Raw genomic sequence first — 288,358 nt, 5'->3', positions numbered from 1 at the left:
GGATCTGTCCCTGGCCCAGCTGGGTGTGGCCATTAAAACAAAACTATACATCTCAGAGCCAGTTTGATCCCTGGCCTTGCTCAGTGGGTTAAGGATCCAGCGTTGCCATGAGCTGTGGTGTAGGTTGCAGACGTGGCTCAGATTCTGTGTTGCTGTGACTGTAGCAGAGGCCGGCAGCTACAGCTCCGATTCCACCCCTAGCCTGGGAACCTCCATATGACACAGGTGTGGCCCTAAAAAGACAAAAAATATTTTTTTTAATTTTTTTAAAATAATGATCCTGTGATGGTTTGAATAAGCCACTGTGTTTAGAACCCTCTGGTTTAAAGCATCCTGTTTTCCTTTATTCCTCCTTCCCTCCATCTTAATCTGTAGAAACAAAAAAGCACATGGGAAGAGAAAGGTAGAGATGAACAAACTTGTGGCTCTGGACAGAAACTGCCAGAGGTCGTCATGGTTTTCCACTTTTCAATTCCAGTCCCTTATAAGCCTTGGTTCTCTTTTTGCCTTTGGATTCATTTATTTAAGTATTCATTCAGCAGTGTGCCAAGTGCTAGGGAAATAGCAGTGAGCCATGAAAATCCCTGTTCTTACGGAGTGACAGTCCAGTGAAGGCAATAAACAAATGCATGTTATGTCTAGAGATAATAAATGCTATAGGGAAAGAAGAGGATGGAGAGCGCCAAGAAGGATCGGAACTATTTTATACAAGATGGTCAGGGAAGGCCTATTGGAAATGAGTTTTGTGGATATCCCATTGTGGCCCAGTGGTAACAAACCTGACTAGTATCCAGGAGGATGCAGATTCGATCTCTGGCCTCCCTCAGTGGGTTAAGGATCCAGAATTGCCATGAGCTTCAGCGTAGGTGGTAGATGAGGCGTGGATCCTGTGTTGCTGTGGCTGTGGTGTAGGCCTGGCACTGATTTGACCCCTAGCCTGACAATTCCCATATGCCACGTGTGTGGTGCTAAAAAGCAAAAAAGAAAAGAAAAAGAAATTAGTTTCATGAGATATTTCTGTATCCCTATAATAAATTTGCCTTGCCTGAAACCATCTTGGTGGAAGGGATCAGTAGCATTCCTTGACTGCAGGCAGGAGAAACTAACTCTTATTATCTTAAGGGAAAAAAAAGGAACTATATCAGAGGATTGATGAATAGAAAACAGGCTATAGAACCAAATCAAGAAGATGGATAGGAATTGAGGGTTCATTGGCATGTCCAGTGGCCCAAGAACTGTCTTTAGCAAGGATAGGCTGGCCAGCACACTTCTACCACAGTTTTGCAACACTGCTAGCCTCTGCAAGTACGTTTAATGAATCCTAATGATCTCTTACTTTTGCATCATTTTCCCCAGACCTAAAGCCCCAGGTAGGAAAAGCTTCAGGATCAAGCCTAAGGCCACCTTGCCAGTGTTCCAGTGGCAAAGTATAGGGGAGGAAGGAACTCTCTTCTGGGGCAATTAAAGAGGAGGGCACAGCATTGACCCCCCAAAATCTCCCATCTAATGAGAGATTCCCCAAGCAGAAGGCCTTGAATACTATACAATCAGAAAAAGACACAATTCCATTATAGTTTCTCTTTCTTGCAACTGAATTAGCCCTGACATAGGCCCCAAGTTAGGGCTGTGATCAAAGACCAAGTCCAAACACAGTGTGTAAAATTCTATTCTGTCCTAGGACATTTAATAAGCATTAACTAGGCATGGTGCCAGGATATTAAAGACCCAAATGTGAGGAGAAAGATTCTGGATTTAGTGATCTGTAAGGTCTAGATGAAGAGACAAAATATATAAAAAAGAAATTTCAAAATAAGATGGCATTTGCTGCGGGCCAAAAAAGTGTTGCTGCTAATGGGAAATAGTTGAATGTAGTGCTTTAAAACCCATGTTCTAGAACTAGACTGCCTGAATTTGAATCCTGCCTCCATCCCTTATTGAGGACAAAACCCCAGGAATGTTAGTTTCTCTGCACCTCAATTTCCTCATTTGTAAAAATATGGATAATAAAAATACCTACCTTATAGAGATCCAGTGAAGATTAAACTGAGATAATCCATGTACAGCCTTTCATACTGTGCCAGCCAACAGAGTAAGCACTAATACATGTTAGCAATTGTATTTCATCTCTATCAATTGCTGCCATCATTTGTAAAATCTGTCATTATTTTATAACTTACAGTGAAAGTCACTTCTAATTAAACTCTGATACAATGCTATTGTATAAGTTAGGATTTGTCTTTTTACTTTTTTCTTTTTTTTTTTTTTAAGGCCACACTTGTGGCACATGGAGGTTCCCAGGCTAGGGATTGAATCAAAGCTACAGCTGCCGGCCTACGCCACAGCCACAGCCACAGCAACTCAGGATCTGAGCTGAGTCTGCAACCTATACCACAGCTCACGGCAACACCAGATCTTTTACCCACTGAGCAAGGCCAGGGATCGAACCCGCAACCTCATGGTTCCTAGTCAGACTCATTTCTGCTGCACCACAATGGGAACTCCCTTAGGATTTTTCTAAGCAATCTCTTCTTCTGGTGATGCAGCATAGCTTAAAAGAGTGCTCCCAATTGTCTCTAGGATTCTCTACCAAGCTAGTGGCATCCCTTATATAAGTCACTCTGAGCAGCAATTATGTCCAACACATGTGGTACCATAATGCATTTAACTCAGTTGAAATGATGACAAATTGAACAACTATGACCATAATTACTGATAATTACATTTATGTTCTAACTGCCACCTGGCTGATGGAGAATGCAGACATCCTGATTTCAGAGATGTTAACGTGTAAAACTATTGGAGTCTTAGAATTTTTTTTTCTTTTTAGGGCAGCCCCCACAGCATATGGAGTTTCTCAGGTTAGGGGTTGAACTGGAGCTACAGCTGCCAGCCACAGTCACAGCCACAGCAATGCCGGATCCAAGCCACACCTGCAACCTACACCACAGCTCACAGCAACACCGGATCCTTAACCTGATTGAGTGAGGCCAGTTATCAAACCCATGACCTCACGGTTACTAGTCGGATTCATTTCTGCTGTGCCACAACAGGAACTCCAGAATTTTTAAAATTATTACAATTTAGGAGTTCCTGCTTTCTTGAAACAGGATCAATAGTGTCTCTGCTGTATCCAGATGCAGGTTTGATTCCCTGACCAGCACAATGGGTTAAAGGATGTGGTGTTGCTGCAGCTGTGGCATGGGTCGAAACTGCAGCTTAGATCTGATTCCTGGCCTGGGAACCCCATATACCTTGGGGTGGCCTAAATAAATAAATAATAAATTCAGTTTATAAAATTCTAAGGGATTCAGAAGACAGGAGTTCAGGAGCTCAGACTCTGCAGCTTTATAAAACAAAAGAACAAAAAGCAACAGCTTTGACAGATGTTTGCAATGAATCATCTTTGTTGCTGTACATTGTAGAAAACTGTTAAAACTGTTACTATAGGGAATACTAAAAAGAAAGTATTTTCAGAACTACCAGGCCAATTGATGTACAGAGAAGTTTTCTCAGAATCCAAGAACAGGGTGGAAAGAGATCATGCAAGACTTGACTCCATCCCTTCTATGTCACTCAGACATCTAAAGGTCATCCAGCCTTTTAAAAAAACTCCTCCAGTGATAGTAAACCCAAAACATTCAAAGGACATTTACCTCATTTTAGGGCTTAAAATTCTTCCACATATTTTTTAAAAATCTTACTTTCTGTGTCACCCACCTCTTTGCTTGAGTCCTATCCCTTAGGACCATACCCTCAAATGATCACTCTTCACTCCACCTCAAGCCCCCCCCCCCAACCAACACCTCCCCACTCACCCTGCTCAAGAAAGTCTTCTCTCTTCCAAGGGCCTTCAATTCTGAGGGTCAATGATACAAGCTGAGCTCAGCTGTGTGGTTCTTCTGCTGGGCTTACATGAAATCACTTACTCAGCTGTAATCATCTGGCAGCTTGACTGGGCTGGGTGTCCAAGGTGGCCTCACTCATGCATCTGGTGGTTGTCCTGGCTGTCAGCTCCAGGTCTCTCCATATGGTCTCTTGTCCCCAAGGGGTCTAGACTACTTTGCAATAGTATCAGTATAGCAAGAAAGTGAGAGCCAAAACTGCAAGGCCTCTTAAAACCCAGGCACACAATGACAGCTATCCAACATTCTCTTGGCTCTAACCAAAGGAGGTATGTAAACAGACCTCACTTCTTATTAGGAAGAGCAGTAAAGGCACAGTGCAAAGGGGTTGCATACCAGCAAGTGCTTAGAATTTAACTGGCATTATCTCACTTTCCTCAACAACCTATAAAGTAGGCACTATTATTATGTCATTTTATCTATGAGTATGGCTGATACACAGATAAGGTGGGATTCATAAGTTATAAATGGAAATACTACTGTCTTTCTTTCCTCCACTTTCCATTCAAACCAGTTTTTTTTCTTTTTAATTTTTTATTATAGTTTATTTACAACATTCTGCTATATAGCAAACCTGCTCTATAGGCTGAAATTGAAGGCAAGCCCTGTGACTTTTGTGGTCATTCTTAGAAAATAAAAAGTTTCCTTTTTAGGCTTCTGAAATAGTCTTATTTTATTTTTTTAAATGTCCAGTCCCAGGCAATAGGTTGACTTCTAACCTCTCACTTTGTAATCATTATAAAACTAATTGATTCAGGCAAGAATCATCAGTGGATGCTAAATATAGTTGGTGAACATTTGATGAGGAGAAGGAGATTTATAGCGTCTCAAAATATCTCCCTTCAAAAGTTATTCATTACAAATGGGAAAATTGTCACTTTATGGTGAAGAAATATGGCAGACACCACCTTATCCAAGAAATCAACGTTAACATGAATAATAATGGGACAAAAAGGCACTACATGCCTCTTGATGTGAGGTACTAAGAAGAGAATGGTAACAGTTATTAAATATTCCTGCGAAGAATGCAAATTCTCAATCTAGTTATGAGGAAACATCCAATAAACTCAAATTGAGGGATGTTCCCCAAAATAAATGGCCTTCAACCTTAAAAGAGTCAAGGTCACGAAAGACAAAAATTGTTGAGGAACTGGCCAGATTAAAGGAGAATAAAGACACGTGAAAATAAATGTAAGACATGAGACCACTTTGGGGTTAAAGCCTCTCAGGATACTAACAGTGTCCACTCACTCCAAACATCCTCTTCTAATTCCCAGTCTTCTCCTTGAAATAAGGATATGGTCAGCTAAGGCTGGGACACCTGCTCAACCACCTATTCTTCAACTCCTGATTTGGTAATCTTATCCACCACTTGGAATTTGGGACAGTTGGTAACATTTTGGGGGGACTCACTTAAAATGGATACAGAGAGTTCCCTTCATGGCGCAGCGGAAATGGATCCGACTAGGAACCATGAGGTTGCAGGTTTGATCCCTGGCCTCTCTCTGTGGGTTAAGGATGGGGCATTGCCATGAGCTGTGGTGGAGGTCGAAGACAAGGCTCGGATCTGGCATGGCTGTGGCTGTGGTATAGGCCGGCAGCTGTAGCTCTGATTAGACCCCTAGCCTGGGAGCCTGCATATGCTGTGGGTGCAGCCCTAAATAAGCACAAAAAAAAAAAAAAAAAAAAAAAAAAAAAAGTTTTACCTGGTAGATTTGGATTGTTGTTCTAGGCTGTTGTATCTTTTTTTTTTTTTTTCTTTTCCTTTTTAGGGCCACACCTAGGGCATATGGAGGTTCCCATGCTAGGGGTCAAATCAGAGCTACAGCTGCCAGCCTATACCACAGCCAAGCAACACCAGATCTGAGCTGAGTCTGCAACCTACACCATAGCTCATGACAACGCCGGATTCTTAACCCACTAAGAATCGAACTGGCATTCTTATGGATACTAGTCAGTTTCTTAATCTGCTGAGCCACAATGGAAATTCTTGGGGTGTTGCATATTTTTAGATCCTAATTATGTAATTTAAGGAATTTGCTCTACTGCTTAATAATTATTTATTAAGCAGTTATTGTGTTGTGTTCTACATACATTGTCTCAGTTTATTTCATTTTTTTATTTTTTATTTTATTTTTGCTTTTTAGGGCTGCACTTGCAGCTTACAGAAGTTCCCAGGCTAGGAGTCAAATCAGAGCTGCAGCTGCTGGCCTACACCATAGCCACAGCCACAGCCTCACCAGATCCAAGCCACATCTGTAACCTACACTACGGTTCATAGCAATGCCAGATCTTTAACCCACTGGCAAGGCCAGGGAAAAAACCTGCAGCCTCATGGATACCAGTCAGGTTCGTTACCACTGAGCCACAGTGGGGACACCATCTTGGTTTATTTTTTATAACTATATCATATAGCTATTATTCCCATTTAACAGGTGAGAAAATTGATATTCAGAGACGTTAAAATGACTTGCCCCAAATCTCACAGCTATTAAGGTATAAGTCAAGATTCAGAGCTAGGTGTATCTCCACTCCAAACTCATGCTCATCTCCACAATGCTATTCACCTCCCACATTCACTGTACACATTTATCTCCAGCTTTTACCTTACCTCTTTCACAAAAGATTTAAAACAATTTTTGGTGAAAAATGAGGATGTATACCAGTCACAAGTACAAAAACACACAGTACCCAGTTGAGGTGATGGAGGTAAAGAAGATGATTATACCTAAACCAGAAAACAAAACAAATACAACTTAAAAAAGAGAAGAACTTCAAAGTGAGTACAAAAAGTTCTCAGTTTTTTAAAAGAGAAGATGGAAAGGAGAATCACTGTGAATCACACAGCTTTCATGATAAGGAGAAGAAGAAATAACAACATTCTTACAAGATCACCATAAGAGGGTGTGTCCATTATCCACTATTACATAACAAGCCACCCTAAAACTAAGTGGTTTTTAAAGGATGACCGCTTTATTAACTCCGATGCTTCTGTGGTTTGCCTTGGCTAATGAGCTGGGTGGTTCCGGTGTTGCTCATCTGGGGGCTCAACCGAGCAGGAAAGGTTCCAAATGACTCACTCAAAATTCCAGCACCCTGGTCTTATATGGATGGCCTTGGTCTTTTTTTTTTTTTTTTTTTTTTTTTTTTGTCTTTTTGATATTTCTTTGGGCCGCTCCTGCGGCATATGGAGGTTCCCAGGCTAGGGGTCCAATCGGAGCTGTAGCTGCCAGCCTACACCGGAGCCACAGCAACGTGGGATCCGAGCTGCGTCTGCAACCTACACCACAGCTCACGGCAACGCCGGATCATTAACCCACTGAGCAAGCGCAGGGATCAAACCCGCAACCTCATGGTTCCTAGTCGGATTCGTTAACCACTGCGCCACGACGGGAACTCCATGGATGGCCTTGGGAATAGGCTTGAAGGAGCTCTTATCTGTAGGAACACCAGCATCAGCGGCAACCTAGCTGTCCATCCCCATGTGGCTCAGTCCCACTAAGCCAGCTCTGTGCTAAGCTACCAAAGGAAGAAAAGAAATATGCCTCCAGGACCAACCAGATTCCTTCCTTCCTAGATTCCTTCCTTTCTAGGTCCCTTCCTTCCTTTCTTCTTTCCTTCCTTCCTTCCTGAGTCGCAGCTTGATGTGGGATCTCAGTTCGTAGACCAAGAATTGAACCTCGGGCTGCATCAGTGAAAGAACCAAGTCTTAACCACTAGACCACTATGGAACTACATAGATTTCTTTGTTAGCAGACTTACCTTAGGCAATTTTTTTAATCATTTCTTAAAACTGAACAAATGTTGGAGTTCCCGCTGTGGCTCAGTGGTAACAAAACCGACTAGTACCAATGAGGACACAGGTTCAATCCCTGGCCTCAATCAGTGGTTAAGGATCTGGCATTGCCGTGAGCTGTGGTGCAGATTGCAGATGTGGCTCAGATCCCAAGGTGCTGTGGCTGTTGTGTAGGCTGGCATCTGCAGCTGCAGTTTGACCCCTAGCCTGGGAACTAACATATGCCGTGCGTACGGCCCTAAAAAGACAAAAAAAAAAAAAAATCAAACAAATGTTTTCTCAGTTCTTCACTTAAGCCAAAAGCCTGTACTTATTTACAACAGGGGTAATACCAATGGAATATTCCCTAATTTTCCACTTTTTTATTTTGGTAGTTCAAATTTATATGGGCATAATTATTCAACATGACTTTATACAGTCTAGTTGAAGTTGATAATACAAAGATTTGTTTTTATTTTATATTTAATTTCTTCTCTCACTTTGCTAACCACTAAATTAACAGTCTTTAATTTTCCGGGAGTTCCCATCATGGCTCAGTGGTTAACGGATCTGACTAGGAACCATGAGGTTGTGGGTTCAATCCCTGGCCTTGCTCAGTGGGTTAAGGATCCAGCATTGCAGTCAGCTGTGGTGTAGGTCGCAGACGCATCTTGGATCCCGTGTTGCTGTGGCTCTGGCATAGGCTGGCAGCTACACCTCCGATTGAACCCCTAACCTGGGAACCTCCATATGCCGCAGGAGCAGCTCCAGAAAAGACAAAAAAAAAAAAAAAAAAAAAAGTCTTTAATTTCCCTTCCTAGACAGTGATCATTATGTCTTAAATGCCAGCATCTAGCTTCAACTTTCAAAATGATTTATTCTAAATCTAGAAATGTTCCATTTTCTTCCGTAAATGTCTTGTAATTAAAATAATATTACTTTAGGAGTTCCCTAGTGGCCTAATGGTTAGGCACTTGGCAACATCACTGATGTGGCTCAAGTTCAATCCCTGGCCTGGGAATTTACTCATGCTGCAGGCAAGGCCAAAAAATTAAAGAGTCAAAAAGTTAATCAGGATGTGATAAATTCATTGAGTAATTAAAAAAAAAAAGTTAATAGGAGCTCCTGTTGTTGCTCAGTAGGTTAAGGACCCGACATACCATCTATGAAGATGTGGATTCAATCCCTGGGCTCCCCAGTAGATTAAGTATCCTGAGTTGCAGCAAGCTGTAGCTTAGGTCACAGATGCAGCTCAGATCTGACATTACTATAGCTGTGGTGTAGGCCATCATCTGCAGCTTCAATTCGATTCCTAGCCCAGGAACTTCCATTTGCTGCAATGGTGGCTGTAAAAAGAAAAAAAGAAAAAAGAAAGAAAAAAATATGACTTTAAGAGTATTACAGTAATGCCCTATATCATTTGGTTTGCTTGTGATGGTGAAGCTATCACTGTTTGCTGTTTACTCAGGCATTTTTTTTCCAGCTCCAGTAAGAGCATGTGTGGTTCTCTATGTGCCAGTGATACTTCTGTTCCCTTAATCAGGAACTTAAATATTTGCAGTCACAAACGCCTTCATTAGCCAAAGCTAAACTTGAAAACTTGTTGTGAAAGGCCTAAGACATAGCCTTTAAACTTAAAATGTAAAATTCTATAGTTTTTTATTTCAATTGAAAATATTTGGTGTAAAATAAATTACGAAATTTTTTGCTACGTGAAAATAGTAATGAAAAAAATGAAACTGTTCGGAGTTCCTGCTATGACTCAGCGGGAACAAACCAGAAGAGTATCCATGATGGCTTGGCCCCACTCAATGGGTTAAGGATCTGGTGTTGCTGAGAGCTGTGGTATAGGTCCCACATGCGACTTGGATCCTGTGTTGCTGTGATTGTGGTATAGGCTGGCAGCTGCAGCTTCAATTCAACCCCTAGCCTGGAACTTCCATATGCCTAGGGTGCAGCCCTAAACAAACAAACAAAACACACACATGCATATGTATAAACGCATTAATTTGAAACAGAAGAATGTGGTTATCCAGAGTCATTATCCAGGGTCACTGCTCAATAAACATTGAGAGTTTTCTTGCTCATTCAACCCGCTGATTTCATGTATAATTCTCTACTCATTTGACTTACTTTGGCAAGTTATTTAATCTTCATATGTTAAGAATGCAATATTGCAGAGATTTCATTTGCCTAAAGTGTGAATTTGAAGAGAATAATTTTCTTCCCAGCTTCACTACATGGATCAGTTATTAAATCTCCATTAGATACAAAATTGTAATAATCCATTCAAGAATTTCAGGAGTTCCTGGTAGCGTAGCAGTTAAGGATCTGGCATTGTCACTTCTGTGGCTCAGGTCACTGATGTGGTACAAGTTCCATCCCTGGCCCAAGAACTTCTACATGCTGCAGGTGCAGCCAAAAAAGAAAAAGAAAAAGAATTTCATGTGAGTCATCCTCAGTAGAAGTCTGTTTGCTTTCATTGTTTACAATTTTTAAAAATTTAAGCAGACTTCTTCTTCCTTAGACTTTCTTTTCAGCTTTTTTCTTTTTTTTTTTTTTTCTGTCTTTTTAGGGCCCCACTTGTGGCATATGGTGGTTCCCAGGATAGGGGTCAAATCGGAGCTACAGCCACAACAACGCCAGATCCTAGTCACATCTGCTACCTACATCACAGTTCACGGCAATGCTTGATCCTTAACCCACTGAGAGGCCAGGGATTGAATCTGAATCCTCACAGATGCTAGTGATGAACTTGATTTATATTCATTCTCAATGATCCAGATTTTAACTTTTCTATAATAAATGCATTTTCATTTTGAAAATAAAGTTAAATACATGTAAAAATCAAAATCAAAATGAAATTTCATAAGCATTTTTCAAAAGTCTTTTTCTTCTAAAATATTCAGAATTATTTATTACATTAAAGGCAGTTCTCAGAGTCCCTGCTGTGGTACAATGGGTTTGGCAACATGTCTGCAGCTCTGGGACACAGGTTCAATCTCCAGCCTGGCATAGTGGGTTAAGGATCCAGTGTGGCAACTGCAGCTCTGACCTGATCCCTGGCCCAGGGAACTCCATATGCCATGGGGCAGCCAAATAATAAAAACAAACAAATAAATGAACAAACAAATTCCACAAAAATGCAGTTTTCTTGTGGCACAGCAAGTTAACGATCTGGGTTGTCACGTAGCAGCTTGGGTCACTGCTGTAGTGTGGCTTTGATCACTGGCCCAGGAACTTCCACATGCCACAGGTGAGGCAAAAAAAGGCAATGTATAGATTACAATTAATGTATATCAGAGTATTCAGTCAAAAATGTTTAAATAGGAATTCCCATTGTGGCTCAGTGGTAATGAACCCGACTAGTATTCATGAGGACTCTGGTTAGATCCCTGGTCCTACTCAGTGGGTTAAGGATCTGGTGCTGCCATGAGTTGCAGTGGAGGTCGAGGACATGCTTGGATCTGGCATTGCTTTGTCAGTGGCTGGAAGCTGAAGCTCTGATTCAACCCCTAGCCTGGGAACTTCCATATGCCAGAGGTGTGACCCTAAAAAGCCAAAAAAAAAAAAACCCCAAAAACCAAAAAACAAAACAAACAAACAAAAAAACCAAAAAACAAAAATGTTTAAATCAATCTGAATTTTAAATTTAGTTTTCTAAAATTTAAATCTTTTAACATTTTTATAAAAACAATTCATAATTCTAGCATCCAGTGTCCATTTATTTGCCATTATAAAGGATCAGTTTTAAAAAAAAAGAAGAAGAAGTTAAGGGAGTTCCTGTTATGGCTCAGTGGAAACGAATGTAACTAGCATCCATGAGGACGCATGTTCGATCCCCCTGGCCTCATTCAGTGGGTTAAGAATCCATCGCTGCCGTGAGCTGTGGTGCAGACTCGGCTTGGCTCGGATCCCCAGTTGCTGTGACTGTGGCATAAGCCGGCAGCTACAGCTCCGATTCAACTCATAGCCTGGGAACCTGCATATGCCACAAGTGGGGCCCTAAAAAAGCAAAAACAAAACAAAACCAAAAAAAAGAATCAGTTTTCCATTTTAAGCATGTTATATCTAAACCACAGATTTAGTAATATGAATTGTTCGTTATTGCAAATGTTCCTCAGCTGCCATACTTACGTGTTGCAAACATACTGCTGATGTTTGAGGACCTACAAATTGAAATACTAAGAGAGAAGTAAAGAAATGGAAGTTCGGGAGTTCCCCGTCGTGGCGCAGTGGTTAACGAATCCGACTAGGAACCATGAGGTTGAGGGTTCGGTCCCTGCCCTTGCTCAGTGGGTTAACAATCCGGCGTTGCCGTGAGCTGTGGTGTAGGTTGCAGACACGGCTCGGATCCCGCGTTGCTGTGGCTCTGGCGTAGGCCGGTGGCTACAGCTGCGATTGGACCCCTAGCCTGGGAACCTCCATATGCCGCGGGAGCGGCCCAAGAAATAGCAAAAAGACAAAAAAAAAAGAAAGAAAGAAATGGAAGTTCGGTGCTACTGGGAAAGGACATTGCATTATGCAAACATCTATTGCATTGTGGCATCTGAGGAGGAGGATTTGTTAAGTAATTAATTTGTCTTCTCCCTCACCTAAGCGCGTGTGTGTGTGCGCGCGCGCACATGTGTCTTTTTAGGACTTTACCCACAGCATATGGAAGTTTCCAGGCTAGGGGTGGAATCAGAGCTGTAGCTGCCAGCCTACACCACAGCCACAGCAACACAAGATCTGAGCCACATCTGTGACCTACACCACAGCTCACAGCAACACCGGACCCCTAACCCACTGAGCGAGGCCAGGGATCGAACCGAAGTCCTCATAGATACTAGACACACTCTGCTGAGCCACGATGGGAACTCCACCTAAGCATTTTTTGCTCCTCAATTGTTTCCAGTCCTCCATGCCATGTCCATCTCCAAAGCTGGCCCCAGTACAACCTACAGACCTTCACAATAGTCTAATTTGGTGCAGCCCTTTTAAATGAGACAGGACAAGATAGGTGGATGTGTTTCCTTGGAGCCTGAATATCATTAGGCACAAAAGAGGATACATAGGTTGCAGATCAGGCTCTCCCAGCCCTAGGTACCAAGTCAGTGACCAAGGTACCCATATTTACTTTAAGAAATGTACTTTTCATACCTTTGGGATATTTGAAGACTTCTAAGGTGCAGGGTTCAGGGCAGAGGCCACTCTTGTCCAGATCTAAGGTTCTGCTACTATGTTGCTTCCTATTCTTTGCTACAAACAAAACTGTGATCAACTTTCTCACTTCTGTCTCCTTAACGATCTATGAGAGCTTCTCTGGAGTACATACTCACAAATCAAATTTTTGGATTATAAAGTATAACACATTCATAATTTCACTGAGTACCACTCTCTGGGACAACCATACTAGTTTACAGTCCTGCCTATGTTACATAAAGATTTTCTTTATCTTTTTTCTGCAAATAAATCCTTTTTTCAAAATTGAAATGGTATTGTCCTACACCTATTGCTTCACAATTTGAATTTTTCATTTGTCTAAGTTTGATACTGATTCATTGGCTGGATCCTTTAGGGAAGATTGTCTAAATGTAACCACTCAGTTGTACCAGCTTCAGAGTCATATTCCTGCATCCTTCATTCACTCAATATATTTGTTTATCCAGAGCACAAATTTCCACAGCTTCTAACACTGTGCCAGGTGTTGACGGACCCAAAAACAAATGGGGCATAATCCCTTACGCTGAAAGACAGTGGAGTCTGGAAGACATGATGAAACACCTATTCCAAAACCTTGTAGAAGTCAAGGTTACTGTCATTTTCAATTCTTCTTTTACAAATTCATTAACCTTCTCAAAAGAAGGGAAGGTAGGTTAAACTGAAATACATGTCGCTTGCAAACGCTGACTTCTAATTAGAAGTCATAATTATGTCTTTACTCTGTAAGAGCACAGGAATGATACCTTAAATAACTTTTTTTTTTTTTTGGCCACGCCCAGGCACTGTGGACGTTCCCAGGCCAGGGATCAACCCAGTGCCATAGCTGCAACCTGAGCCACAGCAGTGACAATGCCAGGTCCTTAACCCAGTGAACCAGAAGGGAACTCCAAATAATCCTTTCTTGAATATTGCCCAGGGTCAAATCCGGTGTGGGTACTCTACCTTCTCCTTTTGGGAAATTGCCTCTGTATTTGCCAGTATCTCATCTTGATTTTATTCTCCTTGATTTTCAAAATAACATTTGTTCCACCATTCATTCTGGGCTGTCTGGGTATGCTGGATGAAATTCATGTAGTCTAGATGATTGAAATTATGTAGTTCTCTGCATAACTTAGCACTCATCTTGGGCTCCAGTTTCTTCTAATCCACTTTGGTTTAAGTTGTTTAACCTTTTTCAGTATGAAGAACATTTTCCTAGCAAAGAAGACAGACTCAGAGTTGTGCTTACTCTGAACACATTACAGAGTTGGCCCTAAGCATCAAACTTAATTCTTTAGTTTTTTGCTCTGAATGTGATTTATAAAGCTCTTTTATTTGTTCTTAGCAAATTTGCAATTCTCAGTTGATGTTGGGCATTAGTATTCCTGATGCCATTTTTTATACATTTTGACACTTTCTCTATTCATCCTTAGTCATATTTCCTTATTTCCATCATTTGCACAATTTCTATTAAAATCTGAACTAATCAGAAAATACCTCATGCTATCAAAACTGGCTTCTTCAAACACCTTCCGTTTTCCTCTTCACGGGTTCACTTAAAATTATGTAATCAGAGTTCCCACTGTGGCTAGTGGGTAACAAATCCAACTAGTATCCATGAAGACACAGGTTCAATTCCTGGCCTCATTCAGTGGGTTAAGGATCTGGCATTGCTGTGAGCTGTGGTGTAGGTCGCAGACGTGGCTCAGATCCCACGTTGCTGTGGCTTTGGCATAGGCCGGCATCTACATCTCCGATTAGACCCCTAGCCTGGGAACCTCCATATACCACGTGAGTGGCCATAGAAAAAAGGCAAAAAGACAAAAAAAAAAAAAAAAAAAAAAAAAGTTTGTAATCAGAATTGAATATTTAAGGGCAACACAATCCTCTTGATCACACCATCTAGCACAATACAGGGCAAATAAATAGTCAATGAATGATAATAAATGAATGAAAATCTCACTCCACAGATTGATGCTTCTCTTTCTTTGAAGTTTGTTTTTTTGTCTTTTCTGTCTTTTTAGGGCCGTACCTGCAGCATATGGAGGTTCCCAGGCTAGGGGTCTAATTGGAGCTGTGACCGCCAGCCTATGCCAGAGCCACAGCAATGCCAGATCCGAGCCTCGTCTGCAACCTACAGCACAGCTCACGACAATACCGGATCCTTAACCCACTGAGCGAGGCCAGGGATTGAACCCGCAACCTCATGGTTCCTAGTCAGATTCGTTTCCGCCGCATCACAACAGGAACTCCACTTTGAAATTTTTATAATCTAAATTTTATCCTAATTTTCAAGATACAGCTGTAGGAGTTCCCTTCGTGGCTCAGTGGTTAACGAATCTGACTAGGAACCATGAGGTTGAGGGTTCAATCCCTAGCCTTGCTCATTGGGTTAAGGATTGGGCATTGCCATGAGCTGTGGTGTAGGTTGCAGACACAGCTCGAATTCCGAGTTGCTGTGGCTGTGGAGTAGGCTAGTGGCTACAGCTCCGATTAGACCCCTAGCCTGGGAACCTCCATATGCCAAGGGAGCAGCCCTACAAAAGACAAAAAAAAAAAAAAAAAAAAAAGATACAGCTGTATATTCCTATTGTTATAAAAATATATGGCTTAGGTAGAGTCACTTTTTCCTACATTAAGTCCCTTTTGCTCCAGTCAATTCCAATTTTTAAAGCACCTGCATCTTTCTATGTTTGTAATTAGTGAAGATGTTAAGTCAGTATTATGGGAGCTGCTCAGAAAAACCCTCTTGGGCCTAATATTCTTCACATGTACAAGTAGTAATTTTCTTTTTCATGGGCAGCAGAGTGACTAATAGCCAGGGATAACTGCTTTGAGAAAGAACCTGTGCCCCTTCCAAACTGAAAAGCTGCTGTTCTGCTTGGGAGAGAATTTGAAGCATCTTTAAATCTCCTGTTTATACATACATTCCCTTAGGTTAGAAATTCCATTTGCTTTCACTATTGGTTGCCTATAAAAATACATTGAGAGAATCAATTTTCTGTGTATCCCAAATAAGATGAAGAAAGTTACTGTGATTGAATGTTGCCATGAACTCAAAATTTCTACTCTTAGGAAAGTTATAAAAGGAGGACAAACCCCTCTACCTGCTTCTTTCAACTTTTACTGATAACAGCTATCCCCATAGGTACCCATGTTGTGGGCTGTGGGCTGTGAACAAAACCCATCAGGGATCCCATGCAGCCAGTTCCAGGCCCAGAACCAGGAATACTAAAAGAATCCTGCCCTCAGCAGGAATCTTAATACTTGACGGGTAGTGTGTAGGTATTGCTTTGCTTTTTATTCACTATGGAAGTAAGGGGACATGAACCTTGCTAATGAGGCTTTATTCTCTGTCTCTTTGCAGTGGAAAAAACTGAGATGTGCTCCTGCCCTAGAAGGTCTGCAAATCCAATTTAAAACTCTTAAAGGTCTTAAAACTCTGTTATGAAATATTAAGGCAAATTAGAGTTATTAATTATCCCAAAATAGTATGTTTTTTTCCATCATGTGTATAACTTGGATATTTTAGATGGAACATAGCCTGATTTTGACACCATAGATAAATCTGTGCTGTGTATTCTATGATTCATTTTATATGAAATACCCAGGACAGGCAAGTCCATAGAGACAGAAAGTAGATTAACAGTTAGGAAATGAAGGGACAGGAGAATGGAAAGTAACTACTTAATGGCTATGGGATGGCTTCTTTGGGGGGTAATAAATATTCTGGAATTAGATGGTTAGTGATGGTTGTATAACTTTGTAAATATACTAAAACTCCCTGAATTGTACACTTTTAAATAGTTTAAAGGTGTTTTTTGGTTTTGTTTGTTTGTTGTTGGGTTTTTTTGTTTTGCTTTTTAGGGCTGCACCCATGGTATATGGAGGTTCCCAGGCCAGCGGTCAAATCAGAGCTGTAGCCACCAGCCTACACCACAGCCACAGCAAAGCCAGATCTGAGCTGGGCCTGTAACCTGCACCACAGCTCGTGGCAATGTGAGATCCTTAACCCACTGAGTGAGGCCAGGGATCAAATCTCTATCCTCAAGGATACTAGTCAGATTTGTTTCCACTGAGACATGACAGGAACTCCTAAATGTTGATTTTTATACTATATGAATTCTATCTCAATGAAAAAAAAAAACTTAAATCTGCTTTGTTCTCTAATATTTAAAATTGGTATTTGTCTAATGTAAGAGAAAATATAAAGCAACAACTTAGATAAAGATACAGAAGACCAATGTTAATAAAAAATGAGTTGACCAAAAGAAATAGGAAAGTGTGTATGTTTGGGGCTCCCACCTGCATTCAGCGACCACCCAAGAAGCCCAGAGCCTTGACCTTGGTTTTCCAGCATGCTCATACTGCCACCTGGTGGCATTAAGTCTCCAAACCAGGTAGGGTCCCACATTATGACTGCCATCTCTTACCTAGCCTTACTTCCTAGTCTGCCCTCTTCTGGTGGTAAAGGATATGCAAAACGAATTCCTTGATAAAATTTGAAAATTCAAGTAGGTCAGTGTATTAAGATCTACTAAGCTCTCAAATGACTGAGCAACACATTAACTCAGAAAAGTGGAGGGAGTTCCCATTGTGGCTCAGCGGTAACAAACCCAATTAGTATCCATGAGGATCCGGGTTTGATCCCTGGCCTCACTCAGTGGGTTAAGGATCTGGTGTAGCGGTGAGCTGTGGTGTAGGTCGCAGTCACTACTCAGATCTGGCGTTGCTGTGGCTGTGATGTAAGTTGGCAGCTGCAGCTCTGATTCGACCCCTAGCCTGGGAACTTCCAGATGCCACAGGTGTGGCCCTAAAAAGAAAAAAAAAGAAGAAGAAAAAGAAAAGTGGTAGAGGTAGAATTTCAGGCACACCCCATTCATTCCATCAAATAAATATTGAGCCTGCTTTGTACCAACACCTTTATACTATTCTAAGTTCTAAGGATATAGCAGAGAATAAAACCAATGAAAATCTGTGCCTTTGTGGAGTTCACATTCTTGTGTAGTGGGGCAGGACAATAAAAATGAACTAATGCCATTTGCAGCAACATGGGTAGAACTAGAGACTCTCATACTAAGTGAACTAAGTCGGAAAGAGAAAGACAAATACCATATCACTTATATGTGGAATCTAATATATGGCACAAATGAAACTTTCCACAGAAAAGAAAATCACAGACATGGAGAATAGACTTGTGGCTGCCAAGGGGAAGGGGGAGGGAGTGGGATGGACTGGGAATTTGGGGTTAAGACATGCAAACTATTGTCTTTGGAATGGATAAGCAATGAGATCCTGCTCTATAGCGCTGGGATCCTGATGTATGATGGAGCATGATAATGTGAGAAAAACAGTGTATATATGTATGTGTGACTGGGTCACCATGCTGTACAGTAGAAAATTGACAGAACACTGTAAACCACCTATGATGAAAAAAAAAATCATTTTAAAAAAAGTAACGAACTAGAGTTATACCTATCAACCTAAATGCATCTCATGTATGTAATGTTGTCAGGGAAACATAATATCAGAAAACATGCTATATTAGACAAGTCATAGAAAATTTTTCAACGTGCAAAACTACATATATTGTCTAATGTATATTGCATGAAGAGGAGAGGAATACATGTTAACCACATCTGGGAAGAGGAAGAGAACCAATCCATAGAATTTGCTGGCTTCCAGAATATAATTGGTTCACAACATTCCTGAAATGAGGGCCTATGTAAGCCTACGTGAGAGGCTCCAGTACACTGCTGCTGGATGAGATGGCCTTGTCTAGGAGCATGGATGATTCAATCTCAGCAAGAGAAGGGAAGAATCGTAGCTGGTAGAGCTCCTGATGAGTGAGTGGATGAGATGGCAGGAGCTTATGGAAAATTCTCATTTTCCTAGGATATAGGAAGCAAGTGAGTTTAAGAGGGGAAAGATTTGAAATCAAAAAAGGAAGGAGGGACCAAGATAGTTGCAAAAGAGGCTCCTGAACATTCCTCCTCCCGTGAATGAATCAGACATAGAGCTACATACAAGCAATTCACTCTGAGAAATCCAGAAACTAGCTGTGTGACGATTACACACCAGACAAATGTGAAAATACCCAGTTCAAAATGGCTTGAACAGGAGTTCCCATTGTGGCTCAGCAGGTTAAGAACCTGACATAGTGTCCATGAGGATGTTGGTTTGATCCCTGGCCTCACTCCATGGGTTAAGGATTCAGCATTGCTACAACCTGCAGCATGGGTCTCAAACACAGCTCGGATCTGGAGTTGCTGTGGCTGCAGCATAGGCTGTAGATGCAGCTCCAAATTCAATCTCTGGCCCAGGAACTTCCACATGCTGCAGATGTGGCTGTAAAAAGACAATTTTTTGAAAAATAGTTTGGACACACTCTCACTATAAACCCTTACCCACAGCACCACACAGTAGAGAGGGAATCCGCAGTTCCATTTCATTAAGACGGTTCTCTCTGAGGAGCAGTTTGAATCATACATCAAATATCCCAAATTCTAAGGCTGCTACACAAGAGGTAGGCCCCCAAACCACTTGACAGTCAATGGGACTTGCATTCACAAGTGATACAGTAAACAGAAAAGCACTTTTTTAAAAGGTGCAGTGGAGTTCCCATCATGGCTCAGCAGTTATCAAATCCAACTAGCATCCGTGAGAACATGGGTTTGGTCCCTGGCCTCACTCAGTGAGTTAAGCATCTGGCAATGCTGTAAGTTATAGTGTAGGTCACAGAGGCGGCTGGGATCCCACATTTCTGTGGCTGTGGTGTAGGCTGGCAGCTGTAGCTCAGATTAGACCCCTAGCCTGGGAACCTCCATATGCCATGGGTGTGGCCCTAAAAAGACAAAAAGACCAAAAAATAAAATAAAATTAAATAAATAAAATAAAATAAAATAAACAGGTGCAGGACTATTCTCAATAGCCAAGACATGGAAACAACCTAAATGTCCATCGACAGATGAATGAATTAAGAAGATGTTGTACATATACACAATGGAATACTACTCAGGCATAAAAAAGAACAAAATAATGCCGTTTGCAACAACATGGCTGTAACTAGAGACTCTCATTCTAAGTAAGTCAGAAAGAGAAAGAAAAATACCATATGAAAGTGAAGTCAGCCATATAATGAGACACCAACATCAAATGCTTTCACTGACATGTGGAATCTGAAAAAAGGACAGAATGAACTTCTTTGCAGAACAGATGCTGACTCACGACATTGAAAAACTGATGGTTTCCAAAGGAGACAGTTTGGGTGGTGGGGGGATGTGCTTGGGCTGTGGAATGGAAATCCTGTGAAATTAGATTGTTATGATCATTATACAACTGCAGATGTGATAATTTCATTTGAGTAATAAAAAAATGAAAAATACCATATGATATCACCTATATCTGGAATCTAATATATGGCACAAATGAACCTTTCCACAGAAAAGAAACTGATGGACTTGGAGAACAGACTTGTGGTTGCCAAGGGGGAGAGGGAGGAGGAGGGAGTGGGATGGACTGGGAGTCTGGGGTTAATAGATACAAACTATTGTGTTTAAAGTGGATAAGCAATGAGATCCTGCTGTATAGCACAGGGAAATATATCCAGTCACTTGTGATGGAACATGATGGAGAATAAGGTGAGAAAAAGTATGCATGTCTAACTGGTTAACTTCACTGTACAGTAGAAATTGACAGAACAGTGTACATCAACTATAATAAAAAAAAATGAGTTCCCGTCGTGGCGCAGTGGTTAACGAATCCGACTAGGAACCATGAGGTTGCGGGTTCGGTCCCTGCCCTTGCTCAGTGGGTTAACGATCCGGCGTTGCCGTGAGCTGTGGTGTAGGTTGCAGACACGGCTCGGATCCCGCGTTGCTGTGGCTCTGGCGTAGGCCGGTGGCTACAGCTGCGATTGGACCCCTAGCCTGGGAACCTCCATATGCCGCGGGAGCGGCCCAAGAAATAGCAAATAAATAAATAAATAAATAAAACCACTAAACAAACAAACAGGTGCAGGAGACTCCTCCCCACCTCCTCAACCCCTGCAGCTTCACACCTGGGCTCAGCACAGGGGAAACAGGCAAAAAAGCCCATGTCCCAGTTTCTTCCTGGAATGGATTTAACTTCATCCTTCCGAAGATGCTGCCTCAGGGTCCAGCTTCTAATTAGCCTGTTTCTTGTGCTATGATCCTACCCTTTGGGGCACTATCAGGTCTTGACACACCCTCCACTATTGGGAACCACTAAGAACAAAAATGACAGATTGAACATTCACAAATGTTTGAGAAGCAACCAGGAGTTCAGGACACATAGACTGAAAGTGAAGGAATGGAAAAGGTAATCCATGTAAATAGAAACCAAAAGAAAACAGGGGTAGCTATTTTCTTACTTTCCATTCTTGTATCAGATAAAATAGGCTTTAAGCAAAAAAACTAAAAAGATAAAAGGTCATTGTATAATAAAGGGGTCAATCCTTCAAAAAGAGGTAACAATTGAAAATATTTATGCACCCAACATCAGAGCACCTAAAAATATAAAGCAAATATTAACAGACCTGAAAGGAGAAATAGACATCAGCACAATATTAGTAGGAGACTTCAATGATCTACATTGAGCAATGGAGAGATCATTCGAACAGAAAACCAGTAAGGAAACATTGGTCTTAAACCCCAAGTTTGTCTCTGCAAAGTAGAAGAAGATGAACACCAACAAACGTGGACCCCTCTCAGATAGAATTACCCATCTGGGAGAGCCAGTCATTGGGAATTGCAGCAAAAAGACACTCCAGCTGTAATGCAATTCTACCATTCTGTCCGAGATGCCAATTGTTTTGATTTTAATAAATCAGCATTTGCTAAGTAAAGCACTGATGAGCTGTGATTCAGTAAAAGACCACAAAAAAATTTGAGATAGAGGAGTTCCTGTCGTGGCGCAGTGATTGACGAATCTGACTAGGAACCATGAGGTTGTGGGTTCGATGCCTGACCTTGCTCAGTGGGTTAACGATCCGGTGTTGCCGTGAGCTGTGGTGTAGGTCGCAGACGCGGCTCGGATCCCGCGTTGCTGTGGCTCTGGCGTAGGCCAGTGGCTACAGCTCCGATTCTACCCCTAGCCTGGGAACCTCCATATGCAATAGGAGCAGCCCTAGAAAAGGCAAAAAGACCAAAAAAAAAAATTGAGATAGAGAAATTTATTACTCACAGATACTTGCAAGGCCATGCATTTTTAGCTACTTTGCACTGCAGCGTACTGCCTGTGTGAGTGTAATGTGGTTTTCCATCCCACAACGCAAACTCCAGAAGAAGCAACCAGAGTCTTCGGGAATCTCAAAACATTGCTCACAAGACCTGGTTTGAAGAGCTTCAGGTGTGTTTTCCTTCTGTTAAAGGCCTCATAGAGGATGTTAGATTTGGGGTATATTTCTCCACTCAAAGGACAAACCCAGCTACCATTAGGAAAACTGGCCAAGACTGCTACAAGGTCACAATGTATTAATGGCAACTCCTGTCCAAATATGGACTCCCCAAGGTGTGGGGCAGTAGCTTTAGAAGGAAGAGGAAACTCCCCTTCCCTGACTCCCGTGCTTGAGGAGGTCACCAGGAATCTGAGTTTTTAACTAGTGCGATGGGCTACACTTGCTGGAGAAATCACAGGTCCTTGCAAAGACAAGTGCAGCTGAGGCCTTGATTCCTCTGTTGCTTCGTACTTTGCGGCTATCACACTTCATCCTCTGGTGGGATATCGTGGGGCTCCCCTCTGGTCTGTGGTAGCACAAGATCTAATGGCCTGCTATAAACATCCCTGGCTCTATTAGAAGAGTCTAAATCATGGTAACTCCAGGTAACCCTTCTAAATTTCCCAAGAAAAACCTCAAACAGCCTCTAAGTCATAGCAGGTAAAGCTATAAAGAGACTGTTAATTAAGCTAGACGTGTTTATTGGCACCATGTTTCTCAAACAGTTGTCAGTGGCAGTTGCCCTGGGCTCTCTCTTTTGCTGCTATAGGTATGGATGCCCTCATTCAGAGACACATCTAGTGGATTAAACCTGAATTCCTGGCCTCTCTCCTGGGAGCTGCCAAACAAGGACCTGTCCAGCTGCTTTCTGCAATGAAAACAGTAAATACACTACAATATTGGCTGAAGCAAGGTGCAGAGGGCCTTTAGCTCATCATCAGAGATAGGCTTGAAACTGGGTCTTTAGACCCACCATCTCACCCTTTGATAAACAGCCATATCTCGACAGCGTTAGATCTGGCCATCCATGAAGGGAGATTACCAACTGACTGTCAAAACAAACACACAGATTCCCTCCACTCCCATTACCAACATAACAGAGATGATATATGACATCCAAAGGGCTCAGGGCCCCTACTCTGCTGTCAGATTTAGCCAACATGTTTTACTCAATCCCAAGCACTAAAGACCCACAATCTCAATTTGCTTTCAGTTTCAGAGCTCCCAGTAAACCTTTACTTGGCTGCCCATAGATTGTCTCAATAACCCTGCTTTGCAGACAAGCTCTAAATTCACTCAGACCCACTAGATGACATATATTACTATACGGACCTTCCAAAGATGCCATCTCTGAAGACTTATACCTAGTAATACAACATTTACAGCAGAGAGGATGACCATAGCCCTGTGTGACATCCAAGCATTGATCACTTCTGTCAAGTTTCTTGACATAGTGTGGTCAGCTAAGGGCCAAAAAATTCCTCTGGCTATAAAACATCGACTCCTCACAATCAAGCATCCTACTACCTATAGCAGGTATAGCGCGTGTAGTTCTCTTCATCTTTGGAAGACAATACATTCCAAACTTATCCATGCTACTTAGGCCAGTTTATGGTGTTACATGCAAATCGGCTTTTTTTCTATTGGGGAGAACCTCGACAAACTGCACTGTGGCTGGTCCTGCAAGGCATGCAGAAGGCCCTCCTTCCTGCTGAATATGGCCACTCACATCTCTGCCCACAGAAGCCAGCAAACACAGAAGTAAATTATAATAACATTGCAGGCTCCTTATCCAAATTACACACCTATTTCAAAGCCCCCAATGAGCCTCCTCTCAAAATGCCAAACACCTGGACACAACTATTCCTCCAGAGGTGTCATACCCACCAAGAGAGTGGGCCAATATTCCATGAGGCCATAGGGGAACTACTGCCCTCACTAATGGGCATGTACACTTGACCCTGGAACAACCTAGAGGGTTGGGACACTGACCTGCACAAAGTAGAAAATCCACCTATATGAGTTCCTGTTGTAGCTCAGCAGGTTAAGGACCAGACATAGTATCCGTTAGATTTTGGGTTCCATCCCTGGCCTGGTTCAGTGAGTTAAGAATCCGACGTTGCTGCAAGCTGCAGCATAAGTCGCAGATGCAGCTCAGATCCTGCATTGCTACAGCTGTGGTGTAGGTGGGCAGATGCATCTCTGATTCGACCCCTTGCTTGGGAACTTCCATATGCCACAGGTGTGGTTGTAAAAAGAAAAAAAGAACAAGAAAAAAGAGTCAGAGTTCCTATCATGGCTCATCGGTAACAAACCTGACTAGTATCCATGAAGGAGTGGGTCCAATCCCTGGCTTCTCTCAATGTATTAAGGATTTGGTGGAGCTGTGAGCTGTAGCGTAGGTTGCAGATGTGGCACAGATCCCAAGTTTCTGTGGCTGTGGCGTAGGCCAGCAGTTGCAGCTCTAATTCGACTCCTCGCCTGGGAACTTCCATATGCCACGGGTGTGGCCCTAAAAAGACACAAACAAAAACAAACAAAAAAAGAAAATCCACTTGTAACTTTACATTCAGTCCTCTGCATCCCCAAATTCAAACAGCCTTATATGGTGTAGGACTACACTGACTGGGGAAAAAAAAAAATCCACATAGAAATAGACCCACTCAGTTCAAACCAGTCCTGTTCACTATCCCTCTCACCCCAGCTTTAGCCAATGTGGTTAATGATTGCCTCCTTGGCTCCCAAACAAAACTCTGGAAGGCTCTCACAAGGGGATCGGGTATGTAGCCCTCCCTGGGTGACAGACCCTGCTCACAAAGGCAAATTGTTTTCACTGGGCTGCTGCTGCCTTTTGTAGAAATCATAAGTACAGGACCACCATCGTCCACACCTTCATGGGACTCCTGCTAGCAGCTTCCTATCACGTAATCTTCTTACCCAGGTATGTAATTAATCTTCTTAAAGAGCAGATATGTGCTCATCCCCTTTGGCCCACTAGATATCACAGATTCAGATCAAGGTACCCATTTTCACTTCCCAAGTTGTTCAGCCACGGGCTCCAGAACATGGAATCTTGGTGAATTTCCACCTGGCTTATGGGGCCCAAGAGGCTGTGCTTATAGAAAGGCACATGACCTACTCAAACACATGCTCCTCAAGCTTTTAAACAACAGGATGATTCCCCAGTTGGCCAGAAATTTTGCCCCAGGCTGTAATACTGCTTAATTCTCAGGACTCACTCTCCAAACTCCCCACATCAGCAACCAGTCTTCTCCAAAGACCCCCTGCTAGTATTCAGAGAACTCTTTGATATTAGGGAGGACGTCTTTCATAGGCCTTCTTCAGATGAATGCTCCCCTTACCATTTTCTTGTTTCAGTCTTCTTGCCATCTCTCACATGCTGGCAACTGAACTCAAGGCAGATTGTGTGATATGACCCTGTTATAACAGAGAGACCCAAGAGGACAAACCCCTAACAAACTACATGGAGATCAGGATTATACAGATTTTATTGGCCCAGGCAATGGCCCCGTACCAGCCTTGAAGCTAAGACCATAGGTTTTCACTCACTATTTGGCTATAAAGGCTGATTAATTAAACCTAATTTGTAAAAAAAAAAAAAAAAAAAAAAAAAATTGCAGAAGGTTGAAATACCTCCAGGACCCACTAGCAGAACACTGGAGATCTCAGGGAGCGGAAAAGAGGCCCTCCACCTGGTAGATGCCACTCACATTAGGAAATGAAATCCGAGCAGAAACCCTGGGGGAGTTCTTCTTGTGCCTCAGTGGGCTAAGGACCCATTGTTTTCTCTGTAAGGATGTCAGCTGGATCTCTGGCCTGGCTCAGTGGGTTAAAGATCCAGCATTACCACAAGCTGCGGCATAGGTCTCAGATAAGGCTTGGATCTGGTGTTCCTGAAGCTGAGGCGTAGACCTCAACTGTAGCTCCAATTTGGCCCTTAGCCCAGGAACTTCCATATGCTCCAAATGAGGTCGTAAAAAGAAGAAATCCCGGAATTTACTGCACTGTCACTACACTCAAGCCAGGTCCCTACCCCACCTTAAAGGAAGAGATAAACAACCTCTTGTTCCATAGCAAGCACATTTAGCCTTTTGTCAGTATTTAGATTGCTCACCCTCAATGAGGCCCTGCAAGGTAGTCAAATGCAAATGTTCTCCTTTGTTGTGGCTTCTACTGTTATTGCCTAGCCTGGATAATAGAGTTGCTAATAGACCCCTCAATCCTAACTCTTTTAGTTAGGAGATGTGCTGAAGCAAAATCAGCCAGGTGCTCAATTGCGTTAAGGATGGATGAACACTTGATGCTGGTAGGCCCTGTTAAAAGGGCTACAGTGAGTGAGCCCACCAGGTGTAGATTCTGATCCAAATCTAGCCTCCCTCCATTGTTAGCAATGGAAGCAATGCTTAAATGAGTTGCTCCCTCCTATACCATGCCTCAAATTATATTCCAGCAGGACCCTCCCAATGTAGCCAAATGAAACTCACCTGGCTGGCAAATTTGTACCGTAATGAAATTTCTATGGTTTTTTTTTTAATTTTATTGAAATATAGTTGATTTACAATGTTGTATTAGTTTCAGGTGTACAGCAAAAGAATTTACTGTAGTTTTAATGGAGTGATTTCTAAATTGTAAAGCTGTTGTGCATAAAATGTCCCTACAATGAGTCTATCAATGTGCCCAGAATATATACATGGAGATCACATGCCCCTTTGCATGGTGGAGCCCTGATGGAGATCCTCTCAACTAGCAGTAGAGTCCATTCTTATAGTTCCATCCTGGGGCAACCCACTAGTATAATTATGTAGAATTTAACCCCAGCCAACTACTCCTACCCTTCATAGATTTCTACCTAGCAAGGCAATCCTGCCCTGAGCTAACCTCCACCAACACCAAGCACAGCACCACCTGAAAACCACATGGCCACAGCCCAAGAGCTCACTGGTGGAGATGATCTAAGATGGTGACGCCCCAAGAGGTAGTTAAGGAAGGTGATGTCCAACCACACTGGACACTGGGACTTTCCCTTCCCAGATCACCTCCACACCAGGAAGGAAATGACTATGATGGCTGTTAACCTCCAGGCTGAGTTGCAGGAATGTCTTCAGTTGATCAATGCTGAGGATCCCATAGAATACTATTTCTTCAAAATTGCTAGATGCTGGCCTTGTGAATCTTGTGAATCTTGCCTTGCAGCACTAGACATGGTTTCACCTTTGTGATAAGCCAAACAATGTATTCTAAACCACACCAGCCATAATAAGGCACTTCATCACAACACCCCTAGAGTGACATGTTTAGATCCCATGGTTAGGGACCTCTTGAGGCTGGGTTCACTGCTCAGTATATTAGATTATAGCTTTTGCTTTCCATGTGTCTCCATGACAGACCCAGTTTCTTTTTTTATTCCTACCGTGATCATTAGCACCTCCTCCACACTTGAAATTGCTTTCACTCCTCTTCACATGTTATCCATAAGCCCCTCCCCACTGTATGGCACCACTATATTCATGCAAACCTCTAATACAGCAGTGCAAGCCTTGCAAGTAAAACGAAGTTGGATGTGTCAACACACAGGGTCAGACCTACAGCCCCATGTAGATCTACCTATCCTGCAGTTCTTCCTAGTGATTGGCCCCTTGTGCTAATTCCCTCCAAAACACCCTGAGTCTCATTTAGGCTAAACCAAAACCCCTAATCTAGACTCCAAACAGGGCACCCACTGGGTAAGCACCCGGTGGGTAAGCATCAAAATCATTAACCCTCCATGGTGATACTTTCTACAAACTCAACTGGAACACAAAGGGCTAGACTTCACCCTGTATAGTCACTGCCCCTTGATGATAAATAACATCTCATTCAAATTTTATGATGGACCTAACTCAAGAGACCAGGATCAAATCCACCTGACACTGCCCCATTTGCAAGCAATCAGCAGAGATGATCCCTATTACTGCAATATTGTTACCTTTAATCTTCCAGCCACCTTTTACCCTCTTGGCATTTCTCTGCTAGAAAAATGTCCGACTCAGGTGCCAAGAGAGCCACACTTTTTTTTTTTTTTTCTTGTCTTTTGTAGGGCCGCACCCACGGTACATGAAGGTTCCCAGGCTAGGGGTTTAATTGGAGCTGTAGCCGCAGGCCTACACCAGAGCCGCTGCAACTCAGGATCCGAGCTGCGTCTGCGACCCACACCACAGCTCACAGCAATGCCAGATCCTTGATCCTCTGAGTGATGCCAGATGTCCAACCGCAACCTCACGTTTCCCAGTCAGATTCGTTAACCATTGAGCCACGATGGGAATGCCAAGAGAGCCATTCTTATTCCTATCCTGTTGGGACTGGCTATCAGCAGGCATAAGAATGGGTCCTGCCATCCTAGCCTAACAAGATCCAATATTAAAAATCATGTGCTTATCAGCCACCCTAACCAACTACAGGCAGATGCTACACCATACTCTGAGTGTGATGCAGCAACAGTATGACTCACTAGCACAAAAGATGATGGGTAATCTGCGGGTATTAGATTTCCTATTGGCAGAATAAGGTAGGGACTACTCTTCACAAGGCACCTCTTCGTCTACATACATTAGCAATGCAGGACAGGCGATAGGTAGAGGACTTCACAAGCTATGTCAAGATTTATAGGTCAGGGGTCACATAACTAAAATATTTCAACAAATTCCCACACTCAGTATTCCTTTGTGGCACAGTGTGTTAAGGACCTGGCATTGTCCCTGCAGCAGCCTGGGTTGCTGTTGTGGTATAGGTTTGATCCCTGGCCCAGGAACTTCCACAAAGCCAAAAAAAAAAAGTCCCATGAGTTCCCTATTATGGCTCAGCGGGTTAAAAACCTGAGGACACGAGTTCAATTCCTGGCCTTGAGGTAGGAGGTAGATGGGCCCTTGGGCTGCAAACAGCTGGGACTTGTCAGGCTGAGTAAATTGGGCCTTGCTTCTCTTTGACACCTCAAGGAAAAAGTTAATTGCAAGAGCTGAGCTCTGCTGACATAGAAAGATAAGATGACCACTTCAGTCACTCCTGGGGTCAAGGAGATGTGGCACAGAAAGACTCCTAGGGGTCTGAAAGGGAGGAGGTGCCAAACCATAATAAGTCTTGATACTTTTACTGTCCCAGAACCCTATGCTCTGGAATCCATCTTTGCCAAAAGATGTGCATGTATATTGGGGAGGGTCCTGTGTCCAGTCCGGTGTGAGAAATAAAACATTTGGCCAATGGAAAACAAAGACCTGGAAGAACTATCCTATATAAGTGATGCAAATCACCTCTCTGGCACACCCTTCATTCAGGGGGATGCCTGCACCCGCACTCCTCTTTAGGGTGTGTATTACTGCTTTGCTTCTGACTTAACTTCTCTGCATGCTCTCACACATCTTGTACTGTGACTCTAACAATAAACTTTATACCTGTTTTCATAGCCTTTGCCTCCTTGAAACATTCTTGGTTTCGACATGGGGCAAGAACCAGGGCAATTTTATGTTTAGCCTCTAGCGAATCTAGTGGTCAGGATTCCTGGTTTTTCATCCAGGCTGCCCAGGTTCAATTCCTGAGCAGAAAATTAAGATCTCACTCCAAGCCATCACTCACTGCTGCCTCTCCAAAATCAGCCTCACTCAGTGGGTTAAGGATCTGGCATTGCCACAGCAGTGCCATAGATCACAGATGAGGCCTGAATCTCATGTTGCTATGGCTGTGGCCTGCAGCTGTAGCTCTGATTTAACCCCTAGCCTGGGAACTTCCATATGCCAAAGGTGCGGCCATAAAAGGAGAAGACTAAAAAAAAAATTTCCCACACCCCTCAAGGTCCCTGATTTGTTATGGCTTTCTCCATCCACCTGGGGACAATGGCTAAACTGGATTTCAAACAGTCTCTTCATCATGGGCTTCATCATTATTGCCTTAGTTAAATATGTTTATGACAGCTTCTGAAAACTATTCCTATGTCCTTTAAAATATCTGCTACATAGGGGATTGTATTCCTAATGTCGAAACATCACAGTATGGATTACTGAGAGTTTAGCTTAACTATCCCATGGTTTGGCTGCCTCAGAATCTGTTTTGTTTGGCCAAACGACCTGTAGGGTTTAACCTGACACAAGCCCCTCATTCAGGTGCATGCCCTAGATAACAACCCATGGTGTCACAAGCAAAAGTAAACATCTGATATGATTCCCCAACAGCCTGATGATAAGCAGTTTCCTCTGACTCCCAGAATCTTCCCCTTGTACACACCTTAGATAAGACCTCCCATAAAGTTTACCAAAATCCCACTCATTTTTGTTTGAATTGACCAATCCAACCTTGACCTGGGAACCCCAAAGCATTCCACTTTTGGACCCTAATACAGACATGTGCCCCAAGTTCTGTTGTTCTGTGTACATCCTGCCTTAGTTTCCCCATATGGCCTTGTGAGGTATCATGCTATGTACTCTCTCTAGGCTCTGAGACTAATAAACTTTTTTATCTCAGTTTCTCTTGTGGTTTCCAACTGTATATCACCCTGGGGCTGTACCTAACAAAAGTAGATTTAGCAAAATCATAATAAAGCTACTTCATGGCAAAAGAAACCACCAAGAAAATGAAAAGGCACTACAGAATGGGAAAACATATTTGCAAACCATGTATCTAACAAGGGGTTAATATCCACAATGTGCAAGGAACTCAGAAGCCCCCCCCCCAAAAAAAAACACAGTTTTAAAATGGGCAAATGGCAGTTCCCATTGTAGCTTGGTGGAAACGAATCTGACTAGCATCCATGAGGACACAGGTTCAATCCCTGGCCTTGCTCAGTGGGTTAAGGATCCTATGTTGTGGCTATAGTGTAGGCCAGCAACTACAGCTCCAATTCAACCCCTAGCCTGGGAACCTCCATATGCTGTGGGTTCAACCCTAGAAAAAGACGAAAAAAAAGGAATAAGCAAATGAACTGAATAGACATTTTCCCAAAGACAAATAGCTGGCAGGTACACAAAAATATATTCAATATTACTAATCATGGGGAAATGCAAGTCAAAACCAGAACAACATGTCACTTCACAGGTGTAAGGATGGCTATTATCAAGAAAAGATGAGTTCCCATTGTGGCACAGCGGAAACGAATCCAACTAGGAACCATGAGGTTGTGGGGGTTTGATCCCCGGCCTCACTCATCAGGTTAAGGATCCAGCATTGTCATAAACTGTGGTGTAGGCTGCAGACACGGCTTGGATCTGGCATGTTGCTGTGGCTATGGTGTACACACCTTAGATAAGACCTCCCATAAAGTTTACCAAAATCCCACTCATTTTTGTTTGAATTGACCAATCCAACCTTGACCTGGGAACCCCAAAGCATTCCACTTTTGGACCCTAATACAGACATGTGCCCTAGGTTCTGTTGTCCAGAGGCCGTAGCTCCGATTGGACCCCTAGCTTGGGAACCTCCATATGCTGTGAGTGCGGCCCTAACAAGAAAAAAAAGAAGAAAAAAAAAAAAAAAAAAGACAAGAGATTAGTCTTAGCAAGGATGTGGGATAAAAGGAACACTTGTTCTCTGTTGTTGATATAAACAGGTACAGCCACTACGGAAAACAGTACAGAGTTTCCTCAAGAAGTTAAAAAGGAGTTCCCGTCGTGGCGCAGTGGTTAACGAATCCGACTAGGAACCATGAGGTTGCGGGTTCGGTCCCTGGCCTTGCTCAGTGGGTTAAGGATTGGCATTGCTGTGACCTGTGGTGTAAGTAGCAGACATGGCTTGGGTCCTTTGTTGCTGTGTGCAACTACAGCTCCAATTCGACCCCTAGCCTGGGAACTTCCATATGCCACAGGTGTGGCTAAAAAGCAAAAAATCAGGGGAGTTCCCGTCGTGGCGCAGTGGTTAATGAATCCGACCAGGAACCATGAGGTTGCGGGTTCAATCCCTGCCCTTGCTCAGTGGGTTAACGATCCGGCGTTGCCGTGAGCTGTGGTGTAGGCTGCAGATGTGGCTCGGATCCCACATTGCTGTGGCTGTGGTGTGGGCCGGCAGCTACAGCTCCGATTCGACCCCTAGCCTGGGAACCTCCATATGCTGCAGGAGCGGCCCAAGAAATAGCAAAAAGACAAAAAAAAAAAAAAAAAAAAAAAGGCAAAAAATCACAAAATACAAAATAAATTTGACTACGTAAAACAATACCATTTTTTAAGAAAACTAAAAACTCACAAACTAGGAGAAAATATACATCACAAATAAAAGTGTAATATTTCTAATAATAAAGAATTCATAAAAATTGAGGGAGGAGTTCCATCGTGGCTCAGGGGAAATGAATCTGATTAGTATCCATGAGGACACAGGTTTGATCCCTGGCCTTGTTGAGTGGGTTAAGGATCTGACATTGCCGTGAGCTGTGAATGTAGGTCAAAGACTCCTGGCTCAGATCTGTTGTTGCTGTGATGGTGGCGTAGGCCAGCAGCTGCAGCTCTGATTTGAGCCCTAGCCTGGGAACCTCCATATCCCTTGGATTCAGCCCTAAAAAGACAAAAAAACAAAAAAACAAACAAAAAACATGAGGGAGTTCCCATCATGGCTCAGAGGTTAAGAAATCTGACTACTTCATTAACCACTAATTAGTATTCATGAGGACACAGTGGGTTAAGGATCTGGCATTGCCATGGCTGTGGTGTAGGCCTGCAGTTGCTGCTCCAAATCAACCCCTAGCCTGGGAATTTCCATACGCCAAGGGTGCAGCCCTAAAAAGACAAAAGAAAAAAAAATTGAGGGAAAAAGCCAATAGAAAAATGAAAAAGAAACATAAGCAGACAATACAAAGGAAAGATATACATGGGTTTATTTTGCTTTTTTTGGGTTTTTTTTTTTTTTTTTTTTTTTGTCTTTTCTGGGGCCGCACACACAGCATATGGAGGTTTCCAGGCTAGAGGTCTAATCAGAGCTGCAGCTGCCGGCTTATACCACAGCCACAGCAACGCCAGATACAAGCCACATCTACGACCTACACCATAGCTCACGGCAGTGCCGGATCCTTAACCCACTGAGCGAGGCCAGGGATAGAACCTGTGTCCTCATGGATCCTAGTCGGATTCATTAACCACTGAGCAACGATGGGAACTCCAAAAGATATATATGTTTAAACAAAAAAAAATTTGAACTAACTCACACATAGATCACTTAAAGAGATTCTTTTTTTTTTTTTTTTTGTCTTTTTGTCTTTTCTAGGGTCCCACCCACGGCATATGGAGGTTCCCAGGCTAGGGGTGGAATCAGAGCTGTAGCTGCCGGCTTATGCCAGAGCCATAGCAACTCGGAATCCCAGCCATGTCTGCAACCTACACCATAGCTCGCAGCAACCCCGGATCCTTAACCCACTGATCGAGGCCAGGGATCAAACCCTCAACCTCATAGTTCCTAGTTGGATTCATTAACCACTGAGCCACGAAGGGAACTCTTTAAACAAATTCTTTATGTGACACATCTGGGGCAATTTGAACAGCACATGATAGCAGTGGATTACAACACATAGATAAAACAAATATCCATGAGCCCATACTGATAAAAATAAATAATTGAATAAATAAATTGAATGAATGAATAATGGGAGGGGAAAGAAAGCTTTTCCTTAAAGGAGAATTCCAATCAATAATGTTGAGTAGGAGTTCCCGCTGTGGTTCAGTGGTTAACAAATCTGACTAGGAACCATGAGGTTGGGTTGGACCTCTGGCCTCACTCAGTGCGTTAAGGATCCGGCATTCCGTGAGCTGTGGTGTAGGTTGCAGACGCAGCTTGGATCTGGTGGTGCTGTGGCTGTGGTGTAGGCTGGTGGCTACAGCTCCAATTGGACCCCTAGTCTGGGAACCTTCATGTGCCACAGGTGCAGCCCCAGAAAAAGACAAAAAAAAAAAAAAGACACACACGCAAAAATAAATAAATAAAAATAAACGTTGAGTGAACGGTGGAAACAGAAAACTATTTGACAAATAGTATCAATACTTGTTGGCAAGAAAATATTATGAGAAGCAGGATATTTACAGAGTCTCAAAAACAAAAACAAATCTCCCCACAAGACAGTCTTTTTCATTACAGAGAGAGAGAATTTTACAGTGGAGAAATCCACCAAATGCTACTTGATAGAAAGTGATTGAGGTTAACATCACTAGTAATGAGACATATTGACATCACGTACCTTCTTCATATACCATGCGTTAAGATGAATGCAACATCACTTCTGTGATCCTTGCCAGTATGCATAACTTTAATCAGGAGAAAAAAACATCAGACCAATCTGAGGTATATCTACAAAACATCTAGCCAGTATTCGAAATATTCAAGGTCATAAAAGACAATGACTGAAGATGAAAGACAAAGACTGAGAAATTATCCAGATTAAAGGCAGATGACAATTAAATGCAATGTGTAATCCTGGACTAGATCCTAGCCCAGGAAGGGTTATTAGAGGGATGATTGATGAAATTTGAACAAAGTCTGCAGATTAGTTAATAGTATGTCAATTTCCCATCTTGATGATAATACCCATGGTTAAGTAAGACTTTAACACTTGGAGAAGCTTAGTGAAAAGAATTACCTTTTTTTTTTTTTTTTTTTTTTTCTTTTGGCCACAGTGTGCAGAGACTTGATATGCGATCTCAGTTCCCAGACCAGGGACTGAACTCAGTCCGCATTGGCAAAACCACTGAGACCTAACCACTCACAAGACGACCAGGGCTCTCCCTGAAGAGAACTCTGTGTGCTACTTTTACAACTTTTTTTTTTATGAGATCGAAATTATTTCAAAATGAGTAGATAAAAACAGAACTTGTCCATTCAAATAATAATCCTTTAAAATACTGTCTCTGAGATTATATTTATTTTAAAACTGTAAAAAAGTTTACTTTTCTTCTTCTGAAAGTGCTTTCCATATGAGTTTAATATAACACAAGAAAAGTAGTTTCTTGCAATATATTTTTTTAAAAGCTATCATGGAAAATTTCAAACACACAAAAGAGTTAAGAGGATAACCCTTTTGCTTCCATTATGGATAGTTATGTACTGATTACCCAATTTTAACACTTATATCTTCCCCATATTCACAATATTTATTTGAGTTTTCTTTTGGAATAATTTAAATTCTAGATATGTCATTTCATGGTAAAGATTTTTCTCTTTAATTATAGCCAGCACATTATCACACGAAATAATATTAATTCCTGAATATCATCAAATTCCCAGACTTAATGCAAATTTTGCTGTCTTAAAACAGTTGGTTTGAATCAAGACTATGAGGTACATATTATGTTTCTTACGACTCTTTAGTCTTTGATAGCCCACTTTCCCCTTACATTCTTGTTGTTAAATTTATTTAATTTGTTGGGGGAAATTAGGTTACTTGTCCTATGAAAACTGATTCATTATTGGTGTTTTGGTGGGGTTTTTTAAAAAACTTTTTTTTTTTTTTTTTTTTTTTTTTTAGGGCTTCACCCCTGGCATATGGAAATGCCCAGGCTAGAACAGCAGCCGCCAGCCTACACCACAGCCACCACAATGTGGATCCGTCTGCCACCCACACCAGAGCACACAGCAATTCGGAATCCTTAACCTGTTGAGCAAGGTCAGAGAGCAAACTCAAGTCCTTCTGGATACTAGTTGGTTTTGTTACTCTTGAGCTCCAACGGAAACTCCTAAACTTATTTTTCTATTCCCTACATTTCCTGTAAACTGTTGTTTGATCTAATGCTTAATTAGATCTGAGTATAGATCTGATATTCTAATGCTTAATTATATCTGAGTGATATTCAGTTTGGAGGAATTACGAATACTTACAGAAGGTGCTGTGTAGTTCTGATTATATCACATCAAGTATATCATGTATGATTATCTCATTTAATGGTGCTAAGATTTATTGGGAGGTTCAAATAGTATCTACCTGATTCCCTCATTATAAATTTCATCATCTTTTTAAAAGGTGGATGTTATAAATGTTTAGCTCTATTAATAGCAGACACAGTCAAATCTAGAAATCTTGCCCAATGGCAGTGATCTTCATGAAAATGTTCAATTACCTTTCCTAACATAGAACTGTGGTTGAAGGTTCACATCAACTTTTTCATCCCAAAGTGTTATGACGGTAGTTTCCTTGAGGCCTAGAGGATTAATGATCACTGGCTGTCACTGCAATGGCTCAGCTCACTGCTGTCGGAGGTTCCATTCCTGACCCAGGAATTTTCAAATGCATGGGTGAACAAAACAAAATACTATGGGAAAAAGGGAGTACTTAATGTGGCTCAGTGGATTAAGGATCCCACATTGTCTCTGTGCAGATGTGAGTTTGGTCCCTGGCTTCACTCGGTGGGTTAAGGATTCTGTCTAGGTAGCAGCTGCTGATGTTGCTGTTGCTGTGGAGTAACCTCAGCAGCAGCTCCAATTCCACCCCTGGCCTGGGAACTTCCATATACCACATGTTAAAAAATATATAAAAATATATATGGGAAAAAGATTTTTAAGAGGAAACATTTTAAAATTGCAAGATATGAATAAAGCTCAAAGTCACTTCAGAAATTACCATGATTGGGAACCAAGTGGTTAGATCTGACAGAGGTCTTAGCTATGCCGATATAAGGAAATATATAAGTCAAAAAATAGTAGTAGATAACTAAGCAATATTTAAAAAAATAAAATTGACAGTTTTCTCAGGAAGGCAGGGAGCAGAGAGGTAAAGAACTGTGACTTTTCATTATAATCCAATTTATGCATGTATCACTGTAATGGAATTATATAGGGCAAATGGTGAAGAAAAGAGTGTTGAAAAGATCCCAAATAAAAGCCTACTCATTATGCAGACGATTTCTTTTTTTTTTTTTTTTTTGGTCTTCTTATCTTTCTAGGGCCAGACCCTCGGCATACGGAGGTTCCCAGGCTAGGGATCTAATCCGAGCTGTAACCCTCAGGCCTACGCCACAGCCACGGCCAAATCCGAGCGGCATCTGCGACAAACACCACGGCTCACCGCAACTCCGGATCCTTGACCCGCTAAGCAAGTCCACGGATCAAACCCGCAACCTCATGCTTCCTAGTCGGATTCGTTTCCACTGCGCTATGATGGGAACTCCCCTATTTTCTGATCCATCAGAATTCTCTTGGAAAATATATAAATGCGACAAGGTCAAAAAAAGTTCATCTGGTGACTTCAAAATCTTCAAAAGTACTGATGCGTTAGAAAGGAGTCTGAAGTTTAGATGTCTGGGGGGGTCCTCTGGTCCAACGCGCTAAGGGTCGGGGCTCCAGGGGCGGTATTGCTAGGCGGGTCCTCCGTAAAGCCTCTCTGGGGGCGGGGCCTCTTGACGTCACAGAGAAGCCCCGCCCCCTCACGTCGCGCACCGGGGAAGCCAGAAGGTTTCTGGCGGCGCGGGCGCCATTTTGCCGGAGCCTGCGACCGAGTGGGAGTGGAGTCGAGCGACGGCTGTTGCCGACTCTTTCCTCCTCCCCACAGTCGAGTCAGCGGGTTGATTAGTCCATCGGCCCTCAAGCCGAGACTTGTCTCTTACTTAGTTCTGGGGAGCGCCTGGCCGACATGAGTGATGTAGAGGAGAACAACTTCGAGGGCAGAGTGAGTACAAAGCCGCGGGAGCCGTCTTCGGCGGCGGCCCGATGCTCGGGGTTTCACGGGGACAAGCGCGGTCGGGCGTGGTTGCGGGGAGCCTTGTGGGGGCCCGCGGGGAGCAGCCTCTGGAGCCATCGCGGTCGCTTCCTCACATCCCAAGATGGCTTCTGGGTTCCACTCTTGCCCCAAACACCACGGCTAACCCCCTTACCCCGCTTTTTGGAGACTGACTGATAACCTGGACTCCTGTGTCCGATTTCCCCCCGCGGTGCGTTCTCCCATTTCCCCACCCCGAGGCTTCCTTATCTCTGTTCCGAGATGTGGGTCCCCGTCGCGGTGGGGCGGGAGGAGACGGCAGGGAGTTCCCCTCCGACCGGATAGTGGTAGGTGCTTCCTGCGGTGGCATTGCTGGCGACCCCGAGCATCGTAGAGGGTCTCGGGATCGAAAGTGCGCGGGGCTGCTGTCCGGGCGGGGAGAAGCTGGCGTGGGACTAGCTGGGGCCTGTGTCTCCTTGGCTCTCTATTGCAGTGAGCGGCCGCGTCTCTGTTGGAACCGGCGGCGTTGCGTCTATAAAGGCGAAAGCCTTGAGGTTGAAGGTGGGACGAGCCTAATGAAGTGGTTAGTCAACGACCGCACCGACCCTTAAGCGTTCTTAAGACGAGAGCTGTGAGGGGAAAACTACGCAAGGAGCCCTTTTTCCCTTAATGTCCCTTCTGCTTTCCTTTCACTGCACAATGAATGTGAAAATGCTATAATGCCTTTTCTGATTCCTTGATGTTGGGTTTTTTCTTCTTTCTCTATATCTCAACTTCAAATGCTTTTTCTTCCTATGACCTTTCGTCTAAACACTGACCACTACTTGACAGGTTTTGACGGTAAAAAGCAAAAGAGGGAATCTTTTGTCTTAATCTTACATAACCGAACAAATTTCATGGCTCAGTATTTTTGCAATAGTGTATGCTATCCTCTCAGCTCAAAAGGATACCTTCAAAGTACAGACCCTCTCCCATTTCCCTTCTCAGCCCATCCTCCAGCAAAGAGGGATCAAAGTTTTTCATTATTTTGGGTCGGTAAATATAAACATCACAAAGATAGGTTATCTTCAGCTTAAATGTACTGAACATTTAGCGATGATTGGGTTAAATTTCCGAAGTAACTTTCTTAGTGAAAATTGATGGAAGTGAATTAGTGTAAGACTCGGAAAAGAAAGTCCTCAGGCAGCATTTTTCTGCTCTTGTGTTGGTATTCTGGTTACTAGGGGAAACGCAAAAAGAAAGAAAGAAAACAAAAAACACTTAAGGTGTGTGGATGGAATGAGTTTTGTCTTTTTTTAGAAACTCATAAGATAAGCATCTGGAACCAGACAGTTAAATCAGAGGGTCGATTTAGGCTTTTGTTCTTTTTGAGATTGGAAACCAAAAAAAGTTATCTTTAATGCCTTTAAGATTGGGTTTCTCTAGGTCATATTTCTGGGTCATAGATAGAAAGGAATAGTTGAGCTTACTGAATTTTTTAGAATGGGTGGTATTGATTATCCCAACAAAACTTTTTAAAAATCACGTAATGATATTTGGGGATAGTTGTGAGCTGCTTCTTGTTTTGAAAATGTTAGGTGGCTATGGAAGAAATTTTGCTGCCTCTTAAATTAACTTCACTATAATCTCGAGAAGTTGGTATTTGTTTTGGTTTGTGGAGAAGTGAAGAGGACTACTATCTGAGACCTTGTTTTCCTTTATTTTTTTAAAATTTTATTTAGTCATCAGGTTAAGGAAGGAGCAAGTTCTTGATGATTGTTACCTTACCCATCCAAGAAAGTAATACATGTAAGGTTCCCACCCAATTTTAACCTAAAATGCATGGCACTTAATTTCTTTTAATAGAGAAAAAGTTTTTGCCTTCTTTTTCCTCCCCTTTTACAACGTTTGTGGTTATAGAAAAAATTTTTCCCCACACGTGATACCCAGGTATGAAATGAACCAAATTGAGTAATGAATAGGTTCACCTGTTACTTATATTACTTTTTTGTAGGTTGAGGTAATTGTCTTTATTCATAATTGGTTGAAGAATTAGAAGAATGCTAGAAACTTTTCTGAGTGTGTACCTTTTTTTGATTCTCAAGGCAATTTCATATTCACCAATGCTTTTAGTTTTTAAATTACAGTGATCTTTTATCTGCTAACCACAAACCAGCAGTTTAGAAAGATTTTATAAAATATGTTTAACTGATTTACTGTGCTGTACACTTGAAATTCACACAACTTTCTAAATCAACTATAGTCCAATAAAATTTATTTAAATTTTTTTAAAAAGGTTTTATAGAATACATTTGTTGTATTTTTGTACCTAAATGTAATAACCGGAGTTCCTGTTGTGACTTAGCGGTAACCAATCTGACAAGTATCCATGAGGACCGGGATTTGATCCTTGGCCCTACTCAGTGGGTTAAAGATCCAGCGTTGCCACAAGCTGTGTGTAGGTCTCAGACACTGCTTGGGTCCCACGTTGCTGTGACTGTGGCATGGGCCAGCAGCTGCAATTCTGATTCAACCCCTAGCCTGGGAATTTCCATGTGCTGTGAGGGTGGCCCTAAACTAAATAAATAAATAGTAAATGTTATAACCTTTCAGAGAGGCTCAAAAAAGTGTTTTCAGATGATCTTTCCGAAGTGTTTTAAGTAGTTGTTGTATCTCAAACTTTTTGACTGAAATAGAGAATTGACTAAAATTGATGGGTCAGTATTCAGATTTCATTTGCTAAGTGTACAGAGTCAATATTAATAGTGCATATTAACTCTATCTTATTGAAAAGATTCTTAAAATTAGAGGATAACTTTCTAGAGACTGGAAACACATGGAAGAAATAGGACTGTTTACAAGTACCAGTCCGTTGCTCATTTCATACATACACTATGCTGTATATTTTTGGTTACTTTTTTGAAAAGAGTACACTGCACTTCAGTGTCTCAGAGCAGTTATGGAGTTTGCTAAAAACAGCTACAGGAGCTTGCTTTTCCATTATAGATTAATATCTCTTGCATTTTAAAGGACTAGAATAAAAGACCTTTAGGAAAGAAAATATAATTGACTAAATTTTGTCGTAAGTAACACTGACAGTTAACCAACAAAATTGCCTTCTACTCGAGGTAAAACTTTTGAGCATCTGCTGCCTTTTTAGTAAAAGCCAGGTGTTCTTAAGGGAAAGAGAACTTGGAGTCTGATTTGAGATGACTGACAGCTCATATCTGGGTAAAAGTAAGTATATGATGAAGTGGTATGTGATAAAATTAATAAAGAATTTGAAGCAGTTTTGTGTGCCTATGAGAAAGGGAAAGCTTTAGTATGGAAAAAGTACATTGGCTCTTATGATTAGGGAAATATGAACATTGTAAGGGTGGAACAGTGAGGTTGCTAGAGTAATGAGACATGATAGATTTGACTAGTCAGGTATTGAAGCATTTCGAATTTTAGTTTTAGGAATTTGGACTTAATCTAGTATTCACTAATGAGCTGTCTATGGATTCTTAATTCTTGGATGGCATAGTGAATTTTAGCAAAGAACAGAGACCGGTACAGGAAGATCAGCAGGGCACACTTGAAATATTTAAGGTAGGAGCTTATGAAAAATTAGGTCTAAACTGAATAGACATTTTCAAGGGATCCAGGAGAATAGTAGTGCCATTAAAATAGGCCAACATGAGCAATTTGTTTGTGACATGTATATCAAGTTAACAGAACCTTAAGAGGAAATGTCTTTTGGAGCTGGCAGTGAGGTTGGTACTTGAACTATGAGTTTTGCATGTCATCTTCATAAAAAGAATGAGTTGTTTCTAATTTTTTTCTTTCACAATGGCCCACAAATTTATATTGGTGTTTTTAAAAGAGGTTAAAGACTTTTTTTTTTTATCATGTAAGGGTCTTATTATAATTCCACAATTGTCTGTGCTTTGTAGGATAAAGAGGAAAGATAGTCCTTATTCTTTCCTCCTTTATTCAGAGCTTGTTCTGGCTTCTTGAATACCTGGAATATTATAAAACAGACTCCCAGTGTTCCCCTCTTAATATATGAAATGATTAATCGTATGATAAAAATAAAGAGCAAAACACAAATTTGGCTGTTTTGATTTGGAATTTAAATTTGTGTGTATTAAGATAGCTTGTTAAAGAATAGCAGAAATGGGGGAAGATTTTTATATACGAGATTCTCTCACTGAGGGGTAGTAATTTGCTCAATCTAAGCAGAAAGTGGGATTTTTTAAAGGAGCTCTGCAACTAATTGTATCCACGATGCCTAACTGTAATTTTATAGATTTGTCATAGATCCTTCTTATGATTTGTACCATTCCTAAAATAAGTTTAAGTTGTTTTGAGATCTGAAAGAATATCAAGAGATTTAAATATTTAGGAATGAGAGTCATTAAAAAATACAGGTAAACATTGTTCATGGACTTAGTTTTGTAAATGAACTGAAGTTATTTACTCATGATATAACATTTGTAGTATAACAAGTGTGAAATGGTCATGAATAATCAGCATAATAGTGTTTTAGAACTTGTGAACAGTGAAAACCTCTTTGATAGCATTAGCGGGTATTCAGGCATCAAGTAACTAACCTAGGGACCACAAACAGTGAGTGAATCTGATTATTTGTTCACATGTCCTAACAGATTTAGTAGGAAAGAGTGGAAGTGAAAAAATGGTAATGATCAGATGGGGAAAAGAATCAATAGACACTGTTTAAAAAAAAAAAAGTTTGAGTTCCCATCATAGCTCAGTGGTTAACGAATCTGACTAGGAACCAAGAGGTTTCGGGTTCGATCCCTGGCCTCACTCAGGGGGTTAAGGATCCGTTGTTGCCATGAGCTGTGGTGTAGGTCGAAGACACAGCTGGGATCTGACATGGCTGTGACTGTGGTGTAGGCCAGCGACTACAGCTCCGATTTGACCCCTAGCCTGGGAACCTCCATATGCCACTGGTGTGGCCCTAGAAAAGACAAAAAGACATAAATAAATAAATAAAACAAGTTGAAAAGAACAAAAGGAAATGTGGTTTTTTCCTACCTCATTTAAGTTACTTCCATTTATAGTTTTGTATAATCCTTATGAACTCATGATTTTCACTAAATGTGTGAGTGACTAGGCCTGACCAGTGTGAGGTAGAAGAACAGTTATCCTTGTTTTTTTCCCTTAAAACTGAGGTCCTGTAATCTTGCTTATTCAAGATTTGTAAATACTCCATGGCACTTCTGTAAAAGGTTCTTAGTTTTTAGTTGCTCTTAGTTTCTAATATAGCTAAACCACTTTAAGTCCTTTTACACTAGTTTTCTATGCCTTCGAAATTGCCACTTAGACACGAGCTTTTTGGAGTTACAATTGATCACAGCATATAAGCTGGTCATTTTATGAACCATGTTTGAAATTAGTACAGAAGATTTGTAAATTTTATAGGTAATTTAATAGTTGTAACATGAATTTAAATTTGATTATATATGTATAAATGCCAATTTCTAAATAATATGTTACACAAAAAACATACAAGTTAGAGTATCTGTGAGTCTTTTTTGATACAAAGACTTTAATCTCACTTAGAATGCAGCATGCTGGTATGACTTTTAAGAGAAGGGAAATTATCACTTAAAAATAGTTAATGAGGAGTTCCCGTTGTGGCTCGTAGTGAACCCGACTAGTATCCGTGAGGATGCAGGCTCAATCCTTGGCCCCACTCAGTGGGTTAAGGGTCATCTGGAGTTGCTGCCAGTTGCAGTTTAGGTTGCGTATGCAGCTCAGATCTGGCATAGGCTGGCAGTGGTAGCTCCGATTAACTGGGAACTTCCATGTGCCATGGGTGCAGTCCTAAAAATAAATAACGCTAATGAGGGTGTTGTGGTTGTGGCTCAGTGGGTTAAGGGTCTTGCGTTGCTACCAGCTGTGGTATAGGTCAAAGATCTAGCTGGGATCTGGTGTTGCTGTAGCTGTGGTGTAGGCCAACAGCTGCAGCTCCAGTTCAGCCCCTAGCCTGGGAACTTCCATATGCTGCAGGTGCAGCCCTAAAAAGACTAAATAAAAATAGCTAATGTTAATGAGCAATTGGAGTTAGAGAGTAAGAGTATTTCTTTTGTAAACCTGAGAGTCTGAAAAAGAAGCACCATATAAAATGAAAGAATTGAGTAACACAGAAGGTTTCCCACAAGTCCTAAAGAATGAAGTTCTTGGTACAATAAATATTATAGTTATTTGGATAATTTAAGTACCCCCCCAAAAAAAATACAATTTACGTAAATACACTAGATGATTTCTATGGAAATCTCTAATTTCACCAAGGAGTGGGAAAATATATTTTGAAAAAATTTGTATTAAAAGCTTATGCTAAAAAAAAAAAATCCGTTTTTTTTTTGTTTTTGTTTTTTTTTTTTTTTTTAGAAAAAAGCTTATGCTATATTCATATAGACTTGGATTTGTGTAAACCTGGTACTTGGGACAGAATTTGCTTTGCCATAATATTAGGGTCACAGTGTAGCATTTATATAGGTTTATTTTAATGGATTTTACTTGGATTTTTTTTCCATCTCTAACTATTAGCTGTATTAAGTGACATTGCAATTAGTGTTTGCTGTTAGAATTGTTCTCATGTTCTGCAGCAGCATGTGCATATTTAGTCAGCTTTTTTCATGATTAAAAAAATAGTACATTGTTAGTGAGGTTATTTACAGTGTATAAAATACAACTATTTTAATACAGAAAAGAAAAATAGTTTTTAAGCTGCTTGTATTCGATACTCTATAGTACTTTCTTTTTTTGATAAGCAAGAAATAGATTTATTAAGATAGATGCTTGTGGGAGATTCAGGCAGGCAGACAAGGAGGCTCTTCCCCAAGGATTAGGTGGGCTAAATTTTTATAATCTAAGGGAAGTGGGGAGTCTCTGTAATACTTTCTGAGTACTCATTGTTAGCTCCTCTTTGTTTTTGGCTATGTCCTTCGGCTACCACTACAGCCTTCTAATTGATAGAGAATAGTTTACAGAACAAATGGACACTAAGCAGGTTGTACTGTGAGAATTTTCTGCCAGGCTCATGGTTTATAGTAGGTAAGGTAGACTGGAAGCCTGTCGAACTATGTTTCTGTTGAAATTTCTGGCATGATTTGGGTGAATCATTAATCTATGTCAGGTAAACACTATTTTTAATGGTTGGTGCATCCAAATGGAGGGTACTGAGGAATTTGCTAAACTCCTTGACTGGACAGCTTTAAGAGCAGGTTAAGTGTAGTGTCTACAGAAACAGGAGAGATAACACCCCTTCTCAATATTTCAGTTTATCTTTCTGTTTGCAGTTTCAGTTCTTTTTCTAAATTCTGATTAGCTGTATGAATTTCCCTGGAGAAAGTTCAAATTATTTCATAATTAAGGCAAATCAAAAGTAGAAAAGGGCAATCTAGCATTTGTCCATATAAGGCTTATTGATACTCAAACCTCAGTTCTAATGCACAGTTAGTGAAAATGGCATTTATTTGGTGTTAGCTTTTGATGAATGTTATTTTTAAATGGTAAATGTTAATATGACGTTTTGTGTCTTTGAGAATTAAACTACCAATTCTTAAAATGACAGACCATTTTTTTGGTATTACAGTAAAAATAATTATGAAGAATTAAAAGTTTTGTGTGTTGTAGTTTATTCTTTGGGTTATTTGCTGACAGTTACTGATTTGCCTTTTAAGACTTTTAAATTTCTAAATTGTTTGTGGAGGTTAAAATATTGGTATCTTCATAACTATAAATTAAAGGGGAGGGAGTTCCCCTTTATGGCTCAGTGGAAACAAATCCGACTAGTATCCTTGAGGATGCGGGTTCAATCCCTGACCTCGCTTAGTGGGTCTGGAATCTGGCATTGCCATGAACTGTGATGTAGGTCTTGGATCCTGCGTTGCTGTGGCTGTGGTGTAGGCCGGCAGCTTCAGCACCGATTCGACCCCTAGCTTGGGAACTTCTATATGCTGCAAGTGCAGCCCTAAAAAAAGCAAAATAATAATAATAATTAATTTATTAAAGGGGAGTTAAGAGTACTTTTTCTTAACCTTGAATGATTCCATGAAGAAATACATGCAGATTGAGGTTCCCCTGATTAAAAAAAAAAAATTGAAGGGTAGACAACAAAGTAGGTTAGGTATTTGTGACACCTTGGATAATATAAAGCATGCCTTCTTTGAAATTTGCTGAGGAGTTCCCCTTGTGGCTCAGCAGAAAGGAACCCAATTAGTATCCATGAGATTTTGGGTTCTATCCCTGGCCCCACCCAGTGGATCAAGTATCTGGCATTGCTGTGGCTGTGGTGTAGGCCAGCAGCTGTAGCTCCGATTTGACCCATAGCCTGGGAACTGCCATATGCTGCAGGTGCGGCCCTAAAAAAAAGAAAAGAAAACCCAAAATTTGCTGTTATCTTTTCAAAAAAATATCCTGTCATATCTTAGTGCTTTTGTTAACTAAAAGGAAACCTGAATATTTTCCAGTAGGTTGCTATGTTAGAAATGGGATTTAAAGTTTAAACTTCTTAAGGAGTTACCTTGTTTACATTAATACCTAAGAAATAGTAGTTTTTAGCAATGTTGAATAATTTTCAACTATTATTTTTATGAGGGAAGGCTTAAATCTAATATATAAAGGTTTGATTGCTATCCTAGTAAAATTAAAGGATTTATGGTGTCACAGAACACAAAACTTTCTGTATGTATAACAGGGCTGTGGTGATCTATACTGGGGGTCTATTTTATAGAAGTACTAGGAAAGCTGAAAGGGAGAGGGGAAGATACTCTTAAACCAGCCTAGTTAATGAAGCGGCCATGAGACCAGTTAAAGCAAATTAGCCATACTTTGTTTTTGTTTTTAGTAGTAAATATGCTCCTTTTACAGTTTTAGTGAGTGAAAAGGCCTAAGTTGCTCTCCCTGGTCCAGGCATCTGTCCAAAAATTTAAAGTGTATCTGAGATGTGGTGAAAGACTTGTTGTAGGTAAATAAATGAGCATAGTTGATATTGAGCAGAAAGGTAGCAATATACTTCAGTTTTGTTTTCATCTGAAAAAAAAAAGTACATAGGCCTAGCAGCATTAGTACTGTTCTTGATAAATAAGTCTTTTGACATTAAACTTGAAGGAAAACTTTAAGGAAGTTGAGTGATGGTCTTAATGGCCTAAGTGAAAATTGGTGTGAAATTGGGATGGTTATTTACACTAATAATCAAAGCTTAAGGAGACAGAGAAACCAAATTGTCCATTGGTCATAAGTGCTTCGAATAACTGTCTAAAAAAAAAAAGTTCCCGTTGTTGTTGCTCAGGGTTAAGGAATCTGACTAGTATCCGTGAGAATGCAAGTTCGGTTCCTGGCCTTGTGCAGTGGGTTAAAGGATCCAGCACTGCCACAAGCTGTGGTGTAGGTCGAGGATTCGGCATGGATTTGCTGTTGTGGCTGTGGTGCAGGCCAGCAGCTATAGCTCCGATTTGACCCCTAGCCTTGCATCTTCCATATTCTGAGGGTGCAGCCCAAAAAAGACCCCCCCCCAAAAAAACTAAGCTTTTAATCAGTTTTAACTTAATTGACTTGGAAAGTTTTGATTTATATCCAGATTTTTCAATAGCCAGTCAATTTTCTGATAAAGGATATACTCACAGAACGGACTATATAAGTATGCATAGCTGCATAAAATTTGAACAATAGAGATGGGGGGAAATCATGCTATTAATTTCATAATGTGTATTAGGATATTTCATTGGATAAAATAGAATTTTTAAAATGACTCAGATGCAAAAATACATATACTACTAAGAATTTACAAGCCAAAGGGGAAATTTTTTAAATTTCATACTTTCTTTTTCCCCTTTGTTTTTTTAGTATTCTTGTTTTATTTCAGATCAAATCTTTCTAGTAAAGTCAAACTGAGCAAAGATAGTGGTCAAACAAAATCGAGAGATACTTCATTGAACCTCAGCATATATCCTCTAATGTTCAAGTTTAGATAGCCCATGATGTTTTGTTTTAACTATTCTTAGCATGGCTGAGTGAAAGCTTATTTTAAGATCACTAAGAATCTTCAGGTTGTAAATTAGTGAAAAGACATAGGTGGGGGGAATTACAGTTAATACTAGTTATGTTTGAAATAAGTATATTAAAATTGTTCAATTTTAGGGACTAGGATGAAACATTGAAAGGGGAGGAGGGTAAAGAGTATGGTAAAAACAAGGAAATTCAGTAAATTCTCTAACTGTTAGAAACTAGACTTTTGAACAATTTTAAAGATTATAAAATTGCTTTTTTTTTAAATAAACTAGTTATTTACACTTTACCTGCTGGCTTTTCCATTTGGTAGATAACATTCTGAACTCCAGCAGAGTTTTATAATCCCCACGTGCTTAAATATACTAAATGTTCTTTTTCCATTAAGGTTAATGTTCGTGAAGAAATTGAAGAGTTTTTTCCAAGAATGTGGAAGATAAATCAAGATAAAAGAAGGCTAATGAAAAGTATTAAAGATCAGAAAATTAAAATTGAATGGGGGAAAAAATTGAACAGAAGATTGGTCAGATAGAAGCACTTGAATATTTTTTTAAGGCTATTTTGAATTGTTTGAATTGGGGAAGAATACACGAAGTATGAAAAATGAAAAACTCAATGAAGAATGAAGAGAAGTAGAAAGCAAGAGTGAAGTAGAATTAAAAGAATCTGGAAGAATGAATGGGTCCTAGGTTAAGTAAATGTATGGTTTATGTTCCAGTGTCTGTATGATCAAGTTGTAGATGAATTTGCATGATTACTTAGTTAATAGAGAATTGGTGATCTGGTTCAAGTAGGGAATTATTGAGGACAGCAGTATTAACAATGGGTTATTAATGAGCTGAAATTTTTTCTGGAGGGTGTTGCCTAACCATTTGTTTTTCAGGAGCAATCAATATAAATAATTACGGTACTTTAAATGTTAGGTGTTAGGCATCTACGTGACCAGTGCCATTTGTAATACTGTCTTCTTTGTTAGGAGTCTCGCTCTCAGTCAAAATCTCCAACGGGAACTCCTGCTCGTGTAAAATCGGAGAGCAGGTCAGGATCTCGTAGTCCATCAAGGGTTTCCAAACACTCTGAATCCCATTCTCGATCAAGATCAAAATCCAGGTGAGTGTGTTTAAAAATATGTAAGTATGTTTAAAATGCTTTTATTGGATTTTTTAGGTTAAATTTTATTTATGTATTTTTCTTCTTTGGCCACTCCTCAGCATATGGAGTTCCCTGGCCGGGGATCAGATCCAAACGCAGTTGCAACCTATGCCACAGCAGCAACACCAGATTTTTAACCCACTATGTCCAGCCTGGGATTGAACCTTTGTCCAGGAACTCCTTATTTTAGGACTTTTGCACTTACTGCCTTCAGCCTAGAATTCTCTTCCCTCAGATATTCTCACATCCCTTGATTTAGTCCTCTATTCACGTGTCACTGGAGAACATTAAATACTACGGACACTCTTTATTCCCTTACTTTTTTTTTTTTTTTTTTTTTTTTGTGGCTCTGTGGCATGTAAAGTTCCCCAGACCAGGGACTGAACCCACGCCACGACAGCAACCCAAGCGACTGCACCCCAAGAGAACTCCTTTATTCCCCTACTCTTAATGTTTTTATAATATTTATTGCTGTCTGATTTATAGAAAAAGTAAGCAGTCTTGAAAGGTTTTAAGTGTTAACCATCACTTTATTACTGTAGTCCTCCTTCAGTATCTGTCGGGGGAGGAGTGGTTCTCCTGCGGATAGAGAATCCAAGGATGCTCAAGTCCCTTATATAAAATGGCATAGGGAAGTTCTTGTGTGGCAGTTTAAGGATGCAGTGTTGCTGCACCTGTGGCACAGGCCACAACTGTGGCACTTGTTCAATCCCTTGCCTGGGAACATTCACATGCCACATTTGGGGCCAAAAAAATGGCATGGTTCTGGAGTTCCCTGGTGACACAGTGGATTAAGGATCTGATACGGTTGCTGCTGCAGGTGCAACCAAAAAGAAAAATCAATCAGTATATTTTTTAAAAAGAGCTAACCATCTTTTTAAAATGACGTACAGTCAGTGCTCCACACATAAAGCCAGCTGCATTTAAATGTAACTTGATACATACTTTGTATTTATGTGACAGCTTATCTTATTAATGTTGGTTTATTTTTATTTATTTTAGTTTTTGGGTTTTTTTTGGGCCGCACCCATGGCATATGGAAGTTCCCAGGCTAGGGGTTAAATCAGAGCTGTAGATGCAGGCCTACACTGCAGCCACAGCAACTCAGGATCCAAGCCTCATCTCTGACCTCTACCACAGCTCATGACAACGCCGGATCCTTAACCCACTGAGTGAAGCCAGGGATCAAACCCACGTCCTCATGGTTACTAGTCAGGTTCATTACTGCTGAGCCATGACAGGAACTCCCCATGTTTTTTATTTAAATTGAAGCTAAAATTAGTGCTAAGAAAAATGGGGAAAACCTGTTTGGGTTTTGTTTTGTCTTTTTAGGTCCGTGGGTACGCCATATGGAAGTTCCCAAGCTAAGGGTTGAATCAAGGCTGAAGCTGCAGGCTTATACCACATCCACCCAAGATCTGAGCCACATCAGCGACCTACTCGCAGCTCGTGGCAATGCCCGATCCTTTACCCACTGAGTGAGGCCAGGGAGCAAACTCTCATCCTCATGGATACTGGTCAGGTTCTTAACCTCCTGAGCCACAGTGGAAACTTTCTGTGTGGTATTATACCAAGTTTTATCTCCCCTGCCTCTCCCCACCCCATGATTTTTTTCTTTCTAAGGCCACACTTGCAGTTTATGGAAGTTCCTGGGCCAGAAGTCAAAATGGAGCTACAGCTGCAGCTCACGCCACAATCGTAGCAACACCAGATCTGAGCTCTATCTGCGATCCAAGGATCCTTAGCGTACTGAGCAAGGCCAGGGATCAAACCTGCATCCTCCCAGAGACAACATAGGGTCCTAAAACTGCTGAGCCGCAACAGGAACTCATTAGTTTCTTTTAGGCCATTCATATTATTGTTTTCATTCCCACCCAGAATAGTTTGTCTCCTTTCAATAAAGCTGTATTCTTAGCTTGATTTGTTGTCCTCGTCCATTCCTTTTCGTTTTAACTACTTTCTAGCAGATTATGTTTTGCAGTTGTCTAATCAATCACATCTCTATGTCTTGCCAAGGAACCTTTGCTTTTGCTATTCCTGGAACACTTTTCTCCTGTCTGCTTAGTAAAATCTTATTAAATCTCTCAGCTTTATTGTTGAATGTTTCCAGCCCTTAGGATTTATAACATTTATTGTATGCCTCGTAGAATTCATGGTGTTCCCCCCACCCGGGCCACACACGTGGCATGCAGAAGTTCTTGGGCCGGGGATTGAACTCAAGACAGAGCAGAGACCTGAGTCACTGCAGTGACAGCATATTTTAAGTGACATCATTACTGGTCTGGGTGTTAAGGATGGATTCTATGAATTCAAAGAAATGACATTTTCATTGCATTAATAGGGAAAGAAAGAGGACTGTGAGCAATTGGAAATAATCAGGCATCGAACTAGGGAATCAGCAGTAAAGATTGGTGAAATGCTATAGAAAGCTTGAAGAAAGGGAGACTATTAGACATGGAGCCTATTAGATAAGGTGGGCATTTTGGTTGTGATGAATTAATTCAGCAGATGCTAGATTTCAGCAGGCTAAAGAAAGCTGGGAGTTCCCTTGTGACACGGTGGTTAAAGACTAGAAAGGAAATAATACTTAATAGTCAGAATATAGGACCATATCGAAAATAGTCAAATGATTTCATTGTCATTGTAGTGGCAGTTGATGATTTGTTAACTCTCATTCTCCTCTCCTCCCAACCCTGACAACCATCTTATTTTCTGTTTCTGTGTACCTTTTCTCAAGTACCTCATCTAAGTAGAATCATGCAATATTTGCCTTATGACTGACTTATTTCACTTAGAATAACATCCTCATTCATGTTTTAAAATGTCCTTAATCATGTTGTAGAAGATTAAAGAATTTCCTTTCTGGAGTTCCTGTTTTGGCGCAGTGGAAACGAATCCAACTAGGAACCATGAGGTTGTGGGTTTGATCCCTGGCCTCCACTCATCAGATTAAGGATCCTGCATTGCTGTGGCTGTGGTATAGGCAAGCAGCTATAGCTCCGATTCAACCCCTAGCCTGGGAACCTCCATATGCTGCAGTTATGGCCCTAAAAAACAAAAAAACAGAACAGGAATTTCCTTTCTAGTGTTCGTTCTTTCTTTCTTTCTTTCTTTCTTTCTTTCTTTCTTTCTGCCTTTTAGGGTGATACCACAGCATTTGGAGGTTCCCAGGCTAGGGGTGGAATCAGAGCTACAGCTCATGGCAATGTCAGATCCCCCACCCACTGAGTGAGGCCAGAGATCTAACCCACATCCTCATGGATATTAGTTGATTTGTTTCCACTGCACCACAACAGGAACTCTGGGTTTTTTTCTGTTTTAAAGAAGGCAGAGCCTTAACATGTTTGTAAGGTATGGTGATAAGAATGAATTTGAAAGAGGTAGACTGGGAACAACGAGGAGATAGCGATTAGGGGTTAATGGTTAAGATAGTAAATTATGTCATAATTTAAAAAGAATTAGTAAACCAAGTGCTATCATTACTGTGGCCCATGTGTTCCTCCCTATAGGTGGAGGCCACCTCACTCCTAAACTGTCATTTCCATGTGGTGTCATTTGCTTTTAATTTTAATAGCATTAGCCATTTTGTTCCAATATTTTTACTTAATTTATTTCTCTGAAAGGTCGAGATCAAGGAGGCATTCTCACAGACGATACACTCGATCCAGATCCCATTCTCACTCTCACAGGAGACGATCTCGAAGTAGGTCATATACACCAGAATACCGGCGTCGAAGGAGCCGAAGTCATTCTCCAATGTCTAACCGGAGAAGACATACAGGCAGCAGGGTATGTGGTTTTTTAAATAAGTTAGTGAAAGATTTATTTTGTTTTTCCCTATGTGTAATCATATCAGAACATCTTGCTTATATGAGAGACCTCTATTGAAAAGTGGTACTCTAGAAACTTCCTTAGCTATATATATGAATATTTTTTGTATATTCAAGTATATTTTCTTACGAGTTGTTAAAAAGATTGAAATTGGGAAAGAGGTTATGTTCCAAGAATTTAAAATGAATTCAGTTGAAGATAGTTGAGATTAAAAGTTTTAGCATGGAGTGAGGTAGCAAGAAAATACCAAGAACTGTAGTTATAGTAACAGCTAACACTTAATATGGAGCAATGTGCAGAAGTTTCTCATTGCATTAATACTCAACCTCTCTGTGATGCAGGATACCATATTATTGGTAAGGAAATTGAGTTTTGGATATGTGACATTGAGGTTTGTTTTTAACTGCTGTTAACTGGAGACTGCTATTAATGATGTTTTGAAATCTACAAGTTAATTTTTCAAATCTGGATTGTGGGGCCATTGAAAGGATATCCTCAAGAATTCCGTGGTGGCCTAGTAGTTAAAAGGATCAGGCATGGTCACGGCGGCATGGGTTCAGTCCCTGGCCTGGGGACTTCTGAATGCTGCAGATACAGCCAAAAAAGAAAGAAAGAATATCCTTGCTAAAAAATAAAAATGGAGGCATCAAATGAGCAATTGCAGATGAAGTCAGGTCATGTTTAAGGACAAATCTATAAGGGATATAAAACATTTGAATAAACTAGAAATATGGCATTAAACTAAAGAAGTATTATTAGGATACATTCTGAAAATCATTGGGCTAGAGACTTAGGGACAGTTTTACTCAGGCTACAACCTAAAGTGTATTCCAAAGAAGGCCTGAAAGTACTGTGAACTGTAAAACATAACTCATCTGGTTTTTTTGTCTTAAATTATTGTTTCCAAGTGACTTGAAACAGTAGGTGCTTTTTATTTATTTATTTTTAAAGTGGCCACACCTGTGGCATATGCAAGTTCCTAAGCCAAGGATGGAATGCAAGCGGGATCTTTAACCCACTGCACCAGACTGGGGATCTAACCCACGCCTCTCTAGTGACCTGAGCCTCTGTGCAGTAACCCACTGTGGCACACTGGAAATTCCAAAACAATATAGTCTTTGTGTATTGAGTGAGGTGTTCTAAGAAAAGTACTTCAATGTGTTTTAAATTGTGTTTTAGTTTAGAGCTTAAATTAAATAACATCCTTATTCAACAGGCAAATCCAGATCCCAACACTTGTCTAGGAGTGTTTGGCCTCAGTTTGTACACAACTGAGAGAGATCTTCGTGAAGTATTTTCCCGATATGGGCCATTGAGTGGTGTCAATGTGGTTTATGATCAGAGAACTGGACGATCAAGAGGATTTGCTTTTGTTTACTTCGAGAGAATAGATGATTCAAAGGAGGTAATTTTGTTCTTGTAATTATTTGTCATTTTGAAATTTTTCTGATGTGCACGATTTACTTTTGAGTTAATGTTAAAAGTTCATTAATAGACTCTCAATTCCATAAACATTTTGTCCTAATTCATTCTCTGCCAGAATTTAAACTTTGCCTCTCGGTGTTAAAATTGGAATGGCCAGTTTCACTTTCTAGAAAGCTAATACTTTGTGGTATAGGCATATCCTGATTAAAACCTGACCTTGTGAAGTGAGATTATGTGATAGAGTTAATGGAAAAGGTGAAGTGTGTATGAGTGTTCTCTTTTGAATAAGCTTTATTCATATTCTAAGCAGATGATTACATTGCTGCTTTTTTTTTTTTTTTTTTTTTTTTTGGTCTTTATAGGGCACCACATCCATGGCATTTGGAGGTTCCCAGGCTAGGGGTCAAATCAGAGTTGTAGCCACGGGCCTACACCACAGCAACACCAGATCCTTAACCCACTGAGCAAGGCCAGGGATGGAACCTGTGTCCTCATGGATACTAGTCAGATTTGTTTCCGATGAGCCATGGCAGGAACTCCCTAAATTGACTTTTTTAAAGAAATGTGTTTGGATTTAATCTGTATAATTTTTCTAAGTGTCTGATTAGATCCCTATCTATACAAAGCTTTGTTTTTCTATTCTGTAAATATTAATGTATCATTCTTTACTACAGATGAAAAATAGTACATGAAAAGAATTGGTACTTTTTCATTTTTGTTTAGTGCCATTCTTAATTTCCCTAACAGAATGATCCTAAACAATGTCAGGGATTGGAAATAGGCTATTCTAATACAATGTATGGGTAATATAGATTATAGAGGAAGCACTAGATTTGCCTTTTCTATACCAAAAGTTCATGGTGATTGAGTCGCAAAATTCCATTTTAAATAATTTTTGGAGCTCATTAAAGAAGTGGCAAGTACTGGCATTTCTTTTTTGCACCATTTTATTGGCGACATTAGTAAGAACATTATAGCTGTTTGCATCAGCAGTGCTTGATTGCAGTATAAAAGGTTGTAATAGGAGTTCCCAGTGTGACTCAGAGGAAACAAATCTAAATAGTATCCTTGAGGATGCAGTTGCCATCCCTGCCTTTGCTCGGTGGATTAAGGATCTGGCATTGATGTGAGCTGTGGTGTAGGTCGCAGACACAGCTTTGATCCCGCATTGCTATGGTTGTGGCGTAGGCCAGCGGCTATAGCTCCAATTTGACCCCTAGCCTGGGAACCTCCATGTGCCATGGGTGCGACCCTAAGAAAAGCAAAATAAAAATAAATAAAAATTTTTTAAAAAGAGATGTGGTTGAAAAACCCTCGGTAATTTTTTGGCTTTTAGGGCCACACCCGCAGCCTGTAGAAGTTCCCAGGCTTAGGGGTCTGATCTGAACTACAGCTGCCGGTCTACACCACAACCAACCACAGCAATGCAGGATCTGAGCCATGTCTTCGACCTACGCCACAGCTCATGGCAACACTGGATCCTTAACCCACTGAGTGAGGCCAGGGATCAAACCGGCAACCTCATGGTTCCTAGTTGGATTTGTTTCCAGTGCGCCATGATGGGAACTCCAACCATGGATAATTCTAAATAAAATAATGCTCTGAGTTGAAGGCATTTATAGACATTCTAATAGACACAGTAGTATTTTGTTTACTGTTAAATATTTGTGATTTGTTTACTCCTGTTCTCAAAGGATTAAGGTGTGAACTTAGAAATACCAGGATATCTGGCCTTAAGTGAAAGTTGCAAAGAGGAAACAGTATCACAATTTAAAAGTAAAAATGTGGGGAAGTTCTCCAGTGACTCAGCGGTTAACAAATCCAAATAGCATCCATTGAGGACATGGATTTGATCCCTGGCCTCACTCAGTGGGTTAAGGATCCAGTGTTGCCCTGAGCTGTGGTGTAGGTCATGGACACGGCTTGGATCGCATGTTGCTCTGCCTGTGGTGTAGGCTGGTGGCTACAGCTCCAATTGGACCCCTAGCCTGGGAACCTCCATATGCCACAGGTGTGGCCCTAAAAAGATAAAAATAAATAAATAAATAAATAAATAAAAATGTGGAGTTCCCATCATGGCTCAGTGGTTAACAAACCAGATTGGCATTTCTGGGGATGTGGGTTTGATCCCTGGCCTCACTCAATGGGTTAAGGATTCAGCATTTGCCATGAGCATGGTTAAGGTTGCAGACTTGGCTCGGATCCTGTGTTGCGGTGGCTATGGTGTAGACCGGCTGCTACAGCTCAGATTGGACCCCTAGCCTGGGAATCTCCATATGCCGCAGGTGCGGCCCTAAAAAGACAGACAAAAGTGTTTTGGCAAATAAATAACCTAGGAACTCCCTGCATATGCCGCATGTGTGGCCCTAAAAAGATAAACAAACAAAAATGTTTTGGCCACACCCAGGGCATGCACAAGTTCCCAGGACAAGGCTCAAACTAAAAAAACTTTTTACATATGAAACTTGTTTGTCAAGTCTTTTGACATCCCTAACCCCTCCCACCTTAGATTTATTTCTGGATAAAACAAAATTAAAATAGCAACTTTACTTTGTCCCAAGGAACTTGTTAAAATGTGTTAAAGTGGTTGCATTTGTTACTGCATTTGGTATTATTGTCAAAGGACAAACTGATAGGGAATGTGAGCACAGATAAAAAGATAGGGAGCACTTGCTGGCAGATTTTAAAGTTCCTTTATATTTGAAATTCACTAGGTGGCAGTGTATTATAAGGGATGGCTTGACTAGTTTGCCATCATCAGCTAAATTGCAATTTCTGCTTTGAGTTGCTCTGACTGAAGCTAGTTACTGCAGTCTCAGAGTTATACAGGCTTCCCTGAATTGTATGGTTCTTTCTTTATGGCTCTCACTGTCCCAGTCTTTCAGCACAGGCCTACCTAAGGGTCCATGTACACTTTGACAACTTAATACTTAATGAAATTCACGTAGCAAGAGCTTAACATGCAAAATCCTAGCCCTTGTTAACTTGAAAAAGTGTTTAGAAGATTTCAATTTTTGAAATTTGAAATGGAAAAATGTGTTAAATTTGTTGCAGTTGTGATAGTTTCTCCTTGCTGAATGACTTTCTGTGCCTATTCTTCTTTATAGGCTATGGAAAGGGCTAATGGAATGGAGCTGGATGGTAGAAGAATTCGTGTAGATTATTCCATCACCAAAAGAGCACATACACCTACCCCAGGCATATACATGGGCAGACCAACTCAGTAAGTTTTCAGGTTTCCTAAGCTGAATTGTAAGAGCCAGAAATCCACCAGAAATGTATGCATAATTTTGATTAATCAAAAGATAAAAATGGGAGTTCCCGTCATGGCTCAGCAGAAACAAATCTTAACTAGCATCCTTGAGGACGCAGGTTCGATCCTTGGCCTCACTCGGTTAAGGATCCGGCGTTGCCATGAGCTGTGGTGTAGGTTGCAGACACGGCTCAGATCTGGCATTTCTGTGGCGTGGCATAGACCAGGGCCACAGCTCCAATTAGACCCCCTAGCCTTGGGAACTTCCACGTGCCATTGGTGCAGCCCTAAAAAAAGATAAAAATGATTTTTTTCCTATAATGAAAATTGGAAGTTATTTAATTTAAATATATTATTTGAGTCACTTTATTTCTTTTTTCTTTTTATGAAAATTTTTATTATAGTTGATTTCGTGTTTTGTCAATTTCTCCTATACAGCAAAATGACCCAGTTACACATTCATTCTTTTTCCCACATCATGTTCAATCACAAGTGTTTGGATATACTTTATTTCTTTATATATATGTATATTTGTTATACATGTATTTGAGCAGAGGGACAAATTAAAGCTATTGATGTGCATTCCTACCTCTTACACTATACAAATAGAAACTATTAAATGTTAGGAAAGTATCATGCATTTTTATTTAATTTTATATCATGTACTTTTTTTTTTTTTTTTTTTTTTTTTTTGTCTTTTGTCTTTTTGTCTTTTGTTGTTGTTGTTGTTGTTGCTATTTCTTGGGCCGCTCCCGCGGCATATGGAGGTTCCCAGGCTAGGGGTTGAATCGGAGCTGTAGCCACCGGCCTACACCAGAGCCACAGCAACGCGGGATCCGAGCCGCGTCTGCAAACTACACCACAGCTCACGGCAACGCCGGATCGTTAACCCACTGAGCAAGGGCAGGGACCGAACCCGCAACCTCATGGTTCCTAGTCGGATTCGTTAACCACTGCGCCACGACGGGAACTCCTATATCATGTACTTTTAAATATTCTCTTTGTATTCTTATGTGACCTTGGAAGTTCCTCTGTATAAGGAAGGTTTTTACTGATACTAATGATTTTTAAAAATCCAGCTTTCACATTGTGTAAAATACATTAAGTAGAGACTTTTTATAAAAGTTTTAAAATATAACAGAACCAAAGGCAGTATTTCTTAAGAATGAAAGAAGGAATATAGACTTTAATGTGAAGCTTCTTGGAAAAACATAGGCTTTGACAAGGACAATCTACTGAAAACTAAAGTGAAAATAATGTTTCAGTGATTAGGAATTGGGAAAACAGCAGGAGAAAAGAGGCTTGGAGTTTAAATTAACTGTCAAAGGTTGGAATACTAGAAACCTCAAAATTGTCTTGATGGACCTCAATTTAGTTAATTTCCCTTGGTATTCAGAGTTGGTTACTTTTTTTTTTTTTTTTTTTTTTTTTTGTCTTTTTAGGGCCACACCCTCGGCATATGGAAGTTCCCAGGCTAGAGGTCGAATTGGAGCCACAGCTGCTGGCCTATGCCACAGCAATAGCAATGCCAGATCCGAGCCACATCTGCAACCTACACCGCAGCTCACAGCAGTGCTGGATCCTTAACCCACTGAGTGAAGCCAGCGATCGAACCCTCGTCCTCATTGATGCTAGTAGGGTTTGTTAACCGCTGAGCCACAACAGGAACTCCAGTTACTTTTTAAATTCTTGATGTTTATTAACTACTTTTGAATAAGCCATGGGATATACATCTTAGCATTTTGATATTATTTGCCAGCACGATGCTTTTTTCACCTTATTGAAAAGGTCCTCCTGATTTGGGTAGCGCATTGATAGAAAAGCATTTCTTAGTTTGGAGAGTTTTGTGAAATCACTTCTGGTTATTCATATTATTAATATGAAGCCAAAGCAGAATACCGTGGGAGTTAGCAAAGTGAGACATGGAGGTAATTGGCATGACAAGGTTAATTCTTATCTCCCTTCTTCCATTTTATTTTAAGTATGATTTTATATTAAACAATACTGGAAAATAATCATTCACATTGATGTAGAATTTTCACATTTTTCTGTAGTAGTGGTGGTGGCGGCGGTGGAGGTGGTGGTGGAGGTGGAGGTGGTGGCAGACGTCGAGATTCTTACTATGATAGAGGATATGATCGTGGGTATGACAGATATGAAGACTATGATTACCGGTACAGGTAATGCTTTAATTTCTGATATCTGTTGTTTCTTTTATTATTATTACAGTTGATTTACAATGTTGTGTCAATTTCTGCTGTACAATAAAGTGACCCGGTCATAGATATATAGATATAGATATTCCTTTTCTCACATTATCCTCCATCATGTTCCATCGCAAGTGATTAGATATAATTTCCTATGCTATACAGCAGGATCTCATTGTTTATCCACTCCAAATGCTATCATTTGCAGCTACTAACCCCAAACTCCCAGTCCATCTCCCTCTCTCCCCTTCGCCAACCACAAGTCTGTTCTCCATGTCCCTGAGTTTGTTTCTTTTCTGTAGATAGGTTCGGTTGTGCCATATATTAGATTCCAGATACAAGTAATATCATATGGTATTTGTCTTTCTCTTTCTGACCTCATTTAGTATAAGAGTCTCTAGTTCCATCCACGTTGCTACATATGGCATTATTTTGTTCTTTTTATGACTGTGTGGTCTTCCATTGTGTACATGTACCACATCTTAATCCATTCATCTGTCGATGGACATTTAGGTTTAAGGATATATGCCTAGGAGTGGGATTGCTGATAGTTCTATATTTAGTTTTCTGAGGAACCTCCTTACTGTTATCTATAATGGTTGCACCAGTTTACATTCCCACCACAGTGTAAGAGGGTTCCCTTTAATCCACACCCTCTCCAGCATTTGTTATTTGTAGACTTACTAATGATGGCCATTCTGACTGGTATGAAGTGGTACCTCATTATAGTTTTGGTTTGCATTTCTCTAATAATTAGTGATGTTGAGCATTTTTTCTTGTGGCTCTTGGACATATGTATGTCTTCTTTGGAGAAATGTCTATTCAGGTCTTCTGCCCATTTTTCAGTTGGGTTGTTTGGTTTTTTTCCTTTTGAGTTGTATGAATTGTTTGTATATTTTGGAGAGTAATCACTTGTCAGTTGCATTGTTTGAAACACATTTCTCCCATTCTGTAGGTTGTCTTTTTGTTTTTGTTTTTAATGGTTTCCTTTGTTGTGCAAAAGCTTGTGTGTTTGATTAGGTCCTGTTGGTTTATTTTTGTTTTTATTTCTGGTTTCTGTTCTAAATTAGATGATAGAAGTACTATTTGGCACTTTTAATTTATGCTTAATATGTATTAATAAAAATATTTAAAATAGATTTTATACGATGCTCTTTTAAGAAAGTTGGAAAAAATCACTTTCTTAAGACTAAGAAAAAGTTAATTATCTGTGTTTGCCAATACTGTTTTAGTATCATTGGCACATAGAAAACCTAATAGCTATCATCTTGGGTCCATTATTATTTTGAATGATGCCTTGGTGTAGTGATAATGTGATATTCTAAGGAATCTTTTATTTCCTACAGAAGAAGATCACCTTCTCCTTACTATAGTCGATACAGATCACGATCAAGATCTCGTTCCTACAGCCCAAGTAGGTATACTTTTGCTCTTGTAGCATTTCTAATAAATGGTTTATTTTAGGAAATTGGTGGAATATGGTGACTGTTACTAGTTGGGAAAATATTAGACCAGTTAAGTTACAATTGTTATTTGACTTAAAAAAATTTTTTTTTGCTCTTTTGCAGGACGCTATTGATAAACAGAACAATTGCAATTGAGGACATCTTTATCTCTTTATTTTCTTCTTTTCCTCTATCTCTGTTTTTAATTCTGGATTTCCCCGAGCTTCTAATCCTTCATACTTCAAGAAGAACCCTTAAAAGATCTTTGGTTTATTTAGGATCTACACTTTGTCAGTTGTATTGCTGTTTACCACCCCTTTTATTATATTCTTAAAGATGTAATAGTTGTCATTATTTTGAGTAGTTAAACATCTCCAGTAAAAAAGGAACCCCCAGTGTTATGCTTTGGACATTTTGTTTGTTTGGGGGGGGGGATTGTTTTGTTTTGTTTTGTTTTTGCTTTTATGGAAAATTAACTCCTGGCTAATCAAATGAGGAAAGACGTGATCTTTTTAAAACTTCTTTTGTGTTAGATATTGTATTAGACATGGTATTAGAGATCTACATTTACTACAGATTCCTTTTTAAACTACTTTTGGGGAAGTTAGTAACACATAAAATAGTTCAGTCATGTCAAGTTTGTCTGGGGTGGCACGGAGCAGCCAAGTAGTTGAGTGTAGAAAGTTTGAAGCTATAGGAGAAAACAGTTGGTCATTTCTTTTGAAGAACAGAATTTTTGAACCATAAAAATTAGTCGTTTTTTAGAGATTAAGAGCTGTGGATTCCTATAAAACATGTATTTAAAATACATTTGTTAAAACTTAAAAACGTACAGTGTGATTTTTTTGTGTTGAATTTATTGAAGTTTAATCAGTGAGGGACAACCCTTATTTATTATTTAGAGCAGTTGTATACTTTGCTGTTTGAAATTTTGGTATTGGGACAGTGGTTAAGCAGGCTGTTGTATAGCGTCTTTAGAAGTAGTATGGGGAAAACTAGTCTCCTTTCAAATAAAAGTTAATTTCTTTGAAAATGGGACTGTCTCTTTATTGTGGTACAGTAGGATAATACAACTAGATTGATTATTTACATTTCCTTTTTTCTAACATTCTGCTTAAAAAGCCTGTGTAACCTCTCTCTTCTTCAGTCTTTAAAAACCCTTTTTCTTTCCTCCCTTTTTGTTGTTCAGCTTTAAATATTGAGAGTATTGTGTACCTAACACTGTGCTAAAGGAAAGGTAAATTCATTTCTTTCTTTTTGTTTTTTTAATTAGAATGGTATTGGAGTTCCCATTGTGGCTTAGCAGTAATGAACCCGACTAATACCCATGGAGATGTGGGTTCGATCCCTGGCCTTGCTCAATGGGTTAAGGATCCGTCATTGCCCTGAGCTGTGGTGTAGGTAGCAGGCACAGCTTGGATCCCGCATTGCTGTGGCTGTGGTATAGATAGCCAGCTGCATCTCAAGATTCAACCCCTAACCTGGGAACCTCCGTATGTTGCAGGTGCGGCCCTAAAAAAATAAAATAAAATTAGACTGATATTAATAGCAAATACAAAACGCTGTGACTTTCTGAAAGACAATAAAAAAATATTTATTTAGTTTTCTTTTTTCTTTTTAGGACTATACCTGTGGCATATGGAAGTTCATGGGCTAGGGGTCAAATTAGAGCTGCAGCTGCCAGCCTACGCTGTTGCCACAGCAGCACCAGATCTGAGCTGTATCTGTAACCTGTACCACAGCTTGCAGCAGTGCTAGGTCCTTGAACCCACTGAGAGAGGCCAGGGATTGAACCCAAATCCTTATGGATACTAGTTTAATTCTGAGCCACAACAGGAACTCTGATAAATTCATTTCTTTAAGAAGCCCACATTGTAAGTAGGAAACACATTTAAATGGTGGTAATGTGATAAAAAGGGAGGCTGTTTTAACGAAGAGGTGGATGATTTTTTGGGTGACCTTTATAAAAGGGTATTTATTACAGGAGCTTAAGCCTCCTTTGTTTTCTCCTTCAAAGCAATGGGAATAAAATTAGATATGATCTCTATAATAGATCAAGGGGAATCTATGGAATTGAAGTACCCCTGACATCTTTATTAAAAAGCTAACCTTCCAAAATGTCTTTTAAAATTTTTTTGCCAGTAAAGGCTATCCAAAGAGCAAAGCCATCTCTTGTCGGTCTCTAGAAGATTTTTGTTCTTTAAGCTAAGTTATTTAAAGAATGAGAATCATACCCTAGAGAACCTTAATTTGTTGATTATAACACTACAAAGATTTAAGCTGGGAGTTCCTGTGTGTCTCAGCAGAAACGAATCTGACTAGCATCCATGAGGGCACAGGTTTAGTCCCTGGCCTCGCTCAGTGGGTTAAGGATCCAGCATTTCCATGAGCTATGGTGTAGGTCGCAGATGGGGCTCGGATCTGGCGTTTCTGTTGAGTGGCTATGGCTTAGGTTTGACCCCTAGCCCAGGAACCTCCATATGCCACGGATGCGGCCCTTAAAAAAAAAAAAAGATTTAAGCTGCATATCATCTACAAAGTCAGCTACAATGTAGAAGAGAATTGACAGCCATATGAAGAGAGTGAACATAATTAAAGACATGTAGATGTTACATGTACGTTAACGGAGAAAAAGCAGTGGAAGAGAAAAGGCATAAGGACAATAAATAGAGGACAGTCTTTAAAGGCTTCCCTGAGAAGGTGAAATTTGAGTAAAATCTGAAGGTGAGGTAGGAAACCTGGTAGATATATGGGGGGAAGAATGTCTAGGGAATACCAAATGTGATCACCTTAAGGCAGTAAAATACCTGAAATGTTGGAGAAGACAATCAGTCAAGACAAAGATGATAACCAAGAGCTGGGCACTGCTAGGGAGAATGGGTTCACCTATTAAAGTAAAAATCTAAGACAGTTTTTTTCAACTCAAGAGTAGAAATAACTTTGGGTAATGGTGGTGGTGATTGGTTACAACTCCTTACAATAGTGGTTCCTGATTAATCTTTTTTTTTTAATTGCCACACCTGCAGCATATGGATGTTCCCAGGCCAGGGGAATCTGAGCCGAAGCTGCTACCTATACCACAGCTATAACAACACTAGATCCTTTAACCTAGTGAGCAAGGCAGTGGGTCAGACTCACAGAGAAAATGTTGGACCCTTGACTACTGAGCTACAATGGGAACTCCTACACCAGAAAATTATTTGAAAATGAAATTAATAATTTTCAAAACCAAGTTCCCGTCATGGCTCAGTGGTTAACGAATCTGACTAAGAACTATGAGGTTGCAGGTTCGATCCCTCGCCTAGGTCAGTGGGTTAAGTATCTGGCGTTGCTGTGAGCTGTGGTGTAGGTCACAGACATGGCTCAGATCCTGCATTGCTGTGACTCTGGTGTAGGCTGGCGGCTACAGCTCCGATTGGACCCCTAGCCTAGGAACCTCCATATGCCTCGGTTGCGGCCCTAGAAAAAGACAAAAAAAAAACAAACAAAAGAAAACCCGGTATGGTAAGATAAAAACTGCTAAGAGCTAAGGAACAAGTAAGGTTGCAGCACTGGTACAAAATATTCATCTTGTGGAATCCTGTATTCTTAACATAAGTTCACTTATTCTATACATTCATTTGTAAGTGATTCTGAAAAGGCTCTCCAGTTGGGAAACTGAGCATGATGTTCATTGGTTAAGGAAGTTATTAGTCCTCAGAGGATTCTGTGAAGTGCAATCTAGGTATGTATAGTTTTCCTTTTGCCCCTGGGTGTACATTCCAAGACTCCCAGTGGATGCCAGAAACCATGGGTAGTACCAAACCATACACTATATTTTTTTCTTTACGTACATACTTAGGATATGGTTTAAATTGTAGGAGTTCCATCGTGGCTCAGCGGTAACGAACCCAACTAGTATCCATGAGGAAGCAGGTTCAATCCCTGTCCTTGCTCAGTGGGTTAAAGGATGCAGCGTTGCCCCAAACTGTGGTGTAAGTTTCAGATGCAGCTTGGATCCTGTCTTGATGTGGCTGTGGTATAGGCTGGCAGCTGCAATTCCGATTCAACCCCTAGTCTGGGATCTTCCGTATGCTGTGGGTACAGCCCTAAATAGCAAAATATAATTTATAAATTAGGCAAAGTAAGAGCTTAACAATGATAAAGTAGAATACCTAAAACAATATTCTGTAATAAAGTTATGGAAGTGTGTTCTCAAAATACTTTACTCTGCCAACGTGAGATGATAAAATGCCAGTGTGGTGAGATGAAGTAAGGTGAATGGCATAGACATTGTTAGGCTACTGTTGACCTCAACAAATCAGGATCATCCACTTTAGGTGATGCTGGATGATGGGTCTCGTGATGTTGATTGTTGGGGATCCTCGGCAGGCTGGAGCAGAATGGTGTGAGAGGTCATTATACCACTCAGGTTACAGTGCAATTTAAGACTTAGGAATTGTTTCTGGAATTTTTAATATTTGTGGATCATGGTTGACCTCAGGTAACAAACTAGGGAAAATGAAAGGAGGGACTACTGTATCTCTCTAATGATAATTTAATCCAGAAATAATTTTCATGGCATGATTTTCAGACTAGTACAATACTGCTTCTTTGTGTAAATTTGAGAGGCTGTTCCCTTGATGTAGGGAATGTAACTGGCAACATACTTTAAGAGTAGTTGGAGATAAAATTGACAAATTTGCAAAAATAGACTATTCAAAGGGAGAGTCTAAATAGACTTTCTTACCCTCCCTTTAAAGATGAACTTGGACAAATGAAGCATAACAGTTTTAGAACATGGAATGTGGCTTTGATCACTATGGAAGAATTAAAAGGCCAAATAAAGGGGAGAATAGGGAGTTAGTGGGGGTTTTTTGTTTTTGTCTGTTTAGGGCTGAGGCTACTGGCCTGTACCACAGAAATGCCAGGTCTGAGCCCCATCTGTGACCTATGCTGCAGCCCTTGGCAAGACTGGGTCCTTAAACCACTGAGCAAGGTCAGGAATTGAACCCACATCTTTATGGATGCTAGTCAGACTCTTATCCTGCTGAGCCACCACAAAAACTCTGGAAGTGTTTAATTTGAGTAGAGTTTGAGGTGGAAAGGTGAAAAAATTGAAGAATAGTGGTGGCTCCATAAGTGAATGTAGTCGTGCCACAGATCTGTACGCTTACAAATGGTAAATTTCATGATTGTGTAGTTTACCATGCAAAAAAAACGCGACATAGCAAGAGTTTCCTTTGTGGCTCAGCAGTTAATGATCCAGACTAGGATCCATGAGAATGTGGGTTCGATTCCTGGCCTTAAGGATCCTGCGTTACCGTGAGTTATGGTATACGTTGTAGACGTGGCTGGGATCCTGTGTGGCTGTGGTTGTAGCGTAGGGTGCAGTTGTAGCTCTGATTTGACCCCTATCCTGGGAACCTCCATGTGCCATGGGTGCAGCCCTAAAAAAGAAAAAAAAAAAAAAACCGACATAGCAAAACCCCCCAAATCCTAAAGTAAAGAATCACACATACCTACTGTGGTACTATTTTTCTTGGTGTAACTGGCAATTTGAAAGTTGCAAAATGATTAGGTAGCCAGCAGAGACTAGTTATAGTACCTATTACTCCTGATGGAGTAAGTGTCCAATAAGTACATGTGTAAATGAATGAATAACCCTGAGAAATGATAACCCTATTATAAAATTCCCAGTCCAAAATATCCATCAAGTTAAACTATGAGGCACAATTTTAGGGAGATTTTTAATGGCATAGCAAGTTAAGGCTCCTGAACTTTTTTTTTTTTTTTTTTTGGTCTCTTTGCCTTTTCTGGGGCCGCTCCCACAGCATATGGAGGTTCCCAGGCTAGGGGTCGAATTGGAGCTGTAGCCACCAGCCTATGCCAGAGCCACAGCAACGAGGGATCCGAGCCGCGTCTTCGACCTACACCACAGCTCACGGCAACGCCGGATCCTTAACCCACTGAGCAAGGCCAGGGATCAAACCCGCAACCTCATGGTTCCCAATTGGATTCGTTAACCACTGAGCCACGACGGGAACTCCTGCTCCTGAATTTTCACTGCTGCGGCTTGGGTCACTGCTGTGGTATAAGTTCAGTCCCTGGCCCAGGAACTTCCACATGAGATGAGTGTGACAAAAAAAAAAAAAAAAAAAAAAAAGGCTTAAGTATGCAAGTATGACTGCAGTTTCCTGGTGGCTCAGTGGATTAAGAATCTGAAATTGTTACTGCTATGAGTGGGTTCCATGCTTGTCCCAGAGGGCACAGCCAAAAAGGAGTATGACTGAAAATATATTCAATCATGATGCCCCTAAAAAGAGATTAAGAATCACTTTTAATATAAATCTGTTTAATGAAGAAAAATGCAGTTTAATAATTACAGAAGTATTGGTGCTTAAGTTACTTTGAAAATTCACTTGTGATCCCTGGTGTCAGGTAAGTGAAGCATTCTACTTGATATTTACAAAATCACAAAATCAGGGACGGGAAATCATGGAAAATGTCTTTTTTCTTTTTTGGCTGTACCTACACTATGTTAATTTTCAAATATTGCACATTAAAAATTCTTTGTACAGGCATACATGTATCTACTTGAAGTTTTAATCCAATTTAAAATTTAAAACTTTTGTTTGTATGCTCTAGTTTCTCAGGGTTATTTAGGGTTTACACTTTTTCCTTTTTTTATGGCCACACCCAAAGCATATGGAAGTTTCAGGCCAGGGATTGAATCAGGGCCACAGCTGAAGCAACACTGGATCCTTTATCTCATTGCACCAGGCTGGCTGGGGGTTGAAACTGTACCTCTGCAGCAAGCGGAGCCACTGCAGTTGGATTAACCCACTGTGCCACAGCAGGAACACCTACACCTTTTAGTAAAAATTAAATAAATGCACAACTCAAATGAAAATAAAAAGGGGGGGAGTTCCCATCATGGCTCAGTGGTTAACGAATCTGACTAGGAACCATGAGGTTGCGGGTTGGGTCCCTGCCCTTGCTCAGTGGGTTAAGGATCTGGCGTTGCCGTGAGCTGTGGTGTAGGTTACAGACGCGGCTTGGATCCTGCATTGCTGTGGCTCTGGTGTAAGCCAGTGGCTACAGCTCCGATTCGACCCCTAGCCTGGGAACTTCCGTATGCCGCGGGAGTGGACCAAGAAATTGCAAACAAACAAAAAACAAAAACTAAACAAACAAAAAAAAAGGTATACAATCCATTATACATTACTAATGGGAAGACCTGGTAGAATAAACATTACAATCCATACCCCAAATATATATTTATATTTAATAGAGGTCCAGTTAGAACACCCTGTTACATCCATCAAGGTGTCATCTCAAATTCGAGTAAACATTCAGACTTAGAAAGTTGTACTAAAGTTGTACTAAGTTGTGGCTCGGATCCCACGTTGCTGTGGCTCTGGGGTAGGCCGGCGGCTACAGCTCCGATTAGACCCCTAACCTGGGAACCTCCATATGCCATGGGAGTGGCCCCGGAAAAGGCAAAAAGACCAAAAAAAAAAAAAAAAAAAAGTTGCACTAAGGAGTTTTCTTGTGGCATAGCAGATTAAAAATCTAGCACTGTCACTGCAGTGATTTGGGTCGCTGCAATGGCGTGGGTTTGATCCTTGGCCTGGGAACATGCCACAGGTGCAGCCAAAACATAAAAAGAAAATAGTATTAACAATGGGCATCATATTCATTTAGGAAAATAACAAGGAGCAACACGCAGTAGGGCAACACCAGAGATTCCACAAGAGTCCTTATAGCAGTCCACATGGCAATACAGCCTAGGTGCAAAGTGATCAAATCCTGACTTTAAAAGTTTAATGCAGAAATTGGAGTTCTCCAGTGGCACAGTGGATTAAGGATCCTGCACTGTCACTGCAGGGACTTGAGTCACTACTGTGGCATAGATTCAGTCCCTGGCCCAGGAACTTTCCGCAGCCCATGGGCACACACACACACACACACACACACACAAAAGTTTTATGTGTAGGTAAGTAATATCTCTTCTCTCATAGGAATAGTTCCTGGAAGACATGCCCAATTGTGTCACTGTCCTTAGAAGCTTCAAAGTATGGTGTCCCCATCAGATATACAGTTTCTTCCAGGCCAGATGCAATTTACCAATCAAGTCATTTTTCCATAAGCAAATGTCATGATATACTATTCCTATCAAGGTGCTAGAGAAACAAATTAAATGAAAGCTCAAATCTTCATGCAGAAGGGGGAAGTGTTTTGTTAACTGTTCATAATAACCCTTACAAGATGGAGGCGGGAGTGGGTGAAATTATTCCAAGGATCACATGGAAGCATGTACATAGGAATAAATAAGCAGGAATAGACTCTAGATCCAAGTACCTATGAGAATTTATAAAGATACTTCTTTTTGGTAGAAAAAAGACAAGATGGTAGTAAAATGGCTTGTAGAAATTCCTGGGCCAAAAATCAAACCCGAGCCACAGCAGTGGCCCAAACTGCTGCAGTAACAACACTGGATCTTTAACCCGTTGTGCTGCAGGAGAACTCCCATGTGCTGCCTTTTGTGCTTTTTAAAATATTTTTAAATGGTTTCATTTAGTTAGAGGGATTCATATCATTTATTAGTTGTTCCTCTAGTTCTTTTTAAAATCAGCTTTATTGTATAGTTTACATAAAATTATATTCACTTAAATACAATTTTTTTTTTTTTTTTTTTTGTCTTTTTGCCATTTCTTGTGCCGCCCCCACAGCATTAGGAGGTTCCCAGGTTAGGGGTCGAATCGGAGCTGTAGCCGCTGGCCTACGCCACAGCCACAGCAACGCGGGATCTGAGCTGTGTCTGCAACCCACACCACAGCTCATGGCAACGCTGGATCCTTAACCCACTGAGCAAGACCAGGGATCGAACCTGCAACTTCATGGTTCCTAGTCGGATTTGTTAACCACTGAGCCATGACGGGAACTCCCTAAGTACAATATGATTTTTGATTAAATGTATATAGTTTTAAATTTTTAATCCAGTTCAGCAGTTACAGAGCACAGAAACGTTTTCATTTTCTTGTAGTTCCCGTCATGGCTCAACAGAAATGAATCCAACGAGGAACCATGAGGATGAGGGTTCGATCCCTGGCCTCCGTCAGTGGGTTAAGGATAGGGCATTGCCGTGAGCTGTGGTGTAGGTCACAGAGGGGGCTCAGATCCTGTGCTGCTGTGACTGTGGTGGAGGCGGGCAGCTGCAGCTCCGATTAGACCCCTAGCCTGGGGACTTCCATATGCTGCAGAGCTCCCCCCAAAAGACCAAAAAACAATTATTCTTGTAAATCAGCTATTGTTCAATAAAACTTAACTAAAGTCAAGTCAAAAATCAACAAGTGTAGGAGTTCCCGTTGTGGCTCAGCAGTTAACGAATCTGACTAGCATCCATGAGGACACAGGTTCAATCCCTGGCCTTGCAAAGTGGGTTAAGGATCCACCATGAGCTGTGGTGTAGGTCCCAGAAGCGGCTCGGATCTGGCATTGCTGGGGCTGCCAGCAGCTACAGCTCCGATTCAGCCCCTAGCCCAGGAACCACCATATGCTTTGGGTATTGCCTTAAAAACCAAAAAAAAAGGAAAAAATCAACAATTATAAACACTTATGCTTCTTTAGTACTTATTAGAGTTATTTCTATAAATTGACTTTCTAGACCTAATTGTGTGAAAATGTTACACTTGATTTTAAGTAAAAATTAAGTTTTCACTAAACTAAGGGTTACTCTACTTTTGAGTAACAGAGATGTGTCATGAGAAAACAAAATCTTAAAATTTTAGTGAAACAATTTCTGTTCCAAGGCCTTTAGACTATTTACTAAAGGTTCTACAATTTCCACGATAAAATACAATTAGACATAATTTTAAGGTGTGTAAAGATTGTTAAAAGTTTATTGGATTAAAAGCAGGAAGCTGACACATTTTAAAAACTTCAAGAGTTGAAATAAACTTTCTGACTAAAAGTAAATTGATGAGAAAATTCAGTTAACCAGACCAGATCACTCCAACAGCTCATCAGAACTTTACTAAAGTTGAACATGAGTCTTCATAGAAATGGGCCTAAGTTTAAGTTAAATGTGTTGACACTATATGTTACTCAAAATCTGAATTGGACATTTAGATTTAGAATTTATTTTTTTCCCTTTATTTATTTATTTTTGCCTCACCCACAGCTGCAGGAGTTTTTGGCCAGGGATCAAACCCAAGTCACAGCAATGACAAGCACTGGATCCTTAACTGCTAGGCCACCATGGAACTCTCAGGTGGTGAGAATTCTAAGTCATCTCATGAGAACAGGACACTAATACATTATGAAAATTAACTTTTTTTTTTTTTTGGCCACTCTAGCAGCACATGAAGGTTCCTGGGCCAGAAATGGAATCCAAGCTGCAGCTGCAAAACTATAACACGGCTGCAGCAGTGCCAGAACCTTAACTCATGGTGCCTGGCAAGGGATAGAACCCTTACTGTGGCAGAGACAATGCCAACTCCTCAGCTTGCCCCGCCAAAGTGGGAACTCCCAAAACGAATTGACATTTCAAATTGTGTTTATGTCTTAAGATATACCCAAAGATATACATTTATTTTACTTAATAATTTCCAAACTAGTATGAAAAATTTGCTCTTAAATTTGAATAGCCATTTCTAGAAATGCAGCTTTGATATGCATGAGCACAGGCACAAATATTCAGTATGAAATTCCTTGTGAAGTTTAGTGCAACTTTGGAGTTCCCGTCATGGCTCAGTGGTTAACGAATCTGACTAGGAACCATGAGGTTGCAGGTTCAAACCCTGGCCTTGCTCAGTGGGTTAAAGGATTTGGTGTTGCCGTGAGCTGTGGTGTAGGTTGCAGACGCGGCTCAGATCCCAAGTTGCTGTGGCTGTGGTGTAGGCCTGCGGCTACAGCTCCGATTAAACCCCTAGCTTGGGAACCTCTATATGCCGCGGGAGCAGCCCTAGCAAAGGCAAAAAGACAAAAAAAAAAAAAAAAAAGTTTAATGCAACTTAAATGTCCATCAACAGATAACTAGTAAAACTATATTGTGACAACACATTCAATACTGTTTAGTCATTAAAAAATGAAAAATACATTAAGAAAATGATAGAATCTACATGAAACTATCCAAGATACATTGGTAAAGTGAAAACCATCAAGGTGTAGAACAGTATGTATTCTGTGCTGCCATCTGTGTATTTGTATGTGTGGTGTGTATTGGTCATGTATATACCATCTACTGTAATACATATGACATGGACATGGTAGTTTCCTTTGGAGAGGGAAATTAGCCAACTGCTGGTCACATACTGAAGGGAGCCTTAATTTTCACAGTACATTCTTCAGTACTGTTTGAATTTTATTAAATATATGTGTCTATCACCTATTTTAAAATAACAAATTGTGATTTTTTTATTTCCAAAAATAAAATGTATAATTTAAAAACAGAGTGATAGTATATGTCATCTGATTCAGTGACAAATAATTCTCATATATGGTAACATTTTTTGGAGAAAATAATACAAAAAAAATGAATCTCTTACCTGGAAGAATTTCTTTTCGCTTTTTAGGGCCACACCCTTGGCATATGGGAGTTCCCAGGCTAGGGGTTGAATGGGAGCTACAGCTGCTGGCCTACACCACAGCCGCAGCAATACCAGGTCCTAGTGTCTGTGACCTACACCACAGTTCACAGCAACGCCATATCCCCAACCCACTGAGCGAAGACAGTGATCAAACACACATCCTCATGGTTCCTAGTTGGATTTGTTTCTGCTGCACCACAACAGGAACTCCCAGAATTTCTTATTTAAAAATTATAGTAGATTTACAGCATTCTGTCAATTTCTGCTGCACAGAAAAGTGACCCAGTCATACTGTCTTCCATCACAAGTGACTGAATATGGTTCCCTCTGCTATACAGCAGGATCTCATTGCTTATCCACTCCACTGGCAATAGTTTGCATCTACTGACCTCAGATTCAGTCCATCCTACTCCTTCCCCCTCCCTGGAAAAATTTTACTATTCTTAAATTCATATAGTCCTTTAAAATTGGTCATTTGGGGAGTTCCTGTCGTGGCGCAGTGGTTAACGAATCCGACTAGGAGCCATGAGGTTGCGGGTTCGGTCCCTGCCCTTGCTCAGTGGGTTAACGATCCGGCGTTGCCGTGAGCTGTGGTGTAGGTTGCAGACGCGGCTCAGATCCTGCGTTGCTGTGGCTCTGGCGTAAGCCGGTGGCTATAGCTCCAATTCAACCCCTAGCCTGGGAACCTCCATATGCCTCGGGAGCGGCCCAAGAAATAGCAAAAAAAAAAAAGACAAAAAAAAAAAAAAAATTGGTCATTTGTCTAAGAAGTCCATAAAGGCTTGGTCAGTATTTCATGCCGTTTTCAATAAAACATTCTAGATTGGAACCTCAAGGTTGAGTAATGTCTTAAAATGATCTAATCCAACTCTCCATCTAATAATTGAATCCTTTCTAGAACAGGATACTCCTTGAGCAGGTAGTTTAAGGAAATGAGTCTTAACCTAGGGTCATTGGCTAAGGGGTACAGAATGAACTTTAGAGAGACCACAAACCTTAGAAAATATATTCAGAATTAGATGTGTTTGTCTAAAGAAAGAGTTTAGTGCTCCCATCAGTGTCTAAAAGTTGTTCATAACCGTCCCCAAATTAAAAAAAAAAATGGGGTGTTCCCATCATGACGTAGCGGAAAAGAATCTGACTAGGAATCTGACTAGGAATCATGAGGTGGCAGTTCGATCCCTGGCCTCACTCAGTAGGTTAAGGATCTGGCATTGCTGTGAGCTGTGGCTATTCAAAGCAGCTGCAGCTCCAATTAGACCCCTAGCCTGGGAATCTCCATATGCCTCGGGTGTGGCCCTAGAAAAGGCAAAAAGACAAAAATAAATAAATAAATAAAAATACATAAAAATAAAAACTTCATGTTTACTCAATATACAATGCCAAATATGAAAAAAATTGTTCATATATAAATGAATATATAAAAATGAATATATAAAGAAAACTTATAAGTGTCTAAGTTTCCTTTGAGTTCAAGTCTGCTCTCTATTCTAATTTTTTTAGAAGTTAGTCTATGTATGATGTGATAAAAGTTTAGGATGCTTTATCTGACATGATTGTACTGATAAGAAATCATGACCAAAGTTTTTTTCAGTACTTTCACAAAATTGAAAACAACAGAGCTTCAGTGTATTTTGTTGCAGAAGAATTAGTTTATAGGAAGTTCTCCTGTGGCACAGCAGGTTAAGGATCTGGTGTTATCTCAGCTGTGACACAAGTGTGAATTCTGGATTTGACCCCTGAACTGGGAACTTCCACATGCAGTGGGTTCAGAGAAAGAAAGAAAGAAAAAAGAAGCAGTCTAATTAGTCTATATTCCCAATCCCAAAGTAGCTAGTTTTTTCTTCAAAATAGGGTTACCGTATGCCTTTTATTTTTTTATTTTTATTTTTTGCTTTTAGGGCAGCACCCAAGGCACATGGAGATTCCCAGGCTAGGGGTGGAATCAGACCTGTTGTTGCCGGCCTATGCCAGAGCCACAGCAAGGCCAGATCCAAGCTACATCTGCGACCTACACCACAGCACGGCAACACTGGATCCTTAAATGTGCAATGCCAGGGATCGAACCTGCAACCTCATGGTTCCTAGTTGTATGCGTTTCTGCTGCGCCATGATGAGAATTCCACTACATGCTTTTTAAAGGGTGGGATACAGTACATATTTGCATCCCCAAACCCAAGCATTTGTAAGTTCAACAACTTTGAGGACTTGCTTCATAAAAGGCTGGATGTTAGATGGTATCATGCATTCATTCAAAAAATATTTAAGTATATACTATGTGTCAAGCATAATTTTAGGTATTGGAAAGTTAGCAGGAGTTCCCGTCGTGGCGCAGTGGTTAACGAATCCGACTAGGAACCATGAGGTTGCGGGTTCGGTCCCTGCCCTTGCTCAGTGGGTTAACGATCTGGCGTTGCCGTGAGCTGTGGTGTAGGTTGCAGACGCGGCTCGGATCCCGCGTTGCTGTGGCTCTGGCGTAGGCCGGTGGCTACAGCTCCGATTCAACCCCTAGCCTGGGAACCTCCATATGCCTTGGGAGCAGCCCAAGAAATAGCAACAACAACAACAACAACAACAAAAAGACAAAAGACAAAAAAAAAAAAAAAAAAGAAAAGAAAGTTAGCAATAAGCAACACAGATCAAATCAAACCCGTCCAAACCAGGAGTTCCTGTGCAGCTCAATAGGTTAAGAACCTTGACTAGTATCCATGAAGAGGTAGGTTTGATCCCTGGCTGTTGTGCAGGCCTGTGGCTACAGCTCCAATTTGACCCCTGGCCTGGCAACTTCCATATGCCGAGGGTGCGACCCTAAAAAGTGACCAAAAAAAAAAAAAAAAAAGGAGTTTTTGTCTTGTCTCTGCAGAAACGAATCTGACTAGCATCCATTCCATGAGGATGCAGGTTTGATCCCTATCCTCCAACAGTGGGTTAAGGATCCAGCGTTGCTGTGAGCTGTGGTGTAGTTTGCAGACTGGGCTCAGATCTAGTGTTGCTATGGCTGTGGTGTAGGCCAGTAGCTACAGCTCTGATTCGACGCCTAGCCTGGGAACCTCCATGTGCCATGGGAGAAGCCCTAAAAAGACAAAAAAAAAGTTGCACCACAGGGAACAATATCCATTCACTTGTAGTGGAACATGATGGAGGATAATATGAAAAAAAGAATGTATATATTTGTATAACTGGGTCACTTTGTTGTACATCAGAAATTGATAGAACATTGTAAATCAACTATACAAAATTTTTTTTAAAATGTTGCTCAAGTGAACGTTTCCACTCTACACGGAGAAAAGCCAAGCTGGGGATAGTCATTGCAGCACAAATGAAAATTTTATGTCTCTCTTTTTTCTTTCTTTTGTTTTTATTTTTTTAATTATAGTCGATTTACAATGTTGTGCCAATTTCTGTGGTACAGTAAAACGACTCAGTCATACACACACACACACATATTCTTCGTCCATCTTTTTTCTAAGTAATTCTTACAGAATATTTCAAGAAACCACCAAGAATAGAAATAAACATAGATACTTTAACCAAGCACTTTAAATTCTTTAAATCCAATATATATGGTCTAAATCTAATGATATTATATTTATCTTTAGTCTAGTATATTTTCAAGTTGATGTCGAGGGGCTCAAGTCTTTGTTCTAAATATCTTTAATTTGTCTCTAAAAAATTTAAAAAATCCAAATTGGTATATTTTTCAGAAATCTAAGGGAAGCAGTTAGAAAACGAACTTTAAAGCCAAATGAAGTTATAACTAAATGTTCACACAAATCATCTAATAATTTGACATCTGACTCATCAGTTTTAAAATCTTGACATTTTTGTATTCCTTGTTTATTCTCTTTTACCCATAAATTCAGTATTATGGTAATAATTTCTTATCTACATTCATACGAAGCACAAGGATTTGAATCTACCAGAAGGAAATCTTCTATGGAAATAAATTGTTTTACTTGAAGAATTGAGACAAACTTCTTACAAACTCTGGTTGGGACATTGGCTTGTGTTGGTGATTAGCATCAGTAAGGAATTCCTTTACAGGGAATAGTTTTTCATTTTTATTCTGCTTTCCCCACCAACTGTTACTTAGCTGTGGTATATAAATAAGCTTTCTTTTTTCTGATCCTAGTTATACATACACAAATTGCCCTACCTGCCTTTCCAGTGTCAAGCAGTAATCCCTTCCACTGTTGAATTTGATAGAACTTTGTGAAGTGGTCCAATAATTTTGCTGATGTTCCCAGTCTTAGTCCTTTTTCTAACAACTAAATTCCACAGCTATTTGTGAAAAGTCTACTCGGTGCCCTGTAGTTGTGAAAAAGGTAAAAGTGGTATAGTTTAACTCTCTTTACAACTGTGGAAACAAAGACCAAGGAGGTGAAAAAAAAAAACCTGACAGGGTAACACCAGGGTCAGCAATGCACATAGAAAATAGGCGGCATTGTGGCATCCACAGTTTATGAAGAGCAACAGATTTATAGGTAAATGAAATTATTTAAGGGCAGCTTTAATTCCAAGCCAAAGCCAAGCACTTCGAGCTCTAACAGGCTGTGGTTTATGTCTTTAGTTAGGGGATGGGAAGCCAGGAGGATTTATGGGCAGTGACCACCACTTTGTACCAGTGTGAGCAAATAAGAGAAGAGCTAGTGGTAGGGTGGGCTTCTGCCACCTGTTCACCACAATTCAGGAGATAGGACAGGAGTGAAGAGTTTGAACTACACCATGGGAAGATATATATGCATATGTGTGTTTGTGTGTGTGTATGTGTACACATATATGTAAATAGTAGTAGATAGTAATAACACAGCCCTCGCCCCTGAAATTTCCCTGATGTAAAATGAAAATAAAATTTAAACCCAATGGTAAACTATAATTAATTTGGAGTAAATCTCAACATATTGTTTTTTAATTTTCTTTTCTTTCCTTTTTTTTTTTTTTTTCTTGTCTTTTTGCCATTTCTAGGACCACTTCAGTGGCATGTGGAGGTTCCCAGGCTAGGGGTCTAATTGGAGCTGTAGCTGCCAGCCTACACCAGAGCCACAGCAACTTGGGATCAGAGCCGCATCTTCGACCTACACCACAGCTCACAACGACGCCAGATCCTTAACCCACTGAGGAAGGCCAGGGATTGAACCCGCACCCTCATGGTACCTAGTCAGATTTGTTAACCACTGAGCCATGACGGGAACTCCCTCTTTTTCTTTTTTGACCACACCTGTGGCATATGGAACTTCCCAGGCCAGGGATCAAATCTGAGCCACAGCTGCAACCTGCGCCACAGGTGCGCCAATGCTGGTTCCTTAACCCCCTGTGCCCCAGTGGGGAGTCCTGAACATAGCATTTTTAAAGTTTGCTATGAGGAGGAATTTCTTAGCTTATTGCTAAGAGTGTGTGAGGGGGTTTTTAATACAGATTCCTTGGCTCCTGCATGTTCTGATATGGCTGGATCTTGAATCAAGATTTTAAGAGAAAAAAAATCACAAGATTTTCTTCCATACCCCCCTTTTACACGGAAATGATTTCACCTCTCTGGGACAGTTTAAATGAGATCCTGGGTAAAGTAACCGAGATGACTCATGTTATTATTTATTTTTCAAGATCTTTTCTACCTTCAAGTCTTTTGCCTTTAGCTTTCAGTGACATGCAGATCTTTTGGTCAGGATAAATATAGGTTGGTTTTTTGCTTTTTCGTGTTTTTTTTTTTTTTGGCTGTCCCCAAGCCTTTCAGAAGTTCCTGGGCCAGGGATGGAACCTGTACCTGAGCCATAGCAGTGACAATGCTGGATCCTTAACCACCAGGGAATTCTTTTTTTTTTTTTTTAAATCTTTTCAGGGCTGCACTCGCAGCATATGGAGGTTCCCAGGCTAGGGGTCCAATAGGAGCTGTTGCTGCCAGCCTACACCAGAGACACAGCAACGCCAGATCTGAGCCTCGTCTGTGACCTACACCACGCTCATGGCAACGCTGGATCCTTAACCAACTGAGTGAGGCCAGGGATCAAACCTGAAACCTCATGGTTCCTAGTTGGATTCGTTTCTGCTGTGCCGCAATGGGAACTCCAGTTTTTGTTCTGTTAAACAAAGTAATGATATTGAGTCTGGGCAAACCTCACCTTTGGTTGGTTTGCTTTCCACCAAAAATAGGAACTATCTTCTACTCAGGATTGTTATGTGGTTTTATTCAGTGATCAACACATCTCAGCCCTGCCACTGAACTAGCTGTGTGTCTACCTGCCTTGATTTCAGTTTCCTCAAATGTAAAATGGGAATCTAGCAGATCCTCAAAAGTCCTCTCGGTCCTCAAATTCTAGAATTGTCTTATAATGAAGCACATTCAGCCTAAAGACATATAAAAGAGAAGATACTCTGTACAATTAAATACACAAATGAAAAGCTTAAACTTCTCTATACAAACTATCCAAGACTTTTGGAATAGATTATATACATAAAGGACTGCTTTCCCACTTAGAGTCTTTTAGTACTAAATTCTAATATGCATTGTCTCAATCCCTTTCTCTTTCCATTAAATAAAAAAGTGCTAACAGTTTATATTTCCAAAGACAAAATCTTAACTATCAAAATTTCATTTTAGAGAAATTGTAACTTGCTATTTACTATAGTGAATCTAGATATCTTCTGGTTCACACAGCTTTTTCCTGTTACAAGTGCTTTAAACACTGACTTCCCTTTACACCATAGCCTGCTTTCATGGCTTTACATCCACTCTAGCCTGGGCTTTTGAAAACAATAATTTGCATGTTTATATTGGCATATCCATAATAGAATTAAAAATTCAGAGTCTATAACCTCGTTTTACATTTCATAATCACTTTGGTGATTGTATTCCATGGCAATTTGCTTGAATCGTATTGCTTTCAAAATAAATTTCTATTTAAAAGTCCAACTTCTAATTAGTTACATATATATAAATCAAATTCTCTAATATCCTTATATTATCTGTAAGATTATCTTTTTAAAAATTAGAAATATTTTTATGAGCTTATAAATGCCATTACATCTCTTGGTTTTTAATAGGTTATATTTCAAGCTTTCAAGGAAGAATCAGAAGGAAAATGCCACATTTTAACCCACAGATAATAGATTTTAATAAAATAACTAATAGTCTTCAGCTTAACCTTCATGTTCTCAAATTTATTGCAAGGAAATATGAAAAAACATTTAAGTAACAAAGTAACTGGTTTTTATATCACATATAAAGTTACATTAAAAGAAACCACACACTATTGAAGAAATTCTTTCCATGATAATTAGTAGAAACTGTAAGCCAACAATTACGTTCAAATTTTTAACTGTTATAGACTTTAGTAAATAAGAACTATAAACTTAATCACTGGATTTGGTTGTGGGAGGATACTTTAATTTTTAGCTTAATCAAGATACATGGATTTTGATCTTCTTGCTTATACATCTTTTCTGCACTTTGGATGTAATATATTTATTTCCATATTAATTCAGCTTATTACCATATTAACAGAACATTGGTAGAGGTAAGGAAAGAAAATAAATGTATCACATTACAATAAAAAGAGTTTTGTATATTTAAAAAGCAATGGTCATTCTTCATCTGTCAGAAGCTCAAGGTGTTAAAAATATTTGGCTATCCTAATGAACATGACTTTCCCTCAACTTTGTAATGAAATAATTTAGGGATATTTAATAATCAAGGGAAGAGAATCTCTTCTAAGAATAGTAAGAGGAAGGGGCTATCATTGACTGAAACAACATTTTTTATTTATAGCCACTAAAAACTTTATTAGTGGTCAGCCCTGAAGCAACATTACAGTTAATCCATTTCCCTCTCTCTCAATAAATATAGAAACTACAGTAAATAATAGGACCCAGCTTTTACTTAAAATCTGAGTTTCCTCTCTGTATTTAGGTTTCAAAATGCTTTATTGTTTTCACAATAGCACAAATCATATCTTTGACTCTTTTTAAAACAGGGAACTTTTCTCAAATAATGCTACTGAGTTTGGTTAAAAGAAACTATATATAAGGATCACATGCACAAAGAGAAGTGGCAGGACAGTCCAATAGAAAGCATCTGTGATAATGACTTTGTGAGTAAACTTAACACTTAGAATTTTCCAAACTTGTGACATTATCCCACAAGTTTTAAAATTCATTACATGTATGTTTTAATAACACTATTGGGTATTTTAAATATATGTAATTTTTTTTAATAGAAAACAAGGCAAAGAAAAATAGAAAATTCCAAACATATTTGTATTATTTAAATTCTAATGTTGATGTACTAATAGCATCCTAATACCAGTTCAATCTGTATTGTTAATCTTCTCTTCCCATTCTTAAAAACATCATATTGAAGTACTCTGAGAGTTAAGAAATAAATTTAATAAAATAGTGCTTATCTTGTTTGTTTTAACCTGCAACCTCAGAATTTGAACACAAGTGCTATCTTGTTTTATTCCACAAATTTTTACAAAGGGCTTCTCAGCAGGAGTATGTACATATGTTCTCCTGTCCAACTGCACACTGACTGCATTCCATACCTTCCATACCCGACAAAACTGCCCTCAGCTGGAAGATTTGTTGTTTTTGACAGAGTAATGTTACCTTTAACCCTATTGTCTACTTTACTAGATTAAAACATTTACTCAACTTTTTTTTTGTTGTTTATTGATATTTGAAACAAAATCCAATTTAATTTGCTTTAAAAAGTCACAGTATTGGCTGTGACTTAAAATAAAATTTGAATGTATTCCTACGGTTGCCAGAGATAAGCATTTATAGTGTTCTACACCAAATTTAAAAAAAATTAGTTTATTTTCAATTTGGCTTTTTATAGATGGCCATTCATTTCAATCAAAACCAAAAATGGCATTTGAATCTTGGTAGTAAAGAAACGTAGGAGCAAATAAATTACCATAGGAAATATGGTAATAGAATCAAGGAGCAAAATTCTAGACAATTTTCAACAAACGAAAACAAAAGATGGTAACATTATTCTGAATTTAATTATCCCAGAACAAAATGTTAACAGTATAACAGAAACCATGCCTTTTTTCTGATGTAACAAAATTGATTTTTTTTTGTTTTTTATGATTTTTGTTAGTATCCTTTTCATGATTTAAAATTTTAATATGTAGATTAGAGTTAGAATAGATTAGAATTAGAAAGAAGAACCATTCAGTTATGTTAGCTAAGTGGAAAATATTCAATAGTAATATATTTCATATTTCTTTGAATCAAATTATACACATTTAAAAAGTCTTAAATAATATGTTACACAGTAAGATTTAGTTACACTTAAACTCTAACTCTTGGAAAATGCTAAAAAAACACTTTTAGATTACAAATAAAATATGAATATTTTACAAAGAAAAATAACTTAAAAATAGAAAAATTACTTCAATGACTGGCATAAGACATCCCCCTTCCCAAAAATTAAGTAAAAAGGGAAAATTATAAGATTCAATTATTGATATTAAACCTCAGTTGAAGCAAAATGTTGCCTTTGAGAAGGTACTAGCACTGTCAATTTAAAAATAATTGATCAGTAAATGTGTCATTTGAGAAAAGCAAAAAAAAAAAAAATACTACCAACTTTTATATTTTTAAGCAACCTACTGCAAAAAAGAAGTAAATGTTTCAACAGACATTTGTTAGGCATGGATTTTAGGACAAATATTTATAGATTTACACTATAAAATTTCAGATTAGGTTTTTTTTTTTTTTAACTGCTGTATCTTATGTTCTCAGATTCTTATGAATTTTAGTTGAGATATTCTGAAATAACAGCAAAAATTCTCATGTAGCCTGCTGCTTCTATCTTTAAAGCTTAGGTCATCATGCTAGAGAGGCTCAGGACCAAAATGAAAACTGAACACAAGATGGAATGCATTTTAAAGAGTCAAAGTGGAAATGGTAATGATCTACCATTATTCCTGCAAGTAAGGAATTTACAGATATACTCTGCCTTATTAAATCTAAAAATTAACTTTTCACTTACAGACAATGTGAAGGATTCCTCAGTTTATCTCTAAAGGAGCTTATTTTTTGTATACATCTGTCATGAAATCTGCTGTTTCATTAAGGAAATTTTAGTTGCCCCCCCTTTTTTTGGGGGGGACAGAATTGTGGAAAAGAAATGCTCAAGAAAAAAAACGGTTCCAATATGAAAATAGTAATCTAGGATATCTTTAAAATGTATGTGTGAGGAAATGCTGAGAACTAGTTATAACCTCAGCATGTGCTTTGCTTTCTGAATATTTTAGTGGGGAGAGGAGGTTCTTATTGTTCTCTCTGGTGGGATTTCATGCTTGGATTACTGTCCCTTTTTACTCCATTAGTTAATACATTTCTCTCTCTTCCCTCCACCCTTAGCAAGGAGACCTGCAGGATAAATGAGTTGCAACCAAGAAACAAGTTTAAATATCCAAGTCTTCTCAGCCTCCCCATACCCCTGCCCCCACAAACAAATGCCTGTCTTCTTTGTTCTCTATGGTTGGTCTGAAAATACTTATGTACACACCAATTACCAAAGAGTCTTTTCACTAAAGGTCTCATCCCTTCCCCCTCCTAGAGGAGTAATAAGTTTCACCCTGTGAAGCAGTAAAACAGAGGATATAATTGCATTAAAGGAATCATGCTTATCTACTACTTAAACAATTATGTATAAAGTTTACCAGATAGATGAAAATTCTCATTCCTGACTTAGTAGTTGAAAATGAAAAACATCAATTTCTCCAACCGGAACAAAGTCTTCTTAAAGAAAAATACTGGTTATGTAAATCTTTGAATTTGAGAAAACATTTGAAAATAGCTCAGGTTTTAGAGTTTTGGCTTTTCCAGATTAATTTTTAAACTTTTCTTACAATTAAAATTTACTCAAAAAATTTTTATTTTTTCTACTGTATCATTTTTAAAGTATTAAAATTATACAATATAAAAATCCCAATCTAGAATCATTTTACAAATAATCATGAGTTCACATTTTAAATTTCTTACATGTTTAAAGGTTATATAAATTATTAACTCTGTAATCTTCAGTATTTACACCATAAATTCAGTCTCTAGGCTTTAATTAGCTCAACTCAAAATAAACTATTTGTAAGTTACTGTGATGTTACTGAGAAATAATTTTACATGAAAACTTCAAAAATACATTATTGACTGACCACATTAGTGAAATGTAGCTGAATTATACAAAATGTAAACAAAATGTGTATATTTTAAAACAGCTTTTCTTTACTAATTAAGTCAGTTTTAAAAAGCTGCTCAAAAAACTTTGTTTTAGCATTATGATACATGGTAATTTATGTCACTTCAATTAGTTGATTTTTAGAGACTAAAAGGCGAGTACAGAATTAAATAGTTTTTCCATATGAACTTAAGAGTTTGATATAACTTGACTACCAGCGAGGAGTTAAAAATATGGAAAAAAAATTGAACTTACTGATTCAAGCCAATTCTCTCAAAGTTTTAAAATATGTACTGGGAATTTATTGTTTAGTTTTAAACCAAATCAAGTATTTTGTCATGGCTTAAAAAGTGAGTAATTCAATTATCTGTGAACAAGTTATTGTTACATTTCCAAATGGTACTTTTCCTTTTCCTCAGATAATCAAAGAATTGGAAAGTCTGTTATGAAATTAGATATATCAAATAAATTTATACTTCCTTCTTTTCTTCCATGGTCAGAGTTCTGATCTTTATTTCTGAGACCAGTAGCAACTTATCCATAAAATTACAAGTGCACCGAAGACACCACTACCTAGATAGAATACACCACTGTAGCTGTCAGCTTTTTCATTTAATCAAATTAAATACGATTATTCGTTTGTTTTGTGCTTCTCCAAGGCAAATTTGTATTTATTTTTTCTCACTGTCTCCACCAAACGTCAGCAAAATTAGAACGTTTCAGCTGCAGAAATCGCTTATTTCAAGGTCGGTCTCAGTTCTTTGGTCGTAGAGAATCTTCAACGAAAACGTGGTCTCGCCACAGTTGATTTTACTCGGAATTTTTCGTTTGCTTTTTTTGGAGGGATTGTTTGGTTTTGCTTAAAACAACCCTGTGGACCACAAAGGGGGTTAGGGAAGGAGGGTGCAGAATAAGTCGATTTCTCTAGAAGCCCCAGAAAAATCAGGCAGCTGGAAGCGTATTTTGTCGTTTTAACTAAAAAAGATGGGTAAATTCTAAGATGTTGGATACAAGCAGGGAAACGAGGTGACTCCAGCTGCTGAGTATGGCGCAAACCTACGACCTCCGGGAGCTGGACGGTGGGGGAAGGGAAAGGACTCTGTGGGCACCACGCGGTCAGCCCAAGGGGCGGGATCCACACGCACAACTATTTTCCACTCTTCCCTAGTTACCTCTCTTTCCTCCTTGGGAGTTGGAGCTGGGGGCACACAGTTAAAGGGCAGGAAAAATGAGAGCAAGAAGAGGAGAGCCCAATTTCACCCCCCACCCCCCCTCAACAAAAACAAAACCAATGTGAAGGAGCAAAGGGTTATTTTCGCGCCACAAAAGATGGAAATCCAAGTGCGGCTTCGGGGCCAATGAATGGAAACCAGCAAACGGCTCCGGCAGAGGCAGCCGACGGTGATAGGCTCCCTCGGCTCACCAATCGGATGAGAGAAGAGGACCCCCCTCCCCCCCTGCCCCAGCCAGGGGCGGTGTCTCTCTCCTCGCTGGTTGCTCAACTTGGACTCGGCGATTTGGCCCCTTGCAGCGCGAAACCCCGCCCCGGGGCCGCGTTTGCGCGCCCAGCGCACCCGTCTCACAGCCCCGCCCCGCCCTCCGCAGAGACAGAGGGTTCAGCAAGGGTTCCTTGCGGTCTTTCTCTGTGGATAGCGAGCATCCCCCAGCTCCGAGGAACCCTTTGCGCACTCGAAACCGGCCGGAAGTGCGGGAGGGTCGCGGTACCCGTTGCCTGGTCCGCCCGGGTGGGCAAGGGAAGGACGACCTCAGGTGGGGTCGTGCCGCAAGGGGGACGAAAGAGGCTCCCCCGCCCGGGCCCTCACGTCTAACCCGTCCACGAAGCTCCACGCGGAGAGACAGAATTCGAGGTGGATTTCAGAAGGCGCCCATCCCGGGGCAGGGCTAAGGCGGACCGGTGGTCCAGGGCCTCCGAAGCGAGTAGCGGCCGACGAGGGATCTTCCTCAGTGTGAGCGGCAAGGATCCCGCCCTCTTTTTCCCAGCTGAGCCAGGGAAAAAAGGAAAGATCTCCTAGGGCACCATTTTTGATTTTAAGCAAAAATAACTCAAGGCAGATTCCGAAGAGAGGGCAAAACCAGGTTACCACTTAACAACGCATCTGGTTTAACAGATCAGAATCCAGGAGAGCTATTCGAAGGAACATGAGTATGTTAAAAATTCCTCCTATAAGGCCCAGGCGACATGACGGGTATTGCGTGCCCACCGCCGCAGTAAGGACTTCTGCTCCGGACTGGTCTCAGAGGAAGGCGGGATTTAGGGGTAGAAACAAGAATGCCCCTTCTTCCCCCTCCTCTACTTGCTCAGCCGTCGCTCATAACCTGTGGCTACAGCAGCGGTAACCGACCTTCTAAGCATCGTTTCTCTCCTCTAATATTACACTGACCCGTAAGAAAAAAATTTTATTGCCTTCAGGTCAGCAGATCAGGAGGAGGTGCAGCTGTCCAAAGAGTAAACAGGCTGCAGTAGGAAAGATAGCCGCATCAGAGCACATTACAATGGGTGGGAGCCCCGTGGAGTTAACATTTAGGAGCTGCAGCTGCTTCAGCAAGAACTTCAAGTAGCCCAAACACACGGTTAATTTCTTGTGTGGGACTCATTAAGAGTGGAAGTTAGATTGACTTTATAGTCATTCTTGAAAACCCACCAAAGATATTTTTGCACTTGAAATGCTAGTAAAAAACAATTACCCATGCTGTTTTTACTCAGCCATTGACAATATCCTTATCCTTAAAATGCTTGGAAGATTCGAGGTGGAGTGGACTGTATTTACTTTCCTTTTTTTTAATGTCTAAGCTTATATAACTCTTGTGTTTTTAAGGTCCTAGACGGAACATCCAGTGTGTTATAATAATACACAGATTAAGTTCACAAGAGCCCCAGGAACATACTTCATCAAAACAGCACACACTTGTTTTAAATTCCAGCTGTTAGATTTGTTTGATAGTGAGAGACAGGCATGGACTAGTATTTATGGAAAATAAACATTTTATCCTGTGTTTTAGAAGTAGATATTTCCTTCGGTCTCAGTTTTAATAAGAGCAAAAAAGTCTACAATCCAGAAGATACCATTCATTGATTTTTGAAAGCAAGCTGAACATATATTGCTACTATGAAAAATAACTAAAATTTAAATGAACAGACTAGTTTATAAAATTTAGATGTTTAGAAAAGCAAGTATTACTAGATGAATGAAAAGCATACTTCTCCAAAAAGCTTTTCATCACATGCAACAGGTAAGTGAAAAATAAATTCATAATTTGATATTTACATTTTGAGTACCAGGGAAGTAATAAAAAGAATATTTTAAAATATTTTTTAGAACAAAGGTTCTCAAAAACATGAAAAATAAAAATAATTATGCTCTTCTTAAAAGTTAAACCTAACCATAAATTTAAATTTCACCACTAAAATGTTTTTTGAAGATAGAGCTCATAATACAGTTCTGAACATTTTACACAAGGACGTTTGTCCCCTCCATCTCATAAAGGAAGAATTGCACTAAATTAAATGTAAGTGAAAATATTGTGAAACTGGGTTTACGTTTAAAAAGTTGGATTTGCTTGGCAGGAAAGAAAAACCTGTTAGAAAGAACAGTTGCATTTAAAATGGATGATCTAACACCTTCCGGTTTCTTAACACAAAATTTTAAGTTCCTTTTAAAAGAAAATACGTAAATGCTCTTTTTCTCAAGCAATAATTCCCACATATTTCAAACATAATCTGCCACTCATCTTTAAATGGGAAAATACACACTTTTAAATGCCGTATAAGGGTTTGACCAAGATAAATGAACTATTATCAATTGTCATAATTACTGAAGATATTTCACTGTAAACAGTATTTTCTCCTACATAATGCATTTTTCTAATAGTAAGAGTACTAAGTCATTAGAGATTCTTGTTCATATTTCCATCTTATATGGAATTTCATTCACTTTTTAAAAATAAGCAGTCTGTTCTATGGAATACCTGTTAAAAATATACAAGTATCTGGTGTAAATGAAGCCTTAGAGTGGAGTACACAATCTTTAAACGACACTTGGAGATTTCCACAAGTACCCCAGCGCTCATTTCCGTATTCCTCATCTCCAGTCTTCATTTTGTTGGCCCAGAAGTCTCCACCGGGCCCAGACCCTCCCCCCATACACCCACCATTGTGCTCGTAACCTACAGGGGAAATTATGAATGGTTCTCAAGGCCAAATGCGGGCAGAAAATAGGCAGAAAGAGACTCGAAGAATTTTTCAAGTGCAAATACCACTTAGGGGAATCGCAGCGCGGTCTTCTCTGTTTTAAGAGTCCCAAGTTCTCCAACTAAAATTCTTTAAATAAAAGTACCAGCCCACCGCACTCCTCCTCCTCCTCTGGAAACTACAGGAAGAAATAGTTTCCGTTTAAATACCGCCTTTTCCCACTCACACTTCTCTGCTCCGGCCTCCGAGCCCGGGACACCCCCAACCCCAAACCAGAAGCCCCAGCCCCTGAGCTCCCCTCCCCCACCAGTGGCCAAGCCCACCCCCGGCCTCATTGATCCCGGAGCCTTTTCTGAATCGTGCAACCAATGGCAAACGCGAAGCCGAGAGCCACCGCGAGCTCAGGCGGAGGAGGTGTCGCCCAGACACCCGCCCAGGACGCCGCGGGCTCCCATCCCCCACTGCCCTGGCTCGGGGCCGCCCCACTTCCCCGGTGCCGGGCCCAGTAAACGGTGTATAGGGTGGGGCGTGTCGGTCCGCTTCTCCTCGCCCACCCACCCCACCCCCTCGCTGTGTTTCCGTCCCTGCCAGCCCTGGAAAGGTGCTCGCGGCTTCGCCGTGGTTACACTTCTGTCATCAAAGCCGCAAGGAGAGTTCGGAATGGTGACTCTTTGGCTTTGTTAATTACCTGTTTTAAAAAAATCGAATATTTAAAACTCCAGTAACTAGAGCTGAGGAATTGCCTAGTTAGCACCCCCACTCTCATTAAAAAAACAAAAAATAAATCAATATTCTTCCCCTCCCCCGCCTCAGGATCCGCCCCAGCCAGATAACCCTTTCTAAACTCTGCAGTAACCATCAGCTCCCCCTGCCGCGCTCCCCTTCGCGCGCGGGCTGCGGCTCCTTTAGCATTTCCCCCCCCACCTCTTCCTCCTCCCCCTTCTCAGGGTCCCTCGCCCAAGCTCATTTCCCCTCCCCCTCTTCCTCCTCCTGGTAGCTCTTTTTTTTTCCTCCGAAACCCACTCTAATTGAGGCGCTGGGATTCCTCACGTGAGACGTTGATTTGTAGTTTGAACACGTGGCTCATTCAAAAAGCCGGACACTCGGAGCGGATTTTTTCCGCCTCCTGCGTCTTCCTCCCTCCACCCCTTTCTCCCCTCCTCTCCTGCCAGTCACCCTTCAGGGTTTTTTATGGGGAGGCGGCGCCTGCCCTAACGTAGTGTGATATTTTCACTGTCCGCTGGCCGATGCCAGAGGGGCTGGGGAGGAAGAGACAAAAAGTATTTTCCCCCTCCCCTCTTCGTCTCCTTTTCCTCGCTAATCCCGCCTCCTCCTCCGAGTTAGGAAGACTCGTTGATGCGTTTGGGTTGTAGCAAGGCTTTTTCCTTCTTTTTTTTTTTTTTTTTTTTTTTAATACCTAGGAAAGGAAAAACAGGAACCCTCGGATCTGATTTTTCGCTCCTCGTTCTTGTTCTTGGTTCTTACTGTGTTCGTGTATTTTAACGGCGAGAAGAGGAGGGGAACAAAACCCCCAGGATCCATCCGTCTCTGTGGGTGGTTTTAATTTTTCGTTTCTCTCTTAATTTTTTTTAAACAACCACTCTTTCACAATGAACAAACTGTATATTGGAAACCTCAGCGAGAACGCCGTCCCCTCGGACCTGGAAAGTATCTTCAAGGACGCCAAGATCCCAGTGTCGGGACCGTTCCTGGTGAAGACTGGCTACGCGTTCGTGGACTGTCCGGACGAGAGCTGGGCCCTCAAGGCCATCGAGGCGTTTTCAGGTGGGCCCCGGCCGGGCCCTGCCAGGGCGCCTGCCTAGCCCCGCGCCGCCCGCCCGGGCCTGCCGGGGTCGGGGGCCGGGAGCCAGGCCGGTGGCTAACACCGGGTTGTCCACACTGGGCCCAGGCTTGGGTGGGTGCGGGTACGGAGAGGGGACGAGGCCCGGGAGCCCACACGCATGGGTCCGGGCGCTTCCCCCAGCCTCTGCGCCTTCCCGGCCCCCGGGCTCCCCTCCCCCGCCGGGATTTGCGGGCTGAGGGCGGACTCGCTGTCAAGAAAGCCCGGGCGCGGGCTCCGAGGGGAGCAGGGGACCGTGCGGCGCCGGGCTGGGAGGGGGGGCGGTGCACTCGCCCCGCACCCCGCCCGGGCCCAGGCGCTTGCTCCAGGCTCCGTAACGCCGGGCCTTGGGAGCCGAGCTCGAACGCCTGCTTCTCGTTCCTTGCTTCCTCTCTGCTCTCTTCTTTTATGGCGTTGGATTCATTGCCCCTCTCCCGCCCCAGATTCCGGCAGCTAGAGAACTCAGAGTGGCCTTGACCCCGCTGCTGAGCTTCCTTACGACCCTGCGGGAGGCGGGCGAGGGCGACCCGGGTTCTTTGCTGAACCTTCCCGCGTCCGACGAGCGAGAGGGGCAGGTGGGCACCGGTGGCCAAGGGTCGCCAGGGAGCGAGCCACACTGCGGCGCCTGGCTGCGGGGCCTCGAGCCACGGCCTCCGGGGGTGGCGGGGTGCCCTTGGCGAGCACTGGGGGCTTCGCGTGGCCGCGCGGCGCGCGAGGGTGGGACGCCCAGAGGCTAAGGCTGCGCTCAGTTCCTCTCCGAAACGCTAGTCGCTCGCGCGCCCAGTTCGTGCCGAGCCGCACCTCTGGACGTTCGCTCTTTCGGCGCCTGCCCTGCGGCCCTTGAGCCTTTCCCGCCGCTCACTGCCCGTTCCCGGAGGGCCTGGGCTTGAACCCGCGATAAGGACCCGGGCGCCCCCACCTGAAGAAAGGCAACGTAGCCCCTACGCCGGAATTTGTCTTTTGTTGCAGTGTCGGGGGAGGTGGCGGTGGAGGCCAGGGTAGGGGAAGAATGTTACCCGAGTAGTTGTAGAAGAAGAGGGACAGGCGATTCCTCTTCCCACCCCAAAAGTAACTTACACCCACGCAGCCCAGAGGGGTCAACTTCCCACACGGGCTGAGTGAGTTCCCGGTGCTATTCAGGGCTCAGGAGGCCACCTAGGTCGCCGCTTAGGCTATGTGGGTCCTTGGGGGCCAGAGAGCCAACTAAACCGGGCCAACTGTCTTCCACCTCTCGTGTGTCCGCAGGTAAAGTGGAACTGCACGGGAAACTAATAGAAGTTGAGCACTCGGTCCCCAAAAGGCAGAGGTGAGCTTAATTATGTTCTTTCTGATTCTGTTCTCAACCATTGGGAAGAGAGCTTCAACACAGCTGAGAACAACTTTTCCTCTTGTCGGGTTGTTGTCTGGCTTGGCGTTTCTCGTCTTCTCTTGCATTTAAGTTAATGGCAGGTGTGTGTGTGTATGTTGAAACTCCTGCTAAGAAATAGACGGCTTGTCCGTGGCCCCTGCCACTGGTTTATTACTGGTTAAAAAAATGTCTCTCAAGGAAGGTCTCTCAGCTAAGTGTTCTCCGGCAGACTAGGTCACCGGTGCAACAGGAAATCAAAGTCTCAAAGGGCAGTTTCTGGGCACCTGTGGGAATTAGGAAGCAATGGGTGACCGTTCCCACCCCCGGCCCCACCTGAAAGTACGGGATAGGCGAAAGCAGCTGCAGACACTCGCGGGTGCGGCGTTCCTTTGCTTCTCTGTCCCCAGTTGGCGGCGACGAGGCTGAGAGGCCTGGGAGGCAGTCCGAACTTTTGAGAGGGGAGGAATTTGCCTTTACTCTGGTAGCTCACCCGCCAGGATTGGGACATGTGAGTGAAAGCCTGGTTTCTTCTGCCCAGAAGTGCCTTTCAGTCACTGCAGAGTTAGTTTTCTGCACACCCGCCTTTGTTTCCTGGCCGTCCACTCCCCCCACCTTTAAATAATATTTTTGTTTGCAGATAACCACCAAAAGATGGAGAAGGCCGAAGATTGGTGTTACTTAAACAAGGGGCTTGAACTTTTGGGAGAGCATGTGTAGTGTGTCAGTTTACAGAATGTTTGGAGATTGTTTTAATCCCTGGAGTATCTTGGAGAAATGGCTCCTTTCTGCAGAGGAGGCCAGATCCCTGCTGTGTAACTCTGACTAGAAGGGTACTGCTTCCTCCGGGTGGTGCTGGGGGTTTGCTTATGTCTGCAAGGTGGACTTAGGGACCCTGCCATCCCCCCTCTCATCCCCCACTCCCAATCTGGGCCAAGTAGTAAACTGGAAGTTAATTTAAACTAGAGCTGCCAAGTGTTTGTTTAGGTACTAGTGAGTGTGTATGCTGGAGGGCAGAAAGGGTTTGCTACGAATTTCCATTTCCGTGGGAGAGATGGCTATCCAACAGGTCATCCTGTGCCTCTTTCTAGATTGAACTCTCTTCCAGGTAGAGCATTTTCAGCTGTTGTGTCTTTTGTTAGCGTGTTTGGATTTTTGTGGATTTCTCTTCTTGGTGTACTTGATTTTCACTAGGATAGTTTGAAAGGGATTTGTGTAGCCAGATAGATGTAATTCTAGTTGGGAATTTTGATAGGGGTCAAATTATTTAATATAGTAGAATGGAATTCTTTTTAAAGTTTCTAAAATGGAATATGTATTGAAAATTATTGAAATGATCTCAGTTTAATAGCAATCTAAAAATTGGGGGAGAAATCCCAATAAATCCTATCTCCTTAAAAAGAAGTTTAAAGGCGGAGTTCTCGTCGTGGCACAGCGAAAACTAATCAGACTAGGAACCATGAGGTTTCAGGTTCGATCCCTGGCCTCAATCAGTGGGTTAAGGATCCACCATTGCTGTGAGCTGTTCTGTAGGTTGCATTTGTGGCTCAGATCTGGCTTTGCTGTGGCTATGGCGTAGTTCAGCAGCTGTAGCTCCGATTAGACTCCTAGCCTGGGAACCTCCATATGCTGAGAGACATTTAAAAAAAGAAAAGGGCAAAAAAAAAAAAATAGTTTAAAGGCATAATCTGAATTGTTTACCTATGGGGGGGAATATGTAAGGACATTCTGGAAATTCTTCTTGGTCTCATGTTTAGCCACTGTGTCTTAATTTTCTTCAAATGTTAAATAAGAAGTTAGCAAATGGTTGTGTTGAAGGACTGACATTTTGACATTTGGGAGTTTCTCCTTTTTTTTTTTTTTTTTTTTTTTTTAAAGGGCTGCACCCACGACATATGGAAATTCCTGGGCTAGGGGTTGAATCAGAGCTGCAGCTGTTGGCTATGCCACAGCCATGGAGGATCCTTAACACATTGAATGAGGCCAGGGATCAAACCCGCATCCTCATGGATACTAGTCTATCCACTGAGTCACAAGGGAAACTCACTTTAGCTTATAAATTTAAACATTCAATTCCTTAACCTGCCCTTCAAAGCAGTTACTTTGCCTTACACTCCTGATTTTTCCTCTCCGACCTCTGGTGAATTTGTCCTCCACTATGTAGGAAATTAAAAACATTGGTAATAGACTACTTGTTTGATTCTTAAAGGCTTTTGCCCAAACTAAAAACATACTTAGTTTCTTGTTACTTTATGACAAACAGGAGTTCCTATTTAGAGAAGCACATAAAGTAAAATGTTACCATTGGCAGCAAGTATTTATCAATGGAAGCTCCTCCATTTATTAACTGGTTGACATTTCTGGTTGATTTTCACTGGAGCATTAAAACGGTCAGGATTTTGAATGAATGATAGTTTCTTCATAGCAAAGTAAATGGGAGTGAGTACATTGGAGACAACTTTATACTTCAGAGAGCAATGAACTAAGTCCTTTGTATTGCAATGGTTAAAAACAGTAATAGAGCTTGATTTCTCTGCTCGGGGAAATTTGCCGGAAGTCTATATTACAATCCTGTTTTAACTGAACCTTGGAACTGTGTTGCAGTTTTCCTTATCTGGGCTGTTTCACTGTCTGAATAGGTTTTAGGAGAGGGCATCTTGGCAGTCCACATGCCCACCACCTGTAGGAACATCGAGGGGTGGCCATAGACCAATCCTTGCCAGTGAGCCTGCTGGACTCTTTGTGCTTAGCCGTCATTCCATTGCATCCCATCATCATGTGGGCATCTGAGGCAGGCACACCCACATGTGCAACACTGACCTTTCTACCTGCTGTGCAAGGCATGTTGGGAGCCCGGTGCTGAAGAATGCTTATGGCAGCACTCAGAGATGGATGAATGGGCTTGCAGCAACTAAACAGGGGAGCAGGCCCAGGGCAATTTGATGCTTGGTGGCCTGGCCCACTTGGGAGCTGAGCTGGGCGGGACCCTCTCAGGAAGGGGCATTGTTGAGTTTGGTTTAGACCAAGCTTAACTCTTGATTACCGAAGTCTCAAGGGAATGTGGAAGGAATGTTGCTTTTCTGCATTCTGCTGCCCCTCAGTTGGGGAAGTTATAGCAGTGCTTGAGGTCCCCTGTATCCAGAATGAAGAGATGATTGCACTGAGTCTCTGCAATAGTGTTGGACTTTTTGTTCCAAATATAAAAGATAAAGCATGTGAAGACTTGGACTCACTCTGGAGGTAAATGCTCTTAAAAAAAAAAAAAATTTCCCTCTTGGGGGTAAGGGTGAGTGTGAAAATTATTCTGGCTTAGGAAGACCATAGCTGACTTTGCTGATAAGAACCAGTGGTATCTTGTGGGACATTGTTTTGTGTCCCTATATGATTATGTAAATAGCACTGATTTCCGTTTCCTTTCTGTTATGTTGAGGGCTGTTGGCATGAGAGAGGGAATGGGAAAGTCACCCACATTGGGGAACTGAGAGGATGGTGGTTTTAGTTTGTTTTCCATGACTTGTTGAAATTATGGAAATGTTCGTATTCTCAGTTTTTTTTTGCTTACACTTGCTCATAATTTAGCTGTTAGCATTGATTAGAATCATATGTAGGGAGTTCCTGTTGTGGCTCGGAGATTAACAAATGTGACTAGGAACCACTAGGTTGTGGGTTCGATCCCTGCCCTTGCTCAGTGGGTTAGGGATCTGGCGTTGCCGTGAGCTGTGGTGTAGGTTGCAGAATGGACTCGGATCCCACGTTGCTGTGGCTCTGGTGTAGGCCTGCAGCTACAGCTCCGATTAGACCCCTAGCCTGAGAACCTCCACATGCTGCAGGAGCGGCCCTAGAAAAGGCAAAAAGACAAAAAAAAAAAAAAAAAAAAAAAAAAAGAATTATATGTAGCCTGAAATATATTTGAATTAAAAAATAGTAGTTAATATTTTTCCATGAAGAATCTGTTACAACAGACTGTATTGCCTAAGGTTAAATGTCTTCATTTTTTGCTACCTTGAAAATAATTAAAAAATTAAGTGGAGAACTTATTTTCATTTTAGAATCTTGTGTTGAGTATATAAATGGGATAGAGCATGTATAAAAGTTACTGGTTTTAGATATACCTTACTTTACTATTATTATTATTATTTGTCTTTTTGCCTTTTCTAGGCCTGCTCCCGTGGCATATGGAGGTTCCTAGGCTAGGGGTCTAATCAGAGCTGTAGCCACCGGCCTACGACAGAGCCACAGCAACGCTGGATCTGAGCCGTGTCTTGGACCTACACATAGCTCACGGCGATGCCGGATTCTTAAACCACTGAGCAAGGACAGGGATCGAACCCTAAACCTCATGGTTCCTAGTCGGATTCATTTCCACTGTGCTACAACGGGAACTCTTAGTGCTACATTTTAATAGCTGTTAAGTATTAGAAAAGGATGGTGCCATGACCAGTTGTCATGGACCTTGCTGTCTCAGGACAGCAAGAGGTATATTTAATGCTGAGCTTTTTAACAGGTATGCTCTTGACTTATCAGTGGTGGTACAGGTGAGTCTTATAAAGTAGGAAAATTTCTCACACGTATAGACTTGAGGTTCTGATTGTCAGGCAACTTTCATGACTGGTAAAGAATCATAGGCAAGGTTATCTTGGGAGTGTTCAGTAATTCATGACTGCTGAAGTGGTTGTAGCCAATGAGATTTTTCTTGAGTTCATGTTATTTTCTCAGTACAGTTTGGGAGAGTTTCAAAGATTTCTTGGAGTGCCTGTTGTGGCTTAGTAGTAAGGAACTGGGCTAGTATCTATGAGGATGCAGATTTGATCCCTGGTCTTAATCAGTGGGTTAAGGAACTGGCATTGTCTTGGGCTGTGGTGTAGTTCCCAGATGAAGCTCGGGTCTGGCATGGCTGTGGCATAGGCCGGCAGCTGTAGCTCCAATTCGATCCTTAGCCTGAGACCTTCCATATGCCACAGGTGTGGCCCTAAAAAGACCAAAAAAAAAAAAAAAATCTTCCTTTGGCTTTATTAGAATTAAAAAAAAAAAGTGTTGATAAATAGCTCCTGTGAGGCTATCCAGAATAGTAAGGAAGAGATCATAAAGACATCACATGTGTGTCCCCAGAACCAGTGGGAATTGAGAATCTTGGCTTGTGTTTCTGGCTTTCTTTTGATTTGTGTGGTCACTTACTTTCTCTGCTCATGCCAAATGTCATTATAATAAACAAGGGGCATATTTTGTATCTGTTTTGCATTCTATCTGAAATAATTGAATTATCAGGCTAAGGTTTATAAATATATTTTGCAATTACAAAGATTGGGGATTTTCTCTATAAGGGTTTTTGACTTGTATTTCTTTTCTGTAGCCTGAAAGTTCAGTTGCTTTTGCACGTGTATCTTGTTCGGGCATTCAGCAAGAGGGATGTGATCTTTGTCATACTTTGAAATCCTTTTATGAGCCACATAACTGCAGTTCATGTATTGTTATAGGTCTGAGATTTTGTATTGAAGTGGAGCTGTTGAGCCACCTTGATATATATTTGAAGCAACTCCATTTTAATTGTCCTCAGCAGCATCCAGACAGCAACTTTTCCAGCAGTAACTTATTCTGAAAGGTGTGAATTATCCATTCAGTAATGCTGGAGGTTGGCTTGGTCTGGGAGGAAGGAGAGAGGCTGTGCTATTCTTAGCTGAGTTTCCTTTATCAACTGTTGACTCTGATTCAAGTTTCTGGAGTCATGCGACAGGAGGTGGCAGTGTGGGAGCAGTGAGGATGGGATGGGCATTTTTAGTTAAGATCTCTGCCCCATAAATCTGATGTTTACAAATTGGTTTTACATAATTTTGCTTGAGAGCTGGTGGCAAACAGTTTTCAGTGCTCTATTAAAATTGAGGGTGTAATTTATCATGGTCTAAAATTGCTTTTGGGAAAGTGTTTGGTTTTGGTAAATAAACATAGTTATAAATATCAACCTAGTATGTGAATTCTGCTGCCCTGAAGGGGAATACATAGTACATAAACCACATAAACCATATGTTTTAGAGAATTATGCTGAGACCATTTAACTTGATTAGGAAAAGGTTTGAAATTCAGACATAATCTTTGAGGAATCTAGTAGAACTCTAAGGTAAAAGAGGCCTGAGTCCTGAGAATATCTGTCTTTTTTTTTTTTTTTTTTTTTTTTTTTTTGTCTTTTTGCCTTTTCTTGGGCCGCTCCCTCGGCATATGGAGGTTCCCAGGCTAGGGGTCTAATCGGAGCTGTAGCTGCCAGCCTATGCCAGAGTCACGGCAACTCGGGATCCGAGCCGCGTCTGCAACCTGCACCACAGCTCACAGCAACGCCGGATTGTTAACCCACTGAGCAAGGGCAGGGACCGAACCTGCAACCTCATGGTTCCTAGTCGGATTCGTTAACCACTGCGCCACGACGGGAACTCCAGAATATCTGTCTTTATCACTTAGTTATGGAGGATATTGATTTCATTATGATGTGAATTTTTCAATTCTCTATAGGTACACAGCAGACTGCTCCAAAACTAGTGGCTCAAAATGACAGCACCTTATTCTTCCCCATGATCCTAGGGGTCTGCTTGATGGTTGGTTCTATTCCACATAGTATCATTTTGGGTCATTTACCAGGCTGGGCTAAAAGGTCCAAGAAAGCTTCAGTCACATATCTGGCCTCTTTGGTGCTTGCCCAGGTTATCTTTCTTCACGTGGTATCTCAGTACTCCATGGTGGCCCCTGGCTGGCTACCCCAAGCTGCTGGGCCTCTTAAAGGCTAGGTGCAGAATTGGCACATTATTGCTTTTAATCCCATCCTATTGATCATGGAAGGTCACAAGGCCACAACAAGTTCAAAGAGAATATGGAAATAGACTTTCTATCTCTTGGTGATACATTGGCATGCATGTAGAGAGGAAAGGAATTGATCGTATCCATCTTTGTAGTTGATCTTCTACAAATTGGAGGAGGGGGCATTTTGGCTTCAAAATATTTAGAACTTAAAATATCTGAAAAGTGCATTTAGCCTGAGAAATGGGGAGCCAGTCGCCTTTGTCATATCCTGGCAAGAGATGCTGGTTTTTGGGTGTTGATGAGTAGTGGTCAGTTTCTGGATATTTCTAAGGAACAGCTAATAGGATTTGCTGATGGATTAGAGGAGGGGTGTGGAAAGAGTAAAGGATAAATAAGATTTTTTTGGCCAGAATAACTGGGTGGAAGGTGGTGCCATTTACCAAAATGGAGAGTATTGGGGAAATGAACATGTTCTTGGGTGGGAATCAGCTTTACTTTTGGCACATTATGTTTCTAATACTTACTGGAAATTTAAACGATGAAATTGAGTAGCTGGTTATGTCAGTCTCAAGCCCAGGGCAAGGTAGGATGTGGAGGTGGAAATTCCAGCCTTCATTAGCTTGTGGTATTGCAGTCGTGGACTTGGACAAGGTGTTCAAGGAACTGAACCTGGAGCTCTTGGAGGAAGGAGGGACTAGCAGAGGAGAGTAAAGGAGGCCAGTGATTAGTGGAACCTAAGCAGAGAAAACTGTTGGTAAGAGATGAGTGAAGAAAGCCTGTGGAAAAGGAAGGAGTAAACGATCAACTGTGTGGAACAGCACTGAGGTTGCGCTTTAGATGGATGAATACATGAATGGGAGTGGTGTTAAGTCTTAGCCTTTGGGTTCTGCTATAAATAAATGGAGAGCGATTAACAAATTTTGGAGCAATGTGGAATATAGCCTTTCTTCCAGAATTTATTAGACTCTTAATTCATTTTCGTAATTCCAGAAACATCTATGAGCATGTTCTATTTTTAATTTGCTGCAGATGGAAGAGGCTCTTTAGTAGATGCTCTTGCCCATTGAACAAGACTTTTTTTCTTCTTCTTTTTAGGGCCGCAACCATGACATATGGAAGTTCCTAGGCCAGGGGTTGAATTGGAGCTACAGCTGCCGGCTTACGCCACAGCCATGGCAATGTGGGATCTGAGCTGCGTCTGCAACCTGCACCACAGCTCATGGCAACGTTGGATCCTTTACCCAACGACGGCAGGGATCAAACCTGCATCCTCATGGATACTAGTCAGGTTCATTACTGCTGTGCCACCACAGGAACTCCAGACAAGACTTGTTTGTGACAGTCGACCTACCCACTAGCATCTGTTTCAAAACTTCTGGTGACTATGAGCTCACTTTCTTAGAGACAACCCATTCTGCTTTTCAGTAATATGTTTGGTTCCAAAACAGGGCAAAGTCCAATACTTGCATGTCGTCGTTGCGATACTTGATGAACGATAAGCAGAGGTAGAAACTAATGGCCAAAGTATATATGAATATTATGGGTTAGACTTAAAATACTTTAACTACTTCGTTATTTTAGTATACTGGAGTACGTAAAGCATTCCTTCTATTTTATTCCTAAAATTTAAGTTATAAAAATATAAAGAACCCTTCAAATAACCCTACCTTCTCTAATTTTTGCATACTAAAATATCTGGTCCTTGGTAAAGTAGCTGCCTCCTCAAATTCTGAATCCTGCCTTTGGCTACAGTAGTCACTGAAACAAAGTGAGGTGTTGAGCAGTTGATTTTGAGACCGGTAACTTAGTCTGAATAACTCTGTTTAAGACTTTCTTTGTCTGTGCAAGTCCTTTGATGACTAGAATACTACTTTAGAATGTGTTAAACACCTACTGTTGAAAGAGAGGAAAACTAATAAAAATGAGATAGCACAATAGATTTTTTTAAATGGTATTAGTTGGTTTACCAAAGGATTCTCTAGAAAGCCCTGGGAGAAGAAGTGACTTGCCCAAAGCACTGCCAGTGATTAGTGGAACCCATTTCCAGGTCTTGTGACAGCCTTGTCTTCATTCCTCCCATTCGAAGTTGTCAAAGCCCCAAAAAAGTAGCTTACACAGCAGCCTGATCATGTTTGCAGTGGCAAGTTGGAGCAGAGATATCCTGTTTCTTGCCTTCTCTGAAGAAAAATCTTGTTTGGCTTCTTGGAAGGGTTGATTTATTGTCTTGATGTAGGAAGAAGACAGGTACAGGTAGTCTGGAATCCTGGGCTTACTGGAGAACTGCAGAAGAAAAATATCCAGACATCCTGTTTTAAGACGGAAAATGAGACTTCTTTTTCCTTTAAGGTATTTTATTTATTTATTTATTTATTTAACTTTAAAAAAAATTTTTTTTTTTTTGTCTTTTTGCCATTTTTTGGGCCGCTCTCACGCATATGGAGGTTCCCAGGCTAGGGGTCTAATAGGAGCTGTAGGTGCCAGCCTATGCCAGAGCCACAGCAACGCAGGATCCGAGCCACGTCTGCAACCTACACCACAGCTCACGGCAACGCCGTTAACCCACTGAGCAAGGGCAGGGACTGAACCCGCAAGCTCATGGTTCCTAGTCGGATTTGTTAACCACTGCACCACGATGGGAACTCCCCTTTAAAGTATTTTAAAGCAGCTTCATCTTACTATAAGTGAATTGTAGGGAATTTGGAGGGGCCTCAGAAGATAGGAGAACAAAGGGTATGTGGAGGTAGATGCCATGGTTTTTTCCCAGGCAGGTGGTTGTGACTTATGGATGTGTTGGAGGTTGCAAAAGAGGTAGAGGTGTCCTGGGTTGGAGTCTTTGATGCCTGGTCATCCCAGCCTGTTAGCAAGTTTAGTAGGATCCTGTCTTGCAGAAAGAAGTCCCTTAAACCTGAAATACTGAGGATTGGGAGAGAGGAGGAGGGAGAAATCATGCTGAAACCTCTTGTTGAGAAGCCCCGATACTTGCCTCATGTGCTCTTGTTGAAGTGAAGGGTGTTAGATCTGGGTTTGAATCCTAACTCCACTTGCTGAATTCATGGTGTTGTTGAGGAATGAAGTAATGGGAGGTCAGAATGGAAACGATGCCTCACAGGATCCGGGGGACAGTATGGATAAAGAATCAATACAGTATCACCTAGTGGTCACTCCCATGGCAGTTGTTGTATTTTTTTTTCTTCTTGAGATTCAAACGTGAAGGCTGGATGTAGATTATATTTGGTGATAACAGAAATATGAAAAAATTTTGTTCTGTTTTGGGATGTTCTGTTTTCTTATAAGTAGAATTCTGTGGGTTGTGTCTTTTTCTTTCTTTTCTGTTCTTTTCTTTTTTTTGCTGCGCTCACAGCATGTGGAAGTTCCTGGGCCAGTGATTGAACTTGAGCCATAGCAGTGACAATGCTGCTGAGTCCTTAACTGCTAGGCTACCAAGAAACTCCCCTAAGATTCCCTTCTTTTTTTTTTTTTTTTTTTGGACTGCCTCATGGTGTATGGAGTTCCTGGTCTAGGGATCAGATCCAAGCTACAGTTGCTACCTAAGCTGCAGCTAAGGCGATACTGGATCCTTAACCCATTATGCTGGGCCTCGGATTGAACCTCTGCCCCAGTGCTCCCGAGACACTGCCAATCCAATTGCGCCACAGCTGGAACTCCTAAATTTACTTTATGACATGGTTAATCATGTTTTTATTGAATTGTACATCGAGACAGTTTGGTTGAAACCTGTCTTTTCAGTCAAGGAGGGCTGTATCATTCTAGGAACACCCTTATTCTTGCTAACATGGATGTCATGCTTACTCTGACAAGTCTAGGTCCCAATTTATTGGTGCCCCTTGTATGTAAAAATTAAGTTAAAAGTTATAAAGATTGAATTGTGATAATTTATAGTTCAAATATTTGGGGCTTATGTTCTTTTATACTTAGCATGAATTTTGGATCTTCAGAAATGAACAGTATTTTCTTGGGGTGGGAACTTTACTAAATAAGATTTTGAGGAGAAATTTGATTAAAAATTAGTTTTGCGGAGTTGCTAATGTGGCTCAGGGGTAACAAACCCGATGGTATCCTGGCCTTGCTCAGTGGGTCGGGGATCAGGTGTTGCTGTGAGCTGTGGTGTAGGTCACAGACTTGGTTGGATCCTTTGTTGCTGTGGCTGTGGTGTAGGCCGGCAGCTGCAGCTCTGATTCGACCCCTAGCCTGGGAACCCCCATATGCCGCAGATTCAGCCCTACAAAGCAAAAAATAAAATTAAAAATAGGTTTCCGAAACAGTCCAACTCAGCTTGTCACTGTAGCTGGGCAGGTGATTGGAGGAGTTTTAAGAGAATTTATAATGATGCTAAAAGTGGTTGAGAGGTGATTGCATTTTCTCCAGAGATCCTTCAGTTTTGTTTTAATTTTATGATTTCACCCTGGGCATATGGAAATTCCTGGGCCAGGGATTGAGCCCATGCCTCTGTAGCAACCCGACTGCTGCAGTCAGGTTCTTAACCAGCTATGCCACAGTGGAAACTCCCCCAGATTTTTTTTTTTTTTTTTTTGTCATCTCTTGTAAAAATGGAGAAGCTCTTGCTTTTTCTTTGGAGAGAGAAGTACAGTTGAAAATGTTAATTTCTACATTTTTGGTGTGCGAGTTTACCTATTTCTGTATTTGAGTTTCAGAAATGAATTCATTACTTACAAAAACTGTTGGTTTAGCAAGTATAGGTGGAGCACCTGTGTTTGGAGGCAGTCCTGTGCTTGGTGTCAGGGCATAGAAAGAAGAGTAAGATAGTGGTTCTGAAGAAGAGTATGTGGAGTATGGTGATTTTGGCTGTGTTCTGTCTCAATCCCTGGGTGATATTTTTATCTTCAGCACTCTCAGTGGCTCACTATGGCAGTGATCCTGAAGGTGGATTAATGTCTCTGCAGGTAGAGAGGTTGTAAATACTTCTTGGGGTGTACATGGGCTGCCCTAGAAACACAGGAGGATCATTGGGCTTAGCTGAGTGTTGTGTAGCCAGTCAGGGATAGGTTCAGAGAACGAGCATGTGAAGGCAGCTGGGGCTAACTGTGCAGTGGGGATGGAAAAGGCAGAAGGGACAGCAGAAGCCAAGGCATATAAGTGTGAAACACCCCTGGTGTGTGCGGGGAGGGATGGCAAGCTGTTTGGAATTAAGAGAGGCCTGGGTGTGAAGCAAGATGGTGGTGGAGGCTGAGCCTGAAGAGGTGGCATGAATGTGTTTCAGGAGTGACTTAACATTGTTCCAATTTTTTGTGTTTAACTTAAGCGGCTCACCCACTTTAGACAATGTTTAGCAGTTTAGATAATAATCATGTAGATGGTTGTTTAGGATTTTCTTATGTAAGAACTGATGCCTGGGTTAATTTGGGATCTGATCACCAGAGATCATGTTCAACTGCTTTTACCTTTTAAATGCCTCTTGGAAATGGCTGTGCCCCCAAACATTTCATGGGGGCATGGGACTTTCTCAGGGTGCCCTGCCCTGTGACAGGGTGATGAGGGTGAATTGTGAGAGAACTAGGAGTCCTATAGTAAGGCTGACTGAGCCTATGCTGCTTTTTTACGGTCAGCTATGACAATCAAAATTTTTTTTTTTTTTTAAATTTTTTGCTATGCCTGCTGCATGTAGAAGTTTCTGGGCCAGGGATTGAACCTGAGCCACAGCAGTGTCAATGCTGAGTCCTTAACCACTAGGCCACCAGGGCACTCCAACAGTCATAGTTTTAGTCAGTAGTGATAATTGAAGCACTTCATATTTGATTTCTTTTATTAAGACATCTCAAATGATGTAATGAACTTTTGGAGAAAATGAGACCCTTTTATATGTACATACTATTAGCTGAACAAAACTAGGGGCAGCAGCACCCCAGCTGTTGGGAGGGTCAGTGACATCTTGCTCGGAATCACACAGATGTTGGTTAGAATCCTTGATCAGCTCTGTGATCCTGGGCAGAATGATGCAACTCCAGACTTCTCAGTTTATCTATAAATAGGGCAATGAGAATTGCATATGGTTATTGGGAATTAAATTACAATATTTGTAAAGGACATCTTGGAGTATCTGGCACCTAAGTGGTATTGTCTCATATTAATAAGCTTGTATATTTACAAGTGGCAGTTGAAAATAAGAGATGAGTGTATCGATTGCTGCATAATCCCATCATTTGTCTCATGTACAGATACTTAGGAATGTTTTACACTTCTTTGTGGAGTATGAGTTATGCATTGTGAATAAGTGAAGAATTTGTACTTTTATGTCTAAACCTGTGCATCTTGGAATCCTTAAAATGTGTTTTCTTAGGAACTTCTCTTGAGAGGTAATACTATTTAAAAAAAACAAACTGTCTAGGAGATAAAGTATTCCTGTTAAATTCAAAAAGGTAGAGGACAAAAAATGATTGAAGTGTACTAAGGATAAGCATCAGTTCAGAATGGGGTATCTGAAAAAGCCAGTTTATTTAGGAAAAGATAGCCTGTCTTACTACTCATTTGGGAAACACCAATTGTAATGGCATTTCTTTGCCTATGAAGTTGGGAAAAATGGACAAGATTAATAATACCTGGCAAGAGTGTGTAGGAATGGGTACTCACCTGATTAGAGAGTAAATTGGCAGACTTCTTGGCATGTTATTTGGGAGTATCTGTTAGACCTTAAAAATGTGAATACCCTTCAACCAAGTGTCATGGAGAACAACCCAATCCTCACAGTTTTGTGTTGTCTGTAAGCATAGTTTTAATTAAAAATATTATAAAGATTCTACTGTATAGCACAGGAAACTATATCCAATCTCTTGTGATAGAACATGATGGAAGATAATGAGAAAAAGAATGTATATATGTGTATGACTGGGTCACTCTGCTGTACACCAGAAATTGACACAATGTTGTGAATCAACTACATTTAAAATAAAAAAAAAAAACAAAAAACCAGTATTGTAAAGAAATTGAAATCACCAGCCACCACTTGGTAAGAAGGTCTCTGAGTAGGAGGCCAAAATAAACACAGATAAACTTTCAGGTTTTATTATATCACTCATTACTCATGATGTTTTAATAGGTATTATCAGATAATCAGAAACTTTCACCATTGCCTTTCCAAGTAAAGAGGATCCCTTATTTTGAATGTCTAGGACATTTTGCATTTTACTCATTTTGAATGAGGGTAGATTTTTGAAAAGGAGGAAGATAAGAAGAACCCCCTTTTTTTCTTTATCTTTTTTTTTTTTTTTGTCTTTGTCTTTGTTTAGGGCCGTACCTGTGGCATGTGGAGGTTTCCATGCTAGGGGTCCAGTCAGAGGTGTTGCTGCCAGCCTATACCATAGCAACGCCAGATCTGAGCCATGTCTGAGACCTAATAGCAGCTCACGGCAATGCTGGATCCTTAACCCACAGAGCGAGGCCTGGGATTGAACCTGCGTCCTTATGGATACTGGTCAGGTTCTTAAACTGCTGAACCACAGTGGGAACTCCCTGTTTTACCTTTTTTTTTTTTTTTTTTTTTTCCTTATTCTTTTTAGACCTGCACCCATGGCATATGGAAGTTCCTAGGCTAGGGGTTGAATCTGAGCTACAGCTGCTGGCCTACACCACAGCTACAGCAATGCCAGATCCAAGCCTTGTCTGTGACTTACACCACAGGTCACGGCTACTCCAGATCTTTAACTCACTGAGCAGGGTAAGGGGATCAAACCTGAGTCCTCATGGATACTAGTCGAGTTTGTTTCCGCTGAGCCACGACGGGAACTCCCACCTTTTTTCTTAAAAGCGCTTTTGAAATAATGTTAAACAGTTTCTGATTTTGGGGCATATTTATTGTCTTTCTCTGTGCTAGCAGTTTTGCTTGTTCTGTTATAAAGTAATATTTGTCAACATTTTTTTCAGTAATGTTTAATAGAAAATTGGAAATGGCCATCCAAAGAAAACATGCCTTTTTTTTTTTTTTTTCTTTTTTTTTTTTTTGCCATTTCTAGGGCCGTTTCTTCGGCATATGGAGGTTCCCAGGCTAGGGGTTGAATTGGAGCTGTAGCCGCTGGCCTACACCAGAGCCACAGCAACTCAGGATCTGAGCCTTGTCTGTGACCTAAACCACAGCTCATGGCAATGCTGGATCCTTAACCCACTGGGCAAGGCCAGGGATCGAACCCTCAACCTCATGGTTCCTAGTCGGATTCGTTAACCACTGAGCCATAACCAGAACTCTGAAAACATGCCATATTATAATAATTATACTGTAGTATATTTTGTTGTACTTAGAAAGAGTGAAATAAATTTAAATGGGCTTGACACAGGAAGAACAAACAGATGTTTGGGGAGAAAAAAACTTTCATATGCACATATTGGTATGAAAACACAGGAAAAGAGCTGGAAGGTGACCCACCAAAAAGAGTGATTATTTTTTTTTTTTTTGTCTTTTTAGGGCCGCACCTGTGGCATATGGAGGTTCCTAAGCTAGGGATCTAATTGGAGCTGTTGCCACCGGCCTGCACCAGAGCCACAGCAATGCCAGATCCGAGCCGCATCTGCCACCTACCCCACAGCTCACTGGATCCTTAACCCACTGAGCGAGGCCAGGAATCGAACCTGAAACCTCATGGTTACTAGTCGGATTTGTTTTCACTGCGCCACAACGCGAACTCCAAGAGTGATTATTTCTGCACAAGGTAACTGATTTCAGAGGAGAGAAGCTAATGGAAGATCTTTGGCTTTATTCTCTATTCTAATGATTCTCAAACTTACTGGTTTTGATGTTTTGACATTGAAAAACTTAGGACCCTCTCGAGAGCTTTTGTTTTTATTTATTGATACATATGTTATTAGAAAACTGAATATCGTTTAGAATTATTTTAAGTGAATAAGTATATAATGTGCATATATATAGGTAGTAATACGTATATTACTATAATAAACCATTACATGTTAATGAGATTTTTGCAATAACAAAACAAACTCATTTAGGAGTTCTGGTCATGGCTCACCAGTAATGAACCTGACTAAGATCCATGACGATGCAGGTTTGATCCCAGGCCTTGTTCAGTGGGTTAAGGATCTGGCGTTGCCATGAGCTATGGTATAGATTGCAAATGCGGCTTGGATCCTGCGATGCTGAGGCTGTGGCACAGGCTAGAGGCTGCAACTCCAATTCAGCCCCTAGCTTGGGAACTTTCATATGCAATGGGTGCAGACCTAAAAAGCCAAAAAAGAAAAAAAAAAAACCCTGCTTAAAACCAAAATATAGGAGTTCCCGTCGTGGCTCAGTGGTTAACGAATCCAACTAGGAACCATGAGGTTGCGGGTTCAATCCCTGGCCTTGCTCAGTGGGTTAAGGATTCGGCATTGCTGTGAGCTGTGGTGTAGGTTGCAGACACAGCTCGGATCCCGAGTTGTTGTGGCTCTGGTGTAGACCAGCGGCTACAGCTCTGATTCGACCTCCATATGCCGCGAGAGCGGCCCAAGAAAATGGCAAAAAGACAAAAAAACAAAATGTAGAAAAAGTATAATCATTTTACATTTTTGCAAATTTCCTTAATGTTTGGCCTAATAGACAGCTGGACACTCATAACTACTGGCATTCAACTTGTTGCAATATTTTGTTTTGATTGTAGTATATAAAGAAAATCTAGCCTCACACAGATAGCTGGTTAGAAAAAGAAAGGAATATTTTAATAGTTCTTATAGATAATTGTGGGTATTTTTGTTCCTATACCAGTACTGGCAAGTGGAAGTTTTTTAAAGGTTAGTTGAATTGTGGAATCTGAAATTCTATCAATACATTTTTTTTTGTACTTTGTTACATTTAAAATCTATTGGATTTTCTTGCCCTTTTATCCCAATGTATTGGAAAACTGTCAAGCTCAAGGTGGTAGATACATTTGCTGAAATTCTGGTTTTTACTTAAAAACTTAAATTCAGTCATTGGCAATAAATGTTTTTCTTGAAGTAACTGGCTGATTTTACTCTCTCTTGAGAAAATGTTCACTGGACGCTCAACCTTAAATAACCGTAGTTTATCTATAGCTCTTTGAAGTAAAAGTGGTGCCCCATGAAAACAGTGGCTGGTTAATCTTGTGCCTCAAACAGCTGCATGGTGCTTTTTCTCCAGACAGTCATATTACATAGCATGGGTGTGTTTGTTGTGTATTGCCCTTCTCCTCACATAGATATTAATAGGATATGTGCTCAAGGGTTATTTAAGAAAATTAATAATTTTTACTGCTTCATTAAGGATATTTAAAAGTGAAACTTGGAAAGTCCCTGTTGTGGCTCAGCAGCTTAAGAACCTGACATGGTGTCTGTGAGGTTCAATTCCTGGCCTCGCTCAGTGGGTTAAGGATCTGGTGTGTTGCTGCAAGCTGCAGCATAGGTCAAAGATGTGGCTTGGATCCAGTGTTGTTTTGGCTGTGGTGTAGGCTGGCAGTGGCAGCTCCTATTTGACCTCTAGCCAGGGAACTTACATATGCTGCCGGTGTGGCTGTAAAAAGAAAAAAAAGAAGAAACTTGAATTAAATTATACTAAAAGTGCTGGCAAAGAATACAGTGATTACTATGACTACATGTTAGTGCCATTGCCTTGATTCACACTAAGGTGTCAGCAGTTTACCCATCTTTGTTTTTGCACCATCATGGCAAAAATCAACACAGTGAAAGAGGCAGTGAGTGACATCTTGGTAGTATTATAAAAAGCGTTTTGACTTCTTGGACCTCTCTGAAGATGTCTCAGGGGCCCCCTGGGAATCCACATGCTCTATGTTTGGAATTGCTGCTCTACCCTAATGTGATGTTTGAAGTTATTTGGATTAGGTATTTCTGTGAGTATGTATTTACATCCTAACACACCAGATGGCAAGAACAAGTGAGGATTTTATACAGCTTCATGGCACATTAGCCTCAACAGAGACTTTTTCCACAAATCGGTTTGTGAAAAATAGGTGTGGGAAGAGAAAAAAAAAAATTAAACACATAAAGGAAAATCTAGGTATATGAAGGACATTTAAATAGGGAGCATTTCAATGCCCATGAGCAAAATGAAGTGAGTTTGGCTATTTGGGCACCCGGAGTTAGGCTTTAAGTTCATCAAGCCAAAGTGAACCCTCTATGCTGACACAGGTCTTACCCTTGGGATTGAACAGTCTTTAGTACAGTAACATTTGGTTATTCCTAAAATGTTAAAGAAATCTAACTAGAATTTCAGGGCATCATCAAAGTTTCTTTTGACAATTTCGATGTCTTGTGGCTGGAAGCTTGTGCTGACTCGTTCTGTTTTAGGGATGACCAGTAAAGAGTCCTACCTCTGACCCCTTTCAGCCTGCTTTTCTGCCCTAAGTTAGTTAAATGTAGAAAATAACTACTTTTGTTCCTATCACAGGACAAGGAGTAGTTTTTTTACTTTTGGCAATGATTTAATTCTCAAGGGGGGTGGGAATACAATAATGACCTTTCAAGGTATTTCACAAATCTTTTCCATTCCTTAAATTTTTATTGGATTGAGAAGGCTTGGTAGCTTGCTATTGGTTTTTTGTTCCCCACTAAATGGCTCTGTTTTGCTGGTTTTGGATCTTAAAAGTTTTTAAATGATTCACTCAACACATTTTTGACTTTTTTTTTTTTTTTTCCTTCTCTTTAGGGCCACACCCGTCACATATGTAGGTTCCCAGGCCAGGGGTCGAGTTGGAAATAGAGCTGCCGGCCTACACCACAGCCACTGCAACACCAGATAGGAGCGCGTCTGTGACGTGCACCACAGCTCATGGCAGTGGCACATCCTTATCCAACTGAGCGAGGCCAGGGATGGAACCCTAAACCTCATGGTTACTAGTTAGATTTGTTTCTGCTTTGCCACAACTGGGTACTCCCATTTTTGAGTGTTTATTATATGCCAGGTTCTGCTTTAGTTTCTTGGGAGACAGAAGAGAACAGAAGACAAGAACTCACTCTTAAGCTTAGGATCTAGGACTACACTCTCATTAGGGCAGCCACTGGCCACATGTGCCTATCAAGCAGTCAAAAAATGGCTAGTCCAAATTGAGATGTGGTGTATGTATAAAATACACAATGGATTTTTAAGATTTGGTTCAAAAAGAGAATATAAAATATCTCATGAGTAAGTTTTACATTAATTTCACCTGTTTTTACTTGTATATGGTTACTGGAGGATTTATGTGGCTTGCATCTATGCCTTGTTTTGTATTTCTGTTGGCAGTACTGGTTTAGGGGAGATGGACAAGTAAGTACATAATGTGAGGCATATTCAAGGCTACAGCAGCAGAAGAAAGGCAGAGTGAGGAGTAATTGGGATAACTGGCAAGAGTTTGGGTTAGTTTTTTCATGCTGGATGATCAGGGAAAGCCTTATTAATAAGGTGCTACATGAGCAAAGGCTTATAGAAGATGAGAGAGTCAGCAGGTAGGTGCCTATGGGAAGAGTGATGCAAGCAGAGGGGATGGAAGCCCTGGAGTGACAAGACCTAGGAGCCCTTGGTGGATCACAGTAGGAAGAGGAGAGTTGTAGGAGACAGGTGTGCATGCTGGTGGGGAAGGATGGAATGGTAGGAACCCAGGGTGGGGGTGTTAATAGAAGGGACAGTTCTGAGCAGATTTATCTTTAAAGGGGAACTCTGCTGAGGATAGACTGTGGCTAGTGGAGTGAGATCAGGTAGACCAATTAGGAGAAAAGTACAGTCGTAAAGGTCAGAGACTGGTGGTGGGACCAGCGCTCTTAAAGTGGTGGTGATGATGCATGGTTAGAAAATTATCTTTTGAAGGTAGAAGGACTGGGTGTAGGAAGTGAGGGAGCAACCAAGGATACCTTGACAGTTTATGACTCAAGCAAATGACGTTGGATGACGTTGCCACAAATGGTGACAATAAAGACGTGGGAGCAGCGGGATGAGGGGAGGGAGGGATGAGTTCATTTTGGCCAGGTTGAGTTTGAGATGTCTGTTAGACATGTGGAGATGGGACAGTGAATAGATAGTGGAGGAGGAGGCTTCTGGAGTAGGGGGTCTGAGAGGTTGGTGAGGAGGTGAAGGGGAACCAGCGATGGAGCTCAGGAAATGGCCTGTGAGGTGGGAGGAGAATTTTGAAATAAGTACCTGGTTATGAAAGTGTCTAGAAGAGCTAGCAGGTACAACAAATGGTATAGAATAGGGTGAGGATGGTGCTGGCAACATGGTCATCATTGGTATCCTGACAGGTGTGGTTGTGATGGAGCAATAGGGCTTGAAACCCTGAATGCTGTGGATTTGTGAAAGAATGGATAGATGGAGAGGAGGCAGAAACAGCATGGATAAGCTTTCAAGGAATTGGCTGTAAAGACCCCAGAGAAATAGAGTAGTAGTTGGAGGGGTTGTAGTTTAAAGAGAGGGCTTTAAAATTTTTTTATTTTGGTAGACAGGCAGTGGCAAAAACAGTACCCATTATCCACATACCTTTCATTCAGTTTTCCCAAATGTTAGTTTCAACTTCTCTGATATTTTTGGGACACTTGAGAGTAAGTTGCTGAACTACTACCTTCTGCCTCTAAATACTTATATGTGTTTGCTAAAAACAAGGACAATTAAATGACTATAGAAAAATGATCAAAAGAAAAAATGACATTGATACAATGGTATTTAATCTACAGATGTTACATTTTGCCTCTTTTCTCACTAATGTCCTTTTCCTGATCCTGGATCCAATTCAAGATCACATACTGCATTTAAATAGGATGTTTTTTTCATTTCTTTTAAACTGTAACAATTCCTTGGTCTTTGGTTTGTCTTTAATGGCCTTCATACTTTTGAGGAATATAAGCTGGTTATTTTATAGAATGTCTCTCAATATGGGTTGGACTGAAGTTTCTCTGTGGTTCGAATCAGGTTGCGTGTTTTTGGTGTGAAGTACTGCTGAAGTTCTCAGTCCACCACCACATCAGGAAGCTTGAGATGTTGTTTTTGTTCCAGGGCTCCTCAAGGTGTTAACTTTGATCAGTTGGTTAAAGTGTGACAGTCAGGCTTCTCCAGTATAAAAGTTACTGTTTTCTCCTTTGAATTAAGAATCTTGGGAGTTTCCCTCGTGGTTCAGTGGTTAATGAATCCGATTAGGAACCATGAGGTTGTGGGTTCGATCCCTCGCCTCGCTCAGGGGGTTAAGGATCTGGCGTTGCCGTTAGCTGTGGTGTAGGTCACAGATACAGCTCAGATCCCGCATTGCTGTGGCTGTGGTGTAGGCTGGTGGCTACAGCTCTGATTAGACCCCTAGCCTGGGAACCTCCATATGCCACAGGAGCCGCCCTAGCAAAGGCAAAAAGACGAATCTTATGAGGGAGTATTTTGAGACAGTCCTCTCTCTCATCATACTTTCACTGACTTTAGTATTCATTGATGATTTTTACCTGAAACCATTATTAACTGTAGTGGTTGCCAAATGCTGACTTTCTAATTCTATTATTTCTTACATTTATGAGTTAGAATTGAGTTACTCTAAGGAAGAGCTTTCCCTTTTCCATTTATTTTCTTTGTTTATAATAATATGGATTTATTGATTCTTATTTTCCAGCATATAACATGTTACTATTTTGTTGGACTGTCAAAATGAAGGTTTTTAAGCCAAGAGGTAGTTTAGCATAGTGGTGAAGGCATGATTCAGCACAGATGGAAAAATGATTATGATACACTAATTTCCACAGTGCTAGATAAATCTTTACATGCTTGTTCTTCATTTTAGATGAGCAGCTTTGTACTTAACTTAGAAACAGACTTTAGCTGCTCAAATGCAAATCAATCTAATAAATATATCTGTACCTCTTCTAGGGCTGTCTTAAAATTAGTGAAAATCAGGTCATTTTTCATGTATATGACATATTAAGTCGAAATTTCAGGTACTGTACTCTGCACCAGAAAATGTAATAACTACTGTCTAGTATGTGCATCACTTAAATAATTGTTTATCGTATGTGGGTTATGACCATTTTAACTCATGATGATGTGTTTTTCCCAGATGATTGCATTTTGGTGTACTAGCTCTGTCGTAAGTGTGAAATTGACAGAGCCAGTTTCTTAACTGTTCCTGTTTAATCATACATCTCTTGGTCAGTGGTGTGCACACTGAAACCAATCAAATGGCATCTTAAAATTTTTTGGAGATAATATACTATATATAGAACACTTGTGGGAATCAAGCAGAACTAGTTTTTTCCATAATAATTTAAAAAGTTGGAAGATTTGGAGTTCCTCTTGTGGCACAGGGTGTTGAGTAACCTTGTCACTGCTCTGGTATGGGTTTGATCCCTGGCCTGGGAACTTCTACATGCTGTGAGTGTGGGCAAAAAAATTACAGTTGGAAAAAAAAAAACAAAAAACCGCAAAACATAGTATAGATGGCAAAATTTAAACCATAAAAATGATAGAAGTGATCTTTTTTTTTTTCCCTTCTTCTAATATATTTTCTGTGGCTTTGTTATTATCCTTGTTGGGGATATTTATTTACATGTACAAACATCTATGAGTCTGTACCTTTTAGAAAATTACACTTTCTGCTCCTTACAGTTTTGAACTTTTAAAGAGCTTTGAAGGTACTTTGGAAGCTGAGAGAGGATAAAATTGTGCTAACATAGTAGGTTCAATTCTAATAAAATACGAAGTCTTAATTTAGGAATAAAGTATGTTTATCTCTATCTGAGGTGATAAAACATTAAAGTTTGTTTAAATGTGTTTGTTATTAATAGGGTACTAACAGTATGTTAGGTTTCATTATTAGTGGTTGTTACAGATTATTCTCATTTTCTGCAAACTCCATCATGTGATTTACCCCAATCATTAGTTACAGATAAAAGAAATGTGCAATGTTGAACCAAAAACTTTAAAAAGAATAACAACAAAAAAATACTCCCAAAAAACTACTGGTATCCATCAGGACATGAGTTCGATGCCTGGCCTTGCTCAGCGGGTTAAGGATCTGGTGTTGCCGTGAACTGTGGTGTAGGTCACAGACGCAGCTGGGATCCCACATTGCTGTGGCTCTGGCATAGGCTGGCAACTACAGCTCTGATTGGACCCCTAGCCTGAGAACCTCCATATGCGCAAGTAGAGCCCTAAAAAGACAAAAAGGCCCCCCCCCAAAAAAAGAAATTAAAAAAAAAATAAAAAGCATGTACATAATGAGTTATATTAGCTGGAACTAGTTCAATGCTCTGAATTCTGATAATTTTTCCCCCCAACTTTTTTGTGCTTTAAAAAATTTCTTTAAGATATGTCACTTTTCATATTCTAATTTTATTATTCTTTTTAAAAATGGTGCTCTTAAACTGCTTTTTTGGGTTTCCAAACTGCTTTTTTTCAAATTCAATTCTATTTTTTTAAATTAAAAAAAAATTTACTATGGTTGATTTACAATGCTCTGTCGATTTCTGCTGTACAGCAAAGTGACCCAGTTATACTTTTATACATCCTTTTTCTCATACATTCTTATCTTCTGTCATGTTCCATCACAAATGATTGGATATGGTTCCCTGTGCAGGACTTTATTGCTTATCCACTCCAAAGGCAATAGTTTTTGTCTACTAACTCCCTCCCCTTCGACAACCACAAGTCAGTTCTCCATGTCTGTGAGTCTGTTTCTGTTGTGTTATGTAGGTTCACTTGTGCCATATTTTAGATTCCACATATAAGTGGTATCATATGGTATATGTCTTCTTTTTTTCTTTTTTTGACTTTTTGCCTTTTCTAGGGCTGCTTCTGTGGCATATAGAGGTTCCCAGGCCAGGGGTCAAATTGGAGCTGTAGCCGCTGGCCTACACCACAGCAATGTGGGATCCGAGCTGCTTCTGCCACCTACACCACAGCTCATGGCAACGCCTGATCCTTGACCCACTAAGCAAGGCCAGGGATCGAACCCGAAACTTCATGGTTCCTAGCTGGATTTGTTAACCACTGAACCACGATGGGAACTCCCTAATTGTCTTTTTCTTTATGACTTATTTCCCTTGGTGTGAGAATCTCTAGTTCCATCCATGTTGCTGCAAATGGCATTATTTTGTCCTTTCTTAGGGCCAAGTAGTATTCCACTGTGTATATGTATCACATCTTGTTAATCCATTCATCTGTTGATGAACGTTTAGGTTACCAAAGTGCTCTTTTTAAAATTGAGTTTTGGAGTTCCCGTCATGGCTCAGTAGTTAACGAATTTGACTAGGAACCATGAGGTTGCAGGTTCAATCCCTGGCCTTGCTTAGTGGGTTGAGGATCTGGTGTTGCCGTGAGCTGTGGTGTAGGTTGCAGATGTGGCTTGGATCCCACACTTGGATCCCATGTTGCTGTGGCGTACGCCAGCAGCTACAGCTCTGATTAGACCCCCAGCCTCGGAACCTCCATATGCCGAGGGTGCAGCCCTAGAAAAGACCAAAAAAAAAAAAAAAAAAAAAAATTTGAGTTTTAACAGGAGTTCCTGTTGTGGCTCTTTGGAAACGCATCTGACTGACATCCGTGAGCACGCAGGTTTGATCCCTGGCCTTGCTCAGTGGATTAAGGATCTGACATTGCTGTGGCTGTGGTGTAGGCCTGCGGCTGCAGCTCTGACTTGACCCCTAGCCTGGGAACCACCCTAAAAAGACAAAGAAACCCAAAAAACTATTGCCTTAAATCTCCAAATGGATATTTAAAAAACATCAAAACCCCTAGAACAGATATTCAACTTTTTGATTGAATTTGAAATAACAAACTCTTTAAGAATCTGGAATTAGGAGTTCCCGTCGTGGCGCAGTGGTTAACGAATCCGACTAGGAACCATGAGGTTGCGGGTTCGGTCCCTGCCCTTGCTCAGTGGGTTAACGATCCGGCGTTGCCGTGAGCTGTGGGGTAGGTTGCAGACGCGGCTCGGATCCCGCGTTGCTGTGGCTGTGGCTGTGGCGTAGGCCGGTGGCTACAGCTCCGATTGGACCCCTAGCCTGGGAACCTCCATATGCCGTGGGAGCGGCCCAAGAAATAGCAACAACAACAAGAACAACAACAAAAAGACAAAAGACAAAAAAAAAAAAAAAAAAAAAAAAAAAGAATCTGGAATTAGCTTCAGCAGATTCTGAGTGTGTATATTTTGTGTTATTCTAATGAAGAAAATACAAATGCTAAGAATTGAGATTTTTGAAAATATGATAATACTTTGAATAGAACTTAAAATTTTCTAAGATGCCATTAATCCACAACCTGTTGATGATAAATCTGCTTCAAGAGATAGCATTTTAAAGCTAGTGGTACTTTCAGTTTGACGTCTGTGGCTTATTTACAGTTTTTTTTTCCAGCTTAAGTATTGAATTAGGCCCGTGACTAGTATGCCCAGGTGCCAAAGAGAAAAGCATTAACTTAAAATTTTGAAAGAAGAGTAACATTTTACTGTTAACTTACTCAATTAAAAAAGTAATTGTTTTGGAGTTCCCGTCATGGCGCAGTGGTTAACGAATCCGACTAGGAACCATGAGGTTGCGGGTTCGATCCCTGCCCTTGCTCAGGGGATTAAGGATCCGGTGCTGCCATGAGCAGTGGTGTAGGTCACAGACTTGGCTTGGATCCCGATTTGCTGTGACTTTGGCGTAGGCTGGTGGCTACGGCTCCGATTGGACCCCTACCCTGGGGATCTTCATATGCTGCGGGAGCGGCCCTCTAGAAAAGACCAAAAAAAAAAAAAAAAAAAAAAAAAAAAGCAATTATTTTGGAGTTCCCATTGTGGTGCGGTGGAAATGAATCTGACTAGTATCCATGAGGTTGTGGGTTCGATTCTTGGCCCTGCTCAGTGGATTAAGGATCTGGCATTGCCATGAGCTGTGGTGTAGGTTGCAGATGTGGCTTAGATCTTGAGTTGGTGTGGCTTTGCTGTAGGTTGGCAACTGTAGCTCCGGTTTGACTCCTAGCCTGGGATGTCTTATATGCCACAGGAGTGGCCCTAAAAAGCAAAAAAAAAAAAAAAAAAAAAAATCTGTGAACTTAAAAAATACTCAGAAAAAAAGGTTTTTTTAAACCTATAAAATTTTAAGATGGGTATGTTGTTGCAAGTAAATGAGGTCTGGTTCTGATTGTTTAGATGCTATTTGTTTTATCTCATGACTGTTAAGACTCTGAATTTTCAGACTCTTAGAAAAATAGACCAAGCTGCATATATAATATTTTTCCTGTTGCTTTTTCTGCTTGTATGAGAATGAAAATAGACTTCTGTAGCTATTTAATTACCCATTTTATATTCTTAAAGCCTTCCGAAGTCTCCAGATACCTAAAGTTCCTTTTTTTTTTTTAATCTTTTGTCTTTTTAGGGCCGCACCAGAGGCACATGGAGGTTCCCAGGCTAGGGGTTGAATTGGAGCTACAGCTGCTGGACTACACCGCAGCCACAGAAACGTTGCTTCTGGGACCTAGACTACAGCTCAGGGCAACCTGGGATCCTTAACCCCCTGAGTGAGGCCAGGGATCTAACCTGAAACCTCATGGTTACTACTCAGGTTCATTAACCACGGAGCCAGGACAGGAACTCCTCCAGATACCTAAAGTTCTTAACATAGGAGTGAATAACTAGTGAGTTCCCATTGTGGTGCAGCAGAAACAAATCCGACTAGTATTCTTGAGGATGCAGGTTCAATCCCTGGCCTTGCTCAGTGGGTGGGGATCTGGCATTACTGTGAGCTGTGGTGTAGGTCACAGACGTTGAATCTGGCTTTGCTGTGGTGTAGGCTGGCAGCTTCAACTCTGATTTGACCCCTAGCCTAGAAACTTCCATATGCTGTAGAAGAAAGAAAAAGAGAAAAAAAGAGTGAATAACTGTTTTAATGATGTCCAACAGATAAATCTATGGGGAAGGGATTTAGACTCTCCAATATTTTTAACTGATAAAATATTCTTATATTGAAGACATGTTCTGGTTTTCATCAGCAGTGGAACATGGTAAATGTAAGTGTATGTTCATAACGTAGAACTTACTAGAAAAAAAAGTTAAAACTTTGACCTAGGTCTTTATTAGCCCTTCTGAAGCCTTTAAAAAAAAAAAAAAAAAAAAAAACACACCGCAAAAACCAAAAACGTGGTATGTGAACAGAGGGTGGGGAGAGGTGTGTCAGGATCCTGGTTTGCTGCCCCCTGGTGGACAGTCTATCTTGATTGCTTTGGTTTTGCACTGGTTTCTGCAAGCCTGTCTTTAGACAGCTAAAATGCTTGACTGTTGAGCATGTTCTTAATTGTTTTGAAAATGCATAAGCTTTTATTTCAACATTTTAATAAGGCGTTAAAGTCTTAAGTCCAGCCCACTAAAATTTAATGTCCTATACAGATTGTTAGTGACAGATTTTGTTTGTGATGACTTTTCTATTTTTTTAATTAAAAAAATTTTAAAATTACTTAATGAATTTTATTACATTTATTGATGGTTTTGCTAATAGTAAAGGTTTCAAAAGGGTTAGAACATTTTGAGAGTGGGGGAAGGAAGGGCCATTTTAAATTGTGTCTGCGGGAGTTCCGGTTGTGGCTCAGTGGTTAATGAATCTGACTAGGAACCATGAGGTTGTGGTTTGATCCCTGGCCTTGCTCAGTGGGTTAAGGATCCCACGTTGCCGTGAGCTGTGGTGTAGGTTGCAGACTCGGCTTGGATCCCGCCTTGCTGTGGCTGTGGTGTAGGCTGGCTGCTACAGCTCTGATTGGACCCCTAGTCTGGGAACCTCCATGTGCCACAGGAGTGACCCAAGAAATGGCAAAAAGACCAAAAAAAAAAAAAAAAAAAAAGTATAAACTTGTGTCTGTGTTACAGACAAAGCCTAAAGGCAAGTGGATGGTGCTTTAGGTACACTGAAGGTGTGTACTCTGCAAAGTTTAGAGCCTTTTATCCCTTTGGTATTCAGTGTCCCCTCTCCTTTTGGCTATGTTAAATTTTTTGGCCAATCATATCTATATAGGAAAGATGACTGGTAGTTTCTTCCTTTGAGAGACTTTTGTCCTACATAGGCTTGGAGATATTAGTCATAGATAGTGTGTTTTTTGTATGATCACAGTCAAAGTTTATCTGCAAAGTCTGGTATGATTTTATCTTAGAATAAGAGAGTTGAGTTACCTTGGATGAGAAATGTAAGAGTTGTTTGGGTTAAACTTGTATACATTCTTTGTTTTCTTGCTACATGACAAACTATTATATATAAAATAAACAGCAAAATCCTACTGTGTGGCACAGGGAACTATATCCAATATCTTGTAATAACCTATAGTGAAAAGGAATATGAAAAATATATGTATAACTGAATCACTTTGCTGTATACTAAAAACTGACACGAGGAGTTCCCGTCGTGGCTCAGTGGTTAAAGAATCCGACTAGGAACCATGAGGTTGGGGGTTCAATCCTTGGCCTTGCTCAGTGGATTAAGGATCCGGCGTTTTGGTGAGCTGAGGTGTAGGCTGCAGAGGCGGCTCGGATCCCGTGTTGCTGTGGCTCTGGGGTAGGCTCCGATTAGACCCCTGGCCGGGGAGCCTCCATATTCTGCGGGAGCAGCCCTAGAAAAGGCAAAAAGACAAAATAAAGAAAAAAAAACAAAAAAACAAAACAAAAAAAACTGACACAAAACTTTTAATCACCTCTGCTTTAGTTAATTCATTCATTAATTTTTTTTTGTCTTTTTAGGGCTGAACCCACAGCATATGGAGGTTCCCAGGGTGGGGTCGAATTCGAGCTATGGTTGCCTGCCTACATTGCAGCTCACGGCAACTCGGTATCCTTAGCCCACTGAGCGAGGCCAGGGATCAAACCTGCATCCTCGTGGATACTAGTTGGGTTTGTTAACCACTGAGCCATGATGGGAACTCCTATTCTGCTCTAATTGAAAAAAAAAAAAAAAAAAAAAACTAATCAAAAAAAAGAAGTCTTCAATTGCATAAAACTAAGAATTTTCACACTGATAGCAATGGGTAGTTTGCTTATTTTATTTGCTCGGTTATACAAAATATATTAAAATTAGAAATGGAAACCATGTGAATCATATAATTTCTTGGAAATAAGGCATCTAAACTTTATTCTTCAGACTCTCAGGATTATCATACTTAATAAAGTTGATGAGACTGTGAAAGAACTTGATAATGACCAACTGCAATTTTCCAAATCCTTAAAAAAAGTCCAAGGATTTGACTTGGGTAAGGGCCACATTTAGTTAGCAGTAGTATGAAATAAAAGTGTTAATGTGGAGATAACCCTATTTTCAAAGTTCACGAGTTCCCTGGTGGCTTCGCAGTCAAAAGATTGAATGGTGTCACTGCTGTGGCTTCGGTTTGGTCTCTGGCCTGGGGAACTTTTGCATGCAAAGGGTGCAGCCAAAACCAAAACAAAACAAAAAGCACAAAAATTCAGTACTTTTATTTTATTTTTTGTCTTTTTAGGGCTGTACCCGAGGTATGTGGAGGTTCCCAGGCTGGGGGTCCGATTGGAGCTATAGCTGCCTGTGTACACCACAGCCATAGCAATGCCAGATCTGAGCTTCAACTGCAACCTACACCACAGCTCATAGCAACTCCAGATCCTTAACCCACTGAGCGAGGCCAGGGATTGAACCCACAACCTCTTGGATTTTAGTCGGGTTTGTTTCCGCTGGGCCACGACGGGAACTCCAAAATTTGGCACCTTTAAAAGTTTAGTCCTTTTAAAATGGCTCTTCTTGCAGGTATTGTTTACTGAGTGATGGTGACTTTTATGTGGAAAATAAGTAGTCCATATACAGTGTTCTTTGATCCTGAAATTGCCTCGATCACTAGAAATAAAATTCAATCAGTTTTGCCTTTGAGTATCAAGTACACTAATTAGGTCAGTTCTGTCTAACTGGAAGATGTTAACTATGTATATGTAATTAAAATTTTTGTAGTAGCCCCAGTAAGAAGTAAAAAAATAACAGGTGAAATTAATATTTTATGCAACCTAATCTAAAATAAAAAAATTTTAATCTATGGTCAGTATTAAAATTGTTGAGAAATCTTAGACTTTTATTTTTGTACTGGCTGTAAAATCTGTTACGTATATTACACTTATAGAACAATTCAATTCAGACTAGGCTAACCACATTTCAAGGGCACTGTAGCCCCATGTAGCCAGTGACCATTCCTTTGGACAGAGTAGTTTTAAGATACACAGCTTGTAAAATCACTTATGAAAAAATACTATAGGGAGTTCCTGTCAGGACTCAGTGATTAATGAACCTGACTAGTATCCATGAGGACGTGAACTCGATCCCTGGTCTTGCTTGTTGGATTAAGGATTCGGTGTTGCCGTGAGCTGTGGTGTAGGTTGAAGACAAGGATTGGATCTGGGGTTACTGTGGCTGTGGTGTAGGCTGGTGGCTGTAGCTCCAATTCAAACCCTTAGTCTGGGAACTTCCATATGCTGTGGGTACGGACCTAAAAAGACAAAAAGGCAAAATAATAAAAAAAAAAATATGTTGGGAGTTCCCATTGTGGCTCAGTGGAAACCAATCTGACAAGTATCCATGAGGAGGCAGAAAGTTTGATCCCTGGCCTTGCTCAGTGGGTCATGGATCTGGCGTTGCTATGAGCTGTGGTGTAGGTCGCAGATGTAGCTCAGATCCTGAGTAGGCCAGCGGTTACAGCTCTGATTTTGACCCTTAGCCTGGGAACTTCCATATGCTGCAGGTACACCCCTACCCCCCGACCAAAAAAAAGCATCTTGCTGGGAAAAAAAAAATGTAATGGTATTTATAAAATGAGTTTAAATCTGGAAAAATAGGGGATGATTAATTTTCAGTGTGACTCAAACATATTATAAGGTTTTGTGTCTGAGTACTTCATTCCCTTGTGATCACCCTAATTTTTTTTTTTTTTTTCTGTCTTTTTAGGACCATACCTGCAGCATATGGAAGTTCCCAGCCTAGGGGTAGAATCTGAGTTGTACCTGCTGGCTTTGACCACTGCCACAGCAACGCCAGCTCTGAGCCACATCTGGGACCTATGCCACAGCTCTTGGCAATGATGGATCCTTCACCCACTGAGCAAGACCTGGGGTTGAACCTGCATCCTTATGGGCTCTAGTTGGGTTCTTAACCCACTGAGCCACAGGGAGGACTCCTGACCACCCTAATTTGAAGGAATATATTTATAATTTTCTATATTGTGTTAATGTTGACTTTTGAAAGAGTAACACTTCTCAGTCACACAGGCAGTGAATCTTTTATTGAAATAGCTCTCCCTGTTGTTTTCCTGCATGTGTGTGTCTATGATTAGTTGAAATACTTGTAGTGACTTTTGATTAAAGGCACATTTTCAGATTCTTAACATGAAGAGTAGAGAAATCTTTGGTTATTCAGGAGGCAAGGATCAGTTCGTGCCCTGTTAATTCACTTGTTATTTTTCAAAGTATTGTCATTTTGCCTTGCACATATCCTAAGGAAGCTGAAGAACTTTTAACTATATTCCTTCCTGAAAGGACATTTAATCTTCTACGAGAGAGAGATGGCAGTGCATATTTGCAAGTATTAGTAGTAAGAGCAACACATAGATGAACATTCAGTCTTTCTTGGCCTCTGCAAGTCCAGTACATTTGGCTTCAGTCAAATTTCCATCCACACACTTATGGTTATCAGACTGTCCTACATGGCTGAAGATGATAAAGGGTATACCTTTGAAAGATATCTTTATTTTAGTTAAGGGGACAGGGATGTTATTCCCATGGGGAGCTGGGGGATGACAGAAAAATCACTTGAGATTCTCATTTAGAATTGTAATGTTAAAACAGACTTTGGTTCTTCATTCTTCATTTAAGTATTGTTCAGTAATTGCCTGTTATGACTCAGGCAATTTGCTAGGCACTGGTGTATGCAGTGATGAATAAGATAGAAATGATTTGACCTTTATGGAACTAGCCCTGTTAAATTGACCTCAGTGGCCACCAAACTTATGTGTGTGTGTAACCACATTTCCCCGCCTCATCCCCAGAGATTCTGGTGTAGGAGATCTGTATGGAGGCCCATTTTAAGTTGGCCCTCCTGGTGATTCTAATGTAGATGCTCCCTGGACCACACTTGGAATGATATTCTTTACCTTTACAGTTGTGGGAACAGCATACCTTTCTTCTTTTCATTTCTTCCATCCACTATTGAATTCACTAGGATCTGTCATTCAGTTTAAGTGTTGCAGCAAATATCTTCCCTCACATCAACGGACAGATCATCTAGACAGAAAATCAGCAAGGCAACAGAGATGCTAAAGGACACAATAGAGAAGTTAGACTTACGTGACATTTTCAGGACATTACATCCAAAAAAATCAGAATATACTTCTTTTCAAGTGCATGTGGAACAATATCAAGGATTGACCACATACTGGGGCACAAAACTAACCTCAGCAAATTTAAGAGTATAGAAATTACTTCAAGCATCTTCTCTGACTACAATGGCATGAAACTAGAAATCAACCATAGGAGAAGAAATAAGAAAAAACTGACTACATGGAGACTAAACAACATGCTACTAAAAAGCCAGTGAGTCAATGAGGAAATCAAAAGGGAAATTAAAAAATGCCTCAAGGAGTTCCCGTCGTGGTGCAGGGGAAACGAATCTGACTAGGAACCATGAGGTTTCAGGTTCGATCCCTGTCCTCACACAGTGGGTTAAGGATCCATTGTTGCTGCGAGCTGCAGTGTAGGTCACAGATGCAGCTCAGATCCCACGTTGCTGTGGCTGTGGTGTAGGCTGACATCTACAGCTCTGATTAGACCCTTAGACCCCTAGCCGTATGCTGCAGGTGTGGCCCTAAAAAAGACAGAAAAGACCAAAAAAAAAAAAAAAAAAAAAAGCCTCAAGACAAATTTTAGTGAAAAGGCAAGCATTCAAAATCTACGGGATGCCACAAAAGCAGTTCTTAGAGGGAAGTTCATAGCAATACAGGCCTTCCTCAAAAAAGAAGAAAAAAAATCTCAAATCAACAACTTAACCTACTACCTAAAAGAATTAGCAAATACGCCCCCTGCCCCCCGGTGCTGCACATGCAGCATGCAGTAGTTTCTGGGCCAGGGAATAGAACCTGTGCCATTCAATGACCTGAGCCACCAGCGAACTGCATATATGTTTTTCTTTACATGTGACCTCCTGACTGTCAATCCAGTAGATGGGATTCAGTCTTTCACAGAGATTCTTTTTTTTTTTTTTTTCTTATCACAGAGATTCTTTTTTTTTTTTTTTTTTTTTTTTTTGTCTTTTTGCCATTTCTTGGGCCGCTCCCGTGGCATATGGAGGTTCCCAGGCTAGGGGTCTAATCGGAGCTGTAGTCACTGACCTACGCCAGAGCCACAGCAACGCGGGATCCGAGCCACATCTGCGACCTACACCACAGCTCACGACAACGCTGGATCCTTAACCCACTGAGCAAGGGCAGGAACCGAACCCGCAACCTCATGGTTCCTAGTCAGATTCGTTAACCACTGTGCCACGACGGGAACTCCTTATCACAGAGATTCTTAACCTGAGATCGACCTGATTTACTCTTAAATATCAATTGCTCCCTCCTTCCCAATTTTACTCACACTGCTTGAAAACTGTCCTAAAATGTCTTTCTTCTGCTAGATGGTAAAATTTTGCGGAAATAGAACTGAAGCCATAGAGCTTGCTAGAACTGTTGTATCTATAACTTTTTTCTTGATTAGTCTTATGCTGCAGATTGGAAATAATAGCTTATTTTTCTCTTAAAAATTAGTAAAGTTTATTTTATAAAACTCAAAAGCAAAAAGAAATTGAAAACTGCCCATGATTCTACCAAACAGAGGTTACATTGTCAGTATTTTTGGTGCTATACCTCCATTTCTGTTTGTGTACATGTGTGCACATTTTTTCTGCTTGGGGATATTTTTTTCATTTATTGTGGTAAAATGTGTTTTATTATTTCATTTTATTATTTTATTCTATTTTGCTTTTTATGGCTGTTCCTGTGGCATATGGAGATTCCCAGGCTAGAGGGACAATTGGAGATACAGCTGCCAGCCTACACCACAGCTCATGGCAACACTGGATCCTTAACCCACTGAGCGAGACCAGGGATAGAACCCACATCCTCAAGGATACTAGTTGGATTCATTTCCACTGTGTCACAACGGGAACTCCAAAACTCATTTTAAATGAGATCATATTCCTTGTTGTGTAATATGCTTTTTTTCAGTGAACAATGTTCTAAACATACATCCTAATTAAATATTACACATTTGTAGTGTCTCTGAGATTGGTAGTATATATTGTAATTTATTTAGATAATTGCTTTGTTTTTTAAACAGTTTTTAAAAATTTTTGAAGTTAAAAGTATTTTAGATCTTTACTTATTTATTGACTGCACAATTCAGCAGCTTGATGTGTGGATCTCAGTTCTTAGATCAGGGATTGAACCTGGCCCATGGTGGTGAAAGCACTAAGTCCTAATCACCAGCCCACCAGGGAACTCCCTAAACGATTTTATTGAGGTATGTTTTATACATTCAAGTGCATATTTTAATTTTTTAATTTATTATTTATTTTATTTTTTTGTCTTTTTGTCTTTTCTAGATCTGCACCTACATATGGAGGTTCCCAGGCTAGGGGTCTAATTGGAGCTGTAGCCGCCAACCTACACCACAGCCACAGCAATGCCAGATCCTTAACCCACTGAGCAAGGCCAGGGATCAAACCTGCATCTTCATAGATCCTAGTCAGGTTTTTTAACTGCTGAGCCATGAAGGGAACTTCTCAAGTGTATCTTTTTTTTTTTTTTGTCTTTTCAAGTGCATCTTTTTAAATTTACATTTTATTTTTTTCTTTTTCTTTCTTTTGTGTGTGTGTGTGTGTGTGTGTGTGTCTTTTGTCTTTATAGGGCTGCATCTACGGCATATGGAGGTTCCCAGGCTAAGGGTTTAATCAGAGCTGCTGCTGGCGACTTACACCAGAGCCATAGCAACGCCAGATCCAAGCCACGTCTGTGACCTAACTACATCACAGCTCATGGCAACGCCAGATCCTTAACCCACTGAATGAGGCCAGGGACCAAACCCGCAACCTCGTGGTTCCTAGTCAGATTTGTTTCTGCTGCGCCACGACGGGAACTCCCTATTTTTTATTTTTTAGTGGACGTGATTTTTTAATTTAACTGTAGCTAATTTACAATGTGTTAGTTTCAAGTGTACAACAAAATTTTATATATATATATGTGTGTATATATATATGTGTGTGTGTATATATATATGTGTGTGTGTGTGTGTGTGTGTGTATATATATATATATCCCTTTTCAGGTACTTTTCCAGTATAGGCTATTACAAGATACTCCCTGTGCTATATAGTAGGTCCTTGTTGTTTACCTATTGTATATATAGCAGTATGTATTTGTTAATCCTGAACTCTTATCTCCCCCGCAGCCCAAGTTCATCATTTTAAACACTGCAGGGCAATGACTTTTGACAACTGTATATACACCTGTGAAAGCACAACCACAGTCAACACATGGAACACTTCTATCCCTGACATTCTGAGTCTGTTACAGTTTTATCTAGAGAGGTAATGTAAGGAAGAGAATGGTTGAGAGGCTGCACTTCTAGTCAGAGGGTTTGATAAGAGACTGCTGAGTCAATGATGAGGCAGGATTATGCAGGTAGACGCATATCACCAGCCATGTGAAATGCATCTTCCCCCTGGTTTTCACTTACGTGGTGTATTTTGCTTTTCAAAAATTTAGATTGGCCTTTTCAAAAAAGTTCCTGAAGTATAGTTGATGTACAGTGTACAGCACAGTGATTAAGTTACATATGTATTTTTTTCCTGTTCTTTTTCAGATTCTTTTCCCTTGTAGATTATTACAGCATATTGAGTGTAGTTCCCTGTGCTATACAGTAGGTTCTTGCTGAGGCTGACTTTTTAAAGAGCTCATTCTTAATTGTATAAAATGAGAAAGGATGGATATAATCACATACTTGAGTATCGCAGTTAACACAAGTAATTTTTACTGAATTTGGCCAGGTTGTTGAACAAGTTCTCTTTTGGGCACAGCTGGAATGAAAGTCTACAGCCGGTGTAGAGTGCCCCCAAGTGGCAGGTTGAAGAGGTCACTCTCTACTGCTCTGAGTCCAGGCTTGGCTTTTTATTTGAAAATGACCACTCCACATATGGGCCATGTGAACTAGCTCTCTGTGTAAGAAAACAAGGCAAAGAAGAACATGTTACAAATTAGACTTGGTTTTCTCTTCCTATTGTCAGCTGGTGTTGGCTGTGTTAGATCATGATTCTAGCTTCAGCCTCTTTATCTGTGAAGTGGGAAAGTGGTGATTCTTTTGATTTCTATAAGTGATAGTAGGAAGAAAGAGAGAGACGAGCCTTTTGGGAGAAATAAGATAAAATGAACATTTAGGACGTAAAGTGGTTTGGATAGAAAGTTGAATTCTAATACACTTATGTGTCTTGTGTTAGGACTTGGTATGCAATGACCAGTTAAGTGCCTAGGTGTTGGTGTGGACTTGCCAGAATTGACCCATGTTCTTGGTGTTCATCTTTAACCTTGTCTGTTGAATGTCAATATTGAGTCTTGGTATGTGAATTGATTGTGTGGTTTAAAGCTGTGGGGTAAAGTAAAAATTTTACTTAAGGAGTTCCTGTCGTGGCGCAGTGGTTAACGAATCCGACTAGGAACCATGAGGTTTCGGGTTTGGTCCCCTGCCCTTGCTCAGTGGGTTAACGATCCGGCGTTGCTGTGAGCTGTGGTGTAGGTTGCAGACGCGGCTCGGATCCTGTGTTGCTGTGGCTCTGGCGTAGGCCGGCAGCTACAGCTCTGATTCGACCCCTAGCCTGGGAACCTCCATATGCCGCGGGAGCGGCCCAAGAAATAGCAAAAAGACCAAAAAAAAAAAAAAAATTACTTAAGATTGGCATATCTTTGACCTTTTGGATTTAACATGCAACCTATAATTTTTCTGACTTATTTTGGATAATGGTTATGTTATTTGCTGGATTGTAAGTGAACTTAGTTAGATGGAATACAGTGAGGAGGATAGACTCTAAATACCCATCTCTGGATTCTGACCCTGCCACTCATGAGCAGCATGTATTTAGACAAGGTATACTTAGTCTCCAGATGATAAAATGCTGACAGTGAGGGTTATATGAGATAACAGACGCTGTCTTAGGCAGTGTGGGCTGCTGTAACAAACTACTGTAGACTGGATGGCTTAATCAGTAGACATTTCTTTCCTCATTCTTCTTCTTCTTTTTTTTTTTTTTTTTTTTTTTTTTTTTTCGCTTTTTAGGGCCGCACCTGCAGCATATGAAGGTTCCCAGGCTAGGGGTTCGATCGGAGCTACAGGTGCCGGTTTGTGCCACAGCTCAGTAGGATCTGAGCCACGTCTGTGACCTACACCACAGCTCACGGCCACTCCAGATCCTTAACCCATTGAGCGAGGCCAGGGACGGAATCCGAAACCCCATGGTTACCAGTTGGATTCGTTTCCACTAAGCCACAGCAGGAACTCCTCCTTTTATTTTTTATTGTGGTTAATTCACAGTGTTCTGTCAATTTCTGCTGTACAGCGAAGTGTCCCAGTCATACCTATATACACACACACACATATATATACATTATTTTTGTTATAATATCCACTCTATACACACACACATATGCATTCTTTTTACTACATTATCCTCCTTCCATCACAGGTGATTGGATATAGTTTCCTGTGCTATACAATAGGATCTAATTGCTTATCCACTCCAGATACTATAGTTTGCATCTACTAACCCCAAACTTCCAGTCCATCCCACTTCCTCCTCCTCTCTCTTGGCAACCACAAGTAGACCAACAGACATTGCTGACAGTTCTGGAGGCTAGGGAGTCCAAGATCAAGGTACAGGCAGATTCTTGGGGGTTCTTGGTGAGAGCCACCTTCCAGGCCTGTAGACAGAGGCCTTCTTGCTCTGGGCAAACATAACCTTTCCTAAGTGTACGCCAGTGAAGAGAGTCCTGCTCGCTCTCGTTAGAAAAACAGTAATCCCATGGGAGTTCCTGTTGTGGCTCAGTGGGTTAAGAACCTGACTAGTATCCATGAAGATTTGGGTTCGATCCCTGGCCTCACTCTGGGTTAAGGATCCGGCGTTGCCGTCAGCTGTGGTGTAGGTCACAGACACTGTTCAGATCTGGTGTTGCTGTGGCTGTGGTTTAGTCTGGCAGCTGTAGCTCCAATTCAGCCCCTAGCCTGGGAACCTCCATATGCTGCGGGTGCGACCCTAAAAAGACAAAAATAAAAGAACAAAAAAACCCCACCACTGCAGCAAAAAAACAGCACTCCCATTATGGAGACTCCACCTCACGTTCTCACATAAGCCTGAATACTTCCCAAAGGCCCCATCTCCTAATACCACCACACTGGGGCTTAGGGCTGCAACATCCAATTTTGTGGGGGGTGGGGGTGGGGAATGACATAAACATTCAGTCCATAGCAGATACAAAGCATTTTTGTGTTTATATTCTTATTTATATTGTGTCAAGCTTTAATGGGGAGAAAAAGATGCAAATATAAACGACTTCTGGCAAAAGGCTAGTAACCTAAAACTTAAATTGAAAATAACAGAGTTGGCCCTCTGTGTCTGTGGGTTCTGCATCCACAGATTGAACCAACTGCCGATGAAAAATGTTTGGGGGAGAAAATTCCAGAAAGTTCCAAATAGCAAAACTTGAATTCATCTTGTGCTGGCAACAGTTTACATCTCATTTACATTGTATTTACAGCTATTTACATAGCATTTACATTGTATTAATTATTTTAAGTAATCTATTTTAAGTAATCCGTGGATTTTGGTATCTGAAGGGATCCTGGAACCAAGCCCCTCTGAATGTGGAAGGATGACTGTAATCAGCATGATGAAATGGTTTATTTCTCTTTCAAATAAAATATGTATTGTCTAGTGTGGCCTAGAAGCAATGACCAGCCCAATAACAGTAAGCACACTAGTGACCAGATTATCTCTGGGCATTATTTCTGACTAAAAGAAACCAGTATTCCATGTAGATAAAACTGGTTGCAAATGGGGCAGGAAGTGTACAAGTTGAACTTGAACTTGTATTATCGTAACAGAAAGCAAAAGAGATCTTCAAGATTGCTAGAGTCATTTGGAAGATAGAGGATCAATGTGGAGAGGCTTCCATTGACTAGCCAAAGATGGGGCAATGTGAGCAGCAAAAAGAAATTAATGGCATGAGTTGATACACACAAAATATCCACAAACCTGTAATGTTACTGACAAAAATGAACATTTGATCATCTTTGTGCAATGCCAGGGGACCAGTTCATCATTCTGAAAAGTTTGAAGTAATGATGTCTTGGAATTTCTTAAAGAAGAGGTTGAGGAGTTCCTGTCATGGTGCAATGGTTAACGAATCCGACTAGGAACCATGAGGTTGCGGGTTTGATCCCTGCCCTTGCTCAGTGGGTTAAGGATCCGGCATTGCCGGGAGCTGTGGTGTAGGTTGCAGACATGACTCAATCCTGCACTGCTGTGGCTCTGGTGTAGGCCGGTGACTACAGCTCCGATTAGACCCCTAGCCTGGGAACCTCCATATGCCGCAGGAGCGGCCCTAGAAAAGACACACACACACACACAAAAAAAGAGGTTGAGATGAAGATTTGCATGAAGCTGATTTATTTTGTTTTATTTTTTGGCTATGCCTGTGGTATGCGGAAGTTCTCGGGCCAGGGCTCAAACTTGCACTACAGCAGTAACTAGGGCCACAGCAGCAACAATCAGAAATCTTGGCAGCTGATTAGTTTTGGAGATGATTTCAAGAAGCAGGAGTGAGAGAATGGGGAGAGTGAAATGAGGGTTTAGGATAGGCCAATGAAGGGTACTTTCCTGAGGTTGCCATAAGGAGACAGGATCTTAGAGAAATGCGCAGAATGCCTTCCAGGTGGGAGACTGGGGCATTTATCTGCTGCTTCTCACATTCTTTTCCGTAAGTTGCAGATTATCTTGAAAGATTCATCTATTCTTTGCTTCTGGGCTGTTCTTGAACTCTGCTGAGGCTTTGCAGGAAAACCTGAGGTGAGGAGTTCCTGTTGTGGCTCAGTGGTCTCTCTAAAGATTTGGGTTCAACCCCTGGCCCCGCCCAGTGATTTAAGGATCTGTTGTTGCCTCAGGCTATGGCATAGTTGCAGATGAGACTCAGATTTGATGTTGCTGTGGCTGTGGGGTAGGCTGGCAGCTGCAGCCCCAATTTGACCCCGGGCCTGGAAACTTCCAAATGCTGCAGATGCAGCCCTAAAAAGAAGTAAGAAAAAACTGAGGTGAAACAGATTCCTGAGGTGTGTTCTTAGGGATGGAAGGAGGTCCAACAACTTGAACATGCCTGAGACTGTCTTGCACAGCTGTGATGAACTCAAGAGGTGAGCAAGGGGATGTCATAAGGGGCACAAAAACATCTGATGCAGGAGGGAAAGAATCAAATTTTTATCCTGTCTTTACTGGCCTTACTGTTGTTCAGTTTCCAGATACTTGATAAAGGAAAATTATTCCTTTATGGAAGAACTCCAGATAAATAGAAAAATATGGAAGGCAGGATGGAATGAGAAAATCAGTTTTTCACCTGGAATAAAACAGTAGATTTAGGCAGTGATCATTAGTAACTGCAGTACCACAGGAAGACCACCTGTGATGAAGAGATGATGTATCTTTTCACCAACATACAAAAGCTCCCTTGTGATAGTTTCTCTCTAAACAGCAACAAAAGCAAATTGAATTTTCAGATGTAATCACCACTTTTATAGGAGTCAGAGTAATATATTAAACACCATTATGGGAGTGTAATTGGCAAAATCTAGGAAGTGAAAATCTAGAGGTTTGACAGGTTTTTTTTGTTTGTTTGTTTTTTTTTGGTCTTTTTTCCTTTTTAGGGCGGCACCTGTGGCATATGGAGGTTCCCAGGCTAGGTGTCCAATTGGAGCTGTAGCTGCCGGCTTACACCAGAGCCACAGCAATGCGGGATCCGAGTCGCATCTGCAACCTACACCACAGCTCACGGCAACGCCGGATCCTTAGCCCACTGAGCAAGGGCAGGGATCAAACCCGCAACCTCATGGTTCCTAGTTGGATTTGTGAACCACTGAGCCACAACGGGAACTCCAGGTTTTTTTTTTTTTTTTAATTTTATTTTCCAAGTAAGTGACAAGGATAAAAAAGGAAATATGTTGCTTATGAGACTAGAGTTATACTGAACCAACTGCAGTGTATGGCTCCTTCTTGTTGTTGTTGGCTGTGCCTGTGGCATGTGGAAGTTCCCAGGCCAGGGATTAAACCTGTGCCACAGCAGTGACCCAAGTTGCTGCAGTGACAGTATAAGATCCTTAACCTGATGCGCCCCAAGAGAACTCCTGTTGGGATCTTGATATGAACAAATCAGCTGTAAAAAGAGGGTTATTAGGCAACTCAAAATAGGGTGGATATCTGTTATGGAAGAATTTTTGTTAATCATTTTTAAGAGCAATAATGGTGATAGTTTATTTTTTATTTTATTAAAATTTTTTTATTATAGTGGATTTACAATGTTCTGTCAATTTCTGCTGTACAGCAAAGTGACCCAGTTATACATTTTTTTTTCACATTATCCTCCATCATGTTCCATCACAAGTGACTAGGTATGGTTTCCCTGTGCTGTACAGCAGGATTTCAAAAAATTTTTTTTATTATAGTTGATTTACAACATTCTGAAAATTTCTGCTGTATAGCAAAGTGACCCAGTTATACACTTACAGATAATCTTTTTTCACATTATCTATTTTTGTTTTTGTTTAGTGGGCCATACCTGGGGCATATGGAAGTTCCTAGGTGTGGAATTGAATCCGAACCCTAACTGTGACCTGGGCCACTGCAGTGGAAGTCTTGGTGAGAGTTGTTTTTAAACAAAAGTTCTAATCTTTTGTTGGTATTTACAGATGTATTGTATCATGATAGGCCATGTAAGAAGGTCTTCTTGGTATAGGTGTGAGTATAGAGAAATAAGATCTGGTGATCATACTTGATAAGCTGGTATGGGCATATGGAGGTTGATTTTTTTTTTCTTTTTTTTCTTTTTATTGTTTTATTTTTATGATTTTTATTTTTTTCCATTATAGCTGGTTTACAGTGTTCTGTCAGTTTTCTACTGGATGGCAAGGTGACCCAGTCATACATACATACATACATTCTTATTTAAAAATTTCTGTAAAATCAATTTAAATCAGTTTATCCCATTTATTGCTAAAAACTTTAAAAATACCTTTAGGAATCTACATGAGCTTTTCCCTTGGCTCCTTATCCTGTAATTAAGTCAGTTTATAATAATGAATACTCAGTTTTCATCACAACTATTTCAAGCACAGTTAGGCATATTTTAAAGGTTAAATGAGAACTTAAACTACCTCTTTTTCCCCTATGTGGGGAAAACCCTTAAATTTTGTATGATTAACTTATAAATACAGTGTGTGGAAGTTTTCTTTTAAAACAGCACTGGTGATTAAATCAGTATTTTCCTGTTTCTGTCTTCAAACTTCAGTGTGGCTGTTTCTCACTCCCCCATAAGCTCTGAGAAATCATTGGAAATGTTAGTGGTTTCTGGATGGTGGATCTGTTGAGTTCTGTGATTTCTTCCTCCTCTATGTATTATAACAAATGTTACTTTTATTTTGTTTATTTATTTTTTGGCCGCACCGCAACATGCAGAAGTTCCCGGGCCAGGATCAAACCCGCACCACAGCAGTGACATTGCTGGATCTTTAACCAGCCAAGTCACCAGGGAACTCTAACAAATGCTACTTTAACTATCAGTTGAGTGCCTCTTAGGTGCCAAATACTGTTCCAGGCTCTGTATGTGCCAGCGACCAAGACAGCCTAATGATGTCCTGCTGTTAAGGGGTGTGAGCCTTGGTACTGCTTAGGTGTGTTTGAGGAGGTGGTGAAATACCAGTTTATTTTGGTGGTAGTTAAAGTGAACTCTCATGATTTGGTAATCACATGGTAGAAACAAATATCAATACCCATTTTCTTGACTCTTAAGTGTTTAGAATCAAACCTAAACGTAATGTAATTCTAGAAGCTCGGATGGGAGAGGCGAGCTCAGAAAGCAGGTGATAGTGTTTTGATTGTGTATAGCCACCTTGATTAGTACAGGTGTGTGGGATAGATTTTCTCAGCTGCTTTCCAGGTTAGAACTTTGTGTTCATGTGCTAGATCATTAGAATTCATGCCTTTGCCTGGTCTCTTTTATTTGTGCTGAGCCTTTTGGCTCTTGTACTGAGAAGAGTGGAACATGGGGTTAGGAACCAGAGGTGAAACTGTAGAGTTTAAGATGAGTTCCTGGGTAAGTGATAATGAACAATTGTAGATGTCAAAACATTTAACTGTATGACAATAATCCTGGTGTTTGTCTAAAATGAAAGTTGAGAGAATCAGGTAATGGAAACTGGATAGCCATTTAAGTGAAATCATTATTCTGAAGTAACTTATAAGTAAATGGGTGTCAGATGTACATTTTGAAGAATGTGTGGGGAAAACATGACTAATGGATTACTTCTAATGTGCAAAAGATGGTATCCTATTTAAAGAACTTCTTGGGAGCCCTGTGGAGTAGGTACTTGTTTTTGTAATCATGAATAATTACCTGTTAATTTGTAATAATGAATAATTACAGACCTGAACTCTGTATGAACACTTATGTGTTTGCTTTTGGGAAAATTTTTTGCTAATATATATGCACTCAGAAAAATGAGTCAAATAGAAATGAAGATGTGGTTTCTGTTATTTCTTACTATGTCAAATGCTTGGTTAAGACAGATTAGTAGTTGAAAATGTGTAGTAAATAATTCTTTGTCCCTTGGTTACCCAGAATAAATATTTACACAGTGTGAGTAACTTTTCTGCTAGCTAAAGAAATATATGACAGATATGGAATCTATGTTTTAGGAATGCTTTTAATAGGGTGTATTTTTTCAGGCTTTTGTAGAAAATATAAAACTTATACAAAAGGAGAGATAAAGTACACATCCTGCAGCTTTAATAGTTATTAGTACATGATCCCAGAATACCATATGTAAATTCTAAGACTAGGTGGTGTTTGAAAATTTTCCCTTAAATTGACCTTCTCCCACTGTCTCTTTGGTACATTGCCCTGGGTGCCTGTGTTTTATTTTACTGTCTCTTAAAAATAATGTAAAAAATGCTTTTTCCTTGATCCCCTATTTTATGATTACAACAAATATGATGTACCTGAGTTTGGTTAATCTTCATGTTCTTTAGAGTTCCCTAGGATAGGGAGTGGCTTTGGCATTTACTTGTGCTTAGCCTTTGGGGGAATAGGAGAGACAAAGGACTAGGCTATGAATCTAGTCTAAATTGGTAGGTTTTGCTTTAATACTTAAAAAAAGGTCATTTGACCTAGAAAGGGAAATTAGCTGTAGGTCTAGAAGTGAAATAATTTTTTTTTTTTTTGGTGAAAATACATTTTTTAAAAGATTTTTATTTTTTCTGTTATAGTTGATTTACAATATTCTGTCAATTTCTGCTATACAAGCAAAGTGACCCAGTCATACATATATATATATATATATTTTTTTTTCTCACATTATCCTCCATCATGTTCCATCACAAGTGACAAGATACAGTTCCCTGCACTATACAGTGGGATCACATTGCATATCCATTCCAAATGCAAGAGTTTGCATCTCCTAACCCCAAACTCGCAGTCCGTCTCGAGAAATTAAATAATTTAATTAGTTCACTTGCGATTTCATGCTCAGTTGCTGTCTCTCTCTCTTTTTTTTAAATAGCTAGTTGACTGTAAATTCCTTTCCCTTCTAAGGGTGTAACTGGTGTGTGGTATCTATAGTACAGTCTCCCATAATTACTGTCTCTTGCTTCCTTCCACCCTCCCCTTTCTTGGATAGTGTTGAGGAAGGGGTAGAAAAAGAAGAGATATTTTCTTATTACATAAAATGTATGCTATGTTATATATATAGATATATACATATAGAGAGATATATAGCATATGTGTTGGCATTTGAACTAAGGTGGGGGGATTTTTAATGTATTCTATACCATGGACTCTATGGACCTCTTAGGATGTTTTCAAATGCTCAAAATAAAAAAAGATTATTAAAGGAAATTATTTTGAAATACAGTTAGGAAAATGTTAAAGCTTATGGTAGTACATGTTTCTTAACATAAGCCACAAGTTCTAGCAACATAGCTAACTTTCACAGAAATGAGTATGTATACATGATATTTGAAGATCTGCAACAACTTAATGTGATATGGAAATAGCTGATTATATTAATGTCAAAAGTACAATTCATGTAATTATATGATGGTTGGATGCCAACAGTAATAATCAAAGGCAGTGCTCAATTTCAATTAAGGGGTAGTGAAAATAAGTATGTGGCTGCCGTTGCACCCCACCCTTTCTATCCAAGTTCCTTGAATTCTATCCATGGACCCCTTGGCTGGGATCCCAGATTAGCAACATGTGGACTAAGACTTATTTGTGTTCTGGGATGCTTACTTTGAGGTTAAAGGGTTTGAATTTAGAATACAAAATTGTGTCTGCCAATTTGAGTGGTTTTTAGAATAAACTGTAACGATTCAGTGATGTTAGATTTCCAAACGGTCTAAATGTGCATCTTGTGATTTATTTTGTCCCCTCTTGCCTTCTTGGGCTGTATTTTCTTATTGTATGTTGGTTTGTAGTTAATATAAAATTAATGTCTTAAATAGTTTCTAAATATCCATGTTGGCTATTAATATCTTTTGCTTGTATGTTTTTTTTTTTCCTTTTAAAAAAAATTTTAATTCTTCTGCAGGATTCGGAAACTTCAGATACGAAATATCCCGCCTCACTTACAGTGGGAGGTAAGAATTTCTCTATTTAAAATTAAGATTTCGGTATCTAAGCCTATTTGTTTTTCTGAAGGTTTTTCTCCTGCTCCCAATTCTTGGATATGCTAGAACACAGTATCCTTCTCTTTTATGATCTGTGTCTTACAGTGGGCTTTTCTTTGTTAGGGGTACACCATCTTTTAAAAATCTGCTGTTTGAGATAAAGTTGAAATAGATTCTGCTAACTGGGTAAACTTCCTCATTGAGTTACATCCCAACAGAATCTTGATCTTTCTGATGAGTTTTGCTAATTGTCTTTAAATATGGAGCTTTGTTCTCAGTCCCCCCCCCTTTAAAAGCAAATGATGCTATTTATGCTTTATTTTAAAATGTTACTATGCTTTCTTTTGCTCAGATGGTGGCACTGTAGTAATTGTATATAAGCACAAACCTTTTAGCCCAATTCAGTAGCCTGTGCCGGCAATTTCCAAGCCATGCTGATGATGTCATGGTGAGAATTTGAGACCCCAGTAGTTGAAAAGATAAAAGAAAATATCTGTTGACTCTTCCAGATAATGGAACCTGAAAGTTCTTAAAACCCCCTTTGGAGAAGGTGGTGCAGGGAAAACTGCTCAGGTTTTATGTGTTTTTCGTACAAAAATCAAGACTAAGGAGCTCTGTGTGTTTCACATTAGTCTTCTAAAATGACATTTAAGAGTCACTAAATCAGAAGCTTCATCAAAATGCAAAGAATGATTAAAAAGTTTCTTTGGTGAGTTGAGGGAAGCTGGTCTAACTCTCTAAGGTCGCAGTTGGTAACAAATCTATGCTCAGAATGTTTTACAGCATATTTATTTTCAGAACAATGTTACTGAGTTTAATCTCGGCAGAGGATTTGGTTCTTTGGTCTATGTTGAATATTTTTTTAAGTTATGCAATGTATAAAAAGTATACTTTTGGAGTTCCCGTCGTGGCGCAGTGGTTAACGAATCCGACTAGGAACCAGAAGGTTGCGGGTTCGATCCCTGCCCTTGCTCAGTGGGTTAACGATCCAGCGTGGCCGTGAGCTGTGGTGTAGGTTGCAGACGCGGCTCGGATCCCATGTTGCTGTGGCTCTGGCGTAGGCCGGTGGCTACAGCTCCAATTAGACCCCTAGCCTGGGAACCTCCATATGCCGCGGGAGCGGCCCAAGAAATGGTAAAAAGACAAAAAAAAAAAAAGTATACTTTTGGAGTTCCCCTGGTGTCACAGCAGGTTGAATGTCTGGCAGTGTCACTGCTATGGCTTGAGTTTGCTGCTGTGGTGTGGGTTTGATCCCTGGCCTGGGAATTTATGCATGCGTTGGGCACGGCCAAAAAGAAAATGAAGAAAAAGAAGTATACTTTTGGTAGGTGGAAACAGTAATTTACTAGATTAAACTCAATGCATTTTCTTCTTTTAGTTTAGTATTTGTTTAGGGAATTCAGTAGTTTGGAGGATGGGTTCCTGAATCAAGGGTTTATGATATCAAGATTACTGATTTAATCCCCTTTTTAATTTATTTTGAAGTATAGTTGATTTACAATGTTAGTTTCAGTTATACAGCAAAGTGTGATTCAGTTATATATATATATATTTAGTTATATATAATGTTTCAGATTCTTTTCCATTATAGGTCAAGATACTGAATATAGTTCCCTGTGCTTATAGTAGGTCCTTGTTGTTAATCTGTTTTATATGTAGTAAAGTGTATCTGTTAATTAATCCCCTTTATTTGACATGAGCAATATTAAATATGATTTTTTGTTTGAGAAACTATCTGGTGTAATGTAGCTTTAAATGAATTAGTCAAATGGTGGCAGTCAGTTTTAAGTAAGTGAATTACTAGCAAAGTAGTATATCAGCTATAGGCAAATGGCAGTTTCCTTTTAATTCATTCATAGTATCTCTTTAAATTTAGGTTGAAGTGGCTTCTTGAGCATTGTTTTTTATATTTTTGGTGGCTTTTTTTTTTTTTTTTTTGCCTTTTAGGGCCACACTCGTGGCATATGGATGTTCCCAGGCTAGGGCTTGAATTGGAGCAACAGCTGCCTTCCTGAGCCATAGCCACAGTGACAACAGATCCGAGCCATGTCTGTGACCTACACCACAGCTCATGTTCAGTGTTGAAAGAATTAAGGAAGAACAGATACTGAATTGTGAAGAAGCATGGAACTAGATTTTGAAATTCTTGACCTTTGATCCCTTTAAAAACTTAAATGATGGTTTGGAATACTAACAGAAACAAATTTATTGAGAGCTTGTCAGGACCAGGATGAGCTTTTGGTGTATTTCTTTTTCTTGAAGACTTGTATGAATCCCAACTGTTACTTCCTTTTTAAGGAGACTCTTAGTATAATTGATTTGTATACACTGAATATGCTGATTGTCTCGTCCAAAACCTTTTCATGGAAGGTGATAATATTGCACTTAAAGCCCTGGACTCTGTATAACAGAGGGTTTAGACTTTCTTAGAATGACTGAAAATGGAATAACCAGACATTATTGCAGGCCTTGTGATATGATGTAATAAGAAATACACAGCAACATAAATGAAATACTCATGTCAAAAAATAGAGGTTTGGAGTTCCCGTCGTGGCGCAGTGGTTAACGAATCCGACTAGGAACCATGAGGTTGCGGGTTCGGTCCCTGCCTTTGCTCAGTGAGTTAACGATTCAGCGTTGCCATGAGCTGTGGTGTAGGTTGCAGACGCGGCTCAGATCCCGCGTTGCTGTGGCTCTGGCGTAGGCCGGTGGCTACAGCTCCGATTCGACCCCTAGCCTGGGAACCTCCATATGCCGCGGGAGCGGCCCAAAGAAATAGCAAAAAGACAAAAAATAAATAAATGAATAAATAAATGTCTAAAAAAAAAAATAGAGGTTTGACTGAATTCAATTTCTTTTCTTCCTTCCTTCCTTCCTTCCTTCCTTCCTTCCTTCCTTCCTTCTTTGTCTTTTTAGGGTCGCATTTGTGGATGTGGCATATGGAGGTTCCCAGGCTAGGGGTCTAATCAGAGCTGTTACTGCTGGCCTACACCACAGCCACTGCAACACCAGATCCGAGCCGCATCTGTGACCTACACCACAGCTCACAGCAATGTCAGATCCCTAACCCACTGAGTGAGGCCAGGGATCGAACCCGCAACCTAATGGTTCCTAGTCAGATTTGTTTTCACTGAGCCGCAACAGGAATTCCTGAATTCAGTTTCAATCTGATTTTGAATTTGTAAGAAATATAGAAGACAGAGGCATAAATGAGAAAATGGCATAAAGAAACACCAATGTAATTCTAGAATATGGGACATCCCGCAGGATAAATGACACTGTGTCAAATGATAGTGTATTGAAAGGGAAGGGGGCTGTGGTGAAGTAAGACTTAGGAGGGTAACAAAAATGCAAGCATACACGTGCACTAAGTTATTTATGAACCATTTAAAAAGTCCTTAGAAGCAGAGGAGAGTATCTAGAAAAGCCTTAAGAGTTTTTTACAGGTGGCTTTTGGGGTCAGACTTGGAACTATATCCCAGCTCTGCTACTTACTAGTTCATGAACTGATTTTTAAAATTCTTGGAGCCTCATTTTCCTCATTTCTGACATGGGGATGATAATGTTGGCTTGCTTTGGGCAGTCATAGGATTATGCAGGCTGAATCCCTTAAAAAATGCTTGGTACATGTAAGTGCACACTATATTGTAGTTATGACATGAATAACAAATTCATTTCCTCCCAAATTAAAGTTCCTGTGCTTGACTTAGTCAGATCTAGCCTGTAACACGCACACACAAAAAATCCCAAAAATAAAACACGCCAATTATACCAGGGGGAATTTAACGTGGAGAATTACTCAGGTGCTAGAGGACAGAAAGAGCAAAAAGGGAATCCACAGGGAGTAACTTCAGCAAAGCAGGAAAGGGGGCAAGGGGAGAGATCAAAATTACTGGATCCTAGAAGGTTGAAGGAAGAGCCTTGAGTAGCTGAGACTGAGCAAAGGATGTTCCCTGGCTGTGGCTGGTGCCTGAGATGAGGGGAAGAAGGGAAGTGATAAAGCTGGTTCTAGGAATACCCAGAGCAGCTATAGTCCGAAACCCACTGCAGAGATAGGAATAGTGGGTAAATGGGAAAGAACACGTGCCATCTCCGTGTGCTTTCCACTCTTCCTCTAGTGCCTGCTGTCAGCAGGAACCTACAGACAAAGGTGCCATAGAATGTAGAGTCCCACCCCAGGCGTGAGAGGTGGATTTGGAACTGAGAGCTTAATATCCAGTCAGAGTTTATCCCAGAAGTGAAAATGCACCCCCATGCCCCCTGTTTTGCCAGTGCTCTTAGGAGCCATTTCCTGTGAGGATGTCAAAGAAGTAGCAGAATCTAGAACTGTGGCAGAAACACCAGGAGGTAACAATGCTCTGAGGCATTTTATAAAGTCTGCAACTGGACGGGTAATGATCTTTATACCACTGTGATACCTTTATTTTATATTTCTGTTTCTTATTTAATGGCTTTATGTCCCCATACTGTGCTGAATGACACAAGGGGACTCCTCTCTAGTTCTCCGGGTACCACGTCGTGCATGCCTTGTGTGTCATGTGGGGAATGGATGATTTCTAGGCATTTAGTTTTGGATGATGATAAATGGCACTCAAGGGCCCTGGGGTGGCTAAATGCTTCACTCAAGTGTTTTTGGCAGATAAAGAAATGGGAAACTAATTTATGGAAGAACCTGCTGCTGGAGAATTAGGTTTGTTTTTTCCCCCAAATATGTTGAATGTAGAAGGGAAATAGAAGAAACTGTTTCTTCTCCACGTCCATCCCTCTTGCCCTGAGGTACTTGAAGAGTAGATTTGTGGTGTGATTAGAACTGGAAGGCTCCTCCTTAAATAGTCCTGATGGTGGACAGATCTGGATTCTCAGATGCCCTAAGGGAGGTGAATGTGTGACAAAGATTTGAGGGAAGACCTTGGGCAATCAGGAAGAGATGAGGAAGAGAAAGAGCCCCAGCAGAACATTTGCTTTCAAACGCCTTTGAGAATCCTTTTTCTTTTTCCTTTCTCAAAGTCTTTAATTGGTCCAATTTCCTGAATTTACAGGTCATCCCTTTCCATTTAAAAAATAAATTGTGGAGTTCCCGTTGTGGCTCATGGATTAATGAACCCAACTAGTGTCCATAAGGATGTGGGTTCGATCCCTGGCCTTAGTTGGTGGGTTAAGGATTTGGCATTGCTGTGAGCTTCAGTGTAGGTCTCACGGGGCTCAGATCATGAGGTTCTATGTGCTGACAGGGCCCTGACTGCCCATGCCTGGAGTGACTGTATTTTCTGAGGCAAAACTGTTTTTTTTTTAGGTCTGTACCCATGGCATATGGAGCTTCCCAGGCTAAGGGTCAAACGGGAGCTACAATTGCTGGCCTACACCACAGCCACAGCTATGCAGGATCTGAGCCGCGTCTGTGACCTACACTATAGCCCTGCAACCCACACCACAGCTCACGGCAAGGCCAGATCCTTAACTCACTGAGTGAGGCCAGGGATGGAACCCGAAACCTCATGGTTCCTAGTTGGATTTGTTTCTGCTGCTCCACGATGGGAACTCCTGAGGCCAAGTTTTTAATAGGCGATCTGACAAATATGTATGGGGAATGCATACTTAAAATGACAGTTTATTAGAAAATGCAAAGTGAATGTTGGCTTTACTGCAAGACCCAGATGTCAGATTTTTCTTGGACTTAATTGAGGTGAGAAGATTAATATCTTGGGAAGAAGCTCTGAAGAATTGTGAAGATTTGAAGTGTTTTCCACAGTGTAAGATCTGTTTCTGCCATGTTGCCTGGTGTGCTTGAGTGAAGAAAGTGGAAGCTGTCTCTTGGCCTAAACATTAGGGGAATGAAGGAGGGGGCTCTTCATAGTAAAAGCATCCATGGGTTGCATCCAGGCTTCTGACATAGCAGTATGTTGGTCTCTGGTTCTTGATGTGGAAAGCAAGTAACCAGTATACAGAAAATGAAAGTCCAGAGCTACAGGCTGCACCTTGCCATATAAAATATTCTTTGCTTTTTTTTCCTCAGCAAAATTAATGGTTTCTTTTTCAAAGTTCTTTTTGGTTCTTCTGTGTAAGCTTGAGGCAATTTTTGGAGGTAAGTGGATCTTGTAGGAAATCTTTTTTTTTTTTTTTGGTGTGTGTGTGGTGGAATTTTATTATTTTATTTTATTTTTTCTTAATTTTATTACATTTATAGGTATACAATAGGAAATCTTAAAAGGCTTTTTCCATAGGGACATAGGATTGCCCTAACAAAACACTTTATTCAAACACTTTGGCGTGTTAGTTTGAACCCACCTACTAGTAAACAGTTTGAAGAAAGTTGACTTCCAGGGCATAAGGGATGTTAGGAAGCCTTGGCTTCCTTCATCATTAAAAGAAGTTTATGTCCTGAAGTTTAGGAGTGGGGAGTGTGGTAAGATGTAGTAGGAAAGGGCAGAACTACCCTGTAAATTACACTCAAGTCAGTCACAACCACTCTCTGGTTGCAGGGCTAAAGCTGAGAGATGCCCACATTTCAGACCATAATGAAAAATACACTCTAATAAATAAAGTAGAAACCCCAGAAAACGGACATCTTGGGAGATGAGGCAAGTGCTTGTAATGGTGAAATCCTTAATGAGGATGAGTTGGAGAGGTCAGAAGTTTCCATATGATTAATAACAGCTTCTTAAAGGTGGTAGCATCTCAGTAAGTCTGTTATTTTCTTTCTATGTGGACTCTGAATAGAGTAAGAAAGATGGATTACAGGAGACTTCCCTGGCTGCACTACTAGGAGGTAGAAATAGTGATATCATTTGCAAGGTGCTGGCAGAAGAAGGGAAACCAAAGGAGTGTTCATTTAGAAAGAAATAAGGGAGGGAGCAAGAAAGTAGTGATGCCTAGTCTGGGGAAAACCAACAGTAGCATAGTTAGTATAAAATAGGCTCAGAGAGATCCCTCATGGTAAGTTTTTGTTTGTTTGTTTTTGGTTTTTAGGGCCACATTTGTGGCATATGGAAGTTCCCAGGCTAGAGGTCCATTCAGAGCTGCAGCTGCCTGCCTACACCACAGCCACAGCAATGCCAGATTTGAGCTGCATCTGTGACCTACACCACAGCTCACAGGAAGGCAAGGGATCAAACCCTTGTCCTCATGAATGCTAGTGGAGTTTGTTAGCACCAAGCCACCATGAGAACTCCCCTCATGATAAACTTTGGGTTAATGTGTGCTGAGACTGAGAAGACTACCTGAGAGCCTGGGGACAGGTACCATGACTTCCAGGTGAGGAGACTTGGGGAGGGGCTTTGGAGTCTGCTGGGTCAAGTTCTCCGTGAATGTTGATGTCCTTAAAAGCACAGGAGCTGTCACTCATCTTCATCTGTCCAAGTTCTGATACCTGTTTGGTGCCCTAGTCAGATGCCATATGGTCCGTGGTGGGTACGTGATGTAAAACCAAACAGAAATGAGACCAAAGCTTTTGAAGTATAATCAACAACATAAAGCTAACAATATGAAATACTTTAACACAAGCAGAAAAAGGTAAGGGTAAAAAGAGTGGGGTTGACATTAGGCATGAACTGAGCAAGAAGTCACAGAAGGCATTGGTGTTAAATAACAGGAAGAACCCTTTTAAAGTTGCCTTTTGTGGCAGACATCTTAGAGTTGTAATGTAGTAACAGAAAACAGTATTCTGGGGTGGTAAATTTCACCCCCCCCCCCACCACATTTTTAGTCACTCCCTGGCATATGGTGCTTCCAGGCCAGGGATCAGATCTGAGCGGCAGTCTAGATCTAAGCCACAGCTGCGGCAATGCCAGATCCTTAACCCACTGTGCTGGGCTGGGGATTGAACCCGAGTCCCAGATCTTCTAAGAGCCGCTACTCCTGTTGTGCCACTGTGGAAGCTTCTCAGACTTAGCTCTTCAAAGGAGATGGTGTGGGAGAAACCTGGTATGTGAATGTAGACAGAGTTAGTCAAAGACGGCACAGCATCTTGCCTGTTGGTTCCCTCTTTGGCCCCCTGGGAAATCCCTTGGGGGAGGTGTGATATCGTGTTTCCTAATAAGAAATCTGTAAGAAGTCATTGTTACCTGTTTCTGACCCAGAGCTCCTAAAACTCTTGGAATTGAAAGCAGCAAAGATGTCTTTTTTTGGGGGGGGGGCTGCACCCGAGGCGTATGGAAGTTCCTTGCCTAGGGGTCGAATCGAAGCTGCAGCTGCTGGCCTTTGCCACAGCCATAGCCATGCCAGATCTGAGCCACATCTGCAAACTACACCACTGCTAACAGCAACACCACATCCTTAACCCACTGAGCAAGGCCAGAGATCAAACCCACATCCTCAGGGATACTACTGCTGAGCCACAACAGGAACTCCCAATAAAGATGTCTTTTATAACATTAACAATATGATGTTTGCAAACTACTTAAGGGCAGGAGCTACTATCCAGGTGATTAGAGGGTTGGAACTCTCAGTCACAGTGTGCTTCCTTCCTCTTCTCCCCCATCCTTAGGAGAGGGGTTGGAGGTTGAATCAGTGGCCGGTGGTCAGTGATTTAATCATTCTCACATATGTGTGTGTGTAATGAAGCCTCTGTAAAAGCCTAAAGGACTGTTCAGGGAGCTTCCTAGTTGATGAACACATGGGGAGAATGGTGCGGTATGGGGACAGAGGTGCATTTGGAGAGGCAGAGGCTCCACGCCTTGCCCCCTGCATCTCTCCATCTGGCTATTGTTGAATTACATCCTTGGAACAAACTGGTATTCTATTAAGTAAAATGTTTGTGTGAATTCTGTGAGCTGGTCTGGCAAACTAATCAAACCCAGGGAGTGGGTTGTAGGAACCCTCTATCTTTAGCTGGTTGGTCTGAAGCACAGGTGACAGTTTCGGCTTGAAGGTGGCCTCTGAAGGGTGGAAGTCTTGTGGGACTGAGCCCTTAACCTGTGGAAACAGATGCTCTCTCCAGGTAGATAGTGTCAGAATTGAGTTGAATGGTAGGACACCCGTCTAGTGTGTGGGGGTTGCTTATCGGTGGTGTGGGAAACCACTCCCCTCCCCATGTTGAAGTTGGCTCCAGGAACCTGAAAAGAGGTTTGTTGGGACAGCCTGAAAATCACCATAGTTTCAGGACTTTGGGTGTGAACAGTTATTAGAAGTAGTTGATGTCTGTCACAAAATTTTGAAGGAACGTAGTAGATAGTTATGAGACCACTGACATGGGTAAGGTGATCTCTCTTCACCTTGGCCTGACGCTGAGCACTGGGCAGTAAATGGCTGACACTCACTGAGCACTGATGTGCTGGGTGCTGATTACTTTGTTTTAATTTCACAAGAGTCCCCATGTACCCACTTGAAGCTGAGGCAGCTGAAGTATAGAGAGGTAAAGTAACTTGCCCAGGATCATGCAGCTGAAACTGGGTAGCCTTTCTGCTCTTAGTCACTCAAACAGAACACTTCCTCTGAAGGGTGAGTTTCTATTTCTTGTAATGATAATCATTTATTTGTTTTCATTATGCCCCAGAAAGTTGGACAGTGAACCCCGTAGAAACTGGGTCCTCCCTGAATGTGGAGAAAATACATGGTTATGAGTCATAAATGGCCTTGGATAGATGATTTGGGGAGGTTATTGGCAAACTGGTCATTTTAGAGAACGTGAACCATAGTGTTCTTCACGCATCGCTGCTCTCAAAAGGGTCAGACTTTGCCTTGTTAGAAATGATCTTGTGCAAGGTGTTGAGGGGATACCAGAGTTTCCCTGTGACCCCTAGATGGGCGGGGTACGAGGCAAGTATTTCTCATCCTATCTGCTACCTCCTTGTGTTTACCATGCTTTTGCACTCAATGCCTGGGCTTGTCCTGTGCTTCATGGTTCTGAGATGTCATCTCAAAAGAAAAAAATGAAGCCTTTTATTTAAGCTTTTTATTATGGACAATACCAACCTAAACAGAAAGAAAGGCTAATAGAGTGACACTCAGTTTCAACCATTATCAATATATGTAGTCACTCTTTTTTTTTTTTTTTTTTTTTAAATAACTCTATTGTCTTCACCCTGTCCCAGATTATTGTAAAGCACATCCTGGACATCATATCAGTTAATTGAGTAAATACTGAACACATCTCTAAAAGATAATGTTAGTTTGTTAGGGCTGCTATACCAAAATACCACAAACTGAGTGGCTTAAACAGTACTCTTTGAATCGCACAGTCCTGGAGTCTGATACCAAGGTGTCAGCATGTTTGGCTTCTGCTGAGGGCTGTGAGAGAATGACTTGTTCAAGGCTTCTCTCTTCAGGTAGTTCCCTGGTTTGTTATGGCATAAATCCCTCATCACGTGGCGTTCTTGCTTTGTGTATCTGTGTCCAAATTTCTCCCGTTTATAAGGACATCAGCTGTACTGGATTAGGGACCCCACCTAATGACTTCATTTTAACTTAGCTCTCTCTGAGTTAAAAAGACCCTGTCTCCAAATACAGCCAAACTATAGAGATGGAAATGAACACTTCATCCTATGAGTTTTGGGAAGGACACAGTTCAACCTATAACAGTCTCTTTTTAAAAAGTTCATATAAAAAATTAATAGTAACTCTCAAATAACAATCAAATGGTTCACATTTCTTTGATTTTTTACTTTTAAGAAATTGAGTCTGGATTCAAATAAGATCTTTTTCAACGTTTTTCAATAGGTTCCTTTTTTTTTTTTTTTTTGGTGCAGTGTATTTGTCGAAGTTGGTTTATTCTGCAGAAAGTTCCACTTGTTTTGCTGAACTACATCCATATGTGGTTGCTTATTATTATGTTCTTCTGACCTTTGTGGGTCTTGAATTAGATTCAAGTTCACTTTTGCTTTGTTTGGACAAGACAAAGTAATAGGTCATGATGTATATATCCTTCCATCAGGAGGTACCTAATGTCTTTGTTTTGTGAAGTGCCACTAACCATTGGCTTAGATGCATTATTATATGGCTGCAAGATGGTAATACTCTTCTACTATTTCCTCAGTTATTAGTTAGAATGCATTTCTAAAGAGGAATTTGTCCTCTTTAGCTATTTAGTTACTGTAAGGCACAGTTTGTAAAAGAGAGAAAAAAAATGCTTGATTTTTTTCACTTATTTACTACCCTATAAATATTGGTTGCTTTAGCATCCTTCAAGGATGATGAGTGAATTTTGGTTTTTGACCAGTGAGGTTTTTTTGGGTGTGATTTATGAGCTTTTGAGTTTCAAGATTACTGGAATTGTTGTCATTGATTCTCAAATTATCCTGTCTTGAGAGACCTGTCATGTCCTTTTGATGCCTTTTTGGTAGTTGATAGTTTCCTTGACAGTTGGTTTAAGAAATCCCACGTTTATCTTGAACATGTTCAGCTGCAAGGACTGGAATTAATTGGCCCTTTCTCCAAAAAGCCTGGTGTCTTGGGAAATGGTCATGCCGCTCTGGGGACCACATCCTTGGGCATGTCCTTGTTTCTTCATTTTCTTTGCAGCAGTTATGTTCTCAGTTCCTCTCCCTGCAGGTTTTAGTCATGGTTACAGTCCCTGACATGTGCTTCTCTATTCTCAAATGTCAGCATTTCCGGGCACTCTGTTTTCTCTCTTAAAAATTCTACTTGTTTCTACAATTTTTGTTTTTACTTTCCATTGGAAGCAAACATTCTCTTGAATATCCATTGATCTTAGGGTGTCTGAAACTGATGTTTTTCTCTCTTGGGTCATTGCTTTGCTTTCTCTGTGAAATTTAATATTATGTAGGTCACATGGGCCTGGCCTTAGTTATCTTTGATGCTCCTTCTCCCTTTGGCCCTCTGGCCATAGGACATCAAGTATTTTAAGGTTCCCCCCCCAATACTTCCTTTGGTGTTCTTTCCTATCCCCATAGCCACCACCCTGTAGAGGATTCAGTCATAAGTCAGGCATCTGGGGAATTCCCATTGTGGTGCATTGGAAATGAATCCGATTAGTATCCCTGAGGAAGTAGGTTCTATTCCTGGCCCTGCTCAGTGGGTCAGGGATCTGTCGTTGCCCTGAGCTGTGATGTAGGTCACAGACGCGGCTCAGATCCCACGTTGCTGTGGGTGTGGTGTAGGCCGGCAGCTGTAGCTCTGATTGGATCCCTAGCCTGAGAACTTCCATATGCTGAGGGTGCGGCCCTAAAAAAGAAAAAGAAAAGTCAACTATTTTAAGTATCTTAACACGTGTAAGTGGAAAAAACAACATGCAGGCACAACCACCTTATGGAGGGGTGACCGTAGAGGGCTCCTCTTATGTTTTTTCAAGCTTTAAAACCATTCTTATAGGCGCCTGAGCGCTCATTTTAGGATTCTGTGTTAGTGCCAAGTCGTGAAATTACTTTTTCAGTTTCATAATGAGTGCTGTAACTCTTCAAATGAATACACTTGGTCCTCTCTGTCTGAATTACATTAAACAGTTCACGACCACAAACAGATTGCTAATGATTGTAAACAGAAAAGGTCATACAAAAAGAGGTTTTGGGTTTTAGTAGCATTCACTTGAAGTCATGGGAGATTAAAGAAGAAATCGTTGGTAAATCTGTTTCTGGTTTACATGATTCTTCTACTGCTTCACATTTAGATTGGTGATTAGGAATAAGTGTGATCCCATGTATAAAGACTGGGAGGAAAAGAAAGAAGTTAACTACTTGGGGGTGGGAAATAAGGTAATAGTGATCCAAACTTTAATGCTCCATGGCCAAACAACCAAACAAAGTGACTTTTAAAAACTTAGTAATCTTTTTTCTGCATGGGATTGATAGATCTTCGTTTTAAGATCTCAAGAGCCCTAAAAACACATAACCTAACAATGGCTGTTTTCTGTGCCAAATGGTACCATAAATGTGAGGTAAGAGGTTTGAGGGGCCTGATTGAGAACACTGAGAAAGGCGGCCTGTGTCATTTAAAAAGTTTTTTTACTTTTATTTTTTTTGCTTTTTAGGGCCGCACCCGTTGCATATGGAAGTTCCCAGGCTAGGGGTTGAGTCGGAGCTGCAGTTACCAGCCTACACCACAGCCACGGCAAGAGGCCAGGGATCAAACCCACATCCTCATGGGTACTAGTCTGATTCATTTCCGCTGCATCTCAACAGGAAGTCCGACTTACGTCGTTTTTATTGACAACATTTCTGATACCAAGTGGGTGGTGTCTTTTTCAGTACCACTTCTCCCACTCTCCATCACCAACTGGGTGTTCTACAGTTCAGTTCAGTTCTGACACTATCGGATTTAGTGTCTGACTGCACACATTAAAGGCTCCACCTTATAGGACTGCCTTCATTTCAGATGCCAGGTGCAGTGGGATGCCCAGGCTACCCACACTTGGGTTTGGCTGACTGTAAATCTGGAGGGTCCCACGATGCCCCCCACTCCTTTTGGTAATTCACTAGAATGGCTTACAGAACTCAGGAAAGTGCCATCTGTATCATTAACAATTTACTATAAAGGGTAGACCCAGGAACAGCCAGATGGAAGAGATGCGTAGGGCAAGGTATGGGGAAGGGTCACATAGCTTCCATGGCTTTCCAGATGAGTCATTCTCCCTGTGTCTCCACATGTTCAGCAACCCAGAAGCTCTCTGAACCCAATCCTCCTAGGTTTTGATGGAGACTTTCTTACATAGGTACATATGATGAAAGCATTGGCCATCAGTGATAACTCAATCTCCAGCCCCTCTCCTCTTCCCAGAGGTGGAGATGTGAGGATGTAAGTTCCAAACCTTCAGTCATGGCTTAGTCTTCCTGGCGACAAGACCTCCATCCTAAAGCTTTCTAGGGGCCCATTCAGGGTTGTCATGAGAATAAAAGACTTCTGTCAGTGCTATCTTTCAGGGAACTCTGATGAATTTAGGAGCTCTGTTTAGGAACCAGGGACAAAGACCAAAGGCATATATCTTAGGCCACATCGGCTACGACTATCTTACCTTCCGTGCCTGGCATCACTTGGCACAAAACTTTTCAAAGAATGAGTGACAGAACAACAAGTTGAAATGTAACTGTATTCTTTTTTTTTTTTTTCTTGTCTTTTTGCTATTTCTTGGGCCGCTCCCGTGGCATATGGAGGTTCCCAGGCTAGGGGTCCAATCGGAGCTGTGGCCACCAGCCTATGCCAGAGCCACAGCAACGCGGGAACCAAGCCGTGTCTGCAACCTACACCACAGCTCACAGCAACGCCATATCGTTAACCCACTGAGCAAGGGCAGGGACTGAACCCGCAACCTCATGGTTTCTAGTCGGATTCGTTAACCACTGCGCCACTCCAGGAACTCTGTAACTGTGTTCTTGATTCTAAAAGGGCATTCAGGTAATTTAGAAGGAGGCATTTATAAACCACGGAGATTATCAAGTCGCCTGAGTTGAAAAAGGAGGCAAAAAGAAATGAACTTTGATGGGATCAAAGTTGAATGAGGAATAAGGTCACTAAAAGTCAAACCTTGTGTCCTGCACAGTACTTGGGGCTCTCCCTCTCCTTCCTCCCTCCTCTTCTCTCCTATCTCTCACTACTGTTAGCAGTTTATTGTAAAGGATAGAGCTCAGGAACTGCATAGGCAAGGAGAGGAAAAGGTATGGGGAAGGGGCCTGGAGCTTCTTCCCCTATTTACATCCTTTTTTCTCACCCTCTCATACTATTCTCCACGTCCCCGCCCCCCACCCCCGTACTTTTGAAAGCACAACAGTATATTTAAATAAAACAAAACTCTTAGTCCCACAGGGAAGTTTTTACTTTTTGGGATGCTCATTAGACAGAGCAGTTGAACTGAATCACATGCGAGTTTTATTCTCTTAATGCTATGATGTGGACAAGAGTGGGTCAGACTTTGTGGATATCAAAATGAGGTGTGAGAATTAGTCTGTAATTTATGGAACATATGTGTCTAACTTTTTCCCCTCCCACAGTAAGGGATTCTTTTTTTTTTTTTTTTGGGTCTTTTTGCCTTTTCTAGGGCCGCTTCCCGTGGCATATGGAGGTTCCCAGGCTAGGGGTCCAATCATAGCTGTAGCCACCACCCTACACCAGAGCCACAGCAACACGTGATCTGAGCCACGTCTGCAACCTACACCACAGCTCATGGCAACGCCAGATCCTTAACCCACTGAGCAAGGCCAGGGATCGAACCCACAACCTCATTGTTTCTAGTCAGATTCGTTAACCACTGAGCCACGATGGGAACTCCCAGGGGGTTCTTTTTTAAACAATAGTGAAAGCTTCAGTTTAAGGAGAAAGTGAGTCAACCCTTTCAAAAAAACTGATAGAAGTGTGATAGGTAGTAGGTAACTCATATTATTTACCTTCTTTAGAGGATCTCTGTTTCCTTTTTTTTCTTTTTAGGGCTGCTTCTGCAGCATATGGAAGTGCCCAGGCTAGGGGTTGAATTGGAGCTACAGCTGCTGGCCTATGCCACAGCCACAGCAATGCCAGATCTGAGCCGTGTCTGCAACCTACACCACAGCTCACGGCAACACCAGATCCTTAACCCACTGATCGAGGCCAGGGATCGAACCCGCAACCTCATGGTTCCTAGTCAGATTAGTTTCTATTGTGCCACAATGGGAACTCCAGAGCAAAAATTTTAAATTTTAATTAAGTCCAGTTTGTTAACTTCTGCCATTCCCCTTTTATGTATAGTAGTTTTGATGTTTGGTCTAAAAACTCATTACCTAAATTCAGGATATGAAGATTTTCTCCTGTTGTGAACTTTTACAGTCTTCGTGTTTTACACTGAGACCTATGATGCAATTTGAGTTAATTTTTGTATAATGTGTGAGGCTTAGGCAGACACTTAATTCTTGCATATAGATGTCCATCTAATCCAACACAGTGTTAAAAAGACTTTCTTCATTGAATTGCATTTGTATATTTGTCAAATCATTTGGCTTTTTTTTTTTTTTTTTTTTTTGTCTTTTTAGGGCCGAATCCAAGGCATATGGAGGTTCCCAGGCTAGGGGTCGAATTGGAGCTACAGCTGCTGGCCTACGCCACAGCCATAGCAATGCCAGATCCAAGCCTTGTCTGTGACCTACACTACAGCTCACATCAATGCCAGATCCTTAACCACTGAGTGAGGCCAGGGATTGAACATGCAACCTCATGGTTCCTAGTAGATTCGTTTGTGCTGTGCCATGATGGAAACTCTGATTTGGCCGTATTTTTGTAGGTCTATTTCTGGATTCTTTTCTCTTCCATTGATTTATATGTCTATTCTATTGTCAGTGTTACACTTTCTTGGCTGCTGTGGCTTTATATAGTAAGTCTTTGAAACTGTGTAGTGTTATTCTTCTAACTATGTCAAAATTACTATAGTTATTCTGGTTACTTTGCCTTTATATATTCTAGAATTGGAAATCTGTATCTACACAAAAATCGTGCTGAGTGTAAACAAGTCCTGTATCGGTTTTGTGAGATTCATACCTATATATTTAATTTGGGGGGAAGGGTGCTATTATAAATGACTTTATTTTCAATTGTAAAAGACAAAAAATTCACCATTTTAACCATTTTTAAGCATATTGTTCAGTAGTGTTAAGTATGTTAACATTGACACTAATGTAACTTATTCTAAAAGTTTGCTTTTTTTATAGATTGAAATTTTCTACTTGGACAATCATGTCATTGCAAGTAGGCATAGTTTTACTAGTTTTTCTATATTCCTTGCTAACTTTATTATTATTACTATTTTTTTTTTTTTTTTTTTTTTTTTGTCTTTTTAGGTTCCCAGGCTAGGGGTCGAATCCAAGCTGTAGCTGCCAGCCTACGCCATAGCCAGAGCAACACCAGATCCAAACTGCATCTGAAACCTACACCAACAGCTCATGGCAAGGCTGAATGCTTAACCCACTGAGTGAGGCCAGGGATCAAATCTCCGTCCTCATGGATGCTAGTCAGATTTGTTTCCGTTGAGTCATGATGGGAACTCCCTTTTGTGTTTGTTTGTGTTGGTGTTTTGGGCTGCACCCGTGGCATACTGAGGTTCCCAGTCCAGGGGTCCAATTGGAGCTACAGCTGCTGGCCTATAACACAGCCACAGCAATGTGGGATCCTTAATCCGCTGCGTGGAGGCCGAGGCTCACACCTGCAACCTCATGGTTCCTAGTCGGATTTGTTTCTGCTGATCTGGGGAACTCCTGAATTCTTTTTCTCATGTTATCTTCTGTCATGTTCCATCACAAGTGATTGGATATAGTTCCCTGTGCTATAGTAGGGCCTCATTGCTTATTGTTTCCTTTTTTTGCCTTGTTATACTGTCAAGGACTTTCAATGAGTGCAGGCATCCTTGCCTTTTTTTCAGCTCTCCAGTCTTTGATTTAAAGAATAATTTTTTTTAGGGAATTCCTATTGTGGCTTAGCAGGTTACAAACCCAGCTAGTATCCATGAGGATGTGTGTTTGATCCCTGGCCTCACTCAGTGGGTTAAGGATCTGGTGTTGCCATGAGCTGTGATGTAGGTTGCAGATGAAGCTTGGATCCTGTGTTGCTATGGCTGTGGCATCGGTTGGCAGCTGTACCTCAGATCCCTAGCCTGGCAACTTCCATATGCCACAGGTGTGGCCCTAAAAAAAAAAAAAATTAATTGAAATACAACTGATGCACAATGTTTTGTTAATTTCAGGTATATAGCAGAGTAATTCAGTATGTATGTGTATATATAAGTAATTCAGTGTATATATGTATACACACACTTTTTTTTTGCATTTTCTACCATTATGGACTATTAGAAGATATCTAATATAGTTCCCTGTGCTCTACAGTGCAGTCTTTGACCTTTTAGTAAAATGTTAGTTGTAGGGTTTTTGTAGATGTTCTTTATCAGTTTGAGGATATTCCTTATATCCCTAGTGTGCTGACAGTCTTTATCGTGAATGAATATTAGTTTATGTCAAATGCTTTTTCTGCACAAATTGTTTTGATCATACAGTTCTTTTTGGCCTGTATTACAATGGATTTCATTGTCAAATGTTGAACCCACCTTACATTCCTATGATAAACTCCACTTGGTTGTGGTGTTTGTGGAGTTTTATTTTTTGAACATATTCCTTGATTCAATTTGCTAACTTTTGTCTTGACAACTTGCTGTGTCTCTGTTCATGAGAGATATTCATCTGTGGTTTTATTTTTGTGTATTCTCTTTGTTATTAGAGTAATACAACCTCAAAATGTGTTCTTAAGTGCTTGCTTATGTTTTTTGGAAGAGACTTACTGAGTTGGCTTTATTTAAGTATTTGATAGCATTTGCCAGTGAAACTACCTGAGCATAGAGCTTTCGTCCTTAGAAACTGTTTCTTTTTAGCTCAAATTCAGTCTTTTTAAATAGAAGGCTTTTTTGGCTGTTCCATCTTGGATAGATTCAGTGATTTGTAGTTTCTGAAGAATTGATTCATTTCACCCAAGATTTTGAATAGAGGTGCATAAAATTTTGCAGTATTCCCTCATTATTCTTTAAATGTCTGTGGGGCCTGTAGTATTCTGTCCTTTTATTCCTGATAATGGTAATTTGCATTCTCTCTCTTTAATCATCTTTGTCCGTGTTGCTGGAAATTTATCCATTTTACTGTTTCCCCCCGCCAAAGAAACAGCATTGGCTTCATCATTTTTTCCTTTTTCATTGGTTTTGTTCATCATTATTTTTTCTTCTTGTTTTGGGTTTATTTTGTGCTTCCTTTGCTAGTTTCACAAGGTGGCAAGCTTGTGTAATTAATTGGAGACCTTTCTTTTTTCTTTTTTTCTAATATAAACATGTGAGGCTGTAATTTCCCTTTAAAGTACTGAACCCCATAAATCTTGGTATATTTTTTTTATTTTAGTTCAGTTCAAAAGTTTCCATTTTCTTTTGAGACTGCCTCTTGGAGCTGCGATTTTTTTTCTTTTTTTTTTTAAATAGGGCCAAATAGTTTGTTTCCAAAATAATTGGTGATTATCTGGTTTAATTGGCGATTATCTGGTTATCTTTTTTTTGTGTGTGTGTGTGTCTTTTTGCCATTTCTAGGGCTGCTCTCTCAGCATATGGAGGTTCGCAGGCTAGGGGGTCTAATCGGGGGGCCATAGCCACTGGCCTACACCAGAGCCACAGCAACGCAGGATCCGAGCCGAGTCTGCAACCTACACCACACAGCTCACGGCAACGCTGGATCCTTAACCCACTGAGCAAGGCCAGGGACCAAACCCGCAACCTCATGGTTCCTAGTCGGATTCGTTAACCACTGCGCCACGACGGAACTCCTCTGGTTATCTTTTTTATTATTGAATTCTAGTTTAGTTCCCTTACAGTTGGTAAACATACCTTGTATGTTCATACTTGCTTGAAATCTATTGATTTGTTTTATATCTATGTTTAGACACTTACAGCAGACCTTGCCAAATGTTTGTTTTTGGGTAGAAAGCTCTATAAATGTCAAATAGTTCCAGTTGGTTGATACCATTGAGTTCTTCTGTATACTTGCCTGATTTCTGGTGTCTTGTTCCAGTCACTCCTGAGAGTGGAGTATTGCAATCTCTCATAATAATGATGGATTTGTCTATTTCTCTTTCAGTTCTGTTAGTTTTTGTTTTATATATTTTGAAGCTCTGTTGTTATATCTGTATACATTAATAATCGCTAAATCTTCAAAATGAATTGACCCTTTTATCACGATGTAATGTCCTTCTCTTCGCTGATAATTTTGCTCTCAAGTCTGCTTTGAGATGAAATACCACTACAGCTTGCTTTTGATTAGTGTTTGCATGGCATCTTATTATATCTTTTTTTTTTTTTTTTTAAACTTTGAGGTTATCTGTAACATTAGAGTTTGGGCAGTGCCTACGGTATGTGGAATTTCCTGGGCCAGGGATCAAACCTGTGTCCTCATGGATGCTAGTCAGATTCGTTTCCGCTGAGCTACGACAGGAACTCCCTGAATGAGTTTCTTAAAGGTAGCATATACTTGGGTTTTGTAGGTTTATTATTAGCATTCTTAGTCTTGCCCTACTAGATGACAGCATCTCCCTGCTGACCATCAAAAATGTCAACAGACATTGTCAGATGTCCTCTCGGGGACAACATAATCCCTAGCTGAGAACCACTATCCAGTAAAGTATTGTTTTTCTCTGGCTACATTTAAGGTTTTTCTTTGTCTTGGAATTTCAACAATTAGTTTATAATATATCTGGAGATAGATTTCTTTGGGTTTATCTTGTATGAGATTGTAAAAGGGAACAATCCAGTTTTACCCCTGGGTCAGGAAAAACCCACTTCTTCGCTTCTGTGTGGTTTTCTTTGCTGTGTGTCTTCTTTATTGCTCACAGCACCTCACTTCTGACACACTGGTAACCAAATGTGTGGAGATTTTCCCCTTGAACAAACAATTCTCTGTAACATTAGCTGGGTGTTCCACCATTTTAACTCAGTTCTAACACTTTCTACCTGGAGATAATTTCAGATCCCACAGAGTAAGGGCCCAGTCCCACAAAACTGTACTCTGCCCTCCCCTTTCCCATGTCAGTTGCAAGCCCGTGTTATCACCCATGCTTCTGACCATCTAGCTGTAGATAGGAGGTTCTATAGCCTTCCTTCCTTGGATTTGATTGATTTGCTGGACTGGCTCACAGAACTCAGGGAAATATTTACTTAGGTTTGCCAGTTTATTCAAAGATAAAATAAAAAATACAGATGATCATCCAGATCGGGGGAGTTCAGGGAGAGTCCTGTGTGTAGGAGTCCCTGTGAAGTTGGGGTATATCACCCTCCCAGTGTGGATATGTTCACCCACGTTTAAACTCTCTGAACCCCTACCCTTGAGATTTTTATGGAGGCTTTTTCATGTAGGTATGATGAATTATTAACTCCATTTCTAGTTCTTCTCCCCTCTCTGGAGGATAAGGGACAGGGCTAAAAATTCCAAGCTTCTGATCATGGCTTGGTCTTTCTGGTGAACAGCTCCAACCAAGAGCTTACTTAGCGTTGTCTCAGTAAAACAAAAGATAGACCTAGTGTTCTTAGCACTTAGGAAATTACAGGAATTTTAGGAGCTCTGTGCCAGGAAGGGGAGGGGTAGAGGCCAATACATGTATTTTCTTTTATCTCACAGGGGTTGACAGAATTTCTTGAATCTCTAGGTTTATATCTTTGGACAAATTTAGAAAATCTTCGGTAACCAATTATTCAAATATATTTTCAGCAACTATTTTTCTTCTTTCCTGTCTTTCTGAGTTACCGACAACATAAATTAGGCCTTATAGTATTTTCCCACTAGCCCTCGAGCCTCTGTTCATTTTTTCTCTTTGAATGATTGCTGTTATTCTGTCTTCACGAATAGTGATGGTTTCCTCTGTTTCCAGTTTGCTGTTGAGTTCCTCTAATGAGTTGACGAGTTTATGTAGGGTGAGTCTATTTAGGTTGTAAATTTTTATTTCTTCTATTTCTCCTCTTTCTTGGGACATTTCCCCCCCTTTTTTATTCTTTTAAAGAGTACTAACTCTTTCTGGAACATTTTTATAATAGTTTCTTTAAAGTCTGTCAGATAATCTGAACTCGTGTGTCATTCTTGGCATTTGCTTTGGTTGATTGCCCTTTCCCATGTGAGTTGAGATTTTCCTAGTTCTTCATATGCCAAGTAATTTTGGATTGTATCTTGGACATTTTGAATATAATATTATGAGACTCTGGATCTTGTTCAAATCCTGTGGAGAATGTTAATAATTTCTTTTTAGAATGCAGTTTGACCCAGTTGGCTTCAGGCTGCAGTTTGCAACTAGGCTTTTGTGGTTTATGGTTCCAATTTCACTTCTATTTTTGAAGGCTTTGAAGTACTCTTTGAATCTGTCTTGGGCGTAGCACCCTGTGGTGGCCAGTTTGGAACCTGGGTGGTGATACCTTCTATGGTTCAGCTCTCAAAGTCTTGGGTATGCTGTTTGGATTCTGATGCAAGCATGCTTATCCTGGGCCTAAACCCAGGAGTTCTTTTTTTTTCCTTTTTTTTCTTTTTAGGGTCATACCTGCAGCATACAGAAGTTCCCAGGCTGGGGGTCCACTCGGAGCTGCAGCTGCCAGCCTATGCCACAGCAACTCCAGTTCCAAGCCACATCTGCGACCTCTGGATCCAGCTTGCAGCAATACCAGATCCCTAACCCACTGAGTGAGGCCAGGGGTTGAACCAGCATCCTCATGGATAATAGTCGGGTTACTGAACTAAAGGAAACTCCTAAACCCTGGAGTTCTAAACAGCCTCCTGCAGTTACTTTCCTGAGCTCCTCCCTTTGCATGATCTGATGACTACTTTCTGATTCCCGAGGACTTCCCTTTCTGGCTCTCCAGCCAGAAAAGCTAGGTCCTTAGTATCCTGCTTGGTTGTGTGCTTCTGTTAACTGCACTTATATCTGGGGCTAAGTGGCAGGAAGACAGAAAAGGAATAGGATTCAGCCCACCTCCTTAGAATCATAGCTCCTCCCCTTCAGAAGAGTTTTAAGTACCCTTTTCTTGCTCCTTGAGCTGGAGCTATTGGGCTTCTTGAGTTCTGCCTCAGCTCAGTAACAATTTCCAAGTTTTAAACTGTGCCATGTCCAGGCTGGGGCATACCCAAGGGAATAAATCATCTCATATTCAGTGTTATTTCAGATTCTCCACTCCATCTGCTATCGTAAATATACTTTTCTGAGTCCTCCACTAATTGTGTTAAACATTCTATATGGATTTTGACATCATTCCATGGGAGAAATGGGGTAGAATATTCCCATTCAATTTATAGTGTTTTTGGTACGTCTAAATTTCAAGAGGCAAAATGACCTCTTGAGAAATAAATGATACCGAATCACTTATTTCTCAAGAATAGAGTAACTATTCTTCAGTAATCCTCTTGAAGGTTATTATTATTTTTCTTGTAGGTAACCCTTGGTTGAATTAAGGCTGGGCAATCACTTAGCTATCATTTATATAAAAAACACTTGTATGCAAAGTGCCCTTGTGATTCAGCGTGGCCGATGTGTATGTAATGTTAAAAGAGAGATCATTTTAAATTTAAGTTCATAAAAGCCTTCACTTGTTGCCCTTTTCCTATTGATTCCCACCTTTGATGTTAATAAACAAAATATTCAGAGTTAGCACGGGAGAGGGAAGAGTCCCCAGGCAGGAGTTGAGAACAGTGAACCAACTGGGAATGGCTGGGCACTCTTAATCCTCTTTCTAATTTTAGCATCAGCAACCAGAGAGGCAGGATTGCCTCAGTCAGTCCTCATGGCATTTTTCCTTTTGGTGTTTTTGTATTGCTGAGTAGCCTGCTTGGCCTTAACCAAAATACGGTCTTATTATTTAGAGTTCTTCTCATGTGGAGATGAGAAAGGCTATAATTTTCTGTGGTCTTCCATAGATGTGTAGTATACATACACTGATATCTTTTCAGGATTCCACAGTTACCGGTTCTTATAATCAAAAGGAGATAATCAGTAAGCATTGCTTGAACTGAAAAGTAATGTGGTGATTTTCAGAACATGGCTATAAACCAAATAGAGGCTGTTGTTCATCTTGATAGATTCTTTCTTGGTCTAATGTTTCATGTCACCCTTCCTCCATGTACAAGTGTATATAAAAAAGGACTGAGGAGTTCTATTGTGGCATATCCACTCTGGTCACTGCTATGGCACTGGTTCCATCCCTGGCTTTGGAACTCCCACATGTGTCAGGGGTGTGGCTAAAAAAAAGGAAACTGTGTAATCAGCTTAGTTGGATTGATGAAAATGAATTGATATTTCACACTTGTTAAAATTTATTTTATGGCCACACCTGAGGCATGTGGAAGTTCCCAGGCCAGGGAATCAAACCTGTGCCACAGCAGCGACACAAACCACTGCCATGACAATGCTGGGTCCTTAATCTGCTGAGCCACAGGAGAGCTGTAGCTTTTTTTTTTTTTTCCAACAGGTCGTATATTTTATCTTTTTGTTTGCACTCATTTTTATACTTAGGATCACATTCCTAGCTGTCATTTCTCTTTCTTTATTAATATCTGCCTTTAAGCTTTTGATCAATTTAAGAGCATACACATGGGGATCTCTGAGCATGGGTGGGGCAGCATGCTAAATTCTTTAGAAAGAGTCTCATTTGCTTCATCCAGCCAACCCTAGATACAGGAAGGAAATTGTGCTATTTTTATTTTAGGGATGGAGGGGAGGTAGCTTAGAAATGGAGAAACTTGCCAAGGTCTTGGAGCTAACATTGGATGAGTGGGATTCAGACCAGGCGAACTGACTCTAAAAGCCCCCTTTTAAAATTGCAGTAGTTCTCCCGTATCATATTGTAAAACTAAGACTGTGACCACTAACTTCCCCTGCAAGTCTGTATAGGACTTTGAACACCAATGTTACCAGTATATTTTTTAGATATACCATAATTTAACTATGTTTGACTTAGAATGAACATGAGATATTTAAATAGACTATGTTTTCTACCCTCAGACCTGCACCCTCTCTTTTTTTTTTCGGTCTTTTCATCTTTTTGCCTTTTCTAGGGCCGCTTTTGCGGTATATGGAGGTTCCCAGGCTAGGGGTCTAATCGGAGCTGTAGCCACCAGCCTACACCAGGGCCACAGCAACGCAGGATCCAAGCCGAGTCTGCGACCTACACCACAGGCTCACGGCAATGCTGGATCCTTAACCCACTGAGCAAGGCCAGGGATCGAACCTACAACCTCATGGTTCCTAGTCACATTCATTAACCACTGAGCCACGACGGGAACCCCTGCACCCTCTTTTTAACACATATTTTGTAATGTCCCAATTATAATCCTGAAGTGAAATTCATAGAAAATATAGCTCACGTGTATAATTTCTATAAGAAAGAAATCAATATAATGTCCTACTAATTCAAGAAAGGTGAAATAAAAGGGAAATAGTTGATACAAAATAATATTTCAATATGTAAACACTTGGGGATGACCAAAGCTTCAGCCATGCTGAAATAATCAAGTGTTTGTATTATTGTAGAATAACCCTCAGCAAACCAATAATGGCGCTAGTATACATATACAGGTATGACATCTAGGTGACTTAAAGTTGTATTGCCCTCAGTTAAGGGATTTTCTATAGTTGTGGTAAGCAGACCAGAATATAATTGTACCTTGGAGTTCCCTGGTGGCCTAGCGGCGAAGGACTTGAAGTTGTTGCTGCTGTGGCTTGAGTTACTGCTATGGCTCGGGCTGGGTTTGATCCCTGGCCTGGGAACTTGGGCATGCTGAGGTTGTGGCCAGAGCAAAATACATAAATATAATTATATCTTGATTTACGTGGTGGTTGCAGTTTTGGAAGATAGAGTATATGTTAAAACTGAGTGGAGTTCCCATTGTGGCTCAGTGGGTGACAAATACCACCAATATCCACGAGGATGCAGGTTAGATCCCTGGCCCCCGTCAACAGGTCAAGGGTCCGGCATTGCCGTGAGCTGTGGTGTAGGTCACAGATGTGGCCCAGATCCTGAGTTGCTGTGGCTGTGGCATAGGCCGGTGGCTGCAGCTCCGATTAGACCCCTATTCTGGGAACTTCCATATGCCAAAGGTGCAGCCCTAAAAAACAAAAAGAAAACAAAAGAAAAAAAAAAACTGAGCAATAAATGCTTTATTTGGGGTATATGCTCAGGTAAATGGCCTTTTTGTGTATGTGAATGTCAAGGACCTTTAAGAGCATTTCAGGGCATGGGATGTATTCACTGTGTGAGGCTGTCCTGTATGGGTCAGGACATGTGACATACCTGCATCTCTGCCTGTCCAGTGTCAGGACCCTACCCCTATTCCAGAGCACCCACACGTTTCTTTCTTTCTTCCTTCCTTTCTTTTCTTTCTTTCTTTCGTTCTTTCGTTTATTTTGTTTTTATCTGCACCTGCAGCACATGAAAGTTCCCAGGCTACGGGTCAAATCAGAGCTATAGCTGCTAGCCTACACCACAGCCGCAGCAATGCTGAATCCCAGTCGTGTCTGTGACCTACACCGTAGCACTCAGCAACGCCAGATCCTTAACCCATTGAACAAGGCCAGGGATTGAACTCGCGTCTTCATGGATACTAGTTGGATTCATTACAGCTGAGCCACAAGGGGAACTGCCACATGTTTCTAAAACTACTCCCTAAGTGGTGAAGTTTTCTGCATTGAGAATTATTGCTCTAGGGCGTTCCTTCCCCAGCTTTGTGGAAGGATCAGGTTTTGGTTTTATTTAATTCTAATTCTAATCAATCACTGGCTTTTTATAAACTGCAAAAATTATTAGAACAATGACATTTTAAAATCAGTCAGAAAGATAGGACTTGGTTATTATTTGCTTGAGCAGACAGAATTCCTGGTAGTCTACCATAAAAGGATCTCAATGCTTTATCTCTACTTTGGAACTCACCTTACCATGTTGTGGTCTCTTTATCTCACTCATTGTTTCCCAGAAGTCACCTACAATGAATATATGTCTTTGAAAAATTGTTCCTCTTGGAAGATTTTATTTCCATTCTTTCTAGTCAAATGCTGAAATATTTTATTCCCAACACTTCCTTTGTTGTCCATAAGTACTACTTTTTACAAAAACTCTTGTATTGTTAAATGATGGAAATGAACTGCTTTCACTAGTGGGGATGCTTTTTTATTCCATGGTAGAAATTTGTGGTGTAGTTTAACAGACACAACTCAAACTGGTTTTGATCTCTTGTTAGCTTCATGTACTTAAAATCCACTGCCTTTTCTTCATGCAAATCCATAGAGAAGCATTAACTTTTCCAATCTTTATTTCAGAAGACTTCCTGCAATTTTTTTCATAGTGTGAAGTGTCTTAGTGATTGAAGATAATTCTTCTAACAGGCCAAAAAGATCCTGGATCATAAAATATCTCCAGCACTTGGCACTGATGACACTGAAGGCAGAACACCCTTAGCAGGGTGCTTGCACCTGCTTCTCCCAAGAATCTGTGGGGAAACTGCAAGTGCTCCCAGGGAGCTTTGATGCTTTTGGCAAAGTGACTGAATATTTTTTTCTTTTTCTTTTCTTTTTAGTGCTGCACCTGCAGCACATGAAGTTCCTGGACTAGGGGTTGAATTGGAGCTGCAGCTACAGGTCTATGCCATGGCCACAGCAGTGCTGGATCCAAGCTGCACGTGCGACTTAAGCCACAGCTTGTGGCAAAGTTTGATCCTCTGAGCGAGGCCAGGGATTGAACCCACATCCTCAATGGTGCTATGTTGGGTTCTTAACCTGCGAGGCCAGGGATTGAACCCACATCCTCAATGGTGCTATGTTGGGTTCTTAACCTGTTGAGCCACGATGGCAATTCTGACAGTGACTGAATCTTAAATGTCACCAGCTTCCTTTTCCTACCTTTTGGATTCCTCTAGAGCAGCAGAACAATTGTCTGATTTTTGTAGGAACCTTCCTTCAAGCATGAGTTAAAAATCTGGCTTTTAATAGCATCCTGAGTACCTCCCTCCTCCCTTCAGCTGTCTTTACGTCTGATCTCCTGCCATGCTGTGTATAACTGACCCTGGCATGTCTTTATATAAGTACTTATGGGATGGATATAGGCACAGAGTCACGAGGTGGCTTTTGAAGTTGCTCTTGAGTGAAATGGAAATGCTTGGGCTTTGAGACATTTCTTAAGATTTTTGGTGCATGTAGCAAATACAGGTTGGTGCAAGGATGTGATTTGGTCACCTACCTTGCTTTGTGAGTCTGGTCAGCCTAGGTGGAATTGGCCCCTTTTGGCTGTGATGTCTGTGTGCTTTGAGGGAAGCTCTGTTCAGAGCTCTGTGGCTCTCGAGCTGTGTGCCCTGAGGAACAGGACAAGGTCAGCTGTCTCCCTCTGAGGCCAAAACTACTTATTCAGATATAACTCAGATATATGTTCTGTTTTAACTTTCAAAGAGTTGACTTGTCTTCATCTTAGGTGGATTTACCTCTATGTGATTAGCAAACAAGGCAATATAATATTTGGGTGGAGGATTTTTTTTTTTTTTTTTTGGTCTTTTTGCCATTTCTTGGACCGCTCCCGTGGAATATGGAGGTTCCCAGGCTAGGGGTTGAATTGGAGCTGTAGCCACCAGCCTACTCCAGAGCCACAGCAACGTGGGATCCGAGCCGCGTCTGCAACCTACACCACAGCTCATGGCAACGCCGGATCCTTAACCCATTGAGCAAGGGCAGGGACCGAACCCGCAACCTCATGGTTCCTAGTCAGATTCGTTAACCATTGCGCCACGATGGAAACTCCTGGGTGGAGGATTTTTGTATATCATTTTATTCTTTGATGCTCCATCCTGGAGAAATGTGATATAGGAAATAGGAATGTTCCTTCAGATGCTCAACTCCTACATACCTCTCATACACACTGAGAACATGTTTAAAGATGCATACTTTTTACTACTTTTTATTAATTTTTGAAACATTAAAGTATAGTTGACTTAAAGTGTTGTGCCAATTTCTGCTGTGCAGCAGAGTGACCCAGTCCTACACATATATACACATTTTTTTTCTCATTATCTCTCATCATGTTCCATCACAAGTGATTGGATGTAGTTCCCTGCTCTATGCAGTAGGACCTCATTGCTTATCCATTCTAAATGTAATAGTGGGGATCTTTTTTTTTTTGTCTTTATAGGGCTGCACCCATGGCACGTGGAGGTTCCCAGGATAGGGGTCTAATAGGAGCTGTTGGTGCTGGCCTATGCCACAGCCACGCCAGTTCCGAGCTGTGTTTGCAAACTACACCACAGTTCAAGGCAGTGCTGGATCCTTAACCCACTGAGCGAGGCCAGGGATCGAACCTGCAACCTTGTGGTTCCTAGTTGGATTCGTTTCCACTGAGCCATGTTGGGAACTCCTAGTGGGCATCTATTAACCCCAAACTCCCAGCCCATTCTACTCCCTCTCTACTCTCCTTTGGAAGCTGCAAGTCTCTTCTTCTATGTCTATTAGTCTGTGTTTTGTTGATAGGTTCATTTGTGCCGTATTTCTACACATAAGTGATAGCGTGATTTTTGTCTTTCTTCTTTCTTTTTTTTTTTTTTTTTTTTTTTTTTTTTTGTCTTTTTGCCTTTTCTAGAGCCGCTCCCACGGCATATGGAGCTTCCCAGGCTAGGGGTCTAATTGGAGCTGTAGTCGCCGGCCTACGCCAGAACCACAGCAACGTGGGATCTGGGCCCTGTCTGTGACCTACACCACAGCTCATTGCAAGGCCAGGGACCGAACCCAAAACCTCATAGTTCCTAGTTGGATTCTTTAACCACTGCGCCACGATGGGAACTCCCTGTCTTTCTTCTTTCTGACTTTCTTCCCTTAGTATGATAATCTTTACTTGCAAGCATGATGGTGCAGATGGCATTATTTGATTATTTTTTATGACTGAATAGTATCCCATTTTATATACACACACCACATAGAATGTATACTTTTTGTCCTATGTCTCATAACCACTAGCCAATAACCTCATACAGTGCTAAACCAGAGAAATAATAATTTATTCTAATGCTGGAGGGAAAACATGCTTATCTGGCCTTAGTGGGTTATATGGGCTGAATACTCATATGTTGAAGCCCTGATCTCTAGTGTGATGGTATTTGGAGATGGAGCCTTTGAGAGATAATTAGGTTTGAGAGTAGAGCTCTATGAATGGGATTAGTGCCCTTGAAAGAAGAGACACAAGAGATGGTTCCCTCTGCCATGTGAGAATACAGCAAGATGGTGACTGTCTATAAACTAGGAAGAGGGCTCTCACCAAGAACTCAACCTTGCTGGCACCCTGATTTTGGACTGCAACCTCTAGAACTGTGAGAAATAAAATTTCTTTTGTGTAAGCCATCCAATCTGTGATATATATATTTTTTTTCTTTTTGTCTTTTTAGGGCTTCACCTGAGGCGTATGGAAATTCCAAGGGTAGGGGTTGAATCAGAGCTGCAACTGCCAGCCTACATCAACTTGGGATCCGAGCTGTGTCTTTGGGATCCGAGCTGTGTCTGGGTCCTACACCGCAGCTTATGGCGACACTGGATCGTTAACCCACTGATTGAGGCCAGGGATCAAACCTGCATCCTCATGGATGCTAGTCAGATTCATTTCCACTGAGCCATGATTGGAACTCCTGCTTCTGTCTGTTTTTATAAGCCTTTATTGAACCTGAGTCCCTACTGTGTGCTGTTAGAGCTGGATCTGCTGCATGGTTTTTGACTAAATGTTTCCAGTGCCTTGCTTTTTCTCGACCTAAATCTGGAGATGTGTTTTCTTAGACCATAAGGCAGAGGTGATGGGATTTCCATTTCTGAACACCAAGCCCCAGAATGATGCAGTGGAAGACTAGGGACTTTGTGCAAAGGTGATTCAACCATATAGAGCCTCTTTCCCATCTGTGAAAAGGAGATTAACAATATGGTCCGTTCAGGGTCACTATGAGAACCAGCACGTAACATGGTGCCTCACCCTACAGTTTATAATGAGTTTAATAAAATTCAAGAGATTAGTCCTTTGGCTGAAGTTTTCATTCTTTGTGCTCCACTCTAGTGAAGTACTTTACTTTTTTTTAGCTCCATTACTCTTAGTTTCAGGGCTTTTGCACACATTTTCTCTGCCAACAATCCATTTGTTCCTTTCTTTTTCTTAATTCTGTACTTACTTAGCCTTCAACTTAGATGTCATTTCTTTCACAAAGACTTATGTTTTTCTGCAATACATGGATTAGGTGTGTCTCCTGTATTTCTCTTACACTTAGCATTATAGCACTATCAGCACTTTATATATAATGTTTTTAGGGCTGCACCTGCAGCATATGGAAGTGCCCAGGCTAGTGGTTAAGTTGGAGTTGCAGCTGCTGGCCTAAACCACAGCCACAGCAACTCAGAATTCAAGCTGCATCTGTGATCTGTGCCACAACTCACAGCAGTACTGGATCCTTAACCTGCTGAGTGGGGCCAAGGGTTGAACCTTCATCCTCATGGATACTAGTCAGGCTCATTACCTCTAAACCACAATGGGAACTCCAGCACTTTATATTTTAATTGCCTCCTGACTTGTTTCTATTCCCCTATCAGACTCTAAACTTAGGGGTTGTGTCTTCCCTTATGTTGTCCTCATAGACCCAGAACAGTGCTTGGTGTGGGCTATCCTGTCAGTATTGACATATATCTCTTGGTTGGAAACTTTAACTATGTAATAGATTTTCTAAAAAATGAGTTCACTGGACTTTTTTTTTTCGGGGGCGGGGGGCGTGGAGATGTTGGGAGGGCTGGAGAGGGTAGGTATAAGAAGATAGGATATAAATTTTTTGTCTCACGTGATTGTCTTTACTGAAGTTTTTTCCAAAAAAGGATACTGGGGAGTTCCCACTGCGGTGCAGTTGGTTAAGAACCTGACTGCAGTGGCTCTGGTTGTTTCTGAGACTTGGCCTTGCACAGTGGGTTCAAACAGTGTGGTGTTGCTGAGGTGTAGGTCATAGCTGGGGATCTGATTGAACCCTTGGCTGGGGAACTTCCATATGCTGTGGGTGTGGCCATTAAAAAAATGTTGGTTTTGTGATTTTGTTTATTTATTTTATTTTTATTTTTTGGTAGGAGCAAATTGAAATCTGGTTACAAGCTATGATGGGCCTGTCACTAACAGGGAGCAAGTTGTGTTTTAGAAATTTGGCAGGTATTTTATCTTGTTTTGACTACTTGTTTTCATGTTTTAAGTAGTTGGGGTGTTTTTGGTTAGTCTTTTAAACAGTGTTGTAGCTTAAAATTCAACTTTCTATTTGAAGTTGTGTTGAAGAAAAGAGTCACAGCGAAGTCCAAGGCATCATTCAGTGATGCTCCTTATGGCTGTTACGGAGCAGGTTCTGCTCCCAGATGCTGGCCTCATCAGGGTGGATTAATGTTAAGTCCTCTCGAGGTTACACCCATCATTACCTCCACATTCTCCCTTCTCAGCAAATCTGATGCTCATCAGCTCTGATCACGTTGTGCACTTTAAGTGTTCTGGTGTTGGCGAACACTACTTGAAGTGACCCAGCCTAACAAATACTTCTCATTTTAAATAATCTTCATGATTTCTTTTCCATAAGATATGACTTAATCATGTTTCTTTCTTGCTTAATTAAATATGGGCAAGTCTTTGTTCAGACACAGCTTTTTTTCTGCATGCTAGAAATTTCATCCTGACTTCCTATTAAATGAACATATGTTTAATAAGAGGCTCTTTGCTCATTTGCTTCCCTCTATTTCTAGAAGCCAAGCTTTGTAGTACCAGATAGAGCCTTACTTTCTACTAGATGTAGCTTGGTATTTGTTACCGAGCTTAGGATCACCTTTCCCTTAATAGTATATTTTACGGTTTTAACCTTACCACCTCCAGCTTACTAATTTTTTCAAACTCTTAATTTCCCCTTGGCTTTATTTTTCTTTTGTGGAAATTAAACAAATCTGTGTTTTGTAAATTGCTTCATCTTTTTGGGAAGTAGTTTTTTCTTTTTTTTGGTGGTTCCACCAGTGGCCTGTGGAAGTTCTGGGGCCAGGGATCCGACCTATGGCAATGCAGTGACCCTGAGCTACTGCAGTGACAACACCAGACCCTTAACCTGCTGTGCCATAGGGAACTCTGGGAAGTAATTATTTTTCAGTCGTGCAGGTTTTCTATAGCTAGAAGACCTTGGTGTATGAACTAGATTCATGGTTCCCTACCTTTAGAAAATGAGACTCAGTAACTCTAATTAGTTTTTAACATCAAACTGTCATTATATACATCCAAAAAATTATATGCACATATAAAACTCACTGATGATTCAGTTTGCTAAAAACATGAAAGAATGAATGGATTTGTTAACCCCTTGCAATAATAACTCTGTGGCTTCTCAAGAATCCAGTCCAATGATCAAGGATCATTGTTGGGAAATCCATGGTACTGGGTTGCCATGCATCCTTCTTTCCACAGCAGGAGGGGCTCTCTGACAGTGACTCTTCCCAGTGAATCTAGTTTAAGCCTCAGAATCCTTACACAGGGGTTCAGAGAGTCATAACCAATTGTTTGCAGCTGGAATACAAGAATATTGTCTCCTTGGACTAGATGATCTTTTAACAAACTATCCATTTTGCCTTCTATAAATCCCTATTTGCTTCTCCCCTCTTGAGACTATTTTTTTTTTTTAATTTTAATTTTTTTTTAGGGCTATACCTGCTGCTTATGGTAGTTCCTAGGCTAGGGGTCGATTCAGAGCTATCTGTGTCACAGCCACAGCAACGCCAGATCTGAGCCACGTCTGTAATCCACACCATAGCTCATGGCAACACCAGATTCTTTAACCCACTAAGCGGGGCCAGGGATTGAACCTATGTCCTCATGAATACTAGTCAGGTTCATTCCTGCTGAGGCACAACAGGAACTCCCTTGAGAGTGACTCTTAGCTCCTTCACATATACAGATCCTCCCAATGTGTGAAGAGAGCACATTTCGAGGGTATGTTGTCTGAGATGCACTTTTCCAGACCACTCACCTGTCCCTCCTCTGTTTGACCCCCCTGGCCCCTCATAGCTTCTTTCCCACTGGGGCCATGGTTTCGAAGTCTGAAAGTAGGGTTCAGAACTGAGTACAGGATTCCATATGGATCTGCACTGTATGTACTGCAGTGTAGGCTTTTCTACTCCATGACGTTTGTTCAGTGAAGGGAAGATGATATGCCCACATTCTCTGGACCTGAGACTTTTGTTTTTTTTGTTTTTTGTTTTGTCTTTTTTTGCCATTTCTTGGGCTGCTCTTGCGGCATATGGAGGATCCCAGACTAGGGGTCAAACCAGAGCTGTAGGCGCTGGCCTATGTCAGAGCCACAGCAATGCGGGATCCGAGCCGAGTCTACAACCTACACCACAGCTCACGACGACGCTGGATCCTTATCCCACTGAGCAAGGCCAGGGATCGAACCCGCAACCTCATGGTTCCTAGGCAGATTCACTAACCACTGCGCCACGACGGGAACTTCCGAGACTTTTGTTGATTACAATTGAACTAGCTTTGGGGTATTAAGAATGTTGAAGTAGTATTGATTTACATGTTAGAAGGTATGTGTGGGGAGACTTCTGAGGATAAGGCATTTGACTGAATAGGTGTTGCTTGGTGCAAACATGAAGCAATAGTCGGGGTGATTACTGGTGAGGTATTGGGCACAGCCTTTCTGTGGGGCGGGAGCTCTTGTGGGGCAGAAGACATGCTGAGACTGGGTGATAGCAAGTTCTCCTTGATTGTGGAACTGGGGTGGGTTGGCTCTAGGCAACGCGTCAAGACTTGCTGAGTGCCCCCTTGAGGCATCGGGTTATTCTCACTGTGAACATTTAAGAAATAGGCCATCTTATCACAAGGATTATCTATTTTAATTTTTTTAATTTTTAATTTATTTTTATTTTTTGCTTTTTAGGGCTGAATCCCCAGCATATGGAAGTTCCCAGGCTGGGGATCGAATTGGAACTCCAGCCGCCAGTCTATACCACAGCAAGCGGGATCTGAGTGGTATCTGCAACCTACACTATAGCTCATGGCAATGCCAGATTCCCCAACCCCCTGAGCGAGGCCAGGGATCAAACCTGCATCCTCATGGCTACTAGTTGGATTTGTTTCCGCAGCACCACAACAGAACTCATTATTTTAATTTTTTAAATTAAAAATGTTTTGTGTTTGTTGTAGAAAAAAAATCAACCTAAAAAAAAAAAAAAAAAAAAAAAGATCTGTAACCCTATCATCCAGAGGTAACTTGTCATTACTAGTTGAGTAATCTTTGTTGATCTAAAGTGTGAGCTAGTTTAACAGTCCTTGGATTTTCCCTCCAAAGTGGTTTTTCCAGTTGTAAGAGCACCACTTACTGAATCAGCTTTTTCTTCAGCTGAGCCTTGTGTTCTCTGGGACTCTGACAAGTTCACTTCCAGTGTTGCCTTCCTCATCTGAGGCTTAGCCAGGCATTGGGAACTCTTCACAAATCAGTGAGGAAGGTGCTGCAGGTCTGCTTTCTTTTTGGCCACCTCTGCGGTACTGTAGGCAGACTTGGCCAGCTTACAATCAGAGAGCAACTGTGAATGTAGAGAAGAGCATTTTTTTTCCTTTTGGTATATTTTTACCCCAGATCATTTCTGGAGTTGAATACTCTGTTTTTGTGGGGCAGCAGATGGTGTGCAGCAGACAACACCAGTATTGTGCATTTTAATCTCAGTGCCCTGTAATTCATGTCATGAATGTATCCTAGAATGGTCATTAATGAGATTTACTGTGATTTTTAGCTTTGTTTTCAGGTGCTTGGCAGTGTACTTACTTCTTAAATGCATTTGAGAGTAAGAGTTAGAAGGGGTGGATAATGGGAGTTCCCAGTGTGGCTCAGTAAAAATAAATCTGACTAGTATCCTTGAGGATTCAGGTTTGATCCCTGGCCTGGTTCAGTGGGTTAAGGATCTGGTGTTGCTGTGAGCTGTGGTGTAGGTCAAAGATGCAGCTTGGATCTGGCGTGGCTGTGGCTGTAGTTGTGGCACAGCTGGCGGCTACAGCTCTGATTCGCTCCCTAGCCTGGGAACTTTGATATGCTCTGGGTGGCCCTAAAAAGAAAAGAGAAGAAAAAAAGGTGGATAATGGACATTCACATTTGAAATCAGTAACACTCCTTCTTCTCCCCTTAAGTTCTGACTCATCTTGATTATATTATTCTACCTTTTTATATGTTATAATTTAGATAACCACAGTATGGATGGGGCTTTGCTACAGACAGTTGTGTTTGCTGTTTTTATTTTACTTGTACCTACAGAAAAGTTTTTTTGTTTTTAACTGTTAAAGGAGCAGTTGTCTCTTATTCTGCCTTGCTTTGGGGATGTATTTGATTCTAAGGAAGGCTTCTGTAGTTGGTTGGTTATTATAACACAATTTCCAGTTGTGTGTTTTGTGAGGAGCTCAGTTCTGAAGAAGTTTAAAGTGCAGGCTTTAAAAGCCTAATACATGGGCTTCCAGTATTAGGTCAGAATGTCTGAGTGTTTTTAAAAGCCCATCACTGTCAGAGCCATCCTTGCAGCCCCTGGAAAGTGAAAGTGTTGAGATTCTTGCCCTCTGTATGTGGGTGACATATCTTATGTCAATAGCCAAAAAATTGAGATTGAAAAAAGGAAAGTGGCGAACAGCTGTGAAGTTTTTTAGGCTTCTTTCCAAAAAGTAGAGTCCTGTGCACTATAAAATTGTGGCTTGGTATCTGTGTGCTGTTTACAGTCATGAAAGAGGGAAGGGGTAAGGATGACTGTGTGCTTACAGATTGTGTGATTAGCTCAATTTGTCTTTTGCTTTATAGGGCCAAACTCAAAGCATGTGGAAGTTCCCAGGCTAGGTCAAATTGGAGGAATTGAAACTATAGCTGCCGGCCTAGCATGCAAGAATGGGTGGGATGTTGGGTTTGAGGGGGTTGCCTGCTTCCTGAATCTTCCAACTAGCTACTCCTGATAGGAGTGTGGTGGTTTGCACCAGTTGCATGGTACTTTTTGCTTGCCTCTGGATCCGTGGCTTTGTCCTTCATGTCCTAGTCAGTCAAGGGACAGAGTGTGATTTTTTTTTTTTTTTTTTAAGGCCATCTGATGGTAGAAAACTTTCGTAGAAATTTTGAGCTTCTTTTTACTTTTCCCACTAATATATGAGACTGTTGGTTCACCTATATCCTCTCTCGAGTAATTCCTATAAAAATAATTTATAATCTTGGCCAATTTTACCTGCAAAAACTAGCATGATTGTTTCAGTTGGATATTTACCTAACTTTGAACAATAGTGGAGTTCCCGTCGTGGCGCAGTGGTTAACGAATCCGACTAGGAACCATGAGGTTGCGGGTTCGGTCCCTGCCCTTGCTCAGTGGGTTAACGATCTGGCGTTGCCGTGAGCTGTGGTGTAGGTTGCAGACGCGGCTCGGATCCCGCGTTGCTGTGGCTCTGGCGTAGGCCAGTGGCTACAGCTCCGATTGGACCCCTAGCCTGGGAATCTCCATATGCCGCGGGAGCGGCCCAAGAAATAGCAACAACAACAACAACAAAAGACAAAAAAAAAAAAAAAAAAACACTCAGATGAACAATAGTGATTTTTTAAAAATGCATACTAAGCATTTTTGGCTATCAGTTTTGTTCATGGCCCCTTTCCTCTGTGCATCTGATAATACTTTTTGAAGTTGTTGGGCAAACAATAGTTAAAATGGGTCAAGATTAAAGGTAAGTCATCTGATTTGTTTCTTCCATTTGTATAGACTTATGATTTTAAAAAAAGTGCCAATCCTATTGCATATAATTTCCTTCTTTTGTTTTTCCATCCTAAACTTTAGAACTTTTTCTCATGTCAAACATTGAGAGTAATTTTCCTTTTCTTATTAATTTATGACAGTTTAAGCCATGTTAGTAAAGCTTTTCTTTGACAACTTTATTGAGGTATAATGACGATACAAAAAATTACACTAGTATTTTTATTTATTTATTTATTTTTTCATTTTTCTTTTTGCCATTTCTTGGGCCACTCTGTGGCATATGGAGGTTCCCAGGCTAGAGGTCAAAACGGAGCTGCAGCCGCCAGCCTACGCCACAGCCACAGCAACACAGGATCCAAGCTGAGTCTATAACCTACACCACAGCTCACGGCAACGCTGGATCCTTAACCCACTGATCGAGGCCAGGGATCGAACCCGCAACCTCATGGTTCCTAGTTGGATTCGTTAACCATTGAGCCACGACGGGAACTCCTACACTAGTATTTTTAAAGTGTACACTTTGAAAAGTTTTGATGTAAGTATATATCTGTGAACCATCACAATTTAAAAAAAAAAAGAGCATAAATATTACTGCCCCAAAGTTTCCTTATATTCTTTTCTAGTCCTTCCTCCCTCTATCCTCAAGCAACTACTGCTATGTTTTCTTACACTATACATTTGTTTGCATTTTTAGAGATTTATATAAGGTGTAATATAATAGATACTCTTTTGGTCTGACTTTATTCAGTCAGCATGACTTAAGTTCCACTCATGTTATGTGAATCAATATCTCATTCCTTTTTATAGCTGAGTAGTCTTCCATTGTGTGGATATACCACAATTCCTTGGTCTGTTCATCTGCTGATAGACATTTGACTTGCTTCCTGTGTTGACTACTGCAAATCAAGGCAATATGGGCATTTATGTGCAGGTCTCTGTACAGGTGCATGCTTTTGTGGGGACCCACTTGGACCTCCAGAGTTGGTATGAAGCTTATTTTATTTTGGTCTTTTTAGGGCCATACCTGAGGCATATGGAAGTTCCCAGGCTAGGGGTTGAATCAGAGCTACAGCTGCTGGTCTACACCACAGCCACACAGCGTGGGATCTGAACAGTGTCTGCCACCTCCACCATAGCTCATGGCATCTCTCTGGATCCTTAACTCACTGATCAAGGCCAGGGATCGAATTCTCATCCTCATCGATACTGGTCAGATTCATTTCTGCTTCGCCACAATGGGAACCCTCAAGCTTATTTTAAACTAAAGACATTTGTGATTCAACAGATGAGAAAAAAAGTCTATTTAGAGCTTTCCTTATCTGGCTAAAGGGAGAAACTTCTGTGCATGAGGCTGCCATAACTACCCTCTCCAGAGGAGTTTAACTGGCCTGTAAAAATAGACGAAGACCATTTACTCCTTTATAAGCAAACATCACAAGCTTTCTCTCCCATTTGTTCTTGCTGTGAAATCTCTTCTCTTCCTTCCTTCTCCCCCATCAAGTTAGAAGTATAAATTTCCATATTTATTTAAGGAGTCTGTGTGCTCCCATGTGCATGTATCAGTTAACTTTGTATTTTCTCCTGTTAATCTGTCTCCTGTTAATCTGTCTGTTGTCAGCTTAATTCACAGGTCTACAACCACTGAACTTAAGGTGGGAGAGAAAAACTTTTTCCTCCTAATGCTTCTGGGGAGGAGGGGAGGACTCTAGGGGTGGAATAAGTGGGTCATGTGGTAAGTACATGTTTAACATTTTATTTTTTTTTGTTTTTTGTTTTTTTTTTTTTTTGCTATTTCTTTGGGCCGCTCCCGCAGCATATGGAGGTTCTCAGGCTAGGGGTCTAATTGGAGCTGTAGCCACCGGCCTACGCCAGAGCCACCGCAACGCGGGATCCGAGCCGTGTCTGCAACCTACACCACAGCTCACGGCAATGCCGGATCGTTAACCCACTGAGCAAGGTCAGGGACCAAACCCGCAACCTCATGGTTCCTAGTTGGATTCGTTAACCACTGCGCCACGATGAGAACTCTCTGTTTAACATTTTAAATAACTGCCAAACTGTTTTCCAAGGTAGCTGTATTATTGTATGTTTCAACTTGCAGGGTATGAGAGGTCCAGTCCTAAAGTGTGCAATTCAGTGGTTTTTGGTATATTCACTGAGTTTTGGAACATCACCACTGTGTGATTTTAAAATATTTTTATCACTCCAAACAGCAACTCTGTACCAGTTAACACTTGCTGTTTTCCCCTCTCACTAGTTCCTGACAGCCATGAATCTGCTTTCTGTCTTTATAGATTTGCCTGTTCTAGATAGATTTGAAATGTTAAATAACATTTTATATAAATGGACTCGTACAACATGTGGCTTTTTGTAACTGGCTTCTTTGACTTAGTATATTTTCAAGGTTATTCTTTGTTGCAGTGGGTATTAGTGCTTTGTTCCTTTTAAAAAGAATAAACTATTTTAGCATAGTTGTAGATTTATAGAAATACTGAAAAGATGTGCAGAGTTCCCATGTAGCCCACAGCCAGTTGCCCCTGTTATTAACTTCTTTCATTCGTATGGCACATTTATCACAGTTAATGAGCCAACGTTGTTGGGTCCTAGTTGATGATAAACTAAAGCTCTTAGTTTATTTAGATTTCCTTCATTTTTAGCTAATGTCCTTCATCTGTTCCTGGATCCCATCCAAGATACCACATTATGTTTAGTTGCCATGTGTTCCTTCTTACTTTCCTTTTTGATTTCTTAGACTCTTCTTGTTTTTGGTGGTTTTGACAGTTTTAAGGAGTATTAATCAGGTATTTTGTAGAATGTCCCTTAATTGGGACATGTCTGAAGTTTTTCTCATGATTGGGCTGGGTTTATGTGTTCTGGCTGGGAAGAACAGAGAGATAAAATGCCATTCCTATTAACCATATCAAAAGAGTACATACTCTCAACATGACATCACTGTTGATGTTAACCTTGATGAAAACAGTGTATGTTAGATTGCTCTGCTCTAAAGCTAGCCCCCACCCCAAACCCTTTGGCACACTATGCTCATGGAAGTCACTGTGTACAGCCCACACTTGGGGAGCAGAGAGTTAGGCTCTGCTCCCTTGAGGGTGGAGTGTGTGTGTAAACTCATTGGAATTCTTCTCTGTGGATATTTGTTCTTCCTCTTTCATTTATTCAGTCCTTGGGACTCATGGATATTTATTTTGTATCTTGGATATAGTCCAATATTAATTTGTTCATTTTGTTCTAGATGTGGTTGTTAGGCACTTTCACTTGGCTCTTGTATCTCTATGGTCTTGTCACCATTCTGTGGTGTCTTTTTTATTTGTTTTTCATTTCATTCTTTTTTTTAAGCACTTCTTTACCTTTCGGCACTAGATCTTCCACAGTCATCCTGTTTAAATTTTTTTTTTTTTTTTTACTTTTTAGAGCTGTACCTGCAGTATATGGAGGTTCCCCAGCTAGGGATCAAAGTGGAGCTGTAGCTGCTGGTCTGCGCCACAGCCACAGTGACAAGGGATCCAAGCCATGTCTGCAACCTACACCACAGCTCATGGCAATGCTGAGCGAGGCTGGGAATTGAACTTTCGTCCTCATGGATGCTAGTCAGATTCGTTTCCATTGGGCCACGACGAGAATTCTGTAATTCTTGATACAGTTCTAGACTCTGTCATTTCTCTAAGGAGGTTTGGCTCCTTTTATTTGAGAATGGTATTAGAAACCAAGATCTGGGCAGTGGTAGATACAACCATTGCTGCTGGGGTGTTGATTGCTTCCAGATTTTTTCAGCTGACAGAGCAAAGAAATACATACTTACATACTAAGCTGTATATATACATGTTTATAAATAAATCTCTGTGTAACTGTTTCTATGTTGAGCTAAATATACTGATACTTCATTCCTTTTAATTGCTAAATATTCCATTATGTTGCTATACCACATTTTGTTTATCCATTTATCAGTTAATGGACATTTGGATGGCTTCCACTTTCTGACTATCAAACATAATGCTGCTATAAACATTCATATACAAGTTTTTGTGTGAGCATGTAGTCTTAGTTCTCTTGATATAGACTGAGTAGAGTAATTCTTGATGGAGTTGCTGAGTTGGATGGCAACACTATGTTTCATATTTTGAGGAACTGCCAAACTGTTTTCCAACTCAGCTAGACCATTTTACATTCCTACTGGCAGTAAATGAGGGTTACAATTTCTCCACAGCCTTGCCAATAGTTATTTTCTGTCTTTTTATGTTAGTCATCCTAGAGGGTGTGAAGAGTGTCTTACTGAAGTCTTGATTTGCATTTCCCTAAATGAACATTTTCTTCATGTCTGTGTTTGCTACTCATATATCTTTTTTTGTGAAGTGTCTTACTTAAAATTTTTGAACGTTGAAAATTTTTCTTTGGGAGTTCCTGTTGTGGCTCAGTGGGTTAAGAACCCGACTAATATCCATGAGGATGCAGGTTTGATCCCTGGCCTTGCTCAGTGGATTAAGGATCTGGCGTTACTGTGAGCCATGGTGTAGGTTGCAGACAAAGCTTGGATCCCTCGTTGCGTGGCTGTGGTGTAGGCCGTCATCTCCAGCTCTGGTTCATCCCCTAACCTGGGAACTTCCATATGTTTCGGGTATGGTCCTAGAAAGCAAAACAAAACAAAACAAAACAAAAAAAAGAAAATCAAAATCATTTTATCATTGAGTTTTAAGATTTCTTATATATATTTTCTAATAAAAGCTTTTTATCAAATACATGCTTTGCAAATATTTGTTTCTAGTTGGTGGTTTGTCTTTGTTTTCTAAAGTATCTTTCACACTGTTGGTGATTCTTATTATCTGTTGATTATATGAACTGTATGCTCATTCTTTATTTTTTTTATTTTATATATATATGTGTGTATGTGTGTATATATATGTATATATATACATCTCACATCTTCTTTATCCATTCATCTGTTGATGGACATTTAGATTGCTTCCATGTCTTGGCTATTATAAATAATGTTGCTGTGAACATTGAGGTGCATGTATCTTCTTGGTTTTTTTTTTTCCCCATTTTTTTAATTACTCAAATGAATTTATCACATCTGTAGTTGTATAATGATCATAACAATCTGATTTCACAGGATTTCCATCCCACAGCCCAGGTACATCCCCCCAACCCCCAAACTGTCTCCTTTGGAGACCATAAGTTTTTCAGTGTCTGTGAGTCAGCATCTGTTCTGCAAAGAAGTTCAGTCTGTCCTTTTTTCAGATTCCACATGTCAGTGAAAGCATTTGATGTTGGTGTCTCATTGTATGGCTGACTTCACTTAGCATGATAGTTTCTAGGTCCATCCATGTTGCAAAAATTGCCACTATTTCATTCTTTTTAATGGCTGAGTAATATTCCATTGTGTATATGTACCACATCTTCTGGATCCACTCCTCTGCTGATGGACATGTAGGTTGTTTCCATGTCTTGGCTATTGTAAATGGTGCTGCAGTGAACATTGGAGTACATGTGTCTTTGCGAATCATGGTTTTCTCTGGGTAGATGCCCAGGAGTGGGATTGCTGGATCAAATGGTAGTTCTATGTTTAGTTTTCTGAGGAATCTCCATACTGCTTTCCACAGTGGTTGCACCAATTTACAATCCCACCACCAGTGTACTAGGGTTCCTTTTTCTCCACACCCTCTCCAGCACTTATTGTTTGTAGACTTTTGGATGATGGCCATTCTGGCTGGTATAGGTGGTACCTCAGAGTGGTTTTGATTTGCATCTCTCTAATAATGAGTGACATTGAATATCTTTTCATGTGTTTCTTGGCCATCTGTATGTCGTCTTTGGAGAATTGTCTGTTTAGATCTTCTGCCCATTTTTTGATAGTGTATGCTCATTCTTTAGCCATATTAGATCTTTTAACTTCAAAAAAGTTTCATATTTTGAAAGCTTTCTAAAATGAATATTTTTAAACATAAAAAGATTTAAGGAGAATAGTATAATAAACTACCTCATGGATCTATCGCCGAACTTCAACAATTACCAGCTTATGGATAGTCTCATTTCCTTCCCTTATCAGATAATTTTGAATAAATCTTACTAAATAATTTTATTGATAATTATTTCAGCATGTTTTTCTAAAAGTTCAGGACTTAAAAAAATCCAATATCCTCACACAATTCTTACTGTAAAACATGAAGTCTCTTCAGATGTTTTAGTTGACTTTGATTTAAAAAAAATAATAATTTGTTTGTATTGAGATGCAAATGGTCCGTACTTTGCAGTTGGTTGATTTTTCTCTTAGGCCTTTTAATCTTTGCATTCCCGTTCCTCTTTGTCTCCTATTTCCTTGCCATTTGTTGAAGAAACTGGATTTTTTGTTTCTCAGAATGCTATAGTCCCATGAATTGGTAGTTAGATCTAGAGCAGTGACTTTAATCTTGGCTGCATATTGGAATCAGTTACGGATTAAAAAAAAATTAATGTTCAGGCAACATTCCAGACTAATTAAATTAGATCTCCAGGGTTAGGGCCCTGGCACCAGTATTTTAGGCTCCTAGATGATGATTCTTTACTGCCAAGGTTGAGAACCACAAAAGGCCTGATCATATTCAGAGTCCCTTTCTTCTTTGCTCTCAGCCTCCTTTCTTTCTTTTCTTTTTTTTTTTTTATTACTCAAATGAATTTAGCACATCTGTAGTTGTGTAATGATCATAACAATCTGATTTTACAGGATTTGCATCCCATAACCCAAGCACATCCCCCCACCCCCCAAACTGTCTCCTCCGGAGACCGTAAGTTTTTCAGTGTCTGTGAGTCAGCATCTGTTCTTCAAAGTTCATTCTGTCCTTTTTTCAGATTCCACATGTCAGTGAAAGCATTTGATGTTGGTGTCTCATTGTATGGCTGACTTCACTTAGCATGATAGCAGCCTCCTTTCTTTCTACTTAAGCAGGAATAATTCCTTCTGTCAGAAAGCACATATCTGGTTTTCTCTTTTTGTGATTTAGTAGCCACAGATTTTGAGAAATCAATTTTTTTGTGAAAGGAGGAGGCAAAAGTGTCATTTTCTGATTCTATTATTTCATTTACTGATTGAGCCGCTTTTATAAAGAGAAACATTCTCAGATATACTATGTGGTTATTATGAGATTCAGTTCTTACAAAAATGGCAAGATAAATATTTGACTATATTTATTTACCAGCTCTCGGTTTTTTCAGGGGGACGTGATACTTTTCTTGAAACACTTTGATTGAGTTTATAATGACACTTTGTTTCAGTTCATTTTGGGGAGCTTTATTATAGTCATATTGTCCTATTTTTAGCCAATGGGAGCTCTTTCAGGTTGGCTCCTAGGTTGTTTTGACAGTACACCATTGTCTTTGATAATAAAGTGAAGAAGTTGGCATATAAAAGACACTGTGAATTACAAGTTTTTCTTACTTTTGTAAAAAAAAAAATATGCTGAATATAAAATGCCTAACAAAAAGTCAAAATTTGCATTTACTCGGTGATCTAGTGAAGAATTTTCTGATTATGTTTTATTTATTTATTTATTTTTTTGTCTTTTTGCCATTTCTTGGGCCGCTCCTGCGGCATATGGAGGTTCCTGGGCTAGGGGTCGAATCGGAGCTGTAGCTGCCAGCCTACGCCAGAGCCACAGCAACGCAGGATCCGAGCCGCGTCTGTGACCTACACCACAGCTCACGGCAACGCCGGAACTTTGACCCACTGAGCAAGGGCAGGGACGGAACCCGCAACCTCATGGTTCCTAGTCGGATTCGTTAACCACTGCGCCACGACGGGAACTCCTGATTTTGTTTTAGTTTTTGGCTATGTATGTGTGGTTGTTTATACAAATGGGCTAATATTATCATTGCTGTTGTGCAAGCTAGTTTTTAGTGCCTACCAGGTATGCTGTAGAGAACCATTCATGGCAGTAATTTTTAAATACCTGTATGATTGTGTGTGGGGGTTTTGTTTGTTTTTTGTTTCAGGGTGTTTTTTTTGGGGGGAGGCATGCCTGCAGGTCCATGGATTGAACCCATACCACAGTGATGATGACATTGGATTCTTAATCACTAGACCACCAGGGAATAATTGATAAAGACTTAATTATCTTTATATTGTGTATAGATTGTTTCTAGTTTCTTATTCTCATAAATAGGCTTCCCATTTTAAAAAGTAACTTTTGAGGAGTTCCCGTTGTGGCTCAGTGGTTAATGAATCTGACTAGCATCCATGAGGATGCACATTCGATCCCTGGCCTTGCTCAGTGGGTTAAGGATCCGGTGTTGCTGTGAGCTGTGGTGTAGGTCTAGATGCTGCTTCGATCCTGTATTTCTGTGGCTGTGGTGTAGGCTAGCGGCTATAGCTGCAATTCAGCCCCTAGCCTGGGAACCTCCATATGCTGTGAGTGTGACTCTAAAAAGACAAAACCCCAGAAACTGTTCAGTTAAAATCCACATAGCATCTATTCATCTGTTTAAAATACACAATTCAGTGCTTTTTGGTATATTCAGGTATGTACAACTATCACCACAGTTAATTTTAGAATATTTTCCTACATCAGAAAGAAATCCTATACCCTTTTGCTATCATCCCCTGTACCCCATTTCTCTTAGCCCTAAGCAGTCCCTAAACTTTCTGTCTATATAGATTTGCCTTATTCTAGCCATTGCATAAAATGTAATCACTGTAGTATTTGTGTCTGTTTTCCTTCATTAGTAAAATGTTCTCAAGGCTCCTTCATGTTATAGTATGTGTTAATATTACATTCTTTTTTATTGCTGAGTAATTTGCATGGATATACTATACTTTGTTTATCTGTTGATGGACATTTGAGTTAATGGCACTTTTTTGGCTATTACTGTATAATTTTGGCTATTGTTGAATAAGCTCTATGGACATTTATATACATTGTGTGTGTGTGAACATCTTTTCATTCTTCTCTCTCTCTTTTTTTTGTCTCTCAGGGCCATACCAATGGCATATGGAGGTTCTCAGGCTAGGGGTCGAATTGGAGCTGTGGCTGCCAGCCTACGCCAAAGCCACAGCAATGCAGGATCTGAGCTGTGTTTTCGACTTAAACCGCTGCTTATGGCAACACCAGATCCTTAACCCATTGAGCAAGGCCAGGTATCGAACCCACATCCTCATGGATGCTAGTTGGATTCGTTAACCACTAAGCCACAACAGGAACTCCTGAACATCTTTTCATTTCGCTTCAGTACACACCTACTAGTGGAATTGCTGGGTCTGATGGTAACTCTGTTTAAGATTTTGAGGAACTGCCAAACAGTTTTTCAGAGTGGCTGTTCCATTTTACCTTCTTACCAGTATATGAGAATTCCAATTTTTGCACTTTTTTTTGTCAACACTTGTCTAATTTTTGATTATAGCTATCCTTGTGGGTGTAAAGTGATCTTGTTAGCGTTTTGATCTGCATTTCCCTGGTAAGTGATGATGGATCTTTAGTATCTTTTTCATGTGCTTAATTGCCATTTTGTAGATTTTCTTTTGAGAAATGTCTCTTCAGCTCCTCTGCCCAATTTTAAATTGTGTTATTTGCATTATTGAGTTGAAAGAGCTCTTTATATATTATAGACACAAGTCCCTTATTTGCATGGTAGCCTGCATGTAAACATGTGAATCCATCAGCTCACTTGTCCTAGTTTTTATCCTCAACTTCTGTGAGTATTCATTGTATGTATGTGATTATCAACTACTACAGGCTTATTTATCAAAATGATCAATGTATTAGAGTGGTTTTGTATATGGCTTTGCTTAAGGAAAATTAGTGAATTTGTTAGAGGGGTCTGGAATTTTTTTTCTTTTTTTTGTCTTTTGCTATTTCTTGGGCCACTCCCGCAGCATATGGAGGTTCCCAGGCTAGGGGTCGAATCAGAGCTGTAGCTGCTGGCCTACACCAGAGCCACAGCAACTCGGGATTCGAGCCGCGTCTGCAACCTACACCACAGCTCACGGCAATGCCGGATCGTTAACCCACTGAGCAAGGGCAGGGACTGAACCCGCAACCTCATGGTTCCTAGTCGGATTCGTTAACCACTGCGCCACGACGAGAACTCCCGGGGTCTGGAATTTTGATCCTTAGGTTTATCTCAGTTATCCCTAATGAGCTGAGCTATTTTTGTTTCACTATAGATGTTTTAATAGAACAATTGTATAGGAAGTGGTGGGACGATAATTACTAAGATGGCACATGATGCACTGATTGCGATATAAGTGAATTTGTATTTAGCTAAACTTTTGATCATGATTTAAATTCTGACAGAGTGCTTGAATTTTTTTTAATTTTAGAAAAATTGCTTGAAAAACTAAAAAACTTTTATTTTGTCTATAGAAAATAAAAAATGAGAGAGCATTTTTCTTATAGCATAGTTGAAGTACTGAGAAACTTAATCTTAGAAAAGATAAATTTGGTGAGATACAATTTCATTTTTCTTGGAAAGTCTGCACTTTTCTCCAAAATACAGAGAGGCAGCTTTTTTGTGACCCTGTCCTTATTGTATTAAGAGATAATGACCTGGGTAGTGCCTATTACATAGTTAAATTATTTATTTATTTTATCTTTTTAGGGCTGCACCCATGGCATATGGATGTTCCCAGGCTAGGGGTCCAGTTGGAGCTGTAGCTGCTGGCTTATGCCACAGCCACAGTAACACTAGGGCCGAGCTGCGTCTGCAACCTACCATCCTCAAGGATGCTAGTTGGGTTTGTTAACCCCTGAGCCACAATGGGAACTCTTGAACATAAATTTTAAAATCACTTTTCTATATTTGAGAAAGTGACCAGGTTATGAATCTTCCAGCCTATCTTGGAAATTGGTGCTTGGAGTTCCCATTGTGGCTTAGCAGGTTAAGGAACCAATGCTGTCTCTGTGAGGATGAGGGTTTGATCCCTGGCCTTGTTTAATGGGTTAAGGATCCTGTGTGGCTGTGGCTGTGATGTAGCCCTGCAGCTGCAGTGCCAATTTGACACCTAGCCCAGGAACTTTCATATGCTGCAGGTGCAGTTCTAAAAAAAAAAAAAGAAAAAAGAAATTGCTCAAGTTTTCAGTGCCCCTTGCTACCAGGTGTAGAGAACTGATCACGATTTCACTTATGAAATACACCCATGTATGACACCGCTTCAGTGAGCAGCAATAAAGACATGGAGTTGCCACATGGGAAGCAAATATGTAGAGGTATGTTTTAAAGTGACCAAGTAGAAGGCACAGAGCTTACAGTTTCCAAACCAAGTATGTTCTGGGAGTGGTGAGCTGTAGAAAGGGCTCTGGGAATCTCTGTAGTGAAGAAGGAAACAAAGAGAAGTAGTTTGAACATGAGAAAATTGAGACCCCGACCCCCAACATCTTACCAAAAAAAAAAAAAAAAAGCCTAAGTGAACTTGGTTGGTGTGTAAATAGAACCTCTGAGAAGTGAACTTGCTATTTTATAGGTTTGATTTCCTGAAAAGTTTGCAGTTAACTGAATTTTCCTCCTCGAGTAATAACTTTTCTTTGACTCTTGATGGACCTTTGCTACTAATTAAAAACCTTTAAAATTACTTGAGCGCATTTAGTTCCAATCCCAACTTATCAATAATAGGTGCTATCCAAGTTGGTACTGACATCTTTTCTAAACAGAATGAAGCAGAATCTTGTTACAAGCAAGGCATGGGTGAAAATCTTGTGCAATAAAATTTTGGACCAAAAGCAATACTCAGGGGCTTAATTAGCAGGTTTTAAATATAGCAAATAGATGCCTGAGTTCTAAGTAAAGCCTTGATTTTTGAACCCATGCCACTAGTGACTGAGAGCAATGGGTAAATGTGGAGAACCCTGGTGGACCCTCTCTGCCCCACCTGACCAGTACATTTCAGAATGGGGAAACCCCAAAGACATTTGTATGGGGTACTTTTGTCACTAGCTTAACAACGCTGTGATGGCTTGTCCACACCACTGTTGAAAAGCAAGCAAACTTCTTATGAAATACAAGTCTGTCACAGGAAACAAGCAGTAGTGGAGGGAAGGGATTCTACTTGACCAGTCCACTTTTCCTCTAGCCTGACCTTGTCTTAGCAATGCTGGCTCAGGGCTGCTACAGTGGGCTGGCGTGGTAAGCATCGTTCCTTTCTCTGCCCAGTCGCCAAGTAATTCATGCTCTTAGCTTTGTCCTTTGTCCAGTTGTTTCTCCAGTGAGAGCCTAGAGAATAGGCAAGGAGAACCCTCATTTCTTGGCATTACTTTTTTGGAAAACAATTTAAAGGCCAATATAGTTCAATTTAATGATCTCATTTTTTCCTTATTGCACAATTACATGTTCATTATAGAAAATGTGGAAAGTGACAGGGAGAGACGGTTCAGTCTAGTATGATAGGCATTTTTCTGTAAGACTGGGTCATGTCGTCTGTGTAAGTTTATGTCTTGTTATGACCCAAATATTTTCTTCCTTTTTTGGATTTTTTTTTTTCTTTTTCTTTTTCTTTTTAGGGCTGTGTCAGTGGCATATGGAGGTTCTCAGGCTAGGGGTAGAATCGGAGCTATAGCTGCCAGCCTTCTCCACAGCCACATGAGCTACACCACAGCTCACAGCAGCGCCAGATCCTTAATCCATTGAGCGAGGCCAGGGATCGAACGCAAAACCTCATCGTTTCCAGTTGGATTCGTTTCCGCTGCGCCATGATGGGAACTTCCCCCTTTTGGAAATTTGAGTTATAATTGATATACCATAAAATACACCCTTTTAAAGCATATGATTCAATGATTTTTTAGTGTATTCTCTAAAAGTTAGAAACTCTCACCAGGATCTAATTCTGGAACACTTTTGTTACCTCAAAGAGTAAACTCGCAGCATTAACAGTCACTGCCCTTCCTCCCTTCTAGCCTCTGCCCAGCCATTAATTTTTCTGTCTCTATAGGATTTGCCTATTCTGGGTATTTCATATAAATGGGATTATATAATAACATGGCCTCTTTGTCTTAGCGTAATATTCTCAGGTACATCCATCTTGTGGTAGGTACTGCATTTCTTTTTATGGTTCCAGTGTATGAATATGCCACATATTGCGTATCCATTCATCAGTTCCAGGTATTTTATTATAAGACCCTATAGAAGCCCATAGAATTATCAGTGCAAATCTGAAGGACTATCTGGGAAAGTTTGACCTTTTTTTTTTTTGCTGTGTGTGGGGGGAGGGGGGGCTTACCCCTATGGCATGTGCAAGTTCCCAGGCTAGGGGTCTAATTGGAGCCGCAGCTGTTGGCCTATATCACAGCCACATCCTGAGCTGTGTCTGTGACCTACACCACAGATCACAGCAATGCTGGATCCTTAACCCACTGAGTGAGGCCAGGGATCAAACCTGCATCCTCATGGGTGTTAGTTCGGTTTATAACCCACTGAACCACAAAGGGAATTCCTGAAGGACTAATTCTTACGGGAAATATTTTTTATCAGTACTTTGGAACCAGCCCGTTTATCTTCCTTCTCCAGATGTTTTCAATTTTTAAATAAGCTTTAATAGGGGCAGTGGGTAAAATGCCAGCATCTGAGATTTCCGCTACCAGTTTTGGAAGCTACTATTACTTTGGATGTTATTTACCTCATCTATAAAAGGCACTTTGTGTCCCTCCTGAATTCTGAAAAATTTTATTTTTATTCATCCCCATAAAAAAAGCTATGTAAAATGCACCGTCTATTGTATTCCTATAGGAGAGGCCTTCCATTTTTGAATAGACAAAATGGGATCCTAGTTCTCTGTGTACAGTTTGATTTTTTTTGTTATTATTTATTTATTTTTTTTCTTTTTTGACTTTTTGTAAATGGCCACAGCTGAGGCATATGGAAGTTCCTGGACTAGGAATTGAATCACAGCTGCACCTGTGCCGTAGGTTCAATCCTTTAACCCACTGTCCAGGGCTGGGGATCGAATCTATGCCTCCACAGTGACCCGGGCTGTTGCAGTCAGATTTTTAACCCAATGTCACAGCGAGAATTCCAGTTAGACTCTTTTTTTTTGGCCGCCCCGTGGCATATGGAGTTCCCAGGCCAGGGAACAGATCCAAGCTGCAGTTGCCACCTTGGTACCAGGCCGGGGATTGAACCTATGTCCCAGCGCTCCCAGGAGGCTGCCGATCCTGTTGAGCCACAGCAGGCACTCCTAGTTTGACATTTTTTGATGACTGAAATAATTTTTTCTTTTTCATTTTTTCAAGTTTCATTGAAGTATAGTTGATTTACAATGTTGTGACAATTTCTGTTGTACTGTAAAATTAGTTGTACATATACACACCTTGATTATTTTTCAGATCCTCTTCTCATAGGTTATCACAGAATATTGCGTAGAGTTCCCTGTACCATATATATCAGGTCCCCGTCAAGATGACTGGAGGAATTTTCCACTGGTTAGTTCTTGTTTCATACATCCCAAACCTAGTTTCTGACCATGTAGTTCTAAGGAAGGGAGTTACAGTTGCGTTTGTGTCAAGATCCATAACCTGTAGATGTCCACTTGTACCAGGCGGTAGGGGTATTTCTGGAAGCTAACAAAAATTCACTTAGACTGTGTGGTTGTGAACCTCATAATATCCCATTAAACTCAGACTCAATGTCCGTCCAACCAGCAGCCCCCAGATGCTTTCTCCCCTCTCACACCATTCCTAGGGGATGCATGACAGCGGTGAGTTCTGAGTGGAACTGGACAGTGAGTGACCTGTACTATTTATTTTAATTCCCATGTTATCTTTCTTTTGCAAATTTAATAAAAAATAACTGTGGCCTATTGTCAGGGTTCTTCCTAGGGCCTAGAAGGGGTTCATGCAAGCAAGTACTTAGAAGCTTAAGGAAATTACTGGGAATTGGATTTCTGATACTTTCAATGAGGAGGAAGGCAGAGATTGAGGGAAAGAGAAGATACATGCAAACTTTTATTCTTGCATGCTCTTTTTGCCTGGGGTTGAAAAAGGTAGATAGGGCACTTCTTAATCAGTGTCTTTACTCAGAATTATGTTTTAACCATAATCAGGCTTTTGAATTCCTGTCTTCTTCCTTTGCTCTAGTAATTTGTAGTTGTTGGGAGTGGTAATTCCTGCCACATTTTATTTATCCTTTTAGGTTGCTTCTATCTTTTGATGTTTGTGAATAATGCTGCTATGAACATAGGTGTACAAATATCTCTGAGCCCCTGCTTTCAGTTCTTCTGGAATTGTGGATCAAAAAACTGTTTGTATGTTTGTTTGTTTGTTTATTTATGTATTTTTTTGGGAACTACCATGCTGTTTTACAAAGAGGCTGAACTATTTTACATTCCTCCCAGCAGTGTATGAAGACTCCAGTTTTTCTACATCCTTGCCAAGGCTTGTAATTTTCCTTTTTTAAAAAAAAAATTACAGGAGTTCCCATTGTGGCACAGGAGTTAACAAATCCGACTAGGAACCATGAGATTGTGGGTTCGATCCCTGGCCTCGCTTAGTGGGTGAAGGACCTGGCGTTGTCGGGAGCTGTGGCATAGGTTGCAGATGTGGCTCGGATCCCTAGTTGCTGTGGCTGTGGCATAGACTGGCGGCTACAGCTCCATTTAGACCCCTAGCCAGCGGCCTTCCATATGCCGCAGGTGTGGCCCTAGAAAAGGAAAAAAAAAAAAAAAATTATAGCCATTCTAGTGGGTATGAATTGGTATCTCACTGTGATTTTGATTTGCATTTCCATACTGACTAATGGTTTTGAACATCTTTTCTTGTGACTCACATACTTCTAAAAACACAGTTGGAAGGAGTTCCTGTTGTGGCTGAGTGGGTTAAGAACCTGACTAGTATCCTTGAGAATGCGGGTTTGATGCCTGGCCTTTCTTATTGGGTTAAGGATATGGCATTGAACTGTGGGGTAGGTAACAGATGTGGCTTGGATCTGTTGTGGTGGCTATGGCATAGGCTGGCAGCTGCATACCCTAGCTTAGGATATGCCCCTAGCCTTCCATATGCCACAGGTGCAGCCGTTAAAAAAAACAAAAACAAAAACACAAAAACAAAACACAAAAACACCTGAGGAAACCAGCCACACTGACAGTGGTTTCTTTTAGCACTTGGGAGAAGTAACTGGTTTGGAAGTTATTACCTAGTCAGAAGGGACCCTAACTCTGTAATATTTGGAGTGTTAGTAAACTATAGAATACATTACTACTGGTTAACATCTTCATCTGATTGAGGTACGTAAAAATAGAATGTTGAGCCCTTGAACATGGGTGGGGAAGTTTATTGGCCCTGGGAGTTGATAAAGTTCTTGGTCTACCCAAGGATGATGTTGATCTTGCAGCAAAGTAAGGATTAAATTGCCTTCAACCTGTACCATTATATTTTATTCTAATGGGAGGGGGAAATGAGGCAACTTATTTTGACCATGTGAATAAGATGGGAGCTCCGGAATCTGACAGCTGGAGTTGAAGTTGTTTCTCCATCACTTAACCATCTCTCCAAGTTCAAATACTGTTTAACTTCCCCGTGTCATAATTTACCCATCTATAAAGTGGGATGTTAGTTCATGGGATTTGTGTGGGTTAACTGAGTTAAAATAGATTAAACATTTCAGACAGTGCTGCTAATTGAAAGCACTTCAGTGTTGTCACTCATAATTTATTACTTAAAAAAAGACCAATGTAGTTGGAGAAGAGAGAGTGGCATTAGATAATGGACAGGTCACACAGGGCTTTCAGGACACTTGGGAGGGACTTTGGATCCTATCTGAAATACAAAAGGAAGCTCTTAAGAGTTTATAGTAGTATATGAATTGATGAAAAGCTAGAACTATCCACTGGAAAGATAGTGGAGGCCACTTAGGCAACTCAGAAATTTCTGGTAACTATATTTTTAAAAAGTAAAAAAAGGAGTTCCCGCTGTGGTGCAAAGAGTTAAGGATCCAGCATTGCCACAGCTGGAGTATAGGTTGCAGTTGCAAGTTGAATTCATTACCTTTCCTGGGTACTTCCAATGCCACAGTTGTGGTTGAAAAAGGAAAAAAAAGGAAAAAAAATTCATTTTGATATTTTACTTAAGCCAGTATACCTAAGATATTAAAATTTTAACATGTAGTCAGTATTTTAAAAATTGAGATTTTTATTTTTTTTGCACCAAGTATTCAGAATCTGGTGTTTGTTCTACATTTTAGCACATCTTAGATATGGATTAGCCACATTTCAAGTGCTTAATAGGCACATGTAGCCAGTGGCTGTGACACTGGATGATGCAGGTCTAACTATTATGAGAACAGTTGGAAATAAAAATGAATGTGGGGAGACAACTGAGAAGCATGTTGCTATAGTCCAGAGAGAAATGTAGAGGCAGGAGAGGAAGCCACTGGCAGGTCCAGTGCAATGGGTAGGAGTAGCAATTTGTAGGTGGACTTGTATTGAGCTTGAGGGAGATGCAGGAGCAATGATCAAGGCTGAATGCAAGGTTTCTGGCATACGGAACTGTCGATGGTGTTGCCACTCACTGTGAAATGTAGTGGCAGAGGAGAAGGGAACTCAACATTGGGCTTAGTCAGATCTCAGGCATTGCCTGAATAAGGTCCCTCCTGGTGCTCCTCTTGCTCCATGGCTCTGAGGTCTGTGTGAGTGGATGATAACTTGGACTTTTCCCTGTCTGGGTTGCTCTGCTCACATGATTTTATGGAATCCTAAATTATAGTTTCCTCCTCATGTTAGAGGATGTAGCTTGTGAAAGGTGAGGACGGCTAGAGAGTTGTGAACTCTGGAAAGTGAGTGTGTTACCCTGAGGCTGAGATTCCCTCTGTGTTGTGTTGTTTTGCCTGTGCCTGTGGCATGTGGAAGTTCCCAGGCCAGGGATCTAACCTGCACTACCTCCAGATCCTTAACTCTCTGAGACACCAGAGAACTCCACCTCAGGATTTTATCATTGATGAAGATGATGCACGAAGTGGCTCGTGGGTTGTTGGTGATCTGGTCTGTGTAAGAGTTGACCTCCTCAAGTTGAAACTCCTTTTCAGAGAGAATGGTTTGAATGTTATCTAAGTAATTGTACTGGTAACATTTTAGAAAAAGAAGGTGTGTGTGTGTGTGTGTGAGAGAGAGAGAGAAGGACCTGGTCACTTTGCTGTACAGTAGAAAATTGACAGAACACTGTAAACCAACTATAGGAAAAAATAAAAATCATTAAAAATTTTAAAAAAATTTAGAGAAATCTACTTTAAGGTGGATATTTTAAAAAACTACCTTGGGGAAGAGTTCCCACCGTGGCTCAGCAGTACTGAACACGATTAGTATCCATGAGGATGTGAGTTCAATCCCTGGCCTCACTCAGTGGATTAAGGATCCGGTGTTGCCGTGAGCTATGGTGTAAGTCACAGACGCAGCTCAGGTCTGGCATTGCTGTGTCTGTGGTGTAGGCTGGTGGCTCCAGCTCCCAATTCGATCCCTAGCCTGGGAACCTCCATATGCCGTGGTTGTGACTCTAAAAGAAAACAAAAAACAAAACAAACTACCTTGGGAGGTCCCACTGTGGCTCAGTGGGTTAAGAACCCGAAGATGTTGTCTCTGTGAGGATGAGGGTTTGGTTCCTGGCCTTGCGCAGTGGGTTAAGTGTCCAATATTGCCTCAGATGTAGTGTATTTCGCAGATACAGCTCCATTTTGACCGCTGGCCCAGGGACTTTCACATGCTGCAGGTGCAGCCTTAAAAAGAAAATTTAAAAAAACTACTTTGTATTCGAAATTTGTGCCAGTATTTATTAGAAGTGCTATTGGGACGTTCAGTATAGAATTGTTTTTTGTTTATTACTGTAGCTGGCTTTCTAATAGATGTAAAAGAACAAAGTTCCTGGGATGGTTTTAATCCATATCTGGCAACAACTGGTTCTTCTGTAAAATGTGTTGAGCTGTATTTGTAGGAAGTTCCCTTCATCTCCACCTTTCTGGTGGCTTTTCTCCTGCTCCTATTGAAATGAGGAATGACCAGAATGACTGCTTTCTTACAACCCCTCCTCAAAGTCTCGGTCTGGTTTTAGTATTTGGGAGGTTATTGGTGTGTATGTGTGTGCATGCGCAGTCATGCTTATGAGCAAAAGGTCTTTTGGGACAGGAGAGTGCTAAGTATCCTGCTTTTAATTTTATTATAATTTCATCATTTTCATAATGCTTATGACTTCCTACTTCCACGTGTTTTTTATATGAATTCATGATAAATACCTATTTGCTTATATTACTATGGACTGTTTCTTTCTTTGTTTTGTCCTTTTGCCTTTTCTAGGGCCGCTTCCTGCGGCATATGGAGGTTCCCAGGCTAGGGATCTAATCGGAGCTGTAGTCACTGGCCTATGCCAGAGCCACAGCAACTTGGGATCCAAGCCACATCTGCGAGCTACACCATAGCTTACGGCAACGCTGGATCCTTAACCCACCGAGCAAGGCCAGGGATTGAACTCACAACCTCATGGTTCCTAGTTGGATTCGTTAACCACTGCGCCACTATGAGAACTCATATTACTATGGACTTTAGAATGAATCTGGAATTCGTTTCTTTGCTCTTAAGGTAAAAACTCTTCTGTGGCTTCTTCTTAACTCCTTACCTTTTTTTGTTCCTCACTAAGTATTTGGTTCATGGATAACTTAGACATGGTCCCTTCTCTTAAGAAGTTGAGAGGCTAGTGCAACCCTATTCAGAGGTGCTACACCGAATGGGGTGCCTAAACTATAATGCCCAAACCTGTAACATCACCTTCTGAAACACCTCAGGCCAATAATGAGGCCTTGGAATCTATGATCAAATATGTATTAAAAATTATGTGAAGCATGGAAGCCTATTAGGCTGTTAGGAATAGGTTACTTGTGACACACCTGACAGATAATCACATCACTGTTAATAATCACTAGTCTAGTGGGAGGATAAAGATCAGTGAAGAGATGATAAAATTACATTGCTTTCATTTCCAGGACTCTGTAAGCTCAGGTGCTATGGAAACGGGGGGCACTTGATGCAGCCTTAAGTGTATGACTGGAGCATAGGTATGAGGGAATGATACTGAAGATGATGGGAGAGGTAGGCAGTACCAGATCATTGATGACTTCCTACATCATGTGCAAGTTTGGCATTTTTGAAGACAGTAAAGAATAGTAACTTCTGGAGTTCCCTGGTGGCTGTGAGTGGATTAAGGATTCACTGCTGTGGCATGGGTTCCATCCCTGCCTGGCATGGGAACTTTTGCATGCTGTGGGGGCAGCCAAAAAAAAAAAAAGCATAGTAACTTCTAGCAGGAAAATAGTCATGGGGTGGTGGGCTGCAGACAAGGATGGATGTCAGTTAGACCCTTGGTTCAGATGATTGAGAGGTGATGGGATCTAAGCAGTGGGTATAAAGAATAAGTTATCAGTAGATTTATCTGCAGAGCACGGATTATTCCATACCCGTAGGGGATCAGCTGAAATATACCTGGTTTAGTGAGGGGAAGGACGATTTCTGGGGAGAGGAACTCTGGTAATGTATAGGGTCCAAAGATAGTTTTGGTTCTTTATTTTGGTATTTTTGTGTGTGAATAAACTAGGCTACTGGATTTTAAGAGGGACAGGTAAAAACTTAATCGTGATGGTTTCCCAAATGTGTACATATTGGCAAAACTGTTCAAATGTTGTGCAGTTCATTGTGTTTCAATCATGATTTTTTTTATGGCTGCACAACAGCATTTGGAAGTTCCTGGGCAACACGTTGAATTGGAGCTGCAGCTGCTGGCCTACGCCATAGCCATGGCAGTGGCATGGATTCAATCCCTGGCTTCAAAACTGCATTTGTGACCTGTACCACAGCTTGGGGCAATGCTGGATCTTTAAGCTACTGAGGCCAGGGATAGAACTCACATCCTCCCAGAGATAATGTTATGTCCTTAACCTACTGAGCCACAATGGGAAATCCCAATAATGCTTTTTAAGGTTAAAAAAAAAAAAAAAAAAAAAAGAGGCCATTATGTAGTAATATTGATTTTAGTTTTTTTTTTAATTTATTTTTTTTAGCTGCCTCATGGCATGCAGAAGTTTTTAGGCCAGGGATTGAATCCATGCCACAGCAGTGACAATGCTTGATCCTTAACCCCCTAGGCCACCAGGGAACTCCTTATTGTAGTGATTTTCAATTGCTTTATTAGAATATAATAAACGTACTATATAATTCACCCAATGAAAGTGCATGGTTAAGTTTTTTTTTAGTATATTAATAGACATGCTGCCATTACCACAGTCAGTTTTCATCACCTCAGAAAGAAGCCTTCTGACCTCCCACCTTCACAAGCCCTATGTAACCACTACTTTTTGTCTTGAGAGTCCTCCATAATGGTGGATGTTTCATATGTGATATGAAATTTCATATATGATATGGTCTTTGGTGACTGGCTCCTTTCATTTAACATAAGTTGTCTAAGGTTCGTCCATGTTGTAGCAATGTGTTGGTACTTCATTCCTTTTTATGGCCAGATGATACACCATTGAATGGCTGTACCGCAATTTGTTTGTTCATCCATTGATGCACATTCCCATTGTTTCTACTTCAGGCTATTATGAACGATCTTAATTCTTAACACTATCTGAAGGAAAGTGATGATTTTTGCATTTATCATGTAATTCTTTCTTTGCTATTTTTACACTTGGGTGATTTTTTCTTTTTCATTTTCTTTCTCTCTCTCTCTCTCTCTTTTTTTTTTTTTTGCTTTTTAGGGCCACACTCGCGGCATATGGAATTTTCCAGGCTAAGGGTCAAATTGGAGCTGCAGCTGCCGGCCTGCAACGCAGGATCCAAGCCACATCTGCCGCATACGCTACAGCTCATGGCAATGCGGGATATTTTAACCCAGTGATCGAGATCAGGGATCAAACCCACATCCTCATGGATACTAGTCGGGTTCTTCATCTGCTAAGCCATGATGGGAACTCCAACTTGGGTGAATATATTTATTGTTATTTTTACTTATTTATTTATTTATTTTTAAAGGAGCTATCTTTATTTATTTTTATATATTTTTAAATTTTTTGTTGTTTTGCCTTTTCTAGGGCCGCTTACTGCGGCATATGGAGGTTCTCAGGCTAGGGGTCTAATCACAGCTATAGCCACCAGCCTAATGCCAGAGCCACAGCAACGTAGGATCCAAGCCGAGTCTGCAACCTACACCACAGCTCACGGCAACGCCGGATCCTTAACCCACTGAGCAAGGCCAGGGATCAAACCTGCAACCTCATGGTTCCTAGTCAGATTCATTAACCACTGAGTCACGACAGGAACTCCCAAGGGTGAAGGTTTTTAAAAGAGTGTTGAACATTTGGGATTTGTAAGTCTTCAGTATATAAAAAGGAGAAATTCTACCAAGACATTTCCTCCAAGGCTTCAATTTCCCTTCTTTCTCCTTCATTGGAATTTAAACTATGCAAGCATGAGAGTTCCCCCTGTGGCACAGTGGAAACGAATCTGACTAGAATCCATGAGGAGGCAGCTTCAATCCCGGGCCTTGCTCAGTGGGTTAAGGATCCGGTGTAACTGTGAGCTGTGGTGTACGTCAGCAGCTGCAGCTTCTACTCAGCCTCTAGCCTGGGAACTTCCATATGCTGCAGGTGCAGCCCTAAAAAGCAAAAACAAAACAAAAACTTTCTAAGCACAGAGAAATGTTTCCTTTTTGGCTTGAGTAAAATAAATTCATTAAGAATAAGATTTGGAGTTGTTAAGAGATTTGTGAAAAGGTTGGAAATGCTTAGTGGAAGTATTTTTGTTTTTGTAACTTTTAAACAAGGACATTGAAAAGAAACATTTGTGGCTGAGCTAGATAGGAGAAGTAGAAATACATGATGATCTAGAAATGGAGAGGAGACAAGAACCTAGGGGTGGGTGGTTTATGTGACAGATGACAGGAACATTTGTCTTGTCTTCCTTCTGAATGCAGGATGAGTCAAAACATCAGCACTTATCAAGTGTAAGTTATATTTACTTTTTTTTAAATTTAATTTTATTTTTTTGTTTTATAGTTCCACACCTGTAACAGAAGGAAGTGCCCTGGGCTAGGGGTGGAATCAGAGTTGTAGAGGCCAGCCTGTGCCATAACTACAGCAATGTGGGCTCTGAGCAGTGTCTGCGATCTGCACCATATCTCATGGCAATGCCGGATCCTTAACCCACTGAGTGAAGCCAGGGATTGAACGTGGTCCTCATGGATACTAGTTGGGTTCATAGCCCACTGAGCCACAACAGGAACTCCTGTATTTGCTTTTTGAGAGTTCAGTGGGATGGAGTGGCATGACACAGTTGGGTAGTCCTCCTTGATGTGGCAGATCCAGACAAATGCCTACTTAATAGATTGGAGAAAAACTAGTTATTACAGCATTGCTGAGTCATTTGTGAGTTGGATACCCTTTTGGGATTTGGGGATCTGACTGGATTATTGACAGTAAACAGACTTCCCCCATCTCCCAGTTGTGATTACCCCAATAAAACCTTGAGATGGCATCAGAAATCCAGTGAAATCCTGAAATTCCCATTGTGGCTCAGTGGAAAGGACTCTGACTAGTATCCATAAGGATGCAGGTTCAATCCCTGGCTTCACTCAGTGGGTTCAGGATCCAGTGTTGCTGTGAGCTATGGTGTAGGTCGCAGATCCTGCTCAGAGCCCACATTGCTGTGGTGTGGTGTAGGCTGGCATCTACAGCTCTGATTTGACCCCTAGCCAGGAACTTCTCTATGCCATGGGTACGGAAAAAGACCAAAAAGAAAAAAGAAAAGAAATCCAGTGGAATCAACTTAAGGTGTCTAGGTTAAAACTCCCTAAGTTGTGCTGTTAAATTGTTCTCAACCAGGTACCAAGATGATTGATTTTAGAGTTTAGTTTATTGAAATATAATTTATATACAATAAAACATACCATTGTTAGTGTATAAGACGGTAGTTTCTAATTTCTAGAGATTTAACACATGGGATGGTTGGCAAATACTATTATCATTACTTAGAATGTTTAACTCTTAGAAACAATTTTTTTTGAACCTACTAAACTTTATATATGTGGTGAAAAACTTGGTCATTTCTTCAATTTAAGTTAAAAATTTACTTGTATCATTTATGCCTTTGTCTATGTGTATATATTGACATATAAATATATGTGTATATTTGTGGTTATACATACATAAATTACATTGATACATTTATATATCACTTTGCCAGGCACCTTTTGGAGAACATTGGTTTCAACGGCATTATTGCCGGTTTAGTCAACATTGTTTATAAATCATAGGTATTTAACTTTTGTAGTGTTCTCTCTGTAATAATAAAAGTTTATGTACTATAAGCTAAAATATGTGGAGAATAATGCATTTAATGAACAAATTACTTTTAGGTAGAATTAAGGATGATGTTTATTTTAATTTACATATTACATTGGCACTTGGCCCCTACTTCCTACATGCCTCCTCCACCATCTCCAGCTGCCTCTATACTCCTGCCCCTCAAGATACCCAAGTTGCTATAAAGCTCTACTATTAGCGTGGCTTTCATTTAAAAGCTAAATTTTAGGGAGTTCCCATCGTGGTGCAGTGGTTAATAAATCCAACTAGGAACCATGAGGTTGCGGGTTTGATCCCTGGCCTTGCTCGGTGGGTTAAGGATCCGGCGTTGCCGTGAGCTGTGGTGTAGGTCGCAGATATGACTTAGATCCCGCGTTGCTATGGCTGTGGTGTAGGCTGGCAGCTACAGCTCCAATTAGACCTCTAGCCTGGGAACCTCCGTATGCTGTGGGAATGGTTCTAGAAAAGGCAAAAAAAGCTAAATTTTAAATGGTAGATGTACCTTATTTTAAAAGATATACCTTTAAATGCCTTGTTAGAATTCTGTTAATTTACAAAAAAACTTTTGGTATTAATTTTATGCTTTAAAAATGTAAGTAGATTGCTGTTTAAAGTTTTTTTAAGTCATTACATGTGTATCATCTATTTGGATGGCCTTGTGAAAGGTTTTCTGTTTTTTGGCCTTTATAAAATATGTCTGTTATCAACAGTATGTGCACAGCAAATTCACCTCTAAAACAAGTGAGCACTGTTATTTATAGGGTACTGTTCCTAATAAGTTATACTAATATTTCCTCCTGAGAAGTATTGACTTCATTTATGAAGTATTCAAATGTCTTATTGTGTGTGTATATTTTAGGTGCTGGGGATAGTACAGTATACCAAAAATTCCAGTTCATGTGGAACATGAATTCTAATGGCTGACACAGACAAATGAAATTTTATATAGTCAGTTAACTATTCAGAATTTTAAGTAAAAAAAACTTTTTTTTTTTTTTTTTTTTTTGGTCTTTTTTAGGGCTGCACCTGTGGTGTTTGGAAGTTCCCAGGCTAGGGGTTGAATTGGAGCTGTAGCTGCCGACCTGCACCACAGCCATAGCAACACGGGTTCCGAGCCGCGTCTGTGATCTACACTGCAGCTCATGGCAATGCTGGATCTTTAACCCCCTGAATGGGGCCAGGGATCAAACCCGCATCCTCTTGGTTACTATTCAGGTTCATTACCACTGAGCCACAACAGGAGCTCCCAAAAAGTTAAGCTTAAAAATTTAAACTGTAACTATAATTTGAGATAGGGATCAGTGTACTTCCAGGCCTCACCCAAAGGAAACATACTGTGTTAGAACTTAACTATGAAAATGCTAACTATACCATTTACAAATAGGTGTACAAATAGGTGTTAACCTTACTTTAAAAGGAAAAAATAAAAGTTCATCTCCAGAGAAACTTTGCTATAGTTTTCAGTCTGGACTCGGCAGACAAAAGCTTGAAAAGTACCACATAAAATAAACATTCCTTTGAAGAAATTACTTAAAATTAAGTAGGAAAGTACCCCAAAACCTTATTTAGTAGGAGTTCCCTGGTGGCTCAGTGGGATAAGGATCTGGTGTTGTCACTGCTGTGGCTCTGGTTACAGTTGTGGCATGAGTTCACTCTCTGGCTCAGGATCTCCTGCATACTGAGGTCACAGCCAAAATAAAACAAGTTATTTAGTGTGCTTCTTAATGGTTTACTGTGTTCTGGGGGAGGGGGTGTGTGTGTCAGGAAACATTCTTAAGGGACTGTCCTTCAAATTTTGCAATTAAATTGATGAATACATGATTCACTATAAATTAACAGAAGCTTATTTTGTTTTACTTTTCAAGAAAAACTTGTTACAGTTCTTGAAGTGAAAGATGGTTGAATTTGGTTTATACCATGAGATGTACACCTGCAGTTTATACTGCAATAACATTTAGTTACTGTTTTAATAGCTTTTCTTTAGAATAACATGCATGTGCAGTAATGCAGCTACAGGAAAGAGTTTCAAGTTGTACTTTTTCCAAACCAGTGTAAACTGAGAAATGTGTACTTCTTTTTATACTTTGTTTTTTTTGATCTTTTTAGGGCCACACCTGTGGCATATGGAGGTTCCCAGGCTAGGGGTCCAATTGGAGCTGTAGCCACTGGCCTACACCAGGGCCACAGCAATGCGGGATCTGAGCCTTGTCTGCAACCTACACCACAGCTCAAGGCAACGCAGGATCCTTAACCCAGTGAGTGAGGCCAGTGATTGAACCTGCGTCCTCATGGATGCTAATTGGGCTCATTAACCACTGAGCCACAAAGGGAACTCCTTCTTTTTATACTTTCTACCATCCAAGTATTGATCAACCAGTTAGGTCAGTCTTTAATTCAAGACTCCAAGTAGAATATCTTTGTTTATTTTCCTGATCTGCCTTGAGACTAGTCTGTTTTGATATATCTGTTATAGCTGTAAAAGGAAGTTCTTTGTAAAGGAACATCTTAAAGATAAAACCTAACTTGAGCCCTTGTCTCATGATTTGCTATGCCAGGAGGAAGAATGACAATGTGTTGGCTATGTATGTATGAGAAATAAATACTTCTTTGTCCTCTAACCTTAGGAACCAGCGCTGCAGCTTTGAACACTTACTCTGAGTCCCTCTACTTGGTTAGATGATCTTGAAGTCAGGGATCTCATGACAGGCAGGAGAGAAAAACCCATTGTATGCTTTCTGTGGGGCTCTTCTCTCACTTCTACCCAAATTCCAGTTAATTTGGGGGAGGAGTTTCATTTCCATCCTAGTCACGAGGTGATTTTAAAACATATTCCTGCCCTCAAGAATAACGCGGGAAACTGAAACTTTGTAATTTTCTCTCCACCTCCTGATAGGTGCTGGATGGTTTACTAGTCCAGTATGGAGTGGTGGAAAGCTGTGAGCAAGGTACACATCTTCTCAATTGCTTTCAAATTTGTAAAAGGAAGAAAGTACAGAGAAAACTAACTTTTTTTTTTCTTCATTTTTTTTCTTTCTCTAGTGAACACGGACTTGGAAACCGCAGTCGTAAATGTAACCTATTCCAGTAAGGAGCAAGCTAGACAGTAAGCAGTTTGAAATTTGTCTCTGCAATAACCTCGGTTCTATATAGTACTTATATTTGGAGCTGGTGGGTAGTGGACAAAAACTTTATTTTGCCAAGTTTGACTTTGCAGTTCTTTGTAAGTTTGAATGTCTGGTAAGAATCTTCATTGGTTAAGGTTTTATCACATTTTCAATGTATCTTTAATGCGAATAATAGAATGATATACTATCAAGCTGAATTACGTCCATTTTGCAAAAAGCTCTGGGCCTGAGTGTCATTGCCAAGTTACACAAAGGCTTTTTTTTGGTATGATAAATACATTGTCGCTGTTTTACCCAAAGCTGGTAAATTGATCATAGGTTAAACTAACAGCAGTGTTACATGTTTAAGTTTCCTTATTCACCGATTTTTCTAATGATTACTGCTGTCATTTAGGAGCATGCAGACATTGGACTAAGGGATATGGTGGAAAAAGTACGTTCTGGTGCAATAGACAGGCAGAGTGTCACAGATCAAAAAAATCTCCCCTAGAAAATGATAATTCTGCAGGCTTTGGTGTAATCTAATGCACTGATGATGGGATCCTCATTCCCTCTCTCTTCTGATCAAGTAACTGCCTTTGACCGATCTGCCCAAAACACATGGAGGAATAGCGGTTAAGGTGCCCAGCAGGGCTGAGTGTCCACAGACCATGAAGTCTGAACCACCTCCAGCCAAAGTGCAGGGGGGAACAGACTGTCCTTTGTGTGGGAAAGGCAGGACCATGATAGCTGACCCTGAGCCGTAAAGGGGAAAGGCAGAGCCAGCAGAAAGAGTGGGGATAGAGCTAGGCTACCAAGGGCGGTACCCACACATGGAGGGACTGTGGAAAGGAAGATAGGGCTGGGCGGGAGATGGAAATTTGCATAACACAAGTGAAACTCTATTTTTTTTTAATTGGTAATATTCACATGGTTCAGAATTTTAAATGTCTAAAGATCTCCTTCCTAGTGTCATCCCCAGTTACCTTCTACAGAGGTAGATAACCTTAGGGAAGACTAGTACATGTGTGTATTCTTCCTTTTTTTTTTTTTTTTTTTAACACAAATGATACCAAAACATTTGAGTGTTTTATACATGTGAATACATCTTTTATAGATGCACAGAATTTGACTGTATGAATATGGAATGACTTAGTCCCAAATTGGATATTTAGGTCTCTTGGAGTTAGGAACAGTGGTGTAGTGAGTTTATTTTTGCAAGTGTTTGAGTAGAGACATAGATTAAATTTCTAGATGTAGATTTGCTTAGTCAAGATGAATACGCATTTAAAAAATTTTGTTGGGGAGTTCCCTTCGTGGCTCAGTGGTTAACAAATCCGACTAGGAACCGTGAGGTTGTGGGTTCGATTCCTGGCCTTGCTCAGTGGGTTAAGGATCCGGCATTGCCTTGAGCTGTAGTGTAGGTCGCAGACGCAGCTCGGAACCTGCGTTGCTGTGGCTCTGGTGTAGGCTGGTGGCTATAGCTCCAATTAGACCCCTAACCTGGGAACCGCCATATGCCGCGGTTGCGGCCCCAGAAAAGAAAATAAATAATTTTGTTGGATATTGATGAACTATCCCTTATACCGCTTGAGCTAGTTTAAATTCCTTTCAACACTGTGTGAAAGTCCATGTCTCTGTAATTCTCCCTAATACAGGGCTTTATCAAACTTTGCCCATCAAGTGAGTGAAAAGTAGTATCTAATCATGTTAATTTCATTTTTTTTCCCTCAGGAGCAAGACTCAGGATTCACTTTTAATGTTTTAACATTAGAGTCTTAATACATTTTATTTATTTATGTATTTATTGTCTTTGGTTTATGTCACTTAATAGGATAATCTCTAATTCCATCCATCTTACTGCAAATGGCATTATTTTATTCTTTTTTTGTGGCTGAGTAATATTCCAGACATATACACATCCCCCACATCTTCCTTACTCAGTCCTCTGTTGAGGAATATTTAGGTTGCTTCCATGTCCTGGTTATTATAAATAGTGCTGCTGTGAACATGGAGGGTGCATGTGTCTTTGAATTATAATTTTCTCCAGATAAATGCCCAAGAGTGGTATTGCTGGGTTATATGGTAATTCTGTTTTTAGTTTTTTAAACTAAACTTTTACTTATTAATGTAAATGAAAATATCAGAAGAAAGGGTGGGGGAAAAAACTGTAATTGCAATGTATACATCTAAGGATAACCTGACCCCCTTGCTGTACAGAGGGAAAATAAAATAAAAAAAAAATATCAACCAACATCCACATCAAAACTCCACTCAGAGCTTACTATTAAACACAGCCCAGCAAACCATTGCCCCTCCCCCTTGTGGGCCTATAGATCTGGCCCCAGGTGCCTTGCTTCCTAACACCGTATTCTGCATCTAAGATCCAGTCACACTGATCTTTGTTGAGATTCTTCCCCACCCCCCACCAAATACCAAGTTCTTCCTACCTGTAGTTCTCAACATTTATCTGTTGGAAATTTCTTCCCATGGATTTCTGCTTAGCTGGCTCCTCATCATTCCAGTCTCAGATCAAATGTCCCCTAAGAGACTTTCTCTGAGTAAAGTAACTCTTTCTTCCTAGGTCCTGTCCTCATTATACCATTTTATTGGTTTCTCTGCATTGCATCACATTAATTTACAGGTTAATTGGCTTCCTCCTGACCCCATAACAGGAAATTCACTAGAGCCATGGCTTGTCTGTTTTCAGTGTATCCTTTGCATTTGGTACAGTGCCCAGCACATAGTAGGCACTCAGTGAATAATTTTTAGCTAATCACAGTCTATTTAATTAGAGACTATTACGTCAGGCAACAATCTCAGGCTTATTTCTATCACTTTAAAAAAAATTTTTTTTTTTTTTTGGTCTTTTTAGGGCCGTATCCACAGCATGTGGAGGTTCCCATGTGAAGGGTCTAATCAGAGCTGCAGCTGCCGGTCTTCACCACAGCCACAGCAACACAGGATCTGAGCCCCCTCTGTGATCTACACCACAGCTCATGGCAACACCAGATCCTTAACCCACTGAGCAAGGGCAGGGATCGAACAACCCTCAACCTCATGGTTCCTAGTCAGATTTGTTTCCACTGCACCATGGTGGGAACTCCTCTATCACTTTTAAATAAGCATAGCCTATAAGGGAAAATGCAAGTGGGGCAGGACTCTCCACCCACAGAACTTCAGCTCCAGTCTTGGACACTGCTGCCCAGGGCATCTTTTCTTCCTCTACTCTTCCTTGCTTCTTCTCTTTAATACATTTTAAAATATTATATTTTTCCTTCATTTGTTTAAAAATGTTAACAGTATATTATGAGGGTATTACAGAATAATATGAATTGTAAAATAAACTGATTTACAAACTTTATTCTTGATTGAAGAATAAAGTTTGTAAGAAATCAGTTTGTACAATTATCATAGAAGAGGAAGGACAAGAAAATTTCAGGTGGATTGGAGGGTAAAAGTGAGTGATGAGAACAGAGAAGCTCCATTCATTTACATGTTCTAGTCGTTACAAAGATCTGTAATGAATACTTGGTAGAGCTACCTCTGTTAGATGGAAAATAAGGGATAGCATGGGAAACCCAAGGATATTTGGAGTTTGTCAGAGGCCTGTGTTAATTGCCTTATTTGACAATTTAGGAGAGGCAAGCTAGGTAAAGAGGGAACATGCTTAACACTGAAGTAGTTGTATGGGAGAACGCATGTTGGGTACATACCTACAGAGCTTGGAGGAGACTTAAAGTGAACTTTAATAGGGACATTTGACATTATCAACTCCACCCTGCTTTAAAAAAATTCTAAAGCATTTAGAGTATAAGCACAGGAAGAGCAGACTGCTAGTCAGGGCAGAGCTTCTTCTACACATACTCCTAACAAGATAGCAAGCTGAATGTGAGGGTCTTTTCATTCTGAAAGTACTTCATGGTGATTGTTAGAGGTTGTTTGGGTCCTGTTTTGTTTTGCTTTGTTTTGACCACTCGTAGGGCATGTGGAAGTTCCTGGGCCAGGTATCGAACCATGCCACAGCAGTGGCCTGGGCTGCTGCAGTGACAGTGCTGGATACTTAACCCACTGTGCCGCAAGGGAACTTCTATCAGGTCCTGCTGATCGCGAGGGAGGAAAAGACTGTTAGGAATTGATAGTTTAGGTAATTATATAATAGAAACAAATTGGGCATTTCAGTGAGGGAAATAGTCATCATGTCCTTTATTCTAAGAGTCAATCCGTTAACATTTATTGAGAACCAACTACTGACCAAAAGTTGCCAATGGACTGAAAGGCCAAATCTCTGTCCTCAAGAATGTGCCTCCCAGTGCTGACAGAGTATTTGGAGAGGGATTACCTGATTTAATTATTGTCCAAGTTGAGTTTCCATCTAAGAATACTGGATTTTCTCCCTTGAGAATTCCAGAAATCACAGAGAATTAGAAAATAAGTGGGTATTTAGAGAAAGTTAATAGATTTAAAGAATGGACAGATGAGTTTTGTGTGCAATGTTATGAAAATGGTTTATTACAAATTTCTAGTAAGTTTTTAGAAAAATATGTCAAGTACATTATCATTCTCTGAGAATTTTGTCTGAGAGACATTGGGTGTAGTGGAGAAAGCATGGGCCCTTGAGTTGACTGTCCAAGCTCTGAGTGTCACCTTGACCTCTCTGAGCTTCAGTTTTCCAGCTCAGAGAGAGTTGATAAATGAGAGTTGACAAAATGAGAGTTGATAAAAAACTCATAATCAGGCATATTTATAGGCAATGGTCTTATCAAATGGCCTGGTGCCCACTGAATAATAATTTTCGTTTGACCCACTGGTTTGGGGCTGCCTGTAGAGCAGCTGAAAGTGGAGCTGATATGGAGGAGGCTGGTCCATCCAGGCACTTGGTCCACTGAACCCTGTGAGCCCGCTCTCTGAGCTCCAGCAAGAATGTCTGCTGCCTGCGCTGACGTGGCATTTCTTCTTGCCCTTCCCTTGGCAGCCATCCGAAGCTTACTTTAGGTGACAAGGGCTGAGTCGACATTCTCAGCTGTCTTCTCTTTTCCCCTTAGCATCTGGAGTCTCTGTAACTGGGATGTGCATGTGCGAGTATAGCATGAGGCTTAAGAGGATACATTCCAAAATCCGATTCCATGGGATGGACTCCCTTGTGCCACTTTTATGGCTGTGACTCTGGTTAGGTTCATCTGTCTTAGCACAACCCTGTCTGTAAAAAGGGAATAACTATAGTCTTCAACTCATTGAGGCTGTTGAAGGAAACTAATACAATGCTTCAGACACTTAGCAAAATACATAAAAGGTAGTAAGAGCTCCTAAGTTAGCAGCTATTAGGCATTTTTCCCTAGCATTTTTTCACTGCTATTGATAACACTCTATTACCATTCAAGGTACTTCATTTCAGATGACTGGCCACTGACACTCAGGAGTAAGGGACCTAGTTGAAAAGCCTTCTTTTTTACTTAAAGCTCTGTGAGTGACACTTTTAAGAGGATTCCTCAATAAAGCTATGTCTCTAAGACAAAATTTAACATGGAAATTCCTTCTACCTTGTGGCTAAGAAAAATCAAAGGTTAATAGTGTCAGTATTACTAGGAAATGCATTTGTTTTAGCCTTAAGCCTCAAATTATTTATTAAAATAATAAATGAGTAAAGACACTGACAACTTTTTTTTTTTTTTTTTTTTTTTTGCTATTTCTTGGGCCGCTCCAGCAGCATATGGAGGTTCCCAGGCTAGGGGTCGAATCGGAGCTGTAATAGCCACCAGCCTACGCCAGAGCCACAGCAACACGGGATCCAAGCCGTGTCTGCAACCTATATCACAGCTCACGGCAACGCCGGACCCTTAACCCACTGAGCAAGGGCAGGGACTGAACCCGCAACCTCATGGTTCCTAGTCGGATTTGTTAACCACTGTGCCACGACAGGAACTCCTTAAATAAATTATTAAAACCAGAGGTATGTATTTAGAGTTTATTGTTCCTGGAAGCAAGAGAGTCTTGGGTCTCCTTCCATCTTCCAGGGTTGCTCAGATAACACTTTTATTTTATTTTATTTTATTTTTGTCTTTTGTCTTTTGTTGTTGTTGTTGTTGTTGCCATCCCTTGGGCCGCTCCCACGGCATATGGAGGCTCCCAGGCTAGGGGTTGAATCGGAGCTGCAGCCACCAGCCTACGCCAGAGGCACAGCAACGCAGGATCCGAGCCGAGTCTGCAACCTACACCACAGCTCACGGCAACGCCGGATCGCTAACCCACTGAGCAAGGGCAGGGACCGAACCCGCAACCTCATGGTTCCTAGTTGGATTCGTCAACCACTGCGCCACGACGGGAACTCCCAGATAACACTTTTAATTGGAAGATTTGTAACAGGTGACAAAGAAATAACCCTTCAGAATTTGTAGGTATTTAGTTCTTTGCTTTTTTAAGAATTCTTATATCTGATGTGTATTTTTGTTGTTGTTGGGGAGTAGGAATATAGTTTATATTTTGAAGCTGTTATTGCAGATCTTTTTATATTAGTTTGAAGATCTATATCAGATACAGAAGTGTTTGAAGCAACTTGGCTGGTGGCTAAGGAGAGAGTTTTTACCATTAAAACTTTGAAAATTATGTGCATTGAAGATGTATTCTGGAAAAAGAATCAGTAGAGCGAGTAGTGAGACAAATTTGTTGCCTTTTTTGCCATTCAGAGATAATGACTGTGAAGTTTGCCAAGTTTGGTAGACTTGGGCCCAGGTGTTTCAGCTTTTAAAAGGTCAAATATCATCTGGTAGAGCTGTTCAGGTTGTCTTTCTGTGAAATATATTTATACTATTAGTAATCTCTGTCTAGTATTTCATTCCTCCCACAGTCTGTGTAGCTAGTCCTCTACTGGGCATCGAGGTTGTTTGCACTTTTTTTGTTTTAGAACTAGTTTAGCAATGAAGTCCTTTGTTGGTAAATATCTGGGCTTTATCCATAACTGTTTCCTTAAGATGCATCCCTGCCTTCATACTATTTGGCTTTTGGTAATTATTGCTGAATTGTATGTCTCAACCTCTTATTCTTGGTACAGTGAGAAAATGAAATGGTTATGACTTCAATAACAGCTAAGCCTCATTTTGTTAGGATCTATGTTTTACCCAGCAGTGAGGTGTAGGAGTAAGAAAAAGGAGATTTTGGAGTTGGTGTTGTGGCTTAGCAGGTTAAGAACCTGACATAGTGTCCATGAGGATTCAGGTTCCATCCCTGGCCTCGTTTAGTGGATTAAGGATCCAGCATTGCTGAGAGCTATGGCATAGGCTGGCAGCTGCAGCTCTGATTTGACCCCTAGCCTGGGAACTTCCATATGCTGCAAGTGCAGCCTGGAAAAAAAAAGAGATTTTTAGACATGGAATTTAGAATTGAAAGGGACCATAAATTTAATCTTTTAGTTTTGTAGGTGAGGAAGCTAATGCAACCAACAAAATGACCTTTCCATGGTTCCATGGCGACTTTTTGTTCAAATTGGTCAAGAATTCTGGTCTCTTAATTCATCCTTGTTTGTACTGTTCAGATGGGTCTCATTTCTTCTTTCTCTTTCATCCTTAGAATAAACTACTTATTCTCTCTTGCAAGGCCCTTTCAGCTCTACACTGTGATCTACCCCAATAAACTCATCAATGCCAATAAGTGCTGCCAGCTAGCAAAACTACTCGCCATCTACTGAATGAATGTTAAAACAGCATCAGGGCAGAGTCCAGCAGTAATGGGAAACAGCATCCTGAGTAATACACATGTGGGATAAACATTCTTAATTTCTGTTGAATTGAGCACAAATGTTTTGAATAATAATGACGATGGTTGTTCATCATGCGTCTTGCGTATACAGTAGAGTTGGTGAAAATACTATAATGTTTTCTCCTGAACTCAGCAGACCACCAAATGAAGCTGTCTAGGAAACTCTGCATAAAAAGGCTACAGTGGTTGATTTAAAATTCAGAAACTTAGCATCTTTAGTCATGGGAAAGTAATTGCATGCAGTTAAGTTTTATTCCTGCACCTTCATCGTGTCCAAGTTTGGAACCCGGTGGGTTGAGGAGTTGGGAACCCTGCTTCATTGGCAGTTAGTAGTGGAATCTATGCAGCCCGTGCTGCCTGCTCCCTGACAGGAGCACCCTGAGTTTGGAACCTTTGGGACCCAGACTGTGTGCTGGGTACAGGGGCACTGTGCGATCTGACCTTCCTGAGTGAGGGAATCTTTTCATTTCCCCTCAAAGAAATCTTTTTAAAGCAGCACTGTGAAGTTTGGAAGTTAGAACTTATGACAAGTTGAGAGAGTTGTTTCTTGGGACACATGTGACTTTATTTAAGAGCCCCAGAATACATACAAGTGTCTAGTGACGTCCATGTGGTTCTCTGTTTATTCCCATGGAGAAGGATGTCTGTCTCTCTGCCTCTATCACTGAAGGAAGTTAATTACCTTTTTTGGTATTATTACTGAATTAATTCCACATTCAAACTTTACTGACTCTCTTCTGAAGTTGGCGTTACTCATTTTTGCAGTGGGAAAGGAAGTTGTAGGGTATTGCCTTTTATGCTTGTAGTTATAGTTAATTTCCTCTTTGGCTTTGGCTTTCCTTACGTTTTTGAAAGAACTTTCATTGATATGTTTTCTTTTGGTCTTTGGAAAGGTTTAAAGTTGCTTTTTTTTCATTTTTTTAAGTTCTGTTGAAAGTTGATATACAAGGTTGTGATAATTTCTGCTGTACAACATAGTATTTCAGTTATACATGTACACACATCCATTCTCTTCATTTCTTTTCCCACATAGGCAAGGGTTTTATCCCCAGACCAGCGAAGTAGGTTAAGGATTGGGCATTGCTGCAGCTGTGGTATAGGTCACAGCTGCATCTTGGATTCAGTCCATGGCTTGAGAACGTGCATTTGCCAAGGGTGCAGCCGAAAAGAAAGAATAAAAGAGTCAAAATATTTAATCCACATTTTCCTTTAAGAAAAAAGGGGAGAGGGAAGAAGCAAGGAAAAATGTGTTAGGATTCTTGTATCAAGGCATTAGTAAAACAAGTCATGCCATGTGCCCGCTCTCATCCAAAAAGCTAATGAATAGAATGTTCTTTAACATAGGGAATCATATGGGAAATGTTCCAAGATAGATTATATTTGGAAAAAAAGAAAGTCACAAGACTATGCATATCATGATCTTAGTTATGCTTTTAAAGAAGGTACTGAACACATACACACCTGTGTGAACATATGGAAAGTACTGGTCTGTTTGCAGAAGTTTTCAGAGTTAACAGTTACTGTGGGAAGGGTCTTCAAGGGTTGATGATGGTGACAGAAATTTTTTTTTTCCTTTTTTTTTTTTTTTTTTTTTTTTTTTTAGGGCTGCACCTGCTGCATATGGAAGTTCCCAGGCTAGGGGTTGAATCTGAGCTATAGCTGCCAGCCGCCAGCCTATACCACAGCCACAGCAATGCAAGATCCGCACCACGTCTGCAATCTACACTACAGCTCACGGCAACATCGGATCCTTATTGAGCGAGGCCAGGGATTGAACCCATATCCTTATGGATCCTGGTCTGGTTTGTTAACTGCTGAGCCATGATGGGAACTCCCAGAAATTTCTTGATAATTACTTTTTTGTATGACTGGTATCTTTTATAATAAGAGTTCATACAAAGCACTGTAGGACAGTGATGGAACACAGGATCAAAGTGAGAAAAGGTCAGAATTTTGGATCCTAAGAACATCAGTATGCCTTGTCTGATTACCTAGATCTGCCAGGCAATTTTATGCTTTGGGTACCAGCCCCTTTCTTAATTTTTTAAAAAAATTTTTTTGCTACCCTGTGGCATATGGAGTTCCCAGATGGAGGATCAGATCCAACCCACAGTTGTGGCAACACTGGGTCCATTAACCCACTGTGCCAGGCTGGGGATCAAACCTGTGTCCTGCCACTATAGAGATGCCACTGATGTTGTGCCACAGCAGGAACTCCTTTTGGTACCTTTTTGGTGCTGGGACTATTTGGGGGTTTTTTGGCCCCCTTTCCTTCTAAGTCAAAAATTGAAAGCTATCTAAATAAGGAAAGTGATTTTTGAACCAGAAATGACCATTCTGAGCAGTGAGAGAGAGACCATTTCATGCCTGTTTTTCTTGCCCTGCCTGGGTGGAACGTAGGGTCTGTTAGAACACCATCTGAGCAAAGAATTTGAGTAATCCTAGAGGAAGTGTGGGACCTTTTATTTTTAATTTTTTGTGCACTGGGAGTGTGTATTATTAGGATTGTGTTTATGTGTGCTTTTGTAAACTTGGCCATATCTTCTCTGTCAACTTTTTATTGAGTGCTCCACTTTTAAAATATATAGGTGAACAAGAACACAATAATTGGGATGAATCTGAACAACATGATAAATGGAGATCCCATTGTGGCTCAGCAGGGTAAGAGCCCAGCTACTTCCCATGAGGGTGCAGGTTCGATCCCTGGCCTTGCTCAGCGGGTTAAGGATCCAGCGTTGCTGTGAGCCATGACGTAGGTTGCAGACGTGGTTCAGGTCTGGCGTTGCTGTGGCTGCGGTGTAGGCCGCAGCTACAGCTCTGATTTGACCCTTAGCCTGGGAACTTCCATATGCCTCAGGTGCAGCCCTAAAAAGAAAAAACAAAAAAACAAAAAAACAGAAGGCACAAAACCCCACAAAAACCCAAACACATGATAAGTAAAAGATTCGAGATGTGAGTGAGTACATGTCTACTCATGTGTATTTATATAGGAATTTAAATAGGCAGAATTAATCTATGGAGTTAGAAGCCTAGGGGAGGGGCACTTCCTGGAAGGAGGTACTGGTGGGGCTTCTGGGACACTGGCATGTCCTAATTCTGCATCTGAATATGTGTGTTCACCTTGCGAAAATTTATTGATGTGTGTGCTTCAGATTGGATAGTTTTCCATAATAAGATTCAAAAGTGAAATCTCCTTCCAAAATATAGAGATGAATTGATGCATGGATGAATGGATGGATAGATAGATAAGGTAGAAAATAGCTCCATTTGCTTTTTTTGATTCACTACCACCTCTTCTCTCTGCCCCAAATCAGATCATAAAGTCCACAAGGTCAGGGACTGCTTATTTCCTTGGCTTCATAATAGGTATTGAGCAATTGGAGTGGTTGATTAATTTAATGCCTGAGTATTAAATCCTGCTGATTTCCAGTGAGTGGCCTAGAGATTTATGTCCTTTGATTCTTAAAATGTTTTAAATATTGGTATTTAAGAGGTTGAAGGGAGTTCTCATCATGGCTCAGCAGTAACAAAACCGACTAGGATCCATGAGGTTGAGGGTTCTATCTCTGGCCTCGCTCAGTGGGTTAAGGATCTGGTGTTGGTGTGAGCTGTGATGTAGACCGGCAGCTGTAGCTCAGATTCAACCCCTGGCCTGGGAACTTCCATGTGCTGAACGTGTGGCCCTTAAAAGGAAAAAAAAAAAAAAAAAAAGGTTAAGTATGGGAGGTGTATATTTGTAACATCTTTTCCACTCTGATTTGGAAAGACAGGCCAGGACAAGGACTGCTCACGCTCTCTTGCTGTTGCGGTACTCCTAAGCTGTTAGTAACCTCATGGTTAATAGCTTAGTCAAGTGACGTAGTGTTTTTTTTGCTTTCTTGGTAGATGACAAATATGTTCCCTTTGGAAATTTGTTGGTCTTCCCTATGTGTACTTCAAAGGAAAAGGGGTGGTGGTGGTTCTGTGTATTTTCTGGGTTTGCTACTTGTTCAGTGGCTTTATCCGGAAGTTTTAGAGCAAATAATCGTGACTGGAAGAGGTGGGTATTGCTTGGCTAAAAGGTTTGTTACATAGCTCGATTCTTCTCCTTCCCCCCCCCCCCCCCGCTCCTTGTCACCTTCCAGAGCTTTAGACAAACTGAATGGATACCAGCTGGAGAGCTTCACGTTGAAAGTGGCCTACATCCCTGACGAGATGGCCGCCCAGCACAACCCCTCGCAGCAGCCCCGGGGGCGCCGTGGGTTTGCGCAGAGGGGCTCATCGAGGCAGGGGTCTCCAGGATCAGGGGCCAAGCAGAAACCATGTGACTTGCCTCTACGCCTACTGGTTCCCACCCAATTTGTTGGAGCCATTATAGGAAAAGAAGGTGCCACCATTCGGAACATTACCAAACAGACTCAGTCTAAGTGAGTATTCCTGAGTGTGGTGGGCATTCGTATTTTCCCCTTGGGAGTCTTAGTAACGGAGTGTGTTCTTTTGGTGCTTCACATCCTTCTGAACATGGTTGTGATGATCCCTTCTTGTCTGGTGCTAGGGAATTCTGAAAAACTTTGTGATTTGATATCTTTAGTGTTCGTTTTATATAAACCTGAGGCTAAACCTTAATCTCAAAGGGAGCCTCAAATTTTCACACATGTGAAAACAAATGATACCTAATCCCCCTACCCCTTTTTTTTAGGGCTGCACTCGCAGTATATGGAGGTTCCCAGGCTAGGGGTCCAATCAGAGCCATAGCTGCCAGCCTATACCACAGCCACAGCAAAGGCGGTTCCGAGCCTCATCTGCCACCTACACCACAGCTTTCTGCAATGTTGGATCCTTAACCCACTGAGCGAGGCTAGGGATCGAACCCTTGTCCCCATAGGTGCTAGTCAGGATCGTTAACTGCTGAGCCAGGACAGCAACTCCCTAATCCAGTTCTGATGAGGGAGGCCTTGATGAGTGAAAGGGCAGCTTCTCTGTTGTTCTCTGCTCCCCCATCTCCACTCTGACCTCCACTGACACTTTTAGCACTTGGAGAAGTAATTTTCTGGGTCCAATATAGGGCTAGTTTTTCAGTCTTGATTTACTTCAGTGAAGAATCATTCAGCTTAACGGTTCATATTTATCCTGCATTTTAAGCCATGCAGTTAGAATGGCTTTTTCTTTAGGATGTTGTTTGATAGTTTTAATTGGCAGGTTTTCAGGGATTAGAAACTTCTCCATCAAACCATGGAGCTAACTTTTTAGGAGTAGAAAGCAGGAACTATTTGTTTTTATTTGCCACTGTATCCCAACCTGATAGGTAGGTAGATAGCTCTCATATTTGTCAAATGAGTGAAATAACTGTGAATTTAGTACCCCTAAATCTAAGGTACTTGGCTAATTTTGAACTTCCAGCACATTATATATTTGCTGTTTTGCTTTGGTAATCATCCTCTTAGGCTGTAGTGAGGATTTTGACCCCAAGAAGCCTGGTGTTCTGAACTCTGTCCTTGCCCCTAGTTCTGTAAACTGCTACCAAACACATCTCTGGGATGGCTGGAGAACTGTGGGTGTACTAGGGAGAAGAGGCTGTGTGCATAAACCTCTCCTGTGTCATTCTACACAAAGGGGTAGGGAAATGGCCTTGGGCCAGCTGCAGAGGTGACTGTGGATTATTTTGCTTTTTAAATTTAGTAAGAAAGATTATTCTGGGAGTTCCTGATGTGGTGCATTGGGATTGATAGCATCTCTGGAGTGCTGGGGCACAGGTTCAATCCCTGGCCTAGCACAGTGGGTTAAGGATCCAGTGTTGCCACAGTGGCAGCTTGGATCTGATCCCTGGCTAGGGAACTCCATATGCTGTGGGGTGGCCAAAAAAGAAACACACACACACACACACACACACACACACACACACACACACACCCCACACACGATTATTTTGTGTGTTCAAGGCCTTAAGTGTTGTCTTTTTCAGGAAGTATGAGTATGGTGCTGTGTATACCTTGCCTAGGTGTTTATTTCCATAGGCTATCCATGTTCATCATAGGCACCATGCCTGCATTGAAGTAGCTGGCTCATTTCTAATGCAGAAACAAAACGAATTGCATCTAGTGTTTGCATCCCCACTTTCCTTGTGGAGTGACGTCTGGTCCTGTCTTCCCCTGCTTTGATGCAGGAGATGCTGGGTGCTCATTACTTTTTAGCAAAGTCAGTGGCCTTGACTTCATAATGTAGAGGGTAGAACACAACTGAACCATAGCCTAATATGTTTTCATCTGAAATTTGCCTGGTTTTAATATTAAAATTTAAAAGCTTCTTTGCTGTTTGATCCCCCTTTACCTGCAGAAACTAATTACTACATGGTTTTCCTTCCTTGTCACGGGGCAGATTAGAGTTGTTCCTTTTAAAGCCACTCATTTCCTTGTCAGAGGAAAGAGCTTCTGTGATTTAAATTGGACTGTTTGTTTTAAACAGGAAGATGGAGGATGCAGAGGGAAGGGAAGCAATTTTTGTTGTATCCGATGATTCACTTGCAGCTCTGCCAGCAGATTTAATTAACTCTTGCTATTGAAACTAGTCATTATCAGATCTTCTGTTTCTGGAATGGCCTTGGAAGGGCTACCCTAATCTGTAAAGCAACATTCCCTCCTCACAGGGGTCAGAGTTTAGTAATCCTTAACACAGTGAGCAGGTGGAAATAAACCAGAAGGAAAGAGATCCACATGTTGCCTGCTAGAGGAGAAGCAATACTTCCAGTGATGAGGGATTTTCCAATGGCTGGAAAGATGGTTCCTGAGATCAGCACTGTTATCTAAGATAGTTTTTAATGGGTTATTTCTAGATATCCCTTACATAATTCATTTTTGCATGGACCTTATTTTTAGTTACAGGTTTTCATTCTGGGATACATCTTCAGTTTTCAGTCAGACGTGTAAGAAGATGAATCCAAGCCTTCCAATGATTGATTGGCATGAAGTGATCATTTATTCTCATGACTACAAGTTCCGTTGCTCTTTAGAGTTAGAGTGGTCAGAGGAACTCACAAATACTTAATTTTTCCTAAATACTTTGGAGAATTGATTTTCTTTCTTGTACTCTTAATTTTTTATTTTTGGCTGCACCTGTGGCATGCAGAAGTTTCTGGGCCAGGGATCAGATCCTCGCCATAGCAGTGGTAACACTGAATCCTTCACTGCTAAGCCACCCAGGGGACTCCTTTCTTGTACTTGTTAAACAGAAGACTTACTTCACATTTATTTCAGAAGGTACAAGTATGCACATTTTAAAAAAATTACCCTCATCCAATGCCCAAGGACTTGTTTCTTGTGTTTGCTAATGTGAGTCTTTATTTTTTGCTTTTTAGGGACACACCTGCAGCATATGGAAGTTCCCAGGCTAGGGGTCTAATCAGAGCTACAGCTGCCGGCCTATGGCATAGCCACAGCAGTGTCAGATCCAAGCGTGTCTGCAACCCACACCACAGCTTATGGCAGTGCCGGAACTTTAACCCACTGAGCAAGACCAGGGATCGAACCCATGACCTCATGGTTCCTAGTCAGATTCATTTCCACTGTGCCATAGTGGGAACTCCTGTCTATCTTTAAACAAGAAAACATACCATGGCATATATTGCGTTGTTTTCACATTAAGATCAAGAGCCTCTTACTATGTTGGCACTGTAATTTGACCACATGTTTTAATACAGTTGTATAATGTGGATATAATGCTATTTAACCATTTCTTGCTGATGGGTATTTTAAAGATAATTCCAGTTTTCTTTCTATTATAAATAGTGCTACAGTGAACATTCCTGTACTGTGGTGGTCTTCTCTAACAGTTAGCATTTGGCAGTGTCTGGAGACATTTTTCATTGTCACAACTGGATAAAGCAGGTGCTACTGGCATGTAGTGGGTAGAGGCCAGGGATGTTGCTAAACATCCTACAATGCACAGGACGGCTCCACCCCAACAAAGACCTAGACTGGCCCAAAACGGTGATACTGCCAAGGGTGAGAAATACCACTCTTGCGCCATGTATGAGACTACACCTGTCGGAGATGTTAGAAGTAGAATTCTTGGGTCAAAAAATAATAAACACTTTATCTTTGATGGGTCCTGACAGTTCGGTCTGTATTCTCTCCCACACCAAAAGTGGGAGCGTGCCCAGATACACCCGTCTTCTTACCGGCACTTAATTTTGTCCTTTAAAGTATTTGTAGGTCTGGAAGAAAATGACACTTTGTTTTAATGACCAGTGAGGTTGAACATCATTTTGAGTTTATTGGCCATTTGCTTTTCTTTGAAGTAGAATTGCCATCTCTTTGGGTTCCATTCCTGATTGCTATTTGTTATGGATCCTCCTCACTCGAGGAGGCAGAGTGTGGAAAGAGCCCTTCAAGAGAAAACAGATGAGTGAGATCCCCACATGCAGAGGATGGTGGACATAGTGTGTAACAATCAGGAGTCCACCTGGCTTGTGGGATTCCAGCTCAGTTCTCTCAGAATGTGTTCAAGGTTCTCTTGGGTTTGGAGTAGAAGAAAATCTTTTGTTTGAACACAGGCTCTCAGATGTGAGATATTGACTCAGTGGTACCAAAAAGGAAAATGAAGCATATGCAGCTTGGGCAGAATGAAAAGATATCCCTGCTTGAGCAAAGAGACGGGGGGGAGTATTCCTGGAATTAAAACTCATCTCATCGATGGTGACAGCTTATCAAGCATTTAAGGCTCTTGAGGGAAGTGAGTCATCGACTCTGCCCTGAAGTCCTATGCCTTCAAAGTTGGTAATGACGGACTCTATTGTGAATGCAGGCTTACAGCTTTTGTTTTTCTCCCCCCTTGTGCCTGCTGTAAGAATTGATGTCCATCGTAAGGAGAATGCAGGTGCTGCTGAGAAGTCAATAACTATTCTCTCCACCCCCGAGGGCACCTCTGCGGCTTGTAAATCAATTTTGGAGATTATGCATAAAGAAGCTCAAGATATAAAATTGTGAGTAAAGAGAATTAATCAGTGAAGAGGCTGAGATTTATGCTGTCTTACTTGGTAATTGCCAACAAAGGGTAATGCTGTCGTGAAGAATAGCAGTGGGTTGACACTGTTGCTTTGGATATAAAGCATAAGTCTTTTAAGTATTTTCTGTTCATTCATGTTTGGCTATGTTGTGAGTGGTATTAATGGGAAAAGTCTAGCTGTGAAAAAGAAGGTGATGAGGGTCATCGGAAGCCCACCCAAGATCCCAGAGATATCCCTGGGAGTTTCGCAATGCAGGGATTCCAGATCCTCACTTCTTTACTTGGCGCTCATTGGAGCTCTGGGCATGTTGGCCCAGCCCTATCTTACAGCTGCGGTGGGTATTGAGGTGGGGAAATCCCTAATCTTATGCTAATAGGTAAACTGCAGGTTTATTGGGGTATTCAGATTGAAACTCTAAATATCTTTGCCCAGAAACCTTGAGCAGAGATTGGGTTCTATGCTGCTTATAGCACACAGCACAGTACTGTGCTAAAAGCTGAGCTCAGAGTAATGACCAGCCCTTGATCTGTAGGGACCTCCGAAATATATTACACATATTTTAGTTAAAGGTATCACATGTTGCTATTTTGTAAGATTAAAATTATTTTTCAGTATAGAGAAAAGAAAAAAAAGCCCACCATCCAAATAACCCCAATGACATTTTTTATTTTTTATTTTTATTTTTTGTCTTTTGAGGGCCACACACACGGCATATGAAGGTTCCCAGGCAAAGGGTCGAATCGGAACTGCCGACCTACACTAGAGCCACAGCAACGTGGGATCCGAGCTGTGTTTGTGACAGCTCACGGCAACACTGAATCCTTAACCCGCTGATCAAGGCCAGAGATTGAACCCGCAACCTTGTGGTTCCCAGTCAGATTCGTTTCCACTGAGCCACGACGGGAACTCCGGCCAGTGACTTTTTTAAAACAATAATATGTATATGACTTACAAACTCAGAAAGGTACAAAATGAAAACCCCTCTTCCTGCTGTTACACTTGTCTCCCAAGGTGTAACTGCTGTTGAGTTCCTTCTGTTTTCTTTTATAAATTCCGCATATTATCTCCAGGTATGTGTTCTTAAATTGTTCTAAAATCATACTCTTTTGCATTTTTACATTGTGTCCTGGTATTGGGGGGTTTCAGAATATGGTTTCAGTAAGATGTTTTCAAAGACTTAACAGAATCCATCATTGAAAGATATTCCCTGAGATGAATAAAATAAAACTTTAAAAAATTAATTCTGTCCAAATACTTGTCAATGTAAACCACTTCTGCTCATGCATTGCTAGAATGTAGGCTTATGGTCAGCTAGATTTAAACTCTACCTAGAATAAAGCTTCTTATATGGTAGGCAGGGGGTAAATGTTTAATGAATGAATATTATCTTGTTACCCAAGAGTAGGTTTACTTACCCTGATTTAATGACTTTTTTTTTTTTCTTTACAGCACAGAAGAGATTCCCTTGAAGATTTTAGCCCATAATAACTTTGTAGGACGTCTTATTGGTAAGGAAGGAAGAAACCTTAAAAAAATTGAGCAAGACACAGATACTAAAATCACAATATCTCCGTAAGTGCTGGACTTGCTTGCCTTCTCTTCCTGCCTTTTCTTTCTTTTCCTTTCCTTTCCTCTTTCTTTCTTTTCTTTTCTTTTCTTTTCTTTTTTCTTTCTTTCTTCCTTTCTTTCTCTCTCTCTTTCTCTGTTTCCTTCCTTCCCTTTCTCTTTTTCTTACTTTCCTTCCCTTCCCTTCCTTCCCTTCCTTTCTTCTCTTCCTTCCTATTCCTTCTTTCCTTTCTTTCTCCTTTTCTCTCCCCTCCCCTTCTCGTCTTGCTTTTTAGGGCCAAATATGTGGCATATAGAAGTTCCTAGGCTAGGGGTCAAATCAGAGCTGCAACTGCCAGCTTATGCCCCAGCTACAGCAACATAGGTTTTGAGCTGCGTCTGTGACCTACACCACCACAGCTCGAGGCAACGCCGGGTCCTTAACCCGCGTCCTTAACCCGCTAAGCAGGCCAGGGATAGAAGCTGCATCCTCATGGATACTAATCAGGCTTGTAACCGCTGAGCCACAACGGAAACTTCTGCTTTCTTCTGAATTAGAAAAATTGCAAACATTCTTTCTAAGCTATAGGTTATACATTAAGCATTTTATAGCTCTTTGAGCCGGCCTGTACCCCCATACAAATAGGCTTCATTTTGCAAACCAGTCTACAGGCTGCTATCTGGTTCTAACTCATATTGAAAGCATTAACTCTTCCCACTAAAGAGGCAGGAAGACTAAATTCTTAACATTCACATTTCCAAGCTGATGTCTTGGTGAAGTTTTCTGGTGTAGACTCCCAAAGTTGGAATACATAACCCAGTGTGTTATCTATTATGCTATAACAGATCATTCCAACACTTGACAGCTGAAGACAAGAGTAAACATTTATGGGTCACAGAGTTTCTGTGGGTCAGGAATTCAGAAGCAGCTTGACTGGTTGGTTTTGTTTTCAGGGTCTCTTGATGTTGCTGACAAGTTGGTGCTGGCTGGTGGAGTGAGGCCTCAGTTCCTCACCTCATGGCTCTCTCCACAGAGCTCTTGGGGTGTCTTCAAGACATGGCAGGCGTTCCCATCGTGGCGCAGTGGTTAACGAATCCAACTAGGAACGATGAGGTTTCGGGTTCGATCTTTGGCCTTGCTTAGTGGGTTAAGGATCTGTCATTGCCACGAGCTGTGGTGTAGGTTGTAGTCACGGCTTGGATCCTGTGTTGCTGTGGTGTAGACCAGAGGCTACAGCTCCGATTAGACTGCTAGCTTGGGAACCTCCGTATGCCTCGGGAATGGCCCAAGAAATGGCAAAAAAAAAAAAAAAAAAAAAAAAAAAAAGACATGACAGCCCTCTTTGCTCAGAAAGGATGATCTACAAAAAGCAGGACAGAAGTGGCCATGTCTTTCATAAACATAACCTCAGAAGTTGCACTCTTGACCATTTTCCTATTATTGATGCAAGTCGGCTCTATTCATCATGGGAGGGGACCCCCTGTCCCTGGGGAGTGGGTGATTTTGGAGGCTGGCCACCACAGCTGTGGTGCATGAATGCTCTGAAATTACATGGAAAGGCTTTTCTTTTCTGAAGGTGACTTTTCTTCGTTTCCTTTAGAATACCCCCAAAAACTGAGGTGGGGAGTTCCTTGGTGATCCTGGTGTCATTGCTGTGGCTTGAGTTCAGTGTCTGACCCTAGAAATTCTGCATGCTGCAGGCACAGCCAAAAAACAAAATTAAATTAAAAAAACAAAAACGAGTGGAGGTGGAAAGAGATTGATGGACTAGTGGAGAATGGTAGAGGAAGACTGGGGCGATATGTTCTTGTAGCAAGGAGTAAGGGGCCAGTAAGGAAGTAGGAACGTCTTGCTTGGTTGGAAAGAAAGGAAAAACCACAAGTGGTAAAAATAACAAGTGATTTTACCCTGTCTTGAACTTTATGCTCAGAAAGGGGAGGTTTTTAAGAGAAAAAAAAAATCTTAAAAACTGTTTTTGGAAGCAGCGAAAACTAATACAAAGTGCTTGGCAAGGGAGAGGGGGGTTGAGCCTGGCAATGAGAAATACACTTCTTGAGATAGTCAAAGACAAACAGTCTTCGCTGTGTAGATTTTTTTTTTTTTTTTAACAAGTTTAGGAAGAAATTAAGGAATAATAGGCCATTGAGCTGGCTCAAGTTTAGCTTCAGGCTTTTTGCCAGTAGTGAGAATGAGAATTCTAACTCGAGGAATATGAGGAAAGCTGTCCCAGGCTTGTATACCCTTTCAGTCTGTGTACTGAATCTTGTGTCCTCTTGCTTTCCCTTTGAGGCTGTTAACTGACTCAGGTTTAGGTGGTCCGAGATGTCATGTCACTGGATTTTAAAGCTTCAACAACATCAAAGTCAAGCAGGGAGCTTCTGAATATTGCTGTCACATTCTAACTTTTTAGTTGTCTAAATATTCATCAAGGGACCATTTAAAAATTTTGGTCAAGGAGTTCCATTGTGGCTCAGTGGGTTAAGAACTCAACTAGTATCCATGAGGATGCAGGTTTGATCTCTGGCCTCATTCACTGGGTTTCAGATCTGGCGTTGCTGTGGCTCCAATTCAGCCCCTAGCTTGAACTTCCATATGCCACAGGTACAGCCCTAAAAAGAAAAAAAAATTTAGTCAAAATGGATCGATTTATATTATTCCCTCCAGCCTATTTCGATCTAAATTCTAAAATTACTGATGGAAAGCAAGTTTAGACATATAAATTCTGGTTTGCCTTTTTGGAATATTTCTGATTCTTTATGCCTTTGGAATATTATATGCTGTTTCTTTGCTTGGTGACCCAGAAAAATGCAATTGCACGAGAATGGCAATTACGCCTCAAATTGGTCAGGGCAGATTGGGTACATACTTATTAAAGGTTATGTTCAGCTGGTTCTTGGTTTCAATGAAACTGTAGATCCCTCCAATCATTTTCTGTACATTTTACCATTAAATGGTGAAAACATTTCAGTTTAAGTGGTCAAGAAGTATACATGGACCTATTTGAACTGTGTACACCCACTGATTTTTATTGGGGGGGCAGTATTTTCTTCTCTCCTGCAGCTTTACAATTCTTGGATTCATGTCTTTTGGGGCTTACGCATTTTTCATCATGTCTAACCACCCCCTTTTACATATTGCCAGCCTCCACAGTCGGGTTTTAATTGCCACCTTGCTGAACTGTTATTAACGGTCTTCCTCCTGTAATTTCTTTCCCCTCTGTTTCAATCCGCAGATTGCAGGAACTGACACTGTACAATCCAGAGCGCACCATTACAGTCAAAGGCAATGTGGAAACATGTGCCAAAGCGGAGGAAGAGATCATGAAGAAAATCAGGGAGTCTTATGAAAATGATATTGCTTCTATGAATGTTAGTTTTAATATAAAGGAAATGTCTTTATTTCGATGAACAGTTAAAAGATATTTTCAGTTGCATTAACACTGGTTTATTTCATGGTGTCATCATTAGGGCTGGTTTCTAATTGTTTTTTAGCATCAGAGCGAGTGCCCTAGGATAGTTGGGAAGACACAGACATTGCCATTAGGCTAGGCTATCTCTGTGATTTTAGCCAACTTGGAGCCTTAGCTTTCTTACCTGTGAGGTAGACTAATACCTACCTAAAAAAGGTTAATATCTCCCATGCAGTGTGAATTTGAGGGAGGTTAGTATTGGAGGAATGTGGGCTTTAGAGGTATGTGAATTGGGTTTGAGTCCCAACTTACCCTTTCTTAGCTGTAGGTCTGTTCTCTTGGATGACTTACTTGGTCTCTAGAGCATCAGTTTCCCCATTTATAAAATGGGGCTTATTAAGATGATAATAGATGCAGTGCATATAAAAGCTGCTATATGAATACAAATTTAAAACTTGGTTGCTCATAAACCTGAGAGATAAAAGAGTTTCAAATAATCTGTGTAGTGCAGGTGAATTAAAGTGAATTGCTGGAGTTCCCATCATGGCACAGTGGTTAACAAACCTGACTAGCATCCATGAGGACATGGGTTCAATCCTTGGCCTTGCTTAGTGGGTTAAGGATCCGGCATTGCTGTGAGCTGTGGTGTAGGTCGCAGATGCGGCTCCGGTCTGACGTTGCTGTGGCTGTGGTGTAGGCCGATTGGACCCCTACCCTGAGAACCTCCACATGCCACAGGTTTGGCCCTAAAATGACATGTAAAAAAATAAAATAAAATAGAATAAAGTGAATCGCTGACATTCCTTAATGGATGGAATGGTGCCGAAAATGTAGCATTTCCAAAGTCCATCTTGAATTTTCAAGTCAAAGATTGATTAGACCTGTCATTTGAAACACTATACCTAACAGAAGGGACATATAAAAATGATACTACCTTTGTGGGAAGAGCCTAGAATGCTAATCATTTTACCCCCACATGACTGCCTGCCCGCCTTCACATAACTGCTCATCCAAATGTTTCAGTCGATTGGTTGTAATTTCAACACCATAGGCCTTGAAAAAGATTCTCTAGTATGCTCAAGCCTGAACCCTGTCATCTCCACCTTACCCTCTCATCCCTTATAAAATTGAATTAAAACAAAATCCCATTTCTGGCCCCTTTGAATTCATGCCAAAGATAGGTTATTTGTAGAAGTGACCTGGGAATGGGACCTGGTTTCCAAAGGGCTTGACTTTGTTTTAGGTCTTTAGGCTCATGACTGCCAAATTTGTGCCCATGGAGTAAAGCTCTCTTAATAGCTGTTTTTGCTATTTGGTTTGCTTTACAATAAACATATCTTGTTTGTTTGCTGCTTCAGTTAACGGAGAATTTTCTGTCTGCTTTTCCTGTGTGCCCAGAGAGTAGAGTCCGTACACGTCTGGGCACTGTGAGCTGGTCGTACAGGAAAGGAAGGCTATGTTCCCTGCTTTGAGAAAACCTCAGATCAAAGAGGAGGCAAACAGCACATGTATTTTAAAATATCAAGAAATATAAACAGGGAGTTCCCGTCGTGGTGCAGTGGTTAACGAATCCGACTAGGAACCATGAGGTTGCGGGTTCAGTCCCTGCCCTTGCTCAGTGGGTTAACGATCCGGCGTTGCCGTGAGCTGTGGTGTAGGTTGCAGACGTGGCTCGGATCCCGCGTTGCTGTGGCTCTGGCGTAGGCTGGTGGCTACAGCTCCGATTCGACCCCTAGCCTGGGAACCTCCATATGCCGCAGGAGCGGCCCAAGAAATAGCAACAACAACAACAACAACAACAACAACAAGACAAAAAATAAAAAGAAAAAAAAAAAAAGAAAAAAGAAATATAAACAGACATAGCGTAATATACTCAGGTATAATCACATGGAATATCTGCTTTGTTGTAAAATTGGAGTCATAAAATGATTTTTTTCTTTATTAGACAAGAGGTCACAATCTGAATATTATTACTTACAAATGCTCACTTACGCTTTATCTTTTAATTGGAAAATGAAGGGACCTTTTTACCATTGCAGCTTCAAGCACATTTAATTCCTGGATTAAATCTGAATGCCTTGGGTCTGTTCCCACCCACTTCAGGGATGCCACCTCCCACCTCAGGGCCCCCTTCAGCTATGACTCCTCCTTACCCACAGTTTGAGGTAAGACAATGTGCCTTGACTTTCTTGATGACTGAGTGGGGTGAAGTCAAAGAGACACCATCAGACTGTCACTCGGAGTAGTGGGGCATGACATGCTAATGGGGAAAAAACCTCACTGTAAGATCTGGTCCCTGTGGGATCTCTCATCAGTTTGGCACCAGCACATGCTTTCCAGTTCTTGTCAATGGGAGCTTCTTATCTTTGTAGAGGAGACACGTGAGTTATTTCTTTTAATGTTTTGGGGTGGTAGGGTTGTCAACATGTGTTTTTGAATGTCAAAAGAAGAGTTTGAGACTTTGAGGAGGTTAGTTATTTTTAAATGTTGAAGGAAAGGATTTTTAAAAGGCTTCCTTCATCTTGAACTTCACCTGAATGAATGTTTACTGCTTTGAAACATCAATAAAGACTAGACACGTTTTCCATTCTGAATGTTTGTATTTATTAAACAGTCAGCTTAGACAGCCGTACCCACAAATCTATTGTGTGTGTATGTTTGTGTGCAAATGTTTAACAGCTTTTATTTGTTTTGTAAGCCGAAGGATTATTGAGAACTAATGTTTATTTTTATATTTGCTTTTTAAGAGTAGCATTTTTTCTAAGGTTAGAAATAGGAGAGAAGCGATATTATGAAAATAAGCAGGGCATAGCAGACACTATACAATTTTGAATTCACAATTCATTTGCATTATCAGTAACAATTGGAGGTAGACAAATACGAAATAAAATTAACATTCTAGGGTCTTTCTTGAATTTTTTTTTTTTAAACATCTCTCCCTTCTGGTTTGTTTTCTTATCATGGAAAGTTTTTGTTTTTTGTTTTTGTTTTTGTTTTTTTGGCTTCTTGCCATTTCGTGGGCCACTCCTGTGGCATATGGAGGTTCCCAGGCTAGGGGTCTAATTGGAGCTGTAGCAACCGGCCTATGTCAGAACCACAGCAACGCCAGATCTGAGCCGTGTCTGTGACCTACACCACAGCTCATGGCAACACTGAATCCTTAACCCACTGAGCAAGGCCAGGGATCTAACCCACAACCTCATGGTTCCTAGTTGGATTCGTGAGCCACGACAGGAACTCCTATCATGGAAAGTTTTGAGTGATACCTCCTTTACCAGTCTAGGGAAATGTCCAGGGGGAAAAGGTGGGGGATTCTGTTTTATCAGTGGCTAGAATTCTATAAAGAACACACATTGCCGAGATTGTTCATATTTTATCCCTGTAAGAATGAGAATTTCCTTTGCCTGTCTCTGAAGCCACCAGGTTGTGAGGTGTGCTTAGCCTTGGTCTGTCTTGCAGCGTGTGCACATATTTCTGCCTTTGCTGTTGGCAATATTTGCATCTTTCCCTGCAGTGCACCTGCACTTCAAACATTTTGGGGCCTAGAAACCATTTAATAAAGCCTATTGATCTAAAGAAAGGCCTCAAAATTTCATATCAAATGTGAATAGATTCATGTTTGCTAAAGCTTTACACCACAGCTAAAGGTGATGTGCGGGGGCTGATGTGTTTGTACCTTGGAGCTAAGGGGGGTGGGGGTGGGAAAGAGCAAAAGCCCTGAGGGAGGATGGGCCAGCCAGTCTGTTAGGGACTCTGTATCACTGAGGGTCAGTCTCCTTTTTCCTTCTGGGTTTCTTTTCTCACTCATACACTGAAGAAACGGAGTTAGATGATTAGCTCTAAGAACTCTTCTTTCAGATCAAATATTTCTAGTTTTTACAGAATACAGTTTTTTTTTTTTTTAAATAAAGTCAAGGTTAGCAGCAACCTGCATTGAATAAATCTGTTGGTGCCATTTTCCCAATAGCATTATATTTAATGAGTTATGTGCATTTTTAAAGACATAATACTATTGCACACTTAAACTACATTTATAGTAGGTTATATGCCCTGGGAAATAAAAAATTTTGTGCGACTCACTTTATTGCCATATTTGCTTTTTTTTATTTTCAGTGCGTACAGTAATTGCCTTTTTATTTAAAAAATGTTTTTTTTTCCCTCTTGGTAATAAAACTGATATGTTTACTATAAGTATTAAAACTATACAAAAATGCTTAAAGGTAAAATTCACCATTAACATTTTAGTATATATTCTTCTAGGCTTTTCTGGGGGGGGGAGGCGAGAGTTTGGAATAGGAGGTATGGGCCCGTTTTTATATGTAGGCTAATTTGAGGTCCAATTTAAATCAATAAATTTGCTTCCTGTATTTGCCTTTAAGCAAACTGAACTCAAAAACCTAGCTGAAAATTAGGAAATCTATTTGGATCTTCCCTAAGAATGAAGCAAAATAATGAAGCCAAAATAGTACTGATATTGATTTAAACTTAAAGAAACACTGGTTAAAGAAATTACTGCTCACAGCAAAAGATGTTCCACCTGGCTTGATGTTTATTTGAAGTACTATAGGCTCCATTTTGTCACATAAATCAAATGTAGACATGTCATTGTTCCCTAAAAATGCTTCAAGTAGAGAGAGAAATAAAATGCTATTCATATTTATTTTTTATAATTATGCTGAAGTTGAAAATGTTTAAAAAATTATTCATGGAGTTCCCGTTGTGGCTTAGTGGCTTAAGAACCCAGCTAGGATCCATGATGACGTGGGTTTGATCCCTGGCTTGGTCAGTGGGTTCAGCATCCTGCATTTCTGTGAGCTGTGGTGTAGGTCGCAGACACAGCTTGGATCCTGAGTTGCTGTGGCTATGGCATAGGCTGGCAGCTTTGACCCCTGGCCTGGGGAACTTCCGTATGCTGCAAATGCCGTAGTTGCTTTAATGTGATAGTGCTGAACCGAACCCACAATGTCTCTGAGGTCTGCCTATATTTAAAAAACTGGATTAGAAAATTCAAGGTTGGCAAGTGTTTGCTGTCAGCATGTGACAGTACTCCTCCATTGCATCTCCAGCTGCTGCTGAGCAGCTTACTGTTCATCAGAAGCTCTCACAGAGAAGCCAGGTTACTTACTAAGATAATGTCTTTATTCCTGATGCCTGTAGGTTAGAAGTAAATCTCTACTTTCACTTTAAATATATATGGCCTGAGGCAAGGAGTGGGTTTTGATGACTAAATGGTTTAAAGACTCTGACTCTGTTTTTATGTACTGCTTCCCCTTTTAGAGTTGTTTCATTTTTCTACTCATGTTTTCTCACTTCTGCTTTGTAACATGAAAGTAGAATTGATGCATCTTGTTGTTCTTGGATAAATCCCTTCCATCTCAGAACTGTGCTGTTCCTCCCCCTAAAACATACTCTTCTTCCTGGAACCTGCCAGGTTGATTTTTCCAATAGAGTCAAAGAGTTCATTCTTTCAACAGACAAAACTCTCTAGTTCCTGCCTCACAGCTGGCTCATGCAGTACTTAATTGGCAAATTTCAAGTTTATAAATGACAGGAAATGTTTTTTTCAGAAATGTTCAAACAGTAGGGAAGAGGCAGTTGGCAGCCAGTGAGCAGAGCAAGGGGTTGAATTGGCATAGCCCACGACACCATCCATAGCTGGCTGGTCTTCGCAGCTGATGGTTGGGTTGGCAGAAGTTAGCTCAAGTGCTGTTGTCTTCATAATTTTGATAGGATCTTTGGAGTCTTCCCAAGTCTCTAGAGCAATAGTGTAATCTTAAAATTGCCAACTTTCTGCTTATGGCAAGAGGCAAGAAAGGTGAACACTTTTCTTAGGTCTTAACCTGGTTTGTGGTATTCTTTAAGAAACAAAATATTTCATGATTTGAAAGGAATTGTTAGATCAGATGACTCAGGAAGTCTTTTCATTCTACTCTTTAGGATATCTTACTGTGGGTGTGGCTCTTTTGTTGGTAAACAATTTCAAAATAACCCATTGCATACATACATTATTTCTAAGAGGACTTGGTTACTTAGTTAAGGGGAGGATTTTTTCTTTTTTCTTTTTTTTGGTCTTTTTAGGGCCAGACCCACGGCATATGGAGGTTCCCAGGCTAGGGGTCCAATTGGAGCTGTAACCTCAGGTCTACACCACAGCCACAGCAACATGGCATCCGAGCTGTGTCTGCGACCTACACCACAGCTCACGGCAACGCCAGATCCTTAACCCACTGAACGAGGCCAGGGATCTAACCCATGTCCTATGGATGCTGGTTGGGTTCACTAACTGCTGAGCCATGAGGGGAGAAAAAAATCCCCCCCACCTTTTTTTTTTTTAAAAGACTTCAGAATTCTGTTCAGGTCATGAAGTTGAATAAACTCAATTCCAGTTCCAATCCAAAATCCATTGAAACAAAAGAAAACAAACAAAACAAAAAACTCCCAGGAGTAGATTTTACAAGCCAAAGGGAAACCCTGGCATTCTGCCTGGTTCCTGAAGGCTAGTGTTGTTGGCTGGCATGCATGTCTCCATGCCTTTGTGATGTCTTAAATTCTGTTCCCCACAAAGTAAATACACTTAACCTCACTGTTTGCTCATTCTTGTATCTCCTCATGATAGAAGATTAGGAATTACTCATTGGCAGACCAGTTATGCAAACTTTCAGTTGAGCAGCTTTGTTCTGTTATTTCAAGCTCTATAGCATAGAGTGTGCCAAGAAGCACAAATGAAGTTTTGCCGATAGGCATCTGGCCGAAATCCATTGAGAAGCAGCTTGTGTCCTGAATACCTTTCACCTCTGAAGCTTTAGGAAGAAGGGTTCAGGGTAATGCAGCTGAGCAAAAACGTAAACGCAAAGAATGTGTAACACGAAAGGGAAATGATGGTGAATTTTTTCAAGCTCATCTCAGAGACTTAAGTTCACAGGTAAAAGAGTCCATAACCCATTGTTCTGGCTTCTTAGTCTTTTTTTTTTTTTTTTTTAACTTTTTCTAAAAAAAATTTTTTTAATGATGTTAATTTTTTCCATTATAGTTGATTTACAGTGTTCTGTCAATTTCTACTATCCAGCAAAGTGATGAAGTCATACAAACATACTCTTTTTCTGACATTATCCTCCATCATGTTCCATCACAAGTGACTAGATACAGTTTCCTGTGCTACACAGCAGGATCTCATTGCTTATCTACTCCAAATGCAATAGTTTGAATCTATTAACCCAGACTCCCAGTCCATCCCTCCCCTTCCCCCTTAGTAACTGCAGGTCTGTTCTCCAAATCTATGCCTTTCTTTTCTGTGGAAATGTTCACTCGTGCTGTGTATTAGATTCCACATATAAGTGATGTATGGTATTTGTCTTTCTCTTTCTGACAGACTTCACTTAGCATGAGAGTCTCTAGTTCCATCCATGTTCTCGCAAATGGCATTATTTTGTTCTTTTGTATGGCTGAGTAGCATTCCCTTGTGAATATATACCACATCTTCTTAATCCATTCATCTGTCGATGGACATTTAGGTTGTTTCCATGTCTTGGCTATTGTGAATAGCGCTGCAATGAACATATGGGTGCATGTGTCTTTTTCAAGAAAGGTTTTGTCCGGATATATGCCCAAGAGTGGGATTGCTGGATCATATGGTAGTTCTGTATTTAGTTTTCTGAGGTACCTCTGTAGTGTTTTCCATAGTGGTTGTCCCATTTATATTCCCACCAACAGCGTAGGAGGGAACCCTTTTCTCCACACCCTCTCCAGCATTTTTTATTTGTGGACTTATTAATTAATGATGGCCATTCTGACTGGTATGAGGTGGTTCCTCATTAGTAATTTTGATTTGTATTTCTCTAATAATTAGTGATGTTGAGCATTTTTTCATGTGCTTGTTGCCATCTGTATATCTCCTTTGGAGAAATGTCTTTTCAGGTTTTGTGCCCATTTTTCAAATGGCTTGTTGGTTTTTTTGCTGTTGAACTGTAAAAACTGTATATTTTAGAGATTAAGCCCTTTCAGTTTCATCATTTGAAACTGTTTTCTCCCATTCTGTATGTTGTCTTTTTGGGTTTTTTGTTGTTGTTTTTTTATGGTTTCCTTCACTGTGCAAAAGCTTGTCAGTTTGATTAGGTCCCATTGGTTTATTTTTGCTTTTATTTCTGTTGCCTTGGGAAACTGACCTGAGAAAACATGTGTAAGGTTGATGTCAGAGAATGTTTTGCCTATGTTCTCTTCTAGGAGTCTGACAGAGTCTTGTCTTACGTTTAAGTCTTTAAGCCATTTTGTGAGTTTATTTTTTGCATGGTGTGAGGGTGTGTTCAGTTTCATTGATTTACATGTGGCTGTCTAGTTTTCCCAGCACCACTTGAAGAGACTGTGTTTTTCCCATTTTATATTCTTGCCTCCTTTGTCAAAGATTAATTGACTGTAGGTGTCTGGGTTTATTTCTGGCTTCTCAGTTCTCTTCCATTGGTCTGTATGTCTGTTCGGGCAACAGTACCACACTGTCTTGATTACTTTGGCTTTGTAATATTGTATGAAGTCTGGGAAAGTTATGCTTCCTGCTTGGTATTTGTTCCTGAGGATTGCTTTGGTAATTCTGGGTCTTTAATGGTTCCACGTAAATTTTTTGATTGTTTGTTGTAGTTCTGTGAAAAATGTCATGGGTAATTTGATAGGGATTGCATTGAATCTGTAGATTGTTTTGGGTAGTATGGTCATTTTTATGATAATTGATTTTTCCAGCCCATGAGAATGGAATATCTGTAAATTAAAGAGGATTTGCATTTCCTTGATTTATGTTTTGGTTAATGTTTTATAGTTCTCAGCATATATCTCTTTCATGCCCTTAATTGGTTTATTCCTGGGTATTTAATTTTTTGAGGTGTAATTTCAAAAGATTTTATTTCCTTTTTTTTTGGGGGGGGTCTTTTCTGGGGCCACACCTGCAGCCTATGGAGGTTCCCAGGCTAGGGGTCCAATTGGAGCTGTAGCTGCCGGCCTATGCCAGAGCCACAGCAATGCCAGATCTGAGCCATGTCTGAGACCTACACCAGAGCTCATTACAATGCCGGATCTTTATTCCACTGAGCGAGGCCAGGGATTGAACCCACAACCTTATGGTTCCTAGTCAGATTTGTTTTTTTGTTTTGTTTGTTTGTTTGTTTGTTTGTTTTTTGGCTTTTTCCCTTTTCTAGGGCTACACTTGTGGCATATGGAGGTTCCCAGGCTAGGGATGTAATCTTAGTTACAGCTGCCAGCCTAAACCACAGCCACAGCAACACCAGTTCAGAGCCTCGTTTGAGACCTACACCACAACTCACGGCGATGGCAGATCCTTAACCCTCTGAGTGAGGCCAGGGATCGAACCTGCAACCTCATGGTTCCTAGTTGGATTCGTTTCCACTGCACCACGATGGGAACTCTTCTAGTTGGATTTGTTAACTCCTGAGCCACAATGGGAACTCCTGTATTCCTTTTCTAATACTTCGTTGTTCATGTACAGAAATGCAACTGATTTCTGAATGCTGTTCTTTTATCCTGCTGTGTTGCTGAATCTGTTGATCAGTTTGAGCAGTTTTTGTGTGGATTCCTTAGGGTTTTTTATATATAGTATCACATCATCTGCACAGAGTGACAGTTTTATCTCTTCTCTTCCAATTTGGATACCTTTTATTTCTTTTATCTGATTGTTGTGGCTAGGACTTCCAATACTGTGTTGAATAAAAATGGTGAGAGTAGGCAACCTTGTCTTGATCCAGATTTTCAGTGGGAAGGCCATCAGCTTTTCTCCTTTGGGTATTATATTTGCTGTGGGTTTGTTATAAATGGCTTTTATTATGTCAAGGTATGTTCCATCTATACCCACTTTGGTAAGATTTTATGTCATGAATGGATGTCAGACTTTGTCAAATGCTTTTTCTGCATCTATTGTGATCATATGTGGTTTTTGACTATCCTTTTGTTAATGTGGTATGTGATATTGATTGATTTACATATTTTGAATCATCCTTGTGAACCTGGGATGAATTCCACCTGGTCGTGGTATATGATCTTTCTTATATGTTGTTGGATTCGGTTGGCTAAAATTTTGTTGAGATTTTTTGTGTCTATATTCATCAGAGATATTGGCCTATAATTTTCTTTTTTGGTGGTATCTTTGATTTGGTGCTACGGTGATGGTGGCATCATAGAATGGTTTTGGGGAGTGTTCCTTCTTCAGCCTTTTGGAAAAGTTTAAGAAGAATGGGTATAAGTTCTTCTTTGTATGTTTGGTAGAATTCACCTGTGAAGCCATCTGGTCCTGGACTTTTGTTTGTAGGGAATGTTTTTATTACTCAATTTCATTTCTCGTGATTGGTGTGTTCAGTTGATCTATTTCTTCTTGATTCAGTTTTGATGGGATGTAAGTCTCTAGAAAGTTGTCAATTTCTTCTAGGTTGTCAAATTTGTTGGCATATAATTGTTCATAGTATTCTCTTAGGTTTTTCTGTATTTCTGCAATATTTGTTGAGATGTCTCCTTTTTCATTTCTTATTTTTTTATTGGTTTTTTTTTCTCTCTCCTCTTCTTGGTGAGTCTAGCCAGAGATTTGCCAATTTTGCTGACGCTTTCAAAGAACAAGCTCTTGGTTTTTTTGATTTTTTTTTTCTATTGTTTCTTGATTTTCTGTTTTATTGATTTCCTCTCTGATCTTTATGATTTCCTTCCTTCTGCTGACTTTAGATTTTGTTTGTTCTTTTTCTCATTCATTTAGGTGGGTTAAGTTGTCAATTTGAGATCTTCTTTTTTGAGGAAAGCCTGTATCGCTATGAATTGTATTCCCATCAGTTTCTCCTTTTAAGTCTGTTAGTATTTGTTGTAGGTAGCTGGGTGCTCCTACAATAGGGGCTTATATATTGACGATTGTAATACCCTCTTCTTGAATGGACCCTTTTATCATTAAATGGCATTATTCTTTGTCTTTCTTTATAACCTTTGTTTTAAAGTCTATTTTGTCTGATAGGAGTATTACAACTCTTGCTTTTCTGTCTTTTCCATTGGCATGAAATATCTTTTTCCATCCCCTGACTTTCAGTTTATATGTGTACTTTGCCCTAAGGTGGGTCTCCTGTATACAGCATGTTGCAGGCTCTTGCTTTTTTATCCAATCTGCCACTCTGTGTCTTTTGATTGGAGCATTCAGTCCATTGACATTTAAGGTATTTATTGATAAATATGTATTTATCACCATTTAAAACCTTGTATTCTGGTTGATTCTATGTTTCTCCTTTGTTCCTTTCTTTTTTTGGTTGAATGATTTCATTTTATTTTATGCTTGTATCCTTTTCTTTTTAGTTTTTGTGAATGTAATGTTGGGTTTTATTTGTGGTTGCCCTTTTTTTCAAGTATGTTAACCCCTTCCTATATCTGTTTGTTTTAGCCTGATGGTCATGTAGGCTCAAACACATTATAAAAAAAAAAAGTCTAGATTTTCTTACTTTCCTTTCCCACATTCTGTGATTTTGAAGTCCTTTTTTAACATCTTCATGTTTGTTCTTTTGCTGTTCCTTGTGTTTATCATCACTTTTACAATAGGTTGGGTTTTGTTTTGTTTTTTTAATCTTTTTAGGGATGCACCTGTGGCATATGGAGGTTTCCAGGCTAGAGGTCAAATCGGAGCTGTAGCCTCTGGCCTGCACCACAGCCACAGCAACGCAGGATCTGAGCTGTGTCTGCGACCTACAGCACAGCTCACAGCAATACCGGATCCTTAACCCACTGAGCGAGCCCAGGGATTGAACCTGAATCCTCCTGGATGCTAATAAGATTCATTTCTGCTGAGCTACAATGGCAACTCCCTACAGTAGCATTTTTTTGTTGTTTAAATTGTTTTGTTTTAGATCTGGTATACTGGCTTATTTAAGTGATTGCTTTCCAATTGTGATTTCCTCCATCCTATTTCTTCTTACTTCTTTTTTATTTAGAGAAGCCCTTTCAGTATTTCTTATAATAGGGGTTTAGTATTGCTATAATTTTTAGTTTTTGTTTGTTGGAGAAATTCTTTAATCCGCCTTCTATTTTAAATAATATTCTTGCTGGGTAGAGTATTTTAGGCTGCATATTTTTGTCCTTTTAGAACTTTAAATATATCTTGCCACTCTCTTCTGGCCTCTGGTTTCTGTAGAGAAATCAGTTGATAACCTTAGCGGGGGGGTGCCCTTATAATCAACACTTTGTGTTTCTCTTGCTGCATTTAGAATCCTTTTAACTTTTGCCATTTTTGTTATAGTAAGTCTTGGTGTGGGCCTGTTTGGGTTCAACTTGTTTGGGGCCCTCTGTGCTTCCTGCATCCTGATACCCATTTCCTTTAGATTTGGAAAGTTTTCAGCCACATCTTCAGATATATTTTCAATCCCCTTTCCTCTTTCTTCTCCTTCTGGTAAACCTATTCTGCATAGATTGCCCTGCTTTATATTATCCCATAGACCTTTTGCATTGCTTTCATGTTTTTCATTTGGTTTTCTGTCTGCCATCCTGATTGGGTGATTTCCATTATTCTATCTTCCAAGTCACTAATTTCGTTCCTCTGCATTATTCATTCTACTCTTTAGTGCCTTTAATTCAGCTTGTGTTTCTGAAAATTAATTTTCTTATATTTTTTTGGCTCCTCCTTATATTTTCCAGTTCCTTTCTAAAGTAATTTGCATTACTGTTTATATCTGCTCTGAATTCCTTCATATTCACCCTTAATTCCTTCAGTGTTTTCACTGTCTCCTTTTTGAACTCAGTGTCTATTAGACTGCAGAAGTCTATTTCACTCTTTGCTGCTTCAGGTGAATTCTTCTCTTCTTTTAAGTGGGAATGTTCTTGAGCTTCTTCATTTCCCTTAAGTTTTTCACTTTCTCTGTGTTTAAGGAAACCAACTACTGAAGTCTTGGAGGACTATTTCTATGCAAGAGCACCCCTTTGCATTTTGTGGGGTGTTACTGTTTATTTTCGGCATGGGAGTTTGGATATTTGCTGTCTCTTTCTTTGGTGTGAGCAGGCTGTAATCCCCTTCATAGGGTACTGAGTGTGTTTCCAGGAAGAAGGAGGCAATGGGCAGGGCGAGTAGTCAGTGCCTGGTTGCTAGGCTCTTGACAGTAGCAAGGACTTGCAGGAGAGTGGTGCAGGCTGCTCCTAGTTGCAGGGCCCTGGGAAGTGATAATGAGCCTCAGGCAGATTTAGACTGCAGAACATTTGGCAGTGGCAGGGTGTGTGAGTCCCCAGGGGGAGTGAGAGCAACAATGGGTGCTCTTCGGTTACATTGCCCTCTGAAGTGATTGGGGCCACAAGTGGTACCTGTTCACAGATCCCGAATGGTGGCAGGCCATGCCCACCTCTGGCATCAGATAACCGCAGTGGTTTTCCCCCACCACCTGTAGACCATGCAAGAAGGACCCCGTCCTGCTTAGACCACGAAGGAGTTGCTGCACAGGCTGCTTCTAGTTGCAGGGCCCTGGGAAGTGACAGTGATCAGGTATGTGTGGGTGCTGCCTGGAGCGTTTGGCAGTGGCAGCAGCTCAGTGGGTGTGTTCCCAGGAGAGAGAGCGCGGCAGCAGGTGGTGCTCTGTTGCAGTGCCCTCTTTTTCACCAACCTCTGAAGTGACTGGGGCCGCAGGTGGAGCCTGTTCACAGACCCCTAATGGTGGCATACCACGCCTCCATCTGGTTTCTGAGATGACCATCCCTGCCACCTGTAGATTGCACAGGAGGTGCCGTGACATGCTTAGCCACCCCACTGCTCTTAGCCCACACAAGTGGTGCCCGGCCACCTGTAGCCCACACAATAGGTGCCTGGTCTCCCATAGCCCAAGCAAATGGCCTCTTGCCAACCATAGCCTGCACTAGTGGCACTCTGCCCTTTGAGAGCCCACACATGCGCAGGGAGATTCATATGGAGGTCTGCCCTCCCCCTCTCCAACAGTGGTCCCTTGCTTCTCCTGTGGGCCCAGACCTCTTCCCGGGGTTCCTGTGGCTGTGGTGTTCTGCTCCCTAGCCCCTCAGGCTGTCTCCACACAGCCAACCATAGTGCTCTCCCTGGAATTGACCACCAGAGCCTGAGTCTCAGAGCCCAGCCCCCGTCCAAGTATCTGGGGCGGTGGTGCAGATGATCTGTGCAGCTCTCACTCTGCTTTGTCCTCAGTCCAGCTGCTGTGTTTTTCTTGGCTAATTGGAGGTCCCTCTGTTTCTCCCCTTTGGTTAGGTGGCTTCTCAGGGTGGGTTCCTTTCCTCTTTCACAGCTCCCTCTCAGGAGTGCTAGCCCCATCCTGATTCCTTCTCTCTCTCTCTCTCTCTCTTTTTTTTTTCTTGTACTCAGTTATGTGGAGGGTTTCTTGTTTTCTTGCCCTTTTTGGAGGTTTAGTTTCTTCTGCCAGCCTTCAGTAGATGTTCTGTGCAAATTGCTGTAGATGTATTTTTTTGATGTGTTTATGGGAAAACGTGAGCGCCACATCTTACTCCTCCACCGTCTTGATCCTGCTCCTCTGGCTTCTTAGCCTTACAAGTAAAAATTACCTGTTTATCTGGGTGTCCAAAACCTAGAGACATGGCTTACTGTGCAGAATGCCATATAAGAAGGGCACGGTTTAATGACTCTCCAGTAGACAGGATGTTTAAGCAGTGCCTTCTATTCCCAGTTACTTGAAAAGTAATTTGTGGTCAGCGATATAATTGGTGGATATGGAACTGGAACAAAAGGAATTGGACAGTGTTCAGAAATGTCTTTATCAAGCTTCAGACATCTGATGAGTCAGCTTTTCATTCAGGTGCCATTGCCCAGAGTACACACGTGCCCTTCAGCCCTGGTCTCCACCTGTTGGTATGCTCCCTTTGCTTTCCTCTAGCACCGCCTGTTAGATTTCTCTTGCTTCTGTTTTCATCCCAGTAAGGGCCATTTTTCTGTCTGCATACTGATGCTTTCTTCATGTCTTTGCCCCTTCTTTCTATTACACTTTGGTCCTTTTAGCTCTTCTCTGCTCACCATTCCTTTTCCAAAGCTTCAACTGGTAGATTTATTCTTAATCTCCATATTGGATGTATTACCGGCTACTCCACTCCCACCTTCCCAAAATCAGTGAAAGAAAAAAAAAGCATCTATAGCCTGTCACCCATCACTGTATAAGAAAGATGGTTTTGGAGTTCCCGTTGTGGCGCAGTGGTTAACGAACCTGACTAGGAACCATGAGGTTGCGGGTTTGATCCCTGGCCTTGCTCAGTGGGTTAACGATCCAGTGTTGCCGTGAGCTGTGGTGTAGGTCGCAGACTCGGCTCGGATCCCGAGTTGCTGTGGCTCTGGTGTAGGCTGGTGGCTACAGCTCCGACTGGATCCCTAGCCTGGGAACCTCCATATGCCACGGGAAGCGGCCCTAGAAAAGGCAAAAAGACCGAAAAAAAAAGAAAAGAAAAGAAAAGAAAGATGGTTTTGCTTTTGTACAGCCTTTTTTTTTTTTTTTTTTTTTTTTTCTTCCCATTTTTGGCCGCCCTGCAGCATATGGAGATCCCAGGCCAGGGATGAGCTCTAAGCTGCAGTTGCAACCCAAGCCATAGCTGCAGATCCTTAACCCACTGTCCCCGGCCAGGGATCAAACCTATGACCCAGTGCTCCCAAGATGCCGATGATCCTGTTGTTTCATATCAGGAACTCCTGTACAGCTTTTGAGATTACAGCAGTTCCTGCCCATGAGCTTTTCTTGCAGCAGTGGTCTTCAGTATCTTCTAGGCTGAGATAAACGTTCAGGCTATGTTTGCGAGGTTCTTGGACTTGCGCTCTGACAATGACAGCTGTTACATTAGGCCCCTGAGGACAATCAGAAGTTGCTTTTCTGGGATCAGTACCCAGAAGAGTAATTTTTTCGTTTTTGTTTTTTTTTTTTTTTTCTTTTTCTTTTTAAGGCCACACCCTTGGCATATGGAGGTTCCCAGGCTAGGGGTCGAATTGGAGCTACAGCTGCCAGCCTACGCCACAGCCACAGCAACACAGGATCCAAACCATGTCTGTGACCTACTGAGCGAGGCCAGGGATCAGACCCACAACCTTGTGGTTCCTAGTCTGATTCGTTTCTGCTGCGCCACAATAGAAACTCCAAAAGTAGTTTTTACTAAGCAACATGAATAGTTTTTCTTTTACAAATATGGTAAATCATGCAAGTAATTTTTTTTCTTCTTTAATTTGCTTCTAGGAAGCTTGGGTTCAAAGTGTTTTTTTTGTTTGTTTGTTTGTTTGTTTTTTCTTTTTGGGGCTGCACCCATGGCAAATGGAGGTTCCCAGGCTAAGGGTCAAATTGGAGCTGTAGCCACTGGCCTATACCACAGCCACAGCAACACCAGATCCTTAACCCAGTGAGGAAGGCCAGGGGTCAAACCTGTGTCCTCATGGATGCTAGTCAGATTCATTTCTGCTGAGCCATGATGGGAACTCCAAGCCAAATTTGTATAATAACAGCATTTCTGGTTTCATCCTATCTTTTCTGTTGAGGTTCCTGTGCCCTTATATCTTCACCTCTGTCTTATCTTTTGAGATTTTGTGTATTTTGTAAGCAGCATAAAATCTTTCTGGAACAAGGCCCAGAAAGCAAATAATTACACAGTCATGGCAAAATATGATGGGGTAGACCTGGCCGAGTACACATTGGGTTTGGTGTGATGATTAGAAGTCTTTATCACTGCCAGACACCCCACCCCTACCCTCTCAAAGAAAAGTAAATTATTCAGAAGAACATGATGTGGATGTTTTCACTGAGATGAAATAGTTAGATCCTACCTTTACTTAAAAAAAAATGGTTAAGATTAACATACCAATTTTAATATAAGGACCAGAGCGACAAAATAAATTGATGTTAACACTGAATACAGTTTATGACATTATAATGTCAGCATTAATTGATTTCTATCCAGTTATTAAAATAAGAATGGCCTTAAAGTTTCCCTTTGGAATAAATGGTATATGGTAGTTACATAATACCCTGGCAGGCTGTGAGGTATGGTGCTGTCCAAAGACAGACTTTGTTCTTAGGACCTGGAGGTACTAAAGAATGAGCTAATTTTATTTGGTGTTCTTCACTGATGCATAGCAATAGAAGTTGACTTGGACTAGCTGTGCAAGGCAGGTCCCTACCACAAGTCTCCACAGTCAAGAGTTTAGTGGGAAGGCAAAAGCTCCACTGGTATGTGTGTTCCAAGAAGGCTTATAGAGCCACAAGAGGACCTCGTTAGACTGATGACTGTATTAAGACCTGCAGTGTGGCGCCCAGGTAAACAGGCAATTCCAAGCCATAAAGAATATAGTACGTACATCTATTTCTGTACATGCTGAAGAAACAAAATCACATGAAGAGAGAAAAATTATAAGTTTTTTCGCCAAGAATATTTTCTGGAGTTGAATTTTAGGTTTACGGGTAGAGGAAACATGGTGGGGAGGTTACCGATAAAGGAAGAAATGCAGAAGAACGGAGTTCACGAGTTGTGGGGTCTAGAATCACACATGGCTTTATTTTTTTGTGAGTATGAATGGCATCTTTGAACCAAAATGATTTCCCCCATCTTTTACACATTTATTGCCCATAAGGTGCATTTATTAGCATGAGCATTTGGAAGTTTCAGCCACTTTATTTATTTTTGTTTGTTTTTTGCTTTTTAGGGCTGCACCTGGAGCATATGGAGATTCCCGGGCTAGGGGTCAAGTTGGAGCTACAGCTTCCCTACACCAGAGCCACAGCAACATCAGATCCGAGCCATGTCTGCAACCTACACCACAGCTCCTGGCAGAGCTGAATGCTTAACCGAGAGGGGCCAGTGCTCGAACCCGAAACCTCACGGTTCCTAGTCAGTTTCGTTTCCGCTGTGCCACAGCGGGAACTCCTCAGCCAGTTTTAAATGTTTATGCTCTGACCCAGCATTTTTATTTATTTATTTATTTTTTTGTCTTTTTGCTATTTCTTTGGGCCGCTCCTGTGGCATATGGAGGTTCCCAGGCTAGGGGTCGAATTGGAGCTGTAGCCACTGGCCTACGCCAGAGCCACAGCAACGCGGGATCCGAGCCGCGTCTGCAACCTACACCACAGCTCACGGCAACGCCGGATCGTTAACCCACTGAGCTAGGGCAGGGACCGAACCTGCAACCTCATTGTTCCTAGTCGGATTCGTTAACCACTGCGCCACGACGGGAACTGCCCAGCATTTTTAATATATAAAACCTTAGAGTTATTTGTATGAGGGCACAAGATTTATGTTTAAAGATTTGACTGCAGTGTGAGACAAAATCAGTGAAAAATTGGAAACCAAACTTTGTAAAGGTCTTTGAAATAGCATCCTTAGATACAGCAAAATAACTATCAGGGAAAGATGAAGGAATTGGGTATATTTGGGGGAGGGTAACTTTTCTGTGATGTGGTTATTTTATTCTCATAGTGGAGACAAACGTTTTAAACTCCTGAGTTTCAGATAAGAGTGTCTTATATGTGCTTAAGATGGATGTGTGCAGATGAGACAACAAACTTGTTGCTTTCTTTTCTTTATCCTAGTAGAGAGTCTATGTGTGTGTGTGTTAGATTCGTTAAACTCATGGTGGGGGGGTTTGGTAAATTTAAAAAATAAAAGTATAATTGGCAAGGAACATTTCAGGTGATTCAATATTTGTATATACTCTAAATTGGTCACCACAGTAAGAATAGGTAACATCCATGACTACCTATAGTTAAAAAACTCTGCTGGTGATCTTAGCAACTTTCAAATATGCAGTATAGTATTAACTGTAGTTACCATGCTGGATATCACACCACCAGAACTTATTTGTACATTTTGCCCTTCTTTACATCATTCTTAATCTGCAGTTATCCTTTTCTTCAAAATAAACAGTTTAATGGACTCTTATCTCTGATGCCCCTTTTCAGCCTGCTGATGATTAAAGGCTTCAGCTTTTGTCACCTACACATAAACTTTTTTCATGCTCTGAGCCAGCATTTTTATTATTTAAAATCTTAGAAGTATTTGTACAAGGGCACAAGATTTATGTTTAAAGATTTGACTCAGAGGCAGTGGAGAGACGAGTGATAGGACTGGGAAGGCAGCACCTCTTTGCAAATTCTACTAGGCATCTTTCTTAAGAGTCATTTCTGCAGCTCTATGTATATTGCAAAGCACATTCTGGGGGTTTCTGTGAACATAGCTTAGGAGATAGACCAGTCCAGGTTTGAATCTTGACTCCAACACCAGTCAGTAAATGTGCAAGTGACTTCATCTCTCTGGCTTGCTTTTCTTATCATTAAAATGGAAATGTTAGTTTCTATTACTTGGATCAGTTGTGAAGTGTAAATGCTCAATCCCCCACGTAGATAAAACTCACAATCTCAGAGTTCCCATCATGGCGCAGTGGAAACAAATCCAACTAGGAACCATGAAGTTGTGGGTTTGATCCCTGGCCTTGCTTAAGAATCCAGCATTGCTCTGAGCTGTGGTATAGGTCATGGACGCAGCTCGGATCCCGCATTGCTGTGGCTGTGGTGTAGGCTGGCTGCTATAGCTTCAATTAGACCCCTAGCCTGGGAACCTCCCTATGCTGCATGTGTGGCCCTAAAAAGCAAAACAAAACAAAACAAAAAAACCTCAACAATCTCTCATCACACAGGATTGCTATATCCATCTGCTTCGATCATAGCTACTACCTTCCTCTTAAATCTGCATTTTTACCTCAACATGCTTTTTTTTTTTTTTTGTCTTTTTGCCATTTCTAGGGCCGCTCCCACGGCATATGGAGGTTCCCAGGCTAGGGGTCGAATCGGAGCTGTAGCCTCCAGCCTACGCCAGAGCCACAGCAACGCAGGATCCGAGCCGCGTCTGTGACCTACACCACAGATCATGGCAACGCCAGATCGTTAACCCACTGAGCAAGGGCAGGGACCGAACCCGCAACCTCATGGTTCCTAGTCGGATTCGTTAACCACTGCCACGACGGGAACTCAACATGCTTTTTATCCATCTCTCATTACTCTTATAAAAAAAAGATAGCATTCAAAAGTTCTATGAATGTCTTAACTGGAACTCCACCATTCTATTTGGACTGAGTGGGAATTTTTTTTTTTTGGGTATGATAATTTAGTGATAGATATCAATTTTAAATGTTCCAGTCCTTTGACTCAGTTTTACTTAGAAGAATTTACACGCCAGAGTTATTTGTACAAGGGTAAAAAGTTTTTTGTACGGAGATTTAGTTGAAGTATTACATGCATTAGTTGAAAATTGGCAACCATACACACTTAGACAATAGAGATGAGATAGATGAGTTGTAGTGTATGTCTCTGTAGGAAGACAGATCATAGAACAAGGCAGGGACATGGAAAATATCCAAGGTGTGTTGTTGAGGTAAAACAACTGAGAATATGTTATTTGTAATAGGCTCCCATATATTTATTTTTGTTTTATTTCATACGTTTCTCTTGATGAAACCTGTCTGCCTGTCCTTTACCCATCTTTCTTGTATTTGTGGTCTTCATTTTCGGGGGGTTTTTGTCATTCTTCCTGATTGTTTGGCTTGAAAAAAATCAATTAAAACTTATAATGGGGCTTGGAGTTCTCTTGTGACTCAGTGGATTAAGGATCTGGTGTTGTCACTGCAGCAGCTTGGGTTGCTGATGTGTCTCGGGTTTGATCCCTGACCTAGGAGTTTCCATATGCTGCAGGCATGGCCAAAAAGGGAAAAAACAAAAAATTGGGGCTTGGCACTTTATTTCAATGATTATGTTTGGTCAGTGTTAATTTTGGGGGATTGATTTTGGTAATTCTAGACGTGTTTTTGACATGTTCAGATTTATTGATGCTGTTGTATCTTAATTTTTTTTTATCTTGTGTGATTTCCTTTCCTTTTTCTCAGCTCCATTTTTAATGTTTATTTATTTTCTTTTTGGGGTGCACCAATGGCATGTGGAAGTTCCCAGGCTAGGTGTTGAATCAGAGCTGCAGCCGCCAGCCTACGCCACAGCCACAGCAGATCCAAGCCAAGTCTGTGACTTCTACCACAGCTTGCAGCAACACCAGATCCTTAACCCCCTGAGTGAGGCCAGTGCTCGAACCTGCATCCTCATGGATACTAGTTGGTTCTTAACCTCCTGAGTCACAGTGGAAACTCAACTCCATTTTTTAAATGTAAATTGGCAAAAGTTTTCCTTTTATTTGAAGAAGGAGCCCAGGAGTTCCCTGTTGGCTTAGCAACATAAGGATCTGGTATTGTCACTGCTATGGCTCTGGTTACTGCTGTGCTGTGCTTTGATCCCTGACCTGGGAATTTCTGCTTGCCTTGGGTGCAGCCAAAAAAAATCAGCCCAGCTTTTTGTTACATCTGAGTATTTTTATTTTTTAAAAAAATCTTTGCTTCAGAGGGAGGAAACTAAAGACTTAGAAAAAGTTGTTGCCAAATAGTGAGTGGACCGTATGCTGTGAACAGCCTTTGGTAGGTGTGTGTGGAGGGACAGGTAGCTGGACTGGCTGGCTCATCCACACATTGGTGCCTGCCCCTGATTATCAGGATCCCTCCCTGGATCATGGTGCCGAGTGCTCCATGTTCCCTGCTTGCGCACTGGGCTTTCAGGGAGAAGAGGGAGCCATTCCTGCCAGGAGGCGTTTCTCTCTCCCAGGAGTGGTGATGTCATTGGTGGACCGATATTAAGTGGCACACATTTTGTTTCTATATCCAGTAAAAATGAGTGGGCCCAGGGCTGCTGTTTTATTTGACCAAGATTTTCAGAAACTGCTTAGAATGATCAAATTCTAAAGATTGTCCTAGTGGTTGAGATCCTTGAAAGCAAAACTATTAAGTTTTAGACTTGTTAAGAATTTGGGGAGTTCCCGTCGTGGCACAGTGGTTAACGAATCCGACTAGGAACCATGAGGTTGCGGGTTCGGTCCCTGCCCTTGCTCAGTGGGTTAACGATCCGGCGTTGCCGTGAGCTGTGGTGTAGGTTGCAGACGCGGCTTGGATCCTATGTTGCTGTGGTTCTGGCGTAGGCCAGTGGCTACAGCTCCGATTCAACCCCCAGCCTGGGAATCTCCATATGCCGTGGGAGCGGCCCAAAGAGATAGCAAACAGACAAAAAAAAAAAAAAAAAAAGAATTTGGGATGAATTTAGGTTAAAAATTTAGAAATTAGACTGGAACTGTTTTGTGGTTGGGTTGTCTATATACATAGTACAGTATTGATGGATTAACTGTGGTACTTGGGAACAGAACTTATAGTATCCTACATAACAGGAATTTAAGAGGTTCAAGAGAAGTCTGTCGGTGGAGGGGGCGGGGGGCAAAGGAGTTCCTGTCGTGGCGCAGTGGAAACGAATCTGACTAGGAACCATGAGATTGCGGGTTCCATCTCTGGCCTCACTCAGTGGGTTAAGGATCCGGCGTTACCGAGGCTGTGGTGTAGTGTAGGCTGGCGGCTACAGCTCCTATTAGACCCCTAGCCTGGGAACCTCCATATGACGTGGGTGCAGCCCTAAAAGAAAAAAAAAAAAAAAAAGTCTGTGAAGTATTTACTACACAGTTCATATGTAAGTTTCTTCTTGCAAAATATCTTCTAAAATCTCTAGAAATCTTAGTTTGCTAGGTGTACTTTTTTATAAAGCATATTCTTTATTTTGGTTTATTCAGTTGGGGCTAAGCTTAAAATACTTCTTGGAATATATATATAGTAAATCTCTGTACTTTCAGTTTTATGGTGAACCTAAAACTGCTCCAAAAATAGTCTTAAGTAAATTTTTTTTTTTTTCTTTTTAGAGGCGCACCTGCAGCATATGGAAATTGCCGGGCTTGGGCTTGAATTGGAGCTGCAGCTGCAGGCCTACACAACAACCACAGCAACTCACGATCCGAGCCTTGTCTGCAACCTACACCACAGCTCACTGAGCGAGGAGCGAGGCCAGGCATGGAACCCACATCTGCATGGATACTAGTTGGGTTTGTAACCTGATGAGCCACAACAGGAACTCCATAAAAACTAAAAATATTTTTAAAATATTTTTTAGAACAAATTTCTTAGAACTATCCTCTGATTTGTTTTTCTTACTGTTAAAAAGTAAACTATTCACTGCATAAACATGTGCATTGCTTCTGCATTTTAGAACCTTTAGCTCACTGGTAACATTACTGAACCTTGAATTGGCTATTTTAGAAACCCAGTCACTGTAAACTGTTTTCTTGAGTGTATCCTCTAGCCCTGTAAAAATGATGACTGTTCGAGGGAGACTTAGGAAGGACAGAGCTGGCTTGAGGTGGGAAGAAGAGGAATAACATTTTACTAGTGAAGTGAATTAGCTCTGGACTAGGAGTGCCTGCTGTGACATAGGTCACAGATTAGGCTCAGATTTGAATCCTGGCCCAGGAACTTTCATGTGCCATGAGTGTGACTGAAAAAGGAAAAAAAAAGTTCTGATCTAATCCTGCCCTGTGCTTGGGTAGTAAGAAATATGAGTAGTGAGGTTTTTCATTTACTCGTCTAGCAGCTACCTTGGATATAGTGATGGGGAAATCTCACTTCGTTTTAAACACTCTTGTCCTTCTATCATAATCTGGTTAAACTTTGGAACATTTACATAGTCTTTAAATCTATAACCTGATGATATTCTAAACTTTATAGAGAAAAGTGACACTTTAAATGCTAATACTTTCAGCATGAATATTTTAGAAAATATTTAGATCTTCTCAGTTTATTGCATAATTCATGTCAGTGTACTGTGGTAGTTTTTCCTATACCTGTCCTCACATTCTAACAGTATGAGAATGCCCCCAAGCCTGTGCTGACGATACATCCTGATTGGTATCAAATATGCATGTATGTCCTGTCTGTCCCAACAGCAATCAGAGACGGAGACGGTTCACCTGTTTATCCCAGCCCTCTCTGTGGGTGCCATCATCGGCAAGCAGGGGCAGCATATCAAACAGCTTTCCCGCTTTGCAGGCGCTTCTATTAAGGTACTGTTCTGCCCACTGTGGCTTTCCTGGTGCTTTATAAGTACAGTGAGTTACAGAAATGTGAGTCTTCCTGCCGCATTATAATTTGAAGTCAGTGCGCCAGTCTAAACTGGGGTTACATAAGGGTGTGACAGAAAAATCCAAATAACAGTAGCTTAAACAGGTAAGTTAAATTCTCTCTCCTGAAAAAGTAGACTGGATATAAGCACTCCAGCACTGGTGGGGTTGTTCTGCCCCCCCCCCCCCCCCGCCACCCTTGGACATACATTCCTTCTAGCTCACCTTCTCCAGGCATGGCCTTGGTCCCTCATACTCCCAAATGACACTATTTAGTGCTCTAAAAACCACACCTTTGGTCCTGCCAGTAGCAGAAGACATAAAGAATGTTCCTCTTAAGGTTCCTTGTTAGTTCCCATTTCTCTTTACATTCCATTGCTCAGAACTGCACCACAAGGCCAGACATAGCTGGGCAGCTGGGAAATATAGTGCATATGTGGTCAGCTGGATGTTTCATTATTGTGGAAGATGGGGTAACGAGTATCAGAGAACGTATCAGAATAGATAATTGTGTGTTCTGAGGATTCTGTATTTTAACAAGCTGAGAAGCAGTGTCATATCACATATGGGTCATTCTGTTTTAAGGAATATACAGTTGACAAAGACTTGATACAGTGATAGCTTTCTTCAGGAAAACTTCAGTCACATGGGGGTTTTTATTTTTGTTGTTTTATAAATATCTTAAGAAATTTTTTTATTTAAATGATTATTGTACACAAAAAAACCACTGCACCCAAATGTTTATAGCATCTTTATTTATAACTGGGAAGTGGGGAAGAAGCAAATGTTCCTCAACTGGCAAACGCATAAACTGTGGTCCATCTACATAATAAACGTTACTTAGCAATAAAAAGGAACAGACTGTTTATACATACAACTTGGGTGAATCGTATGTATTATGCTGAGAAGACTCAAAAGGCGCAAACTGTATGATCCTACTTATCTGAAAATTCTGGAAAAGACAGAACTATGGGAATTGTGAAAAAAATCATGGTTGCTAGGAGTTAGAGGTGGAGGAGGGGGTGAAAATAGAGGCAGCATGAGGATATTTTGAGAGTGATGGAAACTTTTTATTTTGCTTATGGTGGTGTTTACAGCTATACTTTTGTTACCAAAAGAGTGAGTTACTGTATATAAACTACAGTTTTTTTGTTTTTTCTTCTTTTTTTAGGGCCACATCCATGGCATATGGAGGTTCCCAGGCTAGGGGTTGAATTGCAGCTGCAACCGCTGGCCTAAACCACAAGCACAGCAAGGTGGGATCCAAGTTGTGTCTTCGAGCTACCTACACCACAGTCATGGCCACGCCAGACCTTTAACCCACTGAGCGAGGCCAGGGATCAAACCTGAGTCCTCATGGATACTAGTCAGGTTTGTTAACTGCTGAGCCATGATAGGAACTCCCACTTTTTTTTTTTTTAAAAAAAGCAAAACACACAAGAAAGCCCTCATATGCTCTCTTATAGCAAAAGATAAAGTATGTGTACAGAAAATGCAGCCAGTTGTTCCTGTTGAGGTGCAGTGGGGTTTTTTTTTGGCTGGGGGTGCAGTGGCTTGGTGTGGGAATCTCAGTTCTCAGACTGAGGACTGAAACTGGGCCGCAGTGGTGAAAATGTCAAATCTTTAACCACCAGGGAACTCTCAACAAAGGTTTTTTTTTTTTTTTTTTTCTTTTTTTCTTCTTTTAAAAAAAGAAAGCTTTTGAGTGCCCATCGTGGCACAGTGGTTAACGAATCCGACTAGGAACCATGAGGTTGCAGGTTCAATCCCTGGCCTTGCTCAGTGGGTTAAGGATCCGGCGTTGCCCTGAGGTGTAGTGTAGGTTGCAGACGCTGCTCGGATCCTGCGTTGCTGTGGCTCTGGCATAGGCCGGCGGCTACAGCTCCAATTGGACCCCTAGCCTGGGAACCTCCATATGCTGCGGGAGCGGCCCTAGAAAAGGCAAAAAGACAAAAAGTAAAAAAAAAAAAAAAAAAAAAAAAAAAAAAAAAAAAAAAGAAAGCTCTCAAATGAAGAGTGATACCTTCCTTCTGGGGGTTTCCTATGAATTATTCTAACAGTGTGATTCTGAAAAGAAGTAATTAGTTGCTTGTTTTATAGACTCACAATTAATGCCCAGCATCTAGCAGGAATAATATCAATTTGGGTCTAAGTAACAGAAATGTTAGCTTTATCTTGAGGAAGGGAGAAAGCACGACTCTATTAAAGTAAAAACATTCTTTTTGATTGTAAACATAGGGGGAAGGATCTACTAGACAAAAAGTAGTTGACAGTGATCATACCGAGTGGTAGTTGGGGTAGTTTTATTGTATTTTTTCCTTCCTATTCTTAGCATTTACTATGATAAGAATTGCTTCTTGCACAGCAAATGTCTAGCCAATTTCTTTCTTTTAAAACAATTTCTACCAGCCAGCTGCCCAAATCCTTTCTTAACTTGAGGAATGCTGGATTCCTCACCCTTTAGCAGTCTAACATTTCCCCTGCCCAGGCTCTCTGTGTGATTTCATATGCTCTGCCAAAATAGAAAAGTCTGAGTTTACTTTTCTTCTGCCAAATTAATGTTAGTTTATTCCATATGCTACTCCAGTGAGTATACTTTGGGAGAATTTACCAAGAGTCTTAGATTTGTAAGCCTAGTAGCTTTTGTACATACTGGAAGCCCTAGTGATTCTTAGGGATATGAGCCAAGGACCACACTTTGAGCACCACTGGTGTAATTAGGAATAAAACAGTGGAGACAGACCCAGCTCTCCCTCCAGCTCCATTAGCCTGTGTGATCAGGGGCCAGCTTATCAGCTTCTCTAGGCCTCAGCTTCCCCATGTGTACAGTAGAGGCGGTACCTCATCAGGACACAGTGAGGATGTGGACTGGGCACAGTGACGTGCACAGTATATGTATGGCAGGAGCCATAACTAATGAGCCCACATTAATCACTGCCTCTCTGTAACTTCCGTTTAGAAGGCTTTCAGTCTGCATTACAGTAAGTCATGTGCAAAGGACAAGCTGATTTGTCTATCATTTCTGTCAGTGGCACCTGAAAGTGTCCTAACCCTTTAATGGGTCTTTTACAGATTGCCCCAGCTGAAGCGCCAGATGCCAAAGTGAGGATGGTGATTATCACCGGGCCACCAGAGGCTCAGTTCAAGGTATGTGCTCTGGAGTGTTGTGTAACGAATGGCTGCCTTCTTTTTCCCATAAATAATCTAACACTTGGTAGAAACAATCTCTCAGTGGACATTCATAAATAAGACTAAGAACAGAAACACAACCCAAATTACATTGTAAAAATAAACCAAAGCCTGTCTGATTTTAATTTCTTGTAATGGTTGTTGGGTTTACCTATCTCCCAAAGCAGAACTTGCTCAGTGCCTCATCAGCATAAGACTGAAATTGACAACGGCTGGTTCATATGCCTTGCTGGTCTCAAATTTTTCCTCTTGTCCCTGAGAGGCCTCAAACTTGAATTAAAATAAAATGCCGCCTTTTCCCCTTGCCCTTACGTTAATAATTCTGTTAGCCCCTGTACATAGTCTGTTGACAAATCACTCTAATCTTTTGAGTTTTAGAGGCAGAAATGGCAGGAATTCCTGTGGCATTTGTTCCGGTGTGAACCATTGCTCACGTTGGGGTTTGGGGCCTTTGGGGCTGCAATGGCCCACCGTGTACCAAAGCTGGTGTAGTAGGGCAGTGATGAGGAGAGACTTGTCAACCAGGCTGCTGGTTCAGGTCCCAGCTCTACCGTGTTCACCAGTGGTGTGACCTTGGGCAAGTTACTTAACCTTTCTCTGGCTAGTTCCTTCTCTGTTTAAACAGGTTTATAAGGTTTAAATAATATATAAAGTGCTTAGAATTGTGCTCAACATAAATGTGCTGGCAGTGGTGTCAGGCAGACTGGATGAATCGGATAAAGACTCTGCCAGGTGCTCCAATTCATAAATACCTCTGAGAACATGATTTCTCCCATAAAACTCAGTAGGGTGTTGTTTGCCACAGGTAAAAGGAGCTAATGAACTTGTAACGAATTTGTCCAAAACCCTTGTCATCTTCCCACCACTTAGCAGCTAGGTTACAGGATAACTCTAGCCTTAAGCCTGGTTCCCTTAGTTCTAAAATGTGGCTAACAAGTGCCCACTTCTTCCCTCTTTTTAAATTATCACTTCCTTTGACTTTGATTTTTTTTTTTCAATCAGTTCTTTTCACTAAAAATCCAAAGCATTTTTCATTTCATTTACAGGAAAAACAGGAAACAAAAGGAGGTGCTTTGAGATGAGGGAGCAGTTGGTTAGGCTCAAGAAATTTACTCCCTCGGAGTTCCCATCGTGGCTCAGCAGAAATGAATCTGACTAGCATCCATGAGGACGCAGGTTCGATCCCTGGCCTCGCTCAGTGGGTTAAGGATCTGGCGTTGCTGTGGCTGTGGTGTAGGCCAGCAGCTGTAGTAGCTCCGATTCAACCCCTAGCCTGAGAACCTCCATGTGCTGTGGGTGTGGCCCTACAAAGAAAAGAAATTTACTCCCTCATGCCAGCCTTGGGGTCCAGGCAGTTCAAATAAAAACTCAGAAATGTTGAAAACTGCTTCCTATCCCAGATCTACAGGGCGAGTCACTTTTAGTTTGAAATAGTAAAAATAAACACAAACATTAATTATTGAATGTTCTTATCCTCTTAGATTTTATAAGTGGAACTGTGGTCTTGAAATTCCAATAATGCTGTATGCTAGGCAATTATGTACCCTCCAATGCCCATGTTGTACAGTTGTCTTAAATGGGCCGTTTAAGAAAAGCAATAATGCTTGCATGCCATTTATGTAATCGGTGATAATTATTATTTTATTTTAGAGATCTAAGTAATAGTAAACCTCTTAACCTGTATTTTTTCTTGGAAATTCAAGAGCTTGTTTTGGAGGACGATGTATATCTGTAGTATCCTTTGACTGTGTTAATAGCTATGTCTGTGGCCTTGAGGCTGAATGGAATGTAGGGTACTAATATATATTTTTGGTTGTTTTGGCCTGTAATCCGCTAAAATGAGCTTATTTCTGCATCACTGAAAACATGTTGGGTACTTGTATTTCTGTGCTTTGCCACTGCAGCTTCTCGGGTGAAACCAACTCTGACTTGGTCTTCCTATCGTGTATCCCGAGCAAATTAATGGCTGTATGTAGTAGGAGAGGTTGCTCATGTCTAAGTCCTAGTTGTATGCAGCAAGGGAGAGGAGATGTTTGACTGTAACTAGCAGATGTGTATATTAACTTGATTTGATTTTGTAGCCTTAGTCCAAACAGAAACCATCTGGATAAGATGAAGAAATGTTTAATCAGAAAATGTTCCTCACTGGCCCATATAGATATGAGGTTGACTTTTTGTGAGCTTGGCAGAACTGACTCTGTAATTTTCCTTTGCCTCGGTCTCTTTTACTCAAGAAAAACGCACTTACCATCTTAATGCCAGCAGGGGAGGTTTTACCTTTCAAGACTGGAAAGCAAATGGCCACTTGCCCACAAAATTTTAGTTAAGGCAGACGGCCAATTTATCGTCTTAACCTCAGAAGAATATGTTTTAATCTTCTTTCTTCATTCGGTTGCTTTATCTGTGAAGTATAGTTATTGTTGTCAACCTTTTCTGGGGCTTCCTACCCTTTCCAGCTCTTGAGCCATGTTCAACAGTCTAGCAAATGCAGATGTATGGCTGCAAGAGGCTGTTCCAGTGGATCCAGGCCATCTTTAAAGTTAATGGACCTTTCTGTGTTTCCCACATGAATGACACTGATAGGATTTCTTCTCATCTGTAGGCTCAGGGAAGAATTTATGGAAAAATTAAAGAAGAAAACTTTGTTAGTCCTAAAGAAGAGGTGAAACTTGAAGCTCACATCAGAGTGCCATCCTTTGCTGCTGGCAGAGTTATTGGAAAAGGAGGCAAAACGGCAAGTACTTCAGGAAAACCTGTGCAGTGGTATGAAAGGGAAAGCGTTGAAAGGTACTTAGGAGTTCCAATCCCTGAATTTTGGCTAACTTATAGAAAGCAGGACTGTCTGGGCCAAGGTTTGGAGACGACTGCCTTTTGTTGGTATCAGCTACTAGTAAAGCAGTGCCTCTCTCTCACACCACTCTGTGTGGAGAGGATGGTCTCGTATTTGTATGGGGCATTTTTCTGTTGACATGCGTCAGTTTTTAATTTTTATCCTGTAAGCATTTAATGACGTGAAAACTTAAAAAAAAATTGTCTGCCTTTATAACTTTTATCTAACTGAAAAAAGCAAATGGTTTCCAGTTTCTCTTTAATACACAGAACTTCTAAGGTTCAAAGCTATCTACAATTTTGAAGTGACTGAAAGTGTACATTTTGTAATTAGACTTTCAGGGTTTGAATCTGGTTTTGTCATATGTAATTTGGAGCAAGTCAGTTTTTTTGCTTTAGTTTTAATTATCTTGAATGGGGACTAATAACCTGATAGAATTATTAGCATATTAGATGAGACTTGTAAGCCATAGCTCAGTATTTTGGCACACAGTTAAGTGCTCAGGAAATGGTTTTTAAAAAAACCCAAACAACTCAACTGAACATGATTTGTATTTATCTTTTTCAGGTGAATGAGCTCCAGAATCTGTCAAGTGCAGAAGTTGTTGTCCCTCGTGACCAGACACCTGATGAGAATGACCAAGTAGTCGTCAAAATAACTGGTCACTTCTATGCTTGCCAGGCAAGTGGGCTCTAGTGTGATAGGCAAGCTCTTTTGCTTCTTACTCAAATGGAAGTGATTTCTCCCTTGGGTGTCCCTACCCCATATAAATATTTAAAGCTGTTTGGTGCCTAACAGTTTTAATCCCTCTTTTAGCAGGTGATTTCAACCTAATTAATTAGTGTGTATTTTTAATCTTCAAATAAATTTCAATTTGAAGTTACTGAAAGTGGAAGAGTGAAATAACCTTTGGTAGCACTTGAGCAGGCAGAAGTTTCAAAGCTCTTTCCTTTTCCAGGTTGCTCAGAGGAAAATTCAGGAAATTCTGACTCAGGTAAAGCAGCATCAACAGCAGAAAGCTCTGCAAAGTGGACCACCTCAGTCAAGACGGAAGTGAAGGCTCAGGAAACAGCCCACCACAGAGGCAGATGCCAAACCAAAGACAGATTGCTTAACCAACAGATGGGCGCTGAACCCCTATCCAGAATCACATGCACAAGTTTTTACCTAGCCAGTTGTTTCTGAGGACCAGGCAACTTTCAAGCTCCTGTCTCTGTGAGAATGTATACTTTATGCTCTCTGAAATGTATGACACCCAGCTTTAAAAAAAAAGGGGGGGGGAGGGAAAAAGAGGAGCTATGCACTTCCCTTTTGTTGTTTTCTCAATATAACAAATATCCTAATTTTTCTTAATTTTCATCCCCCCCATGATGCCAGAAATTGGCTTAATGGTGCATTAACTAAATTCACCCAGAAAATAAATAAAAATAGACTGCTCCTAAGTCCAGTTGTTAAAATTGGATCAGAATAGAGTTATTACACGAATGTAAATGTTAAGCTATTAGCCTAGAAAAACTGTTCTCAGTTTTATTTTTATCTAAAAACACTAACACGAATAACCTAAGGGAAGTGCTGAACGGTGTTGGCAGGGGTATTAAACGTGCATTTTTACTCAACTACCTCAGGTATCAGTAATGCAAAATTGTTTTGTTTTTTTCTGAAAAGTTTATATACTTTATAAAGATAAGTCCAATTGTTTTTTTAAAAATAAAATTTAATTAGCTAACAGGCAAATAAGAAAAAAATTTACTTCTGGCTGGTGACAGTAAAGCTGGAAATTTCAGGTTTTTTGAGGCTTTTGACAAAGTTACTAGTTGCAAAATCCAGTACGTGTTCAGTGATATGGAGCAGTGCCTATATTTGGAGAGCAGCAATACTGTTTATTTCTTTGTTCATGGTAGGAAAGTTTTTGATGGTACTAACAGAGCAAAGTGGTTGCAGGAGGTTTGGGAATGGCTAGTTTTAAATGGCTTCAGGAGACTTCAGTTTTTTTGTTTGGCTACGTGACTGAATGCATAAATGCTTTATGCTTTTGACTATCACTACCTAAAGAAGGTGTACCTATGAAGAGATGCAGCCCCTGTGGACTTGAAACTGATTGGCAAGAAGAAAGCTTCGGCTTGCCTTACAGGATGCTTGGTTTGCCAATACACTTGAGACCAGGTGCTCTACGCTTGGAGGAGACCCCCAAAAGAATTGCTTTGTGAAGACCAATGGGGGCAGTCAAATGGTGTGACAGTGTTACAAGGCAATAAAAAGGCTACATCTCCATGTGCCACCAGGCACTGTCATGAGCCTCACTAAGCTATTTTGAAGATTTTTAAGCAATGATAAGAAAGATGAAAGGCCACCTAAAATATTACATAAAATGCAGCAGGATTTCTGTATTCTCTGCAATCAGCTACTTGAAAATAAGTCAAAAGGTAGAAAAATACAAAAAGCAACTTTTAGACTATAATTTGAATGACTGTGATAAAATATTTGACCTTTGACACTGAACTCATTTGTCCATTCCTTAACTTGACGGCAAAGCCTGGTGTGTACAATTATGTGGAATGGGTGGTCTCCATGGCTGCTCTCAGAATTGTTTGTGTTGCTTTTGTGCAGTAAAAGATCACAGTCATCATACAGACAGCCCTTTAAAGGGCATATATATACCACCCTTTAAAAAATCATTTTGCTTCATTTGTATTTCAAGATGAATTTCTACACAGACAAGTTTTTCTAAAGATCACGTATCAATTAGACATTTTGAAAATGACCTGAAATGTTTTCCTAAATGTTTTCAGAAAACCAGTTTATTTTGTAGTTTTAGCCAAAAAGTGCCCTATTTGTCATTGAATTCATCTAGCACTCGTAATTTTTTTTTTCCCATACAATGAATGAACTGCTAAATAAATGTAATTTGGACTGGCTTTCTGATATGGATTTCAGGTGACGTATGCTTAAGGCCAGAGCTCTTTCTCAGTATTTGATTTTTCCATTTTTTAAAAAATAGGTGCTACATTTATATCTGCCTGTTTAAACTGTCATATTTCATTTCTAGCCTTCTAGTGTGGCAAAATCATGTTTAACTTTCAATTAAGCATTGGTAATGGAGTATCTGGTAATACTAGGAAATAATTCTGTAATTGAGTTTTGTACTCAGCGCATATGGATCATTCCTCATCTGTAATATGCCCCAGTTGCAGCTTCATTTTCCAGATACCTTGATGCAGAATAAAGTGTTTCATCATTAGGTGCAGGCTGGTGTGTAATATGTTTTATTTTTGCCTTTTTGAATAAATGTGAATGTCCAAACTATAAAGTTAGCTTTTTTTTAATACTATGTCAATCTCAAGGTAACCACCAGTATCTACTAGTGTTTTTACCATGAAACTTGATAATACTGTTGCATATGAACGGAGAACTATAGATAGGTTTTAAATCGTAAGGCTAGTGGGATGGTTACATTTTCTGCTTTTTATTTTTTTTAATTTTTGGTTATACCATTCTACAGAATAAGATTTAATCTTAAAATTAACCTCTGAGCAAAGAACTCAAGTAAAACAGAGGGGCCAATACAACCTCTAGGAAATCCTGCTAGAATCTCAGGACTATTTTATATTACATTAATTTTAGTTTGAATGTATTGATTCTTGGTGTGAGAATAAGCTTATTTACCTACAATTTCTATGAGTCATTTTGGATAGGTGCCCATAGATAGATAGGACTTGTTTTGATAGGAATTATAAGAAATGACCAATTCCAAATCTGCAATGACTAAAGCAGTTCATACCATTTTATTCACATTTGAACTCCACAGGAGTCAGGGATGAAGCATCATCTTCTATTCCAAGAATGAAGTCTTCAGGTAAGGTCTCAGGTGCTATCTGAGCTAACTGATCATCATAAGAACGTAGGGTCCATAATTTCTCTAATTCATAGATTTCTCTGGTTTCTGGAAGCATCAAATGAATCACCATGCTGCCTATCAAGGACAGATAAAAGTTAAAATGAAGAAGCAGTTCATTTGCTTTCACCTTGTGATCTCAACTTCTGTGACAATTAGAACTGTGCTTCTCAAAGTGTGAACCCCAGATTAGCATTATCTGGGAACTTCTTAGAAGTGCAAATTGTGGACACCATCCAGCAAAAATACCACAGAGGTGATGCTGTGCTTTTCTCAGTGCATCACACATGAGGTACGACGTGAACTTTATCCACATGACTAATGGTGGGATCTGTCAAGTTTCTTTGCGGAGATAGTTTGCCATGGGTATCAAATTTCTATACATCCTGTGAGCAGAGCACTAACAGCCTTTTGTTCTGCACTAGATTTTCGAGAGTTTGGTGAATATCCTCACGTCTGCTGCCTCCCTGCTGAGCAAAGGGCAGGTTTGCTTACAACAGTGGTTCTCAATGAGGGTCATTTTGTGCTTTCACAGTTGGGTGTGGAGAAGGGATACTGCAAAATATCCTAAAAGGCACAGAATATTCCTCCCCACCCACATGACCTGGCTCAAATTGTTAAAGTGACAAGGCTGAGAAACTGGCCTGTATAGCCTTGGCAGTAAAGGCATCTTCCACCAGAACGAATGCAGGCCTATTTCCGGCGCATGATAAAAGATGTTCTCTTAGAACTTTGTATGCAGGTGTCACCTGGTCCTGGGTTGCTCAAGGAAGCTGGGTTGCTGCTTGATGCTGGCTATGGCTATTACTGAGTAACAAAGTGCTTCATCTAACCCAGAAATAGTCTTGGGCCTTTTACCAATGTCCATGAAACTGGCTGAGAAACTTCTTAGCTTGCAAGTAAGATAACACCTCAGCCCCTTTACAGTTCTTCAGTTATTAATTTCCCCTTTGTAGTAAGTATCTTGTAGGGAGGTACCTTGAAATTATGTATACATTAATATGTATGGTTTTTTGGTTTGTTTTTGTCTTGGGGGCCATACCCACAGCATATGGAGGTTCCCAGACTAGGAGTCTAATCGGAGCTGTAGCTGCCAGCCTACGCCACAGCCATAGCCATGCCAGATCCAAGCCGAGTCTGCAGCCTACACCACAGCTCATGGCAACACTGGATCCTTAACTGACAGAGCGAGCCCAGGGATTGAACCCACAACCTCATGGTTCCTAGTCGGATTCGTTTCCACTGTGCCAGGACAGGAACTCGTGTGTGTGTGTGTGTGTTTTTCTTTTTTTTTTTTTTTCTTTTTTCTTTATAGGGCTGCACCTGCAGCATATGGAAGTTCCCAGGCTAGGAGCTGAATTGGAGTTGCAGCTGCCAACCTCCACCACAGCCACTCGGGATCCAACCCACATCTGTAAACTGCACCAGTTAACACTGGATCCTTAACCCACTGAGCGAGGCCAGGGATCAAACCGACATCCTCATGGATACTAGTCAGGTTAGTTACCACTAAGCCACAATGGGAACTCGAATATGTATATATTAATACCCCAATTTGTTAAGTCTTTTCAAAATTCCAGTTCTCTCTTTTTTTGGGGGGGGAGGCCACTCCTGTGGCATATGGAAGTTCCCAAGCTAGGGGTTGAATCCGAGCTTCAGCAACACCAGAGCCACAGCAACACAGGATCTAAGCTGCATCTGCAGCCTACTCTGCAACTTGTGGCAACATGGGATCCTTAACCCACTGAGCAAGGCCAGGGATGGAACCTGAATCCTCATGGAAACTAGTCAGGTTCTTACCAATGAGCTACAATGGCAACTCCCAGTCCTCTGTTCTTGTCTTTCCTATGTCTAGAATGTCCTTCACCTTATCTGAGTTATTTAAGAACAAGAGTATGTGCACCCCAAGGCACCTTCTACTACCATTAAGGGATCTCTCCCATCTCTCCAATGTTAGCCATCCTGTTCTCCTCCAGGTTTCTGACCTATATGGCTACTTATATACACACTGGGTTAGGTGAGGATTTCACACATGAATAAGACCCACCTGGGTTATAGCTAAATAAAACTTCAACACATTTCAAACATTTTATATAGAAAAATATTCAGATCGCTATCCCTTTACAATGGAAAATAGGTCAAGATTAGCACAGTATCAAAAATTTATCTGTAGAATATGCCAAGAGAACTTACCAAAGTCCACACAGAGCCAGTTGTCAGTGTCCTTCCCTTCAATCTTAACATGAGGCTCGCTTTCACGTCTCAGGTATTTGTACTGAAAAAAGCCAGGTCATATATTAAAGGGAGAGAGGCTGGGGGAAATCTCTGTTCTGAGGTTCTGGGGATATTTTTCTTGGTCTTCATTTGGGAACTAATTTATTCATTCTTCATAGCTATACTATGCCCCTAATAAGGGAGAAATAGTTTCCTACATTATATCCTACTCACTTCCTATGCCTCTCTCTTGAATACTCTGGCCTAAACCCTTTGGACAGGCCACTTCAGTCACTCACCAAAGTGTCTGAGGCAGACAGGCATAAGCTCACTCAATATCCAGTTCTCACCTATGTCAATCCCTTATGTCCACCCCAGCTTCCCTGCACTCTCAGGGGAAGCAGATGCTGCCTTCCTGTTTTAAGGCTAAGTCAGTTCTAATGATTCCATTTCACCCTCCTTCATGACAATGTTAATGGGATTTTATCACCCCATATCTTTGGTAATGATAGAGCCCATGAATGGTCTAAAACAACACATACTAATATTGGAAAAAATACTCTATAAACTATTATGAGACAAGGACATTATATAATGATTAAAAACGTCAACCAACCAAGATGACATAACAATTATAAATATGCACCAAAAATCAGCTCCTAAACATATGAAACAAACATTCACACAACTGAATAGATAAATAGATGGTAACCCAGTAATATAGGAGACTCAATACTCCCGTCTTCATTAATGGATAAAACAACCAGAATGTAGAAATAGAACTGGAACATTACAGACCAACTGGGCTTAATGGACATTAACAGAACATTGTACCCAACAACAGCATAATACCACATTTTTTCTCTAGTGCACTTGGAACACTCTCCAGGATAGGTCATACGTTAGGCCATAAAACAAGTCTTAATAAAATTAAAGACTGCATAAATATAAAAGATTTTTCTGATCATAATAAAATGAACTAGAATTCAATAGAAGGAAAATTAGAAAATCCACAAATACACAGGAATAAAACAATTGTTTTATTACTTTAAACAACTGGTTGAAGAAATCAAAGGAAATTAGAAAGTATCTTGTGGCAAATGAGCTTGTGGGATTCTGTGAGAGCAGTAGTAAGAAAACTTATAGTTATACATGCTTACACACACAAAAAGTTCCCAAATTGGGAGTTCATCAGTTGCCTAGCAGTTAAGGATTTGGCATTGTCACTGCTGTGGCTTGGGTTTGATTCCTGGGCCAGAAACTTACAAATGCTGTGGGTGCAGCCAAAAAAAAAAAAAATCCCAAATCAACAACATAAATTCACACCCTTAAGAACTAGGAAATGAAGAACAAATTAAACTGATAGCTGACAAAATAAAGAAAATCAATGAAAATCAAAAATTTTGAAAATCTTCAAAAAGATCAACACTGAAAAAAAAAATCCAAATAACAAAAATCAGAAACGAGATGTTACTTAGAAAAATAACCAAATTGGAAAACCCAGAATAAATGGACAAATTCCTATAAACATACAACATACCAAGCCAGAATCATAAAGAATAGAATGTACGACTAAGTCTATTCAATAATAGTGACAGGTTTGGGTCAGTTACTAATCAGAAAACACCCAACACAATTATATTTCAAAGAAAGGGTTGGGTCAGAGAAGAACAACACAGAAAGGAAGGAAAGATAAAACCTCCCAAAGAAAAGCTCTGGACCATACAGCTTCACTGGTGAATTCTACTGAATATTTAAACTTACACAAATTTTTCTCAAACTCTTCCAAAAAACTTACAAGAGGTAATACTTCCTCATTCTACGGGAGTAGTACTACCCTGATACCAAGGCCAGACAAAAGACACTACAAGAAAGGAAAACTACCTACCAATACGCTTTGTAAACACTGATGCAAAAATCTTCAATGAAATACCAGCAAACTGAAGTCAAAACCACGTTAAAAGAAACATATACTGGAGTTCCTGCTATGGCGCAGTGGGTTAAGGGTCCAGCGTTGTCTCTACAGTGGCACAGACTCAATCTCTGGCCTGGTACAGTGGGTTAAGGATCCGACATTGCCACAGCTGTAGCATAGGTTGTGGCTGTGACTGAGATTCAATCCCTAGCCTGGGAATTTCCATATAATGTGGGTACAGCCAAAAAAAAAAAAAAGAATTATTTACCATGACCACATGGGATTTATTCCTGGAATGTAAGGAAGATTCCACATGAAAATCAATATGAAAGCACCACAATAACAAAATGAAGGACCATCGGATCATCTCAAATTTATGAGAAAAAAGCATGTGACAAAATTCAACACACTTTAATGATACTCGACAAGGATTAAAAACCTACCTCAAGATAATACAGGCTATGCTACTGCTGTTGCTGCTGAAGGTCCTGTAACCCTGCACAGCTCACCACCTTCACCTCCCCAGGAGTCACAGCCACTGCCAAGGGCCCTGTGACCAGGCACCTCCAGACGCCACCCATTGCCGCACTTTCCTGGAAGCACATGTGGGCTGTGCACCTGCACACCCACATATCAAGGGGATCATGGCCTACACACGCTGAAGAAAGACAGTAAGCATCTAAACCAAAAACAGCCCTCATTCCAAAAAAATTGGTAAACCCACACAAGCTAACCAGGGATGCTCCTGCATATAAATACCCCTCCAAAACTATTATAATTGTTTCCCCTAAACTCACAGAGTAAGAGAAAGATAAGCAAAATGAACAAGCAGAGGAACCATTCCCAGTTAAAAGAACATGAAAAGTATCCTGAAAGCAAACAATGCAACAGACCTCTTCAGTCTAACAGATACCAAGTTCAAAAGGAGATAATGAAAATAGGAATTAAGAAAGGCTAAAAATGCAGATTAATGAGAATAGGAACTAGAAACTAAAAGGAGGAGCCAAGAAAAAATAGAAAATTCTTTTGCCAAGATGAAAGCTGAGCTAAAGGCAAAATAAATAATGCAGAGAAACAAAAAAGTAACTTTGTACGAGAGGAGAAAGGAAATCATGCAATCAGGGCAACAGACAGCCAAATAGAAAAAAAAAAAAAAAAAAAAAAGAAAGCAAGCAATATAAGAAATATACAGGATAACATAAAGTGTGCCAATCCACACATAATAAGGATCCCAGAAGGAGAATAAAGAGAAAAAGGGACTGAAAATGTATCTGAAGAAATTACGGCTGAAAACTTTTCAAATCTAAAGAAGGAAACATATCCAGATACAGGCAGCAAAGTGGGTCCTAAACAAGATGAACCCAGAGACCCACACCAAGATACACTGTAATCAAAATGGCAAAAGTTAAAGAGAGGATTCTAAAAGCATCAAGAGAAAAAGTAATTTACAAGGAAACCTTTACAAGGCTATCATCATTTCTCTACCAAAATACTGCAGGACAGAAGGGAGTGGCAAGGTATATGCAAAGTTCTGAAAGGGCAAAATCTGCGACCTAGAATACCCTACCCAGCAAGATTATCATTTAAAATAGGAGTAGAAATAGGAGTTCCCATCATGGATCAGTGGTTAATGAGTCCAACTAGGAACCATGAGGTTGTGGGTTCGATCCCTGGCATTGCTCAGTGGGTTAAGGATCCGGTGTTGCCGTGAGCTGTGGTGTAGATCACACACATGGCTCAGATCCCATGTTGTTGTTGTGGTGGCATAGGCCGGTGGCTAGAGCTCCAATAAGACCCCTAGCTTGGGAACCTCCATATGCCATGAGTGTGGCCCTAGAAAAGACAAAAAAAAAAAAAAAAAAAAAAAAAAGAAATAAAGAATTTCTCAGACAAGCAAAAACTAAAAGAATACAGTAATACTTAACCTATTTTTTCTCTTCTTTTTTTTTTAAGGGCATATGAAAGTTCCCAGGCTAGGAGTTGAACTGGAGTTGCAGCTTCTGACCTATGCCACAGCCATAGCCATGCCAGTTCTGAGCTGCATCTGTGATTTACACCACAGCTCATGGCAACACCAGATCCTTAACCCACTGAACAAAGCCAGGGATTGAACCAGCATCCTCATGGATACTAGTCAGGTTCTTAAACCACTGAACCACAATGGGAACTCTGACTAAACTATTATAAAAGAAATATTAAAAGGTCTCCTCTAAATACAAAAGAAAGAAGATATAGGATGGAAGGAAATTAGAATTGGAAAGTAATCACCTAAATAAACCAGTATACAGATCAAAAAGAAAAAAAAAACTATGTGAAAGCAATGATAACACAAGGAAGAGCAAAAGGATAAACATGAAGATGTAAAAAAAAAAAGGACATCAAAATCATAAAACGCAGGGAAGGAAAGTAAGAAAACAGGCTCGGGAGTTACCTGTGGTGCAGCGGAAAGGAATCCAAATAGTAACCATGAGGTTGCAGGTTCAATCCCTGGCCATGCTCAGTGGGTTAAGGATCCAGCGTTGCTGTGAGCTGTGGTGTAGGTCACAGACATGGCTTGGATCCTGAGTTGCTGTGGCTGTGGCGTAGGCCTGCGGCTACAGCTCCAATTCGACCCCTAGCCTGGGAACCTCCATATGCCATGGGTGCGGCCCTAAAAAGCAAAAAGCAGAAAAAAAAAAAGAAAACAAAACAAAACACAGGCTTTTACAAACAGTAGATTCACAAAAACCAAAAAGGACACAATAGTAAAATAAAGGAAATCATCCAAGCACAAAAACAAAAAAAACAAAGAAGAAACACAGCACCAAGGGGAAGACAAAGTTTAAAATGGCAATAAACGCATATGTATCAATAATTAGCTTAAGTAGCGATGGACTGAATGTTCCAATCAAAAGACAGGGTGGCAGACTAGATTAAAAAAAAAAAACAAGAGTCTACAATATGCTGCCTACAAGAGACCCACCTTAGGGCAAAAGACACACATAGACTGCAGGTGAGGGGATGGAAAAAGATATTTCATGCAAAAATAAATGACAAGAAAGTGAGAGTTGCAATACTCATATCAGACAAAATAGACTTTAAAACAAAGACCATAAATAAAAAGGACATTATTAATTATAAAAGGATCAATTCAAAACCAGGATATTATACTTGTCAACATTTATGCACCTAATATAGAAACACCCAAACACATAAAAAACAAAATACTAATAAAGGGAGAAATTGATAGGAATACAATAATAACAGGAGACTTTAACACCCCACTCACATCAATGAACAGATCCTCTAGACAGAAAATCAATAAGGCAACAGTGACCCTGAATGAGAAAAATAAAACAGACTTAATTGATATTTTCATGACATTACATCCAAAAAAATCAGAATATACATTCTTTTCAAGTGCACATGGACCATTCTCTAGGACTGGCCACATTCTAGGGCACAAAAATAACCTCAACAAATTTAAGAGTACAGGAATTATTTCAAGCGTCTTCTCTGACCACAACAGCATGAAACTAGAAATCAACCACAGGAAGAGAAATGAGAAAAAAAAAATTATATGGCGACTAAATATGCTACTAAAAAATGAATGGGTAAATAAGGAAATCAAAACAGAAATTAAAAAATACCTTGAGGCTAATAACAAATACACCATACAAAGTCTATGGGATGCTGCAAAAGCAGTTCTTAGTGGGAAGTTTACAGTGATACAGGCCTTCCTCAAAAAAACAAAACAACCCAACCCACACCTAAAAGAATTAGAAAAAGAAGAACAAACAAAACCTAAAGTCAGTAGAAGCAAGGACATAATAAAGATTAGAAAGGAAATAAATATAATACAGATTTAAAAACAATAGAAAAAAATTAATAAAACCAAGAACTGGTCCTTTGAAAGGGTAAACAAACTGACAAACCTCTGGACACATATGTTAAGGAGAAAAGAGAGATAATACAAATAAATAAATTAAAAAAAGAAATCTCAACTGATACTGTAGAAATAACCAAAAAACATAAGAGAATAGTATGAACAATTATATGTCAACAAATTTGACAACCTAGAAGAACTTTCTAGAAACATACAGCCCACCAAAACTGAATCAAGAAGAAGTAGACAATTTGAGCAGACCAATCACTAGGACTGAAATATGTAATGTAAAAAAATCCTGGAGTTCCCGTTCTGGCTCAGTGGGTTAAGAACCTGACATAGTGTCCATGAGGATGCAAGTTCAATTCCTGGCCTTGCTCAGTGGGTTAAGGATCTGGCGTTACTGCAAGCTGTGGCATAGGTCACAGATGTGGCTCAGATCTGGTGTTGCTACGGTGTAGAAGGATCCAGCAATAACTCTGATTTGACCCCTAGCCCAGGAACTTCTATATGGAGTAGGTGAGACCATTAAAAAAAAAAAACGAAAAAACTCTCTTCAAACAGAAGTCCAGGACCAAATGGCTTCACAGGTGAATTCTACCAACCATATAAAGAAGAACTTATACCAATACTTTTCAAACTCTTCGAAAAGACTGAAGAGGAGGGAACACCCCCTAAAAACATTCTATGAAGCCACCATCACCCTAATTTCAAACCAGACAAAAATACCATCAAAAAAGAAAATGATAGGCCAATATCTTTAATGAATATACATGCAAAAATTCCTGGAGTAGGAGAAAAATATCTGCAAATGATGTAACCAACAAGGACTTAGTCTACAGAATATACAAACAACTCATACAATTCAACCAAAAAACAAGGAAAAACCCATCAAAAATTGGACAAAAAACCCAAACAGACATTTCTCCAAAGACAGACAGATGGCCAGTAGGCACATGAAAAGATGCTCAAAATCACTAATTATTAGAGAAATGCAAATCAACACTAAAATGAGGTATCATCTCATACCAGTCAGAATGGCCATCATAATAAGCCCACAAATAACAAGTGCTGGAGATGGTGTAGAGAAAAGGGAAACTTCCAATACTACTGGTGGGAATGTAAAATGGCACAACCACTGTGGAAAACAGTATAGTGGTTCCTCGGAAAACTAACTATAGAATTACAATATGGAGTTCCCGTCATGGTGCAGTGGAAACGAATCCAACTAGGAACCATGAGGTTGAGGGTTCGATCCCTGGCCTCACTCAGTGGTTTGAAGATATGGTGTTGCTGTGAGCTGTGCTGTAGGTTGCAGACACAACCTGGATTTGGCATTGCTGTGGCTGTGTCATAGGCCAGCATCGACAGCTCTGATTAGACCCCTAGCCTGGGAACCTCCATATGTTGTGGGTGTGGCCCTAAAATGCAATAAATAAATAAATAAATAAAATAAAGACTTTGGAGTTCCTGCTGTGGTGTGACAGGATTGATGATGTTTCTGGAGTGCTGGAATGAGGTTCAATCCCCAGCCTGCCACAGTGGGTTAAGGATCTGGCACTGCCACAGCTGCAGCAGTGGTCACAACTGCAACTTGGATCTTATCCCTGGCCCAGGAACTCCACATGCCTCCGGGCAGCCAAAAAAAAAAAAAAAAAATGAAACTGAGATACTTTGTTACACAGCAGAACCTGGCACAACACTGTACATCATACACAATCATATAAAATCAACTATAATTTTTAAAAACCCTTCTAAAGATAATAAAGGCCATATATGAAAAGGCCACAGCTATTAGTTATCATCATACTCAATGGCAAGAGACTGAAAGTTTTCCTTCCAAGATCAGGAATTCATCAATGTTATAGGATATTAAATCAATACCCCCAAATCAACTGCATTTCTATACACTTAGTAAGCAGCCTGAAAAGGAAATTAAGAAAAAAATAACATTTACAAGAGAATCAAAAAGGATAAAATACTTAGAAATAAATATAAGAATGGAGACAAGACTTATACACAGAAAACTACAAAACATCTCTAAAGACTACACCAACGATCAGACACTCTGTATCCATGAATTGGAAGACATCAGTCCTCAGCTACAGATTCAACACAATCAATCCCTATCAAAATCCCAATGATTTTTTTTTTTTTGTAGAAATAGAAAAAGCCATCCTGAAATTTATATGTAATCTAAAGTTCCCTGGTGGCCTGGCGGTTAAGGATGTGGCATTGTCACTGCTGTGGAGCAGGTTCATTCCCTGGCCTGGGAATGCTTGCATGCTGTGGGTGTGGCAAAAAAAAAAAAAAGTAATCTAGAGGGACCTCAAACTTCCTAATTTAAAAACTTTCTACAAAGCTACAATAATCAAAACAGAGATTGATAAACATCAATGGAATAAAATAAAGAGCTCATATGGTCAAAAGATTTTCAACAAGGGTAGCAAGTCTATTCAGTAGGTATAGGGAGCCTTTTCAACAAATGGTTGTGGGAAAACTAGCTCTCTACATGCATGGGAATGAAGTTGGCATCTTATCTTACATTATTTGCAAAAACTAACTCAAAAACTACCAAAGACCCAAACATGAGACCTAAGATTATAAAATAAACAAATGGGACATAATTAAACTTAAAAGCTTTTGCACGGCAAAGGAAACCATAAAAACAACAACAGTCAACAACAAAAAGACAACCCACAGAATGAGAGAGAATCTTTGCAAATGAAGCAACCAACAAGGAATTAACCTCCAAAATATACAAACTTCTAATGCAGCTCAACAACAAAAATAAACAACCCAACTGAAAAATGGGCACAAGACCTAAATAACATTTCTCCAAAGAAGACAGGTGGCCATCAGGCACAAGAAAAGAGCGGAACATCACTAATTATTAGAGAAATGCAAATCAACACTGTAATGAGGTATCACCTCACACTGCACAGAATGGCCATTATCAAATTTTACCAACAATAAATGTTGAAGAGGTCGTGAAGAAAAGGAAACCCTCCTACACTGTTGGTGGGAATGTAAACTGGTACACCCCCTATGGAAAGCAGTACTGAGGTTCCTCAAAAAACTAAACAGAACTACCAAATGATCCTGCAATCCCACTTTTGGCCATATATCCAAAGTAAACAGTAATTTGAAAAGATACAGCACCTCAAGTTCACAGCAGCACTATTTACAAAAACCAAGCAATGTAAATGTCCACTGAAAGAGGAACACATAAAGAAGATACGGCACATATATACAATGAAATATTACTCAGCCATTAAAAGAACAAAATAATGCCATTTGCAGCAACATAGATGGAACTTAACATTATACCAAGTGAAGCAAGTCAGACAGAGAAAGATTAAACACCATATAATATCACTTATGTCTGGTATCTAAAAAAGAATGATACAGAAGTTCCTGTTGTGGCATAGTGGTTAACGAATCTGACTAGGAACCATGAGGTTGAGGGTTCGATCCCTGGCCTTGCTCAGTGGGTTAAGGATCCGGTGTTGCCGTGAGCTGTGGTGTAGGTTGCAGACGCGGCTCAGATCTGGCATGGCTGTGGCTCTGGCATAGGCCAGCGACTACAGCTCCGATTAGACCCCTAGCCTGGGAACCTCCATATGCCCGCGGGAGCAGCCCTAGAAAAGACAAAAAAAAAAAAAAAGAATGATACAAATGAACTTATTTACAAAACGGAAACAGACTCACAGGCTTCAAAAACAACTACGGTTATCAAAAGGGACAAGTCTGGGGAAGGGATGGTGGAGGTTTGGGATTGGCATATGCACACTGTTGTATATGGAACAGATGGTCAGCAGAGGTCTGCTATATAGCATAGGGAACTCTACCCGATATTCTATTATAATCTTTATAGGAAAAGAATCTACAAAAGAATGGATATGTGTGTATGCGTAACTGAATCATTATGTTGTACAGTAGAAATTATCATAACGTTGTAAATCAACTATCCTTCGATAAAACTTTAAAAATCTAGGGAAAAAAACTCTTAGGAGAAAACACAGCGGAAAAGCTTCAGGACACTGGATTTGGCAATGATTTACTGGATATGACATCACAGACAACAATAACAAAAAAAATTAAAATATTTTATGCATCTAAGGACACTATCAACCAAGTAAGAGGGCAAACTACAGAATGGGAGAAAATATTTGTGAGTTGTATATTTGATATGAGATTTAAATCCAGAATATACAGAGGACACCTACTACTTCAATAAAAAAACAACTAACCTGATTAAAACATGGGCCAAGGACTTGGAATAGGCATTTCTCCAAAGACACACTAAAGCCAATAAACACTGGAAAGATGCTCAATATCTTTAATTATTAGGGAAATGCAAAACAAAACCACAAGGAGATACCACTTCACATCCATTAGGGTTACTATTATCAACAAACCAGAAAACAATAAGTGGCAAAGATGTGGAGAAAATGAAACCCTTATGCACTGCAGGTGAGAATGTAAAGTGGTGCAGCTACTTGGTAAAAGAATATCATTCTTCAAAAAACTGAACAGAGAATTACCATGATATGGCAATGCTACCTCTGAAATTAAAAGCAGTGATCTGAACAGCGATTTCTACCCTCGTGTTTATAGCAGCATTATTCACAGTACTCTAAAGGTGGGAGCAATCCAAATGCCCATCAATGGGTAAACAAGATATTAAAATATTCAGCCTTAAAAAGAAGATACATGATGAATCTTGAAAACATTATGCTAAGTGAAATACGCCCGCCACATAGGGACAAATAGCGTATGATTCCACTCATGGAGGTCCTTAGCATAGTCAAATTCTTAGAGACAGAAAGCAGAATGAAAAACATTCTGGAGATGGATGGTAGCAATGGTTGCACAACAGTGTGAATGTAACTAAGGCCACTTAACTGTACACCTAAAATGGTTACAATGTTAAATTTTATGTTATATATATTTTACCACAGAAAATACTAAAAAATCTTTCCTGACCTTGCATTTTCCCCCTTCTCATCTAAAGTTTTTGAAAAAGTAATTTCTATTTCCTTCCCTCTTGCTGTTCCACAGAAACTTCTCTGAAAAACCTCTCATTCTTTTTTTAAAACCCCACGTCCAATGATCACTTGTAAGTCTTCATCTTACTCTGTCCTACTATTACACTTGACAGAGACCCTGTGATACTGTCTTCTAACTTCTCCATGCCTTCTAAGTTCCCTTTGTCTCTCCAACCAGCCCTCTTTCTTTTGAATCTTCCTTTGTTCTTCTATGCTGTATCAGAATTTTGTTCTCAAACCCCTTATTCTACCACCCTTCTCTAGGCAATCCCACCTGTTCTTTTGTCTTAACTGCCCCTCTCTGGTCAATTTTCAAAAAAGAAAATTGGTGAAAGAAGTATGTTACCCTCTAGAGTGGCATCAGAATCAGCTTCCAAGTACATTTTCTTCCTCATTCTTATTCCTATCTCATCTAGTTGGAAAATGAACTGCTTTCTCCCTCCTTCAGTAGATGTGTGAATTCAGAGAGCAACTAAATCTTTTCTATTTCTGTCTTCTCAATACCCAGCACAGTGCTTGGGAACACTGGACATGTGCAAACATTTGAGCTAAACTCTAGGCCAGCACTATCCAATAGAACTTTCTGCAACTATGGAAATGTTTTATATGTGTGCTGTCCAGTATGGTGGTCATTAGCCACATATGGCCACCATGCTCCTGAAATGTGGCTAGTACAACCGAAGAACTGAATTTTAAATTTTAATTTATATAATTAAATAGCCGCATGGGGCTAGTGGGTGCCACACTGGACAGTTCTGCTCTAGATTTCCCTCTGGGTTATTTATACTGTCTTCTGGTCTGCCTCCAGTTATTTTTTCACTATTTTTTTCCTTGGGGCCATGAAAGACAAGAACTTGAAATATCCTGACTCACTAAAGATGGATATTCATTCCTCTAATTTTCACTATCAAAGAGCATAAAACACTTGTGCAAATTCTGGAAATCTGGGAATTTTTATATAACCTCATGTGACAGGTTTAGTTTTTAAGTGTTTCTCTTCAGCCTGATGCAATAACACTATTCCATTAAGTTAATGGTTCCAAAAAAAAAGAAAGCATCCTACCATTTTCACAATGTAGTGGGCCATGGCATGTAAGTGCCGAGTGGAAGTTCCGCTACAGATCACAAAGTAATCAGTATATTTCATTTCTGGAGGAACCTTGATCACACAAATGTCTCTTGCATTTTCTTGCCTCAGAAGTGAAACCAGCATATCGATGTCAAACTTGGGACCAGTATGATCTGAAATGCACAAAGATTTGCTTGTGTCAGGTGGCCAAGACAGAAACTAAATGCATCCAGAGGTGCAGGCAGCTCACAGGGAAACTGCTCCTCTTTGAGGATGTCTGGGTCTTATATGTTTTGAAAAACAGCAGGGTCCAGGCCTCCTAGAAGCTGAACCTGGGCTATGGTCTCCTGTAATACCCCTCAACTTTCATGGGAAGGGTGCTCAGGTCAGACAGCCACCACACATCCTTTCCTATTAGCACATGCAAATAGAACTATTAGCAACAACAGCTTTCCGTTCTAGTGCTTGATGAAATGAGGTATACAGTTCAAGCAGAGAACTGCTATACAAAGAGAGAAAAACAGGAGCACAATTTGGGGAGGTGGTAGTATCTTGGGGCATCTTAAATTGAATCTCAGCCATAAAGGGTCACAGAACTAGAACTGTGAACAGGAAGGGCTCTTAGGTAGTAGTATCTGGTCCATAACCTTCATTTGAGAGAGAAACTGAGACCTAGCAGAGTACGTTTGTGGCCCCAAATCCATCAATGATCAGAGAGTTAAAATTTTAAGAACAATTCTCATTTTCAACTCTTAAGTTTTTCTTACAATGCCATTTGGGTTATGTAACAACTGATACGGTGAAAACCTTTTTTTTTTTTTTTTTCTTTTTCTGTAGAGATTTAGATATTCTGTTTTTCACCTTGGAGAATTAGAGCCTGTGGATTTATAGCTCTCTTAAATTCTAAAGCTGACTCCCAAAGACCTAGGGGCTAAGTCCACCAAGATCTCTCCCTCTCATACTCTGGTCTTTCACAGATGTGATACGTTTACCATCTCTCAAGTTTCTAAAAACTTCTAATAATTACAGGATCTTAAATTAGCTCCATCTTAGCGCTTCTTACGCACCCCTCAGCCTCTAGCCCCTAGCTCTTCCTAAAAATCCTCACGCCCCAATACTCGCGACAAGTCCATTTCTCAGAACCCTAGGAAGGATGTAAAGGGGGATGAGAACAGCTACGTTGTGTGGCCAAGGGTCCGGGGGCGCCTGGGGTTTGCGAGACTTCAGTTCACCTCTTGGCCTCACTGCAAAATGCAAAGGTGGCGCCGACAACCTTTGTAGTCCCTTCCAGCTCTGCTCTGTAGTTTTGTGACCCAAAAGAAACGCATAAAGAGGGAAACCAGAGCCTCCTCGCCTGGAACACGGCTCCCTCCTCCTAGCCCGTACCTGCAGGGCCTGACTCCGGGCGCCCCTCGCCGGCTGTCCCCTGGATTCGCTCCTCCAGGCCCGGCACCCCGTGCAGGCCACGCTTGCGGCCAGGGGCCGAGCAGGCATGGCCGAGCGCTGGTCTCGCCGGAAGCTGTCCCACCGCCAGCTGCTGAAACCGGGGCCCCACGCTAACCGCAGGCCAGGCTCCAGGGTAAAGGGCCCGGCGCCAGAGAAGCGACCCGACCCGCCGCGCCAAGCTGCCGCCGGGCCACATCGCCGTCAAAGTGCGTCGACTCACCAGGCGGGGCTTAAGGGGGCTCTAGCGGGTCTGTGGCTTTCGATTGGCCAGGTCAGTGAGCCAGGGCCGGGAAAATAGACGTCATGAGCGTGGGTGTGGCCAGTGCCAGAAGGTGGGGCAGTGGGCGGAGTATGAAACCCAAGCGGGCGGAGGTCAGAGACCCGGAAGAATTTACTTAAGATTCGGTTTCTCAGGAGTCAAGAGACTCGTATTTCACTACTCACCTTACTTTGCCCTGCACAATAATGATGCACTGTGTCGTCCTTGTATTGTTTGTTTTTGTTGTTTTTTTTGACATCTCCGTTCATTAGAATGTAAACTGCGTGAAAGGAGAAATTTTTATTTTGTTTTTAACTGTTCGCTCACAGCGCGTAAAGCTTAAAGTACAGAAATTGCTGCTCTTGGTTAGTAAGGAATTAGGATTACCCCATTACCAAAAATGTTACCGAGATTCCCTTGCAAATTTGAAAGTCCATGAGGAAAATCAATTATTTTTGGCTACGATTGGGTAGGAGGCAGAGGTGTAAAAGACCATTTGGAAAACGTTCTAAGTAAGTCAGCCCTTCAGGTACACTCCCCGAAAGGAATTATGGCAATGAACTGCACTGTGGGGCCCACCTCGGTGAGAATAAGGAATACTGAGTTGCCCTTACAGTATTGAATCATAGGAGTTGAGAGGTGAAAGAGACCCAGGAAGGAAGAGTCACTGGCCTCGGGGCAAAATGGAACCACCTATTTCTAAAGTCCAGCTGGATCACTCCTGAAAGGAAGAGGCAAGTAGAAGGCAAATATCTCAAATGCCTAGAACAGTTCCAAGCACATAGTGGGTATTCCAGAGGCTTGATACATTATTTCTTTTAAAGAAATAATTCCAAGCATTACTTTTTAAAATTAAAAACTACAGAAACTAATATAAGCAACTGTGTGCACCACCACAAATATTGACAGTTGTCTCAAGTTATTTTTGAAAACAGGAAGAATAAAGTGCTAGAAAGTTGTTTCATCCTCTTTACTTCCATTTCCCCATAGGCATGGGTATGAACATGCTTCCCCCAGCATTTGCATTAGGTGTGTTTCCACTCTTTTATCTGAGCATCCCAAACCTGCTTTACCACTTGTATTTGCTGTCTCGTTTAATGGGTCATTGTCCCCCAAATTCACTGCATAATTTCCCTGAAACAACTATTCCATCATCAAATGCTGCTTATGCTACCTCTGAAATATTTTTTGAATCCAACTTATTGTCTTCATTCCCACTAACCTTCTTGGTCTGAGCCCTCAGTAGCGGTTGGCTAATTGCTGAGATAGCCTCCCACCTGTCTCTATTGTCACCAATCCATCTTTACTCTTTCTATCCTCCATGCTGACAGCTAGAATTATTTTAGCCTTATCTGCTTTTTGCTGTTTTCCAAACACACCATAACCTTTCTATGCTGAGCTTTGCACATAATATTCCACTTCATTTTTTTCTAGAATGCCCTTCTTCCATCTTTACACCTGACAAACTTAGACTCACTCTGTAAGACCTACCTTAAACATGAAGATATGTCCCCTGACTCTCTCGGGTGGTCCTTCAGAAACACTTCATCCCTTTGTTCATAAATGTCTTTACCACATTTACCATGTTTGAAAGGATGAGAACCTACGGGAAAAGACTTAGATTTATTTCCAGCTCTTCTGTTTACTAGCAGTGTACAATTAAAGTTACTTAATCTTCCTGAGACTTTAAGAGCTTCCTACCTGTAAAATGGGAATTATAATGTTTTCTTATAGAGTTGTCTTGAAACATGAAATAAAATAATAAATATAGGAGTTCTCACTGTTGCACAGTGGGTTAAGGATCCAACATTGTGCCAGCTGTGGCATAGGTGGTGGCTGTAGCTTGGATTTGATCCCTGTCCTGGGGACTTCCATATGCTGAAGGAGTGGTTGAAAAAGAAAAAAAGAAAAATACAAATTACACACCACAGTGCTTTGTGTGTAGTAATCATATGGAAATTGGTATATCGTTTGTTTATAAATAGGCATCATGAGGAGGGAAATGCCTTGAACCCACAATTCTGATAAAGCCTAGCCAAAAAAAAAAAAAAAAGATAGACCACCAAGAACAAACATATGTTCAAAGTTAGACTCAGGAACTTGCTGCAGAGGGAGACTGCAGACTGTGGGGGACAAAGAAGCATCCCAGAGGGAGTAGGAGGGACTTTGGATAGGTCTTCCGCTTCTGCAGCATATGGAAGTTCCTAGGCTTGAGTTAGAATGGAGCTGCAGCTGCAGGCCTACAGCACAGCCATAGAAACATGGGATCCGAGCCCTCTCTATGATCCACACCAGAGCTCCCAGCAACACTGGATCTTTAATCCACTGAGCGAGGTCAGGAATTGAACCTATGTCCTCATGGATACTAGTCAGATTCGTTTTCACTGAGCCACAACAGGAACCCCAGAGGTTCTGCTTCTGCAGAATGGGTCTAAGGAGAGCCCAGAGGAAGTGGTGACAGCTCTGGATTAGATGCTGGCCTGAAGCAGGGACAGTTTAACAATTGCATATCTCATTACACTTTATTCAGGAGGTTGATCTTTGTCCAACTCTGGGACAAAATGTGTCACAGTCTGGGGAACACCTGGAAGTAAAAAGCTATTGATTTCTCACAGGGTTGATGCCCTCACCATGGCATTCACCTCACCTGGAATGTCACCCCACAGTCCCTTCAAAGTGCATAGCTTTAGGGGTTGTCATTCCCTCAAGTCCAATCTGAAAGGGGTCCCCTGAAGTTGGACTATGTAGGGCTCTGTACCCATTCTCCTCTTCTTCCTCAAGACCCAGGTCTGTTGAAATATTACCTCTTTTCAGAGCCTTCTCCAACTCCTACAGAATTGCTGATGAAACCCCACAGCATTTTGGACTTTCAAATACAAATATATAATACTGGTGACATTTACTCTAATCATCATCTCTCCTTCTGTCTGGAAGCTCCTGGGAAGCAGAGACAACACACCTTTCCCTCCCCCACCCTAGCCCAGCACCTGGCACTGGAATGTTGGTTGGTTTAAACCTTGGTGATGGAGTTCCCTTTGTGGCTCAGTGGTAACAAACCTAACTAGTATCCATGAAGTTGCGGGTTCCATCCCTGGCCCCGCTCAGAGGGTTAAGGAGCCGGCATTTCCTTGAGCTGTGGTGTAGGTCGCAGACGTGGCTTGCATCTGGCATTGCCATGGCTGTGGCTCCAATTTGACCCCTAGCCTGGGAACTTCCGGATGCCAACAGGTGCAGCCCTAAATTTTTTTTTTTTAATTTTTAAAAAGCAAAAAAATAAATAAACCTTGGTGAGGGTCCTTGGGGAGGTCGTGAATTACAAGTCTACTTAGAATGATCATTTGTGTGCAAACTGCACCTCCATGCATCAGTGTGAGAAGAAAGTACACTCTTCATTGTAAAAGTGAGGGCAAGGAGGTCTGGTAGCCTTTAGGTTCCTGCCAATTCCTGTCGACTGTGGGAGGAATCGTAGCCTGGCTGCCTGCCAGCACCCAGTAATCTGGGGGAACAATGTGGGTGCTGAGAGGCTCAGCTCTGGATTGAGCAATGGTTCTGAAATCTGAGCAAACAATGCTGCCTACCGAAAGTGGTGGTAGGGAGCCTGAGCCTACAATTTGGCCCAACAAACAGGCTCGCTGGAGAAATGGTGGAGGAAATTCTTCCCACATAGGGGCCTTCTATGTGAGAGGCCCCTGCGGTGCTCTGGGATGCCCTCAAACCACAGGCTCCATGCTTTCTGGGAATCCGACAATTCATCATAGAGCAGGTCTCAATGCCCCCCTCAGGGTTGGACTCCCTGTACTTACAGCATGAACAGCATGACTGACAAACCAAGAGAAAACATCTGAGTGCAGACTCTGTGCTTCTTGGGGGGCTTGGAGTGAAGAGAGACAATGCTTTGCCCCTAGGGTTATGAAACAATGAGGCCCTTCACTGAACTTCTACTTCAAAAGATTTTCTTTCTTCCAATTAGAAGATCTACAAAGAGGGGGACAAAATCATTTTTAAACAGAAACATACACGTTTAGCATACCTAGAATTATTATTATTATTATTATTATTATTTTTTGTCTTTTTGCTATTTCTCGGGCTGCTCCCGCGGCGTATGGAGTTTTCCTAGGCTAGGGGTCTAATCGGAGCTGTAGCTGCCAGCCTATGCCAGAGCCACAGCAACGTGGGATCCGAGCCACGTCTGCAACCTACACCACAGCTCACGGCAACGCCGGATCGTTAACCCACTGAGCAAGGGCAGGGACCGAACCCGCAACCTCATGGTTCCTAGTCGGATTCGTTAACCACTGCGCCACGACGGGAACTCCAGCATACCTAGAATTAATTAGATATATAAAAGAGTTGATTTTAATTCTAGCCGTTCCTTATTCATGATCTCCTGAGGGCAGAAACAGTAAAACGAGAATGGAAATCTGAGAAAAAGAATGAAACTTAACAAGGCAGGGATGTTCACCGACAGGTACAATTGCCCAGTTGTAGAATGAGCTGCCCTGTGAGGTTTGGAAGGGTAGCTGAGCTGGAGAGAAGTGGTCCTCACCCTTTTTTTTTTTTTTTTTTTCTGGCTGTGCTCGTGACATAGAGAAGTTCCCAGGTCAGGGACTGAACCCACTGCAGCAGCCACCTGAGCCACAGCAGTGATAACACCAGATCCTTACTGGCTAGGCCACCAGATCCTTACTGGCTAGGCCACCAGATCCTTACTGGCTAGGCCACTATTCTATTTTTTTATAACAGAAAAAATAGAAATCATTAAAAAAATTGTGGCTCTTTGGAGTTCCTGTTGTGGCCCAGTGGTTAACAAGTCTAAGAACTATGAGGTTGCGGGTTCTATCCCTGGCCTTGCTTAGTGGGTTAAGGATCTGGTGTTGCTGTGAGCTGTGGTGTAGGTTGCAGACGCAGCTTGGATCCCACGTTGCTGTGGCTGTGGCGTAGGCCGGGCAGCTACAGCTCTGATTCAACCCCTAGCCCGGGAACCTCCATATGTCTCGGAAGCAGCCCGAGAAATGGCAAAAAGACAAATTTAAAAAAAATTGATGGCTCTTTAAGTATCAGCAATTGAATACATGCATGACAAAAACCTGCTATGAATTAAGCAAGACTTTTAAATACAATTATATTGAAGTGCAATAGCATCTATAGCTGCTGTGGGAAATGTGTATTCTGTCCAAGGCAATGTAGATACATGTAGATTCAAGGATCCTTTGCAACCAAAAGGTCCACAAGTTAGGAAACACAGCTGCAGAGTGTATTCATGCATGGAATAAGCAAATGTTGGACTTGATGAACTTCTAGTCCCCAAAGTATGTGAATTCATTCATTCATCAAACAATGATGTGCCAGTTGCAGTGTTACCTGCCCCAGAGTCAAGTGTGGGTAAACAGGAAAGCTTTCTTACCCTTTCTCCAGTTCAGCCTGCTCTGTTCTTCCTTTCTGTTCCCTTTGAAGCAGGTCTCTGAGATACCTCTTGTGTTGTCTACCATCCCTGCCCTCTCCCTAGTCCCAGTCGCTAGCTGCAGAGGACATTTCTGTGATGGCAGCTTCCCACTTTCCTATCTTCCTACCTTCCAATGAAACTCAGGAAACAAACTCTGGGAACCTTTTCACTTTGCTGCTAACAAAACTAAAAGGAGGCTCCTAATTTAACAAACCAGGGATGTTATTAAGATCTGCAAACTTGGAGTTCGCTGGTGGTTTAGAGGTTAAGGGTCCAGCATTGTCACTGCTGTGGCTTCAGTCACTGTTGCAGTTCTGGTTCGATCCCTGGTCTGGGAATGTCCACATGTTGTCGGAGCAGCCAAAAAAAGAAAACAAAAGGAAAAGAAAAGAAAAAAACAAAAGGAAATCCACAAACTTGAAAGTCCCTGTAGTTATGAACCCTGGTTAATTTATAATTCCTGATTCTGCCAGGAAGCTGCTTCAATCCTCCATTCTCAGCACCCTAAAGACAGAGATTATCAAATCAGCCTCCCCTTCTGCATTCTGCCTTTATTTTTTTATGACTTAAAAAAAATTTGGAGTTCCTGTTGTGGCTCAGTGGGTTAAGAACCCCATATAGTGTCTGTGACCTTGCAGGTTCCATCCCAGACCTTGCTCAGTGGGTTAAGGATCCAGCGTTGCCATGAGCTGCAGTGTAGGTTGCAGATGTGGCTTGGTTCCCTTGTTGTTGTGGCCGTGGCGTAGGCTGACAACTATAGTTCCAATTTGCCCCCTAGCCTGGAAACTTCTATATGCTGCAAGTGAAGCTCTGAAAAGAAAAAAGTATCAGAACTCCCTGATTCTGCCTTTAGAAAGCAACCAAGCACTGAAAACAAAATCCAAGCCCAACAGCAAATGGCTCTGTTCTCAAGTGGGGACATGATGCATTTCTGAGAACCTCTCTAATGAGTAACAGTCTTTTCCCCTGAATCTTTACCTCAGGTAGGAAAGAAAAACTGCTTTTGTTAATTAACATTAAGGACTCAGTGCTGATAAACCTGGTCTCAGAAGCCTTGAATAATAACAAACTTCTGTTTTGGAATCAATTCAAGGAGAATGGACTGTCCAGCTCTTGCCAGAAGACTCAAAGGCATGTGGGTCCTTTTCACACAGAGAAGTTTTGATGGCCTCCTTCCCCAGGTGCAACACCTCAGGTAAGGGGTTTCAGAAATAACCCTTCACATTTATCTCAACTTTATATATCTAAGGAGCAAGGTCCCTGAGTCTGCTTCTCAGCCCTGCCAGTAATCAAAATGGGAAGTTCCTCAAGGAACCAGAAACAGTATTAGTAAAAGGATGTGTTTCTCTGCAGACTACACAATTCTTTTGAGTGATTGACCACTGGCACCCCCTGCCCCAGGAACCTCCTCCTGTGGCATTAAAGAATGATTCAAGGAAGGAAGTAGCTCCCCTCCTCTGACTGGATCCCCAATGTGGGTTGCTTTCAGTCAGGCTCCAACTCACCATGGCAGAAGGGTGCCTGGAGCTGAGGGCACAACTCATAGAGTGGTCAAGACTGAACCTAGGATCTCACCTTTAAAACAGCATACCTTTGGGCCACATCTAATGACAGCAAGTGATGATAGACATTGATTTTCACTGTTGCAGCAAAACCATTCTCCCATCTCCCTGGTGGTGGCTTTACTAATTCATACCACCAAAAATTCTTACAAACGTCATCAATGAATTTAGAAGTGCTCCAGGCTGATCCAGTCAGAATTAAAATACAGACAGGATTTCTTAGCTCCCTGGAAGTCCAGCTATCATGTGAGTGGCCTTTGAGGATTCTATATTTCCTTCTGGCCCTCTTGGTCATTACTTGCTGCTGTGGTTAAGAACAAGGTGACAATATCAAATGCATATCCTCTCAGGGGCCAGTTACATTTATAGCATTTGCATGGCTTTATTAGATTCATTTATTTATCCCAAACCTATTTTTCAATACCTGCTATATACCAGGCAATGTTCCAGGTGCTACACACAGGATCTTTGACTTCAAGGGGTTTCCTTTCTGGCTGGAGAGACAAATAACGCAATGACAACAAAAGCCACAGATTGACAATTCCAAGGTTATCTCTTAAAAGATAGCCTTGGAAGCAATGAGTAGTATGAATAGTATGACTATGAAGAAAGAGAGCAATTGGGGAAAATTCAGGTCTCAAGTGACAACAGCTTTATGGAGGTATGTTGGAGAAGAATAAAGATTTTTTTTTTTTGAGATATTGTTTTTTTAAAAAAGTCTTGGAGTTCCCTTTGTGACTCAGTGGGTTAAGGATCCAGTGTTGCCATGGCTTTGGCATAGGCCAAAACTGTAGCTCCAATTTGATCCCTGGCCTAAGAATTTCCATATGCCCTAGGTAAAAAGAAAAAATTTGCAAAATTGACTATTAGTTAAAGGGTCTCCTGGGAGTTCCCTAATGACACAGTGGGTTAAGGATCCGGCATTGGCACTGCTGTGGTACAGGTTCGACCCCTGGCCTGGGACTTACTCTGTGGGTCTGCCCCCAAAAATAAATTAAGTAAATAAAGGGTCTCCTGAGAGAGTTCACCATTTAAAGACGTTTTAAGGGCATCCTTAAGGGATAAACGGTTTGGCCAAGCACATTCTCATTGCTCCTAGGGTTGCTTAGGAGACACTCAGGCCAGGCCTGGCATCAAAATGTCACTGGCTGTAGAGCCAGGTGGGCCCTCAGGGCATGTTTGGTATGCCTGGGGCTCAGGCCCAATTGGTGAGTAGCTATTTTCATTGATATAAAACAACGGCAGGCAGCAGGGGGAAGCTTGCAAACCCAGTTCCTGTGCCAAAGCACCTTCTGTTTTGCAAGCAAAGCTCTAGGCCATGGCTCTGCCAGGAGTCTGGCTGTGGAGGGCTTTTATGGCTGCTTCTTGTCAGGGGTTTCTGGGGTGGCAAAGGTCAAGCCCTTTCATTATAGGTGGGAGGAAGTAAATTTGTGGGGTTAGCCACCAGCAATCACTATGAATACAGCCAGAAACAACACCTTTAAGTTGGAGGGAGAACTTTGCAGGAAAAGGTAAAGAGGTCAGGCCTTTGGACTTCAAAGCTCAAGTCGGTTTGAATGAAAAGGCTAGAATTTCATTCCTATTGTTCAGACCACATGTGAAGAATAAAAAATCATTAAGAACTTTATCTTTTAAAATGTTATAAGAATGGATGTGTGTATATGTATAACTGAATCACTTTGTTGTACAGTGGAAATTATCACAAAAATGTAAATAAACTATACTTCAACAAAACTTTAAAAAATGATAAAAAGGAGTTCTCATTGTGGCTCAGTGGGTTATGAACCCTAACTAGTATCCGTGAGGATGCAGGTTCAAGCCCTGACCTCACTTGGTGTGTTAAGGATCCGGCATTGCTTTAAGCTGTGGCATAGGTCACAGACATGGCTTGGATCCTGAGTTGCTGTGGCTGTGGTGTAGACTGGCAGCTTCAGCTCCAATTCAGCCCCTAGCCTGGGAGCTTCCACATGCCATGGGTGTGGCCCAAAAAAAAAAAAAGTTATAAAATTTTTCAAACAGATAGTATAGTGGGGAGAAAAATAAATGAACTACTAGATTAAGCAAATCTTCATTTGCTCTATTTGTTTTAGATCTTTTTTCCTTTAGAAATGAAGTGTCACTGGAGTTCCCAGCATGGCTCAGCAGTAACAAACCCAAAACATGTCCATGAAGATGCGAGTTCGATCACTGGCCTTGCTCAGTGGGTTAAGGATCCGGCATTGCCATGAGCTGTGATGTAGGTTGACGACAAGGCTTGGATCCCAAATTGCTGTAGTTGTAATGTAGGCTGGCAACTCCAACTCCGATTGGACCCCTAGTCTGTGAACTTCCATGTGTTATAGGTGCAGCCTTAAAAAGACAAAGAAAAAAAAAAAAGAAAGAAAGAAAGGAAAAAAGAAAAAGGAATACAATAGCCAAGACGTGGAAACAACCTAAATGTCCATCAACAGAGGAGTGGATAAAGAAGATGTGGTACATATATACAATGGAATGTTACCCAGCCATTAAAAAGAATGAAATAATGGCATTTGCAGCATCATGGATAGACCTAGAAATTATCATGCTAAGTGAAGTTAGTCAGACAGTGAGGCACCAACATCATATGCTATCACTCACATGTGGAATCTAAAAAAAGGACACAATGAACTTCTTTGCAGAACATGACTCACAGTCTGTGAAAAACTATGGTTTCCAAAGGAGACAGGTTGGGGGATGAAGGGATGGGCTGGGAGTTTGGGATGGAAATGCTATGAAATTGGGTTGTGATGATCGTTGTACAACTATAAATGTAATAAAATTCATTGAGTTAAAAAATTTAAAAAAAGAAAAATGAAATGCTACAGCTTCAGCTAAAGCCCCCTTCCAACCCTCTCTCGTCCCACGCCTCTCTCCATCTCTAGAGATAACCTCTACCCTGAATCTGATGTGGACCATTCCCATACATGTTTCTGCTCTTTAACTTCATATGTTGACATAAAAAATTTACAGCATTGTTTTAAATGTCTTAAAATTTTACCTAAATATTATTATACTGTACCAAGGGCTTATGTGTGACATATCTTTGTGCTTTTCATTTGCATTTCCCCAATTCCTAGTGTGGCTGAACATCTTTTCATCTGTGTATCAGCATTTGGATTCCGTGTAGATTGTCTGTTCATAAGCCTTTGCCAATCTACCGAGTTGTCTTTAAAATTCTTTTTAGATTTTACTCCATTTATCAAGTAAGTAACATTTGGAAACTACTAAAGAATACATATAGTGTGTAGATAGAACGTAGAGAATAACAATAAGGGAGTTCTCATCATGACTCAGCAGTAATGAATCTGACTAGTAACCATGAGAATGAGGGTTTGATCCCTGGGCTTGCTCAGTGGATTAAGGATCCAGCATTACCATGAGCTGAGGTGTAGGTCACAGATGCGGTTTGGATCTGGCATCGCTGTGGCTGCCGTATCGGCCAGCGGCTACAGCTCCGATTCGACCGCTAGCCTGGGAACTTCCATATGCTACATGTACAGCCCTAAAAAGACTATATATATACACACATACATACATACATACATACATACATATATATATATATATATATATATATATATATAGATGGATGAGATAAACAAGTTCCTACTGATAGCACAGAGAGCTATATTCTGTGGTATATCATATGTCTTATGATAAACCATAATGGAAAAGAATATTAAAAAAAGAATGTGTACATATGTATAACTGAATCACTTTGCTGTACAGCAGAAATTAATACAATACTGTAAATAAAACATAATTAAATTCAATTTAAAAAGAAAATAAAAGGTAGTAATTTAAAAAACAGATTCATTCAATGTATCTGACATTTCATTTAGCATAATATTTTTTCTTTCTTCCTTTCTTTCTTTGGGCCCCATCTGCGGCATTTGGGAGTTCCTGGGCTAGGGCATGAATTGGAGCTGCAGTTGCTGGCCTTATGCCACAGCCACGGCAGCATCAGATCTGAGCCACATCTGAGACCTGTGCCACACCTTGTGGCAATGCTGGGTCCTTAACCCACTGAGCAAGGTCAGGGATCGAACCTACATCCTCATGGATACTAGTTGAGTTCTAAATTCCCTGAACCAATGGGAATTCCTTAGCATAATAGTTTTGAAATTCATCCAAGTACTTCCATCTACCAATAGTTTATTCGCAAGTAATATTTCATTATATGGATACAGCACATTTATTTAACAATTCATTGATGAAAATTTAGGCTGTTTCTAGTTTGTGGCTATTACAAATAACATTATTACGAACATTTATATTCAAGTCACTGGGTGAACAGATGTCTTAATATTTCTTGAGTAGGAGTTCCCTGGTGGCTGAGCAGGTTAAGGATCTGGCATTATCACTGCTGTGGCTCAGGTCACTGCTGTGGCACCGGTTAGATTCCTGGCCTGGGAACTACCACATGCTGAGGATGCAGCCCAATACAAAAACCAAATAAACAAATTTCTCTTGGGTAAATATCTAAGAGTAGAAGAGCCAAGCAATATGGTTTATGTATATTTACTTTTATAAGAAACTGCCAAACTGTTTTCCCATCTTGCACTTTTACCAGAGAGTATGAGAATTCTGTGGGGTTTTAGACAAGAACTTTGGGGCGTCTTTTTCATACAGAATTTTAAGCCGTGACATGGCCAATGTATCAATCATTTTCCCCATGGTTGGCGCTTTTGGGGATTTATGAAATCCTTTACCACTTGGTTTTTCATGTTGTGATTCTACTTGTAATTTCTCCTGCAAGGATTATTAGACTTTTTTTCCTTCAGAAACATTGTTTTTAACATTTCCCCATAGCAGTTCATAGGCAATATATACATAATTCACTATGTCTGATAACAGTGTGTTTGTTGTCATTATAGAATAGTGTGTCATGAGACCGAGGGTAAGAGCTCAAAGTACTCAATTAAGAAAATTACGTTTCATGTAATTGAAATTCTCTGAGGAATTCTCATTTCCTCAATTCAGTTCAGAAGGGAGTTCAACAATGCTTTAAACACAGACAAGCAAATTTTTCTATCAAGGACTAAATATTTCAGGCTGTGCAGACCATTTTGTCTCTGTCCTAACTACTCAGCCCTGTTGTGCAAAAGCCAATCCTGACAATACCTAAGTGGGTGAGTGTGGCTGTGTTCCAATAAAACTTTATTTATCACAACTGGAATCTGATGTTTATACAATTTTTATGTGGCACAGAGTCATATTCTCTATTGATTTTTTTCAAACATTTAAAGATAAATGTTAAATCTGTTAACACATTACCAGATTTGCTTGCAAGCCATAGAAAAACAGGCAGAGAGCCAGATTTGGCCCATAAACCATAATATGACTTAGAATCCATCTTCCCTACATATACACACTGGAATATTACTCAGCCATTAAAAGGAATGAAATACCGGCATTTATAGCAACATGGATGGACCTAGAAATTATCATGCTAAGTGAAGTCAGTCAGGCAATGAGACACCAACATCAAATGCTATTGCTTACATGTGGAATCTAAAAAAAAGACACAATGAACTTCTTTGCATAACAGATACTGACTCACAGACTTTGAAAAACTTATGGTCTCCCAAGGAAATAGTTTGTGGGGTGGGGGAATGAGCTGGGGTTGTGGGATGGAAATCCTATAAAACTGGATTGTGATGATCATTGTACAACTACAAATGTAATAAATTCATTGAGTAATAATAATAAAAAAAAAGAATCCATCTTCCCGATATCACTGGCAGGAAACTGGGTAACATCATTGTCTCCACTTCACCCAGCAGAGCATGAGAACCCAAGGAGATGCTTGAATTCAACCGGTTTAGTTTCCCTTTCCTTCTCCTTTCCCCTGTTTTACAGGTGAGGAGGTTTTGGTGCAGAGAGAGGAAATGCCTGACTTCAGGCCACGTACATAGCTTGTGAGCGACAATGCCAGGCTGGAGTTCAGGTGTCTTAAGTCCTCTCCCTTCCTCCACTCAATTCTAAAAAGCAGAATTAAAAATTACTTGGGCTTATCAGACACAACCTAGAATAGATTTACAAGGAGATCCTGCTGAATAGCATTGAGAACTATGTCTAGATACTCATGTTGCAACAGAAGAAAGGGTGGGGGAAAAAACTGTAACTGCAATGTATACATCTAAGGATAACCTGACCCCCTTGCTGTACAGTGGGAAAAAAAAAAAATTACATCCACAGCCACAAAATCCTTCTGCCACTTCTCATCAGCGATTTCTCTTTTTTTCATTCTAAAGGCATTTAATCTAGTAAACACCTTAAAATTAAAGATTCCCTAGGCTCAAGTCTTGATATTTAATTTGTATCATTAAACACGCACAGTGCAATTATCAGTGTCAACTCCATTGCAAATCTGCAAGAAAGTATGAATGGTGAGGTGATGTGATGATATCTGTGGGAAAATTATACAGAGAATTAAAATAGGTTAAATACTAAAATACTGTTAAGGTACCTGAATTCCAAAAAGACTATGAAGATCTCCAAAGCAATTTTATTCCAGAATTTTGAAAACAAAAGGAATGACAATTCAGTTTTAAGTGGCAGAGAAACCACCTCATCAGGTTAGACTGGGGCCAGCGGGGTTGCCCAGGATTGGGGGGAAGTGAGGGACTCCAGGCCAGAGGTTAGGGTTCTTGCTGCATGAACCTCTGGAACGCAAGCTCCAGGAAAGCAGAGTTCTTATCTCTTAGTATGGCTGTGTCCTTCCACACCAGAGCCTGGGACTTACTGGTGCTCAGTAAATGATGGCTGAAGGATTAAAATCAGTCTGTAAGAGGTGATTCCTGGGAACTGGCCTCTGCCTATTCCAGCCGCTCTGGGACTACTCTGAAAAGACCTTAAAGGATTTTCCGCCCACCAGGGGCTCCATCAGAACGTGGTCACCTTCACCCCCTGCATAACTATCTCTTCATGTGCCTTTAGCCTGTCACTTAGGTCTGGGGTTATTACACATTCTGGAATTAGTGAATGCATTCAAAGTATTGCCCTCTACACCGTTAAATAATTGAAAATTCAATGAGGGCAACTGATATTTATGAATGAATCAGAAGTGTTTAAAATGCAGACATTTATAGAAAGTCTTAGGAATAAGAAATTCCCAGAATAATTTATTACCTACACACTTCAATTTTGTTTGGAAATTCTAATTCTCAGCAAACATTAATCAAGTCATCCCACTATCTTTTGGGTTACTTCCCACTTTACAGAGCAATTCAGCAGAAGTTAAATGATTTGTTGCCAAGGTCACAGGGAGATTATAAATCTAAATAATTCACCATTTCAGCCCTCTCTCCTGCCATTTGTTAGATTGAAACTGAGGCAGGTTTCACAAGGATTTTCCACCTGCTTTGCTGGTGATTGTGTATTTGCTGCTCTCTGCTTCCCCCTGTTGATATGAGAGGGGAAGGGAGGATCTTTTAAGACCCGTATATTTCTTCAAGTTAGGTCTGCAAGCAGATTTACCAGCATCACTTGGGAACTGGTCAGAAATTATGGGAGGTCCTTTTGTGGCTCAGTGGTTAACGAACCTGACTAGGAACAATGAGGATGTGGGTTTGATCCCTGTCCTCGTTCAGTGGATTAAGGATCTGGCGTTGCTGTGAGCTGTGGTGTAGGTCAGATCCTTCGTTGCTGTGGCTGTGATGTAGGCCAGCAGCTGTAGCTCTGATTAGGCTCCTAGCCTGGGAACTTTCACATGTGGTGGGTGCAGCCCTAAAAAGCCAAAAAAAAAAAAAAAGAGAGAGAGAGAGAGAGAGCGAGCTAGAAATTATGGGGCCTCAAATAATCATTTTGGGGGTGGGGATGGGCTCAGCAGTCCATGTTTAACAAACCTACAAGTGATTCTACTGCAACATGATATGACTTTTCTGCTTTAGGTACTACTGCCCTGACCTCCAACTCATCATAAAAATGGCAAAGCCCCTTCACACAGCTTCTTACATGTAGCATACATATCATTATGCCATATACAAAGTGCATTCCTGTCCATTCATTCTTTCCAATGGGCTTGCAGTAGTCTGTGAAGTAATCTGGGGTGGGACCGCATATCTAGTTTGGAGATGACGAGACTGAGGCTCAAGAAAGGTCAAATAACTCGTCCAGGGTTGCTCAGCTTTAAGTGGCAGGGCTGGATTCAAATTCAAGTCTTCTATCTTCACATCCATGTCCAAGGATTCTTCAGTTGCTCCATAACAGGATGCTGACATGTGGAGTCAGGTAAGAGGCGGTGCTTTGCTGTGGGGGCCGTCCCTCACACTGTAGGATGTTTAGCAGCATCTGAGGCCTCTATTTGCTAGATGCTGCTAGCACCCGGTTGCAGCTGTGACAGTGCAAAATGTCTCCTAGTACTGCTGAGGTTCTCCAAGGAGCAAAGTAACCTGTGGTTGAGAACCACTGACCTTCAGCCAACTCATAAATGGGGAGAAAATCCACAAATCATGTTCT

The 288,358-nt window shown here is 40.8% G+C and overlaps 3 protein-coding genes and 2 long non-coding RNA genes across 34 annotated transcripts; 2 read left to right on the top strand and 3 right to left on the bottom strand.

Annotated features, from left to right (window-relative positions):
• Nucleotides 1-37,490: 37,490 nt before the first annotated feature.
• On the top strand, nucleotides 37,491-62,087 carry TRA2A (transformer 2 alpha homolog). Of its 16 annotated transcripts, none has more exons than XM_084974701.1 (10): nucleotides 37,491-37,709; nucleotides 38,233-38,300; nucleotides 48,130-48,430; nucleotides 48,718-48,851; nucleotides 52,517-52,682; nucleotides 53,941-54,129; nucleotides 57,257-57,372; nucleotides 59,457-59,582; nucleotides 60,956-61,023; nucleotides 61,178-62,087. In XM_084974701.1, exons 5-10 carry the CDS (start codon nucleotides 52,650-52,652, stop codon nucleotides 61,186-61,188), a joined length of 543 nt encoding a protein of 180 aa, XP_084830827.1. In that variant the 5' UTR covers nucleotides 37,491-37,709; nucleotides 38,233-38,300; nucleotides 48,130-48,430; nucleotides 48,718-48,851; nucleotides 52,517-52,649; the 3' UTR covers nucleotides 61,189-62,087. The 16 variants fall into 16 exon arrangements, with proteins under 16 accessions (XP_084830827.1, XP_084830823.1, XP_084830825.1 ...); XM_084974697.1 differs by having other exon boundaries at nucleotides 48,130-48,441; XM_084974699.1 differs by having other exon boundaries at nucleotides 38,233-38,322.
• Nucleotides 62,088-89,267: 27,180 nt separating this feature from the next.
• IGF2BP3 (insulin like growth factor 2 mRNA binding protein 3) lies at nucleotides 89,268-256,405 on the top strand. 13 transcript variants are annotated; one of them, XM_084977262.1, is made up of 16 exons: nucleotides 89,776-89,940; nucleotides 90,309-90,440; nucleotides 91,111-91,171; nucleotides 136,809-136,857; nucleotides 201,233-201,284; nucleotides 201,379-201,442; nucleotides 213,320-213,601; nucleotides 218,017-218,151; nucleotides 219,625-219,747; nucleotides 222,954-223,089; nucleotides 225,170-225,295; nucleotides 246,969-247,085; nucleotides 250,215-250,289; nucleotides 252,934-253,065; nucleotides 253,729-253,842; nucleotides 254,120-256,405. In XM_084977262.1, the coding sequence occupies exons 7-16, from the start codon at nucleotides 213,390-213,392 to the stop codon at nucleotides 254,216-254,218; spliced, it is 1,269 nt and encodes a 422-aa protein (XP_084833388.1). In that variant the 5' UTR covers nucleotides 89,776-89,940; nucleotides 90,309-90,440; nucleotides 91,111-91,171; nucleotides 136,809-136,857; nucleotides 201,233-201,284; nucleotides 201,379-201,442; nucleotides 213,320-213,389; the 3' UTR covers nucleotides 254,219-256,405. The 13 variants fall into 13 exon arrangements, 8 of the variants coding, with proteins under 8 accessions (XP_020919108.1, XP_020919111.1, XP_084833388.1 ...); XR_002335868.2 differs by lacking the exon at nucleotides 90,309-90,440 and having other exon boundaries at nucleotides 89,268-89,810; nucleotides 252,934-253,118; XM_021063449.2 differs by lacking the exon at nucleotides 90,309-90,440 and having other exon boundaries at nucleotides 89,268-89,810.
• LOC146400038 (uncharacterized) lies at nucleotides 234,417-239,912 on the bottom strand. Its single transcript, XR_014816003.1, has 2 exons — nucleotides 239,163-239,912; nucleotides 234,417-238,303 (listed from the first exon to the last, which is right to left on the bottom strand). It is a non-coding gene; the product is annotated as an uncharacterized LOC146400038 (long non-coding RNA).
• A 510-nt stretch (nucleotides 256,406-256,915) lies between the features above and the next one.
• MALSU1 (mitochondrial assembly of ribosomal large subunit 1) lies at nucleotides 256,916-272,816 on the bottom strand. Of its 3 annotated transcripts, none has more exons than XM_021063453.2 (4): nucleotides 272,554-272,816; nucleotides 271,162-271,340; nucleotides 259,247-259,328; nucleotides 256,916-257,131 (listed from the first exon to the last, which is right to left on the bottom strand). In XM_021063453.2, exons 1-4 carry the CDS (start codon nucleotides 272,807-272,809, stop codon nucleotides 256,944-256,946), a joined length of 705 nt encoding a protein of 234 aa, XP_020919112.1. In that variant the 5' UTR covers nucleotides 272,810-272,816; the 3' UTR covers nucleotides 256,916-256,943. The 3 variants fall into 3 exon arrangements, with proteins under 3 accessions (XP_020919112.1, XP_084833402.1, XP_084833403.1); XM_084977276.1 differs by having other exon boundaries at nucleotides 256,916-257,127; XM_084977277.1 differs by lacking the exon at nucleotides 271,162-271,340.
• A 241-nt stretch (nucleotides 272,817-273,057) lies between these two features.
• On the bottom strand, nucleotides 273,058-276,847 carry LOC146400037 (uncharacterized). The gene is made up of 3 exons (XR_014815966.1): nucleotides 276,676-276,847; nucleotides 274,364-274,475; nucleotides 273,058-273,152 (listed from the first exon to the last, which is right to left on the bottom strand). It is a non-coding gene; the product is annotated as an uncharacterized LOC146400037 (long non-coding RNA).
• Between the last annotated feature and the right edge of the window lie 11,511 nt (nucleotides 276,848-288,358).

This window comes from Sus scrofa, chromosome 9 (genome assembly GCF_054392235.1).
Source record: "Sus scrofa isolate SSC_HxYL_T2T_F1_AM1 chromosome 9, Sscrofa_HxYL_maternal_Yorkshire_Landrace_v2.0, whole genome shotgun sequence".
NCBI lineage: Eukaryota > Metazoa > Chordata > Mammalia > Artiodactyla > Suidae > Sus > Sus scrofa.
This window is presented reverse-complemented; position numbering and strand designations above follow the sequence as displayed.

Coding starts and splice junctions, on each gene's coding strand:
- TRA2A (XM_005656690.4), top strand. CDS start 37,674: ATGAGTGATGTAGAGGAGAACAACTTCGAGGGCAGA. Junction 37,710..48,717: donor AGAACAACTTCGAGGGCAGA/GTGAGTACAAAG, acceptor CTTCTTTGTTAG/GAGTCTCGCTCTCAGTCAAA. Junction 54,130..57,256: donor GAATAGATGATTCAAAGGAG/GTAATTTTGTTC, acceptor TCTTCTTTATAG/GCTATGGAAAGGGCTAATGG.
- IGF2BP3 (XM_021063449.2), top strand. CDS start 89,636: ATGAACAAACTGTATATTGGAAACCTCAGCGAGAACGCCGTCCCCTCG. Junction 89,811..91,110: donor GGCCATCGAGGCGTTTTCAG/GTGGGCCCCGGC, acceptor GTGTGTCCGCAG/GTAAAGTGGAACTGCACGGG. Junction 218,152..219,624: donor GAAGCTCAAGATATAAAATT/GTGAGTAAAGAG, acceptor TTTTCTTTACAG/CACAGAAGAGATTCCCTTGA.
- MALSU1 (XM_021063453.2), bottom strand. CDS start 272,809: ATGTGGCCCGGCGGCAGCTTGGCGCGGCGGGTCGGGTCGCTTCTCTGG. Junction 259,329..271,161: donor CCCACTACATTGTGAAAATG/GTAGGATGCTTT, acceptor GGCTTTTTTCAG/TACAAATACCTGAGACGTGA. Junction 257,132..259,246: donor CTGGCTCTGTGTGGACTTTG/GTAAGTTCTCTT, acceptor TGTCCTTGATAG/GCAGCATGGTGATTCATTTG.